The sequence below is a fragment of the Schistocerca gregaria genome, chromosome X (assembly GCF_023897955.1).
Source record: "Schistocerca gregaria isolate iqSchGreg1 chromosome X, iqSchGreg1.2, whole genome shotgun sequence".
Classification (NCBI taxonomy): domain Eukaryota; kingdom Metazoa; phylum Arthropoda; class Insecta; order Orthoptera; family Acrididae; genus Schistocerca; species Schistocerca gregaria.
This window is the reverse complement of record NC_064931.1, coordinates 306,796,951-307,085,308: the sequence shown is the minus strand read 5'-3', so window position 1 is coordinate 307,085,308 and position 288,358 is coordinate 306,796,951. Positions and strand designations below refer to the sequence as shown.

Sequence of the window (288,358 nt, the reverse complement as noted above, 5' to 3'; positions counted from 1 at the left end):
TAGGGGTAAAATATAGATAGCGAAAGGCTATTTACAATTTGTACAAAAAACCAGATGGCAGTTATAAGAGTCGAGGGGCATGAAAGGGAAGCGGTGGTTGGGAAGGGAGTGAGACAGGGTTGTAGCCTATGCCCAATGTTATTCAATCTGTAAAAGAAACAAAAGAAAAATTTGGAGTAGGAAATAAAATCCATAGAGAAGAAATAAAAACTTTGAGGTTCACAGATGACATTGTAATTCTGTCAGAGACGGCAAAGGACCTGGACGGAATGGACAGTCTCTTGAAAGGAGGATATAAGATGAACATCAACAAAAGCAAAACTAGGATAATGGAACGCAGTCGAATTAAATCGGGTGATGCTGCGGGAATTAGATTAGGAAATGAGACGCTTAAAGTAGTAAATGAGTTATGCTATTTGGGGAGCAAAATAACTGATGATGGTCGAAGTAGAGAGGATATAAAATGTTGACTGGCAATGGCAAGGAAAGCGTTTCTGAAGAAGAGAAATTTGTTAACATCGAGTATAGATTTAAGTGTCAGTAAGTCGTTTCTGAAAGTATTTGTATGGAAGTGAAACATGGATGATAAATAGTTTAGGCAGGAAGAGAATAGAAGCTTTTGAATTGTAATGCTACAGAAGAATGCTGAAGATTAGATGGGTAGATCACATAACCAATGGGGAGGTATTGAACAGAATTGGAGAGAAGAGAAATTTGTGGCATAACTTGACTAGAAGAAGGGATCAATTGGTAGGGCATATTCTAAGGCATCAAGGGATCACCAATTGAGTATTGGTGGGCAGCGTGCAGGGGAAAAAATCGTAGAGGGAGACCAAGAGATGAATACAGTAAATAGATTCAGAAGGATGTAGGTTGCAGTAGATATTGGGAGATGAAGAAGCTTGCACAGGATAGAGAATCATGGAGAGCTGCATCAAACCAGTCTCTGGACTGAAGAGCACAACAACACAGATAAGTTGATGGAGAATAACGAAAGAAACGACGTTGTTCTTCACGAGGTGGGACCTAGTACATTAGATGCTTTTCTAAGGAGACTGCTGCCATCTGACGTGTCGAAGTGGATATTCTCAGGGAACCTGCTGTCATCGCGCTAGGTACAGTACTTGAGGTACAGAACTTGAGTATTGGGTGAAATAAGTGCCTTCTCTACTGCTGTAAGATGTTACAGATGTAAACACTCAGGTCACATTCAGAGGCATTGTCACAACCCACAATGTAAGAAATGAGGTGTGCATAGGCACCAGCAGCATAATTGCAGGAATGTAAAACGAATGGGCAGAGAATCATTAAATAACAACACAAGAGGAGCTCCAAATCCGCTGAAGGGCATTCCCATCTACTTCCAGTTCTGCAGAAATGTATACATATGCAGAGTATTGTTTAGGAGGCATTTGAAATACTAAAAAGAATAAATTTTCATTGGATACGTTGAAACGCATCTGCCAGTGATCTGCCTGTTTTTGTTTTATTTGATAACAATTTTCTCCACTGTCATAAAACGAACGGATATGGGACTGAAAAATAAACAGAAATAATTGCATAAGATTTGTAATTAGTGTCTCACATTATTCAGTTGTTATTTAGATGCACTATCCGGTAGAGACAGAGAGTGAGCAGTTCTTTAATTGTTACGATACTAAATGGGGTTTCGATTGGTAACTAAATCTGTATGGCATGTGGGGGTCCCTGAGATGGGCACCTCCACGTCTGTACAATAACTCATGTACAGAGACGTTTCCTCAATTCAACTACCGTGCTGCTTCGTGTCCTCATGAACCTACACGTCAGCTTAAACAAGATTTACCACTCTCTCCCTAATAGTTTATTTGCACATAAATTGACAAAACATATATATAGATACTTCTCCCAAAAGTTTCAACACTGATTTAGCAATGCCGTGAAATGACAAATCAACAGAGAACACCAGAACACAGAGACAAAGAACAAATGACACACTTGGATACAAATAAAAATCACAAAGCCAAAACAAAATAAAACAAACATAGGATTAGTTGATGTATGCAACTACAAAAAACGACTGCTAACATTTTATGTTATTTGCCCAAATGCAAACCGAGCCTTGTTCTCAGAATAATTTAGGTAGCCAAATTGACTTACCATGCAAGTTCTGACTGCACATGAGAAGATCTTAAGAAGGCGAATCCTGAGGAGGGTTGCATATAATGCAAGTTAGCTTCCACTTAAATGCTCTTAGTTTTGGAAATCAAAATGCGCCCCATGTGCTCAGATAACTAATACCAAAATTTCAAACAATGGATAGGGCAAAACAGTCCTCGTGAATGATACATCGGTGCCAGTCCTGCATTAATTACTGAAATGATATGGAGTGAGGATTATCTAGCTATAAATACATACAATGAGTCCAGATTTACACAGTTTAGTGTCTCTTATGAGCACAAAAATATATAAAAAAGATATATACAAGAATGTAACACATGACAGAGAAACAAAATCGTTAATGAACATGGGAAAGAACCACTTGAGTTATACACTACACTTGTGGATACGCCTCATGCGAATGGAAAACACAAGAATGAGAACTAGCAGCATTGGGATCTCGCTCAAACTTGGACTGACTAGTGTGCAGAAACAGTTGCAATAACATCCACTTGTGAATCAGATAAGGGAACCAATGAAATCATTGATGTGCAACACAATAAATCACACATCACTGTAAAAGTCCATCAGGTTACGAACGCCTACTCCACCCCCTGAAGTCTATCACTATCTAGGCAGCATCCAGTCTCATAAGAATCTGAACCCAGAATTAGACCATCTGCACCTGTCGAGATCTGACACTAGAGACAAAGTATGTCTGCGCCCGTCAGAGTGTGATAAAAGAGATTCTAGCGGCTGTCCCTTATCAAAATCTGAAACTAAATTGTCAGAACCACTGTGTCCAGATCCAATTTCAAAGATGAAGTCAGGAAAACTTCGCTTTTCTATGCTCATGAGCGTTTCACAAACAAGGCACCCAACTAAATCTTTCCTCAGCCAATCAAAATGGGTAACTAGTGGTCAGCCAATGAGACAAGTGGAGATCGGCTCTTCGATATACCCCGCCCCCTCACCCCCAACAAAATCTTGATAATTTCCCACTGGAAGTTACCATGTAAGAAAATAGGCAGAGAGAGAGAGAGAGAGAGAGAGAGAGAGAGAGAGAGAGAGAGAGAGTTGTTTAACAGCCCACACAGTACCTATGCCTGTAGTTAGAAATGACGAATTTCCTTCATCCAGTCACTTAGACAAATAAGAGAATCCCATCTCACTGCATGGCGCCAATGGGAATGCTTCTTCCTTGGCTTGAGAAATTGCCTTTGGCAAGAGGAGGGGTCTATCTCTCACTTCAAACTACTCGACGTGTGACTGAGCCAGTATCTCTACAAAGAAGGGAGAAACTGATGAGTACTGCGCCGCTATGTCACAATGAGATGTGCAAACAATTCTCACATCCGTATTCGATAAGTTTCCCGATACACACAAGAGGAATGTGTGTCTAAGTTTGGTATATAAAGCTGTGACACCTCACAGTAATCCACTTGGAGCGTGAGTGATATATTTCCTTCGAAGCTTCCTCCACCACTAACTTCGTAAATGCAAACTAAACGAACTGCCTTTTGTGAAGAGACAGAAGAGGACATCCCTACGCCACCCGTGACTGGGTTATGGATCTGAGCATAGAAAATTGTAAGGGGAATCCGGGTTTAGTGACTGGTGACAAGGGCGGCGAAGACGCATTAATATCGGAACAAGAAGGACATACAGTGCTTCCTGAAAGTCCAGAAGAAATCAGTAACAAATTTTTTTACTCCAAACCTGATAGAAACGCTGAAATGAGCCAGCCACAGTTTGCTTTTTCGCAGAATCATCTTGTGGGGAGCACAAGTTCGATATGCCTAATGGAATTCATGGCAAGCAAGTTACAGAAGGTGATGACTCAACAGGAAGAAATTAATAAGGGGATGAGAGAGATGAAACTTTAATTGAAGGAAACGAAAGGTCGTTAGGAAGCAGCCATGAGTAAAGAGCTGTGGGAAATTTAAGATTTAGACAGCATCGTCAGGCTCAACAAAATGATTAGTAACATTGGAGAAAAGCAGGAAGAGCATTTAAAATGGCGTTAGGAGAGCACGGATGCCCAAGGTGAAAAGTTAGCAGCCATGAGGAGACAAATACAAGCATGTCCTCTCAGTGTGCAAGTTCCAGGTGTACTAGGACAGTGGGAATGTGCTACACCTGGGCACTTGGATCAAACAACTTGATCCTGCATTACCTCCTATCTGACCACTTTGTCATATACTCTAATTTGTGTTCCTACCTATAGGGGGAATTATCTACATGATTCCATCCTGAGGTACAGAAGTGTGACTGGTATCAGCAGCTCAAAATAGCCGTTTTGGTGAACTACGGGTCGGGTGCAGTACAGGATCGTGTAAAGTACGATATAATTGAAGGTAGAAACTTCGAAATCTCGAGTTGCAGCAGCACAGTTAAATTTTTGGAGAGCTTGCTACATAAGAACCAGTTCTTCAAAGAAGTGTTCAGTCTTGACGAGATTATTCGGCTCTTTTTCGTTTTCATGATACAACCTACGAACTACCGACATGTGCCTGCCGAACGTTGTGAGGACAATGTAGCGCAATTTAACAGTCTGCTACAGGAACTGAAATTGCGAGAGAGGACGAAACAGTTAGGTATCGACTCCAGGAGGCAAATCAGCGGGGTTTCAGGCAACAGGCAACAGATATCGTAAAGACAGATATCGTCTATAAGGGAGGGGCGATTTCCAGCCCTACAACCAACAACATAGCATCTGTGAAAACTTTCAAAGAAACTATAGGTACAATTTGGGACAGGTTTCAAACGCAAGAGCGTCGCGGACAGGCTGTCGAAGCGTAGACTATGTGTCGCTAGAGACATAATGTAATGCAAATGGCGAGTGCCCAGGACCTCAGTGACTTGAGAAAGACGTGGATCTGATAAGAAGAAACTCATAGTCAATGTCAGGTATCAGCAAATTAATACAATATGATATGAAGATATGCGAGAACTACTTCTAGAAGAGAAAGCGAGTATCAGCACTAACAATCTCCACCCAGTGATTACAGCGTTAATAGACAAAACCAGATAAGGAGCTATTTTTGACAGTGGGAGCGGCATCTCGTCCGTGTCAAGGCGCCATTATTCAAATTCAAAAAGAGTAGAAAGTGGCTGATGCTATCACTACAAAGGAGAAATATAAATAGCCTGCTCATGGAAAGAGTATCGATATCAGACAACAGGTGCGGCTTGATTTAAGGTGTGAAAAACCATTAACTTATACGAAACTTTCTTGTTGTGCTGGTGTCTTCCATGTATACGATCTTCAGCGTGGACTTCATGAATGGGGCCCTCGTTGTCGGGAGGAGGCGAGATCATATTGAAAAAAGATATTCCCATGAAAATCCTATTTGAGGGGCAAGTCACCCACATCGAGACACATTGAACTGCTTAAGGGTAGAGACAGAACCGGAATGGATGGATGAGGACGTAGGTAGCATTTCTGTCACTTAATAATTCCAAGATCAGAAAGACGAATTTCTGACCAATGACGAGACTGCTCATGAAATAGATGAATAGGTTAACACTGTCTCACACTCCAATCTGCTTGAGAGCAGAAAGATATCAGGAACCCTTAAACAAAATATATCAGTGTGCATGACACTATTAAGTTCAACTGAAGGGATGGTCAAAATTCTCTGTCTGTCCATACCCTATCCCTGCAATGTACAATATAAGCAGAAGGCGTTAGAGGATGTACAGGAAATTCTGCATCAGGGTGTGGTAGAGCCAGTTAGTAGGGAGTGCAGTATCCTGTTCCCCATTATGCCCAAGAAAGACAAAGAGGCAAAATGCTGGTACTGGACTTGCAACTGGCCACGAAACCTAAAGAAGCTACTCCAGAAGTTCCATGGACTCAGCGTTTTCTCATCAACTGACCTGCAGGCAAGCTATTGGTAGACTAAACTTGATCCAGAGTGAAGATCACACATGGAATTTCTATGTTTTGGGACGTGGTATCAATTTACATATCTTGTGTTCAGATTGAACATTTCTTTGTCTGCCTTCATCATGGGCGCAACACAATTCTTGGTAAATCTCTTCGACTTCAGTTTACAAGGTATCTTGACGACAATTTGATTCCTGAAGAATCGTGGGAGCAACATAACAGCATTATGAATCCTTTGTTTCATGCCTTCTGAGATCACAGTATAACTACGCATATCGAAAGGTCTTACTTTGATCCATCCAGATCAAGTATCAAGGCCACATTATCACGAGAGAGGGAGTTTCACCTGATCCTGTGAAAATTAAAGAAAGGGAACAGTACCCAGTACCAGCAACAAAAAGGCATATGAATGCATATCTAGGGCTGGTAAACTTTTATCAACGTTTTATCTCAGTGAACACGTTATCCAACCTTAGGCTATGTGAACTGATAGGTAAAAGGACGCCTTGGATGTGAGCTGAGCTGGCAGAAAACACTTTGCAACTGTTGAAGTAAGCACTTGTCACAGCGCCAATATATGCCAATTTGGACTTGATACGCCAATTTTGCATGGCTACGGACAGTGGCAAAATTGGTATGGAGGTAGAAGTCAAATAATGACAAAATGCTAAAGGAGTTATTCTGTGACTGAGCAGGAAGCCTTTGCGTTTTGTGGGGCTTTCAGAAGTTTAGAAACTACTTGTTCAGCAAACAGACAAAAATACATATGGAGCAAAAGGCACTGCATTTTTTTCCAAATGGCGAAAATCATCCATCGACAGAGTGCCCAGTGGGTAATGCACTTTCAGGAATTGATTTTCTAATTACCCGTGTGTCTGGATCCACCAATATCATAGCAAATGATTTATCTCGTTCACCTTTTGGGATGAAACATGGGGAAAATGACGATTTCGGAGGCAAACATTTCAGCCTGTAATATAAAAAGTACGTTGTGTTTGAGAAATATTTCTCCAAGTGCTAAGGCTAATTATTCAGGAACAGGATAAGGATCTTGCCCTTGTGGACGTTAAAAACAAACATCACCATCAGGCAGTACTACCTACCTGAGAATGGAATTGGTTCCAAAGGCGCAACCTGGACGAATCACTCTGCTTACTGTGCATCCCAGATGAGTTAGTAAACAAGTTCATTTTGTGTGCACATGTGAGCTACGCACATTTAAGACTGATAAAGTGTTTCCATCAGCTAAGGATGATGTACTACTCCTATAAAATGCAGCAGAGAATTGCGAAAGTTTTATCAATCTGCAAGTTTTGCCAGAAATAGAAGCCTTCCATGGCAGCAACTGTTCCCAATAGTGCCCATGAAATTGCAACATGTGCTGATGACTGATCTCTTGCGTCTGATACCCCATATAAGTCACAGTTCCTACTACGTTCTAGTAACTTTCGAACTAACATAGAAATTCGTAGCACTAGCTCCCCTGCTGATGGCCTCTGCCAAGAATTTCTTTAAAGAAGTGTGCTAAACACACAAGGTTATCTCAGACAACGGGCGGCAGTTCAGGTCGCACCAGTTGGTCTCTCTGCTGAAGAAGAACAGAATAATGCCTTTTTTTTTATATCGGAGTACCACCCATCTTCCAACCGTACAGAAAACATGCTGGAGCTGAGAAAATTATGTCAGCTCTATTGCTCGAAGCAGCATATGTATTTTAATATTTTCCTCGCCGAATTCCAGGACATAATGAACGAATTGTCTCACAATGCTACCTTGTTGAGGCCCATAACTGTGTTAAAGAATAGTCAGCCAAGAGATAAAATTAGGGAATCGGTAGATTTTTAAGCTAACAACACTAATCTTCATATGAGACTGTTAGCATAGCTGTCTTGCCATGGGATACATTTTTAAGGAGAAGAGACATAATCAGCAAGACAATCTCTGATAATTTTGCTGATATTAACACCTTTTGTACCATATGCATGAGGATGTTCTACTCAGCATATCAGTGTTTCATCAAAATTGTAGCTGTCTTTTTGTCTCACAGTCTTGTTATGTGTGCAATATGCATGAATAACAGTATGTGCCATATCCATATTAACATTGACCAGATGATGGAAAAGTTCGCCATTTATTACATAAAATCCCAAATATATATTTGGCATAATACGCTGCTTATGATAGCCTACACTTAAAGATTTTTCGTTTATTAGCCAGGGCTTTTTGAGGTGATATGGTCTAATTAAGTTGTCACTTACTGCAAAAGGCTCATCACCCAGAAACACGAAATGGATTTCACTCCACAAGGATCATTCAGAAGTGGTGCAGTATCTGAAAAATTCAAAGGTTTTATTGTAAATTTATTTACCTAATTAAGTTGCTTTCAATATATTAGAGTCTGTTCGACTACCAAATACCCTATGTCTATGCATCTGAAACAATAATTGCAGTCTACTATGACTGTCAATGCAATAGAAAACTACTGTTTGTAGTTATACAAGGGTTGAATGAATAGTAATGCCTCCACCTTCGTTAATTGGATTTTGATGGGGATATTTTAATAAATCAAACGCAGAAATAATCCTTAGAATGTGATCTTTAATTACCAATATTCACTTTTCCACATAATCACCAGCCAGTTGGATACATTTCTGCCAATGATGAACAAGTTTTCTGAAGCCGTCATGGAAGAAGTCAACACTCTGTTTCCCAACCACAGTGTAAACGTTCTCTCAAAGTCTTCATCAGAAGCATAATGAGGTCCCATGATTGAATGGAGAAAGGCATCACCTTCATTTTCATAATGTGAGTGGAGTTCCTGGCAAATTTCAAGACTGTACACTTTCATTTCAGGAGTCTGCATCTGGGGTACCCATCGTGCACAGATCTTCCGGTAGCCAAGAAAAGAAATAATGTGACTCAGACGTTGTTGTGAAATGCCGATTGAGCTTGCAAGTTCTCTCTGAGTGATACGACGATCGTCCTGTATCGATCTGTCAACATTTTGCTTGTGAAACTCGGTGGTTGCTGCCACAGGACGTCCAACTCTTTATTTGTCATGCAGTCCCCGCCGCAACATCTTTAAACTTACTCTCCCATCGACACACAATATTCACATCAACACAGTCGCCATAAACTGCTTTCATTCTCTGTTGAATCTCCATTGGGGTGACACCTTCTGCTGTCAAGAATTCAGTGACTGCACGTTGCTTAAATCGCATTGACCGACCGTCTGCGCAGGGTTCCACACTTTACACTGTAACAACACAACCGTTCAATGCTAAGGCTTTCCGCCAACTGGAGCTGTAGAGACGAGGCTACGGAACAAGCCAGTACCTGTCGCATACCAAAGCTACCAACTGTTGAAAAGTTACGAAGGTGGAGGCATTACTTTTCAGTCAACCCTCGTAATATTCTCTGCCCGGTCTCTCCATATGAAATGAATCCAGTATTTATTTCTCCTTCCTGTCGTTTCCGACACCTATGGACAGCTCTTTCAAATTCTAAAGGTGGCAGGGGTAAAATACAGGGAGCGAAAGGCTATTTACAATTTGTACAGAAACCAGATGGCAGTAATAAGAGTCGAGGGGCATGAAAGGGAAGCAGTGGTTGGGAAGAGAGTGAGACAGGGTTGTAGCATCTCCCCGATGTTATTCAATCTGTATATTGAGCAAGCAGTAAAGGAAACAAAAGAAAAATTTGAAGTAGGTATTAAAATCCAAGGAGAAGAAATAAAAATTTTGAGGTTCGCCGATGACAATGTAATTCTGTCAGAGACAGCAAAGGACTTGGAAGAGCAGTTGAACGGAATGGACAGTGTCTTGAAAGGAGGATATCAGATGAACATCAACAAAAGCAAAACGAGGATAATGGAATGTAGTCGAATTAAGTTGGGTGATGCTGAGGGAATTAGATTAGGAAATGAGACACCTAAAGTAGTAAAGGAGTTCTGCTATTTGGGGAGCAAAATAACTGATGATAGTCGAAGTAGAGAGGATATAAAATGTAGACTGGCAATGGCAAGGAAAGCGTTTCTGAAGAAGAGAAATTTGTTAACATCGAGTATAGATTTAAGTGTCAGGAAGTCGTTTCTGAAAGTATTCGTATGGAGTGTAGCCATGTATGGAAGTGAAACATGGATGATAAACAGTTTGTACAAGAAGCTTTCGAAATGTGGTGCTACAGAAGAATGCTGTAGATTAGATGGGTAGATCACATAACTAACGAGGAGGTATTGAATATCATTGGGGAGAAGAGGAGTGTGTGGCACAGCTTCACTAGCAGAAGGGATCGTTGGTAGGACACGTTCTGAGGCATCAAGGGATCACCAATTTGGTATTGGAGGGCAGCGTGGAGGGTAAAAATCGTAGAGGGAGACCAAGAGATGACTACACTAAGCAGATTCAGAAGGATGTAGGTTGTAGTAGGTACTGCGAGGTGAAGAAGCTTGCACAGGATAGAGTAGCATGGAGAGCTGCATCAAACCAGTCAGAGGACTGAAGACCACAACAACAAAAACAATGGACAGCTATCACAGTACCGCATAATTATAAGGAGCAATCAAAAAATTTCCATTTGAGAGTGTTGCTCTAACATATATGCAATGTACTGTGATTCTGATGTGGAGGTAAAAGCACTGAAATGTAGGCAAGTTATAAGTGTGACATTTGTGTCTTCTGACACGTGCAGTAAATACATAAAAGTGAACTATGGCGAGGTTATTACCAAATGCATCCAAACAGTGCCAACATGTTGTTATTCATTTCTTGGCTGCCGAATCCAAGTACCGGTAGACATCCACCAGAGAATGAAGAACGTTTACAGGACAGTATGTTTCTCGAGAACCACCGTTGTGCACATGCAGTGGTGCTGGTTCATTATAACGCATGTCTGCACATCAAAACTGCCATAACGCACAAGCTACGCCAACTCAAAATGAGGGACGCTCCATCAGATTATCACGCCTTCTGTCCCTTAAAAAAGGACTTGATGGGTAGACGATTCCTATTGGACGAAGATACAGTGTTTTACCAAACAGATATCTTCAGTCTGGTGCTTCGGTAGGACGACTGCCTCCGTCCTCGACGATATGTCATGATTGGCATATGGGTTATGGATTGCACAGACTTCGTACGGAAAATTTTTGATCGCTCCAAATATTTCATGAAACGCCGCTAGTGGTTGACATTATATGTGCACAGTAAAATGTTGCTGTAGCCTCTGCTGATGGGATTTTTCCAAATTCAAAGTACAGAAGAAAAGGGCCCTGACAATGTTGCTTGGGACAAGAGCCAGCCAATGCTTGAAAAACGCTCTCGTGTGGCTGCAAACTACCGCCGGTAGGCGATACTGTCCTTTTCCTCAGGCAAGTTCCAACCCTTGGCAGCAAGACCGAGCGCCCTTTAGTGCTAGCGGAGTTCCATAGTAGTTAACTGCCCCATGCCTGGTTATGTGCTCTACCTTCCGCTTCTCGTGACCTCCTGTCCGTAAACCGCTCATCGTTCATTTATTTCCGCACATTAGTTATGTAGCTTACATAGTTTCAGTTCATACATGTATAGGATGGTTATAATCAAACCGTCGCTACCTGAGGCAGTGTACGCGAAAAAATGTTTACTGTATGGATACCCAACTGTATAGGAATGATGTCCAGATAGTATGCTGCAGATTTACAGTTTTAGTAGTGTTAGTGTCATGACTGCCCGTTAAGTGCCGGTACTGGTACGGTTATGAAGGTCTGAAACACAAGCACCAGTGTGAAAAAAAATCAAATGTGTGAATTCCTAAGGTACCAAACTGCTGAGGTCATTGGTCCCTAGATTTGCCATTCCGCGTGGCATCAGTGTGCATTACAATTGCAGACAGTCGACATTGTTGTGGATAAAGTGAGCAGGGCCTTCCTTATCGTGCTGTTTTATCAAAACAACAGCAACAGTGGTGCTGCTCTTCGCGAGTATCGACAAATTAAAGGAATACTGAGATGTCCTCTTTGCACACTGAGGTTGAAGAACATGATTCGGAAATTCAAATTAAGTGGCACGATTTGGGAACCGCTCCTGGGAGACACCGACAACCAGTTGCATCAAAAATTATTGAAGAACTTACAGTTGCCAGGGCAGAGCATACTGGATACAACGTGCAATCTTCAAGCACAGTATGAGCATTGGCAAGACAGCTGAACGTTCCACAGTATACCATTGTTTCGAGTAGCAGTAGAGCAGTTTCTAATACAGTTCCAGGTTGCCGTGGACGCAGATGATCGTCACACTGAGCAATATCTGTAACCATGGTACCTAGTTAACAAATTTTACCCTCTCATGTGCAAGTTAAGATGGATTTCTTTCAATGGTTTAATCGGTACTAATCTTCTGGATAAACCTTACAAAAGTTTCCACAAAATTTCATTACATAACGATCATTCGTTTCTCGTGGGGTCCATCTGAAGTAGCAAAAGTTTAATTATAATCCACATGTACATCTTATCACAAATCTAGACGTTCATAGAATAAAATGGAAAAATAAACTGACTTTGCAGAATTTATTACATATATTAATAATAATGCAGGCTGACGGTCTCCGAACGTTACACTGATACGTCTGTACCTTTAGTTAAGAGACAATAATAAAAGTTATAAGGTGTATGACCATAGAATAATATTACATAGCACCTTCTGTTTCTTGGATACTCGATCGGACTCATTTTCAGATGTTTTGACTGACAATACAGATTTTGGTCTTTGGTATCTTATCATCTGTTTCCTTTCGTTTCTCAGCAGTCCATTTAATATGATCGACACCTGTGAATAATTATGTTGCGCTACAGAGAGCGACTTCGCTGCATAAGTGGTGGGCTGCTTGGAGTCATTTAGCTCCCGATGCGAGAGGGCCACACCGATACCATACTAAGATGTGTCGTAGGCCAGGGTTAAAGCTTTACCTGGCGTAAAAGAAGCCAGATAGGGAGCAGAGCACAAACGCTGCTTGAGGCACTTAAAAGCCCGTTGACAATCTGCAGACCAAACAAATTTAACGTCCTTTTGGAGAAGCCGAGTAAGAAGACGGCAGGTGTTCACAGCCTGGGGAATGAACTTAGCACTGTACAAAAGTTTGCCTGAAAAGGCCTGGAGTTCCCTCCGGTTCGTGAACGCTGGCAGAGAGACTACGGCTCTGATGTACCCATTCATACAAGGCCATCTTTTTTGTGCACAGTAACCAAAAGTATGCCTTTGGGATAAAAGCTACCTTTTTTCAGTTTGCAATGAAGGCAAGTCTCCTGAATATGTTGGAAAACGACCTACTGATTCTGCAAATATTCCTCTCACGTGGAGCTCATCACCCAGATGTCATCAAGGTAGTTTATGCAATGAATATTCTGTATCAACTGCTACAAATATCGTTGAAAAATTCGAGCACAGACAAGCTTACAAAAGGCTAGTGGTTAAACAGATAGATTCCAAAGCAAGTATTAAACACTAAAAAGCTCTGAGAAAGAGTGTCTTGTGGAAACTGCAGGTAAACACCGTGCAGGTCGATGCATGAAAAGTACTGCCTCCCTGATAAATTCTACAACTCCTCTAGCCACTGAACTGGATACGAATCTAAGACTCACTGCACACTGACTGTCTGGTAAAAATCACCGTAGGGGCGCATGGCCCATCTGGATTCTGAATTATCACGAAAGAATTGGCCAGGTTTGGTGGCCAGAACTCGCAGCTCACTTCTTCGGGAGTGGATTCAGAGTGGCATACGTTCCTTCTCCTACGTCATCGACTCAACTTTCTTCAGGGTTCCTCCTCCTTCTCCACTGTATCTTTGGCTCTCGAACATAATAAATGGGCTGCTGAGATGATAAAAGAAACAGTTGATAAGAAACCAAAGATCAAAATCTACATCATCAGTTAAAAAATGGCTCTTTGCACTATGCGATTTAACTGCTGAGGTCATGAGTCCCCTAGAACTAAGAACTACTTAAACCTAACTAACGTAAGGACATCACACACATCCATGCCCAAGACAGGATTCGAACCTGCGACCGTAGCGGTCGCGCAGTTCCAGACTGTAGCGTCTAGAACCGCTCGGCCCGCTCGGCCACCTCGGCCGGCTCATCAGTTAAAAGATCTTAAATTAAGTCCCAACGATTATCCAAGAAACAGAAGGGCCTATGTCATAACCTCTTTACTTTCTAATCTGAGGTCTTAAGAATCAGAATGATTGATCAAATGAATGCAGTGCTGGGTGAAACCCTCAAGTCTAAAAGACATACAGGGTCCATAATGGCTAGAATATCTGACAGTCTGTGGGATATGCCTCAGGTTGAAAAACTTTGTCTGAAGGAGTCCTTACTGCCCACATGTTGCTATAACTGTTTAGAATATGCTGCAGAAATTTCGCTGGAAAGCCCTTAAACATCCTCCATACAATCCAATCTTTCTCCACGTGATTTCCAAATTTTTGGAAGCCTGAAGAAAGATATTCATGGTCGTTGATTTGTTTGTACAAAGAAGTGCACTACTGGGTGCTATAATGGTTCCATAGGCGACAGCCAGCATTTTTCTATGTGGGCACCAACTGTCTTGTCACAGTGAAATAACTGTAATAACAGTTACGGCGATTACTTGGGAAATTATGAACAATTTACTTACTTTTTCCATCTGCCTCATTCTTATTTGACAGTAGATGTAGTACGTTCTGGTTCGTTTCCAAATGTTTCAAATGGTTCAAATGAGTCTGAGCACTATGGGACTTAACATCTGAAGTCATCAGTCCCCTAGAACTTAGAACTACTTAAACCTAACTAACCCAAGGACATCACACACAGCCATGCTGTAGGTAGGATTCGAACCTGCAACCATGGCAGTAGCGCGATTCCAGCCTGAAGCGCCTTGAACCACTCGGTCACAGCGGCCAGCTCAGTTTCAAAGAAAATGAAAAAAAAAAACGAAATTTCAAGTAAATGTCACCAAAAACATTCGAAATTATGACTAAACACGTTTTTCCCAAAATATCGGAAAATCACAACAAAAAAGTTCAGCGGGTGTCATCGAATAAATTACACGTTTTCTCGTTAATTTTCATCTCAACGTTATAATTTTTTCGAATATTTTCGCTGTTTCTCAAATTTTATTTGTTACTTTTTTGGTAATTCTTTTTTAATGACCAATCACTTCCCAATGATTTCGCCAAATTTTCTACCACTTACCATGACAGTTACTTGAACTTTCGTGGTTTTTTTCACTTTCAGGTCCCTAGTTCGAGTCTCGGTCGAGCACACAGTTTTAATCTGCCAGAAAGTTTCATATCAGTGCACCCTCCGCTGCAGAGTGAAAATCTCATTCTGAAAACATCCCCTAGGCTGTGGCTAAGCCATGTCTCCACAATATCCTTTCTTTCAGGAGTGCTAGTTCTGCAAGGTTCGCAGGAGAGCTTCTATAAAGTTTGGAAGGTAGGTGACGAGGTACTGGCATAAGTAAAGCTGTGAGGACAGGGCATGAGTTGTGCTTGGGTAGCTCAGATGATAGAGTATTTGTCCAGAAAGACAAAGGTCCTGAGGTCGAGTCTCGGTCCAGCACATGATTTTAATCTTCCAGGAAGTTTCATATCAGCGCACACTCCGCTGCAGAGTTAAAATCTCAGTCTGGATGCTCATATAATGATGAATCAATCAACTGATTATTTTTACGATTAGCTTGAAACACAACAAATACAAAATGCATATCATACTCCATTGAGTTATAATATTCTGTGAGCTCTATCTCGAAATTTTCTCTACCCTTTAATCCTGATACCTGTGTCGTCTGTAATTAATAAAAATAGATCGGTGTGCTGACTTTTCAGTATAATTTGTCGTTGTTCAAGGCCACAATTAGGCTCATGTTTAACAACTGCCACCCCTAATTTAATTCGTCTTCATTCCATTATCCTTGTTTTGCATTTCTTGATGTTCATCTCATATCCCCTTTTCAAGACACAATCCATTCTGTTCAGCTACTCTTCCGACACGCTTGGTGCCTGTGACAGATTTACAGAGTGACTGGCAAACCCCAAAGTTTTTATTTCTTCTTCTTGAACTTTAATCCATTCTCCAATTGGTTTCCTCTACTGCTTGCTCAGTGTACACAGAGAATAACATTGGGAATGGATTACAATACTGTCTCATTCCCTTCTCAGTTATTGCTTCCTTTTCATGCGCTAGTTCCTTTACAAGCTGTGAATAGCCTCTTTCTCTGGGTTCTATAATTATTCTAAGAGAAGTCATAGGGTCAGAATTGCCTCACATGTTTCTAAAATTACACCTAGATATTTAACCAACATGACTGCATAAAGCACTACACTACTGATATAGTTTTTGAGCATTATGGGTTCTTTTTCTTACTGATCTACATTAACTTACATTTTTCTTCTTTTAGATCAACCTGCCATTTATTACACAAACTAGAAATTTTCTCTAAGTCATCTTGTATCCTCCTGCAGTCACTAAACGACGTCACCTTCCTATACACTACAGTATTATCAGCAAACAGCTGCAGATTGCTTCCCATGCGGTGTGTCAGATCATTTCTTTATGTAGAGAATAACAGCGATCCTATCTCAGTTCCCTGGGCATTCCTGGCAATGCCCTTGCCTCTGATGAACACAAGCCATTCAGGACAACATACTCGAGTTCTATTGCTTAAGGAGTCTTCGACCCATTCACATACCTGGGAATCTATTCCATACCTTCACAGGTTCGTTAACAGTCTGCAGTGGAGCACCCTGTCAAACACTCTCTGGAAATTTAGGAATATAGTATCTGCCTATTTCTCTTCTTCCGTGATTTGCAGGACAGCATGTGAGAAAAGGGTAAGCTGATTTCTGTATAAACGATTTTTTCTAAGTCTGTGGTGATTTGTGAACAGAAGTTGTTTTATCTGAAAGAAATTTACTATATTGGAACTGAGAATATTATAATAAATCTGCATGAAACTGATAGAAAGAAAATATTCAATAGTTTTTTGGGTCTGTTCTTTTACGCTACCTATATACAGAAGTCACCTGTGCGTTTTTTCTAGTCGCTTCGAACTTCGCTGGGTGAGAGATTCATATTAAACGCTAGTAAGTAATTGGACAGTGCCATAGAGCACTCTCTGTACTCCTGAACTGGGTTTCCATCTCGATCTGGCGACTTATTAGTTTTCAGCTGTTTGAGCTGCATCTCTAGACCAGGGATGCCTATTACTATTTCTACCATATGGGAGTCTATGTGATGTCAAATGATGGTATGTTTGCACGATCCTTTAGTATGAATATTTTCTTAAACTCGAGATTTAAAACTTTGGCTTTCTTTTGCTCTCTTTTATTGCCACAGCAGACTGGTCAGTTAGTGCCTGTATAGAAGCCTTTGGCCACTTACACACTGGCGATTTGGTCATGCGACTTGCCCACATAGCGGAGTTGCGTTCTTCAGTCAACATGCAGTTCCTGTAAAACCGTCTCTCTCTTTCTCTGTCTCGCCCAAAATGAATTTCGTTTCACGAGCTGACAGTGCGCAATGGATGGCTGGTGGACCAGTGGTGTGGCCCAACTGATGTCTGGGGCACATGAACGACATTCATTTGTTTGCGCTTGTGGCAGGCAGTGATGGTTGCCTCTCTACGATCTGCGCGCCGCAAAGCACTCCTTTCAGAAGATGGTATGATGCAAAGTATGGTGCTTCTTCATTCGTAGTTAGTATAGTGTTACAGAAATGCTTACTCAGGTTGTGGTAAGTTATTTTTCATTATTTGCAGTAAATAACACGTTATGCAAATAATTATACATAGGTATTTCAGTGAGGTGGACACAATTGTAAGTTAACGTCATTTGCTTACGCATGATTTCATAACAATGTGCACAATATGATGACTGCATTAAAGAAATCCATTCTGTAGCAGCTGAAGAGGCCAAAAAACTGTTCAATGCTGCTAGTCATTCAGATTTGGATTTTTCGTCTGATTATTGCTTAAATAATACTAATCATCAGCCAGCATGGAAGGACAACAATGAATACAGTGATGGTATGCACAGCACAGTAGTGTTACTGCAACAAAACTGATAGGTGTAAAAGGATGACCATAAAGTTATTTATGCAAAAGTAATAACCCAAAAACAATATGTTGTGTTATTAATATGGTAATTCGCAATATTCTACAACAATGTACAAGGGACTAAAATGGACAGGGAAAAATATGTAATAAGTTTTCCCTTTACAAAAAAACCAGCAGTACACAAATACCTTTAACGTCGATTAATGCTCACTTTGTGAAGTTAAGAATATTTATTTTGTAAATTTTGCTCCCCTATATGACACACCCTCGATAAATTTCGGTTTTGACAATTTTTAAATCACCCTATCACATCTCTTCATAAACTGTTAAACACTGCACCTCAACGAAATACTGAGTGACAATTACTAGCAATCCAAATATAATTTTGCTCATACTGAACAGTCTGAACGAAATTTTAGGTCAGGATGTTTCAGATAATTTCAATAATAGTGGAAAGATATTAGTAAATGAAAAATGTAGTGTAGGGCATGAGACAAAGAGAAAATGAAGATGAATTGCCTAAGCTAAGAAATGGAAGAAAAATGACAGAATGGATCAAATGCAGCTGGGGAAACAATATATTTCTTCCAAAGGCAAACATATCTCCAGACAGTCAGTTGAAACAAAGAGTTGCTCAAATTGCTTAAGGAACTGCACTTCTAATTCCACTGAGGGTGACTAAATATTCGTGAAAGATTTTGGAATTATGTGATAAAGACAAGCAATTGTTGAATTTGAGTGAATCATTTATATACCAAGTTCTGTTAAAGAGGAATGAGCATAATGTAATTCTTAGAGGTCAAACACAATGGCAAAAATCAGATGTAGCTGAATCAAATCACATCAATAGCTTTCCAAACCTCCCTTCATAGCCAGCCAGTGTGGCCGTGCAGTTCTAGGCGCTTCAGTCTGGAATCGTGTGACCGCTACAGTCGCAGGTTCGAATCCTGCCCAGCACATGGATGTTTAAAAAAATTAGTAAAATTTCAAACACTAATGAATTGGTTATACTTTTGAAGTAGATTTACAGTGTCCAAACATTTACATGAAAAACCTCTTGCTCCCAAAAATAAAAGTTTTCAAGGGGCAAAAGAAAATTTATTAACTACTTGAATCAATAAATATAACAAAGTTGTTCAATATTGAAAACTGAAACCATATGTATCTGTAGGACGCTAAAAAATAAAATTTTAAAGTTTATATTTGTTAAAAGGGTATATAGAATAAAAATAGAGATCCAAACCAAAAATTATTTTGAATAGATTCCTACAAATTAATGATTAATTTAGTGGTCGGGAAAACAGTGGAAAAAATAAGAAACTGAGTTGAAATGAAATTAGTCTCATATGCAGGGATAGGTGCTAAATTATTAGAGAAACCACACTGTAGCAGAATGTCTATATTTAATGAAAGTTTAATTGCCAATCATATGAATAAACCTAAACGTTTTTTTAATAAACCTATTTGTATTCAAATTGGTATGCTTGATTATTGAAGGAATTAATGTATAATTTTCACTATAATGTTACATAACCCTAATGTGAAGAAGATAATGACCTTTATTATCAAGATACTGATTGCTATATCTATAATGTACAATCTGGAGATATAGCCAATGACTGATTATTTTGATACAAGTGATTATTCCAATGATAATATTCATCATATACCTTAAATAAAAAAACGAATTAGAAGCAATTAAAGATGAATGTAGTGCGAAAATAAGAGAAGAATTTGTGGTTTAAGAGCAACAGTGTGTGTGTGTGTGTGTCTGAATTAGGTGATAAGGAAGAGAAGACTCAAAAGTATTACAGAAATGTATCATTACACATTAAACAAGTATACAAACGCCATAAAGATTTTTTTATCAGTAAGAAACATCATAGAACTATGAATTAAAAATCAAGCAATAAATATGAATTTGTTCTCTTGACATTATAAAAAAATTGACTTCCAAAAATATTATGATTTGGTATATAAAATATATACATTACCATATAGACATTAAAAATAAATAATTAATCACTGATAGAGTTTTCATTTTTGTCATTAAGTTTTAATAATAAAATGAAAAATTAGAATTAAGTATTATTAAAAATTTCAAATTTTGTATACTGTAGAATAATCTTATTATATTTGCATTTATGTTTGTCCACAGATGCTAGATCCTTATAAAAAAATAAATCTTTAATTACTTGACAGTTCATAAAGTTTTTTGAATTGATAATTTTTTCATTAATAAAGTCATGTATTTCTCATTTTCATCTGATAATGATACACAGATCTCCTTTCAAATGATGTTTGTATTAAAATTTAGAAAAATATTTTGCAGACACAAAGAAATTGATTTTTACAGTATAGTTTTTATGATATACTTTTGAACAAGGTCTACAGTTTGTTTTATAACCATATTTTGTATATTAAGTCAAATTACCATTTGATTTCTAAGCCCCATAATTTTTCCTTAGCCTAGCTTCCATTTATATTAGAAAAATTTGGTATATGAGAGTAAAAAATAAAAAATCTGAAAGCTAATCATATTTAAAAATTAATGAGAATTATATATCATGAGTATTTGAATAATAGATTTGGGGATTAAATCTATAATATAAAAAATCTATTAGTGTTTAAAAAAATGGAGTTAAGAATATATTTTGTTTGTAGGTTTATATATTTAGAGTTAACAATTCTTTTCTTTTTCTATTGCATTAAAATGCATGATTAGCTAATTTTCAGTCTTTTTCATATTCAGTATAAATGTATAATTATCTGATTTTCAGACACTAATATTTATTTAAGTTTATAATGTAACTCTTTTCAAATGAGAGGGTTTTAATAGGTTTTAGTAGAATTCCTTTCTTTAGTAGATGACTTGGGCCGTTTCAAAATCATTAAACATGGGCGAGTAGTAGCAAATGACTTCTGCTATCAAGTTATGTACAAATTTATAAACCACATATAAATATATATAGATGTGTAAAGATATAAACGATCATTAAAATTTTAGAAAGTAAGTACAACAATGCTTGCAGCAACTTGCAATGCTTTTATATTGGATTAACTGGACATACTTCAACAACTCTGTTCAGAGAACGCCAGGTCATAAGTCATTCGAGATCAGCATTACCTAATCACCTATGAGCATGCAAGAACTCTGCCATAATATGGGTAATAAATTAAGTATCCTCCATACACAGTTTTAATGGACTGGATGAAATTGAAATTTTATGCCGTTAAACCCAGAATCTAGTGTACACACTAAATGATGATATCACGTTGAAGCATATGGTTCCATTGAATATTTACAAGTGTGTGAAATAATAAGTCAAGTTTCAGGCCTACTTCTATAAATTCCAATTCGTTTATTAATCCTTTTGCCTAAATCATCTTTTCACATTAGTGATATTTCTCCCAATAGACGACACACAGCCCAATCACGTTGATTTGTCATTTCGATCCCAGCATTGCTATATACTTACAGTTACAATTTGTATGATAGTTTTTGTATTCATACTTCTTTATAAACGTCACTCAACAAGCTCTTATACTGTGAGCCTGTATGTTACAATGTGTTGACACTAGATTTAATTAAGCATATGTTGGTATCTAAGTCTATTGTATTTACTGATTCATACTTGAGCTGTTTCACTTCCATATCCACAAAAATAATTTTTAATGTTCTTCTGCGTTTTTTTCAGATACTATAAAGAAAAAGGTGGAGGGTGAATTCTACGGACATACTAACATGTTCTTTAATTGTTTATTCAACACTGCTAAGCAGAACCCACGTTAGGTAAGAACTTTTATAGAGCAAGACTTTTATATAAGAACTTGGTTAGGTTGATCAGTCAGTTACCATTGAATCTGACAGCATCAAATACCTTCAATGGCCAGATGTCTCCAGCCCAGTGAGATAAACAAACAGTGCGCAGACATAATATGCAGATATGTGATATAAGGAATTTCATCTGCATTTACTATTTTCTTTTATCTAAAATCTTGGATCTGTTTCATCGTCATTGGGGTCTTCTGTTTCTCATCACATTGTGGTTATTACAAGGACGTTCTTATGATTGATATCCTCTTCCTGCCACGATTTACTGAGAAAACGTTTACTTAAAATATCTCAGGCATTTAATGAAAAAATACACAGAGAGAGAAACGCTTCAAATGGTGCCCAATATGGGGTTCATAGTTGAAATTTCATAGTGCATAACTACTAAATGTATTTTTCTGTTGGATGTAATGTGTATAAATAATGTGAACTGAGGCCAAAAATTGATATGAACCCAAAAATGAGGAAATTTTATACCATTAAGGAATTTTAAAGACTGAAAAAATTCTTTCTAGTTGATGTACAGTCAGCCCTATTCGTCAGACGAAAGTGCAGTGCATCACAATGAGGTAAGAACACTTTCGTTGTGTGTTTGCATTTTGAATTGCCATGAATTTACAGTCAGTGCCTTGAGCAATTCATGGCTTACTTCTACTTCAGAGTAGCGTAGTAGGTGGTATAGCACTTAGCAGCCCCATCCATCAAAGAAATCAGTACAACTTGCACTGTATGTGCTTGAGAATTGTTCTGCAAAATGATGATCAGGTCCTGCAGAAAGTATCATCACTTCTGTCTCTAAGCTGGTCATAGGCTGTGTTCCAAAAATGAACAGAATAGAGACAGAAGTGATAACACTTTGAAGCACGTATCTATTTTGTATGAACTTTAAATAAATAATTGCCACTAAAAAAGTTCCAAACCTTGCATTTTAAAAACTTGTAGTTATTCGATAAAAACGTATAGTTGTACTTGGTTTGGTGGTTTGGTGTATATGGCGTAGTCTGGTTGAAACAGTGTGTCAATTTCTTCGAATAAGTTAAGGAATCGACATTTCAGCTGTATATGGAGGGTACATACTTTTTTTTAAAATGTCAGGGATAGAGTGTTTGCGTGCACATAGTTAAAGAAGATCACAAATTTTTCAAGACCTAGTGGTTTTTGAAACAAACTGTAGATGTACATCCTGTTTAGGCAACAAAAAAACCCGGCAATCGATCCTAGTATCGCTATACAACTTTACAACTTTCATGATGGTTTCTATGTTTATGCTTATTTGTATACATCACTTGTGATTAGACGATATCTGGGGCTACTGCCTCACTTGTTATCATAAGTGGGCTGACTCAAAATCAAGTACTGCTAAAAACAAAATTCAAAGGATTCCCAAGAAATACCTCTCACTTAGAACCAGCTGAATTACAAATTTAAATAGTATGAAATAATATGAAAATCAGTTAACTATAAATTTTAATCATATATGAAAACAACTGAAAATAAGTTAATTTTATATTATCAACTGAATAAAAAATCTAGCTCAAAAAAATGTAGGAAGTATAACCTCTAAAATATATACCTAATAATAAACAAAATCTTGTTATAATTTTAAAAAATGTAATTAATTTAAGAATCTCATAAATTAGCTGTGTAAATTTAGTATTCAAATATTCACAACCTATATAAGAAATAATCTTGTTTCCAAATTATTAATAAGTAATTAATTTCTTTAGTTTTTAATTCTGGTTTTTTAATATTATCAATTTTTTTGAATAATTAAATGTTTAACTTTATTTCTTCTGTTATTTGTATGAATTAAAATTTCTTCTATCTAAATGAAGCTAAGATACATAATATATATATATATATATATATATATATATATATATATATATATATATATATAAAACTAAAAAACACCACTTTATAGCAATATATCTATTTGTCTTTCTCACATACTCATTTATTTGTAAAAGAACTTAGTTACTTCAGAAAGAAATAGAATTAAATGTATTGATTCATTTACATTTATGGCTTCTGGCCTTGATAAACTTTCTACAAACTTGAAAGAGAAACAACTGAAAAATCACATTTTCTGCAGAAGATCAAACAAATTTAAAACTAAGAAGTAGTTTCATCTGTGATCAGATTGATTGATGAAAAAAATTTGAACAAAAGAACTTCCACTGGAAGAAGAATTTTACTATTTATACATGTGTCGTTAAATGGTCATGATGAAGATTTTTATTTTTTTTCTGTATAATATTTTCTACACAAAAACAAATTTCAGATTGATATTATCTTGTTAGATCTTCAGAAGTTAGAGGTTTCATTGTCTTCTTCTTGGGAATATATAAATCCTCTTCCTTCAACTTCTATTGTCATACATCCAATAAATTTTTTATGGCAGCTTGGACATCTGTATTCAAATGGATCATTATAGATTCCATTCAGATATTTAATTAGTAACAAAAAGGCATGCTTCATGTTTTTAATATTTTACAATATAAGGTTGATCATTTGATCTTGATTCTATTTTATTTACTAGTTTATTGTTAAATTATTAAAAATATCTTCTAATTGTTTTCAATAGAAACCACTAAAAATATCATGCCTTAATAATTCAGGTAATTTTCTAATTAAAATATTTGTATTCGTATACTTCTGCTATTTCTGATTTTAATGGTTTATTAATTATATGTTTTTTGATTGATTATCTGATTTTTATTATTAAAATGTAACAAACATAAATCAAAACAAATCTTTGTGCTGCAGCTTTTTTCTACAAAATGCAGTAAATTAATATTATTCCCTTTTTTACATTTTGCTGTTTTTAGTTGGTGAACCTGATACTTTTCATCAAAGGAACATGCATCAATACATATATGTGTAATAGACTCTTTTTTCGAAATATCAGTCTATTGAAATGGGAAGTGGCATGATAGGTATTTTTTCTTCAAATTCTAAAACACGATCTTTTACAGTTACTGGGTTACCCGGATTCTAACAAGTCTCCCTATCTGCAGGATGTAATACTGACTTTATAGACCACAAAGATCATTTTTCATCCTTTTTTTAACACCTTACGAGCCATTTTCCCTTCTTTCCTTGTAGTTCAGTATAAGATGAACCTCTTAATGGGATAAATCTATTAATTGTTACCTCTATTTCAAATCCTCTATTCAGTCCCCATCCTGATAAACATGTCTGGAAATTAGACACTTGAGTTCAAATATTTTGTTTCCCTTTTTTCACATTTCTGAGATATATCTTTTTCTCTAGTATTCCTACAATTTTGAGTTTCGTGCCCAAAATCTGTAGCTCTATTAGTAGTCTGCATAACTAATATTTAAGTCTTTACATAATTTTAAATTTTCATTCACTACTTTCATGATTTTTGGTGTTGAAGCATTTAACAAAGATTTAGGTTCAACTGGGTTTATATTATTTTTGAATTTTACAATTAGTAATCAATAAATTAAAAGTGTAATAGATAAACACCAACAGTTTTTCTTTTTTTGTGTTCGAAAATACATATTAGTAGAAAAAAATATCCTCAATGAATTAGATTCATCATTTTCAAAGACTTTATCACTGTTTTAAATATTAGACTAATGTAATTGTCCCAATTTTTTCTTTTGAAACTTCTATCAATTGGGATCGTGTGTTTAACTATAAAATTAATTAAATAATAATTTCTCAGTGCCCCTATATTATTTCTTTTAGAAATTTCACAAGGTCGAAACAGAGTGAAGTTGCCTTCACAGTACCCATAGGGTTCGTGGTTGCGCATTCTGCCACAGTGAAGTTGTTTAATTGCTCTCATTTATAAGAAAAAATCTAATAGATTTAAAAAATACAAAATAAATACGATAAATTTGACTCCGTTTTCCTTCTATAGATCCAAACATTAGATGGATCTCATAGGTATGGAACAAGTCAGAAAGTATAACATTAAAAATAAAAAAAATACTCGCTACCCTCATCATTTGCAACGATTGTCAGAATATATCAATACATTGCAGTAAACTAATACTGCTATTATTTACAGAATTATTACACTGTCAGAGGGTAACATTGTGATGCCCTTTTAACTAAAATGTTGTGACCAAGTCAGATCTCAAATCTGACAATTTTACTTAAGCCGATCTAACAGTCCGTGTTAAGATATTCATCTATAGAGCAGATGGAGTTGCTTGTTTCTGATTACAAGAAAAAATGTATCAAAGAATTAGAACTTTAACAAAAATAACAAGAATTAATTTAATAGTTGACAATATTTAAAAAATTGAAAAGAAACACTTCTAATCAAAAAATTTCTAATAATTTAGTAAGCCAATTAAAGATAAATGACGTGTAATTAATAATAAAGAAGTATTTGTTTTAGTTGATGGAGATACTAATACTTGGTTTAAAGCAAAAGATGTTACTGAAATATTAATAAATAAACAAACAAACCTACTGGTGAGGCAAACACTGCTGAAGATAAGATTAGTAAATAAAAGTTACGGGGCATCTGACAGATAGCATTATGGATAATGAAAACAATACTATTTTCATTAACGAATCTGAATTATAATTCTTTAACTTTTTATCTAAAAAACATGTTAAAAATTTTTAAAAATTAAAAAATTGATTACTTGGGATGTTTTGCCATCTATAAGAAAACATGATGAATATAAAATTAGCAAAGAACAACAATTTCATGCCGAATTAAACTTGAACACTAAAGTTATTTTATTGGACAATTTCTAAAAATTAACAAAAAATTGTAGATAACTAAAAATAATGATGTAATTAGATTGGAAGAGAGATGTATAGAAAATTGAAGAGAAACAGTTAATATTAGTTTAGACACACAAAATAAAGGAAATGATGAAATAAATGGAATTTTGCTACACACAACTTCTCCAACAATTTATGACTATTTAGTGCAAACATCTGTTAATTTAGGACTAACTGATGACATTTTGATACAATTATTGTGCTCTTAGGACACAAAGAAATATACAACAAAAATAATTAAATGTAATTAAAAGTAAACATGTTAACTGTGATGAAATACTAAGACTTGTTTATTATCCCAATTCAATAAATTTATACCAAATAAACAAAGAACATCTAAGGATTGAATATTGCTGCAATTATTTTAATATTAGATTCACCAGAACAGTTTATTCACAATACAGAGAATCGAAATCTTTGTGATATTCATTTTTAATATTATTAGTTTCATATTATTCATTCTCAAAAATTTAATTTAAAGATAATACAGGATCAATAATTAATTTGAAATATTTCGTAATGACATATTATATCTTAATACCCAACTGCCATAAGAATTATAAAAAGAAACCCTTTTAGTTTGCTTTAATAATGTTGTGTACAAGATATAAATCAGGAATTTAGTTTTTTGCAGATCTTGTTCGTAAAATCTTCCTTTTATATCCTTTATTTTAAATGAATTTTTGCCTGATAATATAAAATTTTCATTTCAAAAATATTTGTTGCCCAATGAACAGTGTTTGCTTTTTCGGAAATTCAATTTGATTGGTTGATACCAAGATTATGACATACCCTGTATTTTGGTTTATAATTGCACACAGCAAAAACTTGTACAATTTTTTCAGTAACTTCCACTACATTCATTATTACTGTTGAATGTTTTTATTATTATATTCATCACCACGTTTTTTTAAGTAAACCATACGATTTATAAGTTCCTTAAAGAGTTAATTTTTCCACATTTTTTATTATCATTTTCCATTAAATCTTGCAAGAACTGATGCTTCTAGGAGTGAGAAACCTAGTAAAAATCAGTTTTATATTTTTAGTAAACACCGTAAAATCTTTGTTGAAATTCTGTATCATTATTTGTTAACAAATTAATCCCTGTCTTAGATTAAAACATTTAAAGATCTTCTGAATCAATTTTACCATTATCTTTAACTAGGATACCTTACCAAATATAGAAATAAAAATCAATTATAATTTATTAATATTTTATCCCTTATTAACTTTTGAGATATAATTTCCAAGAATCCATTTCTACTTAGTCTCCTTGTCATAAATCATCTATAGAAAAGGAATAATATTTGTTCTTTCAAAATTTTTGTACATCAGTTTACTTCACAAGCATTATTAGGCTGCGTATCTGCACCTAAATACTTTTTACTAAATTTCCTTTATATTTTTACAAACTGTTCCAATACCTTTAGCCCTCTTCCATCTTTTGTTGAAGTTCTAGTTTCAGTAGTATATTTAAGTTTCAAACACTAGATAGGATTATCAAAAAGGAGAAACCTCAGTTGACTTGGGTTTTCGATTCATTTATATCCTGAATTTAATTTCACAGAGAAAAGTTGCTTTCATGTCTACTGGAAGAGTTTTAAATTTTTCTTATACTTTTAGAGTAGCAAAATTAGATTTGTAGCAATATTATTATCGACTGGTTTTCAGTAGTTACTTCATAAAAATTAGCAAGTACACTTAACCAAATATCAAAATCATTATATGATGAATTTGTACGTACAGTTTGAAGAATGGCAAAAACATTTTAAGGTTTAATGCAATTTCTTGTTTATTGTCAATTTCCAGTTATAAATAAATACATAACTAAAAATATATCATATAGCAAATTTTATTATCCAATAAATTCGTATACTGCATAATTACGGGTTGACTTAATGTTATTTACCTTTTTAAGATCTTCATCAACAGCACTATCATACATTTTATTTATTTTTTAGAATACTTGTAAATTCTGGTTTGGTGTCCATCTTTCATGTTCTACTTCTATATAGTTTTTAACAACTTGGCAATTAATATGTAATACTCATCTTTGGCAACACGTCTCTTTTAACTGACACAGTTATGTTTCAAGTATTTTTTTATTATTCAATTTTTTTTAAGAAATCTGGCTTCTTATTTCTGTTTTGGTTATACTAAATATTTTTTAAATGAGATATACCTGCTCCTGGAAGTAAATTTCTGCCATTTATTTTATCTGTATTTCTTTTTTGAGCATCTGTTTAATATTACTAATACTTTTCCATTTTTGAATACTTAGTATAGTTTTTTTCACTACAGTGGTCCCACTCTGCAGAAAAGATTATTCAGTGATTGAGGCCAATACCTAATTTTCTTTCATCACCCATTAATACTCTTCTTGCTTTTGCTTCAAATTTTTCTCATAAGTTAAATCTTAAGTATACATTCTTTCTTTAGCAATTTTTGATGTTCTTTATCTACATTATGTCTTATTTCTAATTCTTTATTTTCTCCATAGTAAAACCATGTTTTTTAAAAGGTGTGAATAATTTATTTATTCCTTGGGCCCTTCTAGCTAACTTTTATTGTAATTTCGTTCCAAAAACACAAAAATCCCAACCATAGCGTTAATGAGAAATGATAATTTATTAATTAATTTTTGTGATTTCCGAAGGGTGTGGGGTAAATTGTTAAAAACTAATTAAATGAGGTATATTTTGGAATTATTGGTAAGAAAACCATTTACTATATGTGTTAATATTCTTTATACAAAGTTTTACACTATAATAATTATACCCAGCGAATACTTCTAAATGCATAGTAGCCAAATCTATCAATTAAAACTCTCAGATAATTCATAAAAATATATTGAATTGACTTTTCTGTATATTTTCTATAAAGCATTCAGCAGTTTTTTCAACCATGCGTAAGCCTAAATCGACTGAGAACTTTGGGAAGCAGATGTCAACTATTTCTTTTATTAAGTTATTATATTTAATATTATATTTATAACCACTATTTCACTTTATTTTATATGAATTACTTGCAGAATATAATGTTCATGAATGATATAGTGTATTTGCAACTGTTGGTAATATTAAATTTTCCACCTATATCATGTATAGAAAACTGTTATTAAGCTAAAAACCTCATTAGATCATCTATACTCTCATGTGTCTTCTCACATTGTTAATTTATCTTTAATTAATTAATCAAAAAACTTAATCTTCACTATAGTTGCATCCGTTCACATGTTTATTTTTTACCATATTGTTTCTTTTTTCTCAAATCTCCTTCATATTTAATCAATGCACCTATTATCTCTGATTTACTTAATGTTGAATCATATCGTTTAAATGTATACATATTATCACAATATTGTAAATATTTATGATGATTGTAACCAACCATTTGTTTTTCTATTTGTATATTTTCTTCTACATCTTTTAATGCATTGTACACACAGCTTTACTGAATACGATCTTTAGCGTTTTAACAACTGCAAGATCATATTTAACAAATTTTTTATTAAGATAAGAAAATTAATAATTTACATTTGTGTGTTTATATTTTATTTGTATAAATGTTTATATTTTTATGTTTTTATACTCTTAGGTTTTCAGATTTTTACATTTTCAATTTCCTAATTTCCAGATATTTATAATATTTATATTTTTACGTTTTATTTATTATTCTGGTAAAATTTTTTAATTTTATATATATATTTACATTCATAATTTTTCATGTCATATGTGCTCTTTCTTAAATCATCAAAATAAAAACCACCACCAACAAGGTTTATATGATTTGGATTAGTAGCGTCTTGTCTAGATTAATTTTAAAAATTTACATTTCCACTATATAATGTTCTGGAATTTTTGTACATTTTTGAGCTAATTAAAAGAAATAAATCCGTTTGTGTCTGTCCATAGTAATACGTTTCTTATCTATATCATAACCTCAAAAATAAAGGTATGCAATAAAGCAAATAAATATTCTTCACTTTCGTCTAATGGTACAATTTTATAATAACAATTAATAAATTTATAATTAATAATAATAATTAATAACAATTATTATTATTATTATTATTATTATTATTAATTAATAATAATATTAATTAACATGTAATAAATGTAATAATGTCAAAGATTCTATTTTTTATACTTTTCTGAAATTCTTGATTTTTTGGTTGATACAACTTTTATATATATATAATTACTTTATTATATATATATATATATATATATATATATATATATATATATATATATATATATATATATATATAATTACATCCAAAGTTAACGATCATGCAACTAAAAATATATTTGTCATTCATTAATGTTGTTCCACAACATCCATTTGTCTCTATGTTGAATAGATTTTGCTAAGAGTTTAACACACTTACTTTTTGATTTCTTCTTATGAGTTTCTTATGTTTGGTCCCGAATCAATCTTCATTTAATTAAATAACTTCTATTACTATTACATACTTTTTTTAAATATTGAAGCACAGAAAAGAAAATTCACTAGTTTTCAAAGACAGATTTTCTATTCCTATAAGAGATAGTTATAAAAGCGTTACACAACTTCCTTAACAGCAAACATTACTTAAATAAATAATAAATTGTATTGTGATGGAGAAAGAATAAAAATTCCTACTGGCCAATATAGTTAAAAGTATTTTCCATTCTAAATCCCTAAGCAGTATGTTACAGAGGATAAGAGTTTAAATAAACTTATTATTAAGAGTTATGTTAATCTGTGTAAGGACATAAACTATAGTACTGGACAAGTTCTAGTCTTTAACAATCAAATTATTTTAGATATGCCAAAAAATATAGCACTCGATTTATGAAAAAAATATAAATATAAATTTTGCAAATTGTATGTTTGTAGGAAAAGTGAATTATTTATGTTAAGAATCTAATATCATTTCTTCTTTTAAACCTAATTTAGAACTTGGTGTTCCTATAATTCCATTGTAAAGAATTCAGGACTAAGAAATAGATATTACTGATGGAAATAATAATGTGCAACACTTTAATGATGCTAATGTAACAGTTAATTTAGATATATTTAGATATATAGATATTAGATATATATTTAGACATAAATTTTAAAAAATTTAATCCTTAGAAATAAATATAGTTATAGTCTTTATAAACTTTAATCATTATAAATAAACAAGACGGAGACCTATCTGTTGTGTTCTCCTCTAGTAATGGAGAAAAAAACAGCAATTTAAATATTCTTAATAAAGGTATTAAAATTAATGTAAACATTTTTGATATCTACTTTCACCCAGGTCATGCTTGGTTCTTCTTCAACTTTGTTTATTTCTGAAAAAATTTCTACGCAAGGACATATACTTAATAAAGGTAAAATGAAAATAATAAAATTGATGTTCGTTAGCCTTTATAAAATTTAGGAGGACGTTTTAAGCATAATGATGAAATAGTGTGGGAAGGAGGTTTAACTATATGTTCTTCAGGTGTTAAAGATTGTATATTGAGATGGAGTGATTTAAATAATTCTGGGCCAAAATAAGGGTAAAAATTGTTGAAAATATGGAAATTATAGTATCTGTTGTTAAATACTGGAAGTTCAAAATCATAATGTGTGTGATTTCATTGCCATTTCACTTAAAAAACACAAACAATTACCATCATAAGGACATGACGAAATATGTGAGAAACAGTATATAATTATTGTATTTATTTGTAAAGATAAGAGTGAAACAATAAACAATATGTATTTAGAGTTGTATATACTTTAATCATCATTATCATCGAAATTAATTTCTGTTTAATCATCTTGGGGTAGAAGCTGTTTTTTTCATGTTTTCTTTCACAATACGTTTGTTTTTGGACAGGATCCGCCTTCAGCAAAACATAATTTTGTTTTTTAACCCAAACATGTTTCACTGCAGTAGCAGCATCTTCAGTGAGGTTTTATTTTCACTGTTAAAGATAAAGAATGTTTTTTGCTGCTTGCATACATGTAAGCATTAGTTTTCTAAATCGTAATTACAGATATTTGAAGAAACACATAAATTATAAATTCATACCATATTAACCACATGATGTGGTTTTTCTGATGTGTTGTATTTCTACAGTGACTGTTTTGTTAGCACTTTGTCATCTGCAACCACTTACACGTTAAAGTAGATAAATTGTTTAAGCCAAAATTACGATTTTAAAATTGTTATTTCTATGCCTGAAAGTAATTAATCCTGTGTGTGTGTTTGTATCTATTTACATGATCCACTTACGTTTTCATTTTCCTCATCTTCATCGCTTTCAAACACTATATATTGCCATTCTACATCTACATTTACATTTATAGCCCGCAAGCCACCCAACGGTGTGTGGCGGACGGCACTTAACATGCCGCAGTCATTACCTCACTTTCCTGTTCGACTCGCGTATGGTTCACGGGAAGAACGACTGCCGGAAAGCCTCAGTGTGTGCTCGAATCTCTCTGATTTTACGTTCGTGATCTCCTCGGAAGCTATAAGTAGGGGGAAGCAATATATTCGATACCTCATGCAGAAACGCACCCTCTCGAAACCTGGACAGCAGGCTACACTTAGATGCAGGGCGCCTTTCTTGCAGAGTCTGCCACTTGAGTTTGCTAAACATCTCTATAACGCTATCACGCTTACCAAATAACCCTGTGACGAAACGCGCCGTTCTTCTTAGGATCTTCTCTATCTCCTCCATCAACCCGACCTGGTACAGATCCCAGACTGATGAGCAATAGTCTAGTATAGGTCGAACAAGTGTTTTGTAAGCCACCTCCTTTGTTGATGGACTACATTTTCTAAGGACTCTCCCAATGAATCTCAACCTCGTACCCGCCTTACCAACAATTAATTTAACATGATCATTCCTCTTCAAATCGTTACACATGCAGATATTTTACAGAAGTAACTGCTAACAGTGTTTGTTCCGCTATTATATACTCACACAACAAAGGATCCTTCTTTCTATGTATTCGCCATACATTACATTTGTCTATGTTAAGGGTCAGTTGCCACTCCCTGCACCAAGTGCCTATCCGCTGCAGATCTTCCTGCATTTCGCTGCAATTTTCTCATGCTGCAACTTCTCCATATGCTACAGCATCATCCGCGAAAAGCCGCATGGAACTTCCAACACTATCTACTAGGTCATTTATATATATTGTGAAAAGCAATGGTCCCATACCACCCCCCTGTGGCACGCCAGAGGTTACTTTAACGTCTGTAGACGTCTCTCCATTGAGAACAACATGCTGTGTTCTGTTTGCTAAAAACTCTTCAATCCAGCCACACAGGTGGTCTGATATTCCGTAGACTCTTACTTTGTTTATCAGGCGACAGTGCGGAACTGTATCGAACGCCTTGCGGAAGTCAAGAAAAATACCATCTACCTGGGAGCCTGTATCTAATATTTTCTGGGTCCCATGAACAAATAAAGCGAGTTGGGTCACACACAATCGCTGTTTCCGGAATCCATGTTCATTTCTATTGAGTAGATTCTGGGTTTCCAGAAACGGCATGATATGCGAGCAAAAAACATGTTCTAAAATTCTACAACAGATCGACGTCAGAGATATAGGTATATAGTTTTGCGCTTCTGCTCAACGACCCTTCTTGAAGACTGGGACTACCTGTGCTCTTTTCCAATCATTTGGAACCTTCCGTTCCTCTAGAGACTTGCAGTACATGGCTGTTAGAAGGGAAGCAAGCAATTTTGCGTACTCTGTGTAGAATCGAATTGGTATCTCGTCAGGTCCAGTGGACTTTCCTCTGTTGAGTGATTCCAGTTGCTTTTGTATTCCTTGGACACTTATTTCGATGTCAGCCATTTTTTCGTTTGTGCGAGGATTTGGAGAAGGAACTGCAGTGTGGTCTTCCTTTGCGAACAGCTTTGGAAAAAGGCGTTCAGTATTTCAGCTTTATGTGTGTCATCCTCTGTTTCAATGCCATCATCATCCCGGAGTGGCTGGATATGCTGTTTCGAACTACTTACTGAGTTAGCGTAAGACCAGAACTTTTTAGGATTTTCTGTCAAGTCGGTACATAGAATTTTGCTTTCAAATTTACTGAACCCTTCACTCATAGCCTCCCTTACGCTAACATTGACATCGTTTAGCTTCTGTTTGTCTGAGAGGTTTTGGCTGCGTTTAAACTTGCTGTGAAGCTCTCTTTGTTTTCGCAGTAGTTTCCTAACTTTGTTGTTGAACCACGGTGGGTTTTTCCCGTCCCTTACAGTTTTACTCGGCACGTATATGTCTAAAATGCATTACACGATTGCCTTGAACTTTTCCCATAAACACTTAACATTGTCAGTGACGGAACAGAAATTTTCGTTTTGATCTGTTACGTATTCTGAAATATGCCTTCTATGACGCTTGCTAAACAGATAAATCTTCCTCCCTTTTTTTATATTCCTATTTACTTCCATATTCAGGGATGCTGCAACGGCCTTATGATCTCTGATTCCCTGTTCTGCACTTACAGAGTCGAAAAGTTCGGGTCTGTGTGTTGTCGGTAGGTTCAAGATGTTATCTTCATGAGTCTGTTCTCTGTTTAATTGCTCGAAGTCATTTTCGGATAGTGCACTCAGTATAATGTCACTTGATGCTCAATCCCTACCACCCGTCCTAATCATTTGAGTGTCCCAGTCTATACATGGCAAATTGAAATCTCCACCTAAGACTATAATATGCTAAGAAAATTTATGTGAACTGTATTCCAGATTTTCTCTCAGTTGATCTGCCACTAATGCTGCTGAATCAGGAGGTCGGTAAAAGGAGCCAATTATTAACCTAGATCGGTTGTTGAGTGTAACTTCCACAGATAATAATTCACAGGAACTATCCACTTCTATTTCACTACAGGATGAACTGCTACTAACAGCGACAAACACGTCACCACCGGTTGCATGCAGTCTGTCCTTTTTAAACACCACCTGTCCCTTTGTAAAAATTTCGGCAGAATTTATTTCTGGCTTAATCCAGCTTTCTGTACCTATAATGATTTCAGCTTTGGTGCTTTCTATCAGTGCTTGAAGTTCCGGTACTTTACCGATGCAGCTTCGAAAGTTTACAATTACAATACCGATTGCTGCTTGGTCCCCGAATGTCCTGACTTTTCCCCACACCCTTTGAGGCTGTTGCCCTTTCTGTACTTGCCGAAGGCCATCTAACCTAAAAAAAAACCGCCCAGTCCACGCCACACAACCCCTGCTATTCGTGTAGCCACCTGCTGTGTGTAGTGGACTCCTGACCTATCCAGCGGAACCCGAAATCCCAGCACCCTATGGCGCAAGTCGAGGAATCTTCAGTCCACACAGTCGCAGAACCGTCTCAGCCTCTGATTCAGACCCTCCACTCGGCTCTGTACAAAAGATCCGCAGTCAGTCCCGTCACTTTCACTGTTTCACTGTTTACTAACTATAAAACCAACATTGTGGGCCGTGGAATAATTGAAGGTGTAAAAACAAGATGGTTGAGAGTGGAACAGTTGAAGGTGTTCCTGGCGGTTGTTCTGAATGTTTCGGAGCTGTCTGTGAATTTTTTTTTTTGTGTGTGTGTGTGTGTGTGTGTGTGTGTGTGTGTGTGTGTGTGTGTGTGTGTGTGTGTAAAGGGAGAGAGATAGGGAGTGAGAGGAAGAGAGAGAGAGAGAAAGAGAGAGAGAGAGAGAGAGAGAGACGGTGACAGTTGGTTTTATGATTTTTTTGTGTGATGGGGGAATGGGGTGGTGTGGGCTGGTGAGAGCTCTATAGGTTGCTCTTGTCTAATAATTGTTTGAGGATAGAGAACAGAGTTCCATTCCAGAGAGCTGTGTATTCATTCATCACTTGCCTTCCTTCCACTATGTCTTTTTGTATCTGCTCATTTTCTTCAATTATTAGTTTTTGTGGGGGGCTGTCATTGCATTTGAGAACTTTCAGATCAGTATTCATGTTTGTTGGGTTATCTTTCTTGTCCATGAGGTGTTCAGCAAATATGGAATGACAGTTGTTACTTTTTAATGCTCTTCTGTGTATCTGGTATTGAAGTTTCTGCTTGCCTGTCCTGGCCTGTTAGTTGGTAAATACCAGATGTGTTGTGTTTGTCTGTGCTTGTGCTCATTGTCCTTAGTTTTCTCTGTGTTGAGTTGTCTGTCCTGTGGGCTATTTTTCACCTCTTTTTTTATTATGTTGCCTATTCTGTGGACTGCTATGTTGTTGTAGGTGAGAGTAACCCAGTTTGTCATTGTGGGTGTTTCATGTTCATGTGTTCTCATATGTGGGTTTTGTGTGTTTGTAAATTGATGAAGAAGCTTTTGTTTTTGTGTGCTGGGCGTGTTTTTTGATTTTGTGGCTAAGTTTAACTATAGATTTTGTGTCGTAGGCATTCTCTACTGCTATTTGTCTGATTGTTTGTAATTCATTCTTGTAGCTGCTTTCAGTGAGTGGGGTTTTGTTCAGTTTGTGTAGCATATATTGGAAGCTAGCTAGTGTGTGTGTAATCAGATGATTAGAATCTTTGTGAATGGCTGTGCTGGTGGTGGTCATTTTCCTGAATACAGAGAATTGGTGTTGGTTGTTGTGTCTGTATATTGTGAGGTCAAGGAAGTTTCACCTTTTGTCATGTTCTATTTCGATGGTTAATTTTATTTTGGGTGCACGTTGTTTATATCACTGTGGAGTTGTTGGTTGCGACTTGATGTTTCATCTACAAGGCATTAGATGTCACCTACATAATGGTACCAATGTATTAACCAGTATTGTTTGGGCTTTATATTGTTCCAAATATTTTATTTTCAATGTGATTGAGAAAAATATTGGCTAGGAGTCCACTGACTGGTAACCCCATTGCAAGCCTGTCTTTTTGTGAGTAGAACAGATTGTCAAATGAGAAATAGTTTTGCTCTGTGATTAGTTTTAGAATGCTAGCTATTTCTTTTATGTGGGGTTTGGGAAATTGGGCTTGTTCTTCTAATTGTCGTTTGATGCCGTTGATGGTTTCTGTGGTGGGGATATTTGTGTACATGGATGTGATGTGAAATGATGTGAGTGTGGCTGTTGTGGGTATGTAGACGTCTTTAAATTCTTCTGAAATATTTTCTCTGTACTTAAACAAACGTGTTCTATGTTTTCTTTTAATTGCTATAACGAGAATATCTTGAGCCAGTTCACACTATTTCTATCAGTATCAAATTTTCAGTTCTTTATTTTGTTGTGTCCCAGTTCTGTAAAATCCACTACATCCTTTTGCTGAGCTTCAGTAGCAGTGTATTTTTCATTTGTCATTCTGATGCAGCTAACCATGCTGATGGATTAGTTTTGTATTTTTCTCTACTGCCATGAAATAAGTCACACACCATTTGTGAGTCAGTTGGCTCAATGAACATATGGTTTATTACAGGGATATCAAGATGCTAAACAGCACACAGGAACACAGCAGACGTGTTTCCATTTCTATTTACCCCTCCATATTTATCAGAAAACATAGCAGACATGATTCCATTTCTATTTTGTCCTCCATATGTATCGGAAAAAAATTCCAGTCATTACGATCAGCTTTGCTTCCAGAAAATTAAACAGACATGATCCAATTTCTGCAGACCAACGTCTGGCTGTCCTTTCCTTACACATGTAGCATGTAGCTTATCTTGAAGCTGTTTTGTATATTGTTAGGTTGTTACAGCAAGGCTTCATCGATGAAACAACATTCTAGCATTTGCCTTTGGATAGTACCAGGCAGCCTTCAGATCAAGCTCGGCTAAATGAGATTTTCCTAATGCAGCTTTCAACTTCATCTTGTCTTTCCTAGCTCCAGCTAAAACCTTCTGATCAATATGAGCATCCTGCTCTGAACTGTTAATTTCTTTCTCTGTGGCACTGATATGAGAGAACCTGCAGTGTGTATTAGACACATCATCTTCAGGTTTGTGGAAGGTTAGGTTATATTCAGTATTAAACATGTTTCGATAAAAAATTCTTGTTCAGCAGTGATGTTTTCTTTTCGAAAAGATTCAACACACATTTGATACATTTCTTGAGGATTAGCTCATGAAATGAGTACTTTTTTCCTCAAATCCTTCCTAGTATAATATGAAAGGGATTTTGGAAAGCTATTGATACGAGATCTAGTTCTTTCTTACACAATATCTGATGTGACTATCTGGTTTGTGAAGTCCTCTTGTATCTCTAGGAATTATGTTATGCTCATTTCTCTTTAATAAGATGTGACATAAATTATTTGGTCAAATCCAGTGTCGCAAGAAAGCAGGACTAACTAACCTGCTCCTTTGTACCCTTCTTGTTTAAAAAGTATGTATCGTGAAGTTTCTTCTGCACGAGCTGGAAGAAGGAATATTACTGTGCTTATCCACCTTTTCGAAAAGTGAATTGGCATATAACCATTGCTTGTCTGTATCATGTTATTCCAAAAGCCTTCATGAATGCATAGTCTCCCTGAGTGAGATTACTGTGCTTATCCACCTTTTCGAAAAGTGAATTGGCATATAACCATTGCTTGTCTGTATCATGTTATTCCAAAAGCCTTCATGAATGCATAGTCTCCCTGAGTGAGATTAGAACTGAATTTCCTTGAGCTGTTTGAGAGATCCTGTACTATAACTGATGGTTCGAAGACATGATCTTCTTTGGAAAAAAATATAGCGTTTCCCTGACTGCCGTTTGATTTTTCTGTCTTATTTCTTTCATTTCATTGCCGAATTCCTCTGCATTTTACATGTGTTTCATTCTGTACATAACATTTTTCATTTACTATCAGATTTCTACTGTTATTGAAAGTATTTGAATCATACTGATCTAAAATTTCGTTCAGATTGTGCCCTTCTTAAAAGATTCCATTTAGACTGACTGTAATCCTCAATATTTGGAAAATTTCAATGTTAGCAATTTATGACGAGAAGTCGTAGGATTATCTAAAAGAGGAAATCTAATATAAAGATGTAAAATTTACACCTATTAAAAAAAAGCTAAAAGATATTTGTATAGTGTCAGTTTTATGGAGGGTAAAAACTCAATTATAAATTCTTTACTGACCACATTGGTACCTTATACACTGTTTTACAATACTGTGAAAACAGTATTAATAACATTATAGAATTTTTTTAGGTTATTACTTTTGCTGAAATAATTTTACAGTCATCCTTTCAGGTCTGAGAGATTGGTTTGCATTAACACTACTGTGTTATACATAGCTTCATGGCCACCATTATTGTCATTTGATGATAGATGATAATTAAGATTATTTAAGAAATGAGAAATCCAAATGTGAATCACTAAAAGCAACGAACAGGTTTTTGTCATCTTGAGCTGCACAGAACTGCTTTCTGTTGTGCGGTCATCATATTATGCAATACAGTTATGAAATCACACATAAGTAAATGGCTTTAACTTACAAATGTGTATATCCCACTGAAATCTCTAGGTGTAATTACTAGGCTAATGTGTTACTTACTGTGACAGCATTGCTGAATGATGATGAAATCATATTGTGGAAGGTAAATGAACTTCAATTTTCTTCTGTAGTACACTCTTGATTGTTCAAATGATGACGAATTTTTGATCCCTCGAAAACAGTTGACTAAACATCAGCAAAGGCTGAATGGTGAAAGTAACAATGGTTTGATATGATCCATGTTGCATGATACTAGATAAGCACTGTTAACAGTATTGCAAGAGCTAAATCAACAATCTGTGTGCAATGCTACAGGTTGCTCCACAGTTTGCACGCATATATACAAATACACAGTGTCTTTTCATGACAAAAGGATATATCTGCACTTAACCTATTATGTCTTTTGACGCCATAGTAATGCAAAGGGAGCAAAAATGATGTAACAAACTTAAATATTAAAGTGAATTTGTGGATATGCTAGACACTTTCGCCAAAACAGTTAAAGATTGGAGTTCCACTGTTTTTGCACTCAATAGACTTGTTTTCAAAGATGATGGAGACGTAAGTATATAAAAATGGCCGTTTTTGTGGAGTACATCGCTATGATTCTACACCCTCCAATATGAACCTGAGTATGAACTTGAATTACAGCAATAAAAATTAAAAATCGTAAATTAGTACTATCTACCTATTAATTACAAGCTGTGAAAATCGCTGGACTCAGAAGAAAATTTGTTTGTCCTAGATATAACAAATCACTGTAATACAGCAGAGTTTGAAGTGCCTAATTTTATTTTTGTTGTTTTTCAAACAAATCGAAAAAATAATCAGTTAACTGATTCTTAATTATTTGATAATGTTAAATTACAGAATATTTATTTAAAAATTGAAGGAATGAAGTTTTCCATCGAGAAATATGGAATTTAAACCGAAAAAATAACTTTTGTAAAGCTTCTTATTTGTTTTGTTGTTTTAAATGAGTAACATAATTAAAAGGTGACATTGATATAAATCCGTATCATTTTAGTACAATTTATCCTATTTATGCTATAAATATGCTCAAAGAAAAAATACTGTCTCAATATAAAAAACTACTATGAAATTATGTGCTACTTTTAAAGATATAATCCCTAACTATAGTCTAGCTTACATAATTTTGACCAAAAAAAGGATTTAACTTACAATGCTCCATATAGAATATTAACTGAGAATTTTTAAATCAATATGAATAATTTTATCATTAAGATCTTTTAATTTTATATTCATATATATATTTTCGTTATTGAGTGAGAAACTTTTAAAAATAATATGTATATATGAATCTAATTTCGTACTATTTTTGCTAGATTATTAATAGGTAAATTGTAATTTTGTAATGTTCTTTGTAAATTATTTAATGCGAAATTATGATCTTCCAATAAATAACAAATAAGAATTTAAATTAATTACTCTTTCTAGCTTCTACATCTATGAATGTGTATCCTTTCTGAAAACTCACCAGGAATTTTCAACATTAAATAATCAGGTTCATAACCATGAAACATGGAACAGGGACGATTTTCACAGACACCCACAAAGGAACACTCTACCAAAAAAAGTGTAAACTACCAGCCCAAAATACTTTTAGTGCACTGCTTTCTACAATAAAGAAATTAAAGAATTTCATAAATTCAAAGTAGATCTTAAATAATTTTTACTAACATGTAGTTTTTATAGCATTGAAGAATATCTGAATATGGAAAAGTATTATTTATATATATACCACTATAAAATATTTTTAATTATTATTGAAGTATTTGAAACAAATTAAAGATACAAAACTACATTGTAATTGACTACATCCATACAATGTATATTGTTAATGGATGAGTCAAGTGATTGATAGATAGATAAATTTATTGATTAATGATATTGATTAAGTCGGTAATTCACTGTTCTTTTTACAGTCATAGGAAAGAGAGAGACTTTGACTTCACAGTTTCTTCCCAAATATCAATATCTGTTTGCTCATAATTATAAAATTCAGATTCATAAAGTCCTTCTCCATAAACTCATTTAAAATTATCAATACCACAATTATGTTACGAACTTCTCAAATGTTCTGAGACTCAAGATGGTTAAACATCGTTTTTGCAGGTATTACATTTCACTAGTTTCACTTTTGCTTATACAACAAAAATACTATTGTCAAATTGAAATACGTTCCACACATTAGTCATATTTTATTTGTTCAAATTTATGAGATAGAATATTTATTAAATTTTTTAAATAATGAAAAACCCCAGTATCTTTTATATGGGTTGGGAATGTTTGAATACTAGTTTTGGCGAGCTAATTTATAAAATAAAAAATTTATTAGCTTTTTAAATGAAAAGACAACTTTATGTTTTTTAGTTTATATTTTAAGAGTTTATACTTTTTTAATTTTTACTGTTTGCGAGATATTTCATTCAGTTAACAATTTGCAACTAACTGATTTTCAGTGATTTTGATAATTAGTTAAAATTTATAACAAATTGATTTTCAAATCATTTTATATTCAGTTAACTGATTTAATGTGAGAGAGGGCTGATGGGTTTCAGTCCTTTTTTGTGTGAAATGATATTTGGGGCTTCCATACTTATCATAGTTAGCCCCACACATAATCTGTTCTTGAGCCCACAATGTATCCTACATATATGATGACTCACTTGGTATAGTGTCTCCTACCATCACTTTTTATCACACTTTTACTATATACTCCCCTCTTCACTCTGGTGTATCTATCATTTTCTTGTTGCTTGTTATGGAATATATTTTTTCTAGTCTGTGAGGTTCAGACTCATTTTTCTCACATTCATTTAGTTTCCTCCCTTCTTACCCATCTTTCTGTATCATTATTGCTTTGTATGATGTATGTTGATCAGCCTGATCATTTTTGTTTGTTATTTTGGTGCTTACACTACTACAACCTCGTTTTAGATCTGTGACACAGTTTATATATCTTATTTTTCATCACTTGGGCTTATATTATATCATATATGTGACGATTTACTTATCATTGCCTATATTACCATTAATTTTTATCAGTCTTGTTACTATTTTTATCCTTTGTTCATTCATTTTACCTATGTACCATTGGCTTATTGCCTAAAAATGTCACATGGTTAAGGTATTTAACCTATAGATGTACCACAGCTCGTTCATGCTTTCTTATGTACTTAAAAGAAGTATTGTAAGGGTTCAGACCAGTCAGTCCTGATTTTCTATAGCTTCATTGATATTATCAGTTTACTTGCTTGTACAATATTACTGCCTGCACTGCATTACGCTTCTGGACCTGTAATGTAATCCTTCACTCAGTTGTGCTTGTAGAGCTGTCCAAGGGGAGACAGTGTGTGTACTATGTTTGCTCTCTGTTTCTGTTTCCTTCAACCCACCTACGTGAATGTTACATGTTTAGGGCAGTTTGATTATTAGGCCCTTCTTATTTTTCTAGTTCCACCAGTGTGCATTGATTGAAGATTTTGCACTGAATGACCTGACTAAATATTATATGGTACCAATAATAAGTTATTTGTCTTGCTATAGCGGCCTGCTCTTTTAGTTTTTACACATATTTAACATTAGAATTCTTCTCTCCTCTCCTTTGTATGTTACAGTTTCATGCACCTGACGATGGGATTCTACAATCCTGGAACTGGTCGCGGTTTAAATAAATAATTAATACAAATGCAGTGGAGCTCTCTAAATTAAATATCATGCCTCTGAGTTGTGGATGGCCTATGTACCAAATCTTGTCGTTTTAACTTTCCCAATTGTTCTTTAAACATTTATTCCAGAGTTGTAGTAATATGAACTTATTCTTACTGGGAAAGCTGATCGAGATTTGATTTTGTTTTCTTAGTCTGTTGATTCTAGATTCCTGGTGGACCATCAGAATAACATATCGAAATTGCCTATTAATCTGTCGATGGCTTCAGGTATTCCCTTTCAGAGTTTTATGTGTAGTCTGATCAAAATTGTTTTTTTAACTGTTCATATTGGTCTTTAAACACTCCTTCTATAGTTGTATTCTATTGAACTAGTTGTTGCCTTAATCCTACTGTTCTGTACACTTTTACTATACAATTATACTTTTCAGGTAAATATGACCTGACATAATAAAATGTAAAAAACTAGCACTCACATATGTTTTTCATACAGATTTAAGCCAATGACATTGCTGTTATATTACAATATGTTGTTAACAATAATAACACAAAGAAGAAAAAGAAGAAGAATACACAGGAGTTTACTAAAGAAAATTTATTATTTTAATATTCTTCTGGTGTAAATTAGAAGCAACAGCTCCTTCCATGAAAAACTGATTCTCGACAGCCATACATCCATTCATCCGTCTATAACACTTTCTTTCTTTCTCGGTCATTGCAGTTTGGACACAAGTGGTTGACATATGTTTTGTGTATATGTTTATTCCATTTTCCATACAACATGATCGTTTTATTGTTATTGCTTAAAGGAAAGAACTTACAGTGTGCACATTTAGTGGTTTTCATGTTGTTACTGATTTATGTTTACCTGTCACTTCTTCTTCATCTTGGATGCTCCTAACCATTCTCAGAGAATCTTCTGTTTTTTGAAAATACTTTCTTGATACAATATGCTCTGTTATAAGTGACTTTCCAGGTTCCTCCAAAAATATTCTCCTTCTAGTCAACTTCCTTGCATTCTAATTAGGTACAATCTAATTTCACAGGACATTTACTACTTTTTCTATTGCATGTATTTGTATCTGTTAGGTGATCAAGAATGCCTACAGCCCTTTTGGTTGAATTATAATTTAAAATCATTTTTTGGCTTTTTATCAGCCCAGTCACTGACTTTCCCATCATGGTGGAGAGTGCTCGTGAGTGTAACATTCTTATTTCTCTTAGGAATTTTATTGACCACCATAGTGTCATTTGTAAGGTAAAATGAAGAGCTATGAACTTCCTTGTTGGTCATATTTTGTGGAAGCTCCAACTCATTTTTCCACATGATTCCTGACATTGTCAGTTTAGTTTTCAGGGGCAGCTGTCTCAAATTGTATGATGTACAGAAGTTGTCACATTTTACATTCTGACCTCACAAATCAGAGGTGAGTTGAGCAACTAGTTTCATTTCCTGATTTTCTTCTAGTGCTACTGTGTTCTATTTTCCTGTATAAATTTGGGTCTTCAGTACATACAAAGATTTGCTCTCACAAAGATATATTTTGATCCCATATTTTTCCAGTTTGCTTGGGATGTATAGCTCTCTGAATGTTACTAACTGCTAACCATTTCGCACAGATACCATGAATTGCAGCAAGTTTCTCAATACATCATCCTTCCTCATTTGTGGATTTCTTATCAAATTGCAAGACATGCATTATTTTACAGAATGTTTCAAGTGCCATGCCTGCCCAAAATATGTTCTGCCCAGTATCCTTATCCCACAAACTTTTTATAGGTTCCCCAAGTGGTCGATATACACACACAAGGAATAAGAATGCTGAGTACGTGTGAAAAGCAGAATCATCGATGTTTGTACAGTGTTGACCTTTAACTGATTGCCCCTCAGTATTTGACATCTCTAGTACAGTGTACAGTATATGATGCTCGTTTTGGACCATACTGACGGTAGGGAATTACTGCTTAGGAAAACTCCATCAGCAATAATTTTAAAAGAATTTATGGATTGCAAAAGAATATCCATTAAGGCAATATTGACATTACCATCCATGTACATATGCGGAACAAATTTGTAAATCAAAGCCAGCTTCTTACCAGAAAAAAATACATGAGTTCATTCATATGATAAAAAACGAAACCCAACAGAGAAGTATGCCACAAAAACTGAGAACTGCTGAGAAAGGTTTTGGGTAGTCGGTTGATTAACGACGGTTTTTGCACATTGGTCTGAGTTGGTGGTTTCTTCTTTTTTTCCCTTTAGTTACTAAGTGCAGAGGAAAATAAAAAATTGATGGTACAGCATCTGGCTTGAGTTTCCTTCCTATGCCAAAGGCCTCAGTATTAAAACATTCTGGTGACCAATGTTTGCTGCATAGCACTGTGTGGTCGTTTCTTTTAAAATACTCCTTTTTCAAAGCAATGGCCCAAATACACATATCAAAAAAAAGTTTTACATCACCTCACCTCTGAGAGTTCCAGAACCTGAACAGAAAATTGCAATAGAGATCAACATAAACGTCTTTTCCGCTCATGAAGCCCAGTGCAGGGTTCGCTCAGGTGACTGATAGCATAGGGGAGTTAAGTAGGAATTTTATGAAGGAGGACCGGTAGTGATAGTGGATGAAGCAGTGAACAGTCTTGACAGGGATGGGGAATGTGATGTAGGTGGTGATCTGGTAAAGACAGCTACTCAAGCTGGTGTCACTAATTTGCATTTCGTGCAACAGTTTCAGCATCATGATCGGCCTCAACTTAACACGTCTGTTAGGTGCATTAACATGGGGCTGGAGAGGGCACTGATGGCAGAGGGCATGGATCACATTTCAGTGGTGCCACTTGGGTCTATCAATAGATCGGGTTTAAGTGGACATGGCCTGCACCTCAATAGGTATTGGAAGGGGAGGCTGACAAAGCTTTTAGGTGACAGTGTAGTGGGTGCCCCCGCCCCCCCTCCCCTCCCCACATGAACCATGAACCATGGACCTTGCCATTGGTGGGGAGGCTTGCATGCCTCAGTGATACAGATAGCCGTACCGTAGATACAACCACAACGGAGGGGTATCTGTTGAGAGGCCAGACAAACGTGTGGTTCCTGAAGAGAGGCAGTAGCCTTTTCAGTAGTTGCAAGGGCAGAGGGCATGGATCACGTTTCAGTGATGCCACTTGGGTCTATCAGTAGGTCGGATTTAACTGGACATGGCCTACATCTCAATAGGTATAGGAAGGGGAGGCTGGCAAAGCTTATAGATGACAGTGTAGTGGGTGGTGGTGGAATTACTCATGGAAAATTTCCAGTAGTAGTTGACATTAGAGTTGCACCTTTTTTAGATTGAAGTCAGCTGATAGGTATACCTGCTTAAAGGAAGCCCTTCTATGTAAGGGCTCATCTTCAGAGGATGTCATGTATCGAAGTAGAGAAGGAATTAACATATTTCATTAAAATATAAGAGGTAATTGAGATAGAGTTAGTGAACTGCTTATAGATGTTGACTCTGAAATTATTGGTATATCAGAGCACCACATAAATAATTTGACAATTCAGAGGCTTTCTTTACAGGATACAGATTAGAGGGCTGTTTTAAAGTAATTTCTTGTGAAGTGGGAAGTGGTTATGTATGTATTCCATTTGAGTCCATAGACGTATCATGGCACTGCACTGAACAGGTATTTGAATGTTGTGCAGGGGCAGTTGAATTTAGTGAAACTACATTTCTATTTGTTGTTGTTTATAGGTCCCCTAACTCTGACTTCAGAGCATTTCTGCTCAAGCTAGAGAGGACTGGTGATTCACTTTGTAGAAAGTACCAGAAATTAGTTGTATTTGTGACTTCAATTTAAATTTAGTATATGATGGTGCAAGAAGAAGGATGTTGGTAGATCTCCTAAATTCGTATGATCTGATGTAGACTGTCTTTTTTCCAACTAGGGTGCAGGGGAACAGTAGCACAGCCATAGGTAATATTTTTATTCATTCTTCATTCGTAGATGGGTATTCTGTTTGCAAAAGGGTGAATGGCCTTTCAGACCATGATGCACAGATTTTAACACTAAAAGGCTTTTGTTCTCAAACAAATGTCACATATAATTAAAAACTATATAGGAAAGTTAATCCAACAGCAATAGAGAGTTTTTTTAATCTCATCAAGGAACAAGAATGGCAGGATGTTCACAGTGCCAATAACATAGATGATAAATATAATGCTTTCCTTAACACATTTCTAATGCTCTTTGAGAGTTGCCTTAGATTAGGACATTCTAAACGGAGTACTAGTTGTAATAGGCAGCCCAGGTGGCTGACTAGTGGGAATTACATCAAAATTTTAGTTCTCACAATCAAGCTACAGTAGCCCATTACAAACAGTATTGTAAGGTGCTTAAAAATGTTATTAGAAAGGCAAAGAGTATGTGGTATGCAAATAGAACAGATAATCCACAGGATAAGGTTAAAACCATATTGTGAAGGAAGTGTCTTGTCTGCAGCACAAGGTCGATGATATAAATTCAGTTTATAGTACAAATATTCCTGTTACTGATAAATCTGATATATGTACAGAATTTAATAATCATTTTCTGGGCACTGCTGGTGAATTAAAGAAAAATCTTCTTTCTACAGGGAGTCATATAGCTTTCCTGGAAAATGCCTTTCTGAGATTAATGTCTGAAATACTCCTCTGTGATACAGACAAGGGATAATTAAGTCACTGAAGACTAAGGACTATCATGGATATGATGGAACGCCTAGCAGAATATTGAAGTACTGTGCTGTACATGTTAGCACCATATTTAGCCATATTTGTAATTTTTCCTTTAGGAAAGGACAGGTTTCCTGAATGGTTAAAGTGCTCAGTAGTAAGCTGCCATACGAAAAGGGAGAAAATGATAATGTAGACAATTTTAGACCTATTTCTATGCCATCACTGTTTGCAAAAGTTATTGAAAAGGTTGTGTATGTAAGGATTATTGATCATTTTATATTACACGATTTGCTGTCAAATGTACAGCTCGGCATTAGAAGTCGTTTAACAACTGAAAATACTCTATTCTATTTTCTCTGTTAGGTACTGGATGGGTTAAAGAAAAGGTTTCGAACGCTAGGCATATTTTTTGATTTAACTAATGTGTTTGATTGTGTTGATCACAAAATATTGCTCCAGAAGTTGGACCATTACAGAATACGGGGAGTAGCTCACAATTGGTTCACCTCTTACTTTAGCAACAGACAGCAAAAGGTCATTATTCACAGAGTTGAGAATGACTGTGATGTGGGGTCTGAGTGGAGTGCAGTTAAGTGGTGATTGCCCCAGGGAACAGTGTTGGGGCCACTCCTGTTCCTTATTTATATAAATGATATGCCCTCTAGTATCAAGGGTAACTCCAAAATATTTCTGTTTGCTGATGACACTATCTAGGTAGTAAACGATGTTGTATGCAACACTGTCACAGTCAAGTAGTACAGTTCATGATGTAAGTTCATGGCTTGTACAAATTAAACTACAGCTACATCACAATAAGATTCAGTTTTTACAGTTTCTAACAGACAATTGAACAAAACCTGATGTTTAAATTTCACAGAATGGGCATATGATTAAGTAAACTGGACAGTTCAAATTTCTAGCTGTTCAGATAGTTAGTAAGCTGTCATGGAAAGCCCACATTCAGGATCTTTTTCATGGGCTTAATGCTGCCATTTTTGCTGTTCGAATGGTATCTGAAGTCAGTGATAGTTCGACACGAAAATTAGTCTATTTTTCTTTTGATTATTTAGTATGGTATTATATTTTGGGGTATTTTTTCTCATTCTAAAAGAATATTTTTGACTCAGAAACGGATAGTTTGGGCAATAAGTGGTGTAAGTTCACGAACCTCTTGTTGACCCCTGTTTATGAGTTTGGGTATTTTGACATTGGCTTCTCAGTATATATATATATATATATATATATATATATATATATATATATATATATATATATATATATATATACTCCTGGAAATTGAAATAAGAACATGGTGAATTCATTGTCCCAGGAAGGGGAAACTTTATTGACACATTCCTGGGGTCAGATACATCACATGATCACACTGACAGAACCACAGGCACATAGACACAGGCAACAGAGCATGCACAATGTCGGCACTAGTACAGTGTATATCCACCTTTCGCAGCAATGCAGGCTGCTATTCTCCCATGGAGACGATCGTAGAGATGCTGGATGTAGTCCTGTGGAACAGCTTGCCATGCCATTTCCACCTGGCGCCTCAGTTGGACCAGTGTTCGTGCTGGACATGCAGACCGCGTGAGACGACGCTTCATCCAGTCCCAAACATGCTCAATGGGGGACAGATCCGGAGATCTTGCTGGCCAGGGTAGTTGACTTACACCTTCTAGAGCATGTTGGGTGGCACGGGATACATGCGGACGTGCATTGTCCTGTTGGAACAGCAAGTTCCCTTGCCAGTCTAGGAATGGTAGAATGATGGGTTCGATGACGGTTTGGATGTACCGTGCTCTATTCAGTGTCCCCTCGACGATCACCAGAGGTGTACGGTCAGTGTAGGAGATCGCTCCCCACACCATGATGCCGGGTGTTGCCCCTGTGTGCCTTGGTCGTATGCAGTCCTGATTGTGGCGCTCACCTGCACGGCGCCAAACACGCATACGACCATCATTGGCATCAAGGCAGAAGCGACTCTCATCGCTGAAGACGACACGTCTCCATTCGTCCCTCCATTCACGCCTGTCGCGACACCACTGGAGGCGGGCTGCAAGATTTTCGGGCGTGAGCGGAAGACCGTCTAACGGTGTGCGGGACCGTAGCCCAGCTTCATGGAGACGGTTACGAATGGTCCTCGCCGATACCCCAGGACCAACAGTGTTCCTAATTTGCTGGGAAGTGGCGGTGCGGTCCCCTACGGCACTGCGTAGGATCCTACGGTCTTGGCGTGCATCCGTGCGTCGCTGCCGTCCGGTCCCAGGTCGACGGGCACGTGCACCTTCCGCCGACCACTGGCGACAACATCGATGTACTGTGGAGACCTCACGCCCCACTTGTTGACCAATTCGGCGGTACGTCCACCCGGCCTCCCGCATGCCCACTATACGCCCTCGCTCAAAGTCCGTCAACTGCACATACGGTTCACGTCCACGCTGTCGCGGTATGCTACCAGTGTTAAAGACTGCGATGGAGCTCCGTATGCCACGGCAAACTGGCTGACACTGACGGCGGCGGTGCACAAATGCTGCGCAGCTAGCGCCATTCGACGGCCAACATGGCGGTTCCTGGTGTGTCCGCTGTGCCGTGCGTGTGATCATTGCTTGTACAGCCCTCTCGCAGTGTCTGGAGCAAGTATGGTGGGTCTGACACACCGGAGTCAATGTGTTCTTTTTTCCATTTCCAGGAGTATATATATATACATTATTTACTGTCAGTTCTTGTCAACAGTATTAGCTTCTTGCCAAGAATAAGCAGCTTTCACTCATTTCTTACTCGGCAGAAATCAGATCTGCATTTGCATCAGACTTCCTTAAGTATTGTACAGATAGGTGTGCAGTATACTGCTTCAACCATTTTCAATAAGCTACCAGTAGAATTAAAAAATCTTAGCAGTAATCCACGCGCTTTCAAACCGAAACTGAAGAGTTTCCTCATGGTTCACTCCTGCTATTTTGACAAGGGGTTCCTTGAAAAATTAAGCTGATTCTTCTTGTATTATTCAAAAATTGGCTCTGAGCACTATGGGACTTAACGTCTGAGGTCATCAATCTCCTAGAACTTTGTACTTCTTAAACCGAACTAACCTAAGGACATCACAAACATCCATGCCCAAGGCAGGATTCGAACCTTCGACATACCAGCAGCGTGGTTCCAGACTGGGGCTCCTAGAACCGCTCGGCCACCCCGGCCGCTGTTGTATTGTTGATTGTGTGTACTTAAACTTAAGGATTGACTTTTTTCACTTCATAAATATTTTACTTTTGTCTGTTATTACTTTTACATTGTAATTTCATGTTCTGACACATTCCATGACCTTGCAGATTTGCTCCTCAATTTGACCCTATGGGACTTGATGTGTAAATAAAAAAAATAAACCACACATTGCATGTTGTACCACCACACAGCGAGACGTTCAGAGGTGGTGGTCCAGATTGCTGTACACACCAGTACCTCTAATACTCAGTAACACATTGTCTTGCATTGATGCATGCCTGTATTCATTGTGGCATACTATACACAAGTTCATCAAGGCACTATTAGTCCAGATTGTCCCACTCCCCAACGGCGATTCGGCATAGATGCCCCAGTGTGGTTGGTTTGTCACATGATCCATAAATAGCCCTTTTCCCTCAATCCCCGGCACGTTTGATAGAGTTCATGTCTGGAGAACATGCTGGGCCACTCTAGTCGAGCGATGTCGTTATCCTAAAGGAAGTCATTCACAAAATGTGCACAATGGGGATGCGGATTGTCGTCCATGAAGACGAATGCCTCGCCAGTATGCTGCCAATATGCTTGCACTATCGGTCAGAGGATGGCATTCGCCAATCATACAGCAGTTATGGCACTTTTCATTACTACCAGCGGTGTACGTCGGCCTCACATAATGCCACCCCAAAACAGCATCGAACCTCCACCTTGCTGCACTCGCTGGATAGTGTGTCTAAGGCATTCAGCCTGACCAGGTTGCCTCCAAACACGTCTCCAACGATTGTCTGGCTGAAGGCATATGCAACACTCATTGGTGAAGAGAATGTGATGCCAGTCCTGAGCGGTCCATTTGGCTTGTTGTAGGGCCCATCTGTACCGCGCTGCATGGAGTCGTGGTTGCAAAGATGGACGTCGCCGTGGACTGATTGGCTGTTGGACATCCTCTGTCTAATAGACGCTTCTCATAAATGATTTTTTACGTCTTTGGGCAGGTTTAGTAACATCTCTGAACAGTCAATAGGACTGTGTCTATGATACAATATCCACAGTCAACATCTGTCTTCAGGAGTTCTGGGAACTGGGGTGACGCAAAACTTTTTTTGGTGTGTGTATTTCCCCACACTTCATCTTTGGGGCAAATTTAAGCATGTCTCAGACTACATAAAACTTGTACTCTTACAAGAAAGATATATAGTGTAATGATTCTTGCCATTGACTCAGTGATATTTACACACAAATAAAGTCTCTGAAACACAGGAGTACTCGTGTCTGTTGGGAACGATTTCACAATTTTACTTCAGCCTGCAAATGTACTAACTTAAGCTCAGAAAAGTGTTCACAAATCTTTTTGTATTATTGAAACGACTTTACCTGTGGAGCAAAATATTGCTTCCTTTCACTTATCTTTCGGTGCAACCAAACGCTGCACAATATCTCACCATTGTAGTACAGAAACTTTAACTGTAAATCTTACACATGCGATAAAACGTATTCCAGAAGCCAGCTACTAATACATATACATCGCACTAGCGATCGTAGAAACCCGAATTCCTGAAGCCACCTGCCTCTACTAACATGACGTAGATGTTGGTTTCAGTACAATGACGTCACACACAGTCTACGTTATTTATGTTCTTTGGGAGAAAATGAGCTTGTGGGTCACGTGATCAGCAAAGGACTGATGTCAGCCTCCAAAAATTTCCTCCGGAGAAACTAGGGCTAGGCTAAACTGCGATTTTCCGATATCTGTGATTTCTGTGAGTGCTACTGATCAGCAAATGCGATTCTTAACCCTCGATTTCTCGCAGTTATTAATAGCAGTTAACGATGTCACAACTTGTATTCCTCCGCTATTTCTGCAACATCTGTGATTTTGCTTCTTCTGCGATTTCTGGGACTTATGCGATTTCTGTGACTTCTGCTCTTTACGCGATTTTTCACCTTAGATGTTACACAGTCTTTAAGCGCAAAGAAGAAATGATTGTGTCAATGTAACCGAGAACTATGTTCTCCCTGTATAGGCGATTATTTATGAGGGCCTAATATAACCCAACTGACAAACAGTGACTTAAAATGGTATTATTAATAAATATTTCCAACGATTCTTTCTCAGTTGTTACGTGATATACGAGAGATGTCCTTGCACACAGACCAAATTTCGTCTCGACAAAACAGTCAGTATTAAGTATATTCATGTTCTTCCTTTGGCTTTAATTTTATATTAATGGAACAAGTGTGAAAATATTGATAGTGTGATGCTGAGAATCACAACACAAATACCATACTGTACCACAGGAGTTCACGTTTAGAATAGGGATTCTAACCGCATTCTTATGTTCACAAGTATCTGAACCACATTTCAGTCACTCGATACATCAGTAATTCAAAATATGAGTGACAGCAAAACTGGAAAAGTATCCACAGCGTCTTTACACTGCCTTCATCAGGAGTAAAGTTAGTTTCCAAGTTTGTGAATGAACATAGGGGCATCGTTTATGCAAAGTGTGGAACTTCCCCCTACTCCAATGCATTCATTACCAGATGCATTAGCAGTTGTGTAATGTGAATTATATTGCTAGTTATTAGCAGGAGTGTAGAAGTTTAATAAACATCGTGATTTTCCAAACGCAGTTCCCATTCCGATTACTGACTGCTGTATGTGCCCATTCACATCTAGAAGAGATAACCGTGAAGATTGAAAGTGACCCTGAAGAATTCGCAGCGTAAAAGGGTCATAACTGATACCATAAGTGGGCAAAATGGTTATTGCTATAGTGTGTCACTGAAGTCATTATGTGATCCCTGAAAGAGATAATAAATTAATGCGAACTACACTGTGAGTGATTTATGAAAATTCCATTTTGACCTTTCATCCCAAACCCCAAAACTTTTTGCCCATTATTTAGTGACAAAGACTTGCTGGAGTATGATACTGACCTGTCCAACACTCCCGCCTTGAATATTGATTGTAGTGACAGACTGATCTGTAGCATAGCCCAAGGTCTAGGTTAGGTTGGAAGGTTACGTGTTTTATGGTTGATGAGGTGCTAGTGAGAACAGTGGAAAGAACTGCTCTTACAGTTAAAGGTTGACATTGGAAATAGTTCTAATGCAATATTGGAAAATACAGACAAAAGTTTAACCGCATACTCTGCCGTCGGAAAAATATCAGTCTTGTGAAGACTGTCGTTAAACACTTGGGAAAAGTTACCTAGTAGATACTAGAGTGCATGTTTAGTAGTTTATATACGATATATGTGTGTAATACGCATCAAAATAATGAACAGAGCTTTATCCATTATCTGGTTTTAAAATAAGCCTGCAGTTTTAACTTTTATGATGAAGAATGTATCACAATATAACACAGTAATTCCAAGCCGCGATATTGGTCTATATATTATCACAACCTTTATTCGGCCTTGATGTTCCTCGGCGGCGCCAATTCTCAACAGAGACTAAAATTTTTCTCACGAGGAGACGGCACGACCATGGGGTCGGGGATTTGCCCGAAATTTGGTGTGGTGAAAGAAGACCCCTAACGTTAACCTCAGGTGGTTAAAATATTATGACCCACTACCCGGAAAATCCCGGGAAAAATCGATCCAAAGTTTCTTAGGTGCGTTATGAGTATAAAATGTTAGTGCACTGCCGATCTGCCGTCTGGCCTAGATTCTGCCGGCACGGTAGCTCAGCGTGTTCGGTCAGAGGGTTACGTGCCGTCTGTAATTAAAAAAAACTGAGTTAATCGATCAACAACGAACTTAAACGGTTGTCATACGACGTCCGCCGCGAACAGATACAACGAACAAAAGCGAACAAAATGAGATTAAAAAAATAAAAATAAAAAAAAGAAGATGGCTAGCGATTGGGTTTCTTACGCCATAGATCTTGGGTTCGATTCCTCCTCTGGCACTTTTTTTTCTTCTGTTTCATTTTCTTTTGTTATTTCACCAATTATTCAGAAAGTTTCTGAAACCTACATCGTCTTTAACAAATTAGTTACATTATTGAATAAAAAGTTATTTGCTTTTTATCCAACAACACAATTCATGGCGGTAGGTTTTCCATTTTTCATGGTAAAGTATATGAAGAGAAACATTGGGTTTTTAATCAGAATAAGAAAGTCTATTGGGAAACATTCAATTTTTATACATATAATAATTATCGTAAAAACAAGCAAAACAATAATTTTTGCGACATCTTGTGCAACATATAAAAGCGGATTTTTTATAGTCACAGGGCGTTTGCAATAAATCTGTACAAAAACATGCCCCATTAACGTTACGAAAATGTTTTGAGCTTCTGATAATTTTGAGGCAAACCAGGCATACTAAATCATGTCTCAGAATACTGGTGACGTTAATTGAATGTGAATCATATAATGAATTTTTATACAATCTTCCAGGGGATTAAAGTCACGATTCTCCTGTAACAAGGCGCTGCAATTTTGCAAGTGCTTTATGAAATTTTTAACTTGCTGTAAAAGTAAATATCACAAGGTTGCACCAAACAAGTGCATTTTGGAGGTATGACTTTTACAGATCAAGAAGGCATATTTTCGTCATCTTGAAAAATTGCATCATATCTCTCCGGATTCGTTTGACCTCCCCAATAGTCAATGAGAAGTAAATATTTACTCTCCCCAGTGTATTATTATAAAGTTCTTCGGCCAATAACATAGCATCGCAGGAGATTTCTTCCGAAGATGTTGATGCAATTAAATTATTTTCCGTCAACAGCTTTTCATAATACACCACTGCGTCCTTCAGTCGTAATTTTGATAGATCACTATGAATGGATTCTTCAGGAATTTCTTCTCCTATTCCAAATGTGCCAGAAACTTCTTCAGTCGACATGTTTAACCTCGAATCGGAATAAGAGGCTGAAATTTGAAACAGGCACGTCTGTTCACGACGAAATCGAAAATCAAACTGCCGTTTACTTCTCACGATTCGCGCACAGTCCTGTGGGCAAAAAAAAGTTAAAATGGCCCTGAGCACTATGGGTCTTAACTTCTAAGGTCATCAGTCCCCTAGAACTTAGAACTACTTAAACCTAACCAACCTAAGGACATCACACACATCCATGCCCGAGGCAGGATTCGAACATGCGACCGTAGCGGTCGCACTGTTCCGGACTGTAGCGCATAGAACCGCTCGGCTATTACGGCCAGCTCCTATGCGCAGATGACCGTTATAATCCCCAGGGGACTCTTACAAAATCCCTTTAAACCTTGAAAGCCCATAAAACAAAATAGAACAACGCGCACGAATATTTTTCAGTGAATGAAAAACTTTTACGTTCTTGAGCTAAAATAATGTAGGTTTGAGAAACTTTTTGGAGAATTGGTGGAATAACAAACGAAAATGAAACAGAAAAAAAGTGCCAGAGGAGGAGTCGAACCCGAGATATTTTGCGTAAATGTGCGAGCCTGACCATCTAGGTCAGACAGCGGCTCGGCAATGGATTAACATTTTATAGTCATAACGCACCTTAGAAACTTTGGATCGATTTTTCTCGGTGTTTTCCGAGTAGTGCCTCCTAATATTTTAACCACATGAGGTGTTAGGGGTCCTCTTTCACCACACAATGTTTCGGACAAATCCCTGACCCCACAGTCGTGCCTTCTCCTTGTCAGAGCAAATTATCTTCTAGGTTCATTTCTTCGACCACAAGCATATAATACATACATATCGTAAGACATACAGTTCTTAGAGCGAAGTACGAACGTAGGACAACAGATGGTATACTGCATCTAATGTTAACTGCGCTTTTTAGTTGCTGCTTGCGATTTCTAGCTGCTACTAGTGACGGAAATCGCAGTTAGGCTCGATATCGTGTCACAAATAAAAACAGCAGTACGAACTTAGGCCGTCAGATGGCACAAGGCGTTGAATGTTAACTGCTTTTTAGTTGCTACTTGCGGCTTGTCAAGGAAATCGCAGCTAAGCAGTAGATTCACAGGAAGAATTACGAAATTCGACCAACAGATGGCCCACAGCGTTGGACGTTAAGGGCTACTTGGGTCTCCTAGTTGTGACTGAAATCGCAGTTTAGCTTCTCGCAATTTCTTGCTCACTACTATAAACCTTGACGGTGCCGTGACGTAACATGAAGGGACGGCCAGTGTGAATGCCGCTATTTGAAATGCATTGCAAAATGTTTTGATGTGACTGCCAGTGCGAATTGGTCTATAATCTTTTATTACTGCCCTATGTTGCAGTGTACATATTGCAACTATATTTTTCCAATTTCCAAATGAAAGTTGTATTAATATAAACAAACGCACAATAACCAAAACACGCGAACTGAACACAGGAGACTATTGTAACCGTCACTGCCTGCAACCGGTAAGCCCCACTAGCTGCAAACCCGAGCGCAACCGATCGATACTAAGATGCTTTCTTGATTTATAACTATGGTTTACTTCTAAGATATTTCTACCCTGTGGTTATTTGAGCGGGAATATAATATTGTTTGTTTTGGTTTTATGTTGTCGGTAAAGCTAGTGAAGAGTAACAAAACTGATTGTACGTAGATACTAGATAGTGTTTAAGAAGTAACATAAATGAAGTGCAATATAATCGTGGCAGTTGCTAATAATAACGGAATAGGGATTGGTGGTAAATTACCTTGGAACCTAAGGCAAGTTTTTTTCTATTTGGATTATCGTTAATATAATTATATGTGTTTTGGGTTAATAAACATTGGATTACCACACCGCCCGGATCATTTTATGTTTTGTCAGTTTCAGTAACCGTAGGGAAAATTTTGTAGGTGTGTACATGTATCACTGTGGGCCTGCACGGCTCATGTAGTGGCGATATGGACACATTTTTTGAAAAAAAAAAAAAAAGGATTATTAGACACAAAAATAATAATGCATGAAACTATGGATCCCGTATGTGGTGATTTTAACATAAAAATGGTGAACACCGATAATGAGACCCAAACTTTTTTTGAATCTGTTAAGGTCCAATAAACTGTACTGTACTTTACGAATCAGGGTGCTATATGTAATAATTCTTTCACAAGTAATTAAGTTGTTAGTTTTCCCAGGAGCAGTTACACATACATCATGCAAGTACGTTTTGTACAGACATGTGAGTGACGAAAGTGGCAGTAATAAATATTAAAATTCTGGAATACATCATGCAAGTACGTTTTGTACAGACATGTGAGTGACGAAAGTGGCAGTAATAAATATTAAAATTCTGGAATACGTAATATTGGGATGAAGATCAATTCTTCGATATGGAGCAGCTAGGATGATGATATTTTTTGTTTGTTAAATAATACATTTCCTCGAGTATTCAAGACACAGGTTAGGATGTTCTTTTCAGCATTACAGTGAAGTGTATTTAGTTTCTGCATTTCAACTACAAGAAATGTGCCAGCTCTGAGTTTCCACACGGTTCTGTAATTGCTGCTGAATTTGTTGTTGTATTCCTCAGTGCAAAGACTAGTCTGATGCAGCTCTTCAGACTCCTACAGCCTCTACAAGCCTCATCCCGGAATAACTACAGCAATCTACATCCTTCTGAATTTGCGTTACTGTATTCATCTCTTTGATTTTCCTCTGTGATTTTTTGCTCCCCCTCCCCCACCCCCTTACACACACACACACACACACACACACACACACACACACACACACACACACACACACACACTGTATCTTCCCTCCAGTGATAACTTGATGTCTCAGAATGTGTCCTGCCATCCGATTCCTTCTAAACAGGTTGCAACACAAATTTTGTTTCTCCTCAATTCCATTCAGTACCTCCTCATTAGTTAAGTTACACATATAATTTTCAGCAGTTTTGTTTTGCATCACATGTCAAAAGTTTCTATTCTCCTTATGTCTAAACTGTTTGTCATCCACGTTTGACTTCCATACAAGGCTGCATTCCTGACACGTGCTTTCAAAAATATCTTCCAGACTCTTTAAGTCTGTATTCGATGTGAACTAATTGCTCTCCATCAGAAATGGTTCTTTCCATTGTGAGTCTACATTTTATATCTCTTTACTTTTCAGCCATCATAAATTATTTTGCTGCCCAAATTGCAGAACCCATTTACTGCTTTAAGTGTCTTGTTCCCTCAGCTAATTCCCTTAACATCAACTGATTTAATTTGGCTACATTCAATTATCTTTGTTTTGCTTTTGTTGACATTCATCTTGTGTCATCAAGACACTATCCATTCTGTTCAACTGCTCTTCCAAGTCCTTTGCTCTCTGACATAATTACTATTTCATTGGCAAACCTCAAAGTTTTATTTCTTCTCCTTGAACTTTAATTCCTACTCTAAATTTTTCTTTGGTTTCTTTTACTGCTTGCATATTGAATAATGTCAAGGATATGCTACAACTGTGTCCCACTCCCTTCTCAATCACTGTTTCCCTTTCATCCCCCTTGACTCTTTATAACTACAGTCTGATTTCTAGAGAAGTTGTAAATAGCCCTTTGCTCCATGTATTTTACTCTTGCTATCTTCAGAATTTCAAAGAGTATACTCCAGTCGACATTGTCAAGTTTTCTCCAAGTCTACAAATTTACTCATGTAGATTTGCCTTTCCTTAACCTATCAGCATCAGTAGTTCAGACGAAATGTTGTCTGCTTGTGGATCCTTGTTTCAACGTAGTTCTTTCACTGCTATACTAGATTCTTCTCACACTATCATATCACCCATCTCATCCTCATGTGCATCATATTCTAGTTTTATAACACTGCCTTCAAGTTGACCTCCCCTGTGTAGACCATGTAGATACTCCTTCCACCTTTCAGCTTTCCCTTCTTTGCTTGGGACTGGTTTTTCACCTGAGCATGTGATATTCATACAGCTGCTTCTCTTTTCTCCAAAGGTATTTTGGTGCAGGTAGTGTCTGTTTTTCCCCCTAGTGAAATAGGCTTCTACATTCTTAGATTTGTCCTCTTGCGATTCCTGCTTAGCCATTCTGCACTTCGTATCAATTTCATTTTTTTAAATGTTTGTATCCTCTTTTACATGCTTCATTTGCTGCGTGTTTATACTTTCTTCTTTCATTAATAAACATCAGTGTATTTTGTTTTATCCAAAGATTTCTCCTAGGCCTTGTTTTGTAACCTATTTGATCCTCTCCTGCCTTCACTATTTCATATCTCAAGAGTTACCCATTTGTTTTCTGCTGTATTCATTTCCCCTGTCATTCATTGCCTAATGCTCCTCCTGAAACTCTCAACAACCCCTTATTATTTCAACATATCCAGGTCCCATCTTAATTTCCTAAGTTTTTGCAATTTCATTAGGTTCGATCTGTAGTTCATTACCAATAAATTGTGATCAGAGTCCACATCTGCCCCAGGAAATGTCTTACAATTTAAAATATGTTTCTGAAATATCTGCCTTGCTGTTAAATGTATAATCAGTGGTGTCTCCAGATCGCTTCCACATATGCAGCCTTCTTTCATGACTTTAAAAATTAGTGTTTGGGATGATTAATATTATGCCCTTTGAAAAATTCTGCCAGGCAGCTTTTTCTTTCATTCCTTTACCTATTCCATATTCACTTACTACTTTTCTTTCTCATCATTTTCCTATTATCAAATTCCAGCTCCATCACAATTAAATTTTCATCCCCCTTAACTATTTGAATGATTTCTTTCATCTCATCATACACTTCTCAATCTCTTCATCATCTGTTGAACTAGTTGGCATATAAACTTATACTACTGTGGTGGGTGTGGGATTTGTTTCTATCTTGTCTACAATAATGCGTTTGCTGTGCTGTTCATAGTAGCTTACCTGTATTCCTATTTTCTTATCTGTTATTAAATCTACTTTTGCATTGCCTATTTTATTTTGTATTTATAACACTTTATTCATTTCACCAGAAGTCTTGTTCCTATTGCCACTGAACTTCACTAATTCCCACTATATCCAACTTCAACGTATGCATTTCCCTTCTTAAATTTTCTAACCTTCCTGCTCGATTAAAGGAGCGGAGATCCATGGTCCAGTCTGTGGAATGCCAGTTTTATTTCTCCTGATGATGATATACTCCAGAGTAGTCCTCGCCCGAAGATCTGAATGGGGGATTGTTTTACCTCTAGAATATTTTACAATTGAGGATGCCTTCATCATTTAACCATGCAGTAGAGCTGCATCTTCTTTGGAAAAATTATGGCTGTAGTTTCCCCATGCTTTCAGTTGTTCACAGTACCAGTGCAGCAAGGCACTTTTGGCTGATGTTACAAAGCCAGGTCAGTCAATCATTTAGACTGTTGCTACCGCAACTACTGAAAAGGCTGCTGCACCACTTCAGGAACCATATGTGTGTTTGGCCTGTCAGCATAATTACATGCACAAAATAGTATTAATTTTACTTCCCAGTCTAATATTATTTGTGCAGGAATTAGTATACCTCTGTTATTATACGCCAGAGATTTACTTTATATGTAGCAAATAATGAAGGTGCAAGACTTGTGCAATTACAGATCTTAAAGGTGGAAGAAGAATCTGCGGAGGGGGCAAAAACAGCTCACTAGGAGTACCCTAAAGGGTTGATACATGGTGTTGAGATAGTCATCGTGAATATACTCATGATCCCTTGAATTACAGATAACTGCTCTGTTGATGGAAGAGAACTTCTGCTGCCATGTCCAGTAATGTCATGTCATTGGAAAGTCATCAGACACTGTACAGGCAAATGGGCTAAAATACATTTACGGCGTACTGTATGATACATGATGGGAAGTGCTTGACTATATTTGTATTCAATACAGATTGTGGGAAGAAAACTTGATATGGTGACAGACTGACCTGTAGCGAAGGCTGAGGTTAGGCTGGAATGTGACAGTTTGGTTGAGCGTTGGTAAAGCCAATGAATTTCACCACAAATATGACAACTCATCATGTTCACTACCAATAATTCATTACGCAGGTAGAAACTGCATCATGCAACGTAAGACAGAGGTAGACTGTAAATATACTTTTTTCAGCAAATGCTATGGCATTTGAGCAAAGGATTGGTAAGATACAGAGTAAAAGAATATGGTATTGTGACTAGATGTGGGTGCTGGCAGGGGGGGGGGGGGGGTGCTGTTATCATCATGCTTGTGGAAGCACTCTGTTTGTATTTGTCACTGTGTAATTTGTGTTGTTTGAGTACCTTGATTTGAGGGATTCTACTCCGTCAGTCAGCTGCTGTGTGTAGCACTGCATTCATGACTGAGGTCACTCTGTTGTAAGACCAAATAGATGGGCCATGATGCAGCTTTACCAGTCCATATTTCCATTCTGAACAACAACCAATGAGCGACAGTGCCATCCAGAAAAACTACCTTGCTGCGGAGTACAGAAGCGATTGACCCACATGTGTACCTCTGCTAACTGCATGTTATTTGGCATAGAGATTACAAAGGGTGCAGGCATAGTGCAATTGGAAATCCTTACCATTGAGAAATGGCCCCCAGACTGATGAGCTTCATTTTGTGTTTGTACTAGCCAGTTGCAGGTTTTGAGTTAATTGAAAACTTCACATCTTGTTACAAGCAGCTCACTGTTCAGCAGGTGGTGGTGGTTTTCTGTGGTGAATGTTTACATGGGTTGCAACAGGGTTTTTTGTCACTCACATGTGAACGATACAGGAGCCTTCAATCATATTTATGCAGCCATTTGTTCATGTTCACCTGCAGTGCTTTTCAGGTTACTTGTACTTTCAGCAAGACTGTGCAGCACCCAGTCATAGCTGAACAATGTTAGAATGGTTCGAGGAACACTCTCATTAAGCTGAGGTCACATGAACTCAATCCTGTTTAACACATAGCAAACTTTAGTGACTTGTGGGCAATGCTAAATCAAGCAATACCAAAGTTTCTCATGATGGTAAACAAATGTAATGTTTCTATTCATTGAAACACACATCACAAACTAAAACAGATGTTTGAAGTTTGTCAGGTACTTGGTCACCGTGGTAAATTACTCTGTATTTTAAACATCTCTGTACAACTAGAGTTCTAATTCAGTTTATATTAAATATCATCTAAACTTCTATGGAAGATAGTGCACATAGTTCCATAATTTAATGTTGAGTACATATGAACATAGTTCAAAAGCACAAAATATGTATATTGTAATTTAAATTTATCACTTTTGGACGTAGAAAGTGCGATTGCTACATTATGTTGAAAAGCAGAATCACTGAAATGAATAAAAATATTCTTTTGTGCAGGAAGGAGCTGGCATATTTTTCAAGAATGACAAAGAGTACCACCGATCCACTGAAGAAAAATGCTGTTGTTATGGGAAGGAAGACATGGGAGTCTATACCAGAAAAATTTCGACCTCTTCCTGGGCGGTTAAATGTTGTATTGACTCGCACAAATAGGTAAGCTTTTGCAATTCAACCATATTTTACCTCAGTTATAGCCCTTTTTGTTTCCCATACTTATTTATTTAATATTTTTGATGTAGCCTTCTTTGTGTGGCCCAACTTTTGCAAACATCATGCTTAAATTAAACAGTGATGCCATTGTAATAAATATAAATGATGTATACGTTTAGTAGTGGTCCATACATTCGTCTTAATATACACGGTGTCTTAGGAATTTTGCGACAAACTTCTAGGGCTGATGGGACACAGCATAATGATTGAGAATCATAGCAGCCAAAGTCCATAAATGTTGTTGTACATAGCTAGGTGTTGCTGTAGATGAGAGTCCTGGCGGGGAATGCCACTTACTTGAAGATGTTCCATCAAATGTGAGACACAGCATGTGGTTCCAACAAGATGAGGAGCCTGTTCATTTTGAACTGGCTGTTCATGGGCATTTGAACAAGTCATTCCTGCTTCAATTGATTGGGTGTGGTGGACTGGCATCGTGGCCCTCATGCTTGCTGGATTTATTGAGTGCTTATATCTTTCTGTGGGGAGCCATGAAGTTTTATGTATTGTGATCCTGTTGAGTCTGAAACGAATATCATCAGAAAAATCATCTGTGCAGCTGCTACAGTCAAAGAATCTCCTGATGTGTTTAAGTGCGTGTGTCAGTCAATATTCCTTTTGTGTCTGGCATGCGTGGCATCTGGTAGTGCAAACTTCGAGAATCTGTTGTAGTATTAGAGGTGTATTCATGTCGTACATCATGTGTACTCATGATGTCCAATAAAGGTTTCAATTGAAATACTCTTGTTTCTTTGACGTCTGTGGCCACTTACCCCTGACATTTGTGGCCGTAGGGTTGCTATGCATTTCTCAGTCCTTATGTTAGACCTCCAACACCTGTAGAAGTGTGTTGCAAAATTTCTGGGACACTCCTGTATTGTGTGTTGCTTAGAATCCATTGAGTGAGGACAAACACTTATTTTCTAGAAAAACTTTTAACTTCCTTTGGAACAGTTGTGTTTCACAACTTTTCAAAGTATGTGTCAGCTTGTTGAAACATATGTACTCATTAATAAATGGACTATCATCAGTTACCTTTTTATTTTTTACCTGTTCGTTCATCCAGGAATTATCTCACAATAATACAGATTTTTCATCATAATACAGTGAAAATAATTAGAGCCAAGAAATGTACATGTGAAATATGTATGTATGTTCTTTGAGGATAGGACAGGTGATCAGCTTACGGAAAGAACCGTCCTGACATTTGCCCGACATATTATAGCAAAACCTCAGAAAAGCTAAATCGGGAGAGAGCAAACTCCATCCTCCTGAATACGAAGTCAGTGTCTTACCAAGTGCACACCTTCATACAGTTGGTCCCAATTATACAGTGCTCTTTTTGTCATACACAATTTGCACCACCTGTCATATAATGTAAAACACAGTTTGCACCGTACCACCGCACACACAATGGCTGCTCACTGGTAACTCCAGGATGAGGGACATAAACATTTACATGTCCTCCCATCAAATCCATCTGGAAAACTGAGTTGTCATCACTTCCTGGTGAGTAAGATGTTGAACTCATGCCCTATAGATTTTGGCACATGTGCTTCTAAGAGCATCACACAGTGATTATGTATTGTAATGTGACAAGGTCTGTAGTTGTCTTCTTTCGTTATTAACCTCTGCTCTGAGTCCTCTAATTAATCTTTAATAGCCTTCACATTACTTGCGAAGTATGTTTTAGCTGCCTTTTTAAATATGTGTGCTGTAGTAATATTTTTCATCTCTTCAGGCAATTTATTATTTCCAATTTATTATTTATCCTCTAAAAGTGGGATTGGCAGGAAGTGCAAAATTGCTAAGCAAGAATGGCTCGAGGGCACATAAAAATCTGTAGAATTGCGTGTAACTAGGGGAAAGATAAATACCAACTGAAAGTAATATGTAGAGATGCTCTACAAGGGAAATGAGCTTGAAGACACTATTGTAGAAAGGAAAGAATAAGTAGAGGAAAATGAGATGGGAGATAGGATACTGGGAGAAGAATTTGACAGAGTGCTGAAAGGTTAGAGGAAACAAAGCCCCAATGACACAGGTTAAAAAACCTCGGAGGTCAAGAAGAATGTAATAAATCCAGTTGTAAAGAAAGCAGAAGCTGATGTGTGAATATGACTTAATTATCAGTTTAAGTCATTGTTGGAAAATACTAATACAAATTACAAAAGAATGGAAAAAACTGGTAGTAGTTGACTCTGGAGAAAATCAGTTTTGGTTCTGAAGAAATGTAGGAACATATGAGGCAATATTGATCCTAGGACTTATCCTAGAAGTTGGTTAAAGAAAGGCAAGTGTACATTTGTAACATTAGAGAGAGCTTTTGGCAACTCTGAGTGGAATGTACTCTTCAAAATTCTGAAAGTAGCATAGATAAAATAGATAACAAAGGTGTTTTTAACAACTTGTGTTGAAACCAGACTGCAACAAGGAAAACAGTAGTTGAGAAGGGAGTAAGAGAGAGTTGTAATCCCCCCATGTTATTCAATTTGTACATTGAGCAAGCAGTAAAGGAAACCAAAGAAAAATCTGGGGAAGAAAGTGATGTTCAGGGAGAAGAAATAAAAAGTTTGACGTTTGCCAATGATATTTTGATTCTGTCAGAGAAGATAGGAAAGGACATCGTAGAGCAGTTGAACTGTATGGATAGTGTCTAGAAGAGAGGTTATGAGATGAGTGTATGAGTGTCAACAGAAGTAAGACAAGGGTAATGGAACATAATCAAATTAAATCGGGTGATGTTGAAGGATATACGAGAGCAATAATGAGTCTTGCTATTAGGTTGGTGCAGAAGTTCATAGTGTGGTCTCCCCCCTCCCCACCCCCCATGTTGGTATTCCAGTTGCTATGGGTTTATTTTTCAATCGTAACTTTTTGTTTGTATTTCACGATTGAGTTTACATATTGTCATTTTATCATAGTGAGTGGAGTTGTTAGACACTAGGAAATGGAGTGCCAAATGGAGAAATCAGAACATGTCTGACATATTCTTCTGTTTGAGTTCAGTAGAGGGGAGTGAGAAACTTTTACACTGTGTGTGGAGATAATGCCATTGGATAGAGCATGGCAAGAAAATTGTTTTGACAGTAGTGGCTCTCCATGTTCAGGAAGACTTTTGGTGTTTGATGAGGATCATTTAGATGCATTGATCCTCATCAGTGTACACGAGAACTTGCAAATGTAGTGAACTGTGATCATTCTGCTGTTATGTGACATTTGCATGCACTGAATAAGATTCAAAAATTGGGTGTATAGTTGTCGTATGCTCTAAGCCAAAATCACAGTAATCAGCGGGTGGCTGCTTGCTCGTCATCAGTTGGCTCCTGAACAACACTGACTATTCCTATCATGTATCATTACTGGTGATGAGACACGGTGGCTTTATGCTAACATAAGGAAAAGAAAGGAATGGTTGAGCCCAAACAAAGCAGCAACTTCCCATACAAAGATCTGCGTACATCCATAAAAGGTAATGTTAAGCATCTGGTGGAGCAGCAACAATGTTGTGTACTATGAATTGCTTACCGGAGATGTAACCATCAGTGCTGACATTTATTGTCAACAGCTCATATGTCTTGCAGACACAATACAAGGACAATGACCAGGAAGACTGCGTGAAGTGATGCTACTCTGTGATAACACCCACCTGCATGCTGCTAGACCAACAGAAAACCCAATAAAGAGTTGGATTGGGAAATTGTTTGCACCCATGTTATTCACCTGTATGTGCACCCTCAGATTTTCACCTTTTCCACTCTATCAAATAACCTTCAAGGAACTTTCTTTCTGGATGAAAATTGACTTTGAACTTGGCTTGACGAGTTCTTCACCTCAAAACCACATGATTTCTACAGTCATGGAATTAAAAAGTTACACCAGTGTTGGCAGAGTGTAGTAAATAGTGAAGGAGAAAATATTATTGACGACTAAAGTCTCTGTTATGTTTATCTGTTGTGTTTATTAAATTTATGGAAAAATGGTACGGACTTAGGCACCAACTGAATATTTGGGCAGAAAAATAACTAATGATAGAGAAGCAGAAAGTGCATAAAAATAAAAGTAAAGCATTTCTCAAACACAGTACTCTGTTAACATTGAATATAAATTGAAGTGTTAGGGTGTCTTTTCTGAAGGTATTTGTCCAGAGTGTAGCCTTGTACAAAAGTAAAACATGAATGATAAGCAGTTCAGACAAGAACAGAATAGAAGCTTTTGAAATGGATGCTACCTTACGGAAGAATACTGAAGATTAGATTTGTAGATCATGTAACTAATGAGTAGGTGCTGTATTGAATTGAGGAATAAATAAATTTAGGGCCCAACTTGATTACAAAAACGCACCAGTTGATACATGTTCTGAGGAATCAAGGATTTACCAGTTTGGTGTGTGTGTGTGTGTGTGTGTGTGTGTGTGTGTGTGTGTGTGTGTGTGTGTCTAGGTTGGATTAGTTATTTGGAGATGGAGAGACTTTCATGGGTAGACTTGCATGGAGATCTATGTCAAACCAGTTTTGGGACTGAAGACCATACATGATCAACAATCTCAAAAGGCATGGATAAGTCTAATAATATGCCTGTGATAGTCATCCTTGTCCAAAGCTTCACATACTACTTTTGTGTACTCTGTTATGGCTGATATTGTACTTCTCCCAGAACAAACTGTGCTTCTTTAGGTGTGTTGCAGTTATACATGTAACTCATTAGTCTATCTTTCATGATTGATTCCACTGTTTCTGAAAACACTGACAATAGTGAAAGTGACCTGTAGTTTTCTATACTCTGCATAACCTTTTTTTAGTATGAACCAAACTCGTGTTTCATGCTGTAGATTCTCAGGAAAAATATGTAAGCTAAAGGACACACACAGTATTTTTGTTAACGAGGTTTGTTCGCTGTAAATGTATGCCTTCAGAACAGAGGCTGGAACCTCAACTATTCCTGCTGACTACTTATTTTTTTAATTGATATGTTGTCTTCCTGACTTCAAGCTGTGTTTCAGGGAAACAGAATTGTGCTTGCAGTGCAATTCATTGTGGGTGCTACATGTTTTTAAGAAAGGTTTTGTTGCAGCTTCTGTGCAATACCAGAAAAACACTCATTTATAAGATTTGTCGACTCCTGAAGATCTTCTATTACTCTACTACCATCTTTGATTTGTATGTCACTATACTTCTGTTTGTCTTTTCTGGTTTCATAACATCCCATGCTACTTTGCTTTTATTTTGTGTTTTATATATTATTTTGTCATTGAATATTTTTTTAAAAAGCAAGTGGTACCTTCCTGTATATCATTTTGTACCTGTGATAGTGATTTATATATTGTGCATTTGCAAAGAACTGAGAATTTTAAATTTGCTTGGAGGACTTTCTAATACCCGCAGCTAGCCATCTATTTTCCTCAGCTGATGCTGTTGAAGTGGCTATTTTTGAAAATGCCTCCTCAAAAATTAAACAGTGTGCAGGATTTAGACAACTTAGCATCTATGTTGTTTTTCATACACACTTCATCCCAGATTCAATTTACCATTGCTCTACAAAAAATATGTATTTTATGGTCTGAGGCAATCTGTAGGCGTTCAGTTTTTTTGGGTTTTACCAAGCTTGTTTTTAGCTTTATTACCGGACAGTAATGATCAGGGTGCCCAAGATTTTATATATATATTACAGTGTTCCCAGTCTATCTTAAGTAGATGGTCTAAGACCAGTGCTGAAATTTTTATTCCATATTAGCAGTGTTTACCACTTGTGTCAAGCGAAAAGCATTCAGAATGTATCAATGGACTGCCAACATGGTTTTCAGTTTTAGAGTTAATGTGAGTCCACCTCTTTTGTTATTATAATACACGATATACACTATGTGTCACTGTATATATAAAATTCTTTGCATCTCAGACACTTTTCTTCACCAGAGTTGTTAACTGTATTTATGGGCCTTCTGAACTTGCAATGTACACTTGATGCCATCTTGCGACTTTGGTCAGGGGTTGATACATGTTCTTATTACAGATGAGTAGTATCGTGTAATTCCGACTCTGTGGTGATGACAGAAGGCTAAGATATTTTGCATTTTTTTGGAGATAAATTTGTATTCCTTTACAATTTGTTGATAGGTTAAAGTTTTGCACTGGACTGGGACCTGAGATTTGTCTTTCAAGGAGAACGATTTTTGTCAACTGAGCTACTTAGGTATGACTCTCAATCTATCTCATAGCTTCAGACAATCAGAAAATTTCTGTTGGTTTCTTATCTCCATAGACACTCTTGCATACATCAGTGGCTTCAGTGCTCTTGGTGGAGAGGTTATGGTGATAATGATGTACCCATAGCCTAAGGATTTTTTCCAGAGTGAATCTTTCATTTGGCAACACACGATTTTATTCATTGTGGAATTTTCTGTCAGATTCTTGCTTCTGAGTTATGCCTCGATAGTTAAATTGATTAGAGCAAGGCCCATAATAGGTGAGAATTCAGGTTCAGGTCTTAATCTGCCACATTGTTTTATTTTGTCTGCAGAGCAATCTTGCTGCAAAGTGCAAAGAAAACTCTTTTTTGAATTTCTTCATTGATGGTCATAGTAATAGTTGGCATTTGTGATGTCCTGTTATGCCTGTCTAACCTGGAACTTTTATAAGCTAGGACACATGCATTTGTTTGCAACTGTCCTTAAAACAAGATAGTTTCTTAGTCTAAACAATGTTGAGAAGCTGGAAAGCACCTAATATGGAACTGGGAAGGAATTCCCTGTCCAGTGGTGTTGGAAAAAATCTGTAAGATACAAAACTAAATTTATTTTTAAAATAATTATAATGAAGTAGAATTCATTGTCTTTGAAATTTATATCTAAATGCATGTTCAGTGATTCCAGATATTTATTGTTTCAGGAAGAGATTTCTCAGAAACTGCTCTGTTAGCAGTATGAATGACAAACTTTCCATTGAAGAATTCATGAAAAAATGACAGTCCACCAAACTAAGACCTTGAATAACAACATTTGATCCCTGCTTTGCTTGGTTTGATGATTTCTTTCCAACATGGCTTAATTTTTGCCATTTTTGGGACAGATTCCAAACTTCAGTTTTTATCAGAAGTAGCCTTGAGTTTCGGGAGTATGGTATTGTTACTGATGTGTGTAAAATCTCAGGTTTCTGCTGGTTGCAGTGAATTAGATAAGGCATTAAATAATTTCTTACCTGGACAATGGAAAGGTGGTTCTGTAAGGGCGGCATTATAATGTGGAGTAAAGATTCATGTATAAAAGTGAGGGTTTTGTGTTGTAAAATAAATGACACTTTTAGCTGTGCCATAATTGATTTTAAGGATGATGTCCCTCTATGTGTAAAGCATGGAAAAGTCTGTGACTGTCAAGGGATACACCATATTATTAAAAAAGTGTTTTTGGTGTAACGTTGGTCCTTTACACAAGTACTATATACGCTGATGTTACTAGGTGAGAACATTGTTTTATTAAATGGCACAGTGGAATGTGATGCACATTGGTTTGTATTTCAAGCAGTACTGCCCGATGTCTTTTTCATTGGATGGTTAATATTGTGCAGCATAAAGATAATACCTAATAGTAACATTGCACTCACTAATTTCACACTATTGGGTCTACTATGAAGAGAAAATCAGCTGGCTGTCCTGGTACAGTTTGGTCTTCAAAAAGTGTTGGGAATGTGAGAATGATGGTTCAGAATCAGTGGCAGTCCAATAGCCATTGTGCTTCAGCTTAAGATCTGTATTTTTTCTTTACCACAGCATGTACTACAAAATTAGGTGAAGTTCCATCCACACTGAAAGGTGCTCATTCAGAAGTTACACAAAGACAGTTTTGTCCAAAGTAGACATAAGTTTTGGAAGAATATGTGAAATCATTGCTTCTAGTAACTTCATACTGATTATGAGTCAATAAGGAACGAAAACTGGGAAGTAGAGGCCAAGCATTGTGTACAGCTAAGAGAATATAAGTACTCAATGTAATATTTCATAGTTAAAATAGAGTGTCATAACTGCATTTATTATGAATTGTTTTGATGTGACTGTTGTTTTTCTTTATGAAAATCAGTGAAGTTACACCTGTTTGAAAAACATGTTCTATCGGCCACTTTGTGTGAGGTAAAGAGGGGGAGGGGGAAGGGAAAGATACATTTACAAAGGAAGATGCAGAAATACCGCCCCAGTGTAAACATCACTCCAAAGATGAAATATTAGTGTCAGCAACTTAGAAAAACAGCTGAAATTTTAACTACTAAACAAGGCACCATGATGCAATGGAATCCCTGCTAGGCTCTACACAGAATTTGTACCCAAGTTAGCTCTCATTTTAATGATTAAATACAGTAAACAACTCGAACAAAATACTGACCCCAGTGGCTGGAAGAAAGCACAGCTCACGTTCAATTAAAAGAAGTGTACCAGTAGCATAAATTGTCTTTAAAAAAAAAAAACCAGAATCACTTATGTCCATAGATCATAGAATCCAATACCGTACAGAAGTTGGACAGAAACATGGAAACTAAGGAAGAAATGCAAGCCTGGACATAAATACAGATGGTAGCCAAGTGGGCAAGTTGCGCTGTTTTATTTGACCATGAATGGCACCTGTGCAATGCCCTCAATACATTGCAACTGTCAGCCGTGGTTGGAAAAGTGTTCCATATAGTTGTGAGTGGATTATGTTGGAGTTAAATGAATTCAAATGTGGGCAAATTGTTGGTGGAAATATGGTGAAAGCTTCCGTAACTAAGGGAGCCGATGTGATGGGTGTCTCAAGAGGCACTATATTGAAGTTCTGAATCACATACAGGGAAAGCAGAAAAACAAGTCGCAACCCAGACAAAAGTGTGTGATAGTGTTAACAAAATATATGTCACAATTAAATTTTATGACAATGAAACAATAAACCATTTAAATAGGCAACAGCCATAAGATCAGTTGTAGAGCAATGTGAATTATTCCTCATTTTCAAAAATTCATATCTTTGTTCACAGTCAGATATCAATGTTGAAATTTTCACTGTACGTTGCTATCATACGGGTGTGCAAACTGTGCAAAAATTATATTTTTATATCCAGTCTCACCTGAGATAACTAACCACAAACTCTACAAAAAATGAAAATATTCAAAATTCATAAAAAATTGAGGACACATTTGTAATTGTTCTTGCTCTATATGAGGCTGGTAGTGTATGATATATAACTATAGGGAAAAAATGGTGTTGTTGTTGTAGTCGTCGTCGTCAGTCCCGAGACTGGTTTGATGCAGCTCTCCATACTACTCTATCCTGTGCAAGGTTCTTCATCTCCCAGTACCTAGTGCAACCTACATCCTTCTGAATCTGCTTAGTGTATTCATCTCTTGGTCTCCCTCTACGATTTTTACCCTTCACATTGCCCTCCAATACTAAACTGGCGATCCCTTGATGCCTCAGAACATGTCCTACAAACCGGTCCCTTCTTCTTGTCAAGTTGTGCCACAAACTTCTCTTTTCCCCAATCCTATTCAATACCTCCTCATTAGTTATGTGATCTACCCATCTAATCTGCAGCATTCTTCTGTAGCACCACATTTCGAAAGCTTCTATTCTCTTCTTGTCTAAACTAGTTATTGTCCATGTTTCACATCCATACATGGCTACACTCCATACAAATACTTCAAGAAATGACTCCCTCACACTTAAATCAATACTCGATGTTAACAAATTTCTCTTCTTCAGAAACGCTTTTCTTGCCATTGCCAGTCTACATTCTATATCCTCTCTACTTCGAGCATCGTCAGTTATTTTGCTCCCCAAGTAGCAAAACTCCTTTACAACTTTAAGTGTCTCATTTCCTAATCTAATTCCCTCAGCATCACCTGACTTAATTCGACTACATTCCATTATCCTCGTTTTGCTTTTGTTGATGTTCATCTTACATCCTCCTTTCAAGACACTATCCATTCCATTAAACTGCTCTTCCAAGTCCTTTCCTGTCTCTGACAGAATTACAATGTCATCCGAGAACCTCAAAGTTTTTATTACTTCTCCATGGATTTTAATACCTAAACCAATTTTTTCTTTTGTGTCTTTCACTGCTTGCGCAATATAAAGATTAAATAACATTGGGGATAGGCTACAACCCTGTCTCACTTCCTTCCCAACCATTGCTTCCCTTTCATGCCCCTCGACTCTTATAACTGCAATCTAGTTTCTGTACAAATTGTAAATAGCCTTTCGCTCCCTGTATTTTACCCCTGCCACCTTCAGAGTTTGAAAGAGAGTATTCCAGTCAACATTGTCAAAAGCTTTCTCTAAGTCTACAAATGCTAGAAATGTAGGTTTGCATTTCCTTAATCTAGCTTCTAAGATAAGTCGTAAGGTCAGTATTGCCTCACGTGTTTCAATATTTCTACGGAATCCAAACGGATCTTCCCCGAGGTCGGCTTCCACTAGTTTTTCCATTCGTCTGTAAAGAATTCGTGTTAGTATTTTGCAACTGTGGCTTATTAAACTGATTGTTCGGTAATTTTCACATCTGGCAACACCTGCTTTCTTTGGGATTGGAATTATTATATTCTTCTTGAAGTCTGAAGGTATTTCGCCTGTCTTATACATCTTGCTCACCAGGTGGTAGAGTTTTGTCAGGACTGGCTCTCCCAAGACCGTCAGTAGTTGTAATGGAATGTTGTCTACTCCTGGGGCCTTGTTTCTACTCAGATATTTCAGTGCTTCGTCAAACTCTTCATGCCGTATCATATCTCCCATTTCATCTTCGTCCACATCCTCTTCCATTTCCATAATATTGTCCTCAAGTAAACCGCCTTTGTATAGACCCACTATATACTCCTTCCACCTTTCTGCTTTCCCTTTGGTTAGAACAGGGTTATCATCTGAGCTCTTGATATTCATACAAGTGGTTCTCTTCTCTCCAAAGGTCTCTTTAATTTTCCTATAGGCAGTATCTATTGTACCCCTAGTGAGAAAAGCTTCTACATCCTTACATTTGTCCTCTAGCCATCCCTCCTTAGCCATTTTGCTCTTCCTGTCGATCTCATTTTTGAGACATTTGTATTCGTTTTTGTGTGCTTCATTTACTGCATTTTTATATTTTCTCCTTTTATCAATTCAATATTTCTTCTGTTACCCAAGGATTTCTACTAGCCCTTGTCTTTTTACCTACTTGATCCTGTGCTGCCTTCACTACTTCATTCCTCAGAGCTACCCATTCGTCTTCTACTGTATTTCTCTCCCCCATTCCTGTCAATTGTTCCCTTATGCTCTCACTGAAACTGTACAACCTCTGGTTTAGTCAGTTTATCCAAGTCCCATCTCCTTAAATTCCCACCTTTTTGCAGTTTCTTCAGTTTTAATCTACAGTTCATAACCAATAGATTGTGGTCAGAGTCCACATCTGCCCCTGGAAATGTCTTACAATTTAAAACCTGGTTCCTAAATCTCTGTCTTACCATTATATAATATATTTGAAACCTGTCAGTATCTCCAGGGTTCTTCCATGTATACAACCTTCTTTCATGATTCTTGAACCAAGTGTTAGCTATGATTAAGTTGTGCTCTGTGCAAAAACTCTCATAAATCACTCCTTGCTTGTTATTTTTGGGCCTAAAACGTGGACTTTTTAAAAATTTGGATATCAAACTTGAGGTCATTTTGACTGGTTATTTTTGAATTTAGGGTATTTTGTGTAATAAACAATGTTGTAGAGGATGCTTTTCTAAAATAATCATGTCAATTGCAATGTTGTAACTTAACCTAGTGTAGAGATATTAATATTTTTGCTAACATCTCTAAACTGAAACATCGCCGCACGCTTACAAATGAAAATGGCAGCCATTCAGTAAAGGTGAAAGGTAATTAAAAAAAAAAACTGTTTTGAACATCTCAATTATAGAGTAAACACACATAAAAAATTAAAATATAGAAAAATGGTCATGCAAAACTGAATTTTTATTGTACCACCTACAGCTCTACTGAGTGATGTAATGATGATGTCATACTCTTGGGTAAATGACTGTTGCGATAATATAGTCCCACATTCGGATCTGAGAGTGGAGACTACTGAAAAGGAAAAACAGAATTCACATTCTATTAGTCAGTGCAGAATGTTAAATCCTGAAATCAGTTAGCTAGATTAAAAATTTAGAGAAGGAAATGTATAGGTTTAAATTATAGTGTGAGATAGTGACATGTGGTGGCAGGATCTTCTGATCAGGTCAAGACAGTGTGATCAAACAAACAATCAAGTATAATGCTGCAGTAGATGTAACAACAAATAAGAAAATAGGTATATGGGTACGATGCTATAAAGAACATAGTGAAAACATTATCTTAGCCGAGAGAGATTAAACACCAATGTGTTACACAGTACTGAAAGTTTATATGCCTATTAGTTGTGCAGATGATGGAGAGACTGAATGGATGTATAATGAGATAAAAGAAATGTCAGTTCATTAAGAGAGACAAAAATTTAACTGTGACAGGAAACTGAAATTCTATAGAAGGAAAAGGGAGGGAAGAAAAAAATTGTAAGAAGACATGCAATGGGAGAATGGATTAAAAGAAGAAGCTGCCTGGTAAAAACTAATCATTGCTGACACTTGGTTTAAGAATAATGAAGAGTCGTCATATATGGTGGAGAGATCTGGAGAACCCAGAAAGTTTCAGACACATTATTTATTAGTAAGACAGTGATTACCAATATTCCATTAATTATTACTCACAGCTCTGTATGCAAATACCTGGCAAGGATCCATTGTCTCTTGATAGTTACCGGCCAGTCAGTGTGACCAGTGTCCCCTGCAAGTTACTAGAACGGGTGGTGACTCATCGGCTGAGTTGGGTTCTTGACTCTTGGGACCTTTTTATTTTCTTACAGTGCAGCTTTTGGGAGGGATGGCCTCTGATAGATTGTCTGCTTCAATTGGAAACCGCAGCTCGGCAGGCATTTTCTCATCGCTGCCATCTTGTCACAGTTTTCTTCAATCTTTGTAAGGCCTACCTCGCAGCTTGGTGCCATCACATTCTCATCACGCTCCATGAGTGGTGTTTTCACGGCCTCCTCTTGATTTTTATTCACGAGTTCCTATATGACTGGTCATTCAGAGTCTGGGTTGGCACTGTTGTCAGCTCTTTGCTGACCCAGGTGGATGCCGCTGCATGAGTGTCTTTTTTTCCCCTCACTATTAGTTGACTTGTGGCCTCGGCCAGAACGTTGATCACCCCTGCTCTGTATGTGGATGATTTCTGTATTTGGACTAGCTCCCACTTGGTGGCCTCTGTGGAACGACTACTCCAAGGTGCCATCTGGCACCCTTCTGCATGGACGCTCTCACACGGTTTTCAGTTCTCTCCCTTTAAGTTGAGGGTGGTGCATTTCTGTCGCCATACTAAGGTCCATCCTGATCTGGAGCTCTACTTCGAAAGCCAACACCTGGCCATGGTCCCCAGTTCCATTTCTCGGGTGATCTTTTTGACAACAAGCTTACTTGGTAGCCCCATATCCGTTATCTGAAGGTTGGCTATTTTTGTAAACTCAATGCCCTTTGCTTCCTTGCGCAGTCCTTGTGGGTTGCAGATCGTTTGATCCTTCTCACCCTTTACCAGGCACTAGTTCTGTCTCATCGGGACTATGGTTGTCGATTTTATGGATCAGTTGCCTCTTCCACACTGTTCCTCTTGGATCGAGTTCAACATTGTGGTATCCGTTTAACCACTGGTGCCATTCACACTGGCCTTGTCGCCAGTCATCTGGTTGACTCTGAGGTCCCTCTGCTTCTGAATTGGTTGTACCAATTTCAGGTTTTGTATGCCCATCACTATCTGTTCCTTCCCTGCTCACACCCCCTATTCTATTCTTTTCATGGCTCTGGGCCTTTGCCCACCTGCTGCCCGCCCCCAGGTGGGTTTACTGGTTGGGCTCTGCCTCGCTTCTCTCTGTCGTGACTTTCGTCTCCCCTCCTTGTCCTCTTCCTTATGTTCTCTCCCAAACACCCCACCTCTGTTAGTTCCTTGGCCCCGGATATGGATGGATCTCTTTCGGGGTCTGAAAGCCTCCATCGCGCCATTGGTGTTCCATTATTTGTCATGAATGCATGTACGAGAGTTTCAGGATGCCATTGTTTTTACACCAGTGACTCCAGATCTGCTGATCATGTGTAATATGCCTTCACGGTGGCACAGAACACCATCTCTAGCCTGCCACATGTGGGGTGTTTCCTGGGGAATTGATGTTCATCAATCAAGCCCTCTGCTTCATTAAACAGTCCTCACTCACCCAAGGTTTGTTATGTATGGACTCAATGAGTGGCCTTCAGGCTATTGCTCAAAGTTTTTCCCGCCACCCCTTGGTCTCTGCCATCCATGACTTTCTCACTGATCTTGGTGATGCTGCTTGTTTGGATGATTTACTTTGGTTCCCAGGCCATGTAGGTATCGTGGGTAATGAACTTGTTGATCATCTGGTTTGGGAGGGTGGAAACCTATCCCCGTTCTCTGTGATCCCTCTGGGGGCGGATATGCAGCATTACAGCAAATCCCTTTTTACTCAATCATGGACTGACTCTTGGGAGGCCATTCCCTTGTGTAATAAACTTCGCACAATCAAGGAGACTCCCACTACGTGGTCCTCTTCCCTCTGCCTGCCCCGGCGGAAATCTGCCATTCTCTGCTGTCTTTCTAGTGGCCATACTAAGTTGATCCATGGTTTTTTACTTAACAATGAGCACCTCGTGGTTCCCCCACCCTTCCCCTCACTTTGTAGTTATGGGGCTCCCCTCATCGTAATCCATATTTTTCTGAACTGTCCCTGCCTTTTGGCCCTTTGTGCTAAATATGCCCTCCCACCTTCATTGTCTCGGGTGTTAGTGGACGACCCTCACGTGTGTGTGCTCCCTGCCGCCGTTGGATAAGCAGCTGCCAGCAGCAAGTTGTATACTCTTACCTCACTTATTTGTTACATAGTTTAATTCTTAATTTATTTGCGTGTTTTTGGGTACTTGCATTGTTTAATTCATAAATTTCAGGCGTATTATAGTATTTGAGAGTTGTAGCATCGCGTTTTAGTACCTAAACAGTGTAAAATCGCATAGTCTCCTTCTGCCGACGAGCAGTGTGTCAGCAGTGCACAAGTAGCAGCATTACTGCATTTACTAAGCAGTCTTGTATTTTAATAACCGTTTAAATTTTGTGTCGAATTATTTGTGCTCTCTGTAGATTAGTTCAGACGTTCTTTGCACAACAGTATTTAGCATGGATAGGGACTGCGATTGCTGTGTTCAGATGCGGGCTGAGTTGGCATACCTTTGCTCTGAGCTTCAGGCAGTGTTGGCTTCGGTCACACAGCTTGAGGCTGTTGCCAATGGGCATCACTGTGGGAGTCCGGATGGGGGTTTGTCGGGGACAGCCAGCTCGTCCCATACATCCCCCAACGGGACTATGGCTGTGGCTGCCTGGGATACTGCCCACATTGAGGCTGACACCTCACCTGTGGTAGAGTGGGAGGTCGTCTCAAGGTGTGGCAGGGGGCGAACGTCATTCCAGATGTGGAAAGAGTCCTTCCACATGCCATGAAGGATACAGGGTGCACCCATCTGCAGGTGGTCACTCATGTCGGCACCAATGATGTGTGGCACTATGGATCGGAGGAAATCCTCTCTGGCTTCTGGCGACTATCTGATTTGGGGAAGACTGCCAGTCTCGCTAGTGGGATGAAAGCAGACCTCACCATCTGCAGCATCGTCGACAGGACTTACTGCGGACCTTTGGTAAAGAGCCGAATGGAGGATCTGAATCAGAGGCTGAGACGCTTCTGTGACCGTGTGGGCTGCAGATTCCTCGACTTGCGCCATAGGGTGGTGGGGTTTCGGGTTTTGCTGGGTAGGTCAGGAGTCCACTACAAAAAGCAGGCGGCTACACGGGTAGCAGGAGTTGTGTGGCGTGGACTGGGCGGTTTTGTGGTTAGATGGCCTCGGGCAAGTACAGAAAGGGCAACAGCCTCAAAGGATGCGGTGCAAAGTCAGGACATGCAGGGACCAAGCAGCAATTGGTATTGTAATTGTAACCTGTCGAAGCTGCGTTGGTAAAATACCAGAACTTAAAGCGCTGATAGAAATCACCAAAGCTGAAATTGTTATAGGTACGGAAAGCTGGCTGAAGCCAGAGATAAATTCTGCCAAAATTTTCACAAAGGCACAGACGGTATTTAGAAAGGATATATTGCATGCAACCAGTGGTGGCATGTTTGTCGCTGTTAGTAGTGAACTAGAAGTGGATAGTTCCTGTGAATTACGAGGGCTGTATAATTTTTTTTTTCTTTTTCTTTTTTCCAAGCTCCGATTGGCTGTAAATAAAAGAAAAATGTACACGAAATAATAATTTTATTACCAAAAGTACAGTAAAGTCTTAACTTATTTTTCTACGTAATCACAAAAATGATTGAGGCACTTGTCATACCGTGACACAAGCTTTTCGATGCCTTCCTCGAAGAATGTTACTGCCAGTGGGGACGGGTAAGTCTTGACGGCGTCCTGAAGTTATTCGTTAGTAACGAAGTGCTGCCCACCTAACCATGACTTCAGTTCCCAGAACAGGTGATAATCACTTGGTGCTAGGTCCGGGCTGTACAGTGGATGTTCAAAAACTTCCCATTTAAACTTTTTGAGGAGGTTTTTTGTCATGTTGGCACTGTGTGGTCGGGTGTTGTTACGGATCAAAACAACAGACGAAAACATTCCTCTGCGTTTGTTTTGAGTGGCTCTGCGGAGACGACGAAAGTTTCACAATAAACTTCCTTGGTTATCGTCGTAGCTTGCTTCATAAAGTCCACCAGCAGGTCTCCTTTATGGCCCCAAAACACAGTGGCCATAGTTTTTCTTTTCGTCAGTGAATGTTTAAACTTTTTATGGCTTGCTTGGGGGAGCTATGTGCATCCACTGCTTTGATTGTTCCTTTGTTTCAGGATTGTCATAGGGGACCCAAGTTTCATCACCAGTAACATCGACATCGACTTCAAATAAACGTTTCCCTCATTGGCATAATGTGTGAGAAATGATAATGCTGACGCCATCCTTTGCATTTTGTGGTCAGTACTCAGCATTTTTGGGATCCAACGAGCACACAATTTCCAATAGCCTAGGTCTTGAGTCACGATTGTGTACAAAGCAGACCTTGAAATGTCTGGAAATTCATCAGACAGTTCGCTAATTGTAAACCTTCGTTTGCATCTCATCGCGTGATCAACACGCTCAAAGAGTCCTACAGCGGAGACAGACTTGCGACCTTGTCCAGCTTCATCATGGATGTCTGTTCGTCCTTCTTTAAATTTTTGGGCATCGAGCATAGCGGCCATGTTTACGCGCACGTAGCTCGCCTATGACTGACACACTGCAGCTGAAAACGGTGGAGGTTGTGGTGGGGGAGCTGCGCAATCGCATGACGCGCAGGTCCGGCTCCTCCCTACCTCTTACTTGCTTAGATGGATGATCGGAGGTTGAAAAAAAAAAGACAGCCCTTGTATTATGGGGGAGGTTGCTCCTTTTACCGACCTCCTGACTCAGCAGCATTAATGGCAGAACAACTGGGACAAAATTTGGAATACAGTTCACATAATTTTTCTCAGCATGTTATAGTCTTGAGGTGGAGATTTCAATTTACCATGTATAGACTGGGGCACTCAGATGTTTAGGACGGGTGGTAGGGACAGAGCATCGAGTGACGTTATACTGAGTGCACTATCTGAAAATTACCTCGAGCAATTAAACAAAGAACCGACTCAAGGAGATAACAACTTGGACCTACTGATAACAAACAGACCCGAACTTTTCGACTCTGTAAACGCAGAACAGGGAATCAGTAATCATAAGGCCATTGCAGCATCCCTGAATATGGAAGTAAATAGGAATATAATAAAAGGGAGGAAGGTTTGTGTGTTTAGCAAGAGTAATAGAAGGCAGATTTCAGACTACCTAACAGATCAAAACGAAAATTTCTGTTCCGACACTGACATTGTTAATTGTTTATGGAAAAAGTTCAAGGCAATGTAAAATGCGTTTTAGACAGGTACGTGCTGAGTAAAACTGTGAGAGATGGGAAAAACCCACCGTGGTTCAACAACAAAGTTAGGAAACTACTGCGAAAGCAAAGAGACCTTCACTGCAAGTTTAAATGCAGCCAAAATCTCTCAGGCAAACAGAAGCTAAACTATGTCAAAGTTAGTGTAAGGAGGGCGATGCGTGAAGCGTTCAGTGAATTTGAAAGCAAAATTCTATGTACCGACTTGACAGAAAATTCTAGGAAGTTCTGGTCTTATGTTAAATCAGTAAGTGGCTCGAAACAGCATATCCAGACACTCTGGGATGATGATGGCATTGAAACAGAGGATGACACACGTAAAACTGAAATACTAAAGACTTTTTTCGAAAGCTGTTTCACAGAGGAAGGCTGCACTGCAGTTCCTTCTCTAAATCCTTGCACAAATGAAAAAATTGCTGACTTCGAAATAAGTGTCCAAGGAATAGAAAAGCAACTGCAATCACTCAACAGAGGAAAGTCCACTGGACCTGATGGGATACCAATTCGATTCTACACAGAGTACGCGAAAGAACATGCCCCCTTCTAACAGCCGTGTACCTCAAGTCTCTAGAGGAACAGAAGGTTCCAAATGATTAGAAAAGAGCACAGGTAGTCCCAGTCTTCAAGAAGGATCGTCGAGCAGATGCGCAAAACTATAGGCCTATATCTCTGACATTGATACGTTGTAATATGTTGTAGAATTTTAGAACATGTTTTTTAGCTTGCATATCATGTCATTTCTGGAAACCCAGTATCTACTGTGTAGGAATCAACATGGATCCCGGAAACAGCGATTGTGAGAGACCCAACTCGCTTTATTTGTTCACGAGAGCCAGAATATATTAGATACAGGCTCCCAGGTAGATGCCATTTTCCTTGACTTCCGGAAGGTGTTCAATACAGTTCCGTACTGTCGCCTGATAAACAAAGTAAGAGCCTACGGTATATCAGACCAGCTGTGTGGCTGTATTGAGGAGCTTTTAGCAAACAGAATAAAGCATGTTGTTCTCAATGGAGAGACGTCTACAGACGTTAAAGAAACCTCTGGCGTGCCACCGGGGAGTGTTATGGGACCATTGCTTTTCACGATATATATAAATGACCTAGTAGTTAGTGTCGGAAGTTCCATGTGGGTTTTCGCTGATGATGCTGTAGTATACTGAGAAGTTGGAGCATTAGAAAATTGTAGCAAAATGCAGGAAGACGTGCAGCGGATAGGCACTTGGTGCAGGGAGTGGCAACTGACCCTTAACATAGACAAATGTAATGTATTGCGAATACATAGAAAGAAGGATCCTTTATTTGATGATTATATGATAGCAGAACAAACACTGGAAGCAGTTACTTTTATAAAATATCTGGGAGTATGCATACGGAATGATTTTAAGTGGAATGATCATTTAAAATTAATTGTTGGTAAGGTGGGTGCAACTAACTTATTGTGGAGAGTCCTTAGAAAATGTAGTCCATCAACAAAGGAGGTGGCTCACAAAACACTTGTTCGATCTGTACTTGAGTATTGCTCATCATTGTGTGATCTGTAGCATGTCGGGTTGACAGAGGAGACAGAGAAGATCCAAAGAAGAACGGCGCGTTTCGTCACAGGGTTATTCGGTTAGCTTGATAGCGTTACGGAGATGTTTTGCAAACTCGAGTGGCAGACTCTGGAAGAGAGGCACTCTGCATTGCGGTGTAGCTTGCTGTCCAGGTTTCGAGTAGGTGCATTTCTGGATGAGGTATCAAATATATTGCTTCCCCCTACTTATACCTCCCAAGGAGATCACGAATGTAAAATTAGAGAGATTCGAGCGCGCACTGAGGCTTTCCGGCAGTCGTTCGTCCCGCGAACCATACGTGAGTGGAACAGAAAAGGGAGGTAATGACAGTGGCATGTAAAGTGCCCTCCACCACACACACCATTGGATGGCTTGCGGAGTATAAATGTAGATGTAGATGTTATGTCTGTCCTTTGTTTTTTTCGCTGAAGTGGTTTGTCCTCTCAGATTCAAGTCCTTGGATTTTCCTGTAGAATTTGAGTTTCTCAGTTAGTGTAGGCGTTGGTTACGGAGGCCTTGACCTCGCCTCCATATCAGCCAAGTTCTCTGCCTTTTTCTCTACATTTTGTGTGGTCTTTTATGGAGATTTGTACTCCCCTTTTCTTTTGTCTTCATGCCGTAGTTTGTCCCCATTATATCGTGATAATGGTATGATGTGGGTAACAGGATCTGTTGGTAGCAGTACTGGTGCCTCATCACACATAGTGTTTCTGGGATGTCCCTGCCATCCCTGTTTCCAGCTGCCTCCCTCCTGTTCTTTCCTCATTCTGCTTCCCTGCCATCCATTTTCCCTCTTTGTTTGCCCATTATCCCTTCCCTTTGACTGGACTGTGGTGTTTGTATTGTTCCTCCCTTGGTTTCTGCCATCTTAGATCATGGGACCAATGACCTCACTGTTTGAACCCCTCCATCCCAAACCTTCCAATCAACCAACCAACCAGCCAATCAATCGTTGAAGGTTCACACATTACTGTCTTGAGAACTAAATGCATTTCATTCAGCATATCTCTTTCTACAGCTGTGTGCTTTGTTTTATACCTATTGTGCATGGGTTGCTGTTTCCTTAGATGCTTCTGTACAGTGACTATACCATGGAGGGGCACCTTCCATCATGAGCTGATCTGCTAGGTAAATGTCTGTCCAGTGCTTGGTCAACTATTCTTGTGAACTTAAGCCATAGTTCCTGTCCACAGCTAAATGTTTTCAGTTTCTCCTTAAGATATAACACAACTTCTTCTTTATAAAAGCAAACAAACACCATCTGAAGAGGCCTTGAAGGCCCAGTGGTAATGACTGGCTGCTGTATCATCCTCAGCCCTTATGCTTCTCTGGATGGGCATGTTATCAGCATACCACTGTCCCAGCAATTGCCAGTTTTTGTGACTGGTGCCACCACTACTCACTCAAGTAGCTCCTCATTTGGCCTCACAAGGGCTGAGTGCACACCTATTTCCGACAGCAGTTAGCAGTCCCAGACAATTGCTCATCCAAATGCTAGCCAAGCCTGACAGTGCTTTACTTAGATGATCTGACAGGAACTGGTGTTGCCAATGCAGCAAGGCTGTTGGCTACTACTTTGTAAAGCTTACTAAAACTGTAAATCTTCCCACTTTGTTTTAGTTGCCCTTTGTAAATTAATAATCATTGTTGCTATAATGCCTCATAGTCACTAATACCAATGTTTGATGATGATATTGTGATTCTGTTTGAGACAGAAAAGGCCTTGGATGATCAGTTGTATGGAATGTATAGTGTCTTTAAAAGAAGTTATAAGATGAATATCAACAAATGTAAAACAAGTCTGATGGCACATAGTCCAGTTTAATTAGGTGATGCTGATAGAATTAGATCAGTAAATGAGAAACTAAAAGCAGTCAGTGAGTTTCGCTGTTTGGGCAGCAAAGTAAATGGCTATGGCCAACGAAGAGAGGCTTTAAAATGCTGATTGGCAGTGGCAAGAAAAGTGTTTCTGAAAAAGAGCAGTTTGATAACATTGAATAAACATTTAAATGTTCAGAAATCTTTTCTAAGGGTATTTGTAGAGTATAGTCTTCCACGAAAGTTTCTGAAATGCAATGTGACAGAAGAATGCTGAGGTTAGATGGGTAAATGAGATAACTACTGTTTGAGGTACTATGCAATAGCTACACAGAGATGAAGAGGCTTGTGCAGAATAGACTGGCATGGAGAACTGCATCAGATCAGTCTTTGGACTGAAGGCTATAGCAATGAATTTCATTTGCATTTCTTGATGATGATCAGTTTCTCATCTTCCTACTTCCCTCACACCATATAAATGTCTGCTGTGAGCCTCGTAGAAGAAGAAATTATGATATGTTTGTTGTAATTAGAAAAATGTTACCTGCAGAATACAGAGGATTACTTAATTCAGGTATGGTTTGCTAAAATACTGAAGACCATTTAATAACAGTTGTTACTTCCCACCTACCTCGCCCCTCCTGTCGTGCGGCCCTTCATGATATATGGCAGTAGATGAAAAGCATGATCTTCCACCATAACATGGTATGAAATGTTGCCATTTTAGGTGGTATCCTCAGGTATGAAACAATATGGTCTGTAAATTAATGTAAAGTTGTCATCAACTTAAAGGTTGGCTTGAAAACCACAGTGCATTACTAGGTGTGGTCTTGTTGGAAATGTCCTTGCTTTTGAATTGATTTACCCTTCCAGTGATGGGAGCACATGATTTAAGGTGGACTTTGAAGTAAGGTACAACTCAGCGTTTTTCACATTAACAAAGATTCCCAAAGGGGAATGGAGGGGAACTGACAAATAAAAATATCAGGACTGATGGGGGATTGAACCTCAAGAGTTATCTGTCCATAATCAGGCACTGAGCTGTAAACTACTGCATGGAGAAAAAAAAAAAAAAAAAAAAAAAAAAAAAAAAAAAAAAAAAAACTTTGAACTTTCTATAATTGGAACAGAGTGAGACAATAAATTAGAGGTGAACAGAAATACAATATCTTTCCAGTTTTTGCACTTAACAGGGAAACAGAGATATTAGTAATAAAAATAAATTTGGATGCAGTAGTTTTATTGCAAGAAAAGGTTACTGTACATCTGTACTGTACACCGTCTGCAAAAGCATTACATATAAAAGAATGAGTTCCATACACTGCATAAACTTCCACAATAAATATCTTGGTTAAGCAATTTGGAAACTGCCAAAATTCCTCTGCCTCTTGAACAGTTGTTTGCTACTCCCTTACTGTTGCTAGGGTCCAATTGCTGGGGTCCAACAAAAACCTTGTTTGATCCCATTTGGAGTTTTCTGTAAGCGGTTTCCCAAGCAGGCATACTCAGTTAAGATATTATCCTCTCAACACACTGTGCACTGTATGACCATGTCTGAAACATGCTCGCCAGACATACTGTGAACTGTATGGCAATGTCTAAAAATGCTCACCAACCAAAATATTGGTCACCCACTAAACTGAGTTTACTAGTCACCTTTTAGTGCTGGAGATGGAGAGTAGAACTTATATTAAGTGGTCATAAGATCCTTTACCTCCCCCCATGAACCATGGACCTTGCCGTTGGTGGGGAGGCTTGCATGCCTCAGCGATACAGATAGCCGTACCATAGGTGGAACCACAACGGAGGGGTATCTGTTGAGAGGCCAGACAAACGTGTGGTTCCTGAAGAGGGGCAGCAGCCTTTTCAGTAGTTGCAGGGGCAACAGTCTGGATGATTGACTGATCTGGCCTTGTAACAATAACCAAAACGGCCTTGCTGTGCTGGTACTGCGAACGGCTGAAAGCAAGGGGAAACTACGGCTGTAATTTTTCCTGAGGGCATGCAGCTTTACTGTATGATTAAATGATGATGGCGTCCTCTTGGGTAAAATATTCTGGAGGTAAAATAGACCCCCATTCTGGTCTCCGGGCGGGGCTACTCAAGAGGATTTCGTTATCAGGAGAAAGAAAACTGGCGTTCTATGGATTGGAGCGTGGAATGTTAGATTCCTTAATCGGGCAGGTAGGTTAGAAATTTAAAAAGGGGAATGGATAGGTTAAAGTTAGATATAGTGGGAATTAGTGAAGTTCGGTGGCAGGAGGAACAAGACTTCTGGTCAGGTGACTACAGGGTTATAAACACAAAATCAAATAGGGGTAATGCAGGAGTAGGTTTAATAATGAATAGGAAAATAGGAATGCGGGTAAGCTACTACAAACAGCATAGTGAACGCATTATTGTGGCCAAGATAGACACAAAGCCCACACCTACTACAGTAGTACAAGTTTATATGCCAACTAGCTCTGCAGATGACGAAATAATTGAAGAAATGTATGATGAAATAAAAGAAATTATTCAGATAGTGAAGAGAGATGAAAATTTAATAGTCATGGGTGACTGGAATTCAGTAGTAGGAAAAGGGAGAGAAGGAAACATAGTAGGTGAATACTGACTGGGGCAAAGAAATGAAAGAGGAAGCCGCCTGGTAGAATTTTGCACAGAGCACAACTTAATCATAGGTAACACTTGGTTCAAGAATCATAAAAGAAGGCTGTATACATGGAAGAAGCCTGGAGATACTAAAAGGTATCAGATAGATTTAGGAACCAGGTTTTAAATTGTAAGACATTTCCAGGGGCAGATGTGGACTCTGACCACTGGTTATGACCTGTAGATTAAAACTGAAGAAACTGCAAAAAGGTGGGAATTTAAGGACATGGGATCTGGATAAGCTGAAAGAACCAGAGGTTGTACAGAGTTTCAAGGAGAGCATAAGGGAACAATTGACAGGAATGGGGGAAAGAAACACAGTAGAAGAAGAATGGGTAGCTCTGAGGGATGAAGTAGTGAAGGCAGCATAGGATCAAGTAGGTAAAAAGATGAAGGCTAGTAGAAATCCTTGGGTAACAGAAGAAATATTGAATTTAATTGATGAAAGGAGAAAATATAAAAATGCAGTAAATGAAGCAGGCAAAAAGGATTACAGACGTCTCAAAAATGACATCAACAGGAAGTGCAAAATGGCTAGGCAGGGATGGCTAGCGGACAAATGTAAGGATGTAGAGGATTATCTCACTAGGGTTAAGATAGATACTGCCTACAAGAAAATTAAAGAGACCTTTGGAGATAAGAGAACCACTTGTATGAACATCAAGAGCTCAGATGGAAACCCAGTTCTAAGCAAAGAAGGGAAAGCAGAAAGGTGGAAGGAGTATATAGAGGGTCTATACAAGGGCGATGTACTTCAGGACAATATTATGGAAATGGAAGAGGATGTAGATGAAGATGAAATGGGAGATACGATACTGCATGAAGAGTTTGACAGAGCGCTGAAAGACCTGAGTAGAAACAAGGCCCCCGGAGTAGACAACATTCCATTGGAACTACTGACGGCCTTGGGAGAGCCAGTCCTGACAAAACTCTACCATCTGGTGAGCAAGATGTATGAGACAGGTGAAATACCCTCAGACTTCAAGAAGAATATAATAATACCAATCCCAAAGAAAGCAGGTGTTGACAGATGTGAAAATTACTGAACTATCAGTTTAATAAGTCACAGCTGCAAAATACTAACGCGAATTCTTTACAGACGAATGGAAAAACTGGTAGATGCAGACCTCGGGGAAGATCAGTTTGGATTCCGTAGAAATGTTGGAACACTTGAGGCAATACTGACCCTACGACTTATCTTAGAAGCCATATTAAGGAAGGGCAAACCTACGTTTCTAGCGTTTGTAGACTTAGAGAAAGCTTTTGACAATGTTGACTGGAATACTCTCTTTCAAATTCTGAAGGTGGCAGGGGTAAAATATAGGGAGCGAAAGGCTATTTACAGTTTGTACAGAAACCAGATGGCAGTTATAAGAGTTGAGTGGCATGAAAGGGAAGCAGTGATTGGGAAGGGAGTGAGACAGGGTTGTAGCCTCTCCCCGATGTATTTAATCTCTATATTGAGCAAGCAGTAAAGGAAACAAAAGGAAAATTCGGAGTAGGTATTAAAATCCGTTGAGAAGAAATAAAAACTTTGAGGTTCGCCAATGACATTGTAATTCTGTCAGAGGCAGCAAAGGACTTGGAAGAGCAGTTGAATGGAATGGATAGTGTCTTGAAAGGAGGATGTAAGATGAACATCAACAAAAGCAAAACGAGGATAATGGAATGTAGTCGAATGAAGTCAGGTGATGCTGAGGGAATTAGATTAGGAAATGAGACACTTAAAGTTGTAAAGGAGTTTTGCTACTTGGGGAGCAAAATAACTGACGATGCTCGAAGTAGAGAGGATATAGAATGTAGACTGGCAATGGCAAGGAAAGCGTTTCTGAAGAAGAGAAATTTGTTAACATCAAGTATAGATTTAAGTGTCACGAAGTCATTTCTAAAAGTATTTGTATGGAGTGTAGCCATGTATGGAATTGAAACATGGACAATAACTAGTTTGGACAAGAAGAGAATAGAACTTTCAAAATGTGGTGCTACAGAAGAATGCTGAAGATTAGACGGGTAGATCACATAACTAATGAGGAAGTATTGAATAGGATTTGGGAGAAGAGAAGTTTGTGGTACAACTTGACAAGAAGAAGGGATTGGTTGGTAGGACATGTTCTGAGGCATCAAGGGATCACCAATTTAGTATTGGAGGGCAGCGTAGAGGGTAAAAATCGTAGAGGGAGACCAAGAGATGACTACAGTAAGCAGATTCAGAAGGATGTGGGTTGCGGTGGGTTCTGGTAGATGAAGAAGCTTGCACAGTATATAGTAGCATGGAGAGCTGCATCAAACCAGTATTAGGACTGAAGACAACAACAACAACAACAACAACAACAACAACGACGACGTCCTGATCCTTTACAGTTGACATACGTCGTTGCAGCAAAGTGGTGTTTATATGCCAGTTGGTTGTATGGAATCAGCACAATAAGATGATGATATGGAAATGTCACAGAATAGCAGATAAGGGCTATGGTGGTTGGAGATACCCATGACCACACCATGAATGAACTTGCATGATTTGTTGGTGTATCATGCCCATTTTACCTACAATGAATGGTGTACCACACACAACTGTTTAACACAGTGTTAGAACAATGGTGATGAAAAGACCCTAATTGGCAGGGACCAGCTAAGAGTGTCATGCATTGTCAATGAAAATTGGTTTCAAATCTGACAGAAGGATGGAAAACAGGAATGGCTGAGGACAGTGAATGCAGTCCATCTCAACCAATCCGAATGAACCTCTGCATAGAGAACTGCATGAAGTGCACGTTTGGCGTTGGCTACCTTGCAAGATGCCATTATTCACAGCAGCACAGGAAGTTGCATGTCTTCAAAAAGCTGACTGGAGGTATGTAGTGTGACCCAAAAAGCAAAATATTGTTTCTTTCCAAATGATATGAGACTTTGAGTGCACTTGTAGTGTGTGGGGATGTAGTTCAGAACAGAGGTGGTTCAGTAATATTTTGGGAGTGTTTTTCATACCGTGACTGGGGCCCACTAATTCTGGTTACTGTTGAACAAAAATCAGGATGTTTATTTCATTGTTCTTGGTGATAAAATGTTGCCTTTTGTACTACAATTTATGGTGAGGTTACTGTCGACACAGTAATTTTCCAAGGTGTCGACAGCCATCTTCAGAGTCCTGTGTGCAGAATTGAGGATATTATCAGTGCTTAAGAGGTAGTTTTGATTGCTGTTAGCCTGATGTGTCCTGGGAGTGAGTCAAGTGCTTACTTGATGATGTTCCCTGAGGAATGTGTTAAACTTTTGTAGCTCTGTTATTTGCCAAAAGTCCCCACATTATAGCATGCTTGCAGTGTGTAACGTACCACAGATTTCCAAAAGAGATGGACATTATCAACCCTTCTATATTGCTGCTCATAGAAGACTTTAAATTGAATGTAAATCCTCACAGTAAAGTTATATCTATCAGTGAAGTAATGGTGCAATGTAAAGGAGACAACAGGGGGCAATGCAACTGAGTACTTCAACTCCTGATAAATAGTTAATTGTAAAAAACATAAATAATAACTGAAGAGATAAGATAAAAAAATGGCCTTTTTTATCCCTCGCAAAGTTGGTGAGAGGTACAGCCAATACAAATGTCTCTCCTGTCAAAAGCACAGTGCCACAGGGTATATTGTATTAGATGCGATGATTGCCTGAAGTGATACATGGGCAGACTGGGGGGAGGGGGGGCTCTGATATTAGGTTTAGGGAGCTTTCAGACCTGGTTAATTCTAAGTCTGCCATGAACACATACCTGCAGGATCATTGCCGCTCCATCACCAACATATTTAAGAACTTAAAGACACTGCCCTTATCATCCTGGAAGAAGTGGAGATAATGTATTGCATAAAGCACCTTCCCCAACATATGCTTAATGGACAGATAGAATAGAGACATTAAACCTCTTAGCTAATTGTGATTACCTTAACATTGCTCAGTAGATCCGCATGTCCTTGTAACTGTATACATGTTAGTAATAGTTTGACTCCCACATTTTCCTTGGCATAGTTTTCGGTTACCATCAACCTGAGTGACATTTGGCTTTTAGACTTTAATTGTGCTGTTATTTTTTTGTACATATTGCAGTTTCAATATTTTTTACACAATCATCAACAGCAGCTTTTACAGGTGTATAGGGCTTTGCTATTGTTTTTACTAGGTGGACTTAACATCTTGTGTGTCCATCCTCAGACACCTGTAATTTTTAAATCCTCTTGTATGTCATCCGAGTATTGAAGTCTTGGTCCTCTCCTGCTTCTTCATGCCACTGGATTTTGTAGCAGCTCTATTTTTGTTAGGTTGTCATGCGAAAAACATGGCTGAACTATTTCAGGCCATGTTATTTCAAGATCTTTATATAATCTGTAAAGTTGAAAATTATATTGTCTACGCCATGCTCCATCGTCATTAGTTGCCCCATAGAGTTTGTGTAACACCATCCATTCAAAACATGCTATTAGCCCTTATCTGATATGTCAGTGTCTATGTTTCTGAGCCATATATAACAACATATATTAGCTAAGTGGATGTGCCCCTTTTCTTCCATACTAATATCATTCAGTGATGTTACCAATGTTCCCAGGTAGACAAATTCATTGACAGATTCTGTTTGTACCTGGTCAATTTCTAACATTGTTCTGGGCATATTATTCACATGTATTTAGTTTGATTGATGTTCACTCCAGTTGAATTTGTGTTGCTGCTGCCACCAGTGCCCTATATGTTTCTTTAGCAGCTAGTTGTGTTCTTGCAATAATATTCACATCACCTGCATAGACCAGAACCCGCATCATTGTATTTTATATTGTTCCTGTTTTGCTGATGTGGGCTTTCCTTATTACCTTCTCTAGTGCTATGTTAAAAAGATACACGAGAGTGCATCCCCTTGCCTCAGTCCACAGCTAGTTTCAAAACATGGTGTTAAATTTGCTTGTGTTCATACTTTACGTACTACTTTTCCCATAGTCAAAGTTCTGAGATGTATTAAATGTTTTGGTATGCCCATTTCATTCATGGCATCAATAAGCTTATTTCGTTATATGGTGCCATGTGTTGCTTTAAAATCAACAAGTATATGATGTGTTCCTATATTGTATTCCCCTGTCTCTTTCCAGTATCTGCCTCTAGGTGGATATTTGGTCAATAGTTGATTTGCCAGAACCAAAGCCTGCGTAATATCTGCCAGTTTCTTTTTCTGCAAAAGGTTTTACATGGGTACAAAGCAGGGAGCAGTTCAATAATGTAATACCTTTACAGTTTGTACATTTCAGGATGTTCCCTTTATTATGTGTAGCATATATTACTCCAGTATTCAAATCATCTGGGATTACTTTTTGTTTCTGTATAGCTGAGATCGGGGTGTGAATGCATGTAACTAGATGTTTTCCACCACCCTTAATAAGCTCAGCTGCCAGGTTGTCATTGCCAGGTGACTTATTGTTGGCTAGTTTGTTTATTGCTAGCTGAATCTCTTGCATTGAGGGCATCCCATTTTCCTCTTCTTCCACTTGTTGGTTTTCAAATGGCTCTGAGCACTATGGGACTTAACATCTTAGGTCGTCAGTCCCCTAGAACTTAGAACTACTTAAACCTGACTAACCTAAGGACAGCACACACATCCATGCCCGAGGCAGGATTCAAACCTGCGACCGTAGCAGTCCCGCGTTTCCGGACTGCAGCGCCTAGAACTGCACGACCACCGCGGCCGGCTGTTGGTTTTCAGTTAGTTCTCATGCTTCAGCGTTCTCCGAGTATAATTATTCCTTAAAGTACTCTGTTCAGTGATTTAACACTCCTTCCTGTGATGTTATCGGTTTACTAGTTTTTCCTCTACATTGTGTTGTTTTTGGTTGAAATTACTTTCTAAGGTTATTGACCTTTCTGTAGAATTTCTTGCATTCATTAGCATTATTTAGTGTTTCAGTGTCTTGCAACTGTCTTCTGGAAAAGCATTTCTTGTTTGCTTTCAGAATCCACTCTTCTGCATGCCTTTTTACTGTATAGCCACTCACCGGCATTCGTATTCTTCTGGCCTGCTTCATTTTGTATGATTCATTCTTTGTCCTTGTTGTCTCCTTATCACTTCATCATACCATTCATTCCTTCTGGTCTGTTGTTCCATACCAATCACTTCCTCTGGAGCAGCTTGTATTTAGTTTATGATTTATTTCCACTGCTCATTTATGTTTTGATGTGATTATGGTTCAAATGGCTCTGTGCACTATGTAACTTATCTGAGGTCATCAGTCCCCTAGAACTTAGAACTATTTAAACCTAACTAACATAAGGACATCACACATGTTCATGCCTGAGGCAGGATTCGAACCTGCGACCGTAGCGGTAGCGGGGTTCCAGACTGAAGCGCCTAGAATCGCTCGGCCACACCGGCCAGTGATGAGATAATGATCAGAGTCCATATTAGCACCTCTGAAAGTCTAGTACATCAGAGCCGTGCTTGGTATCTATTAATATATGATCAGTTTGGTTCCTAGTATTGTTATCTGGTGACACCCAGGTCATTTTATGTGTATCCTTATGCTGGAACCACGTGATTGAAATTTTCTTGTTAAGTAATTATGCAAAATTTATCAGATGGAGTCCATAACATTGCTCTCTTTACAGAAGGTGTATTTAACAATGGTAGGGGAGAAGACCCACTCCTGCCCTTCTTTAGCATTCATATCTCATATCACCATCTTTATATCCTTTTTCTTGGACATTGTCGATAAGCTTGCTCCAGCACTCATAGGACTCCTCCTCCTCTGCTGCCTTCTGCTCAGAAGGGGCATGCACATTTAGGAGACTACTTAAAGAATTTCCCCCTTTATTCACATGTAACATATACTTAGACTTATTGGTTTAAATCCTCTCATTAGCTGTGTGGTGCTTTGCTTGACTGAGTCCCACATCAAATGTGTGTTCACTATTGTGGCCCTGTAGTTCATAGTACACTGCTGTTTCTGGAATGCACCCTGTGCAGTCCATCTTGTCTTGTGCAAGGCTGTGATATCCGCCTTGTATGTTTTCACTATTCCAATCGGGCTTCCAAGGGCTCCAATTCTATATAATGTCTGTACATTCCATGATTCAATTCTCATTTTCTTTTTTCTTTTGCCATGTCTATGCCCTTAGGGTCTGTCCAGCTTTATTTCCTTTAGCTTTTATACTAAGACGTTTTTCCTTGTGTGGGTTATCATAGTCCAACCCCCTGTTCTTCGGAGGACCATTTCTCCCGCTCTCATCTGCCCTAACCCAATCTTTCACAGGGTTACTCAGGTTCCCTGGGTTCTCCAACTTAGAGGTGAGAGACTGAATTGGAGAGACTAGGTGACCTTCACTTGCTTAAAGTCACATTTTACACATCACTACTCCATTTAAACCTCTGAATTCACTGCCACTTAGGTTTTTTTTTTAACTTGGTGGCTTCAAGAGTGGTGGCTTTTCCAAGGGCAAGGTGGGTGGGTTGGGGGAAGGGGGCAGTGTGTAAGAGTTTCAGATCGATAACTGTGATGATACCTTATGGTTACTGATAGTGTAGCTGCTTTTCTAAGCAGCATCCCATACGAGCGAACCAGTTGTGTCTTTACTTGTGGTTACTCATAATTTAGGTTCTTGGGCTATGCACAGCTCTGTTTAAAAAGAATTCTGTGATGTAGTCTTTGTCAAGTAGCACACTTCTGCTTCTATGCCCCACAGATAATGTGCTATAAATAATAACCTGTGACTATGATGCTGCAGCCAAATATTCTATGTATTGGCTAGAATTGAAAGTTAATAAAATACACTGAAATGCAAAATAAAAGCAGTCTGAATGATTTAATAACATAGATTCTATTCTGATGCCTGTAAGTGATTTAAATGATGGAGAATTATGTGAAATAATGTTTATTTAAGAAAGGCCATCTCAGACAAACAAGAAATGGTCCTATGATATTCAGTTAAAATATGGACAGAAAATACTCTTATCAATACAGTAAAGTTACATTGAGAGTATTATGAGAGTAGTAGCAAAATATTCACCAGATCAAAATAGTTCAGAGTTCAACATGATGATTTACAGATTAATGCATGTGAGATGACCAGTAGAAACTCGTACTCTCTCTCACATCAGTTCTGTAATACAAGTGAAAAAAGTTAGTCCTACTCTGGAGCACACTGAGACCTCTTGAAATATGAAGTCCCTTAAGAAATTTAAAGTATGGTAGCAGCTGTTCACTGCCCATACTCTTATCACTGACTCCATCAAAAACCACACAACAACACAGGCAGGTCTGCCTTCTTCCAGAACAAACAGTAGTCCAGAATTGCTCCCTTTAGCTCTTCATTCAAGAAATCCCAGTCTCCACTTGACTCCTGTAGTGTTCCGCTGCTGTCTGCTTTTCCTTCGGCTGAAGACTGTCCTTACCAAAATATATTGTTCTTAAGTTCTGTAGACAGGATATGACTTAACTTGACCACTTCCCAGACTAAAGAGGTGTTATAAATATTCAGTCACAGTCAGATCATTCACAGTAATTATAAACAAACATTTGTTCATAAATAAATAAGCTAGATTTCTTGTGCAAGTGCACTCACATTAAATGACAATGAATTGTCATTAAATATTGTTTAAAAAATTATTTACACCTTCCTGACAGAAGCATGTTGTGGTTATCTTTTCAGTTGTGTCCATAACACATGTGACTCACCACTTTTAAATTAGCACAGTTTTTTAATAGCACTTGAAATCAACATCTGAATAAAGTTACCGATGAAATAAGTAAACTGTTTGTTAAATAACTACACAAGCATGACAATATGTGAGGTATTCATGCTGTATTCATTTGCTGTGTGCTTGTGGACAATACAGTATTCTGACAAACATTTGCATAATGAAAAAGATATAAAAGACTACATAAGTCAATAAATAAAATAGCTGCAGATGAGCTGCTTTCTGGGATGGTAGCTATCATGCAATGCTATCACCTGAGATATCGTTTGTTGAAATCAAATGAAGCATTTAAAAGTAAGCTTTGTTCAGAAGTTCACCGTGAAAATGTTTAGTCACTGTGAAATATTAACTTCTGTAATTTTAAAGATATTGAAAATATTATTGTGGCATTGGATGCGCCTCATTTTTCAGAAGAGTGCAAATGTATTCAGATTTGTTTTAATACTTGACTGTAAATTATTGTAAAGTCTCAAAGAGCTATAAGAATCCATCTTTCAGCTGTGGGATTTACCCATTTCTGATGACACTGCTTGTCTTTGTACCTGCATTCGCCCATACCAGTCACCTAACTGAACCTGCCACAACATGCCCTGAGCCATGGTTCCACTAGCATTCAGCTGTACTATTTCACCTCTCCTCACACCAGCTCTAAGGGGACCAAATCGCTTGCCTACATATACATAATGTTACATACCGGTAAATTATTTTACATTATTAACATGACTTTACACTTGCTGTATTTGTTCAGGTGTTTATTCAGGTATGCCTTGTATCTCAGTATTGTGCAGGGTTGTGTCCAGTGGTAACTATGAATGTTGGATTGTTGTCCTTGACTGCTATAAAGAATTTTATTTTTTAAAGAAGTTATCCAATTTTTCCTGTCTGGACATAAGCTTTCAGGATAGGTGATTCACAGTTCTTGTCCTACACTGCGGTGGTATGGCATGTGCATGGTTGGCACGCATCTACCACGCCATGATAGTTTGCCGTCTGTTCCTGCAGACCCAGTAGTAACATGTTTCTGGAGCTCATATGGTGCAGTGAGATTCTGTTCCTTAGTTTTTGTAAATTTTGTCATAGAGGATGTAGTTTTGAAGGGTATGTTCCTTGATTTGTACGTTTGGTCTGGCTATGTTGAAGGTTCCAGCTCGAGTTTTGGGGTATGTCAGTGGCACCATTCAGCCTCTTTACAATATGTCAGTACTCTCATGTGGCCGATTATAATTATTATTTGGACAGTGAATATTGGGTCTTCTATCCACGCCCACATTTGGGTCTCATATGATATAATTTATGTGAGTATTTATTTGTTATTTCCATTATGAGTGATTGGGGGCACATTCTATTTTTATTTCTCTTTTTTATTCAGATACCCACCTGAAAATGGGGCGTTAAGCTCCGAAACTGGTTGTGATTCCAAATAAAGTATCTTGCATATAGCTGTTTGTGGTTTTCATTGCGGGTGAGTGGGTTGAGCAAGTTCAATCCTTCTTCTCATTTTTTTGGTTGTCACCGTTGAAACGTGGATGGAATTGCGAGCTACTACATGATGTGAAATACTATAAAAAGTGTTTAAACTCACATCCTTACAAATTTATTATGTGAAAGTTAACTTAAAGGAGAAGGGGAAGTTGTATCTCTGTGATAATTAATTAATAGTTGTCAGAGAGTGTGTTAATTAATATTTTTTGTAAAATATATATTTTTCCCATTATGGTCACATGAATATGTAAAGCTGTTGCTTTTGGGCAGGAAGAAGTACTTGACTTTCATAAGAAACTACTGCTCGGTTCACGAACTGTAATTTAATGTGTTATTTTGTTGCCTGGTGTTGTTGCATTTTTTTCCAATGAAGGTGGTCTTGCTACATTGAACTCAGATAATTACTCCAATATGTTAGGTTATACTGTCTGTTGAGGATTCATCTTTATTGACCACATAAGAAATGGTCAGATCATTACATCACAATCTTACTGAAATCTTTTGACCAGTCAGCAGCTAGATATCAAACAGAAGAGATGAGGAATGATTCTAAAAGACGTGGGACTCATGTCACCTTGGCGGCTGTAGATGTGCTTGCTACATGTTGAGTGCTGCAGCATTATTTCCTAATAAACATCTACATCTACATATGTACTCACACACCACCATACGGTGCTTGGTGGAGGGCACCACGTACCATTCCTATTCCTGTTCCCCTCGCAAATAGAGCAAGGGAAAACCAACTGTCTGTATGCTCCTGTATGAGAACTGATTTCCCTTATTTCGTCCTTGTGGTCCTGATGTAAGATGTTGGTGGTTTTAAGATCGTTCTGCAATCTGTAGCAAATACTGGTTCTCTAAACCTTCTCAACAGTGTTTTATGTAGAGAACATATTCTTCCATCCAGTGATTCCTATTTACGTTCACATAGCATTTCCATAATACTTTCCTGTGGATCGAAACTGCGTGTGGTTTCCTTTAATCCTAACTGGTGGTGATCCCAAATACTCCAACAGTACTCAAGAATGGATTGCACTAATGTTCTATACTCTTGCCTCCTTTATGGATGAGGTACACCTAGATTTCTCCCAATAAACGGAAGTCAAACATTCACCTTCCCTACCACCGACATTACATGCTTGTTCTATTTGATGTTCGGTTGCAACGTCCTGTAAATATTTAATTGTCGTGACTGTGTCAACCAGCACACCAGTAATAATGTATTCAGACATTACCTCATTGTTTTTGCTTCACATCTGCTTTAACTTAACATTTTTCTTCATTTAGGACAAACTCATATTTGTCAAATCAAATAGAAATTCTACCCAATTTGTCCTGTTTCCTCATTCAGTCATTCAGCAACAATACTTTCTCTTTCACTACAGTGTCATCAGCAAACAGCTGCAAATTGCTGCTTATCCTAAGTGTCAGGTTCTTAATGTGTATAGAGAATAAGAATGGTTCTGTTACACTTATCTGGGGCATTGCTAATGATTCTTTTGTCTCCAATGAATGCTCACTTTCCAGGACAGCATACTGGATTCTGCCTTGAGCAGTCCTTGAGCCAGTTATGTAACTGAGAACCTAAGCCATATGTTCTGACCCTCATTAACAGATTGCAGTATGGCACTGTTTCGGAAACTTAAATATGTGAATATGGAACTTAAATATGTGAATATGGAATCTGCATGTGCCCTTCATCCGTGATTTACAAGATATCATGTGGGAATAGGGCAGGTTGAACTTTGTATGAAGGATGCTCCCTCTAGGAGGTTTATTGTCTTCAGACTTAGAATATGCCTAAGAACTGTGCAGAAGACCGACATTAACAATATTGGTCCGTAATTTTGCAGGTTGATTCTTTCGCCAATTATATACACAAGAGGCAGCTGTGCTTTTGTCCAGTCACTTGGATGATCCATTGTGTGAGAGATTCACTATAAATGCAAGCTAAGTATGGATCCATTGCTGAGGAGTATTCTCTGTATAGCCGAATTGGAATGTGTGTACCTGCACTAAGTAGCCAGAATTTGGACTTCTAACTGGGCTGTGGTAACCCAACTGTCCTGCTGCACTTTGTGCCAAATATTTCTGGAGTGCTTTCTGCGATCTCTCCTTGTGTTGCACTAAGATTTGACACTGCTGAGATGATTATTATTATAAGCGTAAAAATTAGTTTCTGACTTAAGACTCTGGCTATTCGTTCCTGAAGTGACTATCACTTTCATATTTGGAAGATTTGTCAATTGCATTTGTTGTTGAAGCAGAAGACTGTGGTGTTTGACTTGCTGACGTAAATGGCGTACGTCTATTGCTTTAAGAACCCATAGAGAAGTTACCACTTACTTCGACACTGAATAATTCATTCTCCCTGTTGATTTCTATTTCTCCCTCATTGTAATCACAACATATCATTTCCTTTGTAAAACAAATGATGAGAGAAACATTATGATGCTAATCCTGCTAAACAGTAAGACATACAGTGAAGTCAAATGCAGCTAAATGAGATCACAACAGACTAAGTATTCCAACACAACTGGTCAAAACTACTGAGTTATGGGATGGATATTTAAACATGGCGACAGTGCCTAGGTTTCTGAGCAATGTTACATCTGCTCTTGTCATTAGAACTTGGCGGTTAGCAAGGAGTCCAGAATTAATTCATCGATAGCACTGAAGGAAAACCCAGAAGCTCGTCAACAGCACTTGCAGGGGTGAGGGGGCAGCGGAGTATGAAGAGGTAATTTTTTGGCAGCAGCCATTGGGTTAAGAACAAGAAAAACAAAATTTAACTCATATACAAGGTGTTACAAGAGAAACAGTATATATTTAGGAGGTAGTTGTATACAATAATTTGAATAAAACTCTCCATATAATGTATGTTCAAGTTTTATTGGTTTCAGAGATACAATGGTTAGGATGTAACACAAACAAATACTTGCAAAAGGTGGTAATCAAAAGCAAATGATTAAATTTGAAGTTAATTTTCATAAACTTTCAGTGCACTTTTGAATTCTGTTCGCTACAACACGAGTAGCTTTTCTGAGGTTGTCTTGGCATTTTGTTTTGGGGCAACACTATTCATAATTTGAACAATCAGTTTGTCCCTTGTGTTTACTTTTTCTTTGAAGACTTTGCCTTTCAATCATCCACCCAGGCAAAAATCGGGAGGGGTGAGCTCCAGGGACATCTCCAAGGAATAGTAAGTTTAGATAATGTGTCACCTGAAAACTAAATGTGCATACCTATCATAATACATCATAATACCCAAAGAAACCTTTTCTAATAATGTCAGAAGCTAATTCTTAAGAAATTCCAAATAAAGGGGCTGTATGGGATGATGCACAACGGACTTGGTCAATTGATTGTCGATCATACCACACCAAACATTTACAAAGAAGAATTCTTGAAAATGTCTTCACTAAGGCACGTGGTTTTTTGTCAGACTACCAGTGTGAGTTAAAAGTGTTATTGATACCATCACAAGTGACTGTATCAGTAAACAGTATCTGATTACTTGGTGATTTGTAGTAGCCAGTGACAAAACTGAAATTGTCTATCTTCATCACCTCCTCAAAGTTGTTGAATCTGCTGTAAATGATAAGGATGGAGGCAGTGCATACATAACAACTGCCATATTCTTGTATGCGGAACACTGATACAAGTAGAAATTCTGCATATGGTTGTTGCTCTATGCTCTAGCAACTGAATAGTGTGTTCTCATTCATTGACACATTGTTCATTCACACATTCTGATGAGATGACTGCTGGGCACTGCACCAGTACCACACAAAAGACACTCTTGCATCTGATGCTCTGCAATTTGGAAATCATCTACCGTATTCTCTACAAGTGGTAGTATTTCCATTATGAGAATTATACACAAGCATCATATTGGCATACTCACCACTCGTAAATATATTTGGTATGCTTAAATGATATAACAGAATTGGCCAACAAATCGCAACCAATTGGGTAAACTTGAGCATAACTTCACAACTTGAACTTAAAACAAAAATGACAGTCAGTAAATAAACCCATTGCAATTGGAGTACCAACACACAAAACAAAAAAAAAAAAACATATCTCTGTAACCAGTAAAAATTGTGCATGTTTGTTTCAAATTAGTCTATACTACCACTTCTTAACGCATTTAATTTTCCTCCTGAAACACCCTGCATGTAGACATTTATGTATTTAATAAGCCTAGTTTGATAAGGACTGCACAGGTAATCAGCTGTGCCTTTTAGTAAAAACCATTCTGGTATTTGCCTGAAGTAATGGAAACCATGGAAAAGTTAAATTGGGATGGCTGAATGGAGACTCTAGCCTCCATCTTTCCAAGTACAAGGCCAATCAGTTAACAACAGTGTAACTTCAGTATAAGACAGTGGCTGTTGCACACTGGCGATGGAATTCTAAGGGCATAGCATGTGATTACATTCTCTTTGCAAGTATCTTTGTGTGTCCACAGCACTTCAACTGAAAATCAATATTCATTTCTAGTAACTCTGTGTTGTTTGCACAGTCTGTGTGTCGCATCCTAAGTGTGGATTTTGCCAGGGATTGAGCGACAGGGTTGTGTTCAAGGGAATTCAGTTGGTTGACTGAAGTAAGAGGGAGATTTGATTGTCTGATGTAAATTCTGTGAAGTGGGATGTAGGTGACTGGGGGATGACAGGAAGAATAAGGTACAATTAACCTTTATGTTGATTCTGAATATCAAGTTACAGATTGACCTCCCAACTAGTGATGGGACAACTGACTCTTTTTTAATAACCAGTTGGTCAGTCAGTTGTTTTTTCGTTCAGTCGGTGTTTTCAGTTGAATGAAACAACTGACTGAAACTAATCTCTGTGGCCATGTCAGCTATATGAATGTCTTCACCCACTCACCAGGTTTCAGTGGTTTCACTGAAACATGTCTCCATCGGTTGTAGCCATTGTATGAATGTTTTCACTCAGTCTCTGGGTTTGAGTGATTTTATTTACATACTTTGTCAACCTTGCCTGTTATACATGAACCACGACTAGGACTGACAACTTTTTTACAGGTAAATAAATAATTGTATCTCAAAATGTGAATAACATATATTTCCAAAAACTAAATTATTTTAAAATAAAACTTTTGTTTCTAAAAATATAGTATTTTCAAATTGTATGTATTTACTTACTCAAATACAAATTTTCGTACTTGTGGCATTAAATATCAATTTTTGCTTGGTGCTAAAAGTTTAATATCTGGCACTGCACTGTAAACTTCACACTTTTTAACATGTCTCTATAAGGTCGGTCTTGCTTCCCACGCCCGGGTTCCTGGGTTCGATTCCCAACGGGGTCAGGGATTTTCTCTGCCTCATGATGACTGGGTGTTGCGTGCTGTCCTTAGGTTAGTTAGGTTTAAGTAGTTCTAAGTTATAGGGGACTGATGACCATAGATGTTAAGTCCCATAGTGCTTAGAGCCATTTGAACCATTTATAAGGTCGGTTTCTTGTCTGTTTGTACGGTACAAATATTGTAGTTGGTTTTAAACTAACTTCTCGATTAAGCTAGACATTTGGAACTTTCAACGTAGCTCAGAACTGGATGACATTGCAATATTCACTTTTGAGTCTGGTGCATGGCGGAGGGTATGCTTTGTTTTCCAGTCTGTGTCTGCCTATTCAATACAGATTTTGCAACAGATTTTTGACTATCATCTCGATAAGCTAAAGACTGGGAACTTTCGTCTTAGCTCTGAACTGAATGACAATGCAATATTAACACACTTTCTTTTCAGGTGTGTGGCTGAGTACTTTCTGCACCATCACTATTTCCATGTTTTCCTGTTCCAGTCATGAATGTTTTGCAGTTAATGATGATTGCTGCTAAGCTTCTGTGTGAGCTAGATTAAATCTAATTTTTACATTTGCAGTCTTTTTGCGAGATATATGTAGGAGGAAGAAATATACTGGTTACTTAAGTTGAAAAGAAACTGGAATAAACCTTAAATGTAACATCTTTCTGTTGTAATTTCATCAGAATGTATGAAATTAGTTGAAAAATTTCACACACACAGAACTAAAAAGCAGAAAATAACTATTAAAATAATTTTTTTTTAATACAACGAATTTTTAAAATAGACTGGAAAGTGTTAAATAACTTCTCCTAGTCCCCATACAGATTCCTAACGCCATCCTGGTAATACTGAAAATTTTTGCTTGTGAGTTTTAATAGCAATGACAATACTTGTAAAACTGAAAATAGATTGCATGCGATGGATAATAGTATCGGTCGTTGAGGAAAATCACATAACAGCTCATTTTATTTAAAGTGCAATGAAAGTGTTAGTGACTCAGGTGAACTATTGCACGTGTCTCGTATTTTTTGTTTAAAATTTTACAGTTATTGTCATAGCTATTAAAAATTCACAAACACAAATATTCAGGACTATCTGTGCAAGGCTAGGAAAATTTTTTTAATACATTTTAAAAATGTGCTATATGAAAAAGGTTTTTATTTAAATAATTATTTTTAATTTAAATCTATTGGAGCTTTATTTCTCTCTTCGCACCAGTTGGTACTACTACTACTACTACTACTACTACTACTACTACTACTCCTTGGCACTACAGCCCTTGTAGCACCTTGGCCTCCTACACAACCTCTGCCCATTCTTCTCTGCTGGCTGCCTTGGCTCTCCATCTTCTCATTCCCATTCTTCTGAAGTTTTCCACATTGTCTAGGCATCTGGTGCTTTGTCTGCCACTTATACGACATCCAACGGGTTTTTCTTTGAAAACTTTCTTGACTGTGCTGTTTCCACCATTCTCTCTACCTGTCCCAACCAATGTCTCTTTATTTCGGTCACGATATATGGTTTATTGTGCAACTCTCTGATCTCCGTATTATTTCTGATTCTCAAAAAACCCCCATCATTCACCGACCTGTAGATTTTCCTTAGTATCTTCCTTTCCCATCTCAGCAACAACTCATTGTCGTTTTGTGTCATAGTCCAGGTTTCTGAACCATACACCACCACAGGTCTAACTATTGTACAATACACATTCAGCTTCAGAATCCTACTAAGGCTTCTTGCTTTAAACACTTTAACCAGTGCAAAGTTGCTCCTGTTACCAGTTGCAATCCTTGCATGTATTTCTCCTCTCATGTCATTATTCTCAGTTACCAGTGACCCAAGATATTTTAAAGCTTTCACAGCATTCATATTTTTTTCCGTTCAAAGTCATGCTTCTTTCTCCTTCATTATATCTTTTCCTAGATGTTAACATATACTTGGTCTTTGACTGATTAATGGTCAGCCCCATTTCCGCACCATATCTTTCTACTTTTTTGAGCTTTTCTTAAAGATCCTTTTTCCTCCTGGATAACAAATCATCATCATCTGCATATGCAAGTTCTTGAGTCATTCTATTAAACAGTGTTCCCCCACGGTTGTTGCTTTGTGTCTTTTGCATTACACTGTCCAAGGCGACATTAAAAAGAATAGTGGAGAGCACGTCACCCTGCCGCAGTCCTTGGTTAACTTTAAATGCCTTTGATAAAGTGCCCTTGATCTTTACTTTGCATGCTGTTCTTTCAAAGTCATATGAACCAATCTTATCAGTTTGTTAAGGACTCCTGCCTTTTGCATTGCCTTCCAAAGTTGATCCCTTTTGATACTATGGTAATCTTGTTTGAAGTCGATGAACAGCTCGGGGACATTGGTGTTGTACTCATAACATTTTTCAAGGATCTGTCTGGTAGTGAAAATCTGGTCTGTAGTGGATCTGTTAGCTCTGAAACCACACTGACAGTCTCCTAGATATTCTTCTACATGTGTTCTTAACCGCCCAGCCATGATTTTTCCTAAAACTTTATATACTATACAGAGTAGTGCAATTCCTCTATAATTCCTGCAGTCAGCTTTGTCATGTTTCTTGTGTATAGGGAAGAGTATTGCTGTACCCTACTGTTTTGGCATATTTTCTTTCCGTCATATTTTCACCATAATCTCATGCAAAACCCTTACTAGTTTTTCTCCACCATATTATATCATTTATGCTCTAATATTGTCTCCTCCCGGAGCTTTATTGTTTTTAAGAGTCTTGATACTAACTTTAACTTCTTCCAGTGTGGGTTCTGCTACTGATTCCTGGTGCTCTTCATCTCTCTTTGCTTCCTGGTCCACCTCTTCTGGCATACCGGCATCAATGCCTCCTTCGTTTTCTTATTCTGCATTCAGTAGTTCACTAAAATACTCCACCCATCTGTCTAAAATTGCTCATTTCCTCCAATCATATTTTCCTACTTATCTCTACAGAAAACTGCTCTGGGTTGGAATCCTTTCCTTATATCTTTAACCCTCATATAGAATTTCCTTGTTTCTTCAGCAGTATCTCTCTCTTCTAACTCATCAATCCACCATTTTTCAAATTCTCTCTTTTTCCTCTTACATTCCTTGTCTGCTTCCCTTCTCTTCTCCTGGTATTCTCCTACCGTACTTCTAGTTCACCTCTGAAGCATTCTTTTTCTTCCTCATTTCTTTCTTCTATCTTCCTCCTACAGTACTTATCAAACCAGAGTTCTTGAATGCTTCTTTCTGCCCAGTACAGGTTCAGCTGTGTCATGTATTATTCCTTTAACCATTTCCCATCTTTCTTCAATATCCTCTCCTGCCTGCTCTTCAGCTTCATTAAGTCTGTTTGTCAAGATAGTTTTATACTGTTGTACTGTATTTTCATCATTTTTTAACTTTGGTATCATCAAACCTTGGCGTGATAGCTTTCTTGGTCTGTCTATAATAGGCTATCCTCTGTCTGTATTTGATTCCTACCAAATAATGATCTCTATCTCCATTTGCACCACGAAAGCTATCCACCTCTAATGTATCTGAAGCATGTCGTCTATCTATGAGTATGTGATCAATCTGATTTTAGTGCTCCCATCTGGGGAGTTCCATGTAACTTTCCTTATATCCTTCCTTTGCATCCATGTGCTAAAAAATCATCTTATTACTCATGGCAAAAATCAATTAGTTGGATACCATTATCATTAGAAACTTCATGCAGACTCTCCTTACCAGCTGTTTTCCTGTATGAGATTTCTTTTACTACTTGAGCATTGAAGTCCCCCATAACCACCTTAACATCACGCTTTGCCACCCTTGCTATTTCCTGCTCCAGTTGCTCATAACACATGTCTTTTTTCACTGACTCTGCATGTTCTGTTGGTGCATATGTGCATACGAAGGATGTATTGAAGAAACGGGCTTTCATTCGTAATACATATATACTTTCGCTAACAGGCTTAAAGTTCAATGTGGCAGCCTTTTGAGCATTATCAACCAGAAAACCTATGCCTCCATAGCCCCTGCTTCCACAGCTGTAAAACAGTGTGTGTGTCCCAGATGCTAATATTCCACTTCCTTTCCATTTCACGTCTTGTACTGCCACCATCGTCACATTATATTTCTTCATTTCCTTTTTCAGGTTCTGTTGTCCTCCAGACTTGTTCAGTGTTCTCACATTCCATGTCGCTAAATACCAATTTGTGTGCGGTTTCCATTGCTAAGGCCGTTTATCCATTACATCCATCTGGCTTTCTTTGTCCTTTGGTTCCATAACAAGCTCTTTTCTCCAGGGTGAGGTTTTTAGCCTCACACCCAACCCCCATCTCGGAGGACCTGGATTTTTTTAGGGTTCACTCCCGAGGAGGGTTGGCTTCTCTACGCCTATAGAGCCCCTCTCCCCCCCCCCCCCCACCCCACCCCACCCCCCAACCCACCCCACCCTATGTTAAAGGACACACATTGTCTGCCTCCTCTGTCGAGATCAATCCGGCTTGGGTGACCCTGCCAGTAGCTATGCTACTGCTGGCACAGCTCTCGGCATCATTGGAGTATGCAAACCCTCCCGCCCGCCATTGAAGGTGCATATGATAAGGCGGCGTCCCCTGGTAGGGACTGCTAGTTAGCACGCAACATTAATAATCCTTTTTCAGTAAATACTGAGGTGACATGAACATAAACCACATACAATACAGTTAAAAAAAAATTGGTATCTTGTTCAGTTGCATTGTAAACATTTACCACCACTTGTGGGGAGGATTTTTCACAAAAATTAAGTGTCATCATTTGTTAATTTCCTTTGAATTTCTCTGCTTGATATACTTTAGCAATATAATCATTTTGATATTGTATATCATATTGAATTTATCTTAAGGATCATGTCTTTCTCAGTCATACTATTTCTCCCATTCATATATGTTACTCTGATTCATCTAGTAGTTAAGGATTCTTTGTTTCCATCAAGGTTTTCATATATCAGACTCACTTGCAGTATTATTTGTTGCCATTTAAGCAGTACAAATGAACAAAACACATTTATAAATTTCAAACTTTGCAAACTTCTTACAGCAATCAAAACTCAATAATCTTGATGATGCAACCCGAAGTTACCTCTACAGGTAGTCTTGTGTGTGTTGAAATGTGCCTGCAGAACAGTGTTAATATGTATATATGTTTTACGTATTGGAAGTGTCTGTCCATCGTGTAAATGAGGCTGGAATGGTTGATCAGCCCAGCATTCCTCTTGACGAGTCTGGAGAAACCCTGTAAAAAAACTGCATTCAGCCTAGCTCGAAAAAGCGATTCCAAGTGGTGGGGAATCTAACAAAGACAGATCTTCCCTTCCAAATTCTGGCAGACAGCAGTGAGACATATTTTTAAAATAATGCCTTAAAACTGCTCAGTTGAATTTCATTTAACATTTTGTACCGGTGTTCAAATAAACATGGGCATACTCGCTCAATGTTACTGTTAGCAATAATATATTTCAGTTAATTCGCTTATGGAAAAGTTATAAATTTGGGGCATTGTGTTTCCCCAGGTTTATCGTGTTAAGAGCGTGCAGAGGTTTACTGGAGGGATTTTTACACAGACCTTTTTTTTGTGTCTCGGAAAATTAGATTGATTAGGAATATACAGTAATAAACTATAGCTGAAATTCATCAAATTAGTACTGGGCTGAAGAAAAGTTCTTCATTTTAGTACATCAAAAAATTCAGAAGCAATTACACAGACATTCTCCTATACATGTACAGGATCTTCCCAAATGATCTTTACAGATTCAATCACATATACTTCAGAAAGGGAAGTAGGTAGGAAGGTACAGTTTGCTGCACGATGCTCATGTACACCTAACAGCACACGTTAACAAGGATATGCTGGCCGGGCATGGAACTCGAATTTCACTTAGATATCCTATATGCTACAGATGGCGCTCACATTTAAGGTAACTATTTGTGCCCCCCCCCCCCCCCCCCCCGCCCACCCCCACCCCTTCCGTTTCCCTCCACCCTCCATTTTTTTTGTGGCAGCCATGATTTTTCTAGCTGTGTGTTCCTCTGTTTTGGTTTTCCAAAAGGAACTCGGGACTCCTAGTTGTTATGGATTTACAAAACAATTTATTACAAATTAGATCTTCATTTCACCTGTATCAGTACGCTGCTACTGGAAGGATATTTTCCCAATGTATGGAGCAGTGAATGTTAGTGACCAGAATAAATTATGATGAAACTTGAGTTGAATGTTTTCATATATTGTTGAAGAAACCAGACACGCTGAAGAAATTTTACAGCACATGGCTACCAGAACCTTAGGTTTATATATGAACATTATACCGCAGACTGCTCGTTTCTACCTCACTCCATTTCTGAAATATGCGTGATCAAAGCTGTAAAGATCATTTTGGAACACCCTGTATTTTCACACTTCTTTATTGTCACAATGGGAAACTGCAGACAATTGATAATCACATGCACTGTGTCATCGCCCCGCCCACCAGACAACTGAATATTTTAAATGACATTTGCCTTCTATTCACTGAGCTGTATTAAAACTGATGCAAATTATGTTCATATGCCTTACTACAAGTGAGTACTACATTTGAACATTAATGTCTCTATAATGCGCTTTCACAAACCCTTGTTACTCTCATGTGTAATTTATCATCTGCTGATCGGTAGTAGGTGCACACCTGCTGGTTTTGTCAGCACTGAAACGCGTGAGCTAGGAAACATTCCCCCTCTAATGTCTCCGCTTCGCACAGCATATCGTGGCCATTGGCCAACTTATCGCCTATAGGCTGTTTGTTTCTGAGAAAATAATCCGATTTGACCCAGATGTCTGGGATTTTCAAAGTTTTTGTCTGGGGCCAGCAATTTAAGTGATGGCAGGCCTACCCCAGAGATACATCAGCTTAAATAGTTAAGTGTAATGGCACGTATAACATTTTAATCCACAACACTATAATATGAATCGGTTTTAATGGAAGAAAAGGGAAGTTACGTGATTCGGTACATAATTAGATGAAAATGTATAATGCTTATTTTAACTTCGGCGTACCCCCCTGAGATATGTAGGTCTAGTGCTAACTTCTGCCAATACGAGCTAAAACAGTAAACAATTGTTTCAGTGGATAGAATAAATAAATGGTTCAACCAACAGAAAAACTACTGACAGCTTTTACTTAAAAAAAAAAAATGAGTAAATCAGTCAATATGTAAAGCTACAGCGTTGTTGAATGTTTTCATTTGGTTGCTACCACAGACTGGTATCACTTGAAGAAAATGAATGAATGATAATCCAACCGACAATTAACAGTACAACTGAGACTTGACTGTTTTCATTTGGTTGCTTCTACAGACTGGTTTTATTCAAAAGAATGAATGGGTAGTCCGACCAATTGAAGAATTGTTTTCTTTCTGTTGATCCCACAGACTCGTTTCACTCAAAAGAATGAATGAATAATTCAACCGATACACAAAAGGACGACCAAATTAGTCAATAGTTTTCTAACAACCAAATGAATCTATTGTTTTCATTCAGTTGTTCCCATCACCATTGTTTACTGAGGTGCTTCCATGTTAAAATAAAGTCCTTGCACAGAGACAGTGACTGTTTTATCTGTTCCATCTACTGACAGATTTCCTTGTATGAATATTAGGTCAGCAGAGCCTCACAGCTATCTAATTGCTTCCAGTGACTTCAGCCCAACACTCTGGCTTCCTCTGTAGATGATAGCTTCTCACCTGTAACCCTTTCTGTCTACTTGGCCATAACTTTTGACTAAATTTCTATACAGCTCTCCTCTGGACCGCTGGTTGTTTTCTTTTGTTTCCCTGCCCCTTCGACCGTGCCAGCCTCTAGCATAACAAAGCATCAAAGGCTTCACATGGTCTTACTAGCTGATGTGGCTTGTTATTCTTGAGGAACCTTTTGGAGGTTGTGTGGAGGGAATAGGAAGTCATTTCCTGTAGGGCTACAGAATAAATCATAAACCTTTCATTGGCTTCTCATGACACAGTGTAGTCCCCACAACAAGGCCCCCCTCCCCCCTTTTCTCACTTACAGTTTGTACTTTCTGTCTCGCAGTTATTGCCTAAGGACCTTGCTTCATTAATTTTATCACCTTATTTAGTCTTTACTATATGAGACTGTTGCTTCATTGATTCTGTTATCTTGTTCACTCCTTCTCTGTCTAAGGAGTTCACTTCATAAAGCTCGAATCTGATTAACTTTCTACATTGTTTACAGGACGTGTCTATTATCTAAGGGTATGGCATTCAGAGGTTCCATCTCTATTTAATTGAACAGTTTCATTTTCCCTCTTCAGTTCATGTACTTTGTTTTCTTTATGTTCAATGTAATGTTATTATTTATTGACCAGTTGTAAATTTCTATGAAGGTTTAATGTACTTTCTCTGCAAGGATCTTTCTTCTTTTTTCAATGACTACAGATGTTGATGATCTCATCAGTAAAGAGAATCTTTTTCTCCATGACTACAACTATTGAGAAAGTTATTAATACAAATCAGGAACAGTATTGGTCTTAGTAAGTGTTTCACTAAAGGCTTTGCCTTATTTTAGGTGTGTGTACCTTATCTGCTAGATATGATCAGAACCAGTCATTAGGTATACCTGTTATTCCAAATGATTATAGTTTATTTAGTAGAATCATATGGTCAACTGTAACAAAAGCATTAGAAAGATATAACAGTGTGCCTCTGACTCACTCTTACTTGTCAAGAGCATGAAGCACCGCTTATGTGAATTCTACTGCGTCTGATTCTGTACTTCACCACTACATTTTAAAACTTTGGTATATCAGGTAGCTGTGAATTCTACTATGGCTGATTCTGTACTTTACCACTACAGTTTAATACTTTGGTATATCAGGAAGAAGAATGAAACATCTGTTAATTTCAGTGATTCACGTTTCAGGTCACTTGGTGAAGAAGTAATAGTTCATACCAGCCTTGAAGATGCCATCAAAGATTTGCACAATAGGCAAGATGTAGAAACTGTGTGGGTGATTGGTGGAAGTTCTGTTTATGATGTGAGTAGTAAATAAAGCAGTCCTTTAAGACTTATTTTTAGTGCATATTCTGATAAAAATATAATACTTATATATAAGAAAAGAATAAAAATCTTTGTGGGGAATCTATTTTATGGAATATGTAGGCTGCAAATTATGCTTGTCTTCCTTTCTTTCTTTGAACACTTTATTTTCTTTTTCCCCTTTTTTAGGTTTCCATACCTCATTTGAAAAAAAAAAAAAAAAAAATGGAATCCTTACAGGATCACTTTGTTGTCCATCTGTCTATCTGACAGTTAAGACACCTATTTCTTAGAAGCGTTCAGGGGTATCAACTTGAAATTTATGCCACATACTAAGGTGATGTGAAAATTTAAGCTTCTAATTCAATGTAGTCAAAAGATACAGTCATGTATGTCACATATTTTAATACTTGCAAACTCACTCAGTAAAACCTATAGATGAACTATTAATGTACATGTCAGGCCTGGTGGTCTAACACTAAAATGCTTGTCCAGACCACAGACTTCTCAGTCTTCGTTTGAATATAGCCTTCCCGTCTTAAGGCTGTGAATAGTCACCAGAAACAATGTGTAGTTCAAATTCCATGTTAAACTACAGATCCCCTTTCCCTGGTTGGATAACTGTGATAGGTTAGGCCATGTAACTCACCGAAGTGGTGTCCAATAGAAAGACTTTCACCAAGCCATTGAGCCACATGAAAGTTTTGTCGTTATCCATCATCTATACATAATTAAATTTGTTGGGAATCAGAGCGTGGGTCCTACTTGCACTTCTCTCTCTCTCTCTCTCTCTCTCTCTCTCTCTCTCTCTCTCTCTCCACATATTTATCTTCTAAATTACAGACAAATTTGCCACTGTTTGTGGTAAATAGTCAGCTACATTTTCATCAGCAGTATTTTTTTTAACTTCTCTGGAATTTTAGATACAAAAATTTCTCGCAATACCCTTGTATTTTCTTTCTCCGTAGTAGCTTTCATATCCCTTGAACTAGTGGATAATGAATGAGTCAGCGTTCTCTCTATTGTATTTATTTTATTTTCATGGGATTTGAACTCCAAAATTGTGGTTGAGAGGAGTGGGGCCGAAAACTGTGTTTGGTTATCTTAATTTGATTTTACTTTTGTGCATGATGTTGAGATCCTGTTGAAATGTATGGGTCACAGCTTCTGTGGGTGGTAGGAAGGAGAAGGAGGAAGAAGAAGAAGAAGAAGAAGAAGAAGAAGATTCATATAAATTGTCCTTGGTGAAAACTTGTACTACTGTATGCTGTTTTTGAGCCACATGTAATTAAGATAAAATTAAATGTACATAATGTATGAAGCGAAAATAAGTAACATGTGAGGTATTTTCTATCTGCAGGACCAAGTTTCCCTCACATAATTTTCTACTTTGTATTGATCATTCATGTGATAAAGGGGTCATCTGATTGCAAGAATGAAAAATATAGCTTCGTGTTTGATGCACATTGATTGAGAAACTGAAAATGAAGACAGTCTAAAATTGCCCATGGTAGAATCACCATTTGTGATAAGATTAAAAAGAAAAATAATGGGTACGCAAGCAGATAAGCAGTTTACTGAACAAACATTTCAAAAAATGTACATTTCTGGTGCTTTAAATCGCAAATTAGTGTAAGCCTAAGCATCAACAATCAGGATTTTTATGTTTCCAGTCAGATTCTTTAAGCTCTCAAACTCTTGTGATGCCCCCATGCTAACAAAAGCTATTGCTGTTGCCAGAGTCTTATCATCGTAGAAAATATTTGGTGCTACATTGTTAGATTTCATATGCAGCTAGATTACTTAACGAATTATATTGGTTATGCCGGCCAAATGTGTCTGCATATTGATACATCTCCGAAGATTATAGCTGAAATAAGAGTACATGAATGTGACCCAGTATTAACAAGTGAAACTGAAATAGAGAGGTGAATAGATACAAATATATTTATTAGATACAAATATTTCTATGTAAGTTGTAGTGGTTGGATTCTTCATTCCTTTAGTCAACATAGGATAATAGCATTGCAGTTCTGGACACAGACTGGTCAGCTGGGACTGACTGACTGCAGTGTCAGTCATCAGTCAGTGCCATCATGTGGGTGCGGTATGGAGGGGCAGTTCCTGGTCATTATTGGCTTAACAGACCTGGTGCCACTACTACTCAGTCTAGTGGCACCTCTCGAACCCGAGTCCTCCACATGGCAGCTAGCCACATTGACTACTACGCCACAGAAGTGGACAAGTCAACATGAGATGTTCAGATTAAATGCTGAGTAATTAAAAATGAATTAAAATGCATACTTGAGTATGGAATGCCACACAAACATGTAATAGGGTGAAATCCACCAACTGCGGGTGTGAAATACAGATAAATTATAATTTTTAATTTACATGACATCTAGATTTTCACCGCAGCACCATTTTTAGCTGTGATGTATTAGTATGTAGCTATTTCTGTGGATATTTTGATGTGGCCATTGGTTCACTCTTTCCCCATACTTGAAGCATTTAAAATTTGTTGCCACATGAAAACCACCGGATAACTTTTGGACTTCCTGAATGTGGTCTGTTGCAGAAATCCACTCTTGTCCACTAAGCTGAGGAGGCAGGATCACTGTTTCAGAGAACTACAGGTAACGGCCAGAAGGTCGTGTCTCCACAAACACAAAGATAGGATGTGCAGATTTCCCAGAATTCATCAGAAATACCCATTGCCTATAGCTAAAACCTGCTTGTGTGCAATCAACTATTTAGATGACCCCTTGCGACAGAACTGATCTTAATTTTGTACTCTTGTTCTCGGTAGTGCCAGGCTTGATTGCCTCAAAACTGAAAGTTTTTAAATGAATATGGAATGTTGTTTGCTAAAAAAATGGATGACATCAAAACACACACACACACACACACACACACACACACACACACACACACACACACACACACACACACACATTGCCGTTACCAGTTTTTACACTCTGAACAATTACTAGTACAACTATCCAAAATCTGTACCCACAATTACAGTGGTGAAGTTAACTGTTCTTTTGTGGCACAAAATAAACAGCTCTCACATTGGTATGAAATTGTCAGAGTGTGTACTAATCACTGTTCTGTGGTAATTTATTAGAGTACCATACACTGTAGCAACTCGGTTAAGTTAGTCCAAATTGAGATTCACCACATTCAACTATAACTCAGTTCCATGACAATGATATTCCACACCGTGTTAATCACAACACAGTTCGGTGAAACTGTCCATTAACTTAAGTTACAAAATTTACTTGAAAGTATGTAAACATTAGAGTTCGTGAGTTTTGCAGTGACTGTTGCACAAATTTTCATGTATAGAAAAAGTATATTTCTGACATGAACCAACACTGAGAGTATGCTCAAACATAGGTGTTACTTACCTATTTTCAAACTGTGGGCTGACTTTTTCATCACTGAGAACGTCATACAAAGACTGGTGTGGGAACAAACTGTTATTTTGAAAACTGATTAATGCTTTGAAATTCAGATAGGCTGGATTTTACTGTTTTTGATGAACCTCAAGAACTAATATGATTTTGATTTACAGAAAATGTTGTTGGTCAGAATCCTATTGCTTACATGTATGTGCACCATTTGGCAAATCAGAGTGAATTACATGAAATTATTAATTAGTGAGTTAATCAATCAGTGCTAGTCATTTTCTACAGAAAAATTAAGCTAACGAAGGTAGATAGTCAAAGTTCAGAAACTAACAGTGATTTTTATGAAATCTGCAATGGAAAGTAGGGTTGCTTATGAACTTAAAGTCTCAATTATTATTGAAGATAATTAGTTTTAGGTCATTCAAAATACGTTAAGTAATGTATTCCAATACTGGGAAGTCGTAATGCTTAACTTTCAAATGACATGTCACCTTTCTAAAATATGTGTTAGCTCATGGATTTTTGCATGTAGTGAATTAATTTAATTTACCACAACTTTTAATTAATGGTGCCCTAGTGAAAAATAATTACACCAGTAGAATAAAAACATCCAAATTAATATTATTAATAACAAATTCCAGTAAAATTCAGTCTAAATGAGAACAAGAGATTTTTATCTAAGTTTTACATACCAACAGATAAATGTATTTAAAAATGTTTTTTTATGGATGTAGAAAGACAGAACAGATGGGAAGAAGAATCAACGTGCTATGTCACAACCTGTACTGATAAGGCTTACATGTGGAAATTGCTGACAGACAGGTGTGATGGGCACGACAGCATGGAGAAGTCCTGCAGAAGGCTTATAATAGGAAGTGATGTTTCAAAAATGTTTTTCAAGGAAGAACAGCCCCAGTTTTAGCTAAATCGTCACTGAATGATTATCGTGGGCAGATGAACTCTGCTAATTTTGAAAAATGATTTCATATAAAGGTGCTTCCTAACTTTCCACTCTGACAAGTAATTGTGTTGGGTAATGCACCATGTGAGTGAGGGCAGATTAAAAAAAAAAACACTGAATAAATAAGACCCTAAGGTGATGAAAATAGTGTGTGCAGAAAAGTCTGATCATGTGTAACGATAACGTGCAGGAGGTGGACCTGTGCAATATAGTTTGCTTTATCCACTTGATTGACTAGATATGATACTTTGGCGAGTCTCTTCAAACAAAGGCCACTGCAGAATGGTGCAAGAGTTGGAGGAAGAATATTAGAGGTGCAATGATGTATTGCAAATTGCCTTTCATACACTGCCATTGACGAGGACCCTGGCAGCAGCACATAATTGGGAGACTCCAACATAAACTGAGCCGTGGATGGCAGCAGTGCAAACAGTTCATAGTTTCATAAGTTTTACTTATACTAAGTGTAGTGTCATAGAGTGTGTAGACTTTTAAATCGACCGCCAACTGTGTTGGTGTGGGTCAGCCACTAGGGGCCACCTGTGGGAAGCGTGCACACAGAATGGTCTTCACCATGCCGCCTACGGGTGACTTGCGTTAGTTGTGTAGTAACCGAGTAATACAGAAACCAGATCCAAGTAACGCAAATATGGTGTTATTCATAAACCTCTGAACAATAACGGAAATAAGCCTGCCGTGACTCCACATGTAAGAAAACAAAAAAATCATACAAAAGGTGTGACATAAGTGAAACACAGAACAACTGATGACCACAGTATAAACTAAAAGAAAATAATGAGAGTGAGTCAGTGCTGCTCCGCACATATGTAGGCACAAGTCACTGGTAGATGCTGCAACAGAGTCTGTGCTGTGTGCATGCTTCCTACAGGTGGCCTCTAATGGCTGGCCCACCCTGATACAGTTGGCGGTTGATTTAAGTACACACGCATAGTGAGGCCACAATCAGCACACACTCACTCTCGCACTAGCAGCAGGATACAGCAGTAGCATTTGATAGATTGAAAACAAATTTGGAGCTTCAAACTATTTAGTGAAAAAAGCAAAACAGTTAGTCAAATAATGTGGTATCTTAACAAATCCTAATCAAAGACCTTAATGTGTCGTGGGTGAACATGTTGTGAATCATGTTACAGAATTCTACAACAGGGAAGACATAAGCTGAAGTTTGTTTGGAAAGAAGGATTTTATTTGTGTCAAGGAAAATAGTCCCAGGGTTCATAAACAAAAAGGGCTGTTGTTGAGAAACCTGTATGAGATGTGTCAAGCATTCGAAGATGAACATCCAGAACTGAAAATCAGATTATCCAAATTCTGACATTTACTACTAAAGAATTGTTTTCTAGCTGTTGCAAATGATAGCTGTAGTATGTGTGTATGCAGTATTCACCAAACTATGAAGCTTACGTTGGAGGGTGTCAGATTGAGTTTGATATTGGACCCCACCCCTTGAAATCCTAGTTGTGGTGACAGACTGAGCTGTAGTGCAATATGAGGTCTAGATAAGGTGATAATTTGGTTGAGAGTTGGTGAAGGCAATGAATATGAATGCTAAATAAGGGTTGTGGTGTTAGATTGGCCTGTAGCAAAGTCTAATGTTTGCATTCACACCATTTTTATATGTACTTTGCCATATTTAATGCACTTTTCATCATAAAAACTAAAGCTGCAAGGTAAATTGAGAAAACGTATATTAGAGAATGGACAAGTCTGCAATCAGTATTTTGATGAAAATTGTGCACATATTTTGTATATAAACTATGAAAACTGTGAGGAGATTGTACTATGTGACTTTTACCTCAACCTGAAAGAGCTGACATGCGATGCAGACTGTCAACACATACAAACATTGTCTTCCTCAGATCATTTGTAATTCTGCACAGCCAAAATGCTATATGTGAACTTGTGAGAATTGCTGAGGTACACATTTATTCACCACATTTCTAGCCCCCCAGGGGGTCCACAACTCTTGTGGATATGTGCGTATCGGTCATGGGACCCCGAGCTAATGTGGCCTTCCTTCCTTTTCGGTCTGCATACCTTCCCTTTCCGCATCCTTCCCCATCCCTCATCTTTGCCCCCCCCCCCCCCCCCCCCCCACCTCTGCTTCTTTCTTTCCCTTTCTCCCCCTCTGGGAGTATGTTTTGTGCCTGCGTCCGGAGACAGACACTCAAAACTGTAACAAATTCTTTGCTTTCTCCGCTTGCAAGTCTTCATCCTCTTCCTTTGTCCTCCTCTTTTCCTTACCTCTTCTCTTTACCCTTTTCTCCGCTGCGGCATTTGAGACCTCTCTTCTTTCCTTTCCCTTTCCCTTTTTTCCTCCCTGTGCATGTCTGAAGGCCAACCCACGCATTTCCATGCGTAGCTGGTGACGGGGTAATGCGTAATTCCCCGCCCCGGGTAGACAGGTAGGACACGTACGTACCCCCTGGTAACAGTCAGGCCCAGGGAGGGGTGATTACCCAAGCTCATACCTTCCGAATGTGCCGATTGGTCCCTCTGTCCTTTTGTCGGGAGGTGTGACCTGAGGTGTGAACAATCACCTAAGGCGGGAGTGCCCTCAGAGAGGGCCCCCACAAGGAAGGAGCGCGCCATCGGAGACGCCGGTAATCATGGGTGGATACTTTCGCAATTGTTTCCTCATCTTTTACTATGTCAGCTAACAAGCGTAAGTTCAATGAGTCTCAGCCACAGACAGTCCTTCCGTCGTTGCCACAGTTCCTTGTTGTTTCTCGGTCTGATGAAGGTCACGACTTCTCCACGTTCAACCCTTTCATTATTCAGAAAGGTGTCCACGCAATTGCATTTCCTGTAAAGTCTTGTTCCAGATTAAGAAATGGCACCTTGTTGTTACAAACAGTCAGTGCCCTCCAGGTACAAAAATTACTTCGTTCTTCACTGCTACACACCTTCCCTGTCCGGGTGGAACCACACCGTACTTTAAATTCATCACGCGGGGTCGTTTACACACGCTCCCTCGACGGATTGTCAGGCTATGAGATAATTTCCGTTCGCCCTTACATCCCAAACCCTACGCGTTGCTATCGGTGTCAGCGGTTCAATCACACCAGCCAGTCCTGTTCCAATCCAGCCAAATGTGTTAGGTGTTGCAAGGATGCCCATGAGGGTGCTTGTCCACCTCCATCCCCTCATTTCATCAACTGTATGGGTGACCATGCTGCTTCCTCTCGAGATTGCCCCATTTTTAAAGATGAAAAGCTCATTCAGGAAATCGGAGTGAAGGAAAAGATGTTGACCTTTGCTGCTCGCAAATTAATCACCAGTCGACAGCCCACCGTGCCTCAGACAGGAAAATACATCACTGTCCTTGCCTCTCCTCGGCCAACAAAGGAGACGGCCACGCAGTCTTGTGACCTGACCTTTAGTGCCACGGTCGTCAGATCGGCCAGTGCAAAGATCGCCCGTTCAACCTCCCCACTCTCACCTGTCCACTCTATGGCTCGCCCTTCATCGGGTTCTGCTAAATCTCGAGCCCAAAAGTCAGACACCAAGACTTCGAAAAAAGAGCATACTCGTGAAGATTTTTTACGTACCCCAACTTCAGAACCATCGGTTCCTCCTTCATCTAAACATCATGTTTCCAAGAATGCTAGTAAGAAACCCAGTTCATCTCCTCCTCTGCCAAGGCGTGTCTCATCTACAGCACCACCTGGCAGTAATAGCCCTCGGCCGTCTTCTGTGTCGCCGAGGCGCACTGCTGGCGGCCGATCAACTGGCCGATCGCTGGTGGCAGGAGCTGCTCCTGAACAACCTATGGATCAGGATCTTCTGCCTTCGGCTGAATGCCATTCCATGCTGTCGGTCGCAAGCTCTGAGCAGTCGCTGAGTTGACGGCAATCTTAGTCACATTCCTCTGTTTTCTGTTCACCCTATGCCCATTATCCACTGGAATATCCGCGGCCTTTGAGCCAATCGGGATGAATTGTCGATCCTCTTACGATCCTACTCGCCGGTCATCTTCTGTCTTTAGGAAACGAAGCTGTGTCTCCATGACCGCTTTGCTCTCCCCCATTTCAGTCCGTCCGATTTGATCTCCCTTCTGTTGAAGGCACTCCAGCACATGGAGGACTCATGATTCTTCTCCATGATACTATCCATTATCACCCAATCCCCTTAAACACTTCCTTCCAAGCTGTCACTGTCCGTCTTTCCCTTTCTGGATATACCTTTTCTCTTTGTACTGTATACATTCCATCGTCCACACCAATGGCACGAGCTGATCTCCTTCATCTTCTTGGTCAGCTTCCACTGCCCTATTTGCTGGTTGGAGACTTCAATACCCACCACCCGCTTTGGGGATCTCCACATCCTTGTCCGCATGGCTCACTATTGCTAGACGTCTTCCACCAAGCGCATCTAGTTTGCCTTAACAATGGGGACCCTACATTTTTGTCTGCCTCCACAAGAAATTTATTTCATTTGGACCTTTCAGTCGGTACTGTTCCACTAGTTCGGCACTTCGAATGGTTCGCTCTTGATGATACACACTCGAGTGACCACTTTCCATGTGTCCTTAGAATGCAGCCTCAACTGCCATACATGCGCCCGCGATGCTGGAAGTTTGCCCAAGCTGATTGGACACTTTTATCGTCTCTAGCAACATTCGATGACCGTCACTTTCCTAGCATGGACGCTGAGGTCACACATATAACAGATGTTATTCTTACAGCTGCAGAACGTTCAATACCACGCACCTCCGAATTGCCCTGGCGCCCCCCAGTTCCTTGGTGGAACAGAGCAGGCTGTGATGCAATATGTGAGCAGCGACATGCTCTTCGCGTTTTCTGCCACCATCCTACTTTGGCCAACTTTATCCGCTATAAGCAGTTCCGTGCGCGATGCCGTCACGTCATCCGCAACAGAAAGAAGGCAAACTGTGACTTCTTTACTAGCTCATTTAACACCTTCACTCCCTCCTTGGAAGTTTGGAGTCAGATTCAACGGTTATCAGGCGCGCCTAGTTTCTCCCCGGTCTCTGGGCTCACTGTCGAGCATGATACATTAGTGGACCCCTTCGTAATTTCTAACAAATTGGGTCAACACTTTGCTGAGATTTCGAGCTCTTCAAATTACCCACCCGCATTTCTCCTGAAGAAACGTGCAGCGGAAGTGCAACCTCTCGCTTTCACCTCTCCAAATCGTGAAAGCTATAATACTGTTTTCTCCGTGCGGGAACTCCAACATGCACTCTTCTTTTCTCGCTCCTCCGCCCCAGGACCGGATGGTATCCACATCCAAATGTTGCTGCATTTATCAACCCATAGTCTGCATTACCTCCTTCTCTTTTATAATCGAATTTGGACCGACAGTACTTTCCCCAGACGATGGCAAGCTATCGTCGTTCCTGTTCCGAAACCTGGAAAGGACAAACATATCCCCTCTAGCTATTGCCCCATTTCTCTTACGAGTAGTGTATGTAAGGTTTTGGAGCGTATGGTGAATTGCCGTTTAGCTTGGTGGCTGGAGTCCCGCAGTCTTTTAACACCTGCCCAATGCAGTTTCCGAAAGCATCGTTCTGCAGTTGACCATCCTGTTGCTCTCTCCACCTATATCATGAACAATTTTCTCTGGAAACGCCAAACAGTAGCAATATTTTTTGATCTGGAGAGAGCATACGATACCTGTTGGAGGACAGGCATCCTCCGCACACTGTTCTCTTGGGGCTTTCGAGGTCGGCTGCCCCTTTTTCTTCACGAATTTATGGCAGAACGCACATTTAGAGTGCGGGTGAACACCACTCTTTCCCGTACTTTCTCCCAAGAAAACGATGTACCCCAGGGCTCTGTGCTGAGTGTTGTACTGTTTGCCATTGCCATAAATCCGATTATGGATTGCCTCCTTCCTGATGTCTTGGGCTCTCTCTTTGTGGACGATTTTGCGATCTACTACAGCTCTCAACGGACCAGCCTTCTTGAACGACGTCATCAAGGATGTCTCGATCGCCTCCACTCTTGGAGCATCGAAACCGGCTTCCGTTTTTCTCCCAGTAAGACCATTTGTGTTAATTTTTGGCGATGTAAGGAGTTTCTTCCACCCTCCTTACATCTAGGACCTGTCAACCTTCCGTTTTCGGACACCGCAGAATTCTTAGGTCTTATGTTCGACAGAAAACTGTGCTGGCCCTCCCACGTTTCCTATCTTTCTGCTCGCTATTTTGCGATCCCTCAACACCCTCAGAGTCCTGAATGGTACCTCCTGGGGAGCGGACAGAGTGGTCCTTCCCCGCCTCTATCGCGCCTTAGTGAGCTCGAAATTGGACTACAGAAGCATAGTTTACTCCTCTGCTCGGCCGTCTATTCTTCAGCGTCTCGACTCTATCCACCACCGTGGATTACGTTTAGTGTCTGGAGCTTTTTACACCAGCCCTGTGGAAAGCCTTTATGCTGAGACTGCTGAACCTCTGCTGTCCAATCGGCGAGCTGTCCTTCTGAGTCGTTATGCTAGCCATCTGTCTTCCATGCCTGCTAATCTGGCCCATGACAGTTTTTTCGACAACTCCTTGGATGTAGGGTATACAGGCTGCCCTTCCTACCTACTACCACCAGGAGTCCGCTTCCATCAACTGCTCCATTCTCTTTCCTTCCGCTTCCCTAAAACCTTCTTGACAACTTGGGGTACAGCACCACCTTGGCTCCGTCCCCGGATCTGCCTGCTCCGTGACCTTTGTCAATTTCCCAAGGATGGTACCCCTTCACTTGTTTATCGTCGGGCATTTGCTGCTCTCTGTGCACAAATGAAGGAAGCTACATTTATTTACACTGATGGCTCGAAAACATCGTTAGGTGTAGGGAGTGCCTATATTGTTGGCGACACCCCAAATCGATTTCGGCTTCCCGACCAGTGTTCGGTTTATACTGTGGAGCTTTACACTGTTCTCCAGGCTGTCCAATACATCTGCCGCTATCAGCGGATACAGTATGTTATCTTTTCAGATTCTCTCAGCTCTCTCCTCAGTCTCCAAGCTCTCTACCCTGTCCACCCTCTGGTCCACGGGATTCAGGACTGCCTACGCTTGCTCCATTTGGGGGGCGTCTTGGTGGCGTTCCTCTGGCTCCCAGGACACGTTGGTACCTATGGCAATGAGGCGGCCAAGGCTGCAGTCTCTCCTCTTCGGCCAGCTATTCGATCGATTCCCTTCGCCGATCTACGGAGCGTTTTATGTCGTCGTGTTGTTCTTTTATGGCACACACATTGGTCGACACTTCCCCATAATAAATTGCGTGATGTGAAAGCTCTTCCCTGTGCTTGGACCTCTTCCTCCCGAACTTGTCGTCGGAAGGAGGTAATTTTAACTAGACTCCGGATAGGGCACTGTCTTTTTGGCCATCGACATCTTTTAAGCAGCGATCCTCCCCCACTCTGTCCCCACTGCTCTCAGCTGTGGACGGTACGACACCTTTTACTTGAGTGCCCCTATTTTACTCCGCTACGCGCCTGTCTACAGCTGTTGCCTGATTTATCGTCCATTTTAGCCGATGACACGCGCTCGGCCGATCGCGTTCTCAAGTTTATTAGTGCCAGTGAGATGATACCAGTCATTTGAAGCTCTTTTTGGGGACTACCAACCCCTTTCTGTAGTGGATTTTTAAGCTTTCCTTCTGCTTTTAGTTTCTCCAATTTTTTGAGTTTCGTTCGCATTGCTGCTGCTTTCCATTTTCGTTTTTTACCGTTTCCTATGTCACAGATCGGGCGCTAATGACCATAGCAGTTTTGCGCCCCAAAAAACCAAACCAAAACAAAAAAAAAAAAACACATTTCTAGAAGAGTTGTTTGTCAAAAATTGAATTCATGAAATAACACACAAACTGCGGACATCTACAGAAAGAACAACTCTTCAGACATATGTCTTCTGTGGAAGAGATCTTGGAAAACCTTGCAGTTAAATGAAAAATGCCCTGCTCATATGTGTTGCAGGTTAAGTCCATGGTTTTAGTAGAACAGTGCCCAGTCGACCATTCACACATTTGTTGTTTATTATAGACACCCAGAAACCTGTGCAGTAGATCATGTCCCATTTCTTATCATACCACAATGTCTTAAATATTACACTGTGAATGTTCATCTTTTCCAATGCCAGTTGGTTAATATCGTGATATCCCAAGTCCATGGAATACCCTGGTACATGTGTTACTTCTCAGATGGTGCTGCAGCCCAGTATAAGAACGGCAAGAATTTTAGAAGATTATTTCATCAGAGTAATTTCTGTATCTGTGCATTGTGGCATTTCTTTGCCACATTACGTGGCAATGGGCGATGTGATGGTATCGCTAGTGTTGTCAAGAGACTGGCTGGCTGTGCCAGTCTGCAGTGCATCTCAACTCTTAAATAATGACACTAAGGTAGTTGTTCGAGTGGTGTTCCAAGAACATTACAGTGTCTCTTTCATTGTACAACAAACTGTGAATATGACAGAGAATCTCTCCTTTGAGATCTGTTTGTACAAATTCACACAATTGCAGGTATCCACAAGTTACACTGTCTTATTCTCATTGGTCTTAATAACAACCAAATGAAAGTTTTTCCCAATTCACCAAACATCAGAAATGAATCTCTAACCTCACCTTTGTGATATCACAGGGTTGTGCATACAGGAAGGTTATTGATATGTTGGATATGTTTTGAATGGCAATAAAGACATTGTTAGAATGACAATTAGCTTCCTAAATCCTCATGGCCCTTTACCTTCATTTGTATACCCCAAGAAATTTGACATCTTTATAGTGGACAAGGAGGACATTCTTACAAACATTTATGTGAGAATAGCAATGGGCCAAATTTATGTCCTTTCACCAAAAGATGCACAAACATTATTATATCATGCTACAAAGTATTGAGACATAAAATCCCTGGTGATACATTTGTCATCATGATTGTGTAAACCCAACCCTATGTTCCGTGTCTTGCAAACATGTTTTGTTGGGGTGGTTATATCGTATTTTGCATACTACAGATGCTTGCTGTTAGCCTACCCATACAGCTATTGTGCACGTTTTTCAATACTTTCTTCTATTTATTAATTAATTTATTTAATTTTAGTCTGCATACAATTTGTATTGTTTTGTTGCATCACTTAGATATGTTTTTTGTATTGTATTGTATTTATTGGTCCTCTTGTCTACAAAGCAGCTTATGCGTAAGAAATTCGACAAGTCAAATTATAAATGTACAGATTAAAGTCATTTCTAGATGTACTTATTTAAGATAATACACTTTATACATAGGTATTTATGTAATACACTTCATAAATTTAAATATTCTTCAATGGACTTCATAAATTCAAATATTTTTCAATGGAGTAAAAACAGTGATGCTGTAAATATGACTTTAGAGATTTTCCAAAGGTGTTGACCTCAGTAATAACTTTTATGTTTTCAGGAAGTTTGTTACAAAGCTTAATCACATGTGAAAAGTAAGTTTTTGGCACAGAGGTTTGCTAATTTGGGTTATGTATAAGTTTCTGTTTTATCTGGTAAAGTGATCATGTATATCGCAGTTTTTTTGCAGTCTGCAGTCCTTATCTATTACATGTATTTTGAAGAATAAAAGGGTATTCATAATGTATACACATGGTAATGGAGGAATGCCAGATTTCTTAAACAGAGGTTTACAAGAGTCTTTAGGCTTACACCCAAACAAGATTCTAATGGCTCGTTTTTGTAGTTTAAAAGTGCTATTAGCTGTTTTAGAGTTTTCCAAGAAAGTGACCCCATATCAAAGATGAGGATGAAAGTAGGCATGGTATGCATTCATTACTGTTTTTTCACTACAGCATGATTATAATGAGCAAAGAAGGTAACATGTTTTGCTCAGTTCTGCATTGAGATATTGAATATGCGTATTTCATTTTACGTTGCTTTGCAGCCAAAGTCCTAAGAATTTGGTTTCAGTACTGTTACCAACTATTTCGTCGTTGCTAGAGGCTCGTGGGATAAACACACCCATGTTAGGAGCATTGTGGAGTTGTAGAATTTTAGTGAAGTGGTTTTTTTTTTCCCCAAGTTGATTATTCTGTGCCCAGCTGCTAAGTTGTTTTGACACCATGTTACTGACTGCTGTAAATGTTCATTGCTATCTCCTTTTAGTAGAATTGTGGTGTCATCTGGAAATATATTTGTTTTATGTGCATTAACTTTTAAGTTTAGGTCATTTATTTACAGAAGAAACAGAAGGGGTCCCATTACAGATTCTTGGGGTACACCAAGTGTTGCGATACAGTTTTTAGTTTGATATTTGTAAGCTTGATGCACACTGTCTGCTAACCATTAGTCAGGAAGGAACTGATCCAGTCTCGAATACCATATCTTTCAAGCTCTGACAACAGAATTTTATGATCCACCATGTCAAAAACTTTTGACAGGTCAATAAATACTCCTATTGACTGCTGTTTTGTGTCCATCAGGTTTCGACTGGAGTTGAGGCACTCGCAAATAGCAGTTGTCCGTTGACCTCTTATTTCTGAATCCATGTTGTTCATTACATAGGATGTTGTTTTTATTTGTAAGTTTTATAAATTTGTCATACACACCTTTTTCTGATACTTTTGAGATGCAAGAGGAAATTGTGATGGATCTGTAGTTATTTACGTTATCCTTCTCACCTCTTTTATATACAGGAATAACTTTTGATGTTTTCAATACATCAGGGAAAGTGCCTGCTTGAAGTGAGCAGTCACATAAGTGTGGGAGTATTTCAATTAGTTTTGATACTCTTCATTAATATTGTCGCAGGTACACCATCAATGCCTGCAGAGTTGGAATTTTTTAGTCTTTTCATTGCTGCAGCTACTTCATATTCTGAAGCAGAACTGAAGTACATTGATCCTCTACATCCACTTTTTATATTCATGTGCCTGGTTGCTCTTATGTAAGTCTGATTGTAACATGTTATCAGGAACACCTGTGGAAAAAATTGTTTAGTGTTGGCTACTTCTAAGGGGTTTGTTACTTTATTTTTTTGTGATAGTGTTATATTTTTGAAAGATTGTCTGTATTCTACAGATCCTTTTTTTTTTTATAATATTCCACATAGCCTTTGATTTATTAGCTGAATTATAAATGTATTCATCATTATGCATTATTTTTGGTGCTTTTATTGCTTTTCTTAATATTTTGGAGTCTCTTTTTATATTATGCACATAATTCAGGTGAAGAATTTTTTGTGTTACAAATTTCATGCCATAGTCTTTTCTTCTGGCATGAAACCCTTATTCCCCTTGTGGTCCAGCCTTTTTTTCCCCCTAGAGTTCGTCTGTATGGTTACAGTTTTCAGAGGAAATTCAATTTGAAAGAAATGGGTTAATGTGGTAATAAAAATGTTGAATTCTCATTTATATAGTTCATTTTGTACACTTCTGGCTGTTTTTATTTCTGTAGTAAGCTGTTGAAGTAGTTTTTTTAATCCTGATTATAAGATTTGTTGTTAATAATACTGCCTTTTACTTTTATGCTTAATAGTATAGCAAGATGGTCACTAAAACATGCATTGAAAATTTTTAGTGAAGTGTGTGTAAATTGTTCGTGAGTAGAAATTGATCTAGAGCTGATTGGCAGGTTTCTGTTACTCGAGTAGCAGATTTTACTTCGATCTTTAAATTAAAGGATGTTGCAGGGCTCAAATCGGTCTCTCTGTTTGTGAGGAAATCAATATTGAAGTCACCACAGATTATCAACTCACAATACATTTCATTTACTTTATTTAACAATGACTCCATTGTGTTTAAGAAAAGTTAAAAACTTCCAGCTGGTAATCTGTAAACTGTAGCAATAACCAAGTTAAACTGAATAATTTGTATAGCTGCAATTTCATAATCCATTTCAACATTTGCTCTAGTTAAGTCGGGTAGGGTAATAAAATCTACATTTTCCTTTGTGAATTTGCCACCCCACCCTGCTTGCTGTTTTTCCTGCTGTAGTAAGAAGCCAAAATGAATTTGTTTATTTTCATATTCTAAATTAATTCTGGGTTAAACCAGTGCTCAGAAATGCATAACACTGAGATATCTTTTAAGTTCATCTGTTAATAGTACATTAATTTTATCGATCATATTACGCAGGGATTTCACATTATGTTGATAAATTTTTAGATCTGGTGTATTCACGATTTGATAATTGGGGTTCGTATCCAATGTGATCAAAAGTATCCAGATGCCCCCCAAAACATATGTTTTTGACATTAGGTGCATTGTGCTCCACCTACTGTCAGGTACTCCCTATCAGAGACTTCAGTAGTCTTTAGACATTGTGAGAGAGCAGACTGGGGTGCTCTGCACAACTCACGGACTTCAAACATGGTCAGATGATTGGGTATCACTTGTGTCATACGTATGTATGCGAGATTATGTACACGAGATTTCCATGCTCCTAAACATCCCTAGGTTCACTGTTTTGGATGTGATAGTGAAGTGGAAACGTGAAGGGACACGTACAGCACAAAAAGTGTACCGGCCGACCTCTTCTGTTGACTGACAGAGACCGCCGACAGTTGAAGAGGGTCGTAATGTGTAATAGGCAGACATCTATCCAGACCATCACATAGGAATTCTGAACTGCATCAGGATCCACTGCAATTATTGTGACAATTAGGCGGGAGGTGAGAAAACTTGGATTTCATGGTCGAGCGGCTACTCAGAAACCACACTTCACGCCAGTAAGTGCCAAACGATGCCTTGCTTGGTGTAAAGAGCGTAAACATTGCATGGCTGAACAGTGGAAAAATGCTGTGTGGAGTGACAAATCATGGTAAACAATGTGGCAGTCTGATGGCAGGGTGTGGGTATGCCGAATTCCCAGTGAACATCACCCGCCAGCATGTGTAGTGCCAATATTAAAATACGGAGGCGGTAGCGTTACAGTGTGGCCGTGTTTTTCATGCAGGGGGTTTGACCCTTGTTGTTTTGTGTGGTACTATCACAGCACAGGCCTACATTGATGTTTTAAGCACGTTCTTGCTTCCCACTGTTGAAGAGCAATTCGGAGATAGCGATTGTGTCATTCGACACGATCAATCACCTGTTCATAATGCACAACCTGTGGCCGAGTGATTACATGGCAATAACATCCCTGTAATAGTCTGGCCTGCACAGAGTCCTGACCTGAATCATATAGAGCACCTTTGGGATGTTTTGGAATGCCGATTTCATGCCAGGCCTCGCCGACCGACATTGATACCTGTCCTCAGTGCAGCACTCTGTGAAGAATGGGCTGCCATTCTCCAAGAAACATTCCAGCACCTGATTGAACGTATGCCTGCGAGAGTGGAAGCTGTCATGTAGACTAAGGGTGGGCCAACACTGTATTGAATTCGAGCATTACTGATGGAGGGCGTCACGAATTTGTAAGTCATTTCCAGTCAGGTGTGCGAATACCTTTGATCACATAGTGTATTTACAGCAACACATACCTTTAGTTTAAATTAGGATCATCAATAGTGTGTTTTATTTTCGTTCTTCTTTCTTATTCATTTTGTTTTCCTCGCTGTTGTTGGAAGGATGTATAGGAAACTGATAGATTGTTCTATTCCTTAAAAGTCGTTCTTTAATTATTTCACTAACACGATCACAAATCAACCTTTTCCCTTCATAGCTCAAATGTAGTCCACGCTTTGTGTGCAGATTTTGGTGCAACTTGCTTATATCCAGTACATTGCACTTAGCATATTGTGAACACAGTTTCCTTATTGTAATGTTTGTTTTTCGAATTTCTTTGTTTACATATGAACTATAAATTAGATCATGCCTATGAGGCAGTGTGGCAACTACTGTTTTTCTGCATTTGTTAGCTTGTTGAAAATTCTGCAGCGTTTTCACAAAACAGTTGCTTCATTTTTTTGCCACATCATTTGATCCCATTATACAGATGATAGTCATTCTCCTGATTTAATTTTGTCTGATTGTTAGTGTCTACAACATTTTTACATCCTGCCCCTGGTTTCAGTACACTAGACACTGCTATGATGTGATTTTTCTCATGGAACAGGTTGTGATTTTTCTTTCGGAACATGTTCTTATTAATTTATGTCTCCTTATTGAAATGTCATCCCAACTTTAATTTTTACTATGTTGTGTAGTGAAACCTGAAGCAAGTATGTTTTTTTTATCAGTTTTGAACATGACCTGGTTTGAGATATTCTAGGTCGCTAAGTTACTGACCTTAACTGTGTACAATTGTTTGTTTATGGCCATGTTGCTTATTATCTGAAAGCTTCTTCTCAGACCTTCCAAAATTACCTATTTTGCAGTTCTCTGTCTACTGGAAAAGAACTTAAAATCATTTTTGTCTGCAGTGTTTGTCAAATTTTCTACTCATTTTCAGAATGTCAGTTTGCCATTATTTCTGTCATACTATGCTGCAATTCTGTAATTTAGCATTTTTTCATTCTCTATTTATTTCAACACACACGTCATACTATGCTGCAATTCTGTAATTTAGCATTTTTACATGCTCTATTTATTTCAACACACACACCAAATTTGATGAAGATTGGAGATGATCAGGTTGGCAACTGAGTTGATTTGACATAGAATGACTTATGAGAAATAGTTGATAAAATTTACTATTTAGATTTTATTTGGGAAAATCATATTTTATGTTTTTAGCCAACTAAACAAAATTTAATTCCATTGATTGTGTTTAATATATGAAGCCCAGAAAATATGAAGGGAAAAAGGAGGGGAATATGTAAAACCATACACATTACTAAAGAAGTAAGCTGTTAGACTGCAATTTTGTTGTACACCCTCTTAAGCTGAAGCATATAATACACTTTCATTAATGGTTTTGAGCAGTATAATCCAGGGAAAACTGTTAAATTTACATGACTTTTAGCGCTACTATTAATTTTCCTGTAAGACTGTACAATTTCTTATTGTTGCAGTTGTGTGAACCGACTTTGCTGTGTACCTGTTTCCAGTAGCGTTGGTGCTTTTGTTTGAAGTGTGTGCATATTTTGCAAGTGTTAGTGGCACATTGAATTGACTTAAGATGTAGATATACGTCCACATGAATACTCTGCATTTACACTTAAATGCTCAGCAGAAGGTTCCTTGAACAATTTTTAGGCTATTTCTCAACTATTTTTGTTGGGGGAATTTTGGTAACCCCATTTCAGCAGCTCTCTCATCTGTAATGGTGGTGTTGATTGTGTCTTGCTTCAGCTGTACTTTATGTAGAACTTGAATCTCTTTGGATTTTCTGCCTGATTTTGAGACAGTTTTTTTTTTTTTTTTTGTGGAAACCATTAAGAGCCTCCCACATTGAAATTTTGAGCTCCTGTAAAAGATCATTGACCTTGGAGATGTTGGGTTTTTATAAATATGGCATGCCTTTTTGGTTGCATCTGCAACAGTATTCTGACCTGTTTTGTGTACCATGGGGGATCAGTTCTGCCTGTCATTAATTTATTTGGTGTAAATCTCTCAACTGTTGTTGATACTATTTCTTTGAATCTAAGCCACATCTGATCTGTGCTTACATAGTTTGGAAAGAATAGAGACTGTCTCTCAGTAAGGCATCAAGTGAATTTTTATCTCCATTTCAGATTGATATATTTTACTTTTACTTTTGATGAATCTGGATATTATGGTATTCAGTCGTGCTACGATGACATTGTGGTTAATAGTCCTTACATCCATTGTCACGCATCGTATTTACTGAGGAATATTTGTTTAAGAGGTCTAGTATGTTATTGCAACTGCTTACACTTTGACTGGGGTCCTGAAATTCTTGTTCAAAATAATACCAAATTTAAACATGTATGTAAAATAATACCAAATTATAATAATAATACCAAATTTAAACATGTATTTTTGCCAGCATATCAAGGGTAGGTTGTCGAGTATAACATCTGCCCATACTAAGCCACAGCAACTAATTCAAGTTCCCTACAAGATAAACTTCCTCTTACAGCAATGAACATGCCATTACCAACTGAATGCAACCTCTAATGCAACCAGTTTAAGAACAGTAAAACCAAATGAATTTAATCTATCAGATTTCTTGTGGCATTACGATCGTTGATCGTGATACCACAAGAAATCCGAGGAGCCCTCATCACCAGCCATAGGTGTGAGGGAGTCTGAAGATGGCTTGTATATAAGCCCAAACCTATCAATAAAGAAATATTATTGTGATCTCGACTGTTCATTGTAACTTAAATAAAACATCAGGCCGCTGCTCTCCATAGACTGTGCTGTCAAAATTTATGCACAAATGAGGTTGTTCTTGATCAGGTAAGGATCTGGTGATGCAAGCTAGACAAATCACAATCGGAGAACTTGCAGATGAAGCTAAAGTTCGTATAGGATCTATTCATTCTACTTTAACAGAACATTTGGACCACAGGAGGCTCTTAGCAAAACTTGTGCCAAACTTGCTAACAACTAAGCATAAAGAACTTTGGAGATCACAAGAACATGCTGGATACTATGAACAGTAATCCCATGTTTCTTAACACAGTGATCACTGGTGATGAGTTCTGAGTTTACGGGTATGTCCCAGAAACAAAGTTCTAATCATCACAGTGAAAGCATCCATTATCCTTGAGACCCAAAAAAGCGAAGCAGGTCCGCAGTAGTGTGAAAGTCATGCTGACAATCTTTTTTGACTCCAGTGGTGTGGTCCATCATGAGTATGCCTCAGAAAGTACTAATGTCAAGAGGTATTGCATCATCTTCATGAAGCAGTGAGACCAAACAGCTACACTGGCGAGCAGTGGACGGTTGGTGCCATCACTATGATAATTGACCTGCTCATTGTTCTTAGGTAATTCAGTTTTTCTGACCATCTCAACATGGCTGTTTTTTGTCTAATTCCCAATTCCGCTTACCCAGCACCAAGTGACCTCTGGCTTTTCCCTAAACTGAAAAGACTCTGAGAGGGACCAGATTTCAGACCAGGGAAAAATTATGCAGAATTCGACGGAGCAGCTACGCACCATACCAAAAGCGGCTTTCTAGTGAGGTTTCCGGCAGTGGCAGCAGCATTGGGAGAGTTGTGTAGAAGCCAAAGGTGACTAGTGTCAAAACATAATGTCTGAATAAATACTGATTTTATAAATAAAAGTAGGATACTTTTTGAACAGTCCTCATACTAATGGAACCTCGATAGAACACAAAGTAACTGTACATTATTTATAGAGAGATTTCTTAAAAATGATGGAAGTGACTAGATTTGTTACAAACAATTTAACTACTGAAATTTGAAGGGGGTTTTTAATTACGTCTTTTCATTTATCTCTGATATCGAGCAACTGTTATATATTTGGAGAAATTCAATTTAATCTTTTTGTTATAACACTGATGAAACAGTCTGAAGGTAGTCGGTACACAGAAAGTTTGTTTCTTTGGTTAAATGGAGAAGAGTGTTCATAAAATAGAACTTTTTGCCTTGAAAAATCATTCAAGAGGACAAAAGAAAAAATAAAATGATTTTGGTTGTGTGCTCTGTTGCATAGTATGACCCACAAGTGATAGACTTCCATTGTGTAAACATGCACAGAGAGGTGCTGACCACGTATTGTGGTCTGTGGGTGTTAGCAATCTATATATAAAAAACAGGATTTATGTATGTATTTGTGCATGTGTCCAGCATTTCCTCCTAAACAAGTGGTTCGATTTCAACCAAATTTGGTGCACATGCTGCTTCCTACATGAAAATCAGTGATGTGGGGTCAGAACATCCTAGCTGCCACAAAAGGTAAGATGGGGGTATAAAAAGGTTTTTTTTCTCAACCCCTGATTAGTAGGCTGCTGTAAACAAAAGGTGTGTTGTGTGTGTAGTATCAGCATACCTAACAGGGTCTACAATTGCGGATGGATGCGGCTGAACAATAAGAGGGGGAAGGAGATTGATAATGAAAGAGATGGGAGGATGAGGTGTACGGAGAAGTGGAGGAGGAGGTGGAGGAGGGGGGGACATACAGAAAGAGATGGGGAGGAAGTGATAAAGAGATGGGGAGGAAAGCATAGACAGCAAGAGAGGGATGAGGGGATGAACAGCAATGCCCCCCCCCCCCCCCCCCCCCCCCTGCCTGCGGGTTCGGGGGTTAGAATAGGCCCGCGGTATTCCTGCCTGTTGTAAGAGGCGACTAAAAGGGGTCTCAAACTTTTCGGCCTTATATGATGGTCCCCTGTTGGGTTTGGCCTCCATCTCTCAAAATTTTCTGAAGAGCGAGCCGATTGGGGAAGGGCGCCTTACCTGGTGCATTGTGTCCATCTTGCGATCAGACTTTTCGCCAGCTTATACACCGTTGAATTGCAGTCCTGTCCGCTCTCCATCTCTTGGGCATGACTCTGTTTCTGCGTGCAGATTACACCTTGCACTGTGCAGTGCCTCTTTCTGCACCGACGGCGACCATGACCACATGTTACCTAACATCCAGCACGGTAGCCAGTCCGTTGTGGTGGGGCCGCCATGTACCCTGTTGGTTGTAGCCCCCTGATAACACAGGAATCGCTCTACTGATGCCTGCACCGTTAACTCCCCATGTATGCCAAAGAGTAGATGCCTATCCTCCTGGGGTATCGGGACTCCCGGCAACGGCCATCCTGCCAGGTGGCTCTTGCCGTGGCTGGGTGGTGCCGGTGTGGAGGGCCCTTGGTCGGAGTAGGTGGCATCAGGGTGGATGACCCGCAATGAAGCGTGGTACATCGTCTCTCGCTGGTGGCCAGCCGCTAGCAGTCTCTAAGCGTTCTCGGGCTCAGTTTAACGCTCAGAAGTATGATCCCAAAACGTTCCCCTCCCTGGCCACACCGTGGGAGGAACGTAAGTCTCAGGATGGCAGTAGGCATTAGCAGTTATTCGCCCCACTTCTTAGTTTGTACGAGGGCTGATGGGGAGTCTTTTCTCTCCACAAAGCCTCAGTTCTTCGTCGAGCATTTAGAGGACAAGTTTGGGGAGGTGGAGGGCTTGTCAAAAATGCGCTCTGGGTCAGTCCTGATACAAATGGCATCCTCTGCCCAGTCACGACAGTTACTCGCTTGTGACAAGTTGGGGGATTTTGCCGTTATGATCACACCCCATAAGAGTTCAAATATGGTCCAGGGAGTTATTTACCATAGGGATATTCTTTTGCAGTCTGATGAAGAGCTGCATGCCAATTTAGAGCGCCGAGGTGTACATTTTGTCTGGCGCGTTCATGGGGGTCCTAAGAAAAATCAGATTGCTACCGGTGCCTTCATCTTGGCCTTTGAAGAGGATACATTACCGGAAAAGGTCAAGGTGATGGTCTACCGATGTGACGTTAAGCCCTATATCCCTCCCCCGATGCGGTGCTTTAAGTGCTGGAAGTTTGGCCATATGTCTTCTCGCTGCACTTCCAGCCTCGCATCTCGAGATTGCGGACGCCCATCACATTCCAATACTCCATGTGCCCCGCCTCCCATCTGTGTCAACTGCGGGGAGTACCATTCACCTTGCTCGCCAGACTGCCGAATTTTCCAGAAAGAGCGTAAAATCAGGGAATACAAGACCCTGGACCAACTAACCTATACTGAGGCCAAAAGGAAATACGACCAACTCCATCCTGTGAGAATGACATCTTCCTACGCTGCTGCTACAACACCTGTGCTAGCCCCGTCTGTTTCTCCAATTGTGGCCAGATCGATGAGTAGCACAACTCATCCTGCCTCCTCGCCAGTGGGGGGCTCTACCCACCGCGTTGCTCCTGCGCCACCTACTTCAGGAGCAACACCATCCCACCCATCGGGGACATCTGTCCCCACTTCTAAGCCGGAGAAGTGTCCAACTTCTTCGGCTTCTCACGCTCGCAAGGGGTCCCTTGGGTCCCTCCCTTCCCAGGTTTCCATCAGCGAGAAGGCTGACGACCGACAGTGGCGTAAGTGCTCGCAATCAGCTGGTCATAGGGCTTCACGATTCTCCTCCGTCCCGGAGACTGAATCAGTGAAGCCCTCCCAGCTGGTGCGACCCAAGGAACGGCGTGAGAAACCCAAGAAGAGCTCTCAGCCCAAGGAACTCGCGGTGGCAGCCATCCCACCGCAACCTTCCAGCTGTGCGTCTGAGGATGCAGTGGAGATTCTGGCGTTCGCTGAGGACCTCGATCTCGCCGGTCCATCAGACGCCATGGAAAGCACTATCACAGGTGCTAAATCGGAGGCAGCAGGTGACCCAGGGGCGTAATCTCCCTTCCCAGTCCCGTCACGCCTTTCTCAGCCATGGACAACACCATCCTCCAGTGGAACTGCAGCGGTTTCTTCCACCATCTAGCTGAGCTCCGCCAACTTATCAGCCTTCACCCTTTCCTCTGCATTGCTCTGCAGGAAACTTGGTTTCCGGCAATGCGAACCCCCGCCCTCCATGGCTACCGGGGTTATTATAAGAACTGGGTAGCTTATGAAAGGGTGTCTGGTGGCGTCTGCATCTATGTCCTGAACTCTCTTCACAGCGAGTCTGTCCCTCTCCACACACCTTTAGAGGCTGTCGCTGTTCGGGTGTGGACGCCACAGGCTGTTACCGTCTGCAGTCTTTACCTTCCACTGGATGGTGATGTCGCGCTGCATGTCCTCGCTGCTCTGATAGCTCAATTGCCGTCACCTTTCCTGTTACTGGGCGACTTTAACGCCCATAACCATCTGTGGGGTGGGTCAGTGGCAACAGGTCGAGGCGCCATCGTTGAGCATTTATTGGCGCAGCTCGATCTTAAATGATGGTGCCTTCACACACTTCAGTGTGGCGCATGGCACATACTCCGCCATTGACCTTTCGATCTGTAGCCCTAGCCTCTTACCGTCTGTCCAATGGAGAGTGCATGACGACCTGTGTGGTAGTGACCACTTTCCGATCTTTCTGTCACTGCCACAGCGTCAGTCTTCTGGGCGCCCTAGCAGATGGGCTCTGAATAAGGCTGACTGGGACTTGTTCTCCTCCACTGCCGCTATTGAGCCTCTCTCTAACTATGGCACTGATGCAGTGGTTCAATCGGTCACCACCGGCATCGTTACTGCCGCCGAATCTGCCATTCCTCGTTCTTCTGGGTCCCCTCGGCGGCGGACTGTGCCTTGGTGGTCGCCTGCGATGGCTGAAGCGATTAAAGCTCGCAGGCGGGTGCTCCAGCATTACAAGCGACATCCCTCAATCGAACACCTTATCGCCTTCAAACGGCTGCGTGCGCGAGCCCGCAGCATTATCCGCCAACGCAAGCAGGAGTGCTGGGAGCGGTATGTGTCCACCATTGGCCTCCATGTCACTCCATCGCAGGTCTGGGCCAAGATAAGACGCCTGTATGGCTATCGGACCCCTGTCAGCGTCCCTGCGCTCCCACTGAATGGTGCAATTTGTACTGACTCCGACGTCATTGCAAACCGCTTGGCAGAGCACTTTGCCCTGAATTCCGCTTCTGCCAACTACCCCTTGGTCTTCCGCTCCATTAAAGAGCGGATAGAACGTCTGAGTCTTTCTTTTCGCACCCACCATCTTGAATTGTACAATGTTCCATTCAGTGAGTGGGAATTCCGCAGTGCCCTCGCCGCTTGTCCTGATACCACTCCTGGCCCAGATAGCATCCACTCTCAGATGCTGAAACACGTTTCAGTGGACTGCCAGCGACGCCTCCTCGACCTTTACAACCGCATTTGGGTCGAGGGTGAGTTTCCGTCGCAATGGTGGGAAAGTCTTGTTGTCCCCATTCTGAAACCGGGGAAGAACCCTTTGGAGGTGGACAGCTACCATCCCGTTAGCCTCACCAACGTTCTTTGCAATTTGCTTGAAAGGATGGTGAGCCGGTGCTTCAATTGGGTACTGGAGTCTCGGGGCCTTCTGGCTCAGTCTCAGGGTGGGTTCCGTAAAGGCCGCTCCGCCACCGACAATCTGGTTAGCCTGGAGTCGGCCATCCGTACTGCCTTTGCCCGCCGTCAGCATCTGGTCGCTGTCTTTTTCGACATGCGGAAGGCGTATGATACGACATGGCGTCATCACATCCTTCCTTCGCTTCATGGATGGGGTCTTCGGGGCCCACTGCCGATCTATATCCGCAATTTTCTGTCGTATCGTACCTTCCGTGTGCACGTCGCGGCCTCATATAGTTCCTCCCAAGTCCAGGAGAACGGTGTGCCACAGGGTTCTGTTCTAAGTGTGTGTCTGTTTTTAATAGCCATTAACGGGCTCGCTGCGGCCGTGGGAAATTCTGTCTCCGCTTCCCTGTATGCTGACAACTTGTGCCTTTACTACAGCTCTATTGGCATTGCAGCTGCTGAACGTCAGCTACAGGGCGCAATCCGCAAGGCGCAGTCTTGGGCTGTAGCACATGATTTTCAGTTTTCGGCAGCCAAGACCTGCGTTATATATTTCTGCCGGCGACGCACTGTTCACCCGGAGCCACGGCTTTATCTTGACGGCGAGCTTCTTACAGTGGTGGAGTTACATAGGTTTTTGGGGGTGGTTTTTGATGCCCGGTTGACTTGGCTGCCTCATATTCGGCAGCTTAAACAGGCGTGTTGGCGTCATCTAAATGCTCTGCGATACCTGAGTCACACCAGGTGGGGCGCCGACCGATCTACTTTCCTACGGCTTTACCAGGCATTAATCCAGTCCCGTCTGGACTATGGGAGTCTGGCTTACGGCTCAGCATCCCCATCTGCGTTGCGGCTGCTGGACCCAATCCTCCACAGCAGGATACGCCTTGCCACTGGTGCCTTCCGGACCAGCCCTGTGGACAGCATACTTGTGGAGGCAGGTGTCCCTCCACTGCGGTTACAACGCCAACAATTACTGGCTGCTTATGCTGCCCGTGTTTTTAGCTCGCTCGGGCATCCAAATTATCGTGTCCTGTTCCCGCAATCGGTCGTCCGTCTGCCAGAACGTCGGCCCCGGTCGGGTTGTCCGATCACCGTACGTGTCAAACAGCTTCTCTTCGGGCTTGGGTGTTTCCCTGTACCACCTCCTTTCCGGCCCCTCTGCGTACACCCCCATGGTGTGTGCCTCGCCCTTGCCTTTGGCTCAACTTGGCACAGGGCCCGAAGGACTCAGTCCCTCCGGAGGCCTTCCAACGCCGCTTTTATTCCATCCTGGCCACGTATCAGGGCTCTGGCATTGTCTATACCGACGGTTCGATGGTTGCTGGTCGTGTCATTTATGCACTACCTCTAGGGGACCATTCTGAACAACGTTCGTTGCCAGCTGGCTGCAGTGTTTACACTGCTGAGCTGGTCGCCATCTTTCGTGCCCTAGAGTATATCCGCTCCTGCTCAGGTGAGTCCTTCGTTATCTGTAGCGATTCCCTGAGCGGTTTACGAGCTGTCGACCAGTGTTTCCCTCGTTCTCGTCTGGTGATGGCTATCCAGGAGTTCCTGCATACTTTTGCCCGTTGCGGCAGATCTGTGGTCTTTGTTTGGACCCCGGGCCATGTTGGGATACCCGGAAATGAAACTGTTGACCGCCTGGCGAAAGAGGCCACTAGTGCACCGTCTCTAGAGATTGGCATCCCAGCGACTGATTTGCGGGCACTATTACGCCACAAAGTTTTCGATTTATGGGACACTGATTGGCGCAACCTGCCCGTGCCAAACAAACTTCGCCGTATCAAGGAGACGATTACTGTGGGGCAGTCATCCATGCGAGCCAACCGCAGGGAATCAGTCGTCCTTTGTCGGCTCCGCATTGGCCACACCCAACTCACGCACAATTATTTACTGTGTGGTGTGGATCCCCCTCTTTGTCGTTGTGGGGCGTCCTTGACGGTGGTCCATATTCTGTTGGAGTGCGCCCTTTTAACTGTGCTCAGGCAGACTTTTGCGCTGCCTGATACACTCTCTGCGCTTTTATCTGACGACTCTTCCATAGTGGACATAGTGCTGCGTTTTATTCGGGCAGGGGGATTTTATCGCTTAATGTAAGTGTGTGTGTTTTTGTGTTGATTCTGGCCTATGGCCTACGATTTGTCTGATTTTCATGTGTTTCTCGGTGGTTGGCTTTTCCCTTTTTGTTTGTATGGTCGGCCAACCACCGTCACACTCTGTGTGATTTTAGTTCGTCTTGTCTGGTCTTTGTCTACGTTTTTCTTCTTCTGTGTCATCTGTCTTATCGTCTGTTGATCATTTTTATTCTCTGTGGGTGTTTTTAGTATTTGGAAAAAGGGACCAATGACCGTGGCAGTCTGGTCCCTTTAACCCGCACAAACCAAACCCAACCAAGTAGTAATGGCATGTCTTGCAGACATATGCTGCTGGGCACAGCTGCATAAAGAGAGGAGGGCCGAGGAGACAGTTAGTGGGGGAGGGTGAAGTGGATGGTAAGTAGAAGTCGACACAGGGAGGGGGGGGGGGGGGGAAGGAGATGTGTGCAATATACCTGTGTGTGTGTGTGTGTGTGTGTGTGTGTGTGTGTGTGTGTGTGTGTGTGTAAAACATGTCCATGAGAGAAGCCTTTGGGGGAAAGGCCAGTGTTTTTATATCCTATTGGTCAGCTGCTGACTATAGATATGCAAGATAACAACATAGAAAATAACAAATATTTAATATTCTAGAAGAAAATCTAGCTGTGGAGAAGCTATTGATAGGATCTTCAGTTACATTGTGATTTTTGGATTTCTACCATATTGGTGAAAACAGATCTTCCCCATCCCCCATCAAAAAATGCAGAAATGTTACTACACATAGTATAATTTTGTATATCAAATTTCTCTACAAGTTGAAGAAAAAGTTACCCAGTTTTACTAAGCAAAGGATTTGATTTCAGCAGAGTAATGCACCTTCCCACATGTCTGAAGGCACCACAGTCAAAATTGTGAAATTGTGCTAAAAGCTGCTACATCATCTGCCAATTTTCTAGATTTGGCTACTTCGCGATGTTTTTTTTGTGAATACGGGAGAAAGTGGATTAATGAAAAGAGAATCCTATCATATGAAGAGATAATAGCTGAAATAAACCATTATCTAGTAGATTCTGAGAAACTGTGTTTTTGAACGACTGAAACACATGAGTAAAACTTTGTAAAGTGGCATATAGAATTGAAGAAGAAGAATAAAACGTGAAAAATGAAAAATAAATTTGACGATTTATTCATATTTAATGTTCTCTGTGCAAAGTGTGCTGATATGTAACATATTATCTTCGTTCTTGGATTTGCAAATAAAAACAAGCAGTTTTCATAAAGAACTGATAGTTGTGATAAGTGTTTGTTTCTGACCTCCAAATAATGACACTGAGTGAGATGATGTAAACTTTAAGACACTGGACTTGCATTCAGGACTGAGATTCAGATACTTGCCAGCAATCCTGCCTTTGAGGAGGTCAAGGCTGATTTCCTTCCTCATCCTATCCCAGTCTGGGCTTATGCTCCATCCTAACATGACATTAAGCTCCAAACACTCTCCTTTTTACTGAACAGTGGACTTTACATATTGTACTACTCTGACAAACTGTGAACTGCTTTTCAGTAATCACAAACTGTACTACCTATAAATAAGGTATACGCTGATTATGAATAGTAAAATGAGAAAGTGACATTAAGATAAACGATTGCAAATATTTTCTATTTCATCATGCTTCAATGTGTATGTGAAAGAAAATAAACAAAATTCTTTAAATATGTTAAGTGCTTTATGTGCATTCGCTATGTCATCAAAAGTATCCGGACACCCCGAAAAACATATGTTCATCATATTAGGTGCATTTTGCCTCCACCTACTGCCAGGTACTCCATATCAGCGACCTCAGTAGTCATTGGACGTTGTGAGAGAGCAGAACACTCAGACTTCGAATGTGGTCAGGGGTGTCACTTGTGCCATACATTTGCACGTGATATTTCCACACTCCTAAACATCCCTAGGTCCACTGTTTCCCAAGTGATAGCGAAGTGTAAACGTGAAGTGACACGTACAGCACAAAACGCACAGGCCGACCTTGTCTGTTGACTGGCAGAGACTGCCGTCAGTTGAAGATAGTCGTAATGTGCAGTAGGCAGACATCTGTCCAGACCATCACACAGGAATTCTGGGCTCCATCAGGATCCACTGGAAGTACTATGGCAGTCAGGTGGGAGGTAAGAAAACTTGGATTTCACGGTTGAGTGGCTACTCATAAGCTACACATCATGCCGGTAAGTGCCAAATGATGCCTCGCTTGGTGTAAGGAGTGTAAGCAATGGATGATTGAACAGTGGAAAAACGTTATGTGGAGTGGCAGATCACGGTAAACAATGTGGCGATCCGATGGCAAGGTGTGGGTATGGCAAGTGCCCGGTGAAAGTCATCTGCCAGCGTGTGTAGTGCCAACAGTAAAATTTGGAGGTGGTGGTGTTATGGTGTGGTCATGTTTTTCATGGAGGAGGCTTGCACTCCTTGTTGTTTTGTATGGCACTATCACAGCACAGGCTCACATTGATGTTTTAAGCATCTTCTTACTTCCCACTGTTGAAGAGCAATTCCGGGGTTGTGATTGCATCTTTCAACACGCTCGAGCAGCAGCTGTTCATAATGCATGGCTTGTGGCACTGTGGTTACACGACAATAACATCCCTGTAATAGACTGGCCTGTACAGAGTCCTGACCTGAATCATATAGAACACCTTTGGGATGTTTTGGAACACCAATTTTGTGCCAGGCCTCACTGACCAACATCAATACCTCTTCTCAGTGCAGCACTCTGTGAAGAATGGGCTGCCATTGCCGAAGAAACCTTCCAGCACCAGATGGAACGTATGCCCGCGAGAGTGGAAGCTGTCATCATGGCTAAGGGTGGGCTAACACCATACTGAATTCCAGCATTACCGATGGAGGATGCCACAAACTTGTAAGCCATTTTCAGCCAGGTGTCCGGATACATTATAGTGTGTGTGGTAGACTCTCACATTTTCTGAGACTTGGGACATTCAAACTGTTATAATGTGCAGTGTCATTACTGTGTGATCTTTGCAGTGTTTATGTGTGAACCTGTATTTAATTCTGTCGTTCCAGGTATTAGTTTTCTTTTGTTATTCTTACAGGAAATGATGAAATCCTCATACTGTCACAGGTTATATATAACCAATATTTTGAAAGACTACAGTTGTGATACATTCTTTCCAGAAATTGGTAGTCAGTACGTATCTGTCAGGTGAGTAACTCAAAAATATGTTGAGACTAAGTTTAATGATGTCTTTTCATTGGGATTGTTACAATGTACAGTGTTACATGTATATTGTCTACAGTCGATGTTCTGAAACAGCAATTAGGTGAAAGCTAATAGTCCTATGCTGTGCAGGCAGAACATGTATGTTCATTTTTTACAATAAAATAAAAATAATCATCATATTGGAGGTAATTTAAACACCTTAGTGTTTTATCAAAAGTATGCCCCAGTAGAAGGTTGTTGCACTTACCTTGCCCTGAGGAGGGAACCAGTTGACTCTGCCAGTTGTTGGGAGGACCTGTAGAGTAACCTCCTATTGAATAAATATGTTATTACATGTTCTTACTTATGCAAAGCTTTGGAAGAAGTGAAATCATGAAAGAAAACATAGTATTTCATATGCCTTATTTTATTGCATGTCTGATGTTAATTTAAATCACTCACAAGGACATCAAAGTTTTAACTACAGGTACTGGCAGTAATGTCAGAGATAGCCATTATAATAGCAGTCTCATTGTGATTTTGACTTTACCATTCGTGCAGTATTAAATATTGTGCAGGAAAGATAACATATTAATTAGCAATGTGGCAACAAATCTTTTTTGACAATTGAGAAGTGTGCAGAACTGGGACACAAATCCAGAGCCCTGTTTGTTGTGGGAATTATTTTACCAACTAACCAGTCTGAATTTGTATTATGACTTAATGTAAACATTGTCTACCATTTCTCTTCCTGTTCTGATTTTGTGAGATTCACATCTGCTAGTGTTGCAGGACTGACAAGTTTTGTAAAAGAGGATATTGTAGTGAAATCTCTCACCTCCACCTTGGTGTTTCTTAAATATAGTTTTCTTAAAAACAGATGGCATGTCACACCTGACCATCCATCGGATTTAAAACCTAATAACTTGAGAATGAATGTATGAGCTAAAATCAACCACATGCAAAGTTTACGTAATGCGTTTTTACTTCTGCGAAGTCCTTAAAATTTAGTGCAATGTTCTACTTACTTTGATGCAGCACAGTAAGTGTGGTGGATAATGAAAGATATCAGTTCTTTATCAAGTGAATATATCAGAATGTAAGATACACAAAAATAAAATTTTTCACCTAATAGTTTTTGAAAAACCAGATGATTAGTATTTCATTTTGAGTAAAACACAGTCTTGCAGCACAGACACCAGCATTTATGGCAGACAGCCGTAACAAAAGAAGCCTCAGCCCAGAATGCAAAGAGCCAGTTTTTAACAGCGAAAGGGTTAAATATCTGACTGCAATGTTGCAAAGAGATATCAACTGGAATGGAATGGCTGTTTATGAATGGCAATAGAGAAGGCAAATGGTTGACATCATTGTACTGAGATAATTTTAGGGAAGTTTGGTTCATCTGTAAAGGAGACCTGTGGATAAAACACTGGTGTGACCCATTCTTGAGTAATGCGTGAGTGTTTGGGATCCCCCACCAGTTTGGATTCAAGGTAGACATCAAAGCTGTTCAGACGTGGACAGCTAGATGTGTTACCAGTTACCAGTAGTTTCGACCAATATGTGAATATTACAGAGATTCTTCATTATTTAGAGAACTGTCATTTGCAGCTGCCTGCAGAACGATTCTACTGCCAACAGTGAGCATTTAGCATAAAGACCATGAAGATAAGATGAATTAGGGCTCATATGGAGGCATATAGTCAGTCCCCCCCCCCCCCCACTCTGTTTGTGAATGGAACAGGAAAGGAAATGACCAGTAGCAGTACAAGGTGCCCTCCATAATGCACCATATGGTGGCATGCAGAGTATGTTTGTAGATGTAGATTTAGATGAATGCTAAAGCCAGTTTACCCACAACAGTCGTCAAGTTTAAGGTGTTGTCACAACCACATCATATACAACCTCCCACATAATTGTCAGTAACTTCTGCAAACTTGAGATTCAGTGTTAATCTTGGGCCTACACCTTGCAACCATTAAAATTCATTTTACAGGTATCATCTGAATTCCAATTAAGCTTATTTTGGGAGCTATAATTACCCATTCACAGCAATATAGTTGGAACGTACCTTATCAGCGACTCACGTAAGAGCACCACAACAGATGAAGCACACTTTCAAAAATCGATTTTAAATGCCACATCCAAAGACCAGCACTTCACTCTTTCCAATTAAGCGTGGTTGTCACTCCACTGAATAAAAAGCAAGATGGTACTAATAGAGGTAGTTATTGTAATCTGGTTCTCACCTGATTCATTAAGAAGACATTTGAGGTCTCCTTCAGCTGCTACTTAGTATTTTTTCTTCCATCTAATAAACTGAAAAGCCATTCCATGTATCGGGAGACAGTGATAAAGAGGCCTTAATTGGTCAGTCAGGACCTAATAGATGTGTTTTTTGATGTTTAAAAACAACTGGCTGTGTGATATCTGACAACAAATACATAAATTTTGGGTTCATGTTTGCCTCCCTATTGTACTACAATTTTCTGTGGTGGAACAGTGTTTCAGGTATCAAATTGGTAATGTAGTTTTTACCTGTACTCCTTAAAGAATGATGTGTCTCAGAACAGTGTTTCAAGTGACACCCTTTTATCATAACAGTAGGCAGCATGGTATTCACAGTAAGCAGTCCAATGCATTGTATTCACAGTGAGAAATCTAATTCACAAATGTGTATTTGTTGGCAGTTTTACAATTTTCTGTTCGCACTACATTCTTTCACGTATTACTTGTCACCTACAGATAATACTGAGGAGACTGTTGGACAGTTGGACAGTTGGGCAGAAACAATGGGTTTTAAGCTCTTCACTGTGTGTGTGTGTGTGTGTGTGTGTGTGTGTGTGTGTGTGTGTGTGTGTGTGTGTGTGTGTTATTTTTCTCCGATATAAGACAATTGCAACTGGAGGACACATCTTTTCAGTTTTAAAAGACCAGTTAGATTCTCGGGCCCAATATTTGTGTTACAGGTTGTCACTGTACATGTTGAAATGCCCCTGTGTTTGGGTTTGGAGTAGAGACAGACCTTCCATTGTAATGTTTTATAAAGCCTTTGCTCAATTGCAGCGGTAATCTCAACTGTAAAGTATGTGAATCAGTGCGACAATCATATCTGAAAATGTTGGACAGTGTCCGTGTTAAGGGTGTCAGCCATGTGGCAGGTTCTTTGCAGTAAATCATATATCTGGCATATGCACTGAAGCTGGTAATCCATCACTTCACACTCAGCAAATATTCCTGTGGTGTGGGACTTTTATAATGTTAAGTAAATTGTGATGTCTGTGGTCTTAATTTTTGCCACTTGAATATTAACTCAATGTGTAAGCATGACTGCTAACTGAATGTATTTTCCTTAGGGTCAGTTGTATCAAGCATTTAACTGTAGATTGAAATAGAAAAATTACCTCAGATAAAATTTAACCTGGAAATCTGTGTTGTATAAATGTTAATCCTAGATCATATCACCATGAAGTTGGACCATATTTCACTGGCAAAAATTCGCGATTCAAAGTCAGGGTCAGCTCTGTCAGTTTATAGTGCTGTGGCGTTATGATTCATCACTTTTGTTTCTTGTAGATACCAATTGAAATAATAAGAAAAGTTATTCTTAACGTAAAAATGGTAAGTAAATATGTGTTGAGCCCTCTCACCTGACTGATGCTCAAAATACTTTTTTCCTATCTGGAAGGTTAGGTTAAGGGAATTAAGACTACTGTGTGTATGTAATGATCAATCTCATCACAGCTCTTGGGAGATGACTCATAATTTATGTGATTAGTTCAAAGGCATTTTGTACACACTTACCAGCAGAATAAGAAAGGAAGATTTGAAATGTTTGCAGTGAACAGAAGTATGGGAATTTTGACAGTAGCTAATAGCTATTCAACATCTCGTATGTGTTCTCTCTCAGCTTGACCAGCAGTAACTATGGAATTTGTATTACATTTTTAACTACTGAATATATCCTTAAACTGCTATGACAGTTCAATGTACGTACGGCGATAAATAGAACATAAGCAAGTGTCTTGGAACACCTAACCTTGTGACCTGATATGATGAGTCAGTGGCTCAGAGGTTGCATTAGTGACTGCTGTGCAGTAGATCATGTGTTCAAACCCATGTCAAATCTCGGAAATTTTTTTTCCCATTTCTTACTACACTCTCCATTTTATTGTTTGTAAAGATAATGGAGTTGCTTAGATGCAAAACTGTCCATGTCCACTTTTAAAAAAAATTGAGTTGGCAACTCTGGATTGTAGAACATGACTTTTACACATGCTTGAAATGCTATTTATGCTCAAAGCTCTCCATGTCCTATGGAAAACAGCTCACGAAAAGTGTGGTTAGATTCAAAACTGTCCATGTCCATCAGTAAGTTGGGTGCTAAACTTGCCTTGTCCCTTTTGACAAATTGCATTGACAGCTGGGGTCATGTCACTGTAATGCAAGATGGCTACCATAAGCATGTAAACACTGTACTCATGTGGTCTCTTACAGCTGTTTATTCTGAAAGTTGTACACATTCTCAGAATGCTATAAAAGTCCAAGGGGAGCCTAATTATAATTCTGAAATCAACCTACCAGTGTCCGTATGCAAACGTGGGAAACACTTAGGACACCCAAACTTGAGCTGCATTACGAACATGGTTGTTCCTATTAATGAAAAGAAACTAGAAGATATTTCAAAACTCCTCGAAAAACACTGGGGTGAGTCCTGGAGGGAACATGAATCCCTGTCGTTGTACATGACATTACCAGGTTCCAGCGGGTCAGGGGCATCAGTTGAATCAGAATGCCTAGCAGGAGAAGATGAAGACATTGTTCCAGATATGATGTATTAAGTGGATTGCAGTTTGTCAGTTGTTACACCATGTATCTTCAGAAATATTAAAAGAAATTAAAACTGAATACACAGTTTTATGTTCACCCCATATCGGCTCCTCATTTTGCTTATCTTACATGCATTGAGTTCCTTATTTATTTATTATTTTTTTTCCCTTAGCCCAAATGGTTTTGTACTAATCCATACCTATGTATACAACATACAGTGTAGGGCAGTGTGTATTTACCCAGTGAAAACACTTTTTCCACTTTTTCTCAAAATCGGTTATGGAGGACATGGACAGTTTAGCATCTAGGCGACTCAATTACAACAGTACCATGACATTCCATTCCATACCATTGAAACCATACCATACGTTCTGTGCTTCCTGAGTGTTTTGGACCACTATTGGGCAAAATTCTGTATATAACAACCCTACACGATGTGAATTTCATTGTTTGCTTTCATTTACTTGAGAGAGATCTGAGTATTCAGATGTGTCCACTGAGGACGACGATGACAACGAGATCCAGTGAGCTCCCTGCCTCATTCCATGAAAGGGTGAACCCGCTGTTGGAATTAAATAACAAGTCATTTAAGCTGAGGTTTTGTTTGGAATAAAGAATTGTAGAGCAGTTGGAACTAAGGCTTAGAGGCTACTGATCAACCAAAAGAAACGAGCCACTGACTCCAATGTGCATGTTGCTGTTAATGTTAAGATTTTACACCACAGGAACCTTTCACGTAGTGGTTGGTGATCTGTTTAAAGTAGGCATAGCAAGAGCTTGCAGAGCTGTCCGTAAGGTATCTGGCTGCACTGTCTCATTGAAAAATGAATTTATCAAAATACCAATTATGAAAATGATGTTATGAACATCCAGCGTAATTTTTATCAAATAGCACATTTTCCTGGCATTTTAGGTGGTATTGACTGCATTCATATCCTCGTCAAATCACCTGGTGGTGATAATGCTGAGATATTTAGAAATCGTCGTGGTGGTTTTCTTTAAATATGCAAGTGATCTCAGTCACTAAGCTTTGATGTTTAAATATTTTAGCTAGATCGCCATGATCTGTCCATGACAGCAGTATTTTTGCAAACTCACATGTACCTGCTCAGTTGTAAACAGGAGAAATTCCGGAAGGCATACTTCTGGGAAACTGGCTATCAGTGTTGCAGCTATTTTTTGACACCTGTAATTCATGAAGAAATAGTGGCTGAGTGTATCTATAATCATGCCCTCAAGAGAACAAGATCAGCAATTGAAAGAATGTTTGGGATAGTAAAAAGACGATTTTCCTGTTTGAGTGTAGGACTCAGAGTAAAAGTAAATCGTGCAGCAATTACAATAGTTGCAGCATTTCTCTTGCACAATATGGCTGTCAATGCATCGGAGCAGGAGTCTGAAATTGATGACTTGTATTTGCTGGGAGAAGAGTGTACACAGAAATTAGAGTATGTGCAGAACACAGTCAACTGGGGTCTTAATGCAGTGAGAGTGGCATTCATTGACAATGTAGTTAAGTAAGTACTTAAAAATTGGAATAAATGTACAATTTGTCAGTTTGAAAGCCAGATTTTCTTTTCCTTTCTTTTAGTTCTAGTTACTTCTCTGTGTCCTGGTTATTGAATTCTTTATCAGAACAAGAACACCACAAATAATATTATAAACTCTCTGTTGCACAACAGATCGGGCTCAAAACATTAACCAGAGCATATTAAAATGTATACGATACACAGCATATAACTTCGGGATGAAAGTCTGTCCGTGAAGTTCCAGTAGGCTACATACCAACAGAAAACGAATGTAACAACAGTCACAGTGCAATAAGTGTGAAATTTATTAACAAGGTATTTATACAAAAGGTTACAAGATTGGAAAGGTTTACAATGTGTCAGATTAAAAGTCTGGATTGTCTTTTCATTTCTATAAGTTCCAATTCTTTAATTTCTTTATCTATTTTGAGGGTTTCCATTCTTATCTCATGTTTTGCAAGCAAGTACTGTCACTCTGATTTCATGTTCACACTCAAGGCATTTTATTCTTCTCTTGTAAAACTGGTCTTTCTTATCGAGAAAATTTTCTGTTCTTTTGTTTTTGGGACAAGATTTTCCTGCTATAACAGAATCCTGGCTGGCATGTTACACATCTACCTGTAATTAGAGGTAATTTTCTGTGTAAAGTACACAATTTTGTGCTGTCACAGTAAAGTTATTACATTACTTTAGTGCATTACCATTCTTACCAGCTCAATGTAAACATTCTCTCCTTCATTTTCATTGTTATTAAAAAGAGCAGAATCTTCATTTGAAGTTGCAGTTGTCGCCTCATTTACTGATGTCGTGAATGAACTGTAACCAGTGTTATCTGAATCTGTATCAGAACAAGAATATAACGAAGAACATTATGAATTACCTTTTATGCAATAAAGTTGCTTCATAAGCATTTATGTGATTATGCCAAAATATTTACAAACCACTGCACATAACTTTAGGATGAAAATCTGCATCGGCATCGTAGGCATTAGAAATAGGAAAATATTTTGGCTTTAGGGCTGCAGTTAACTTTTGTCCATTTTCTGTAACAGTAGGCCTTACGAAATTACCACTTCCAGTTTTATGCATTTCAACCTTGAAGAGATTTGACTCTGTTTTTGCTCCAGTTTACATACTACATACATAAAAAATGAAATGTAATAATTAGAAAGTACATCTTGAAATTATACATTGTCATTCTCTAATGCCATCTTGGTCCTTTTCTGAACATTTCTGTAACATGTTTTCAAACTCTTCAATCACAATCTGTCCTGATGTTATGTGAATTAAAGTCCACAGCAACTTCTCTCCATGCCTTTACCTTGTTGGCTGCAGTGACTTTATCAGTTTTTTCTTTTTTTTCCCACTCAGTTATGTCTTCATACTGGCCCAACACAATTTCCAGCAGTAAATCTTTTTTGTATTGAGAAAAGTTTGAGGATCATTCCTTTTTGTTTACTTGTCTCCATAGTTATAACACGACACTGTCGATAATAAATACTGTGTATGTATGATGTACAATAAATATCTACAGTCAAAACACAATAATTGTGTCGATAGCTGATTTCAGTCATGTTGCCAAGCATGTTACATAGTACTTTAGATCAAATCTGAACCTGCTTCAGTGGATCCAAGTTTAGCGGTACAGTAGAGCTGAGCCCTGAATGTAGCTCAATTTCTGATCTAATGTCAAATTTGATCTCTAGTCAGCAATGTTTATACTATCAGCCTTTAATGATACTACAGCAATGAATCATGTTGGAATATTGAGCAAAGGACTATGTCACCATTGTAGCTGTTGTGCAACATGAATACTGTAACCAAGGGTTGGAATATATTTCCATCCGGGATAGCAATGAAGCCTTGATTTTTTTTAAGTTGAAACTAATACTAGCTATCTTGTACTCAGAGTTATGTTTTAGGCATGTTTTATCTTCGTGTGCCTTGAGCCTAGATTTTGTGAATGAAAAGTTTATATTGTTGGTCAGTTTGTTGTTCTGGGGTGAAAGACAAAAGTAATAATTCTAAAAAATATTTGCAGTTCATCAAAATATTATGACATTACATTAGGACTCAAATATATTTATTGTCCTAGTATTGACATGTTTTCAGGGATTCCTTTGATGGATTTTATAAATAAACTAACAATCGAACTACATATATAAATTTATGCTAAAGTCACACACAAATATTAAATACATGTATGTAAGTGTCACAAAATGTTACTTAATTATGATATCTGAAAATACAATCAAAAAATTTTTCTTGTGAGGATACTTAATTTTAACACATTATTATGGTAGGCCAAGAGGCCAAGTAACTTTTATTGAATGCTGCACTACACTTCAAAGTAACGCATATACATGACACTATTTTTTAACATTGTCACCAAATTGTGTAAACAGTGGTCAGAATATTCTACATCTACATCTACATGACTACTCTGCAATTCACATTTAAGTGCTTGGCAGAGGGTTCATCGAACCACAATCATACTATCTCTCTACTATTCCACTCCCGAACAGCGAGCGGGAAAAACGAACACCTAAACCTTTCTGTTCGAGCTCTGATTTCTCTTATTTTATTTTGATGATCATTCCTACCTATGTAGGTTGGGCTCAACAAAATATTTTCGCATTCCGAAGAGAAAGTTGGTGACTGAAATTTCGTAAGGAGGTCTCGCCGCGACGAAAAACGTCTATGCTGTAATGACTTCTGTCCCAACTCGCTTACCATATCTGCCACACTCTCTCCCCTATAACGCGATAATACAAAACGAGCTGCCCTTTTTTGCACCCTTTCGATGTCCTCCGTCAATCCCACCTGGTAAGGATCCCACACCGCGCAGCAATATTCTAACACAGGACGAACGAGTGTAGTGTAAGCTGTCTCTTTAGTGGACTTGTTGCATCTGCTAAGTGTCCTGCCAATGAAACGCAACCTTTGGCTCACCTTCCCCACAATATTATCTATGTGGTCCTTCCAACTGAAGTTGTTCGTAATTTTAACACCCAGGTACTTAGTTGAATTGACAGCCTTGAGAATTGTACTATTTATCGAGTAATCGAATTCCAACGGATTTCTTTTGGAAGTCATGTGGATCATCTCACACTTTTCGTTATTTAGCGTCAACTGCCACCTGACACACCATACAGCAATCTTTTCTAAATCGCTTTGCAGCTGATACTGGTCTTCGGATGACCTTACTAGACGGTAAATTACAGCATCATCTGCGAACAGTCTAAGAGAACTGCTCAGATTGTCACCCAGGTCATTTATATAGATCAGGAACAGTAGAGGTCCCAGGACGCTTCCCTGGGGAACACCTGATATCACTTCAGTTTTACTCGATGATTTGCCGTCTATTACTACGAACTGCGACCTTCCTGACAGGAAATCACGAATCCAGTCGCACAACTGAGACGATACCCCATAGTTCCGCAGCTTGATTAGAAGTCGCTTGTGAGGAACGGTGTCAAAAGCTTTCCGGAAATCTAGAAATACGGAATCAACTTGAGATCCCCTGTCGATAGCGGCCATACTTCGTGCGAATAAAGAGCTAGCTGGGTTGCACAAGAGCGATGTTTTCTGAAGCCATGCTGATTAGGTATCAATAGATCGTTCCCTTCGAGGTGATTCATAATGTTTGAATACAGTATATGCTCCAAAACCCTACTGCAAACCGACGTCAATGATATAGGTCTGTAGTTAAATGGATTACTCCTACTACCCTTCTTGAACACTGGTGCGACCTGCGCAATTTTCCAATCTGTAGGTACAGATCTATCGGTGAGCGAGCGGGTGTATATGAGTGCTAAGTAGGGAGCTATAGTATCAGCGTAATCTGAAAGGAACCTAATCGGTATACAATCAGGACCTGAAGACTTGCCCGTATTAAGCGATTTGAGTTGCTTCGCAACCCCTAAGGTATCTACTTCTAAGAAACTCATGCTAGCCGATGTTCGTGTTTCAAATTCTGGAATATTCCATTCGTCTTCCTTGGTGAAGGAATTTCGGAAAACTGCGTTCAATAACTCCGCTTTAGCGGCACAGTCGTCGATAACAGTACCATCGGCACTGCGCAGCGAAGGTATTGACTGCGTCTTGCCGCTTGTGTATTTTACATACGACCAGAATTTCTTCGGATTTTCTACCAAATTTCGAGACAATGTTTCGTTGTGGAACCTATTAAAGGCATCTCGCATCGAAGTACGTGCCAAATTTCGCGCTTCTGTAAATTTTAGCCCATCTTCGGGATTTCGCGTTCTTCTGAACTTCGCATGCTTTTTCCGTTGCCTCTGCAACAGCGTTCGGACCTTTTTTGTGTACCACGGGGGATCCGTTCCATCTCTTACCAATTTATGAGGTATGAATCTCTCAATTGCTGCTGCTACTATATCTTTGAATTTGAGCCACATCTCGTCTACATTCGCATAGTCAGTTCGGAAGGAATGGAAATTGTCTTTTAGGAAGGCTTCTAGTGGCACTTTATCCGCTTTTTTAAATAAAATTATTTTGCGTTTGTTTCTGATGGGTTTGGAAGAAATGGTATTGAGCCTAGCTACAATGACCTTGTGATCACTAATCCCTGTATCAGTCATGATGCTCTCTATCAGCTCTGGATTGTTTGTGGCCAAGAGGTCAAGTGTGTTTTCGCAACCATTTGCAATTCGCGTGGGTTCGTGGACTAACTGCTCGAAATAATTTTCGGAGAATGCATTTAGGACAATCTCGGAAGACGTTTTCTGCCTACCACCGGTTTTGAACAAGTATTTTTGCCAACATACAGAGGGTAGGTTGAAGTCCCCACCAACTATAACCGTATGAGTGGGGTATTTATTTGTTACGAGACTCAAACTTTCTCTGAACTGTTCCGCAACTGTATCATCGGAGTCTGGGGGTCGGTAGAAGGAGCCAATTATTAACTTAATTCGGCTGTTAAGTATAACCTCCACCCACACCAATTCGCACGGAGTATCTACTTCGACTTCACTACAAGATAAACCACTACTGACAGACACAAACACTCCACCACCAATTCTGCCTAATCTATCTTTCCTGAACACCGTCTGAGACTTAGTAAAAATTTCTGCAGAACTTATTTCAGGCTTTAGCCAGCTTTCTGTACCTATAACGATATCAGCTTCTGTGCTTTCTATTAGCGCTTGAAGCTCAGGGACTTTTCCAGCGCAACTACAACAATTTACAACTATAATTCCGACTGTTCCTTGATCCAAGCACGTCCTGTAATTGCCAAGCACCCTTTGACATTGCAGCCCATCCCGCACTTTCCCGAGGCCTTCTAACCTAAAAAACCGCCCAGTCCATGCCACACAGCCTCCGCTACCCGTGTAGCCGCCAGCTGAGTGTAGTGAACTCCTGACCTATTCAGCGGAACCCGAAACCCCACCACCCTATGGCGCAAGTCAAGGAATCTGCAGCCAATACGGTCGCAAAACCGTCTGAGCCTCTGATTCAGACCCTCCACCCGGCTCTGCACCAAAGGTCCGCAGTCGGTTCTGTCAACAATGCTGCAGATGGTGAGCTCTGCCTTCATCTCGTAAGCAAGACCGGCAGCCTTCACCAAATCAGATAGCCGCTGGAATCCAGAGAGAATTTCCTCAGATCCAAAGCGACACACGTCATTAGTGCCGACATGTGCCACCACCTGCAGCTGGCTGCACCCTGTGCTCTTCATGGCATCCGGAAGGACCCTTTCCACATCAGGAATGACTCCTCCCGGAATGCACACGGAGTGCACACTGGATTTCTTCCCCTCCTTAGCCGCCGTATTCCTAAGGGGCCCCATTACGCGCCTAACATTGGAGCTCCCAACTACCAGTAATCCCACCCTCTGCGATTGCCCGGACCTTGAAGGCTGAGAATGATCCTCTGAAACAGGGCAGGGAGCTGCATCTGGCTCAGCCAGAGACAGTGCCTGAAACCTGTTTGTCAGACGCGCCGGGGAGGCTTTCTGATCAGCCTCCGGGGACGCCTTTCGCTGCCTGCCACGCCTTGGAACGACCTCCCAATCAACCACAGGCGAGGGCTCAGCCCCACTGCGGGCAGCAACCGGGGCAACCACAGCGGCAGACCGATCTGGGGACAGACGGGACGAGGTTGACATCCCCGTGATACCCGAGTCCGGCTCCCGACAGTGGTGCCCATTGGCAACAGCCTCAAGCTGCGCGACCGAAGTCAGCGCCGTTTGCAGCTGTGAGCGAAGGGATGCCAAGTCAGCCCTCATCCAAACACAGCAATCGCAGTCCCTGTCCATTCTAATCGATGTTTAACAACAGTTACCGAAACACGAGTCCGTGCCTAGATAACGCAAGCGGAACACGCAAAGAATGTATCAACTAACCTGTACAAATGCCTAACGACTGCGCTACAATCTGCTGAATTTACGATTACAGTAACTAAAACTCGAAATTGCACCTCCTATACGAAACTCGCACGCAATTTAAATAAGAATCTACGAAGTAAGCACTATAGCGCGATGCTACAACTGTCAAATACTATAATACGCCCGAAATATATGAATTAAACAATGCAAGTACCCAAAAACACGCAAAGAAATTAATTAAACTATCTAACAAACAAGTAAGCTAGGGTTATACGACTTGCTGCTGCAGCTGCTTATCCAACGGCGGCAGGGAGCACACTGACTGGCCTGTTGTTCAGTTCCTCAATGATAAAATCTGCTCCTTTGTCATGGAACCATTCAAGAACATCATCGAAAAATCTGCAGTTGCTGCAAATCAGTTCCTCGATTACCTGGACAGTTTCATCTGTGGTTGATGTTGATGGCCTTTCTTACTAATCAGCATCAGCTATGTGACTTCGGTCAAATTTTTGGCACTATTTCACTAATGCTCAATGTGACATTGCATTTGATCCATATACCACCAAAATGTAATGGTAAATCTGTGTGTAATTTATATGTATTTCCCTCAAGAATCGTACAGTACATGTACTTTAACTTTGGAGTAAGTTTCCAGTTGCCACACAGTTTCACTCCCACACTGTGGTGCATCTGTAGTGTATCACAACAGAACTGTGCCTTCAGAACAAGTACTCTCTTCTGAAATGTGCCACTCTTGTTGCGCAATGATCTTATCATGGAATGACATGTAAAACTTCCTTTGTGAAGCACCTGCGTATATCTACATCTACATACGCGTGCTGCAAGACACTGTACGGTGCATGGCGGAGGGTACCATGTACCACTTCTACGCATTTCTTTTCCTATTCCACTTGCTGATAGGACAAGGGAAAAACGACTATCTATAAGCCTCATTATGAGTCATAACTTTTGTGTCTTATCTTCATGGTTCTTAAGCGAAGTGTACGTAGTTGGCATTAAAATTGATCGGTGGTCAGCCTCAAATGCCGGTTCTCTAAATTTCTGCAATAGTAAAAATAGGAGACAGGACAGGACGGTTTCGTATACGTCAGCGGCCATAATCATGCATAAACAAACAAAATTTTTATGTTTTGGTCCAACGTTTATATTTTTATTTTGAATATGCATATTTGCTAACATCCATCATCAGATCAAATACTTTAAAACATCAGTACACTGTATATTGTCAAATAGTACTTGTTTGTACAAGGTGCAGTATGCACCTGTGCCACATATGAATGTACTGTTTGACAATGTACATTGTACTGTGTTTCAAACTATTTAATCTTATGGTGGCAGTTAGTCAAAATACATAATCAAAGTAAGAAATAAGAAAGTGTGACCAAGACAGAAAAGTTTTATGCATTTCTGCAATAATGCCTTGCAATCAGAGGGTTGTCTTCCGTCCAGGGATTTCCATTTAAGTTCACAGATCATCTCCTTAATACTCCTGTGCTGATTGAATCTGCTGTTAACAAATCTAGCAGCACACCTCTGAATTGCTTCAATGTCTTCCTTTACTCTAACCTGGTAGGGATCCCTGTCACGTGAGCAATACTCAAGAGTTGGTTGTATTAACATTCTGTATGCCATAAACAATCCTACTAAAGCAATGTTGAGCATTCATCTTCCCGACTACCAGTCTGACGTGCTCACGCCATTTCATATCACTTTGCAATGTTATGCCTAGATATTTAATCAATGTGACTGTGTCAAGCAGCACATTACTAATACTGCATTTGACTGTTACAGGATTGTTTTTCCTACTCATCAGCATTAACTTATGTTTTTCTCCATTTAGTGCAGGCTGCCATTCATCACACCAACTAGAAATTTTGTCCAGCTTGTCTTGTATCTCAGTGCAATGACTCAAGGATGATATCTTCCCGTACACCACAGCGTCATTAGCAAACAGCTATAAATTGCTATTCACTCTGATTGCCAGATCATTTATGTAGGTTGAGCATAAGAGGCAATTATATCACACTTCCCTGGGGCATAATGTACATCCTGCTTTTTTTTAACACCATTGCAAAAAACAGCTCCTCTTTCTGTGAAACAAAGATATACAATGTATTTTGTGTACCACACAAATGTGATAGCCTTAAAAATATTTTTCAGGCAACTGTCAACAGCATCGATATATTTGGAGAAATGAATGGTAAACACTGTGCTGTCTTACAATATATTTATTCACAACCAGTTTTAATCATGTTCATAGCAGAAAAACACTGTGACATCTTCACATGTCATACATGCTATTTCACCAGAAAAGATGTCATAGCTCACTTGCAAACATCAGATAAAGGTAATTCACACCATAATAACCAGCTAATGCAAATGGAAAACATTGGTGGTTTCATTGCCCAGTGTTTTCTGGTGAAATAGCGTGTATGACATTTGAAGTTGTCGCAATATTTTTCTACTGTGATGATGATCAATGATCAGAACCTGTTGTGAATAAATATGTTGTAAGACAGCACAGTATTTACCATGCATGTCTCCAAGTGATAACCTTACAGGCAGGCAGCCCACACCTCAAATGATTTTTTGGGTTTTATTTATCATGTCAGGTAGATGCATGGCATGGAACATTCTTGCTGGTGATGATTGCACAAGCTTTCTTGCTGTGGGGGATTTCCTCATTGGAAATGCATAATCTTTATTAACATATTCCTGCCCTCCTCCTTCATTCTCTACATCCTCTTGTTTTGTCTCTTGTGATGAGAAAGTAGATCATTGCCGAATGTAGACCCAGTGCTACACTGGGAGGGGGGAATGTATTGCCGTATTATTGTGAGGGGGGGGGGGAATCATGTATTCACTAGTTTAGCATATTAAAGCATATTGTAAATACATTATAATTCAGAAGTAGTAAAAACAAGCAGAAATTATGTTTATTTCTAGAAGCCATGCTAGAACTGTGATAAACAGATTTCTTTAATCAGGCACTGAAACGTACTGGGAGTGTGCAGAAATGTAAACAAGTGATGCACAGGAAGCACATGATGTAATGTACACAATACAATTAGGCACAGCAAGTTTAGTTAATTGCCTGAAGAAGCAAAAATTGAAGTTGGATGCAGCATATATGCTACTAGAGGACTGAGGAGGCTATATGCACTCCTGTACAAACACTACGATTTTAAAGCCACATAGACTGATGGGTCCAAGCATGTAGAGAAAGTTGGTTGGTTGTTGTGCCTAATAGTGTGATCGAGATTTACTTACAGTGTTCATTGGAGAGCTGTAGGAACTGGAGGTGGTGCAACTAGATCAAGACAAGAACTTCTTTTTCTGCTGAGATTTTCTAATTGCTCTGTAGTGTATTCGGACAATATACCTTATGCTCAGAACATGAATGATTAACTTTTCTTGTTATAGCGACAATCGTAGGTAGTAAAGTTGTGTTGATTAGCAGAGTATGAGGGAATTCGTATGAACAAGGGACTTTACACTACAGCCCAAGATAGGATCCAGAAACATCTTGCTATGAAGTGTGCCATTCCATTGTATGTTATCTTTTTACAGCATAGAAGAAGGGCCATATGCCAGGGACAGAAAAAGTGGCAAGACGGACAAAGTAACAAACTGTTTGAAGTAAATCCAAATGTATACAAATGATTGATGTCACTGCAGTCACTCCAATGGAAAGAAGTCACTTTAAGATATTCCTGTGTGGTACATGGCCACCACCTATTGACATCTTCATCTACACTCTGCAAATTCCTAGAAGTGTTTGAAAGAGTGTAGTCCATAGTGTAGCCCATGTTAAGTTTTGTGCCCATGCTATTCATATGTTGAGCATGGAAAGAATGATTACTTACACCTCTTCCGGATTCCTATGTAAGCGTATTTCAAGTCCCTTCTCAAAAAGCTTATTCTTATAATTTTTAAGCAGTTTTTCACAAAAAAATTGCTGTTTCTTTCTCATTGTATCTGCCAGTTTAGGTTTTTCAGTATTTGAGCCTCACTATAGGTCCCTTAAGCCGTATTTACACCAGAGTGAATGGAAGAAAACACTAGCAAATGCACATCTGCAGACAATTCGCCAATTTTTGCTACCATTTGCTTGTATCTATGAACAAGCATTTACGGAGAGAGAATGTAAGGGTGCATGAGATAACAAATGTAGTCGGTGAACACTGTGGTACTGTTTTTTGGTGCTAATAACCAGCACACCATATGCAACACTATGTAGTTATAACAACAATATAACACATGGATATTTAGAAATAATTATTTTACATGGCTGATGCACACCCTTGACACTATCTTTGGTACAAGTAAAGTTTCCAAATCAAATTTCAGTAAGTCCAAGAAAAACCGAAAGACTATTTAATTACAAAAAAATTACACAAATTAGGCTTCTTTATATATAGTTTATGTACAAATCTCCCATGCACTACAGTTGACACATAACATTAGCAATTTCTCGTTTTCTGTTTGTACAATGCATAGGTGTGTTTGCTGCTTCTTCTTCTCCCATCACTGGAAGATTATTGTCGTTGCCACTAGGTGCTGCAAAATACTCATCCCCTGTCTGTTTTGCAACATTGTGTGAAACAAATCAGGCAGCAATCACTTTATAGATTTTTGTTTGGCTAAGTCTTGTTTTGCTGTGAAGAACTGGGAAATGCCTTTCACCTGTCCAAAGCACCATTTGATTGTCACCCTTTCTTTGGAGTTACGTTTGTTGTAGGATTCTGTAATATGGTGTCATTAACCATGATGTAGTGCCAACCTGTGCATCTTCTAAAATGAAAGCATTACTGTTGTTCCGTCTTAGTATCTGGCATGCATTAGAGTTTCTCCATATTCTATCATCAAGGCCATGAAGCACTGACACTTGTAAACTTTTCACTGTATTCACATGTTCCCTTGACATTTATACTAGGAAAGCCCTTTCAGTTAACATATTCATCTCCATCTCCATGTACAGAGGGGTTCATGATTGGTATGTGCATGCGATAGAGAATCCTCACTGCACATGGAAACTGATACCTTGATAGTCTCTTAACTTTTGCTGTTTCTAGTTTGCATATGTTTCTGGGAAACTGAATCCACGAAAGTGCTTTTTGGATAACATGATGAACAGTATCTGAAAATGTCAGTGACGCAGTGGTCAGGTGTACACTTAAGTCTTCTCCTACACCAGTCTGAAAACCTGGGTCTGCTAAATAGTGCAAAAATGTTTTCACTCTCAATTTTTTTGAAAAGGCACCCCCACCCCTTTTTTCATGATTTTTGGGAAGAAAGTGATTCATGAGCCAGTTAATGTTTTCATTGTTGAACCTGTGTAAACTTCTACAGTTTCTCTCTTCAATATTTCTTTTGTGCTAAATATATATTTTTTTCCCTTTGGAGTACCATAATTTCTGCCATTTTTACTAAAAACATTGGTAAAACTTAGAACATTAACAGAACTAATCCAGCTCGAAGTATACTACACAGCTCATTTCAAAAAATTGAGAATGTTCTCGTCTTGTAAGAAACTTTTCTAGTTTTATTCATACGAAATTTGAGAATTTTCTGTGTGTTGAAAACTACCCCCCACCCTTTTACTCAACCTATCAACATTCTTATGTGAAATACATCCTCTGACTCACTTTATTCATGCAAGTGTGAGAATGTTTGCTGAAATTCTGAGTATGAAGTACTTTTTCCATTTTATTCATATGACCCTATGTTTTTCATAAAGTAAGGAAAATGGTGTAGGAAAGCAAGAATGTAGGCGTCTCAGTTTGTACATAAATGCGAAATACATGTGGGTATTGCACTTAACAATAAAGTGCAGCTCCAGCTTTCCTTCACCCAAGTCCAAAATTTTGCGCATATGTCGAATGATGCTTTTCTGTGGCTTCTCATTATAATTGAGGTGGAAATTTGAAAACAGGAAACTAATTACCAACGATGACATAACCTGAAAGAAGGCTAGCATTTACACTGCTTATTGGCTGCTGGAGAAATTTATGCTTGTTATTGTTTGCATTTCAATAGGTGATGTACAGGGTGTCCCAGAAAACACTGACAAGCTTCTGATTCACTGCTACACATCATTGTCTCCTGCACCTTGCTTTTGAATGTGCACCGGTTACAATGAGACCCATGTTAATATGTTGCATCTTGAAGCCCAGTTTAAAGGACCTGAGAGCAAGGCCCACGAAGGATTGAATATCCAGAAGTGTCTTAAACACAGGATTTGATGAGAAGGCACAGCACATGCTTACCAGTTTTGTAAAGTTTATGTGCAATTATTGGTGACTGTATATAGATAAGAGCGATTTGCATGTGTAAAGAGCATAAATGACACTGATGATGGGAGTAGTTTGAGGGGCCATCCACTTCGTTGCCCCAAGGTAGATCAGCTTAGCTGTCTAGCATGTGTCCTACCATGGAACTGATTTTCACATTTTGACCATATGCAGTGAGATTATTTGGGAAGGATGCAATGCATGACCTAATGGTGTGGCCCACGTATCATTTACAATCCAGGGTTGGAGCCAATTGCCGTCTTGCTGCCAAGGGTTACTTCAGAGCTACCGAAGAACATCAGTTGTACTACTGATTTACATTTCTTCAACTCTTTGTTGTTAAATTAATATTGTTGTTGTTGTTGTTGTGGTGGTGGTGGTGGTGGTGGTGGTGGTGGTGGTGGTGGTCTTCACTCTGAAGACTGGTTTGATGCTGAGACTGGTTTGATGCAGCTCTCCACACTACCCTATGCTATGCAAGCCTCTTCATCAGTAATTACTGCTTCCTACAGCCTTTTGACTCTATTTACTGTATTCATCTCGTGGCCTCCCTCTTAAATCCCCCCCCCCCCCCCCCAACACACACACACACACACACACACACACACACACACACACACACACACACACACACACACTACTTCCCTCCAGTACTAAATTGCTAAACCCTTCATGCCTCAGCTTGTGTCCTATCAACCAATCCCTTCTTTTGGTCAAGTTGTGCCACAAATTTCTTGTCTCCACAGTTCGATTCAGTACTTCCTCATTAGTCATGATCTACCCTTCTGATCTTCAGCACTCTTCTGTAGCACCACATTTGAGTAGCTTCTGTTCTGTTGTTGTGTAAATTGTTTATCATTCATGTTTCACTTCCGTATATGGTTACACTCCAGACAAATACCTTCAGAAAAGATTTCCTAACACCAAGTGTACATTCAGTGTTAAGAAATTTCTCTTCTCCAGAAATGCTTTTCTTGCCATTGTTAGTCTACATTTTATATCCTCTCTACTTTGGCCATCATCAGTTATTTTGCTGCCCAAATAGCAAAACTCCATCTGCTACATTTAGTGTCTCATTTCCTAAGCTAATTTCCTCAACATCACCTGATTTAATTCAACTACATTTCATTATCCTTGTTTTGCTTCTGTTGATTGTTATCTTATATCCTTCTTTCAAGACACTGTCCATTCCATTCGGCTGCTATTCAAAGTCCTTTGCTGTCTCTGATAAAATTACAGTGTCATCAGCAAACCTCACAGTTTCTGTCTTCTCCCTGCTTTAATGCTGACTCCAAATTTATCTTTTGTTTCTCTATCTTCTTGGATAATTCATACAGGCAGTGCTGCCTAGTGTGTTCCTACATTTCTCCAAAATCCAAACTGATCTTCCACAAGGTTGGGTTCTACCAGTTTTTCCATTCTTCTGTAAATAATTCATGTTAGTATTTTGCAAACATGACTTATTAAACTGATAGTTTGATAATTTTCACACCTGTCGGCAACTGCTTTCTATGGAAATGGAATTATTACATTCTTCTTTAAGTTTGAGGGTGTTTACTGTCACATACATCTTGCACACCAGAAAGAAGAGTTTTTTGATGGCTGGCCCTTCCATGGAGGTCTTGCAGTGCTGTGACAAATTCCTCTCACAGTATCATATCTCCTATCTCATTTTCATCTATGTCCACTTCCCTTTCTATAGTATTGCTTTCAAGTTCTCCTTCCCTGTATAATCAGTGCCTTGCAGAGTAGCTGTGCGGTCTGAGGCACCTAGCCACTGTTCACTTGGCTTCCCTCCATCAGAGGTTCGAGTTCTCCCTTACGCATGAGTGTGTATGTTGTCTTTACCATAAGTTAGTTTAAGTTACATTAAGTTGTGTGTAAGCCTAGGGACCGATGACCTCAGCAGTTTGGTCCCATAGGAATGTACCACAAATTTCCAAATTTCCTTGTACAGACCCTCTATATACACCTTCCACCTCACAGCTTTCCCTTCTTTGCAGAGGACACATTTTCCAACTGAGCTGTTGATATTCAGACAGCTCCTTCTCTGTTCTTCAGAGGCCTCTTTAATTTCCCTGTAAGCAGTATCCGTCTTTTTTTTGTAGTGAAACATGCTTCTAAATTCTTATATTCCTCTTCTAGCCCTTACTGTTTAGCCATTTCGCGTTTCCTGTCAATCTCATTTTTAGACATTTGTATTCCCTTTTGCTTGCTTTATTTGGTGCATTTTTATATTTTCTCCTTTCATCACTTAGTATGTTGTGTGTTGTCCAAGGATTTCTACTAAGTCTTGCCTTTTTAACTGTTTTATCCTCTGCTGCCTTCACTATTTGCTCTCTTAAAGCTACCCATTTGGCTTCCACTGTACTCCTTTCCAATGTTCTAGTCATCTGTTGCGTAATGCTCCCTCTGAAACTCCTAACAACCTCGGGTTCTTTCAATTTATGCAGGTCCCAACCTCTTAATTGTCTACCTTTTTGCAATTTCTTCAGTTTTAATCTACAGTTCATAACCAATAAACTGCAGTCAAAGTCCACATCTGCCCTGGAAATATGTTACAGTTTACGATCTGGTTCCTAAATCTCTGTCTAACCATTACATATTCAGTACGAAACCGTCCAGTGTTTCCTAGTCCATTCCACGTATACAGCCTTCTTTTATGATTCTTAAACCACCATGAGTTTTTGGCAATTAAATTATGGTCTGTGCAACATTGTACCAGGTGGCTTCCTCTTTCATTCCTGTCCCCCAGTCCGTATTAATCTACTATTTTTGCGTCTCTTCCTTTCCTTCTAGCAAATTCCAGTCCTCCATCAGAATTAAATTTTCGTCTCCTTTCACTATCTAAATAATTTCTTTTACCTCATCATACATTTCTTCAATCTCTTCATCTGTGGAGCTAGTTGACGTGTAAACTTGGGTTACTGTGGTAGGTGTGGGCTTCGTGTCTATCTTGGCTACAATAACGCATTCAATATGATGTTCATTTTAGCTTACCTGCATTCCTATTTCCACTCCTGCATTATTCCTATTTGACTTTGTATTTATAACCCTGTGTTCACCTGATCTAAAGTCTTGGTCCTCCTGCCACCATACTTCACTAATTCCCACGATATACAACTTCAACCCATCCATTTTCTTTTTTAAATTTTCTAACTTACCTGCCTGATTAAGGAATTTAACATTTCACACTCCAATCCTTAGAATGCCAGGTTTTTTTTCTCCCTGATGACATCATCATCCTGAGTAGCCCCCCCCCTCCCAGAGGTCCAAATGGGGGACTATTTTACTTCTGGAATATTTTACTCAAGAGAATGCCATCATCATTTAACCCCTACAGTAGAGCTGCATGCCCTCAGGAAAAATCATTTAACCATACAGTAGAGCTTCATGCACTTCGGAAAAATTACAGCTGTTGTTTCCAGTCACTTTGTCATTCACAGTACCCGCACAGCAGGGCCGTTTTGGTTGATGCTACAAGCCAGACTGTTGCTCCTGCAACTACAGAAAAAACTGCTGCCCCTGTTTCAAGAACCACACATTTGTCTTGCTTGTCAACGGACACCCCCTCCATTGTGGTTGCACCTATGGTGCAGCTATCTATATCACTAAGGCACGTAAGCCACGCATCCAATGGCAAGTTCCATGGTTTTTGCGAGAATATCATAGTTATATGGTAATTTATTTATTTATAGTATGATGACAGAAATATAGACAATTACATATGACAAATATATACATTTCTAAACAGGTGCATACAATCACAAGTTAGTAACGAGTTCATAGCTGTAAGCCCAGGTTGGAAATCTGAGCAGAAGCTTCTGCAGACAAATTGTGAAGTCTTTCATTGATAATTTGAGTGCTCTGAGGGAACATTCAAACATTACATGATGTACTGTTTGCTGCTCTTCACTACGGTCACATTGAGTGGAAGACTTCTATCCACACTGATGAAACATCTGCCCTGGTCAGTTATGATCCAATTCAGTATGCACCTATGTTGTCGAGGTAGATGAAAACCTGCTGATTGCCCCCAGATAGTTTTGATTAATGTGTTGCTTCATGGAAGATTGCTCCTGCCACTGATTTTTCCAGGCTTCTTGCATGTTGAAGTTAATTTTCTGCAGGCTGATTTCTGTGTGCCACAATGGTGTTCTAGACCTCAGTTGCTGGGTTTCTGAAGATGAAATTTCTAAATGAATTGGTAAGTCTAGATTGTTTATGTGCTAACAATCGGATGGGTCTGAACTGTGAGGAGCTTTTGACTACTGGGTTGTATGTCCTGAGGGTGCCCTCAGGATATGTTTACAAATTACTTTTAAATATTTGATATTTGTGTATATATTACTTCTCTCTCTCTCTCTCTCTCTCTCTCTCTCTCTCTCTCTCTCTCTCTCTCTCTCTCACACCTCCCCTCCCCTCCCCTCCCCTCCCCTCCCCTCCCCTTCCCTCCCCTTCAGTCATGCAGCCAATAGATTTCTTGAGCCATCATCTGTGGTCGATTGGGATGTCATTTCAAGGTATGGCTGGCAGTGGAAGACATTCTGGGGGACCAATGGACTGGCCTCCCCCCCTCCCTCCCCCTTTTTTTCTTCCCCCCCCCCCCCCCCCCAATATGTTTCAGGTACATTTATTGCTGATAACGATCTTGAGCCGGCTGCAATTGCTTGCCCTGTTGCAGAGGAAGCCTCATAGCCTGCAAGGTACAAGCAGTCACAGAGATTGGGATTATTGGTATTTCGGCACACCAGTGCAAGGCGCGTGATATAGTTGTCAAAGGGGGAAAGAAATTTTGTGTGCACTCGGTTTGCATACCGGGTGAGTCATCTCAGATGTGTACTTGGTAGTTTCGGATGCTATGCAGAGCACAGGGTGCAGCCAACAGTAGGTAGTTGCTCATATCAATACTGAGGCGTGTCAATTAGGATTGGAAGAGATTCTCTCTGGCTTCTGGTGGCTCTCTGGAGTGATAAAGACAGCCAATTTTGCTTGCAATATGCATGCAGAGCTCACCATCTTTAGCGTCGTTGACAGGACTGGCAGTGCGCCTTTAGCACAGAGCTGAGTGAAAGTCTGAATCAGCAGATGCGAAGTTTCTGTGACCATGCAGGCTGCATCTTCCTTTACTTGCACCATGGAATGTAGAGATATTGGGATCTGCTTCATGGATTAAGAGTCCATTCACACAGGAGGCAGCTAATTGAGGTAGTGGGGGCTGTGTGGTGTGAGCTGGGCAATTTCTTAGGGTAGCGGGTCTCAGGAAAGTAAAAATGAGTGTTCAGTTTCAAAGGGTGCAGGTCAAACACAGAACAATGGTAGACCTAAGAAACATTTGTATTGTACTCAAATAACTTACGGGTTTGCTGTTGGGTGACGTCGTCGACCACCACCGATATTTCGACAGGAACACACCCTGCCATTCTCAAGGCACAAATGCAAGGAGGAAGCAATGTGCAAGGGAATTTAATATCTCGGTTTACAGAGGAGAAACAAGGAAGATACCACACACTGAACAAGTAACCACAGAGTCAACACACAACCAAAGGTAACCAACATCAGAAATATCGATGGTGACTATTAATCAACAGGTGAAGTAGCACTAATTCTGTCCCTCTGTTTTTTGATGAGAGACAGAGCCACATTCCAAGCAGCATTTAAACAAAATCCACCATCTCTGTTTATAATGTTGCTTGATAGTTTGATTTCAACAGCTTCCTTAATAACACTATCCCAATAGCTGGCAGTGCAAGCCAGAATCTCTGTGTTGTTGTTTTCCATAGGATGACCGGTGTCAAGGCAATGTTCTGCAATAGCAGATTTGCTCAGCTGTTGTAAGCGTTTGTGACGCTTGTGTTCAATACACTGGTGTTCCACAGTCCTGATTGACCAATATATGACGTAAATTTGAAAGGTCAGTGTTTGTAGAAATATGATAATAACTTCTTTGTTTCCATAAAAACTTAAAAAGGCAGCCTTCATATTCATATTCTTCTGAACACACCCACATACACTGTACATATGAATATGGAGGCCAACTGTCATGAATGATTACCTTGCAACAATGTATGTGGTGAAACAAGTGCAGCAAGTTCTATTCCCAGCCAGGGTCAGGGATTTTCTCTGCCCTGTGATGACTGGGTGTTGTGTGATATCCTTAGGTTAGTTAGGTTTAAGTAGTTCTAAGTTCTAGGGGACTGATGACCATAGATGTTAAGTCCCATAGTGCTCAGAGCCATTTGAACCATTTTTTTGAAGTGCAGCAATGTTGTGGGGGAATGGGATGGATAAGTTGCCAGGTATAATGATATGAAAGAAAAAAAAGGAAGATGGTTCACACAGGTGCAGGCAGAGGTAGTTGCATGTTGCATTAATTGATATGTGATTGGGCTGTTTTCACATTTGGCCGAGCCACTGACCTAGTAGGATAACAATTGACTGATGTAGGCTAACATGTGCTCAGTGAAAACATAGGACACATTTTGCACATGAGTCTTCATGCATGACAAAATATCCCAAGCAGAAACATTATAAATAATAACCTATACATTTTGTAGTTTGGACGGCTGGCGAATAACCACTTTGGGAAGGGTGTGAAGGATTTTAGGAAATGTATCCTTCATTTCCTAGTATGAAGAAGGTAAGTGAAGCACTGGTGGTAGAAGTGGTTGTCATTCCAACCCGTTATGTATCTAATGAAGTTGATGATGCTTTGTGGCTGGTTTGCAGGTGTGGTTGGAACATTTTCATTCCATATGCGAGTGCAGGCTTTCTCGTCGAATTTCATATATGAAGTCTTTACAGGTTGTCAGCCGAGTAGCATCGTCGTCTCGTAGCAACATTTCGATGGCATGCGTCTCCATCATCTTCAGGCAAAGTGTCGGGATATCGTCAGTCGCGGGCTTATATCTCTGCTGGACCACTCTCCGCTTCCCACAGCCAGCCAGTCACGTGCCCGCAGAATTGCCCGATGCGCCTAGATCGGCCAGTGGTGGAGGGGACGCGTGCGCGGGGATCGAGTCCTGGCGTCCGTCTCTGTCTGCTCCGTCCGCAGCCCTTGGTGGAACGGAACGTTCTACTCTCATTTTTGTGATTGCAGGCTCCCAGGCTGTGCTGAGATGGTACCCACTGTCGCGGTTGATTAGGTTGTCATGTAACTTTATTTCTATGGACTCTTTGATTACTGAGTCCCAAAATCCACTTGTACTGCATATTTTCTTTGTGTCCTCGAAATCGAAGGTGTGCTTCTCATAAATGCTATGTTCCGCCACAGCATATTTGTTGGTTTGACCCAAGCGTACATGCCTAATGTGTTCACTGCGGCACTGTGAGATGCAACGCTGCGTCGTCTGTCCTATATATTGCATCCCACATTCGCATTTGATGTTGTACACACTTGATGCCGTCAGACCAAGTGGATCCTTGGTTGAATCAAGAAGGTCTTTGATTTTTCCTGCTGTGCGGAAAACTGTCTTCACTTTATGTTTCTTGAGAATTCTCGCGATCTTGGATGTCGGAGGACCCGCATATGGCAAGAACGCACAGCCAATTGCTTCGTCTTCATCCGGTCTCTCTTCTTGTGGTCGGTCTTTAGAGCTCTCATTATATCCATTTTTCTTGAAGGTGTCCTTTAGGTGTTGCAATTCCTGTGGCAAACTTTTCTTATTGCAGATGGACCTTGCCCTGTGCACTAAGGTGTTGAGTACAGCATTGCGTTGCGCAGGGTGGTGGCAGCTATTGGCGTTAAGATAGAGGTCCGTGTGTGTTTTCTTTCTATACACTGCGTGTCCCAGTGTGCCGTCCATGTGTGATCAGGATATCCAGTAAGGGTAATCTTCTGTTCTCTTCTATCTCCATGGTAAATTTGATATTCCATGTATGCTGTTGAGGTGTTTATGGAACTCTAGCAGTTTGTCCCTGCCATGTGGCCAAACTACAAAGGTATCGTCAACGTACCTGTAGAAGACTTTTGGCTTGTGTTTAGCAGTGTCCAGTGCTAGCTTTTTGAAGTGCTCCATGTATAGATTGGCTATGCCTGGTGCTAGGGGGGAGCCCATAGTTACACTATCCATCTGTTCGTAGAACTTCCCACCACACTTGAAATAGACGGTGGTTATACCATGGCGAAAGAGCTTGATGATATCCGCCTGAAAGTGTTCTTCGAGTAAAGCCAGGGAGTCTTCTATTGGTACTCGTGTGTATAAGGATGTCACATCGAAGCTGACTAGTAGGTCTTCATTTTTCAGCCACATTCCCTGTAGTACTTTAACAAACTCAGCCAAGTTTTTCACATGGTGCGAACCATAACCCACCAAGGGTTTTAGCATCTGTGATAAATGCTTAGCAACACCATATGTCGGCAAGCTAATAGTGTTTAAAATAGGTCGTAATGGGATATATTGCATCCAACATTCGAATCCAATCTTGTACACACCTGGTGCTGTCAGACCTAGTGAATCCTTGGTTGAACCGAGAAGGGCTTTGATTTTTCCTGCTGCACAGAAAATAGTCATCACTTTGTTTCTTGAGAATTCTCACGATCTTGGACATCGGAGGACCCGCATATGGCAAGAATGCACACCCCATTGCTTCGTCTTCATCCGGTCTCTCTTCTCTCAAGAAACATAAGGTGAAGACTGTTTTCCGCGCAGCAGGAAAAATCAAAGACCTTCTTGGTTCAACCAAGGATCCACTAGGTCTGACGGCACCAGGTGTGTACAACATCAAATGCGAATGTGGGATGCAATATATAGGACAGACGCAGCGTTGCATCTCACAGCGCAGCAGTGAACACATTAGGCATGTGCGCTTGGGTCAAACCAACAAATATGCTGTGGCGGAACATAGTATTGATGAGAAACACACCTTTGATTTCGAGGACACAAAGAAAATATGCAGTACAAGTGGATTTTGGGACTCAGTAATCAAAGAGTCCATAGAAATAAAGTTACATGACAACCTAATCAACCGCGACAGTGGGTACCATCTCAGCACAGACTGGGAGCCTGCAATCATGTAAATGAGTAGAACATTCCGTTCCACCAAGGGCCGCGAACGGAGAGCTGACAGAGACGGACGCCAGGACTCGATCCACCACCACCACCACCACCACCACCACCACCGGCCGATCCAGGCACATCAGGCGATTCCACGGGCGCGTGATTGGCCTGCTGCGGGAAGCAGTGTGTGGTCCAGCAGAGATACAATCCCGCGACCGACGATATCTCTACACTTAGCCTGAAGATGATGGAGATGCATTTCATCGAAACGTTGCTACGAGACGACGATGCTACTCGGCTGCAACCCCCGAAAACTTCATATATTTTCATTTCATTTTGCCATACCATTATTCCAGTTCATTTCAGCACACTTCTGTAAATTGCCCCCATTAATATTTTGCATTTTTTTCTGTATTGCAATAGCTGACAGGAATACTTATTTCCCAGGTTCATTGATTGAATGAACACCATGAAACATTTTCACATGAAAGGAGAATATTTGCTGTATTACTGGTTCTTCCTTCTTATTGTTTTGTAGCACTAATCTTTTGTAATCACTACATTGTCTTTTTCACTTCATCAGTCATTAGTTACCATGTTCTTTGAGGTAATTATTAACATATCCTTTTTTAGGTATCGCTCATTGCTTTATCTGTCTACACCAGTTCAGAAACAATATTTAATATTTGTGGTCATAGGGATCCAGACAAACAAGTTAACTGTTGGATGGTGTGGGGTAATGCATGGGTTGTATATAGTGTTCTATAATCTTCATCTGCCCCCAGGGTGCTGTCAGATTGGAAGAATTTGAAAGATCTTGGGCAGTTACCACCTCTCAAAATGTGGAAAGCAAAGATTTTGCAGTAGAAGAGATTTGTTTCACAGTATCGAAGATGAAGTGCTCATAGCTCTTAAGGTATGGATTTTAAGGCCAATGTTTACTAGATTTCTTTTGCTTTCAATAATCATTCCTATTGTATCCCTGAATAATTGACCATTCCTCGTGAGCACACAGTATAGCACACTTCAGCATGCTCATATAAATTCATAAAATTGTAGTTGCTACCTCACCTTCCTCTAATAATACAAACCTTTCCGAATGATTTGTGTTTCTTATTGAGTTTGCGATGTCCTGTTGCTACTTTAAGGAGACTGAAGTGCATGGAGAATTACTTTCTTTGCTAGTATCAACAGCCTTGTGTTCACAATAAAAAGTACTGTTGACTGCTCTCTATTTGTAGGCATTCTTCCTCCTTCTTCAGCATGACAGGGATACTGATTACAGGTGCTGATTAGAGACAGGAAGAATTAACATAAAACAAAGGCTGCAAGTTTTCACCAGAAAAAACTTGTACATAGATTTTAACTGTCTGCACTACTTTTTTGTTTCACTTACTTTGTCTGAATGAAGGTCATTTAATTGTTTTAAATTTCAGTAATGATTTGGCCTTTGTGTTTTTGAACAAATGTACCACATTTTCAAATCTCCATTATGTTAAGTGCTTTCACACGTGTTTTGAAGCCTTCATATTCTTAGCAGAGAAAGAGTAATAGGTCTAAACTACTGGTATTTTACATGGCATTTCTTTCTTCTCCCTCCACAACTATAAAACATGAGGACTATTTTAATATGCAGCATAGCTGTTACAGATTACATTGAAGAACAAGGAACACAGAACTGTTAGTATTTAGGAGTAAAGGAGACCACTCACCAAATAGTAGAGGTGCTGAGACATCAAGAGGCACATACAAGAGAGAATGAAAACTTACACACACACATGTGCACCTACATTGTGCTGCCCAGACACACAATGCCAGGATTGTAGTTCAGCAGGTGGACTGGAAGTAGGGATGGTGTCGGGTGGGATAGGAAGAGGGAGAAAGAGGTGGGAGGAGGGGTTGGGGACATGTAGCTAAGGGCTTGAGGGGCAGCAGGGCTGCAACATGTGAATGCGGTAGGGAGGTGTGGCAGATGCACGTAACACAATGCTACTGAAGCCGGTGAGATGAGGCATACGGTGAAGATGATATGAAACCATGGATTGTGAGGGGATGACAGAACAGTGGGAGGGGAACTGTTGGGTCAAGGTTGTGAGGACAGTGGATTAGTGGACACTTTTTGAGGTTAGGAGGATTACAGGAACGAAGGATGTGTTTCAGAGAACTTCCATAGTTCAGAAAAGCTGGTGTTAGGGAGAAGACTCCAGATGGCGCCATTGAATTTAAGCATGTTGTGCCCTGATGCGTGTTGTGCCACTGGATGGTCAACTTTGTTCTTGGCCACAGTTTGGCAGTGGCCTTTCATTCTAATGGACAGCAGGATGGTGGGCATGTACACATAAAATGCTGCACAGTGATGGGACAGTCATCCTGGTGGGCAGCTGGTTGGTGGTCATTTCCACATAAAATGCTGTGCAGTGATTGCACCACAGATATGGATGTTTTCACAGTGATAGGATAGGACATGCCTGCGACTGTATTGAAGTGGGATGCACTAGACTGGATGAATTGAGCAGGTCTTGCACCTGGATCTTCCACAGAGATAAGACCCATGTGGCAAGGAATTGGGAGTGGCATAGAGACGGACCAGTATGTTGTCAGTTGCGTGGGCAATGACATACCACTTTAGAAAGGGTTGGAAGAATCTCAGGTAGGATGCCCCTCATTTCCATATATGATCATAGATAATCAAAACCATGGTACAGGTTATGGTTCAGTTGTTCCAGTCCAGGGTGATATGGGTGCTAAGGGGGGGGGGGGGGGGGGTGAAATGAGTTCTCCTTACTGCTGTGTATGTTTCATTCACTCTTTAGTGTTGTTTTTGCTCCATTGCCACATAGTGTCACCATACATGATTTGCATAAAGTAATAAAAATGTAGCCAGGCAGTACACTTGTGCCCTCCTGACTTTGCAGTGGAAGATTTGACACTGTTAATTTGCAATTTTTGTTTGTGATTTTCACCATGAATATTCCACATCGCAGCACTTTAAAAAATAATTAAATGTGTCAAAAACATAAATTCTAAACTATGTTGGTTCCTATCCATTTTTAGATAGCAGCCACAGCCTCATTAATAATAGGCATGGCTGTGTAGCATCATAGAGGCTGTAACATTGATGATGTGTCATAGACAGCTCTTACAAACAGTGACTTCATACTGTCTTGTTGTCCCATATTATTATGCCATAAATAAAGTGAAACAATAGGACTAATCAGTTAAGTATTGTAAAACCAGATACCATTCTTTAACAAGTTGAACAAGACTGTTAAAAAGTGTCACAGTATATTAACTCATTTATGAAGTTTTTTTCAACCTTCAGCCACAGAAAACAACAGCAATGTTCATTAATATAATAATAGAAGAAGAAATTACTTATGGTATTCATCTCTCAACCATAGACAGTAACAGAAAGGAGTAAGATGTTCAGCTACAAAAATCTTTGATCGTCAACCAAGTGATAAATAAGGAGAAGTTGCAATTACAATACATGGAACAGGCAGATAACTAAACTGAAATAAGGCTATTTCTCCTTTCCATCATTGATGGGTCTGTGGAGATCACAGTCTTACAACTAATTAGGAAAAAAATTGCCTCAGACTGTAATTAAATGGCCTTAATTTGATTATACCATGATTGATATTGACGCTTCTAGCCTTATCCTCATATTTACTTGTTTGCAATAGAAATGTACAGTAAATGAGTGCAGTACATAATGTAATAATATTATGTATGGTTTATGTGCTAAAGAACTTGTTATAAAACAAGTTACAGTTCTTTAATATAAGGCACAAGGACTTAAAAGTTCCAAGACACTATGGGAACTCTATGCTCTTAAGATGTTAGAAGCTTCTGCCTAATACCTCCATGCAATGATTCACATACAACTCTTATTTACCGAATGGTATTATGTCACATATCGCACACCACAGTTGAAGATGTCTCCGTCTACTGGAAATATCTGGTATGGAGGCAATTCCTTTGTTTTGTGTGCACCTATTGACAACCCAATGCTTCTGCTTTTTGGTGAGTGATCTCCTTTAATCCAAAAGCATTTACATTCTACAATAACTTCCTACAACAAAGTACTGTATGAGATTGAGATGATGCATGTTCCATAGATCATTTGCACAATTTTTACTGAAATCGTGTGCAGTGATTCAGTTTAGAGGCTATGTATGTATGATTTGTTTATAAGTATGTTGACATCCTGGCCATTTGCAGATCACTAAACAGCACATTGTTAAATTTAATAAGAATTAACATATTAGTCTTTAACACTACTCATGTAACTAGTGACACGCTTCCGTTTTTCAACTGCACATGCTACAAGTTTTAATTAAAATTCTGTCCACAAAATGGGGTGGGTTGTCCAGAACAAATTGTTTAAGGCTAAATTTAAAATTTACTTTCCTACCTGTCAGCATGTTTTGTGTTAGTGGGCAAATGATCATATATTTTTGTGGCTGCATATTGAACTACTAACAGCCACTTTTTGTCTTTGTTAATAGGTACCAACAGTTAGTTTCCCTCTATGTTGTGTACTGTGTGTCATTGTCTAGTATGGCAAGTATTTCAGTTCAGGCTTTTGTAATGATCCCACTCAATAAATTTTTGCATTAATTATATATTTGTTTATTTTCCAGTGATCCTACAGTACCTTCGGGTATCCAAGAAGAAAATGGCATTCAATTTCAATATAAAGTTTATGAAAATACAGAATATGTCTCTATTAAAAACATTTAGAAGTAAACTAATTCCACCAACTATTGGAAAACTATATATTATTTCTTCATGTAGTTTTAGTTTCATGCAAGTGGTGGAAAAATATGAACACATGGCAAAGAAAGAATGAAAAAAAGTATGATTGTGCTGATAGAAATATCTTTGACAATACAATGAGAAAACTTGATGTAATTGTAAAAACATGTGACATTAAGAAATATATGCAAATTAAATTACACTGGTCTTGTTCATAAAGTGATCCTGTTTTAAATTATTATACATGTAATGTGTGTAATAATTATTTAAATCATATTTATAATGCTTAAATGACTTACTGTTAATAACATAGTTATTGACAAAAATTACCGATTTTTATGATTTAATTCAGCACAGTTTCATTTCTTAACATACGTGACGAATTTCATTAAATTCATTTGTAGTACTTAAAATCACCAGACATAGATTTTAACTGTGGAAGAAGTTGACACAGACAGAAGCAAAAATCTGTCATATTTTGAGTAATTTGGTGCTGTATATTAATTTCAGTTGTATTTAAATACAGTTTTCATTTGTCATTTCATCTTCATTATTTCATCCTCATGGCTGCATTCATTTCATTTCAGTACAGTTCACACTGTTAATCTGGTCCAGTCCTATGTGTTCCATTAGCCGCCTCCTTAATGTGACGGTGTGCTGGGACTTTTGTGCTGTTGTTTCTAATGGACAGCTCTAGGCAAAATTGGTAGTTTGGAGATGGTTACGTACTGTCTAGGGTGGCACAGGCCTCCCAGTTGTCTCCAATAAGGCAGTGTACAGCTCTGCTGCCTCCACCTTGAGACACCTACAATTCATATTTTTTGGGTAGAGGTCATTATGAGACAGTCTTCAATATTTTGCCTCTCAGGGTATGTGCTCAATATCTGAGTAATGTTGCTGTTATGTATGGCCACTTTAGTGGGTAACAACTGTACTTACCATAAAGTGACAATGTGCTTGTGGTGAAAGTTAAATGACTGTTGAAGATATATTGACAGACTGAACAATCTACACAAGCGACACTGTCCTGTTCACTCTGTCCAGTTCATGATTGTAGACATGGCTTGCCCTCCTGAGTAGCACTGAGAATATGGATATATTTTTACCTCCTTTACACAGGTAGCTACACAAAGTGATTTCCTGTGGTCAAAAATATTGAGAAAGAAGATTCTGAGTAAAAAAAAAAAAAAAAAAAAAAAAAAAAAAAAAAAAAAAAAAAAAAAAAAAAACCTCACAGCTATGCATTATCATGAGAGTGGGGCAGAACCGTGATGGGCAATTTGTATACACATTAGGTGGTGGGTGTTGCTCAGAGTAGAAGCTGATCAACTTCCACAAAACTTCTATTTTAATGTAGTTTATTAGTATCTAATGGTTTTTTTATGGTTTGGGGCAATTGCTTGAAAAAATGTTTTCTTGAATAATACATGCTGTATATTCAAAATAAGTGCCTTTATGCACAATATTTTTTTATTTCTTGTTTTTAATATGAGAAGTGAGTTGTTAACGAATAACTATACCAAGAAGCAGCAGTTAATGTGCCAAGTCCTTTGAACATGTGTCTGTAAAATGTTTTCAATTTCATATCAGAAATGAATGATTTTGAACTCTTGTGATCTTTAGTTTTGCTTGGGGTGTTACATCAAAATTTGAAACAGCATGAGATATAATGAATGTAACCAAATTATTTGTTTAGGTACTTCAGCATTTCTATGATATAATCCTCCCAACCAAATTTATTATCAAGCTGTAATCTCAGGTATATAAATTTGTTAACTTCTTCTATAACCATGTCCTCGTAATTCATTTGTATGATTGGGGAAAATCTCATTAAGCAGACTACACAATGCCTATGACGATTTCATGAACAGCTCTTTCTAAAGTTGCACCCAACTTACTATTTTCCAGAATGTAATGTCCTAGTATTTAGCAAAGTAACCAGTGAAATATAAAAAAGAGAATGCAATATTTCAAAGGTGGAACCTGATGGGACATGGGGGATAATACACTCCTGGAAATTGAATAAGAACACTGTGAATTCATTGTCCCAGGAAGGGGAAACTTTATTGACACATTCCTGGGGTCAGATACATCACATGATCACACTGACAGAACCACAGGCACATAGACACAGGCAACAGAGCATGCACAATGTCGGCACTAGTACAGTGTATATCCACCTTTCGCAGCAATGCAGGCTGCTATTCTCCCATGGAGACGATCGTAGAGATGCTGGATGTAGTCCTGTGGAACGGCTTGCCATGCCATTTCCACCTGGCGCCTCAGTTGGACCAGCGTTCGTGCTGGACGTGCAGACCGCGTGAGACGACGCTTCGTCCAGTCCCAAACATGCTCAATGGGGGAAAGATCCGGAGATCTTGCTGGCCAGGGTAGTTGACTTACACCTTCTAGAGCACGTTGGGTGGCACGGGATACATGCGGACGTGCATTGTCCTGTTGGAACAGCAAGTTCCCTTGCCGGTCTAGGAATGGTAGAACGATGGGTTCGATGACGGTTTGGATGTACTGTGCACTATTCAGTGTCCCCTCGACGATCACCAGAGGTGTACGGCCAGTCTAGGAGATCGCTCCCCACACCATGATGCCGGGTGTTGGCCCTGTGTGCCTCGGTCGTATGCAGTCCTGATTGTGGCGCTCACCTGCACGGCGCCAAACAAGCATACAACCATCATTGGCACCAAGGCAGAAGCGACTCTCATCGCTGAAGACGACACGTCTCCATTCGTCCCTCCATTCACGCCTGTCGCGACACCACTGGAGGCGGGCTGCACGATGTTGGGGCGTGAGCGGAAGACGGCCTAACGGTGTGCGGGACCGTAGCCCAGCTTCAGGGAGACGGTTGCGAATGGTCCTCGCCGATACCCCAGGAGCAACAGTGTCCCTAATTTGCTGGGAAGTGGCGGTGTGGTCCCCTACGGCACTGCGTAGGATCCTACGGTTTTGGCGTGCATCCGTGCGTCGCTGCGGCCCGGTCCCAGGTCGACGGGCACGTGCACCTTCCGCCGACCACTGGCGACAACATCGATGTACTGTGGAGACCTCACGCCCCACGTGTTGAGCAATTCGGCGGTACGTCCACCCGGCCTCCCGCATGCCCACTATACGCCCTCGCTCAAAGTCCGTCAACTGCACATACGGTTCATGTCCATGCTGTCACGGCATGCTACCAGTGTTAAAGACTGCGATGGAGCTCCGTATGCCATGGCAAACTGGCTGACACTGACGGCGGCGGTGCACAAATGCTGCGCAGCTAGCACTATTCGACTGCCAACACCGCGGTTCCTGGTGTGTCCGCTGTGCCGTGTGTGTGGTCATTGCTTGTACAGCCCTCTCGCAGTGTCCGGAGCAAGTATGGTGGGTCTGACACACCGGTGTCAATGTGTTCTTTTTTCCATTTCCAGGATTGTACTTGCTGCATATGTGGTATTTTTTGAAAAGCTATATGTGCCCCAGGTTTCATGAAATGGTGGGTGCCTCAAGGAGCCCAACATTCATTTACTGAATATAGGCACACTAATGAGATGCATGACTGTTCAGGCAAAATAGTCGTTAGAAGACAACCTCTGGAGAACCAGCTGTAGCTCAGTTATATGAGGCTTACCCAGACAATCTAGGCTCTGTCTGGGTGAATGCTTCCTTCCCTATCTGTTTGTGAGTCTTCCATGCAGCCTAAATCCATTTTTTCTACTTCCATTGGTTTGCGTGATCCATTGAGCAGTATTAACACCCAAACCACAGAGAGACTTCATGTGACTTGTTCCTACCTCTACTTGGAGATTCAAGATGATTTTTTCTGATGAAATGGAAGAACAGCTGGCAAGTTTATGCAGAGATTTTGATGCATGGTTTTATGGTTTGGCAAGGAAGAAATTAATGCAAATTGCTTACAAGTTTGGTGAAGTTAATGACTGAAGTGACGGATTTAATCATAAGATGAAATTGGCTGGAAAAGATTGGGACCAAGAGTATTTGAAAAGACACATACTGTCCTTCAGAAATCCAGAAAATTGTAGTATGGGAAGGGCCATTAGTTTTAATAAAATAAAAGTTCAGATTTTTGGCAGCTTAAAATCTATTTATGGAGAAAGGAAATTGCTCCTCATAAGATCTTTCATTGTGATGAATCAGGGCTATCAACGGTGCCTAACAAAACACCCAAAGTAATTTTAACGATTGCTAAAAAAAGGATCCTGTAAAGTTTCTGTAGGAGAAAGAGATCAGAATGTGAGTATCTTTGCTCATTTTAGTGCTTCATATATTTATGTATCACCAGCTATGACATTTGCTAGCAAAAGGATGAAACAGAGCAGAAACATTGCCTCTTTTCTCTCACTGGCTATATGACTGCTAGAATCTTTACTGATTGACTGAAGCACTTTGCTCATCACACAAAATCAAGTGAAAAATAACCAGTTTTGTTATGTCTAGGTAATCACACTACTCGTGTCAACCTTTTGGGTGTGAACTTCTGCAGGGAAAACTTTGTAATCATGATTTTGCTGCTGCCCCACGCCAGTCATAAAATACAACCTCAGGACAACAGCTTCTTTGGTCCTCTGTAGTCTGCATACTGGGTAGAGGTGGAATAATGGATGGTGACCAACCCAGGACTTACTTTGATCCACTCACTTATCAGTGCTATATTTAGAGAACAGGATCTCAACAACTGAGAAAGCTGTTAAAGGGTTTCAGGCAGCTTGGGCTGTTAAAGAGTTTCAGGTAACTGGAATATAACATTTCAACCCAGATGTGTTTACTGAAGATTATTTTTGCCCCTTCTTCCATGACTGAGAAACATCCCCCTGTTTTTGTCAACATGCAAAATTACTGTGGAGGAGAACAAGAAACAGAAGACAATCCAACTGTCATTATTTGTGATGACTTGGTGTCCCTGTAGGCTTTGATAAAAACATAGCTGAGAGTTTTCATTACAGTTGGGATACGGGAAGCTTACCATTTAAATGAAACTTGATAAAAAGAGTGGAAACACTTTCCAGTGAAAGATTTAATAACTTCATCTCCCAACCAGGTCATTCATCAGGATTAACTACTGCTGAAATTGCTGCAAAGATTAAGATAAAGCTTTTAAAAAGAAACAAGATAAATTTGGAAATAATAGCAGTGAAACATTCAAAGCAATCCAAAACAAGAAAATGAAATCAGTTTATTTACGTATTCCTTCTAAGACATTGCAAAGAACAATATGACCACTCAGCTTTTTTATATTCACCCCTTGCCAATGTGTTAAGTTGTGAAAAGGTAAGTCAATGCACTAACTTATGAAACAGTATCAAGCTCACCATTTAAAGTTATGCTACAAGAAACAAAAAGTGTCAAGAACTATGGGAGAAGGAAGGAAGGAAGGAGAAAAGAAAGAGATAAGAAGCTTGGAAAAATATGTGAAAAGGAAGCTTGAAGCAGAAGACGACGTGGTGCTCAAAATCTGTCAAGTTGATGCAACATGAAGAAACAAAGGATAGAAGGAGAAGAAACATTTTGTGCCAATTGCCATGAGAGTTTTGAAGATTCTTGGATGGAGTGTGGACAATGTCAACAATGGTGGAATGAGGCACATTCTGATCATGCGGGCTCAGGATGTTATATTTGTGATCATTGTTAAAGTTGAAAGACTGTGCAGTCTTATCCACCATCCTGCACAGTCTTACTCAAGAAGGCAGTTAAGACTGTGCAAATATAAACTTTTAAAAACGTTAAAACAAATAATTTGTAGTTAGATTTAAGTTTATATAAACACGATAAAGTTGGACTATTAGATGAACTACACACTGATAAGATTTTCATAAGTTTTGGAATAAAATTGTATTTTTCTTAGCAATAAATATGTTAAGTAAGCATTCTGACCTGACTCGTCTGTGAAACCCAAATGAAAAAGTCAAACCAAATCAGAAAAAATGAAATATGAATCAGTGCCAGTGATTGTCAGTACTTAGTTGTGTAGATTACAATTTCCTACACTGAATTGCATGTACACCTAAATGAGAAGCCACTATGTAGGCAGGTTGCACTCAGCTGTAGGCGAGGAGATCTGTTGTAGGGCAATAGAGCCAGCAGGGAAACAGTTCCCAGCAGAACTGCATGGAAAGCCCACTCACACACATGCAAGGGATCATGCCAGGCGGTCAAACTGGGCAGTGCTTTAAAGGGAACTGCCTTGGTGCTGAATGGCCCAAAGTCACTACACAGATTGTATTTCCAGATTGTGCGATGGCAACAGAGACTGTTTTTTGTAAGCTGTGTGTGTGGTCTGGGGGATGCACGCCATTTTTAGCAGAGTCCCAAAGAGCAGCAATTTTGGAAAGAATTACTGGAAGTCAGAATTTGTCGAAATGCACAGGCCATTATGATAACATCTTGCAGCGTGGAATGGGAACAGGAAAGTTTGTGCACAGTTAGAGGTTGTCAACACTGACGCCATGCTCAGGTCCCACAAAATCAGAATGCATAACAAATTGTAAAAACAGCTACCATTGGTTAACCTAAATAATGTAGAATTAGCTGTAAGAAACATGATTATGCTTCTGGAAGTCCATCCTTATTGGTCACCACACGAACATAGAGCGGGAGTTAGAGTGCCAAGTATAATGAATTTAGTTACTGGTTAATCGCCTGAACTGAGAGTAAGGGAGGGAGATCAGCGTCCTGTTAAGACAACTTCCTGTTGCTCGGCACTTGCAATATTTTTCATTCAGGCAATCAAAATTATGAGATGCTAGAAAACAGAGAGAACTGAGTCTTCCTTGTTGGAAACCCTCCGTGGTTAGCTACTTCTTATTTCAGTGTCTTCTCAGAATGTCTTCTCTGAAAAGTACTTTCAATTTCAGCTTCTTTATAGACAGACTTCTCTGGCAGTGTTCTTAATGCGTGAACGTTACTTTGAAGATTAGAGGATTTCATTCGGCTGGCTGTATTTAGATTCAGGCACAAGTTGTTAGTACAGAGCCAATCACTGATTTTGTGGCCACTTCATCCACCACCTGCAGGTTATGATTATGGTGAGCTCCAGCTGCAAAAACAAGACGAACTGTATGGAAAATCAAATCATTTTTAATGATATTCAGTTATTTCAATCTTCATTCTGGTGATTTGCTTGCAGTTTGGATTCAACGTGTTTTCAACTCCAGCAATAGATACACAAGCACATTCTTCTTTAGTGTTTTATATCTGTATGCTCTAACCTTTGGCAGTCATGGTACAACTTCTGCTAACATTTATGTTTATCCAGATACTTTCACATTTGAATTACATCCATATCCCTTGTTCAGGTTTGTGGGGGCAATAACTTATTATTTTCAGTGATTGTTAAACTGTTTATTTTGAATGTACATGTAATAAACTAAGGTAATTGAGATCCTTGTTTAATATCATAGATAAACAAACTCCCTCTTCATTATATTGGTGGGTAATGGTTTGTTTATGTCAGATATATGGGACCATACTAATATAGGTATTCAATTATGTTGCAATTTAAAGCATCTCTCCATTACATGAAGCTACTTACAGTGTCACTGAAGTTCTGAATTTCATTAAGTGTTGATGGTGAGTTACAGAAGTCAGTGTCTTTTGTACTGACAGTCAATCTCTCGAAGTGGCCGGAATTATTATGGCAGGTTTTCTCCACCTTAAAGTTAGGCCATATGTACCTACTACAATGTGCTTCTTTAAGTGTCAGTGATTCATTCATACCACCGTGGGTTATATTGATCAGACTACATATAGAAGGTGCAGGTTGCTCTATTGCTGGTGAACCAGAAATTCAAAGTACTGCTCCACCCATGTGGATCAGTTGCAAGGAACGCCCTATCTTCACAGAAGAAAATAAAATAAGACAGATTAAAGTCACTCAAGGCATCTCTCACTCTCATATGAAGAAGGCGTTAAAGGACTCACAGCCACCCAGTTTTGTGAAGTCTTTGCCTCAGGATTAAAGCAGCCTCCAGAGAAGATTAGTGTTGGCACCCTGAATTTGACGGTGGAGAGCAGAGCACATCCGCCTCCACCTATAAATGCAGCTGCAAGCTTGCACCACTAGGACAACCAAGCCTTCAACTACAAAAAGCAGTACCAGAGAGCGAATGCACAACGTGTTATGTAGCTCGTCTGCTCAGAGGTTTGGCAGAACATGGTTGCTTTTATCCTATACTAATTCAATAAATAATATTCCAGGCTATGAACAGTCACTGAATAATTTAGAGCACATGTGACTGCAAAAACATCAAGACACAGGGTCAAAGTCAAGTTCAGTGTTATTTCAGTCAAAACACATTCCCTCAGTTGGTGGTCATACAGAGGTTAATGTTCACAGATAACAAATGTTTTTCACAAATAAATAAATAAATAAATAAAATTGGTGCAAGCAAACAATTCCTACATGTACAGTGTTTTACTTTAGTAAAGACGTGCTAATGTTGATTAATACCCCAGAGTTAGCAGGTTCATACAGACTAATACAAAGATCAGCAATCTTTGTTCAAACTAAACAAATAAGCACATCATCACAGTTGCCAAATGTTACATCAAGAATGAATAAATTCAAACTGTCAATCATTTTATCATACGCTAACACCATTGGCTCATAGGCCACACAGTTCTTACCCTCACAACGAATACCGACAAAAGACTACAAACCAGCACTGCTTTCTCCTTCCACAACTTGGTCATGTGACCACTACTTGAGTTTCATCAGCATTTAACTGCACGACCGCCAATTGAAATTATCTGCAATTTATATTCATATTTCACATTAAACACGCAAGGTATATTTCTATATTACTTTTGCATTTCATTATTACGAAGATTAACATATTAATTTTGCATCCAGCTGAAACTGTCTTTTACATGCTACTTTTCACACTGTGAATCGGAACTGCAGGCAACTAGTCAAATTTGCAGTTTAATTCTTTATCCACTTAGGTTACGGCTGTAGTCAAATGAGAATTGTACAAATACATATAAACAAAAAAGATAATTATATAACTATTTATGCAGAGGCTAATCATTGACTGTAATTGTGGCGGACTGTTTGCCTTGTCACTACCTTTATATTATGATATATAAATTTTATTAATGTAACTAATATATGTATTACATGGTTGGTGGAGACTTTATTGGACTTTCAATTTACTTTCTATGTTTGTTTCGTGTTTCTTAGTAAATATATTATTTAGCTGTAGACACACTCAGAATCTCAACATGTTAGTACGCCATCTGCTAACATTAACCATGTGATGTATTTAATGGTTTGGGATTTCCTGGAGGTGGTTGCACAGCCAGCCATGGCTTGGTTATAGCCATCTTGCTAACCAGCTATAAGTCACTCAACCTAGCCTTCACACTTCATGATTGACATATGCATATAAACCTACAGTCTGTAGTGTTCCATACTCACACTTTAAATCATACTAGTCTGCTACATGTGACTTAAAGTAGAACCAAACAACCAATTAAATATCTGTCATTACTTATAATTCCCTAATCTGCAATTGTGCCAAAACACGTGTATGGAATTTGCACTGATTAAATATATGCATAGACATAAATAACACTCATATAAACTACAGAGTGAACATCAGTAAAACTGACAAACTGCAGGGACAGATCCATGACTGGAAATGAAGGAAAAAAGATCCGATGAACATGTGTCTGGAAATGCATCATTGCCACGGTAGATGGTGTTGATGAATGAGAGTTCCTCTGACCAAGTGCTGTGTGTTTTAGGCTGTGCGATTGACAAAGAATCCTGTAATCAGCACAGTGGTCCAATATTTATGTCAGGAATAAGCCAAGATTGTGTTTGTATACAGCCAAGCAGATGGCAACAGTCGAGAGGCAGCACGGGTATACCAAGACAAGTAACCTCACAGATACCAACCACATCACACAATACTTCAAGCACTTTTTGAGCATTTATGTGATCAAGGGTCCTTTCAGACAGATGAACATACAGGGACGCAGTGGACTGTGCATACACCACATTTGGAGGACCAGATTCTACAAGTTCTTGAGATGTACAAGCTCCAGGCAAGTGGTTGCCAACATGGTGTAAGCCAAAGTATGATTATGTCTATTCTGCATGACAGCCGCTTACTATCCATATTACGTGCAATCCCATGGAGGCCACTTTGAATATCTGTTGTGATGTGGATGTGATGCAATTCTGTACTTTGTTCCAGCATGATTTGCTGTCATTGCGTGCACACTGGCCATTTCTGCACACATTTGTAGGACCTTTTTTCCTCCATTTCCAGTAAGGAATCTGTACCTGCAGTTTGTAGGTTTTATTAATGTTCACCCAGTATATGTAAATCAAGTCATTCAATTATGCCTATTATATTTACTAGTTCATTTGTTATTTATGAACACTTTGCTCATATTACATCAATACTAATATCACTACAGCTATCTGTGGTGAATGGTTCGTGCGAGCCAAGGCCAAGGCAGTTAGTTCTTGCATCAGTTCACTGTAGATTGTCTTCCATCCCGTCTTGCTTACAGCCAGCAGTGTTGTGTATCTATTGCCAGCCAAACCATCAGGTAAGACAACAACTTTTCCTAATCAATGATTGCTCAAGTAAGTAGACTCGTGACCACCCCCCCCCCCCCCCCCCCCCCCCCACACACACACACACACACACACACACACACACACACGTTGATCAAGATACAGGGTGGCGCACGAAATGTGTTACCAATTGTTTCTTCCACAATTTACGACGCACATTAGATATCCAGCTGGGATCTCTACAGCAGTACCAGCAGAGCTTATAAAAACAAATGAGTTATGAAATGACATGTAATTCACTATACTGCCGCTACGAGACTAGTAAGTAGCAGTGACTGACAATGGAAGACTGACGACACAGCAACGATCGGCAATTGTGTTACTACTTCGTGAAATGAAAAGCCTTGCTGTGACTCAGAGGCATTTTCGACAACAGTTTAACACACAATGGGTCCCTTGCAAGAAGACCATCCACAGGTTGTATGATAAATTTTTACAGGAAGGAACAGTATTGGAAGCGAATGAAGATGACCTGTGCACAGAAGCTCACTGAAGAACACAAGCAGCAGAGACTACTGTTTGCTCAGTGGGCGAAGGATAAGTAAGAAACTCTCAACAACATTTGGTTTTCAGATGACGCGCATTTCCATTTAGACGGTGTGGTTAACAAACAAAATGTATGCTTTTGGGCCACTGAAAACCCACAAGTGCTTCATGTACGACAACATTATGCTCCGAGAATTACAGCTTGGGCAGCAATTTCCAGCCACGGACTTATTGGACCCTTTTTCTTTGAAGAAACTGTGAACAGTGAGCATTATTTGAGGATACTTTGATATAGCTTCATTCCCCAGCTTCTTGCTACTGCCTTGCCCTTCAACATGCAGTGGTTCATGCAAGATGGAGAAAAGGCGACATACTGCAAACACTGTGTTGGAGTTTTTACACGAGCATTTCGACATGTGGGTCATTTCACTCAGGTTTCCAGGTCGCTTCAATGACGGGTAAAATTGGCCCCCCAATAGTCCAGACCTCCATCAAATGGCTCTGAGCACTACGGGACTTAACATCTGTGGTCATCAGTCCCATAGAACTTAGAACTACTTAAACCTAACTAACCTAAGGACATCACACACATCCATGCCCGAGGCAGGATTCGAACCTGCGACCGTAGCAGTCATGCGGTTCCGGACTGAAGAGCCTAGACCTCAATCCATGTGACTCTTTCCTTTGGGGGTACCTAAAGGAAAAAATTTCCCAAAACGTCCACGTGATTTAATGGAACTCGGAAGACTTATTCTTCAAGCTTGCAGTGAAATTGTGGAAGACATGTGCCGTAGAGTAATCACCAACTTCAGTGATCGTTTGAAGGAAGTTAGGAAAGGAAATGGTGGACATATTGAGCTTATGCTGAGTTAGAACAAATCTCCATGGACGGCTCTTCATTGTAGTATATATTCCTTTCAGATTGTATTGACAATAAAGCTTATATTTAAAAACAAAATGGTAACACATTTCGTGCATCACCCTGTATATGAGGCCATCACTGGAACATCATGAGCCTGTAGTACACTGATCTTAAGTGAGGCTTATTCAGGTAAAAATCACAAAATACATAATATATAAATGCAACTATCTGTGTATCTCTTCTACTTTCCCTTCACTACAATGCCCCACATGACTAATCCCAGCAACAAGCATACCCCCAAACAACAGTTTCAACTCCAGGTGCCATAGACACATTAACAAATTTAATAAAACCCTAAGGTTAGTTTTTAAGTGAGTATTTTCTTAAACAATCCACAGATTTTCTCCATACTTCTATATTACTTTCCTCACTCATTTATATAGAAATGTGGACATTTTACAGATTAGGTTTCATTTTCCATACAGACAAGACTTCCAACATGTTTCTGTCATTTGTGCATATCTTTTATCACACCACATACATGCATATTAAATTTACATAGTGACACCCCCAAAATAATCACAACTTTACAAACCTGGCAAATTATTATACACACTATATATCTGATTACTTGAATTATTTTTCAGTATATAATTTTAACTCTGATGTATTCCTGAAGCCAAATGGTTTCTTTAATATGGGTTACACTGACCCTTACGCATTTGGGTGAGGACATTCATACACCACAAATGGTCCATTCTACAACCTGAAAAGCTTTTTTAATCTCTTTTTCAAAAATACTTAATTCCTGCCCAAGATACTGGATGTGGCCGTCATGCGTGCTTGAGCTGTGCTTGCTTGTGTGTATGAATGGTGTGTGTTTCTCTTTCGCTGATGAAGGCTGTTGCCAAAAGCTGTATGTAAATATCTTTTAATTGTGCCTGTCAGCAGTGTAACGTGTCATCTTTATGGTAAGTAGCAATCTATCTTTTCCTACATTTTTGACATTCCTACCTGGAGTTTCCATCTTTTGATACTGTGTTTTTCCTTGGTTTTGCCTAATACTTGGCTTGAATTTTGTTACTTTGTATCTGACATCACACTTTCTCTTTCTTTCTAATCCGACTTCGCTCTCTTGCTGACATAGTATCAAATTATACTATTCTATTCCTTATTATGATGCTACAATCATACTTACACAAAAAATTCACACCCACTATAACATGCAACAGTTACATGTAGTTTCATTAGTTGTTTGCTTCTAATCTGTTGCCAGAAGGTTTCAGATACAGCTGAAATACTTGAACCTGAATCCAATGATGCTACCTGCTCCATTTCTCCCACCTTAATACGTACAACTGGTTGAACCTTTTCAACAGTTTTCCTATTTAGCATCATGTCCTCCAGTAGCTCATGTTCTGTATCCTTTCTACTGTTCTCCATTGTATATATCTCCTTACATTTCCCCCATATTCTATTTCAATCTCTCATCCAAATACACTCCTGGAAATTGAAATAAGAACACCGTGAATTCATTGTCCCAGGAAGGGGAAACTCTATTGACACATTCCTGGGGTCAGATACATCACATGATCACACTGACAGAACCACAGGCACATAGACACAGGCAACAGAGCATGCACAATGCCGGCACTAGTACAGTGTATATCCACCTTTCGCAGCAATGCAGGCTGCTATTCTCCCATGGAGACGATCGTAGAGATGCTGGATGTAGTCCTGTGGAACGGCTTGCCATGCCATTTCCACCTGGCGCCTCAGTTGGACCAGCGTCGTGCTGGACGTGCAGACCGCGTGAGACGACGCTTCATCCAGTCCCAAACATGCTCAGTGGGGGACAGATCCGGAGATCTTGCTGGTCAGGGTAGTTGACTTACACCTTCTAGAGCACGTTGGGTGGCACGGGATACATGCGGACGTGCATTGTCCTGTTGGAACAGCAAGTTCCCTTGCCGGTCTAGGAATGGTAGAACGATGGGTTCGATGACGGTTTGGATGTACCGTGCACTATTCAGTGTCCCCTCGACGATCACCAGAGGTGTACGGCCAGTGTAGGAGATCGCTCCCCACACCATGATGCCGGGTGTTTGCCCTGTGTGTCTTGGTCGTATGCAGTCCTGATTGTGGCGCTCACCTGCACGGCGCCAAACACGCATACGACCATCATTGGCACCAAGGCAGAAGCGACTCTCATCGCTGAAGACGACACGTCTCCATTCGTCTCCATTCACGCCTGTCGCGACACCACTGGAGGCGGGCTGCACGATGTTGGGGCGTGAGCGGAAGACGGCCTAACGGTGTGCGGGACCGTAGCCCAGCTTCATGGAGACGGTAGCGAATGGTCCTCGCCGATACCCCAGGAGCAACAGTGTCCCTAATTTGCTGGGAAGTGGCGGTGCGGTCCCCTACGGCACTGCGTAGGATCCTACGGTCTTAGCGTGCATCCGTGCGTCGCTGCGGTCCGGTCCCAGGTCGACGGGCACGTGCACCTTCTGCCGACCACTGGCGACAACATCGATGTACTGTGGAGACCTCACGCCCCAAGTGTTGAGCAATTCGGCGGTACGTCCACCCGGTCTCCCGCATGCCCACTATACGCCCTCGCTCAAAGTCCGTCAACTGCACATATGGTTCACGTCCACGCTGTCACGGCATGCTACCAGTGTTAAAGACTGCGATGGAGCTCCGTATGCCACGGCAAACTGGCTGACACTGACGGCGGCGGTGCACAAATGCTGCGCAGCTAGCGCCATTCGGTGGCCAACACCGCGGTTCCTGGTGTGTCCGCTGTGCCGTGCGTGTGATCATTGCTTGTACAGCCCTCTCGCAGTGTCCGGAGCAAGTATGGTGGGTCTGACACACAGGTGTCAATGTGTTCTTTTTTCCATTTCCAGGAGTGTAGTTCATTAAGTACATCTACAATATATTGTTCTCCTAAAAAAATTTCTGGCTACTTTGAACTTCAATTGATCCCACTCTTCTGGTAGCAAAGCTTTATGAACCTTAGCATAAGATATCCAGTCATTAATATTGTACTCAGTCTCCTCTTTTCCCAACCTGTTGCAATTAACATCGCCACCCAGAATCAAATGTTCGTCATTCCAGAAAACATGACTTTCAGTTTCCTCATCAGGACAACCATAAAGAAAACTATCCTCTTTATTCCCACATAATCCAACTTTATTAACCAATTCATCACCGCATAAAATATACACATCAAAAAAAGTTTGGCATCATCCCAGTTCCCACAGCTCCTGAAGATAGACATTGTATCACAGGCACAGTCCCTTTGACTGTTCGGAGATGTCACTAAACCCACCCAAAGACAACCATGCATGAGCAGCACCTATTAAACAGAGGGGGTCCGACAGTCAATCAGTCCAGTCATTCAACCAGGAAGGAGGTACACTGCTTCGTTTTGTTTGGAGTTCAACCATGCCTAGACAGTCAACACCTTGGTTCGATCATGTCTGCAGTGTTACTCTGTACCAGGAAGGGCTCTCAACAAGGTAAGTGTCCAGGTGTCTCAGAGTGAACCAAAGTGGTGTTGTTCAGACATGGAGGAGATACAGACAGACAGGAACTGTCAATGACATGCCTGGTTCGGGCTGCCCCAGGGCTACTACTGCAGTGGATGACTGCTGCCTATGGATTATGGCTCCGAGGAACCCTGACAGCAATGCCAGCATGTTGAGTAATGCTTTTGGCGCAGCCACAGGACTCGCGTTATGACTCAAACTGTGTGCAATAGGCTGCATGATGCGCAACTTCACTCCCGACGTCCATGGCGAGTTCCATCTTTGCAACCATGACACTATGCAGCGTGTTATGGATGGGCCCAACAACATGCCAAAAGGACTCCTCTGGATTGGCATCACATTCTCTTCACTGATGAGTGTCTCATATGCCTTCACCCAATAATCGTTGGAGACGTATTTGGAAGCAACCCGGTCAGGCTGAACACCGTACACACACTGTCCAGCAAGTGCAGCAAGATGGAGGTTCCCTGCTGTTTTGGGGTGGCATTATGTGGGGCCGACATACACCACTGGTGGTCATGGAAGGCGTCGAATGGCTGTACAATAGGTGAATGCCATCTTCTGATTGATATTGGAACCATATCGGCAGCATATTGGCGAGGCATTCATCTTTATGGATGGCAATTTGCGCCCTCATTGTGCACATCTTGTGGATGACTTCCTCCAGGATAATGACATCGCTCAACTAGAGTGGCCAGCATGTTCTCCAGACATGAACTCTATCGAACATGCCAGGTATATATTGAAAAGGGCTGTTTTGAGGGATCTACACCAAATCACCATTGAGGAGTGGGATAATCTGGACAAACCGTGCCTTGATAAACTTGTGGATAGTATGCCACAATGAATACAGGCGTGCATCAATGCAAGAGGACGTGCTACTGGGTATTAGAGGTACCGGTGTGTACGGCAATCTGGACCACCACCTCTGAACGTCTTACTGTATGGTGGTACAACATGCAATGTGTGGTTTTCATGAGCAATAAAAAGGGAAATGATGTTTATGTTGATCTCTATTCCAATTTTCTGAACAGGTTCTGGAACTCTTGGAACTGAAGTGATGTAAAACTTTTTTTGATGTGCGTATAATGAAAATTTGTTGACACATTCCAACCATCAACCAATATTTTATCATTTATAACATCACTGCTACAAACATTAGAATTAACACCCACTCCACACTGAATAGGCTCACCCTCATTACTTGCATAAATTTTCTCACTGCAAATAATACACTTATATCTACCTCTTCCTTACAAATGCCTTCATTGCTGGTTATACTTTTGTATTTTGCATCCACATCGACTGTTACTTTTTTGCCTGATAAGACTAATGGATCTGCTTCCAATGCTTCAGTAATTTTTATTGAACATAAACTGACAGTGTCTTCATCATTTATTGACTTAGCCACTTCATATCTATCAAACATTTCCTCAATATGGAAATTGGATTGGTCTTTAAATATGGTTTTATTCCATTGATTATTTTGCTCCCTTTTATTCTAATTTCTGTATTTCTTACATCCCTCAAAAATCTGCCACTTCCTATGATAGCATCCATGTGACATATACCCATTTCTGCACTCTCCCTGTGATAATCTTTTTTGTCGTATTGTATCCCTGCCTGGTCCTTTTCATTGTGTTGTTACCAGTCTCCCTGTGGACCTTGCGTGAGACCTTGGTTGGTTTTCTGGCCATCTGTTCTATAAAATAGCATTTGGTGGTCCGTCATGCCTTGCTCCCTGTCTATCATGATCCCTTCTTTGATCAAAATTCTCTCTTCTTCCTCCAAAATTTCTATTCTCTCCAGGCTGCCTATTCCACCAATCCATGTCTTGATTATTTTTTATTTATTTATTGTTCCGTGGGACCACATTAAGGAGAAGTCTCCATGGTCATGGAACGAGTCAATACATGAAATTATAACACGATTGTAGAAACAGATAAAATGAAATACAAGAAACATATTCAGTTGTAGATTGTAGAAACATATAAAATGAAATATAAGAAACATATTCAGGCGACAAGTCGTAACTTTAAATAAAGAAAATCAAGAATGTAACACTGGAATTTGCTTAATTTTTTAACTCTTCCAGGAGCTCCTCGACAGAATAGAAGGAGTGTGCCTTGAGGAAACTCTTAATAGGTCAATTTCTCTCATCCTACCATCTATTACCAATGCTTCCCTTGATTTCCCGTTCTGATGTGTAGCATTGTGTTCAACATACGTTGACCTGTAACAGACAGCCCTATCCATATTTTCAATAAATTAAGAAATTCTTCCATAGATTCAGCAGGACTATTGTAAAGAATGAGGCAATGTTCTCTTGAATGTTGAAACCTCAGTCGAAACACCTAGTGGCGTCTTTAGATAAAATTCCCACAAACTTTTCTTCCCTCTTTTCTATTCTGGCCCATTTAAAAAATCATTTCGTAGCCTCAGGTGCTTAGCTTGTCCCCTGTACTTATTTAGAAAAATTGTCTCAAATGTCTTGAAATCTACAAACTGCTCAGCATGTTGATTAGCCCAGGTTTGAGCTGCTCCTTTTAACTGCCTTTTTATAAATTTTTTTTAACACTCTAGTTATACCGGCTACAAAACAGTCTTTTGAAGAACCTAGGGAACCCACTGCATGATATTTGTCCTCACCGCTAAGAGGTTTAGTATGAATCCTTTGCCCATAGGTAACGTTAACAATACACTTCCTTCTCCAGCAGCCACACTATTTATTGTTTCCTTTAAATTATTTACTTCCCCCCTTCTAATTTCTTATAGTTGTTTCTAATTCATTTGTAAACAACTATAAGAAATTAGAAGGGGAAGTAAATAATTTAAAGGAAGCAATAAATAGTGTGGCTGCTGTTTCTAATTCATTTGTCCCCCCATGAACCATGGACCTTGTCGTTGGTGGGGAGGCTTGCGTGCCTCAGCGATACAGATAGCCGTACCGTAGGTACAACCACAACGGAGGGGTATCTGTTGAGAGGCCAGACAAACGTGTGGTTCCTGAAGAGGGGCAGCAGCCTTTTCAGTAGTTGCAGGGGCAACAGTCTGGATGATTGACTGATCTGGCCTTGTAACAATAACCAAAACGGCCTTGCTGTGCTCGCACTGCGAACGGCTGAAAGCAAGGGGAAACTACAGCTGTAATTTTTCCCGAGGGCATGCAGCTTTACTATATGATTAAATGATGATGGCGTCCTCATGGGTAAAATATTCCGGAGGTAAAATAGTCCCCCATTTGGATCTCCGGGTGGGGACTACTCAAGAGGAGAAAGAAAACTGGCATTCTACGGATCGGAGCGTGGAATGTCAGATCCCTTAATCGGGCAGGTAGGTTAGAAAATTTAAAAAGGGAAATGGATAGGTTAAAGTTAGATATAGTGGGAATTAGTGAAGTTCGGTGGCAGGAGGAACAAGACTTCTGGTTAGGTGACTACAGGGTTATAAACACCAAATCAAATAGTGGTAATGCAGGAGTAGGTTTAATAATGAATAGGAAAATAGGAGTGCAGGTAAGCTACTACAAACAGCATAGTGAACGCATTATTGTGGCCAAGATAGATACAAAGCCCACACCTACTACAGTAGTACAAGTTTATATGCCAACTAGCTCTGCAGATGACGAAGAAATTGAAGAAATGTATGATGAAATAAAAGAAATTTTTCAGATAGTGAAGGGAGATGAAAATTTAATAGTCATGGGTGACTGGAATTCGAGTGTAGGAAAAGGGAGAGAAGGAAACGTAGTAGGTGAATATGGATTGGGGCTAAGAAATGAAATAGGAACCCGCCTTGTAGAATTTTGCACAGAGCTCAACTTAATCATAGCTAACACTTGGTTTAAGAATCATGAAAGGAGGTTGTATACATGGAAGAACCCTGGAGATACTAAAAGATATCAGATAGATTATATAATGGTAAGACAGAGATTTAGGAACCAGGTTTTAAATTGTAAGACATTTCCAGGGGCAGATGTGGACTCTGACCACAATCTATTGGTTATGAACTGTAGATTAAAACTGAAGAAACTGCAAAAAGGTGGGACTTTAAGGAGATGGGACCTGGATAAACTAAAAGAACCAGAGGTTGTACAGAGTTTCAGGGAGTGCATAAGGGAGCAATTGACAGGAATGGGGGAAAGAAATACGGTAGAAGAAGAATGGGTAGCTTTGAGGGATGAAGTAGTGAAGGCAGCAGAGGATCATGTAGATAAAAAGATAAAGGCTAGTAGAAATCCTTGGGTAACAGAAGAAATATTGAATTTAATTGATGAAAGGAGAAAATATAAAATGCAGTAAATGAAGCAGGCGAAAAGGAATACAGACGTCTCAAAAATGAGATCGACAGAAAGTGCAAAATGGCTAAGCAGGGATGGCTAGAGAACAAATGTAAGGATGTAGAGGCTTATGCCACTAGGTGTAAGATAGATACTGCCTACAGGAAAATTAAAGAGACCTTTGGAGAAAAGAGAGCCACTTGTATGAATATCAAGAGCTCAGATGGAAACCCAGTTCTAAGCAAAAAAGGGAAAGCAGAAAGGTGGAAGGAGTATATAGTGGGTCTATACAAGGGCGATGTACTTCAGGACAATATTATGGAAATGGAAGAGGATGTAGATGAAGATGAAATGGGAGATACGATACTGTATGAAGAGTTTGACAGAGCACTGAAAGACCTGAGTCGAAACAAGGCCCCCGGAGTAGACAACATTCCATTGGAACTACTGACGGCCTTGGGAGAACCAGTCCTGACAAAACTCTACCATCTGGTGAGCAAGATGTATGAGACAGGCGAAATACCCTCAGACTTCAAGAAGAATATAATATTTCCAATCCCAAAGAAAGCAGGTGTTGACAGATGTGAAAATTACCGAACCATCAGTTTAATAAGCCACAGCTGCAAAATACTAACTCGAATTCTTTACAGACGAATGGAAAAACTAGTAGAAGCCGACCTCGGGGAAGATCAGTTTGGATTCCGTAGAAATACTGGAACACATGAGGCAATACTGACCTTACGACTTATCTTAGAAGAAAGATTGAGGAAAGGCAAACCTACATTTCTAGCATTTGTAGACTTGGAGAAAGCTTTTGACAATGTTGACTGGAATACTCTCTTTCAAATTCTAAAGGTGGCAGGGGTAAAATACCGGGAGCAAAAGGCTATTTACAATTTGTACAGAAACCAGATGGCAATTATACGAGTCGAGGGACATGAAAGGGAAGCAGTGGTTGGGAAGGGAGTAAGACAGGGTTGTAGCCTCTCCCCGATGTTATTCAATCTGTATATTGAGCAAGCAGTAAAGGAAACAAAAGAAAAATTCAGAGTAGGTATTAAAATCTGTTGAGAAGAAATAAAAACTTTGAGGTTCGCCGATGACATTGTAATTCTGTCAGAGACTGCAAAGGACTTGGAAGAGCAGTTGAACCGAATGGAAAGTGTCTTGAAAGGAGGATATAAGATGAACATCAACAAAAGCAAAACGAGAATAATGGAATGTAGTCGAATTAAGTCGGGTGATGCTGAGGGAATTAGATTAGGAAATGAGACACTTAAAGGAGTAAAGGAGTTTTGCTATTTGGGGAGCAAAATAGCTGATGATGGTCGAAATAGAGAGGATATAAAATGTAGACTGGCAATGGCAAGGAAAGCGTTTCTGAAGAAGAGAAATTTGTTAACACCTAGTATAGATTTAAGTGTCAGGAAGTCATTTCTGAAAGTATTTGTATGGAGTGTAGCCATGTATGGAAGTGAAACATGGACGATAAATAGTTTGGACAAGAAGAGAATAGAAGCTTTCGAAATGTGGTGCTACATTAGAATGCTGAAGATTAGATGGGTAGATCACATAACTAATGAGGAAGTATTGAATAGGATTGGGGAGAAGAGAAGTTTGTGGCACAACTTGACCAGAAGAAGGGATCGGTTGGTGGGACATGTTCTGAGGCGTCAAGGGATCACCAAATTAGTATTGGAGGGCAGCGTGGAGGATAAAAATTGTAGAGGGAGACCAAGAGATGAATACACTAAGCAGATTCAGAAGGATGTAGGTTGCAGTTGGTACTGGGAGATGAAGAACCTTGCACAGGATAGAGAGCTGCATCAAACCAGTCTCAGGACTGAAGACAACAACAACAACAACAACAATTCATTTGTTGTACTCACATACGTCTGTTCGAATGGGCTTGAACTCTGCATCTGTTTCCCTTTCATATAACCTGGACTTTTGTTTTTGTGCCTGAACTTGCCCCATAATATTACTTTGCACAGCTCAAGTTTTGTCAATTAATCCTTCCCCTTCTTCCCTTGTCCTTATGACGAACTCCCTCTACCAATTTAACATTACTATCAAATTTACTCTCAGTATTTGTAAATCTGAATTCTAAATGACCATCTTCATCAGTTGCAGTTTTTATTTTATTCCCAAGCTATGTTTTCAATTCCTAAAATTTTGAATCCATACTACTTTCAAATGTATCATTAAGTTGTGATCCCAATTATTTGGAATCCACCTCTCCTACTATCTCAGATTTTATGCTCTCAATTTTTGAATGTGTTTGTCGAAAAATACAGAAAGCTGACTTCCTGCCATCCAACGTATTTCTTCTTGTGCCCCGGGGTTACCCATATCAATCCCTGCCTCTGACTATCAATCACCTGTGGCTGACGATTTGAAACCCTTATAGGAACTAGGAAACTGCTGCTGTTACTTATCTTAAATATCTCGCTTGATGTGATAGTACAGTGTACTGCAGCAGATGATGTCAGGAATCAACGTCTGTGGTTTAGAGATGCACCAGCTATGGTTCGAAGACAGTGTGACGCTGATGTGATGGTTGCGGCACTTTTGGATGCTGCGACGTGGGTATGATGCGGCATGCGCAACAAGACAGAGGTGACTGGGAAACTGCACCATGACTTGGCCACAGCTTGTGAAAGTGGCAGCACAGCAACGGAACAGCAACACTCAAACTGGTGTGGTCAGCAGCAGCCCACTATTGAACGCACAACACGGCAGTTCTGAAGACTCTCACAAACACAAAGCTGCCTGAACTTGAAGAATAAACTTCATCACAAAATGTCACAGCACAAAAGCAGTGTACACATAGGGATATACGTATACTCTAGCTTCTATCAAATTCCATTTATGCTTGACAGTAACAATTAAACTGCAACTACTGTTGTTGTTGCATTGCCTATAGCTCAGAGTTCCCCATGAACCAGGGAAATTATTCAAACAGTTAAAGGAGATTAAAATTTAATTCTGATGGAGCACTGGAATTCCATTGTAGGAAAAGGAAGAGAAGTAAAAATAGTAGGCGAATATTGACGGGGGGAAAGGAATGAAAGAGGAAGCGGCCTGGTAGAATGTTGCACAGAGCATAATTTAATCATTGGTAATGCATGGTTTAAGAATCATAAAAGAAGGTTTTATATGTGGAATGGACCTGTAAACACTGGAAAGTTTCATGTTGATTATATAATGGTTAGACAGAGATTTAGGAATCAGATATTAAACTGTAAGATATTTCCAGGGGTAGATGTGGACTTTGACTACAGTTTATTGGTTATGAACTGTAGATTGAAACTGATGAAATTGCAAAAAGGTAGACCGTTAAGGGGAAGGGATCTGGATAAATTGAAAGAACCAGAGGTTATTAGGAGTTTCAGAAGGGGCCATTGGGCAACAGTTGACTACAACAGGGGAAAGAAGTACAGTAGAGGACAAATGGATAGCTTTAAGTGTCTATACAAAGCAGATGAACATGAAAGCAACATTATAGAAAGAAAGTGGACATAGATGAAATGGGAGATATGATTCTGTGAGAGGAATTTGACACAGCACTGCAAGACCTAAGCTGAAACAAGGCCCAAGGAATAGACAACATACCGTCAGAACTACTGATAGCCACGAAAGAGCCAGCCATGACAAAACTTCATTATGGCGTGCAAGATGTATGAGGCATTAAATACCATCAAACTTCAAGAAGAATGTAATAATTCCATTTCCATAGAAAGCAGCTGCAAACTGGTGAGAAAATTATCGAACTATCAGTTAAATAACTCATGTTTACAAAATACTAACACAAATTCTTTACAGAAGAATGGAAAAACGGGTAGAACCCAACCTTTTGGAAGATCAGTTTGGATTTTGGAGAAATTTAGGAACTCATTAGTCAGCACTGACTCTATGGCTTACCTTAGAAGATAGGTTAAGGAAAGGCATAACTTCATTTATAGCATTTTTAGACTGAGAGAAAATTGTTTGACAGGGTTGACTGGAATGCTCTCTTAAAAATTCTGAAGGCAGCAGGGGTAAAACACAGGGCGCAAAAGGCTATTTACAGTTTTTTCAGAAACCAGATGGCAGTTATAAGAGTCGAGGGGTATGAAAGGCAAGCAATGGTTGTGAAGAAAGTGAGACAAGATTGTAACCTATCCCAGAGGTTATTCAATCTCCACACTGACAAAGCAGAAAAAGAAATTAAAGAAAAATCTGGAGTAGGCATTAAAATTCAAGGAGAAGACAAAAACTATAAGGTTTGCTGATGACAATGTAATTTTATCAGAGACAGCAAAGGACTTTAAAAAGCAGCTGAATGGAATGGACAGTGTCTTGAAAGAAGGATATAAGATAACCATCAACAAAAGCAAAACAAGGATAATGGAATGTAGTTGAATTAAATCAGTTGAATAGGCTTAGGAAATGAGACACTTAAAAGTAGTACATGAGTTTTGCTATTTGGGCAACAGAATAATGATGATGGCTGAAATAGAGAGTGTATAAAATATAGACTGACAAGGGCAAGAAAGCATTTCTGAAGAAGAGAAATTTCTTAACATTGAATATACACTTGGTGTCAGGAAATCTCTTCTGAAGGTATTTCTCTGGAGTGCAGCTATGTACAGAAGTGATAAACAATTTACACAAGAACAGGACAGAAGCTTTTGAAATATGGTGCTACAAAAGAATGCTGAAGATTAGATGGGTAGATCATGACTAATGAGGAAGTACTGAATAGAACTGTTGAGAAGAAATTTGTGGCACAACTTGAGCAATAGAAGGGATCAGTGGATAGGATACATTCTGAGTCATCAAGGGATCACCAGCTTGGTATTGGAGTGAAGTGTGTGTGTTTGGGGGGGATTGTAAAGGGAGACCACAAGATGAATACATTGTCTACGAAGGATCGTGCCACTGATTCGGATGTAGTATTGGGTAGTGGGGCAGCTTCCATCCAACGAGAGGTTCTGTCTATAATAGATAGCACGTATCAGTAACCCTTGGAGGGGGTGAGGGGGCCCACCAAGCTGATGTGAACGTGCTGGAAGTGACTGGGAGGAGCAGTGAATGGATGAGCTAGGTTGTGTAATTTGTCGAACACTTGTCTCTGTAGAGGTTTGGGTATGAAGGGACACAGCACACCAGTTGATTCATCACATCGGGAGAGGTGGATCGCACAGGTTTGAGTGACGAGCTGTGATCAGAAATAAGGTCCTTAGTGTCCATGTCGGCAGACTGCAGGTGAGGCAAGTTAGAGAGGTCTATCAGAGTTGTGAGAGACAAAAAATCTGCGACCACATTATCTGCACACTTAATGCCAGAGGTAAATTGCAGTATAAAGCCCAAATGACGGAAGCGTCTATGTGGAAGGTCAGTCAGGGGGTTCTGTACAGCAGCAACCAAAGGTTTATGGTCGGTTAAAATGTAGAAGTCCCTAGCCTCAACCTCAGCGCGAAAGTGTTTCACAGTTTCGTAAACTGCTAAGAGCTCCCCATCAAAGGCTGAGTACTTTTTTTGAGCGCCACTGAGCTTCTTAGAAAAGAACTGCAAAGGAGAGCTTGTATCTCCGACGGTTTGGCTGAGGACAGTACCTACTGCAGTATCACTGCCATCTGCAGTAATAAAAAATGTAGCGTCCGGATGTGGGTGGGCAACAGTCACTACGTTTGGTAGTAGGTGCTTCAGTCTGTCAAAAGCTTGTTCCATGGCAGGGGACCAGGCGGATACCAGTCGCATTTTTGCCAGCAAGGGCGTCTGTTAGGGGTCCCTGAACCTCGGCTGCAGCAGGCAAGTGCTTCATATAATAGTTAACTGTTCTGATGAACGTGTGCAGCTCCTTAAATTAGTGAGGGCGTGGCAAGGCCCTTAGCTGACACTATGTAGCCTAAGAATCTTACCAAAGTCTGGTGCAACTGGAGCTTTCAGTTCAACACCGGCAGAGGTAAGAGTATCTTTAACAATCTGCAAATGTTCCTTGTTCATTTGCGAAGTAGGACTGAAAATAAGAATGTCGTCCAAGTAAACGAAACTAAAATCCAGATGAAACAACACCTTGTTTATGAATCTCTGCCAAGTTTGTGCAGCGTTGCGGAGGCCAAAGGGCGTGAACCGGTACTGGAAAAGGCCGAAAGGTGTTGTAACAGCTGTCTTTTCAATATCCTCTGGTGCCATTGGAATTTGATGATAGGCCCTCCTACAGTCCACTACCAAGAAATATTTGGGGCCTGTAAGAGCATGGTTAAAATCCGCGACATTAGGAACTGGGTACTTGTCTGTGATAGTATGAGAGTTCAACTTAGTATAGTCGCCAACCATTCACCAGGTACCTTCGCTTTTTGTGACGAAGTAGATAGGCGAGGCCCAGCATCCGGCAGATGGTTCGATCATGCCAGCTGTTAAGAGATCGTCTATTTGTTTGCGAGCCGCTTTCATGAGTTCTGGTTTGAGACAGTGTGGTCGGCAAGAGATAGGCAGTCCGTCTTGCAAGCAAAGTTTGTGGGCGGTGCCGTCTGTAACCACGGAAACATGCGACGCGGTACACAAGGCGACTGTCTGTGGCATAGTGTGCGCAGCGGCCGCTAGGCTGGGTTGTGGCGCATATGGCAAAAGTTTGCATAAGTGCCAACTGTTGGGTGGCTGGGAGTGACAAACAGGTGAGCTACACGAAGCAAGGTTGGTACACTGTTTATTAGTAACTGAAGGCGCCACTGACAAGCTTGGTGGCGGTAGCAGGCATGAATGAACAGCTGAGGGCAGTAAATCAAAACCATTAACCTGCGCCTGGGAAGTTAGCTGCCCAAGCAAGGAGGGGGATGATGTGCGCTCGAATTAACACAGTTAGAGCTGGCGGGAGTGCAGACACTGTACAGTTTATGTGGCACACAGTCACAAATGCTCTTGGGCGAGAGAACACTGTTGTGGCACCAACTAACCTTGTGTGTTGCCGAGGCATCGTCTGCTGCAAGCTGCTACTGTGCCGAAGATAACTCATTACTTAAGTCGTTGAGGCGTCGGCGTAGCTCAAGTTGTTCCAAGTGCAGACGTGTAGACTCAACATGCTCCGTGGGCCACTTATTTGTCCATGACAACAGCTCGGAGGAGGGGCTATTACACTTCCTAGCCAAGTGGACCTGTTTAGCAGTACTATTGGCACTCAATGAAGTACACGGGATGTGTTCCTGTGTAGGGTCGTGGGACACTGTATTCTTGACGAGATCAGGCCACAGTTTGTGGTGTCATAGAAAGTCGATGCCCAAAATGGGATTGTCGATGTCAGCCACCAAGAAGGACCACTTCAGGTTGCACTCAGGCGAGGGGGACACTGCATATGAAGCAGAACCTAAGCACGACAAACTAGATGAGTTTACAGTACTCAGAACAGTTTTGTGTAGTCGGACCTTTTCGGTAGCAAGACGAGATGGAAGTAGGGAAACATCTGCACCCGTGAGAAAGTTTGTGCCAGAGTTCAAGTCGCAGACGTAGACTCGTCCATTTGAAGCATTAGTGTTGGACACAGAATGGAGCGTGGGATGGCGCCTGTTGTTTACGTCGCAGGAGGTGGCGCCGCAGCCTACCTACGGTTGAAGTGTGGGTAGGAGCACAGCGGTTTACAATTGCTTACTTGTTCACCGAATTTTGCATGGAAGAAACAATATTTATGGGCGAACGTCTGCTCCTGCGAGTGGTCAGATGGCGGCGAAATCTGTTAGCAGGAAGTCCGGCAAGGAGCAAAGCAGGACTGGTTGTTGCGGTGGAAGGTCAAAGTGGTCACGGTTGCTCGACAGGGTATTATGCAATTGGTCCTCCACATCTGAGGCGAAATTTTTCATCACAGAGTCACTGATAAACTTCGTGGAACCTGATGCGCTCAAATTACTGCACAGATGAACACTCTGAGTAACAGGCTGGCGAATGTCATTCACATAGTGTGCAACCAGCGCTGAGTGATACACGCATGGAGCTTGCACATTCAAAAAGGCGTCCTGTTATGGCACATTATGAAAACTATGCTCCCCACTATTTACAGTACTTGCATTAAAGTTCGGTATGAGTGTGTAGTGGTTTCTTGTACTGCTGTGCGGCGAAAACTGAAGCACTTCGGGGCTAACAAAGCCAAAGTCGGAGACTGCTGGCGTCATGTTCAAAACCACTGCACCTGACGAGGTCCCTGAGTTCTCGAGGCTATAGGACTGCGGAAATTCGTGTCAGGCACCGACTACAGCTGGCATGCTTGAATTTAGTTGCTGTTGCTGGTGAAAACCGGGTGGTGGCAGCGTGTTGTAGAAGGCCATTGTGTATAGGACAAAGGTCCACGTGGAACGCTGAAGCCAGCGCGGTAGTCACTTTCTACTCGGTTCGATGGATTATTCGAACTTAAGGGTTGCCACTGAAGGAGATATCGAGGTGGTAAGGTAATGACCACGGTTCTCTCTTCTAATCATCAATACTTTTATTATGCGACAAACTTACTGGTTGAAGACTAGGCTGGAACTTAGGTTCCGGAAGTATACAAAACAAAGATCAACTCGAAGACATAATACACATATGATGTTCTGGCCTATCGATCCATGGATCGACGCCACAAGTTCAATCGTATGTAAAGAGTAATTATAGGAAGCATCTAGCCTCAGTCAATAGTTGTATCCTCTCCTTGAGTACACACACACACACACACACACACACACACACACACACACACCTGTGATGATGAAGGGTACCCAAACAGAGTTAAGCATGAGTTTGCTCACAACTCAATTTCCAATGAGATACAATATTGCAGTTCTCAGGATAAATACAGGTAGTCAGAGTCATAAATAGCTATGAATGACGACATAATTGAGTATCTTGAGGACCAAAATCAGTGTGTGAAATCAGAAATGTATACATTTTGTTATACTGTCTATACTAGTAAATGTCTCCCACACTATTTGCTAATTGTTCATACAAACTGGCCTACATACATAGAAGTCTAGGAGATTCATTTACATTTGATAAAAAACATACATATTTGATTTAAAGTTACAATATGTGTTGGAAATTTAATGCCCCTACATGAAAACACATATGTTTACGTGGAATAACACTGTCCATGACAGTGACATTTTTTCTAAACAAATAGTTCCATGAAATTTCTTGGCTAACAATTTACAAATCTTAGTCACAACACTGATATAGTTGACAGATACTTGAGAACATTACCCGGCATCTATGATCTTCTGGGAGTGGATCCACCCACGTCTTTCAGTTTACTCCCTAGATTTCTCATCTCACACTCTAACGAATAGGTTACTTCCTGTCTAGCATTCACATCAAATCCTGCAATATTGTCGTGTGTACTAAGTATGCTGCTCAATATCTCCCCCACATCATATGGCATATGCTCTGCTTATTTATATTGAAGAGGGGAAAAAACTACACACACACACACACACACACACACACACACACACACACACACACACACACACACACACACGTGTATACAGGGTTTATATCAGACTGGATAAAAAAGTGATCACATATGAAACTTTATACACAAAGCTAAAGGCTGTGAAAGTATGAACTAGTAAGGTGATATACATAGACATACTGGAATACTATTCCTAACTTTTATAGTGCAAAATATGAAAATTTTTTACTCGTTATTTAATGGCATTGTCCCATTTCAAAATTGTAAAACAATCTACTCATATAGTCACATGGCATATATGTATCAAATTCTAGAGCACAAATCTATTACAAAACATAATTATGTTGTTGTATAAACCTGAAAATGCACTGTGGCATAGATTTAAACTCAGTCAGTAGATAAGGCGGAACTTAAGAAATCACATCATCGTACATGCTACATTCCTGACAAACAAAACACAATTATATAGTAGCATGAATCTGCAAGTATAGTGTATATTTTCTTCCAGAGTAGGGATCATTATGCGCCCATGTTCAAAGGTTTTCTCTACTATACTACAAGTTAATAGTACTTGAGATTTTAACAATTTGCTTTGCTTACCAGTAGCTCCTCTTATCTTCACACATACAGTGGACATCTCCACAAAATTCTTAGTCTACATGATCTTGTCTCTAAATTGTTCAGATATACCACAAATTGGGCTATCTCTATCAATAAAAGAATTACCTTCCCACCAATCAATCTTAATTTTAATGTGAGGACACCCAAAATCTAAATCATTTTATCTGTTGCCAGACACTTCATGCAATAGATCACTTTGAATCTCATCAAATGCTACATCTACACTGCCTTCACAGGGTTTTATCAACTTTACTGGTATCATAACATTACTTTGGTTACTCATGTTGTCAGGTAAAGATTGAACACAATGAACACATTCCATGGCACAACTAACATCACTCATTACAGAAGGAACACAAGACCCATTACTGTCAAAATTACAGTTTCTGCTTAGATCCTCTAACACTTCATTCCACCAATTGGGACACAGATTCTGACTAAATGCAGCTAACTTATTCCAGAATTCACATTTATCTATGTTATCATCAAACTGGCCCCAAACAAACTTCAAAAGGTTTTCACCTTTATGCACCAGGCTCGCAGATAACTCACCTTTACTGTTTGAATCATTACACTGCATGACATTAATGAAAAACTGTTTTGCCTGGATTGGTATTCCATGACTCTTATCTACAATATCACATATGTCACTTACCTTACCTGTATTTCCAACATCAATCACAAATAACTCTGAAACTTCATTATTCTTAAACTCCACAAATACCCGATACTCATTGTCATCATCATATTCCTCTGAAATTACCTCATCAACAACATCATTAACAATACAAGTCCCATCGCCATCAAAGTCACTTATCTCACTTACATTCATTTGCATTTACATACATCAATAACACTGTTCTTCAACCAAGAGGCATCATGTAGCTTGTCAGCAATTGTTATTCTTTGCTCGACAGGTTCGGGAGACCTTTGAGCCAGAGCAAAGTGGATGTGAGGAGACAGTTTATCTGACCAGATGGCGAGGAGAGCTGTGTCAGAGAGTAGATTGGTGCTGACCAGGGCACATAGCTGTCTCCAGAGCTGGGAAGGTTTGTTGTTGCCTAGTTGCTTGACGTGGAGTACTTGCCATATTGCTGCCTCAGTTGAGCGTGCAAGCCAATGTAGAACTGTCTTTTTGGCTAGAGTGTACCGGGTAGATGAGTCTGGGGCGTCGTCCAGGTCAGCAATCAAGTCCTCCTGGTCGTTCAGGTGGGTGATGAGGCAAAGAAACCTGGTTCACTCGTCGAGTTTGTAATGGTCGAACACTTAGTCCACAAGTTTGAACCAGGTGGTACCTCTGTCGGGATTAAACGGTGGCAGCGTTGGTAAGTGTTGTAGAATGTTCGGAAGAATAAGTTGAGTTGAGTTCGTCAAGGCTCTGCCTGAATAGACCTGTTGTTGCTGTAGTATTCGAGGAGAGTGTGCCTCCAGGGGATGTGGCAATGATGGCAGCGTGAAGGTGACACGTTGTGGTTGAGCGTGATCTGTTGCGACTCATAAGGCCATTGTGGGTGAGACACCGTAATGTGTTGATTGCAGTTATGGAACCTCAGCACGTTGCGGGTGTGTTAGGATTGAAGCGTCACGGAAGACCAATGCGGATGAGGCACCGAGATGTGCCGAAAACGGTAGCAGAAGCTCGACTGGAGCCGGCGCACGGGCGACAGGTGAGAAAAAGTTCAAAGCTTGAGAATGCATGTTAGTCCGCGGAAAGCTCAACGTATGATCAGAGCCGGGGCCACCTGTTTTTCAGTGAGACAGTGGAGGTGCGGGCTGTCCAGAAGTACAGTGTGGGAAATGATGTCGAACGTGGGATGGAATGTGTGAATGTTCACTGTTCATAGTCACTACACTCAAAACAGTGTGCGGATAAGGTGAATTTCGTGGCAAAAAACACTGAGGTGTAGCAGTGGGACGGACGTGGAGGCCAGGCCCAGATAACAAGTTATTGTTCCTGTTGCAGGCCGAGGTATCAAAGTAGGAAGGCATGTGCTGATGCTGAACCGAGGCAGGCGCGGGCATGGTCGGATGCTGAGGAGATCGACCTGTGAACAAAGCAGTTCCGGCCACGTGGCAGGTATTCACGTGATACTGCACGGATTTCGGCGTGGCAAATCGTTGTCCTGGCGGTAGTAGGTTGTCCGACGAAGCAGTTGCAGAAATCGGCATTGGTCCTGCACTGCATGGAGATCTGTAACAGGTAACTGCACAGTCAATGACAGAGGGCACATGTCTCAGGAACAAAGGCATTTGATAGCCGGAGTCATGCGCACTCCTAACCTCACTTACTGTTGCAGGCTCGAAAACGTCCAGCAAAATCAGTGGAATTATCGAATGAGAGGCATCATGTTGCAGTCCTGGCAAGTGTACATCGCCCATGCAACACGATGCATGTCGATCACAAAATCCAGCATTAGGCGCTGGGCCGAAGTCATTGTTTGAATGCTGTGTCGATGTAATACACACAAAAATAATCAATGCAGAGGTTGCGGACACAGTAAAACGGCGAAAACGGAAGACGTAACAACTCGTGGTCACCAGTGAAAAGTGTGTTCGGGTTTGTTGCACCAACAATAACAACACCTTTAGCAGTGGTTCATTGATTAACCTTAATACATACAAGGATAACAAAGAACTGAACTGAACATGGCGGAACAGCCAAAGATAATGCCTAGAGTCCAAAGATGAATGCACATTGATGTTGGTGTCAATTTCATCAGTGCCACAATAGTATCCCAAAACTTTTGATCAAAGCATAAATGACAAATCTGATATTCCTTCTGTTCAATTTCACGCACATGTGCTATATCATTAACACTGTTATTGTTGTCTAATTGCAAGTGTAACTTAGGGGTAAAACTGTGGACCTTCATTGAGGCAAAGTGCCATTTCCTGAGTAGTTACTTCTGTGATAGGATCATTCTGTTAAAATACCCATGGTTATCCTCTTTATTCCTATCCTGCTGATGTTTAAAATTTCTCTCTCTATTGACACTTTGATCTTGATAAGTTACCATTATGTCTGTTTCTGTAATTACTCCCATTGTGATTTCTATCATTCCAATTATTATGGTACATACTATTCAGCCTGTCAACATATCATAAAAATTCTTCATGACAATTGCCATGTCTGTGTACTAAATCACCCTGCAACCTTTCTAGTAATGTCCTTTTAAGTGCATCAGTCAAGGTCATTTCATCAAATGGTTTGTCAAGGTGTGTTAATTTTTTAAGTTCGATCTTACAAAACTCTTTCAAAGTGCTATCCCTAATCCTATAATTAACACCATTCTAAAATTCACTTTTGATTCTCTGCTGTTCAGCTTCCAACTGAAATTTATTTAAGAAACTTTACTAAAAACTTTGATATGTTTCCCAATGAATTAAATTTAAATTTACCCATGATAGAGCTTCTGATTCAAGACATCTTTTAACAAATTTAATTTTTTGATTGTCATTCATGCCTAACACTAAACTATCTCTACAGTGGTGCATAAAATTCTGTGTTAAAATCACCACATATAGCAATTCTTGACTTATTCTTCAAGATTTTTTTAAACTATTAACTCACAATTTTTCAGTAAACAAGTTTACATAGCCATCTGGAGTCCTATACAGACTAACTACATCAATATTTTAATTCTCTAGTTTTACACAACTAAACTCCCCATCTGGTTCTGAGCAGCAAGTGGATAAATCAACTGTGGGAAATTTTTCTCTCCTCCTTTGACAAAACTTCCAGCCCCACTATTCTTTCATTATGGCTGTAACAACATAACTTTGTTTAACAAATATATGTACTTGATCTTGGGTTAACCAGTGCATAAGACTGAGGTCCAAGGGATAATTCTGTGCCCAACATTTCACCTTTCACTGTTAGATACTTCATTACAAGCTTTAAATATTCAGAAAGCTGTTACAGACTCAAAACTAGCTCAGCAAGACAAACTGTTTACATGTATCCACAAAACTATTTGTTCGTGATGTCATCAGACCACTACCTAAGATTGTGGATTCACACTAACATATGCTATTGGAACTTGTAGAGGGGAAGAGTTGGTCCTGTTTGTTTTATTTAGCAGTAGGGCCCACAACTTGTTTAATTTCAATCCTCCTCCTTTTCTGTTAAAATTGTTTTTGTGCTTCTGGATTTCTATAGTTTCTCTCTACATCCTAGCATAGTAGGGCCTAATTATTAGATGTTGCTAAAACCACAGAGTCAGAGATATGAATTTGGCAGTTTCCCTGTCCTAGTGTGTGATTCCATGAGCTTAGGCAGTGGTCTGATGATATTACAAATGGACCATTGCTTGGATACTTACAAACAATTTGGTTTTTCGAGAGTGCATCCATGACACACAACATGACCTAGCCACTGTGAACTGTAAGTTAATGGAGCTATACAGTAATAAATTGTGTTGTGATGTCTGCGACAAGAGCGATAGTTTAACATACCAAACTATGGAAGTAGATTCAGTTAGTAGACAGAAGGAGAAATTTAATAGATTGTGAAAGAAGAAAGTGACTTTTCCATCTTCAGACATGAGTCATAGTGTTATTAACAATAATACGTTTCACAGAGTTTTGTCTAAGAACAAAGTAGACATTCTTGCCAAAGGGGGAAAGTATTTGGTTGCGCTTTCTAGAATATCAAAGGACGACATTGTTCCTAATATCAAAGGTAGAATCCGTTAATTACCTAAACCAGCTTCAAAAGAAATGTACATATAATCAGCCATAATATTGCTTCATTAAAAACCTAGCAGTAACTTAACAAAATGTGAGATGAAAGCTCTCCAATATTTAAATTCTGATAAAGACGCTCTAATTCTTCCAGCAGTAAAGGCAATGCTACAGTGGTAGTGAAGAAACAAACAAGTTTAACTTTCATAGAGTGGCTAACACATGAGCTACAGCACTCCTTGCAGTAACCAGCATTAACTCAGCCACCATATTGATAGTGGTCAGAACATTGAGAGTAGCCTTAATTTTTCTTTGCAATTTCTTTAGCAAAATATAAACTAAACGTGTCTAAAGAGTGTTTAGTGTTCAGTTGCACAAATCAAAGTGACAGGAGCTAATGTAGAGATGGGGAGCAAATATGAAATGGGGCAAATTGTTTTGAACTACAATGAGCTACATCTGCTCAAATCACTTTGAAGAGAAATATATGTACAACACAAATGATCAGAGGTGCCTTCCATCTGAGGCAGTCCCAACTGTTTTTAATTTTCACAACATAAAAAAAGAATTAATTCAAAGATTCGCACAACCATGGCCCTGGAAGTAAACTTTTTGACAGTTTGGTCAATAATACTCTTAATGAGTCATCAGTAACATATAGTAGATCTGTAACTTAATTATTATACTGGTTTCACATATTTTCATAAAAACAAAAATACTGTTTTTGTTAGCTAACCACAATATATTTTGAAGTTTCTCCATAATCTTCAGGTGGTACCTGACCATTTTGCATTGATTTACATTCGGTTTGTGAGCAACAAGAAGATATCATGGGTGGAATGAAATAAAGATTATCCATATTTCAATTAAACCTTTCTTTGTTGCTGCCATGGTACACAGTAATGACCTCTCTTTACTGTTTTTAGAGACAAAAATAAAGCTAGCATGAGCTATTTGAAGTTACTCAAAGTCAATTTCAATGGGGGTGGGGGGGGGGGGGGGGGTTGACACAGCAGACCACAGATAAAATGGCAGACAGGTGCTCTATTTGCTTCAGACATAGTGGATGTATAGCCACTCTATGAAATTTAAACTCACTGATGTAATCAGTTCATATTCTTGAGATATTTTTGACTCTGTAAGAGCTTCCTGGGTCATTAAAGGCTCTGATGAGGTGTCTCCAGCAGTGGAGGACTAAATGTTAGTCAGAGAATTAAGTTCATGCTAGAAATGTTCATTTATTTATTATATAGTCCACTTTCTTCATTACAACAATGCTCCATTTCACATAGAAATACATGTGCATGAATTTTCATAATAATTTACTTTTTTTGCTATCCCTTTTTTTTGATCTGAACAGAAATTAAATTTACTTTGTTTATGATACTATTTTTTCTTGTCTTAATTTTTTTCTACTGCTGTTATTGTAGCATTTATATGGCTACCTGTCATTGTCCTATGCCATCTCTGTCCACCCACAGTCGGGGTCTTCTTTTACTATGACAGAAAGAGAGCCAAAGGTTTTAATTTCAAATTACCTTGATTAATTTACAATTATCATTGTACTTACTGTAATTACTATTGTTACAACACTGTATACTAATGCTACAATAACAAACAATATGACTATTACAATTACAAAAGAAAAAAAACACCACATAAATTTTTTAGTTACTTTACATATTCATAAGATTACTATTTGTCTTTTTTGTAGTCTGAAATGGACACACATACAATTTACTATTACTGAAATGTATCTAGTTTCTATCTATGTTCTGTACCAGATCTATCACCCTGTTGGGTCCAGAAATATTTCACCGCCTTCAGACAGTTTTGTGATGGTTCAGAGCATATCACTTATACTTCACTGATTCTACTAATCTTCATGGATATGTCTTCAACTAAGTCCTGTAACTCATTCCGCTACAGAGCCATGTGACAATTGAGTTATCAGGCTTTGTTTGTGTTCCCTGGGATAATGTAGAGGACTTACTCATCCGTGCTGCGGTATTGTTGGCTATAGTTACACTTTGGTTTTGCTGAGACAGCATCAGCTACAAGATTTAAGGCATCAAAGTCCTCTTCTACCCTAATTATATGAAAAATAGTCTTAAAGGCTGCCTAGCAGGCCTTGCTATATCTTTAACTAGGGGACATTCCCATAGGACATGATATGATGTGCTGATTTTGCCTCAGTTACAGCTGGTTGTTGCCTTTTTACCAGTTCTATTTAGATATCGTCAATGAAGAAACAATACCGCGTAACTGACAAATTACTGATTTTTCATTTTTCAGTCAGATGATGTCGATGACCATACATGCATCTGCTCTTAACACCATAATGTCGAATTTGTAATTATTTACCATGAAAAAATTATCTAAGACAATACCACATATGTGATACAGATATAAATAGATGGCAATACGGTGGAACTGTAGAGAATTAAATATCACGTATCTACAAATCTATGGATATACCGCGTAAATACAAAACCGCGCGCGATATGGTGTCATATTTTGGGACAATTCAAGTCAGGCAAAACGCTCATTTATTATTCAAAAACGAGCGATAAGGGTCCGCAGCTCGTGGTCGTGCAGTAGCGTTCTCACTTCCCACACCCGGGTTCGATTCCCGGCGGGGTCAGGGATTTTCTCTGCCTCGTGATGACTGGGTGTTGTGTGCCGTCCTTAGGTTAGTTAGGGTTAAGTAGTTCTGAGTTCTAGGGGACTGATGACCATAGATGTTAAGTCCCATAGTGCTCAGAGCCATTTGAACCATTTTGAGCGATAAGGATCATAAAAGGAACTGCACCTAGAGATCCATGTAGAGAATTTTCCAAGGAATATAAAATCATGACTCTTCCATCTATTAAAGTATATGATTTCTGAAGTCACACCCCCAGTTTTCTTCTTCAAACAGTGAGTTTGATGACTATACACCAAGACAGAGTAATGACTTTCACAGAGAAATGCATAAGAAAGCCCAGTACAAGAGTGCAATATACCACCCGAAAATTCTCTATAGTGCTCTTCCCTTAAAAATTAAAAGGATTCAGAAGCTGAGCAGTTTTAAAAGTGAACTCAAAAGAATGTTAATTAGTAATAGTTTTTACAGTGTTAGTGAATACATGAATTCTTCAGAAAGGTAGCATGCCTTCGCCTATCTTATAATTCACTCATATACACACTTGTGTCATGGGGTAGGCTCTTTTATGTACACACAAAAATTAATTTATTTTTCAATATAGAGTGTTATAATCATTGTTTCTTGTTGCTGTCCATTATACACAGAATATATGTAACTTATTTGTGTCCTATATTGTTACAAATTTATATCATGAAAGCTATAACTGTTTTTGCCTATATATGTAATTCAGATTTGTTCAATGATATTTTTTACATAAAATGTTGTTATTCATTTTTTTCTGTATGTAACACATGACAAATCCCATATCATTGTACATGATAAAACGGGTGCTCAGTAAATCAATCAATCAATCAATCAATCAAGCCACAGCACATTGTTACTGCCTTATTACGTATTTAACAGTGCTCGAAAGTGGTTTGTTGCTTGTAGCTTCATTCGTGATAATATACAGCAATATAGATGACGATCTTTTTACTGAAGAAGAAATTGTTTCTCTGCTGAAATCAGCTTATGAAAGCAGAGAATTGTTCCTGAAAGTGACTGACAGCGGTAAGAAAATTGTTTTATTATTCACCTTTGAATGTTAGTAGCACCACAAGTGCCTTATTGTGATATAAATCAGAACGCCCCCACTCCACTCGTTTTGTGCTTTATTCATTTCTGCCAAAGATTTCTAGACTGTCCACTCTCTTGTAGGACCCTCTGCCACACACCGTCAGGTGGCTTGCGGAGTATGGATGTAGATGTAGATAGATGTAGATCAACTGTAAATGCAGAACAAACAACAGGTGAGAAAAGTCGTAACGCTGAAGTTACATTTATCGAAGAAGAGTTAATTTCGTATATGGGGTTCTCAGTTACTGTTCCTGCAACATCTAATGATGCAGGTAAATTTTCTTGTTAACAGTATTACTGATGCCGTCGTTCTCATAAATACACGAATTTGAGCTTCATCCTTGTGTGCTTAAATTAATTTATAAGTATTTTTCCATCTAGAAACTTCAGTGACTGTATCTAACAATGCTCAAAATGAAACCACAGTCACAGTTTCCACTAGAGACGACAGTACTTCACACTCATTGCTATGCGATGATGCACATTGTTTGCCAGACACTCTGGATGTATTATTGGAAGATCACGGGAGCAATAATAACGCTGACAGTGAAGGCCAAGAATTATATGGTGACATAAGCAGTGACAGGAAAAGGAAGTCTAAACCACACCCTGAAGATTGGAACAAAAATGCCAATAAAATTCTGAGAAAGCGTGGACAGTCATGATACTCCAAGAGACGCACGAAAATTAGGTCCAACGTGTACTTTGAAGATGTGCCAGAAATCCGTTCAAAGGAAGTGTCATCAGTTTTCTGCTGATGATAAGCAGGCAGTATTTAACACGTTTTGGGAAACGATGTCATGGGATCAGAGTAAAGTTTACGTTATCAACCTTGTGGGCGTAATTCCAACCAAACGTCCAGGGAAGAATGCTGGCGAATCCAGGAGAAAAGGGACGTTTATTCATCGTTTGAAAAATGAGCTGAGGAGACATAAAATATGCAAAAGGTGTTTCTCAATACTCTTGGGATTAAAGAATGGACGGTCCGATATTGGCTGGGTAATTCCACAAATGGGATGAGCCCTGATACAGAATCGTCACCACCTTGAATCAGACGAAGAAAAAAAGATGAGAGAACCTTCATGAAAGAATTTCTGGAAACTCTTTCGAAACTTCCATCGCATTACTGCAGAAAATCCTCCTCGAAGTTGTACCTTGAGCCTATTTTACAATCCAAACAACAGCTCTATGTGGAAAAATGTCATGCGGAGAAGGTTTCACCATTAAGTCGGGCTACCTTTGACTTGATTTTAGAAGCTGGCAATATTAGCTTATTTTCCCCCAAGAAAGACCAGTGTAACTTGTGTTGTTACAGGCTTGGAAACTTGAGTGAAGACATGTGGAAGCAACACACAGAATGGAAAGAGCAGACAAGGATGCAAAAAGATGCTAACAAGAAAGAAGCACAAGCAGAAGCTCTACTCAGTGTACAACATGGACTTACAGGCCGTGAAAGTAGCTCCATTTTTGAGTGCAAGTGCAGTTTATTATAAAACAAAGTTGTTCATAACTTCACAATGTATAATTTAGAAAGTCGTGATGCAGTATGTTACTGGTTTGATAAGACGCAAGGTGATTTGGTTGCATAATGTTTTGCCTCATGCATCGTGGACACTCTATCCAGAACAATTAAGAAGAATCCCATTCAAGTTATTCTCTTTCGTGACGGCTGCACATATCAGAACAGAAATTTGCTATTATCAAATGCTCTTTTAAAATTAGCAATTGATATTGTAGTATTGATTACACAATAAGTTTTGGAGAAAGGCCATACTCAGATGAAATGTGACCTAGTTCAAAGTTCCATTGAGTGCAAGCTTGAAGGACGTGAAGTTACACTTCTTAGCCAATACGCTATGATATATAAAGACGCGAGGATAAAGCCACAGCCATATGAAGTTCATTACCTAGATTATTCCTTTTTCATCAACTACGCAGAGAAAAGTTTGTGGCTGTACGACTCAATTAGGCCTGGAAGAGCTTTAAAAAAATGAGCCTACAGTTAGCGATCTGAGAGCGCTACAGTACCACCCAAATGGTATTATTTACTATAAGTGCTCTTTCAATGACGTGTGGCAAGAATTACCGAGGCATCCGAGGAAAATTCTTGGAGATGTTTGCTTCCTGAAACTATACAAGGAAAGACTGAAAATCAAGAAATCCAAATGGGATCTTTTACAATAACTTAAATCTGTTCTTCCCACAGATTGTCATAGTTATTATGACAACATTCCTTATGAATGAAAATTATCGCAGAGGTAACTGTGTGACGAGTAGGCGTATCAGTGCTGGAGGCTTATCAGTGCAGTCTAATTATCTGTTGCTGCTTTGAGTAACGTTTAGGATTTTTCTTGAACAAGTATGCAGACATTATTGGAACTATGTAAACAGAATATTTATTTATAATATTTCTATTAAATATTTCAGTACAAAATGATTAATACTCCAAAACGTTTTCTTACTAGCTTTCTCAGCACCAAATACTAACGTAAATGTGTCAATTCGTGCCAGGAGACAGACAAACAAATACCGCGTAAGTAACAGATCATGGCATAAATACCTAGACAATTATGCTTATGTGTCATAATTAAACTTTCTAAAGCGTATTTTTTGTTTGTTTCACATTTTTATTTGATCCTTTCCTTGTAGTGCTATGATGCGAATTTAGTGCAGCTGTGAAATGTATTAGACATTTTAGACAGTTTTTTCTCTCTCGTGTAAAATTCTTATTTTGCTACTTATGTGGTATTGTTTCTTTACTGACGATATGCAGGATATGGCCCATGTCCTGAAAAGTAGTGGACAAGCCACCTAAAAAAACTAAACTTTGCCCAAACAGGCTATGAAGGCCCAATGGTCCCTACTGGCCGCCGTGTCATCCTCAGTCCATAGGCGTCACTGGATGTGAATATGGAGGAGCATGTGGTCAGCACACTACTCTCCCGGCCATATGTCAGTTTATGAGACCAGGGCACTACTCAATCAAGTAGCTCCTCAGTTTGCCTCACAAGGGTTGAGTGCACCCCGCTTGCTAGAAGCTCTTGGCAGATCAGATGGCTACCCATCCAAGTGTTAGCCCAGCCCGACAGCTCTTCACTTCAGTGATTGGACAGGAACCGGTGTTACCACTGGGCAAGCCACCTGCTAGGCCCAAAATGTGTCATCTGAAACCTTTCAGTTACATCAGGAAGAAATTGAAACGTTATCCTTTGTCTGTCTGATGACTTCCATCTCTTCTGCCATTTTACAAATATTAAGTTCCTTATTGCTCTTGGATTTGTTGCAGGTTCTCCAAGAATTTAATGTATTTTATCATATTGCTTCTTGTTTAGCCAATAGATGGCACACAAGGGGGGAGGGGGGGTGGTGCACTACAAAGGAATTATCTGAATAGGACAGAAATCAGTAAATGTGATATACATGTACAGACAAATAAATGATTACATTTTCATAAAAATTGGATGACTTATTCAAGAAGAAAATTGAGCAAGTAAGTAATGCATTGTTCCACCTCTGGCCCTTATGCAAGTAGTTATTTGGCTTGGCATTGGCTGACAGAGTTGTTGGATGCCCTCCTGAGGGATATCATGCCAAATTATGTGCAATTGATATGTTAGATAACCAAAATCCCAAACTGGTTGGAGGGCCCTGCCCATAATGCTCCAAACATTCTCAACTGGTGAGAGATCCAGTGACCATGGTGGCAAGAAAGAAGACAAGCAGCAGAAACTCTCACCGTGTGCAGCTGGTCATTAGCTTGCTGAAGTGTAAACTCAGGATGGCTTACCATGAAGGGCAACAAAAGGGGTATGAAAAATCACTGATGTACTACAGTGCTGTAAGGGTGTGCACATGCCGACAAAACAACCAAAGGGGCCCTGCTATGAATAGCACTCTGGATCATCACTCCTGATTGTCAGCGTATGGCAGCAACAGTCAGTTTGGCATCCCAGTCCTGTCTGGGGCATCTCCAAACATGTCTTTGGCCTAGAATTTCATTGACTGGAATAAAATTGTTTTGAGTGATGAGCTCCACTTTAACTGAGCCCTGATGACCAGCAAAGATATGCCTGGAGATGTCATGGCCAGCAGTGAAGTAGCAACCCGACTGTTATCTGACATACAGCCTGATAACCAGGAGTGATGTTCTGGGGTGCCATTTCTTTTCATAGCAGGATGCCTTTCATTGTCATCCACAGCACCCTTACAGCATAGCAGTACATTGATGATATTCTATTCCCTGTTTTGTTTTCCTTCATGGAAAGCCATCCTGTGCTTATATTTGAGCAAGATAGTGCCCACCTACACATAGCAAGAGCTTCTACTGCTTGTTTCTGTGTTTGCCAAACCCTACCTTGGCCGGAAAGGTCACTAGATCTCTCCCAATAAGAATGTTTGGAGCATTATGTGTAGGGCCCTCCAAACAGTTTGGGATGTTGACGATCTAATGTGCCAGTTGGACAGAATCTGGCATGCTATTCCTCAGGAGGATATGCAACTACTCCATTAACCAATGCCAACCTGAATAACTTCTTGGATAAGGGTCAGAGGTGGACCAATACATTATTGAGTTGTTCAATTTGTGAAGCTCTTTCTCTTGAATGAATCATCCAGTTTTTCTAAAGTTGTATTCATATTTTTGTCTTTACAGGTACATCACAGCTATTGATTTCCAACTGATTGACATAATTCTTTCATGGTGTATCTGCTTTTTGTCTTAGAGTCCAGTTTGTGTGTTTGTAGATGTTTTGCTGAAGGCTCAACAGTGTCTTAGAAGAATTCCTTTCTGTACTTTTCTTGCTGCAGCATCAAGTTTAACCAGTCATAACCTGTACACTCAAGCAGTAGCACCATAGCTCACAATTGCAGTTAATATAGCCTTGTGGTGCAATCTCATTACATTCAGTGGCAAACAAAGCTGGGGTGGCCGAGTGGTGCTAGGTGCTACAGTGTGGAACAGCGCAACTGCTATGGTCACAGGTTCGAATCCTGCCTCGGGCATTGATGTTGGTGATGTCATTAGGTTGGTTAGGTTTAAGTAGTTCTAAGTTCTAGGGGACTGATGACCTCAGACATTAAGTTCTATAGTGCTCAGAACCATATGAACCATTTTTTGCAAACAAAGCCACCTTTGTCTCATATTATTAATTTTATTCTTTATACCATTTCCTTTTCTTGCTACAGTTTCTGTGTGGCCTTTGAATGTCCAAGGTTCATCCAGGTGTACAACTAAATACTATTGTTGGTACCCCTTTTCTCCTGATTTATTTTAATCAATTGATCCCTAAAATGTCTTCCTTTAAATAACATGTGTCAGTTTTTGTGGAGCTACATTGAGTCAAACTTGCAAGAAATACTCATGTAAGAATCCAAGGAGCTTGCAACATTTATTTTATATTGAATCTCGATTGTTGTCATGGCCTAAAAGTAAGAAACCACTGCTATATGCAAAAACTGATAAAAATTTCTGATTTTGTGATTAATAAGAAGTGGCTCTAAGTTAATGTCCAAGAACTGAGGACCACAAACAGAGTTCTGAGGGCATACTTTCATTATATGTTTGATAATTACTGAATACGGACTTGATATGCATATTGTAGTTGCCTATATTGTGCCAATCTATATTCTCTGTCATATAAACTACTTTGATATATTATTCTTGCTTTTCGAACTTGTCTCCTATGCTCAGTAAGTTCTGAGCTTCAATGTGTCAGTTGTGCTGCATCAACATGTTTCTTCATCCTTTTCTATTGCTTGCTGTATAGAGACCTATAATTCAACAGCTTCTTCATCAAAATTGTCTCCTGGCTGACAAATGTGCTTTAACTTTTTGATGTGTGTACTTTCAATCTCCTGTTCTGTATTATTACTGCCACCACTGGGCATCTCCCTTCTGTAATGAATTGCTCTGTTGTGGGCATGGTGGGCATTCTTCCTTGTACTGAGCACAGTTATTGCACACAGATTACATCAAATTTATGTTCTTCTGATAGCTTTCATAATTTATGTAGCACCATCACACTGTGTGTTGCATTGAGCTAGGCTATTTGTAATGACTGAATGATGGGTGGAAGGGGAATGAAAGTAACAATGTACCATTGATTTTGCATGATGAGACACCTGCATTCATGTGTAGCTATGAATTACTTGTACAGTTGTTGTGAATAAAATTCCTCATCTCCTCTTTCACAAAGATTTTTAATTAATTCAGTATATTGGAAGGTTCATGGCTTTTACTTGAATTCTGCATGCTACTCATAATTTGGGATCAGGAAACATAATTACATATCCTGAGTGCACCATCATAGCTATTGTATGACTGTCGAAGGTCTACACTTATTTCATACTTTCAGAATGGTACACTATTTTCATTTTGGGTGCCAGCATCTAGCATGTGCTTTCTATAGACAGAGGTGGATGCAATTTTAGCTGAGTTGTGTATCTGAATGGTAAAATCAGTCATCTGTCTTTCATTAAGCAAGTGCAGGCCCATTGTAAATTTTACAGAATTTATCTCTGAATCACCTAACTTATATACATGTCCATAATGAAGGCACTTATGACATGTAGTTAGTGCCTAGTAATCTTAAACATATAATGCAGAGAACTCAATGTATAGCCTTCTCTGCTGTTCCACTAGTCTCTTTCTCATGGAAGGAGACACTTCTGCCACATGTTGTAATGTGGCTTTTCCCCTAGGACCTTTCTTAAATTTAAGACTAAATTCCTTACTCAAGTCTTGTGACTCACTTCACTGTTAAGGTTTTGTTCACAGTTGTTTGTCATTAGTTCTTCGTCTGGAATACTGCTGGGAACATCATACAGAATGACCAACAGGACTTTCTCCTTTGGTGGCTCATAGTTGACCTCAGTTTTCAATTTCTCATGTTTGATTAATTTTTTGCCATCTTGCCCAGTAGCCACATCCAGTGTTATGACATTCGTAGTTTAACGAATGCTTTTTATTTTTAATTCTCTTTCTATGGCTGTGCAACTTTTGAGATTTCCCTAAATTTCTTGATGTCTTCCCCATTTTGGTTTGATAAATACCATCATGTCTTGCTTATTCACTTGCTTTTCTACATTTTCCTTCATGGTCTGAGGCTATGAGTCCTTTGTTGTTGACACTGACACATACCATTTTTGAACTTTTTCCACATTCTTCACCATGCCAACACACCTCACCTGTGCTGGAGCCCACAATGATAGGCAATGTTTAAGTGATAGTGTCTTAACTGTAATTATATTCTGTCTGGCAACAAAATGCGGAAACTTATACTCACGTCACAATCTAGAAGCATGTGAACTGTCCAACTCCCAGCTCCCTTGTCCTTGTCCTTGTCCTTGTCTTTAGAAGCCGTGCTGGAAGCTGTTTACCAGTTGATAGACTGTGCTGACACTGGCTGGAGTGGATGATGTGATGTGATGCTGCTGGCATGCTGTGTGACGCAACTGGTGTTATCATGCTCATGGTGAATGATGTGATTTCAGCTGTGGCTGTGAATGCAACTGGTTCTGCTGACTGCAGCCTATCACATTCACTCAGTATGGCTCAAGCATTCTGTATATGTGGTAGATGAGCTGCTGCTCTTGCAGCCCAAGCTGCCACACTCACCACAGGGAAAAAACTTGTGAGCTTCGAAGCTTCTCTGTATTGATGCTCTCTTGCAGACAACTTTGTTTCTCTAAATATGAAGCACAGGCACTTGGATAACTGTATGCACTAGGATTTTGAATGAACACATCTTATTCACTTCAAAATCAGCATTTGAATAGCAGCTGCAGTTACAATGGAGGTGTATAGAGCATCCAGCAGTAAACTAGGACATAAAGTTTATGGGAAATCAACACACACCAACAGGTACCTGGATGTGGATTTACACCACCATTCAGCACAAAAGAACACTGTGCTAAGTATGCTGACAGCCCAAGCTCACCTCATTAGTTAAGCTAACCACATTCAACAAGAGCTGAATGAGCTCAAGACAACATTCCATGTGACTGGATACAACAGAGACATACAACTAGATAGGAGATACAGGAAGGACAAAACAGTCAAAGGTACAGAAGAAGCTGTTTCTGTTGCTCGCCTACCTTATGTGAGAGGCATGAGTGATCATGTAGGTAATGTTCTGAATCATAAAGATGCAAAATGCAAGACTTGTTGAGGTCCACCAAGAATCTCATGGATGCTCTCCAAACTGCAAGTGTCTGTGAACTCTAGTTTGAATTCAATGAAGTCTGTGTTTGTAAAACCAGGAGACCCATTAGTGCTTACATATTGGCACAAGAATGTTACGTATGACTGGGGCAGAACAACAAGCCAGATGTAGCTGAACACTACCAGGAATGTGTCCATTGTATCAATTTTCTAGAACCTCAAGTGCTTGCTCAGCAGCTGTGGATGCAGTAACAAAACATAAGGGAGGCTACTGATATAACCAAAACCCCTAGCATGAACAGGGAGGATGGCTACAAGTTACCTACGGCCTGCCTGCCATCAAGCCATGACTGGTGGGCTGCCTGTGTTAGCTGGCCAGCAGGACCACTTGATTTGGGTTTAGCAGCACTAGCAGGAGTCACGAGACAATGACTGTGAGGCCTCAATGCTTCTCTGCAGGAAAACACTACCATGGGTACAAGCTGTCTATTTGATACTGCGTACTGATTATCACCAAAACTCACCTACCAATTACTTACTAGAGTAGCACAGGCAATAGTCTGCCATTGCACTATTTCCTACCAGTCACATACTAGAGATGCTTTCCAGGCAGCCACTAGAGTGGCACAAGCTATATCCTACCATACACCATACTTGTCCACATTTACCTTTCCAAATTTCCAATAGCATCTCAGAATTGTGTTGTCAGTAGACATCAGATAACCAAAATATACAGAATATAGGTGAAGATATATACCTGTACCCATCAGTTAACTGCGCTGAAAAGGAATGTAGCAAGTTGGTTGCAACATCAGCAATTAAGTTGCTTTAGTGTTTTATAATTAGGCAGCCTAGTACCCACTACAAATCATCTTGAAGAACGTGACTTATTGATACATAACCAACACAGATTCAGAAAATATCATTCTGTGCAACACAACTAGCTCTTTATTCCCATGAAGTAATGAGTGCTGTCGAAAAGGGATCTCAGATCGATTCCACATTCCTAGATTTCCAGAAGGCTTTTGATACCATTCTTCACAAGTGGCTATTAATCAAATTGCGTGCATATGGATTGCTCTCAGAGAGCTCACAGTTCTTAGTGATAGACAGTAAATCATTGAGCAGAACAGATATGATATCTGGCATACCACAAGGTAGTGTCATAGGCCCTCTGCTGTTCCTGATATATATAAATGATCTAGGTGATAATCTGAGCAGCCCCCTTAGATTGTTTGCAGATGATGCTGTAATTTACCATCTAGTAAAATCATCAGACAATAAATTCCAATTACAAAATTTCTGTATGGTGCAAAAAGTGGCAATTTAGCAGATAAGTGCATGGTCATCCACATGGATATACAATAAATCGCACAAATCTAAGAGCATCAATTCAACTAAATACCTAGGAATTACAATTATGAGCAACTTAAATTGGAAAGACCACATAAATAATATTGTGGGGAAGCTGAAACAGAGACTGTGCTTTGTTGGCAGAACACTTATAGGATGCGACAAACCCACTAAAGAGACAGCCTACATTACACTTGTCCATCCTCTGCTGGAATATTGCTGCTATATGGGATCCTTACCAGGTAAGATTGGCAGAGGACATCGAAAAAGTGCAAAGAAGGGCAATAGCAGTGAGAGTGTCACTGATTTGATACGCGAGCTGGGGCATCAGTCACTGAAACAAAGGCGGTTTTCTTTGCGGCGAGATCTATATACGAAATTTCAATCCCCAACCTTCTCTTCCAAATGTGAAAATATTTTCTTGACACCCATCTATGTAGGGAGAAATGATCATCATAATAAAATAAAAGAAATCAGAGCTCGAACGCAAAGATTTAGATGTTCGTTTTTCCCCATGTGCCAACCGAGAGTGGAATGGTAGAGAAGTAGTATGAAAATGGTTTGATCAACCCTCTGCCAGTTACTTAAGTGTGAATTGCAGAGTAACCATGTAGATGTAGATGTAGATGTACACAAAATTATTTTACTCAAAATGACACTGGCCATGGAATCCTACAAATGTATAAAGTTGTAGTTGTAACTGTTTACACGATTTTGTATGTTGAAAGGAAGTTGTATTATGTCTGTCTGAGCACAATGTGGGCTATAAATTAGCAGCCCATTTCTGAAAGCAAAATTTGGAGGAAGTTGGTGTTGCCATGTGTTTTGAAAATAACATTAAGTTCAGATCTACTGAAACCAATAGTTTCTGCTAAGATCAACAACTGAAAGCCTGTGATTCTGGATTGTGAATTGTTGCTGCTAGAAAAGTTATTTACAAATATTACTTCATATAGATCCCCAATGGGAAATTTTCAAATTTGAGTCATTATTGTGCCACCTAGCAGAAAAAAAACAAATGATAGTCTGTAGAGGTTTTAATAATTATTCTCTTAAAGATTAAGATGAAAAAATGTTTTGAAAATGCTTCTTAATACTTATAATCAATGTTCTTTTATCGTTTCTCACAGCAATATTACACAGGAAGTCAGTACACAGAGATGCAACACATTTATCAGCAGACAATTAATGAGTGATGTAAACATTGACTAATAGCAAATGGCCTCACTGAACTTGATGCACAATTGTCCATGTTAAATGATTGTAGAAGATGGCTGCCAATGAAGGAATATATAAGGATTTAGTTAAAAAATTATTTCAAAGGCCCAGCCAGATCTGTACAAGTTTTCTCTCCACGTAATTTTTGACATATCTGCATGAGCCAAATGCCTGACTTTCAGAACTGAGGCAGTTCTGTCTACTTAAATCTGCTGACAAGAGACACCTTCAGCACTCTGTTGAAGGTACTAGAAGATTCATGCCATCTGTTTAGCCAATAGGGAGTGTGTGAAGGTGGTCACATATGTGGAGATGGGAGGGTTTTAGATAGCAGAACACAATCACTTCACTCTCTTGTGATCTAGGCTTCAAGTAGAACAGATTTCTCTCTTGGGAGGCAGAACAACTGGCTTTGCAGCACAATCCAGTTTTCTTTGAAAGAACCAGCAACAAGTGTGAAAGTTCAAGATCTGAGGTCTTAGAAGGTACACATTTACTGTGTAGGCAAATCATAAAAATATGCTCAGCAAAGTGCCCTTTTTATTATTTTAAGCAGTGTACGTTATTCAGTTTTCTTTTAGAATTTTCATGCTATACTGTATTTCTCTTGTACAGACTAAGATGTGGAGTCCTACCATATCTCTTTCGTTGACAAGGATTTTTCTTTGTCAATTTTGATGTTTCTTTTGAAAGACTGCATTAAGTTTACCTTGCTACCTAAGTTTTCTTACGCTGCTACTTCTTACAAGTTTGCTTTGTTGAGTGTTTTGTTTTGTTGTCAAACCCAGAATCTGGAGACTCTCTTTACAGTGCCCATTCTGTTTGTCTTTCATTGTTCAATGCACCATTGTACTTCATATTTTCATCTAATTTTTGTAACCAATGTTCCAGTGCCCTGTAGATGAGCTAAGACCATTGTTGGTTCAGAAGCATTTATTTTCTTTATTTTCTTCCAAGGTGTCACTCATAAGGGGTAAAAATAATAGTTTATTTTTAAATCTTTTGTCTGTTGAACTGACCATTTCCCTTCAGCCTCTTACCACCTGTGTCCAGGAAAATTAATATGCGCTCTTTCCTTGCCTACTTGTTTTATGTGATATCTGAAGTATACCTTATCGCATTCCAGTCCAGAGATGCATTCTGTCATCCTGTTTCATTTCAAAATTAAAACAAGTACTGTACTAATGGTCTAAACTAATCGTGCTTAAACCTTGTTTCCTGCACTGCCCTGTATTTGGTCTTTTGTCACACAAAAAATTTGTAAAAATTTGGAGTCACTCTGTGTTTAACCCACTGTCATATAGCATTGTCTTACTCTATTTTTATGCATGGTTAGCATCATACTCTGATCCATGCCACGGGATGCAAGTTTAAAAACACGTGTTTTCTTCAAGCATGCTTTAGCAAGCACACACATGCTGCTCTGAGTGCTGGAAGCACCACCTTCCCCTTATGCCTATCATCCTTCCTTCCCCCTTGTGACCCACACTCCACTTTCTCTTTCACACCCCCAGCAACAGTTTGCTTTGCCTCCTCCCTTCCCTGCCTACTCCTCTTCATCAACAATACCTTGTCTTTTCCCTGGTCCCCCATCATGAGCTATACTGCCAAGTCTCCCCCCCTCTCCCGTCAACTGCTCATGCAATACCATGCCCCCCCCCCTCCCCCTATTTCCTGCCTGCCTTGCTATGCAGTTTGTGATGAAGCAAGCTGGGATAATTTTACTTCCCCTCTTGTTTTGCCATCTGCCTAATTAAATTTGTTTTTTTCAGTTTTAACTAATTACCATTAACATACATGAATATAATCTGCATTTTCATAAAAGAGAGAGGTTGGCCCCCAGTTTTAAAGAATATAACACCAGGTCTAATTTTGTGCTCAGTTTCATGTACGTAATTTATTTTCTAATTTATTTGACTCTTCCTAGTTAGTATCTTTCGTTATAGGGCAAAATCAGTAATTGTTTTGTAACTTAAATTCTGCTGTTGACATATAAACAAATATAAATTCTGTATTAATTGTAAATGTTTGGAAGAAGAAACACTAGCATTCTTTAAGTATTTATTTTGCTCTATTCAAAAACGTGTTAGGAAAGCAAGCCTTTAATTAATTCCAAAGTAATTAACAGTTTTCTCAAATGTATTGTTTGCGTAATGATATTTGTTAATTTCGTGATTTAAAAAATAATTCAACCTAACTCTTGTAATAGAAGAAACCATTAAAAAGAACCAATTTTTTGATGTATTCAGTTAACTTAATGAGTTAACTTTTAATTGTAATTTCTGTAAATTTAACTTCAAAGAACATGTAAGTTCAGTAACTGTTATTGTGGGGATGTATAAGGGCCTGGTTTCTGGTCAGGAGACAGCCAGTCCACGGCAGAGTTTCGTACGAGAAGCCTGTGTTGATGAGAACAACAAAAATGTTTCAACTTAACTGTGAAGTAAGTGTTACACAATTAGGCTGTGTGTTAAAACAATGACAGTGTCTGCTCCCTATGTACCTTTCTACTCTTCAAGAATTGTGAACTTTGGGGTTAGGTTACTTACTGCTCATAAATTTTCAACTGTAAACTATTGTAGGAGTATGTAGATGTTTGCCTGAAAACTATTAATTAGGCTTATCAAAAGTTAAACAATAGTGCACTGGCCATATTAAATGTGTATACACGGGGTTCTGAAAAGTGAAAGTAAACAACTGTGAAATGCAAATGTGCCCCTGTTGGCTACATCATTTACAGTAGACGGTAATCCACTTCCACCCCCTATTTTTTCAGCCAGCACGTTGACACCAAGGACAACAAGTGAAGAAACAAAGAAGACAAACTGTCACATTTGTTACCCTGACATGAGGACTGAGCATAATAAATTAGGACTCATGAACATTGACAGTAAAGAGTGAAATCAAGAACGGTTTACAGTGCAGTGATGCAACAGCCAGTCAGCGCATGGGTTTCATGGCCACAATATAACAGCAGCCAATCAGCGAGCGGGTTCTCTGCAAGCAACTATTGAGTAAAGGAGCAGACAATCAGCATGCAGGTGGACACAGCTGACTGGGATAAACAAGAAGCTTCACCAAGAGAATTACAACTTGCTGTAGCCGTGCAGACAATGGACCGAGATGACAACTGCAACATCAGTAACAGCAGCAGCAGAAGGCGAGTGATTGAAAAATAAGATATTTCATAGCAAAAGCTGTTTTGTATTAAGTGATACATAAAAAGTGACCTAGACAAACAAGACAATGCGAAGGGACAACAGGACACTGCTTCTGTAGACGATGGTGGTTATAAATCAGACATGAATGTAACTTTGAATGATGGGGACGAAAGTCCTATTGTAGATGACAAGATAAAAGTGTCATCTACATTGAATGGAAATGTGAGCGAAATGGACGAAACTGTACCAAAGTGGCTGAAGTCATTAAGGTTAGGGAGGAGGAATCTAGTAGCAAAAGTCAGCAAGGGCAACAGTTTATGGCAGACTTGGAAACAAATTATGAGTAGTATGTGTAGGGTGAAAGAGAAAATTGATAGCATTAGAACTGACATGGTTATCTTAAAGGATGAGCTTAAGAGAGAAATTAAAAAGGAGATTCAGGTAGTCAGCTCTAATCTTTCAGAATTAAATAAGAAGTTTGATGCAGTAGTTAGAGATTATGATAATACTAATGAGAAGATAGGAAGAAGCTTTGTGATGACAATAGTAGGAAGGTGGAGGTTTCTGGGAAACAATGTGCTGAAAATAGGGTTAAACTTGAGAACCAAATCAATTAGATTAAAAATGATTTAGAAACGGAGGTGGAAATCAAGTATGCAGTAGTGGTAGAGGAAAAACATAAAATTAAATGAAAACATAGATTCAAAATTGACTAAAATAGAGAAAAAGGTGGAAGAAGCACAAAATCTAAAACACAGAGAAAGTGACAATGGGTCTGATCATCATTTTGGTAAGCAGGGTGGTAGTTTTTCCAGGGAAAGGATTAATGAGGTTTTGTTGTATGAAGAAGATTACATGGTAAGTAAAAAGGAAGTGTGCGAAAATGTAATAACAGCAAGTGTACAATGTATACATGTTATGTGTTCACTGGACAATGTTAGTGATTTGAATGGTATTTCACAGTCATTTTTTGAATCAAATAAGAACACAGGGGGTATAATGGTGATGCATGTGTCTGGAATAAAAAATTATTGGTGCTAGTGTTAAACTATCAAAGAGTGTAAAACAAGAGGTAATATTAACTGTGGAATTAGCAGGACAGCTGCTGGAGTGCAATTTGTTGGTAATTCAAAATCTCAGCATTGATGTAATATTTGGAACAAACTCCTTGTCCAATTAGCAAACCTATACTATCTCTAGTTTATAAGCAAATCAGAAACATTCTTTCTTTGACTGTCATATGATTTTGTGCCATAGAATGCTTCAATGTAGGGATGTGTTAGAAAAGATTTTTCTAATATAATGTTGTGTTAGTTATAAGTAATGGAGTCATAAGAGGATGGAAGAAAGTAAATTGGTACCGTGCTTAATGACTGTCTGTCAAACAAGCAGGTAAGGTAAACAGAAAATGAAAGGTGTCAGCATATGTTGAGAATAATTAACATATGAAGTAATCAGCTTATGTGTGAAATTAGTAGAATTTAGTGCAGCAGTGGAGGCAATATGCAGGTTAAACCACCTTGAATATGAGGTCTTAATATTAATTGTGGTATAGTAGAAGTGTTTGTGTTCAATGCAGTCAGTATATGGAAGTAACTATCTACCTATAGAACTGTGTTATGGCACAGTGTCTTCTAACATTAAGAATTTGCAACTTTAAACATAGTTGCCTGGAGTAGTATATGTGGAAAGAATAAGCCAAGTTTGTATTTATATCACACTTCAGACTAGAATCTCAAGCAATTTGATGAAGTAATGTGAAATAATAGTTTTTCTAAGTGATGATTTTGTCTGATCAGTAATGACAGTTAAGTAAGCCTTAAGATAACGATCTGTTACTGTGGAGTGATTTTCTGTAGAGTCAATTTTGCATTAGATAAGCAAGGCAGGTGTTTTTTTTTATTAAATAGTGAAATAATAAAAGAGTGAATAATGTTAGGGTCTTAATGGTTAGGGAGCCTGGCTCTGCAATAGGGATATTTTTTGAGAATGCACTCCACTAGTTAACTAACTGAGAAATGTAAGTAAAATAATGGAGCTGACAGACATGATTAATGAAAAAGAGAAATGTGATGTAATTGTGAACTAGGCAACACTGGGTACTGTTTATATTGTGCAATTCATGAAACTGTAGCTGGGAATGATAGCGTAACAGAAAGAGCAAAATTTTAGTGAGATACAAGTCATATAATGCTGGATTACTGGATCTGTAGGTTATCTGAAAACTTCTGTTTGTGTTCTGAGGAATTATGAGCTTAAAATGATAAGACTGGACTGAAGAATGTGTGTAGTTTTCCTCAGATTAGTGTTTACACAAAAGCTTATAGCCTGTGCATGATGGTCTGCCAGCCCAGCTTTAATTACAACTGATTTATATTTTGTTTTGGAGCTAATTATTATTTGGTCTATGGTAGTACTAGAATGATTCATTTCACGTGTGGGAGAGTGAATTGTAATCTCCAAATTATTGGCTGTTAATATGTTCATCAGCTCAAATTTTGAATTGCTTCACTTATTAAAGTCTACATTTAGGAATCCACACATAAGAACTGCTTTTCGATTTGTTATTACTTTATTTAGTAAAGTATCAAGCCGAGTGTTGAGTTTTTTAGGTGGGTATCTGGAGATCTATATAAACATAATACAATTAACTTGAATGCTGAAATTTCTATGCCTCATATCTCAAAATATTTCTCAGTGTTTAAGGATTCAACATTGTCTAAGTTATTGAATTTGATATCTTTCTTTATGTATATGCAGTTCCCTCCACTTGTAAACTGATTTCTACAAGTCTGTGCTGCTAACACATAATCTGTTATTTTCACTGTCTTTAACTCATTTTCTATAAGCCAGTGTTCAGTTAAGCAAAGTATATTAACAATCTGAGTTCACTTGATAGCAAGATTTCTAGCTCTCTTACTTTATTCCTAACTGACTGTATATTCTGATGAAGAAGAGTGACCTGTTAAAATTTTAGGTTTGTTCTGATTGTACTTGGTTGACCACTTACCTTTATTCCTGAATTTAAATCATGTGGGAAATCTTCATTCCCATCTAGAAGCATGAGTTGGTTATTTCCATTGGTCATAAGAAAATGTCCTGTTTGTGAAAGGGGGCCGTTCTCCACCTCTCTGGTCATTTCACTTGTGTGGTCGGTGTTGAGGTGGTTGCTGTTCTTGTTGCAAGGACTGCTACTGGAGGTGGTGTTGATAGGTGCACTAGTTATCCTAATTTAGTCTTGAGGCTTTTTGGGAATAAAAAATCTTGTAGATGACATGTCGCCTTACGTTTCTTCTCACCGGAATTGCCGAACTTCCTCCTGTTGCTGGGGTGGTAGTAGTTGATTGTTGTTGTTGACTGATACATGTAAAATTAGATGTCCTTCGTGATACTTTTGAGACTGGATCTGCTGATGTCCTGTGGGTATCCTGTGGGTACTTCTTCTGGTTTCCAGTGCCCAGTTCTTCTGGTTATATCTTGAATATCTTCGGGTGGGGAACTTGCTTCTGCTGCTTTTGTTTTGGGTTAGATGCTTTTGCCGGTATCACAGCCTGGTTTAGTCGTTGGTAGTTTTGTTTCACTGTGTCTTCTTTGAGTGATGAAGGTGTAGTACAGTTCCTTTTTGTGGCTCCTCGTTTATTTTTCATAACTATCGAGTTGGTTAAGTCCGTTTTTGCTCCTGATTTTTCTTGTCTTTTCACTGTCATATTTGCTGAAAGGTCTTCACATTGTATGTAGGCCTATGCTAGAGCTGGTATTTGCAGATTGGCAACTACTGCTAGCTGTCAATGACTACATTTTTTTTTTTTTTTGCCTTGCATTCGCAAGTGGAGTCCATGCTTTGTACAATCACTTCTACTGAGGAATGTATTGCCGTCCATTACCATTACATGCTCATATATTTTTGCAATCCTCATTGATTGTGCACAAGGTAACTTTTGTGTGGATTGTCTTATGAAGAGAATCTGCTAAGGCACATTTGAAATCCTGAAATTTTGTTTAGGATGTCGTTTGTCCCACCTAGAATGATGACACTGTAATTTTTTGTATATATTCTTTTGCTTTCCTGTCCATGTTACAAACCACTTGATTTATTGATTTATTGATCCATTTCAACTACAACTGCACAATGTGCAAGAGATATTTGGATTTTTTTGTTAATATTAATTGATTTATTGATCCATTTCAACTACAACTGCACAATGTGCAAGAGATATTTGGATTTTTTTGTTAATATTAATAGTTTTACATATAATAAACCTTTGTACATAATAACACACATAAATATATCAATTAATGATGAATAGTTAAATAAATGTAGTTACGCTGTATACGGAGAGATAAAATACAAATGTTCTTCTGAATGAGACTACATTGGGTAAACACACAAAATTTCAGTTTTGTAGGTATTCATTTACTGTGTTAAAGCAGTGATCAATCAAGTACGACTTCAGTTTAGATTTGAAGTGACCAATGTTTTGTATGTGTTTAATGGTATCTGGTAAGGCATTGTATAGTTTGATACTAGGATGGATAATGCTGTTTTGAAATAACTTTTGTGTTGGCGCTTTGAACATATACATCCAATTTTTGTCTTGTATCATAGCTATGTATTGTGTGATTTTGAGTGATGAGTGGTCTTTTTGTATGTAAGTTTTGCCTTAAATACATTATATTTTCAAGTATATATATGCAAGAAAATGGCAGGATCATCCTTTTTTGAAGCAATGGTCTACATGATTTGCGATTATCCACCCCTTCCATTATTCTTTTTTTAATTTTGAATGTTTTGATGGTATCTCGAGAATTTCCCCAGAACATATTCCCATACCAGAGATGAGAATGTACAACTGCATAATATACACAATGAAGGGTGTTGTAGCTGGTACAATTTTTAATGTACGCAGCACAAAACAAGAAGTACTTAATTTTTTGTTCATTTGCTCAATATGTGCTTTCCATTTCAAGTTGTCTTGTAGATGAAGTCCAAGAAATTTGTTACAGGCTGTTTTGGCAATTGTCTGTTTGTACAGCTCTAGATTGGGTGATATCAGATTTTTTTGTTTGTGCTGTGTGTATATCCATAGCTACAATTTTTTCAGTGTTTATTATTAAGTCATTGTCATCAAAGTAACATGTTAGCCTGTCAGTGGTTTCTTTTATGTTTTTTACAGGAGTTTCTTCTGAGTTTCCTGTAATTAGAACACTCGTATCTTCACCAAATTGAAATATTTTATTGCTGTCATTGCTTATGTTTAGGTCATTTACATAGAGTAAGAACAGAACAGGACCCATTACTGATCCTTGTGGCACTCCATATTTAACAGTCAGTAGCTTGGAATTATATTTCCTAATGACATTGTCCCTTTCTTGATATATTTACACATATTGTTCCCTGCTTTTAAGATAAGAGCTGAGCCAGTTAGCTGTTCCCCTAATTCCAAGATTTTCTAGCTTGTGTAGCAATTTGTCATGATTTATGGTGTCAAATGCCTTTGAAAAATCTAAAAATATGCCCATGGTAAGTTTTTTGTTGTCTAAAGCTATCAATGCCTCTAATAGAAAGGAGTGAACTGCAGATTCAGGTGAGCGGTTTGCTTTAAATCCATGTTGAGATTCTGACAGAATGCTATTTACCTCTAAGAAGTCTGTTAGCCTCTTATTGAAAAGTCCTTCTAGTAGTTTTGAGAAAACAGAAGAAGTGCCAGTGGTCTGTAGTTGGAAACAACATCTTTGTTTCGTTTCTTGTATAATGGCTTTAGTTTTGCTATTTTCAAACACGAAGGAAAAGTTCCTGCAGCAAAAGATAGGTTACATAGGTGGGTTAGGGGCTTACGTCCTTTAATTGAGCATTAGGTTTTATTACATAAGAGATGTAGTGTTTTTGATTTTGAGAACTGATTGTAATTTTTGCACAGTGATGACCATGACTGTCAGAACGCATTAACACGTTCTGTCTCTTGTTTTCACAGTTAATCACTTTTTGGGGCATTGGTTGATCGCTTCTTTTACAGTTTTCATTTGTATTAACACTGTTGGTTTTATCAGGGCACTTCATAACACAAGCACTTGAGCCCTTCGCTGTAGTAATTTTGCTTCTGATCCATTCATTCTGCTTTTCTTTCTCACTGTTTACAGTTTTTGTAGGTTCTGTTTTGATTGGTGCACTTGATTTCAGATGACATAACAGTTCAGTATTTTCATTTTGAAGTTTCGTTAGATCGTTCTTTAAAGTGTTAATCGCTGCTTGCGTACACATCACACTCCTGAGCCATTTCATTTGACTTCATATACATACCAGTAGTTCACTATTTCTAGACTGAATTTTTGGACACTTGAGTTATAATATCATGCACTATGCATTTATGATTGCAGTATTCACTGATTTTTACGTATGTTGTACATTTTTAGTTCAATTTACGTTTTTATTTGTAGAGCTAATACACTCGCAGTTTACACTTTCCGCCATCTTCAACAGCCAACAAGTCATTAAAAGTGGGAAAGTGCTTGTGAAAAATACTAAACACTGAGCAAGTGAAATTTTGTTTAAAAAAAAGGACATCACTTATGATTAAGATGCATAATTTTTATTAAAAGTGTAACTTGTAGATATTTTGTGACTATGTAGGCCTACAATACACTATATGTAAAAGTTTGCAGTTAATTTAGTGAGTTAAGTTTTAATTGCAATTTCTGCAAATTTAACTTCAAACAATATGTAAGTTCAGTAGGCCTTCCTGTTATTGTAAGGATATATTATGGCCAGGTTTCTGGTCACAAGACAGTCAGTCCACGGCGGAGTTTCATACAAGAAACCTGTGTTGATTAGAACAACAACAATGCGTCAACTTAACTGTAAAATAAGTGTTAACACAATTAGGAAGTGTGTTAAAACAGAGACTGTGTCTGCTCCAAGTGTACCTTTCTATTCTTCAAGAACTGTGAACTTCGTGGTTAGGTTTTTTACTGCTCATAGATATTCAACAGTAAACTATTGTAGCAGTATATGGATGTTCACCTCAAAACTACACACATCAAAATTTTTGCATCACCTTAGTTTTGAGAGTTCCAGAACCTGTACAGAAAATTGGAATAGCGGTCAAAATAAAAATCATTTCCACCCTTTTTATTGCTCATGAAAACCTCACATTGGATACTGTACCACCATACAGCGAGACCTTCAGAGGTGGTGGTCCTGATTGCTGTACACACTGGTACCTCTAATACCCAGTAGCATGTCCTCTTACATTGATGCATGCCTGTATTCATCGTGGCATACTATCCACAAGTTCATCAAGGCACCGTTGGTCCAGATTGTCCCACTCCTCAACAGCGATTTGGCATAGATCCCTCAGAGTGGTTGATGGGTCATGTTGACCATAAACAGCCCTTTTCAATCTATCCCAGACATGTTCGATAGGGTTCATGCTGGCCACTCTAATCAAGCGATGTCCTTATCCCGAAGGAAGTCATTCACAAGATGTGCACAATGGAGGTGCGAATTGTGATGCATGAAGATGAATGCCCTACCAATATGCTGTCGATATGGTTGCACTACCAGTCAGAGGATCTCATCACGTATCATACAGCCATTACAGCACGTTTGATGACCACCAGCAGTGTACATCGGCCCCAAAACAGCACGGAACCTCTACTTTGCTGCACTCACTGGACAGTGTATCTAAGGCATTCAGCCTGACCAGGTTGCCTCCAAACACATCTCTGACAATCATCTGGTTGAAGGCATATGCGACACTCATTAGTGAAGAGAATGTGATGACAATCCTGAGCAGTCCATTCGGGATGCTGTTGGGCCCATCTGTACTGCGCTGCATGGTGTTGGTTGCAAAGATGGACCTCGCCATGGACATCAGGAGTGAAGTTGTGCATCATGCAGACTTTTGCGCACAGTTTGAGTCATAACACGGCATCCTGTGGCTGCATGAAAAGCATTATTCAATGTGGTGGCATTTATGTTAGGATTCCTCCGGACCATAATCTCTAGGTAGCAGTCATCCACTGCAGTAGTAGCTCTTGGACAGCCTGAGCGAGGCATGTCATCAGCAGTTCTGTCCAAACAACATTGCTTTGGTTCACTTTGAGATACCTGGACACTTCCGTTGTTGAGAGCCCTTCCTTTCACCCACAAATACTGAAGAAATTTTATCAGTTATAAAAACCTTGAAAACAGGGTACTCATGTGGAATTGATGGAATATAAGATGCAGTTATTAAAAAATTCTGTCTTGCTTAGCCGAACCCTTGACACACTTGTGCAACAGCTCACTGGCATCACAAACCTTTCCTTCTCGCTTAAAAACAGCAAAACTGAAACCACTGTTCAAAAAAGGAAATTCAGAACGTGTTTCAAATTATAGACCAATACCCCTACAGCCTGTATTTTCAAAAAATTTAGAAAAAGTTTTTTAAAGGAGATTCTCTGATTTCCTAAATAAAAATAAAATTCTCTCTCCTTCACAACATAGCTTCAGGAAAGGCTATACAACTGAAAGTGGAATATTTGAATTTCTTAATGAAATCTATACTAAACTGGATGCAAGTGAGTTTGTGACAGGCATATGTCTTGATTTATCTAAAGCTTTTGACGTCATTGACCATATTGCCCTACTGCAGAAGCTTGAACAATTAGGAATTAGAGGTATATCCAATGAGTGCCTCAAAACATACGTATGTGGTCGCAAACAGGTGGTTGAAGTGCAATATACTGACCATAACAAAATCAGATACTACTATTCAGGATATGAAAATGTGAAATACGGCGTGCCTCAAGGATCTGTTTCTCCTGTATGTCAATGATCTTATGTACAACAAGTATTGCCAAACTACCCTCCAATTTGCAGATGATACAAGCTTCCTTATTAGTGGTAAAACAGAAGAAAAACTTAAAGACTCCACTATCCAAACAATGAACAGTGTAGAACAGTGATTCAGCTACAACAAACTAAGTATAAACAAAGAAAAGACAGTAGCACTGAACTTCTATAATGTAAAAGGAAGACACCACCCAAACATAGAAATAGAACTTGGGGACAGAGTTCTTGAAAGTGTTGACAGCACTAAATTTCTGGGACTCTGGCTCCAGAACAACACAAAATGGGAGGTACACATTGAATATTTGCAAAGAAAACTAAGCAAAACCTGTTACATGATACGGAACTTAAAAACTTGTTGCAGCAAAGCCAGCATACTACTCCTATGTGCATTCTGTAATTAAATATGGCATAATCTTCTGTGGAAATACAACAACAAATATTAAACTTTTCAGGATGTAGAAGAGAATATTAAGAATTATTGAAGGGGTAAACAATACGAAATCATGCAGACCCATATTCAAAAAAATGTCAGTTCTTCCTCTTCCTTACATTTTTATCTACGAAACATCAGTTTTCATCAAACAATATATCGACAGACACCCAGATATCTTATTAAAAAATGAAGATATACATGCACACAATACAAGGCAAAAATCTGACCTTCATATGAAACAGGTGAGAACATCATTGTGCCAAAAAGGCACACTACATACTGGGATAAAGATTTTCAATAATCTACCTAACCATATTAAATCAATAGGTAAACTCTGTAGTTTTAAGGCTGAAGTAAAGGCATATTTAATTGATCATTGCTTTTGCAGTCTGACAGAATATATAAAAGCCAAACAACAAAAATAAAGATGCATTGTTAATAGTCTACTTTGTATGTTGCCTGTAAGGTTTGTTGTATGTATGAATCTTTGCTAAATTACTTCAATATCTAGTCCTTAGGTTTGCAATACAAACTGTATTTTATCTTGTCAATACCTAACCATGTCCAATAACCTTGTATATATTCTATACATATAGGATTTGAAGGACTAAATAAATAAAAATAAATAAATGAACAATGCCGACATGATTGAACCATGGTGTTGACCTTCTAGGCATGGTTGCACTACAGACAGCACGACCCATGTATCTCCTTCCTGGTGAAATGACAGGAACTGATCTTCTGTCAGACCCCCTCTGTCTAATAGACGCTACTCATGCATGGTTGTTAACATATTTGGGTGGGTTTAGTGATGTATCTAAACAGTCAAAGGGACTATGTCTGTGATACAATATCCACAGTCAACGTCTATCTTCAAGAGTACTGGGAACTGGGGTGATACAAAACTTTTGTTGTTGTGTGTATTAATGAGGCTTATCGAAATTTAAACAATAGTGCACTGGCCATATTAAATGTGTATATGGGAGGTTGTGAAAAGTGAAAGTAAACCACAAATCTGCACCTGCAATAAAGAAACAAAGAAGGCAAACTGTTACAAGTGCTCTACCTGCTCTGTGCTGAACCACGTTTTACCCCTCCTCTCCTTCCCTCACGCATTTGGACAGCCATGATGGTTTTAGCAATGTCACCCACATATTTCTCCTTCCTGCCTAGCCCTCCATGTGGATGCAACACATCTGACTGTTGGATGTTTGTTTACATGATGTGTGTGATGAGTGTGTGCACATGTTGTACCAAACTGCATTCGAAGTGTGACCTTCCTGTATTTTGCAGACTGATTACAGACACAATGAATTCTTTCCCTCCCTTTACATGAATCATTATGAATAGAGTTTTGCCTGCATGTTTCTCCATGCCTACAACATTATATTGTGTACTTTCCTGATGTATCTGGCTGGTTTCATATCAGGCACAATACTAAGTGATACCTGAGGTTTTCACCAATATTCAGCTACCTTGGCATTTTTCCAATTATTGCCTTTGATATCTATGGACTAGAGTCCCTATACAGAATCATTTTAGTCTTTTTCCTAGAATTAAAGACACATAGTTAGTTTTGTCTTATGAACATATGAAGAAACTTTTCAGGGTGTTAGTGTTTTACTCAGTTTCAAGGAGGCCCTACTTTAAGAAGCAGTATGGAGTGTTCTTATATAAGATAACTGATATGGAATGAGTGTAGTAGTTTTTCATGAGATGAACACTAACAACTTGCCACAGACTTGTGCATTCAAGTCCTTTTGCTTCATTACTTTTGAATACATTACGGGAAAAGAAGTGATCAATGTCTTACAAATATTTACTATTGAAAACAGTCTTGATCACGATTTATTTATCAAGGTGACCGCTTTTGACCACTACTGTGGTCATCTTCACACCATTGAGTAGGAAACTCTTTCTGTTGGAGAATCACTCACAGTGATACTCCAACAGAAAGAGGTTCCTACTCAATGGTCTGAAGATGACCACAATAGTGGTCAAAACTGGTCACCTTGATAAATAAATCGTGATCAAGACTCTTTTTAATAGTAAAAAAACTTCTGCTTCATGTTATTATAATAATTGTGACATAATGAGGTGACAAATGTTGCTGGTTCTGGGATCATGATAAGCATTCATAGGACTGTGTGTTTTCTACAATTAATGAGTAGTTTAAGTTGAAACAGTGTCTTGTCTGAGACACCCTTACACTAGATGCATTTGCTCCATGAACATTTACGTTCATATCAAATCCTTATTTTGCAATTGGACTATGTTGTGGTATATCGAATCTTGACTAGTAACATATGAGAATTATAGAAGAGAACCACTTATGAAGCCAGTGTTAATTGCTATACAAACCAATAACCATTCAGATCACAACTTGGTCATGTTTCCACCTTGTTAATTTTCCTATGCCTCAATTATGCCTAATTAATCTACATGTAAAACTATTTGTATCATTTTAACTAAATCATGTGCATAAGAACTATCACCATAAGCTAATTTAAGATGTTTTTGTGCTAGTGTAAGCTGTCGCCAGCACACTGATCGGCAAAGATGTAGCACGACGATCGGTAGTACACACTGGATCAAGCATGCCTATTACGAGAGAGGCCAGACACACTGACAAGCAATGTGCCACCAATGCCCTCTTGACAGCAAGTACTCAGGCTGCTGCCACTGACTGGATTGCCTTACTGACCTATGCATTCTAGTTCGACATCTGTCAGTTATTCGCAGAGTGGGTCACAGACTATGATAGTACATAGTGACCAGTTTAGCGATGATAGCGGGACCAGCAGTGAGACTAAAGTTCATAACAGCAAGATTACTGATATTGTCTGCAAGAGGACTATTACTGATAAGCTTGTACCACAGAACATGGACTCTATTCTAGTTAAGTAAATGTTCATGTTAATAAAGAACTGTGTTAATCTATGTGTGAATTTTTGTGTTGTAGGCAGAGGATACTGGCCACCCATAACAACATCTTCTCGTTTTCTGCCTGGCAGTGCAATACTCTCCAGTTTTTAAGTGAATAAAAATATCTTTTATTTAGCTTTATATAAATTCCAGCCCATAATGTAACTAGGTATAAGCTGTAGTTAAGCCTCCCAGTAATATTCAAATGAAAGACTTTCTTGATTGTTCCATATGCAGAGGCATGTTAAAGATCTGAGTTTTGTTTGAAGAGTGTCTATTAAACACATTATTCTCAGAATTTTGTAGTTTTAAGGCACTCATTATAGGTGTAAACGCTGTGTGTAAGTAATGTGTCAGTTATTAAGGCCACGTGGACATTCATTCCTGACAACTATTCAGGACTGTTAGATATCCCTCTACCATTTCCAAACATGCTGGTTATTTTAGGGCAACTGAAGATTGTAAATTTGAGAGACATGGTCCAATGTATCTAAGATCTAGTGTGTGTGTTTGATAGTACAGCTGAATTCTGTAGTTTTATTGTAATTAGGTATTACAGTTGTATTTCTCCAATTGTTGCACCATAAAGCCAAAAATATTAGCCCTGAAAAGCAAGCCATCCTCAAGAACATTTTCATACTCAGTACTCAGACTATTACTATTGTTGTTTTTACTATTATTATTGGTGCCAAACTCTTTAGTTATTCCCAGTTGGCTTAGCTGGTGACAATGCTTTGACAAGCTCTGCAGTTCTGATTTGAAACTACTCTATTACTCTATTTGTGTTTTGATTATCAAACATTTTGTTCATCAGAATCATATACTTAAAAGATTGTTTCATTTTCAAAGCATTTAAGATCTTTTAGGACTTCATTTGTAATGATTGACTAAGCTATGGAAAGGTTCACATACATCCAGGTCTAAGCACTTTAATATTAGAAATTTTTGAGATTACTGTATAGACTTATTCCATTAAACCTCTGACATTTCTGTCATCTGACACTGTGGTACTGTTAACTGAGAAACGTTATTTTACATTCTTAAGTGACAATTTTGACAGCTTTTATATTGTTTTGTTACTTTATTTTGATTTTGTGTTGTTTTCTTATGGCAAATGGGAAAGTAGTCTGACAATGTGTGATGAAACAATTTCTTGACACCAATGAGAAGACCAGATCATGGTTATCTGTTCTGCGATTGGCGGGCAATTGCAGTCAGCGACCATCTCGTTTATATTTTTGCCCATCTGCCTGAATCATCCTCCTGCTGTGTCATCAATACTATTCTTTCTTGATTTTTATTCTGAAGAAGAGTAGTTTAGGCTGAGCCCTCCTGGCAGTACCAGTTTTGCTTTCTCATCTTCACACCCACAATTTTGAGGTATCACTCCTCCCTTGTTGCAGTGTCTGCTTAGGACCCTTCTCTTGTGGTCTTGCTGTTGGTGAACTCCTGTAAACAATAGGCAGCAAGAGTTACTACTTTCACAGTCATTTACCTTAGGATTTTTTTTTGCATCCTCTTTTTAATCTTCAAAACAGAACTACCCCTTCAAATGGAACAATCTACTTAAGGGATATGCTACATAATATAAAGAAAGATTTTGTACTTCTGTATTTCTGCATAGGTTAATACAGCTAAGGTTTGGTTTATGTGTTTTATGGTACATGAACCCTTTGACATGCTAATTGAATTCTGCATTTTATTGCATATGTGTTAATATTTAGTAGCCTGAAGAAGTTTGTACAACTATCACTCCATTCCAAATGTACTTCACCCAGTTATAATCCAAATCAAGTGTTACTGTTTTGCAGTAAGTTGGTTGACCTGTTATGTTTGTCACCCAGATACATTGACTATCATAGAATTAAGTATTCTGTTATCTTGATGATGTAGTTTATATTTTTGGCATTGGTTCCACTATGTAGTAGCAAGATTAGTATTTTCCAGACAACAAAAACAACTTCACATTTCTTGAGGCACATTTAAACCATTAAAATATCAGTGCTCATTCCATTTGGGCAGCATTTACTCCTTTATTAGAATGAGTTTAGTGCTGTATTATTATTTTACAGTTCTGGCTGCAATGTTTTTAGTTGCTATGAAAGATCTGATTTACTAAGAATATTATATCCTTGCACAAAATTTTAGTGTTTACTATTTTACTGTTTACTTATCTGACGAAATTTGATAAATATAACTACAATATAAGTCCCACCCACTTATACTAAATGAAAACAATTGCAACAGAACTCTCCCATAGTTTTAAGCCCCCTACTTCAGCAACCTGCTATCTGAGGAAGTGTTGGTGCACTTCTGTTAACAATGTGAGCCACCACTTCTTACAGAAGGGGGAAGGATGTATGAAGTGGAAGTTAGTTAAGGAATATTTAAGGATTTAGTTTAAAAAAAATATTTCAGAGGCCCAGCCAATTCCATACAAGCTTTCTCCTGGTGTAACCACTGTCATGCTTTCGTGACCCAAGCTACTTACCTTTCAGAATGGAGAAAATTCCGTCCAGTTAAAGCCACTCCCAAGAGACACCATCGGTACTCTGTTAGACATGCTGGTGAATTCATGTGATCTGTTTAGCCAATAGGAAGCACTGGAGGTGGGTCATGTATGTGGACATGTGAGGGTTCTGGAGAGCAGAACACAGTCACTTCACACTCTTGTGAGACAGGCCTCGACTAGAACAGATTTCTCTCTTGGGAGGCAGAGCCACAGGCTCTGTGCCCCATGGATGGCCACCAGCACAACTTAACATGAACTGCCACGTCTTGCATGGCTTTATTCTTTAATTTATTCAATCTCCTAGACTGTCCTGCATGACTTCGTACCCATGTATTCTGTATACTAAAATATACACTCTGTATTTGCCAAATTTTCTGTTCTCATTTAATATCAGCCCTGGATCTCCCCTTCCAAGTCCTGACCACTCAACTATACGTACAAATATGTTGTCAGAAGCATGACACAACAACCTCCATCTCCTTGATTGTCTATGTAACTTTCCTAATTATGGAGAAGTGATATCATGAAAAACAGAGTAATTAATGAACAGACAACAGGCAGTTTGAAGTCAGCATTACATGAAGTTGATTAGATTGAAGTGTATAATTTGATAAATGTAAATTCCAAAGGTAATGTACTTACAAATGGGTTTTTATCAATCCTTAACAGCTGCTTTTCCGAGAAAGCAACACAGTATGGCATAAATAATACATAAAAAAATTTGGGTTACAAAAGGAATTGAAACATCATATAAAAGGAAAAGAAAAATTATGAAATGATTAGGACAAGCAGAGGAGTAGGACTGATTTCATATTTGAAGACTATCATGCTTATAAGAAAAGTGTTTAAGAAATCAAGACACTAGTGTATTATGGCTGAAATAGATAATTCAGAAAATGTAATTTCATCTATATGGGAAAAAGTTAAAAGAGAAACCAGGAAATCAGTTGATGAATTTGAGGACTTTTTGTAAAACAAAAATATCAGTCAGTAGATAATGTATTTAATAATTATGTTTGGGAAATAGTTCAAAAGACTGGCATGAGCAGTACATAGAATAAAACAATAGAATACAAGCAAGACACAGTACCATATAAATACAAGAAAATCACAATTAATCCTTACTCTGGTGAAGAAATTAAGAATCAAAAACTCTCATGTAGTTGATAATGTATCATGTAAAGTACTAAAATCCTGTTTTCACACATACATAGTGTATTCCGTTGCACATCCAGTATATTATCATAGGGGGGTAGTTCCACATAAAATATGCTACTGTCTGATCACCTTACAAAAATTCTATGAACAGGTATTAATAATTACCTTCCAGTCTCAACACTTACCTTCTTATCGAAGGTACTGGTAAAGATTACATATGCAAGAATTGTAACACAGTTCTGTCAAAATTAGATTTTAAGCCAGTCTCAGTTTTGATTTCAAAAGGATCTCTCCAAAGAGCATGACATAAAATCAGATTATACGAAATTTAAATGACAAAGTATTGAAACTGATGTCTCTTGGGAATTGTAAAAGCATTTGAGTGTGCAAGTCACAGTATTCTCCTAGAAAAGCTCAAATATTTCAGTATCGTAGATCTTGCCGGTAACTGGTTTTCATCCTATCTAATGAATAGAATTCAGAGTCCGCCCCTGGTAGCTCAGTTGTCAGCCCGACAGAGTGTCATACCTAACGGCCCGGGTTCGGTTCCCAGCTGGGTCAGAGATTTTCTCCACTCAGGGAGTGGGTGTTGTGTTGTCCTTATCATCATCATTTCATCCCCATCAACATGCAAGTTGCCGAAGTGGCGTCAACTCGAAAGACTTGCACCTGGTGAATGGTCTATCTGACGGGAGACCCTAGCCACATGGCATTTCCAATAGAATGTAGTGTGCCACACTAAGAAACTCAGGGAGTGTACAAAATGAAACAACAACTTCAGAATGGGGAATAATCACTACAGGAATACCACAAGGTTCAATATTGGGCCAGCTGTTGTTCTTATCATCATCATCATCATCATCATCATCATCATCATCATCATCATCATCATCATTTATTGCATAAACAGGCCTTTAAGGCCTACAAAACAAGTAACCAAAAAACAAAAGGAAAAAAAAACAGCAAACTATAAAAAATTATAAATGAACACATTACAAAAATTACAACAAAAAGGTCAGTCAGTCAGCCACAACAGAGGGGACATCTATTGCAGATGGTAGGCTGTCATTTCCAGTCTCTAGCTTCTCTCTTCAACAGTGTCAGCCCACTTCTTTAAGGACTGTTAATACCTCATATTTCATCATGTCCTTTAACATCTCCTTGGGCATTTTCCAGCTGGATGAGGATGGAGGAGATCTTTTACCATGAAAGATGTGGCCAAACCAATGTAGCCTCTTGTGCTCTAACATTCAGCCAATACATAGCTTTCCAAACTGCTGAAACAGGTTTTATTTCATTATTCATTCCCATTTACTATCCATGATGCTGTAAACTGGTCCATAGATCTTTCAAAGTACTTTCCTCTTGAAGGCACATATTGCTTCTTCAGCTGTTGCTGATGTCACATAGGTTTCACAACCATATAAAAGTACCAGCTGCAATAGTGTTAGGTACAGGTGGATATTATTTATCCACTATATCAGCGGAGACTTGAATCAGTTGTTCATATTAAAGAACGTGCAATTAGTATCTATCATTCTTTGATGCATGTTGTTCGTCACCTCACTTTTATTCATTAGTATGGAACCATTGCACTTGAATTCTTGAACTCATTCAGAGGTCTGCCATCAGCAACAATGGAAGGAAGGAAGCTTGATGACATGATACTATTATATGCTTGATTTTATTATGCATAAATAACCTGCCATCAAGTATTCACGAATCAGAATTAGTTCTCTTTGCTGACAATGAAAGTTTTATAATAACAGCAAGAGATCACAGATAAGTAGTGAACTTACAGCTAAAATTCACTTCCTGTGCGGTGTTTTGTCAGACAGACTGGAGACCAAAAGTCATTGTTTAACCTGTTGTCAGGAAATAAACACACAGTTTCAGGTAGGCATACTAGAAGCCTTATAAATCTTTCACCACAATGGCTGCATTAATTTGACTCCTTTGACTGGAACAGACATTGTTACATCAGAAGGCAATGAACTGTCCAGCAGTAGCTTTCAGGGATTTTATCTACTACACATAGTTGTAACAGTTACTTAATTCACAAAAAACAAAATAAAAACATATTGTCCCACAGAACTTCCTATACATGCATGATTACACCTCAGCATGGGTCGATTGTATGTGGTGGATTTGCATATTATATCACAGATTGTACCTCAAAGCCCATCCACAGTGCTGTGTTGTCATCTTGTTTCCCAAAGCTTCCACATTCACAGCACCCAGCAGAAGGAGACTTGTGTCCTGGGTATTGGTACATCTACAATAATGTGCTGATCTGGACTATTTTTTCTTAGAAACATGTTATTGTTGCCTGTTGCTTACCAAGTGCATTAAATATTGTAATTTCATTTTGTAACTGTATACTAAAAAGTTTAGGACATACTTGTACACAAATAGGGAGAAACCCTAATTCAGCCTATTTGTTTGCACTGGTGCATAGCTATTGAAAATTTGGACTGGAACTGTCCCAATCATCCAATATTTCATGTGTAGCAGAGTTCTTAGGGAAGAAACAAATTTCTGCAAAATGAGGCTGTTTATTTTGACTGATTATTTGTTTGTAAGTAGTGACTTAGCATCCAAAGTGACTTGGTGCTCATATAAAACCATAAAAGTGTAATACAAGGACTAAAATTATTTTTACATGGTCCATAATTTTTTGAAACTTACAGTATCAGCACTGCAATGGGCTTTTAGTGTCGGGTTTTGGACTACTGGCGGAGGTGTACTCCTGAGTTGCAGCCATTGCCCTAGATTCATTGCATTGCTACTTCAAGAAGTTCCTATGGTAAAATGAATGGTGAGTGAGTCACTTGCTCATTTATATTTCAAGTCTTGTCTTTTGAAATTTGTGTGGGTTGACAGTGAGCAAAGAGATTACTGTCTTATTAAAAACACCACATTATCAATAATTTGGACAATTGCCAAAAATTTGATGAATGTATGATGAGATCTATGCCCAATATTGAAAGAAGAAAAATGAATGTAATGTGAAGTAAGAGTTTAAAAGTGCTCCATGATATTGTCAAACGTCCCATGAGAAGATGAAAGAATTTTTCTAATGTTTCATTAAAAATTAAAACACCTTAACCAAACTATGGAAGATGGGGACATTGAGGTTACATTACACTGAACTCCCAAATGAAATGCAGAAAACCTGAGTATCCACAACAGCAACTCAGAAACTTGTCTGGTACAGGCTACAAGGGATTCAAAAAACTGTCTTTTAAATAAAACTGATGTGAAGCAGTTAGGTCTATACTGAAACAGATGTTCTGGTTGCAGATGAGGAGCCATTTGAAACTGCTACTGTGATCATGACAACTGCCTTACTGAAGAGTCAGCCTGAAGTAGAATTTATAAGCCATCCCAATTTAGAGAACAGACAAAGAAATTGTGAGGGGGCTTATGTGAATATACAGCGATGAACCAAAACATTATGATCATGTGCTTGATAGTATGTTGATCCATGTTTTGGAATGCAGTACAGCACTGATTATGCATGGCATTGATTTACCACATCTTAAAAGTAGATTTCTGGAGGTGTGCAGCGCCAGATGTCTACACACAGATCATGCAATTCCCATAAATTATGGGCTGGTGGTTTGTGTGTGTGTGGGGGGGGGGGGGGGGGGGCTGGTGCCTGATAGCATCCCATATATCTGACTGTTCCAGTACTGCCTCACTGGGCACGGGCACCCCTGACAACCCTTCAGGTCACCTGTGTACAGGCATAGGTAGTGTAATCAACCCAGTAAATGGCACAGTTCCATGTTTTCTGCATTATGTGTAAGCTCCTTGGCAACCCCTGGTTTCTTGAGCTTTGCCAGTAGAGCATGATCACATATGCTGTGACCTCATTGTGAGACTGCACATGTGTCAGCCATTTGTCTACCCCTGCCTACCTGTGCCCCGCCTTCACAAGTGCTCCCAGATGGGCATGTGAGCTGGAACAGTCTGCCATATTCCATTGCATTCAGATCAATGCATATGGTTTGTCTATTGTGGAACACCATATTCAACACTGTACTGGTATCATCAGAAAAAGATGCAACATAACCTGGCTTGCACTTGGTCTGATGTTGTGAAAATGTGTTTGTGCTCTTCAATAACTGCAGCATTGTAACTACACAATTCTCCACCTGAAGGTGATGGTGTGAACCACTGAAAGATTTAGTGGAAAAATAAGTAGGTGAATGATGTAGCAAACTGTTTTATTTACAGTTATATTGAGGGCATAGTATGTAATTCGATATATAAAACTTAATTAGAAGCTAGAAACTAGATAATCCTTAAAATTGAGCACAAATAATTTTATGGGACCAGACGTCAACTTATGCACCATGTCTTATTGTAAAGGGCCCTTGTAACCACTAGTTATTAATTTTGTTTGGCAGTTAATTACACATGTGTCACTGGAAGTAGGCACAGTTTCATCATTTTGCCAGACATGATATATTTATAAGCTGTGTCCCTTCAAAGATTCTGTTGACTTCAATTTAAACATACCGGTACTGTGGTATCATGAGAAGAAAATAAGGGGGAACTTAACAGACCCTACAGCTTTGTTATCATATCTGATACCATGAGGTGTGTATACATTTCTGACTGCAGTTCTATGAATTCTAAAAATACCAACGTATACAAGTTCCATATATTGAGGTATATAATTTCCCATCTCCAGAACAGCAAGCTTTTCATAGACTATCACTGCCTGTGTAATGTCACTGTCCAATGATTTGCAAAAAATCATTAACATAAATCAATTTTCAACTTTCTGGTGATTTAATTGTACCAAATCACCATGTAACACACTGAATAACAGTAAAATTGAATGGAAATGTACAATGAAATGAATTTAGAAATGATTCATATCTGTGGGAAGGGTAACTGAGATATTTGCCTAGGTTCTTTAAATGTATAGTAATAACCAGATAATGTTTTGTACACATTCTTCTATTTATTAATACCATTTCTAAATATAAATGAGTATGTACAGGGATGGCAGACCAAAAACGAATTTACTAAAAATTGGTACAGGCTCACTTTTATTAATGTAACCCTAATTTGATAGGCATCACCTCTGGGCTATATATGATATACAACAATTACAATATTTCATGGTATTGTTAAATTTATACACAATTAAAATTTTAGTTAAAAGTTATAATTCTTCAAAAGTTGAAGTACAGAATTCAGTTTTACAAAATGTAATAACATGTTTTACATTAAGAGAATTTTGGTAGAAATACATATCATGAAAGCATGTTTTACAAACGAATAAAGGTATTAATTTATTTTTTAATTAAAAAGTTGTTTTAGATACTAACATTCTCACTGCGTCTTTGACAAATACTAAAGAAGTTTTTAAAGATAGGTATTTTGTGAATAATAATAATAATAATAATAGTAATAATATTAATAATAATAATAATAATAATAATAAATAATAATATCTGCATATTCAGGAAATGAGCACAGGGGGAACAGATGCAGGAATCCCACACTGTCGCTCATGGCAAGGTCCTGTGCGGAAATGGTTTGCTGTTGCCTTCCTGTGACCTATGATGAAGTGTCAAGTGTGTACATGTGTCATGTGGATGACTGTGTGCTTTTACAGTGTAGAGCTGGGTTTTTGTTGTCGTGGTTAAAGGGAAGGGAGAGGGTAAAACCTGGTGCTAGCACATAGCCTATTCCTCTGAAGAGCACTGGGGGCTGCCAAGCTTAGCATCCCCATGAGACAGACAGGTCACCATCAATAATGTAACATTCCTTCACTTCATGAGATACTGTGAAGAGGTTTGGAGTTTAATCCAGGACACTGGCACAAAGACTGGTGATCAGAAACCTTATGCCACCATCTCCCCTTCCCTTGCTAGCCAAGTGCTGGTAGTGAATATTTCATCCACCATCAGAATTCGAACTGGTTTACCTCTGAGTTGTGTGCCAGCACACAGGCATACATCAGTGACCTTGACTATGAGGTGGATTTTTTGTGGATACGTAGATAATTTTAAGAGAATTTCAAATCATTTTATCTTCCAGAATGCTCTAAAAACAGTCTTATACAAATAATAATAACTTGACATCCAATAGTATGCCTTTTTACATTTGAATCTTGCCTGTGATGATACTAAAGTAGGATGTGCAATGGTGGGTGTATAGGACAGACTGCACCTGAGTCTTCCAGAGGAATATGTCTCATGTTGCAAGTAGTTGAGAGTGGGTGTGGCATAAGGATGGACCAGCATGGTATATTGATTGGATGGGCTGGAGCACACCTCTACAACTTATTAAATGGCTACAAATCCATACTCACATGGCTCACTGAAACTGACATAGATATTAAAAACACTTTACTTAGAATGGACATAATAGATAGCAGAATACTTTTTAGAGAAGTAACATAAAAAGCAGGATTTCAGGAAAGAAAGAGGTCAGAAAATGGAAGGAAGCAGATCCAGGATTAAGAAAACACTCTTAGACGGAATGAAGTCTAGGAGCAAAGAAATTTAACATGTTGACTGCTGCACTCATAGTGATGGGTGTTTCACCACCAGGCCAAGCCAGGCACATGGTGTTTGCTGTGGGTGGTGGTGGCAAAGCGACAGTCAGTATGTTAAAAAGAAAGAAGCATAACCAAAGTTGATTTACCATAACCTCCAAATTTTCAATAAATAAATAAAATATTTTAATAATTTTACATACAGAACACTTCCTCATGTTCTGCAAAATTGTTTTTATTTGGTCTCAAAATCGTGTTTTGTGCCTTAGGCCTGTGTCAGGTGATAATGGCCTAGGAAGCTGAAAGCCAGTTTTTGACCAAATAAAAATAAATTTGATCCATTAAAGTTTGGTAATGCAGTAACATAAACTATATTTCTTCTTTTTCCAATATTTTGACTGTAAAACTTTCAGCCATCTTCAGACTGAGTTCACAGATTGAAGTTACAGTACTGATTCTGTTGCCGATGAGAATATTCTGCAGGATTAGCTTCTGTAAGTAAAGAGAGTTTTCAAATCAAATGGGTATTTCGAACAACAGACATGTAAGGCATTACAAATAAAACCTAAGGTGGGCATAAGAAACGAGAGAGAGATTTAAATTCATGGCTTTTGTGTCATATACGGGAAACCTGTCAATAAAAATATGCCACATCCTCACCAAACACAGTGATTTTTAACCCTCCACCAAAGACATCTCCACATTTGGGGCACTGTCAAAGAGGTTTTGATGTTCTGCAAGGCTGGGGTTTATGAGATCCCATGCAAATGTGGCTTTTCGTACATTGAGCAAACAACTCATATAATCCACGTAAGAAGCATGGAGCACTGTAGATACACCTGGCTCTTACAACCCAATAAATCAGCTGGGGCAGTACACTCCACTGACAGTGGTCACCTTATGCTGACTTCATGTGAACCCCACTGTAGTGAAATAGTTTTCAGCATTCAGATCCTACTTTACCTGACACACAGGTTTATTCAAACAAGCCTGTGGGTAAGTGTGTATCAGTGCCAATGTAAACCTCTACATATATACATATATGTGGACTATTAAATTCTCACTACACTTGATGCACATTCACACAGCCTGTATTTAAGTTTATGCACAAAATTCTGCACCTGGAACATTTTCACAATCCTGGATGGCCACAGAGGCAACACGGCTCAGTATGTCTGCAGGAAACTTCCAGCGACTTGTTGAGTCCATGCCACATTGAGTTGCTGCACTATGCTAAGCAAAAGAAGTTCCAGTGAATATACACTGAGGTGACAAAAGTCATGGGATTCTTCCTAATACCCTCTCAGACCTCCTTTTGCCTAGCATAGTGCAGCAACTCAATGTGGCATGGACTCAACAAGTCGTTGCAAGTTTCCCACAGAAATACTGAGCCGTGCTGCCTCTGTGTCCACCCAGAATTGTGAAAGTGTTGCAGGTGCAGAATTTTGTGCATGAACTGACCTCTCAATTATGTCCCACAAATGTTTGATGGGATTCATGTTGGGTGATCTGGCTGGCCAGAATGCTCTTGAAACCAGTCGCAAACAATTGTGGCCTCGTGACATGGTGCATTGTCATTCATAATAATTTCATCATTGTAGGGAACATGAGGTCCATGAATGACTGCAAATGCTCTCCAAGCACCCAAACATAACAATTTCCAGTAAATGATCAGTTCAGTCATGCCAGAAGATGTAGTCCATTCGTTGTGAACACAGCACCCACCATTGAGGAGCCACCACCAGCTTGCACAATACCTTGTTGACAACTTGGTTTCATGGCTTTGTGGGCTCTGCGCCACACTTGAACCCTACCATCAGATCTTACCAACTGAAATCGGGATTCATCTAACTGGACCAAAGTTTTCCAGTTGTCTGGGGTCCAACTGATATTGTCAAGAGGCCAGGAGAGGCACTGTAGGTGATGTCATGCTGTTAGCAAAGGCACTCAAACACCAAATTCCGCCACACTGCCCTAATGGATACATTTTTTGTACATTCCATATTGATTTCTGTGGTCATTTCACACAGTGTTGCATGTCTTTTAGCATTGACATCTCTACGCAAACTCTTCTGCTCTTGGTCACTGGTAAGAGGTAATTCTTGAAATTTGGTATCTTGCCAACACTCTTGACACTGTGGATCTTGGAATATTGAATTCCGATATGACTTCTGAAATGGAATATCCCTTGTATCCAGCTCAACCACCTTTCTGCCTTCAATGTCTGTTAATTCCTGTGGTGCAGCCATAATTACATCGGACACCTTTCCATGTGAATCACCTGAGTACAAATTACAACTCTGTCAATGCACTGCCCTTTTATATCTTATGTAAGTTATACTACCACCATCTGTATAAGTGCATCTCACTATCCCATGACTTTTGTGACCTCAGTGTACTCTGTAAGACAAAACAGAAAAGGATGATGCACCACAAAGGAATTGTCAAAATGCGATGGAAACTGGTATATGTGATGTATGTTTGCAGAAAAACAAAGAAGAATGGGATGATTTATTCAAGAGAAAAAGCTTCACAAATTGAGCAAGACAGTAATGCATTTCTCCACCTCTAGCCTATGTGCAAGCAGTTATTTAACTGACAGAGTTGTTGAATGTCCTCATGAGGGGTATTATGCCAAATTCTGTCCAACTGATGCAATAGTTCATCAAAATCACAAGCTCATCGGAGGGCCCTGCCATAATATTCCAAACATTATTGACAGTGAAGAGATCTGGAGGCCTTATTGGCCAAGGAAGGGTTTGACAAGCATGGACACAAGCAGTAGGAACTCTTGCCATATGCAGGAGGCACTATCTCGCTGATAAGTATGCCCAGGATGGCTTGCAATGAATGGCACCAAAGGAGGGCATAGATTATCATCAACATACTGCTGTGCTGTAACAGTGCCATGGATGGCAACCAAAGGGGTCTTACTGTGAAATGAAGTGGCAACCCAGATCTCCACTCCTGGTTTTCAGACCGTATGGATGGCGACAGTGAGGTTGGTAAGCCCCTGCTGTCTGGCACCTCTCCAGAAATGTATTTACTGGTCATTGTGGCTCATTTTGAAGTGGAACTCATCACTGAAGACAGTTCTACTCCAGTCAATGAAATTCCAGGCCAAAGACATGCCTGGGGTGGTGGTGGGTTACCAGCCTGGCTGTAACCCTCCATATGACCTGACAACCTGCAGTGGTGGTATGTGGTGCTATATATACCCCTTTAGTTGTCATCTATGGCACACTTACAGCACAGTGATACACTGATGATATTCTATGCCCTGTTTTGTTGCCCTTCATGTGAAGCCATCCTGTACTTACATTTCAGCAAGATACTTCCTGTCTGCATGTGGCAAGAGTTTATACTGCTTGTCAAACCCTACCTTGTTTTGCAAGGTTGCTGGATCTCTCCCCAATTGATAATATCTACAATGTTACAGGCAGGCCCATCCAGCAAGCTCTGGATTTTGATGATATAATGTTCCAATTGGACTGAATTTGGAAGTGTATCCCTCAAGATGACATCCTACAACTACTTTTATAAGGGCCAGATATGGACCAACAGGTTATTGACTTATTCAGTTTGTGAAATTCTTTCTCGTGAATAAATCATCCAATTTTTCTGAAATTGTAATCATTTGTTTTTCTGTAAATGTACATCACACCTATTGATTTCCACCTGGTACAGATATTTCCTTTATGGGGCATCATTTTTTTGTGTTTGGTTGTATATTCAGCAGTGTGATACTGGATAACTTATTTTTCACAAGTCCAACTACTCATACAAGAAAATGCCCGTATATGCAACTAACTGAAAATAACATAATAAGGATGTTCTGCTTGAGTGAGACTCCATATCATGTATGAAGGTTAGCACTGACTCTGCGACTGTTGGGTAGATAATTCTCTTCAAATTTGTTGTGAAATAGAGTTATGCTGTCAAGGTTAGTTCAGAATAAATCTGTGCTCCAAATGCAGTGAGTTTAATTACTTCAAATTATGTGATGAGGTTATTCCTGTGAGAGCACCAAGAAATGCAGAAGTGATGGCAGATGTCATACAATCAATCCTCATGATTGCAACATTACATGCAACGCTACTAGTGATTGTAGATGTGTCAATGTTGCAAGTATAATAGGAGATGCTTGTATGACCTTAGCTTATTAAGGCAATCACTAATATGTTTACAAATGTGGTTCAAAGTTCTGTGCATAATGTTGCTCCATAGTCTCTGGAAACTAAACTGTCATTGATGTCCATACAACCATAAGTCCAACTTTGTCCATAGTAGAAAGCAATTCATCAGACCAGACAACAGTCAAGGATTATTTTATAAACTTTGACTGAGTAGTGAAGCTAATTAAACTTCCAGATGAACTGTATGCTAATAATGTTTATGCACATATGGGCACAGAGTTAAACCGTACACACATCATAATCAGACTCCATTAACCAGAATCATTGACATGAAATGAATTATGTTTCATTCTTTACAATCATTCTAATTATGCTAAAATCGCATACACTGCCAATGGGAGTGTGTGACTTCAAATGCTCAAAACTACACAAAAATGTACTTAAAGTAGAAATAGCTCTTTCCAAAAATAGTGCTATGAGCCATTTGCTTGCAAATCTTAACATCTTACAATAGGAGATATCTGAATCATAAGCTATTTAGGGTCTAAGACAGGAACTTTGGTAACATGAAAAAACAGATTATCGTTATAATAGGACCAAAAATACACATATTTCAATGTCATGACTTACTGATATATTTTCCTCTGCTTAAAATAACTGTACTGTCTGAAAGACAAACTTTTCTTACTGACCTGATAGTGTGGCACGGGTATACAGCCTTGTTTGGGTGTGGAATTTCACTGAAGTGGTTTCAAAGCAAGGTGAAGCAGAACAATAAGCACATATAACTAAAGCCCCTTTTTCACATTCAACATCACTTCTGCATTCAAGCAAGTACCAAAAAGCACACTTATTACATTTTCAAATGATGATATATGTATGTCAATGTTATAACCTGTCTTTTGCCAAGCATTTTGTAACATAGGCTTGTACTTTGATGTAGAAAGTTGATTGTATAGTTCAGAGTGAAGTCTGATGATGAAATTATGATTTTGTAACTTTACTTACATAATCAATAATCCTTTTGATGACGAGCTTATGTTGCCTAAAGTAGTACACATCAAGAGATTGGCAATATTTTGTCACCTTCAGTGTGTTGTTTGTCCTATGATATTGGTAGTTTATTTCTTAGTGTCACTGAAGTCAATCTCTCAGACCTGCAATAGCTGAACATTCTAATGTCTTTCATGATATGATGTGCAGTGTTCCATGTGAATGGGTCACACCACTCTTTTTTTGAGTGAACAATTTATCAGGTTACCTTCCAATAGGAAAGTGGGTGCACTCAGTGACTGTGATATGATTTATAAATTATAGAGTGCAACAATCAGTTGTCCTTTTTTTTTTTTTTTTTTTTTTTTTTTTTTTTTTTTTTTTTGGCAGGTTTTATTTGGCAAATCCAGATTTCGGCTAGTGCCTAGCCATTATCAATGCACTATTTTCTAATCCCAATACATGTCAGTTCCCTGTTGTTTGGGCATCAGTCACAGTTCTTTGATTCAAAGAACTGTGACTGATGCTCAAACAACAGGGACTTGACATGCGTCGAGACTAGAAAATAGTGCATTGATAATGGCTAAGCACTAGCCAAAATCTGGATTTCCCAAATAAAACCTGCAAAAAAGAAAGAAAAAAAAAACAATGGCTTATTGCAGCGTTCTATAATTTATAAATGAACAATTTATATTCTCAGCACATTTCCATCTGATTCTGAGCATTCAAAGTGTGTGTATTAAATTTTGCCTGTCATTCAGCATAAAAGAGAGTGTTGTAGAATTTGTTGTTTACTTCATGTACATTGCTGCTCATTGTGAATATTATAAATCTTTATATCTAATGTTAACTGAATGATTTCTATCAGGGCTGGAACTTCATGAGATGTGTGAAGAAATTATTGCCAACAAGTTAACAAAGGCTTTAGAAGCATGCAAAACTGAGAGCATGCTTGATGCAGTGTGCTTTGACTATTCAAGTCAAAACAACTGAATCATACAAGTCTAAAGAAGATGCATGTGAATTAGGCACTAAATCATAAGAAATTCAATACAATAAATAAAGTACAATATTTGTTATAGATCAGTGTTGTGCAAGCAAAGTCAACAACATAGTTGATTAATTGTGACTAAAATGCAAGTAAACAAAAATAACAGTAGTGACCTCAATCCTTGTTACGGATGTGGAGAACAACACATGATGCAACAAATGTCCATTTTGTAAATCTGTTTGCCACAAGTGCAGCAACATTGTCATACAAAGTGTGAAGATCAAGAAAAGTGGCTTGAGCAATCCAGTCAGTTCAAGTTATTGCAATTACATAACTAATGGAAAGATTGATACTTTTGCACAAATTCATCAAAATTAATTAAATCCACTAAATAAATGAACAGTTACAGTCAAGATTTATGGACAAGATTTCCAAACAGAATTAGATAGAGGTACTCCACGTAGCATAGTCAATGAAAAACCATTAGATTCCATCAAACCAAATTTAACATTACAAGTTATTGCAGTAAATATCTTCTAGTAAACACTACAATTGGTGAGACAATGTACAAACTTAAACTGTAGAGGATGACAGAGCACTTAGACACTCCCATTGGCTGAGAATGACTAATTTATGAGAGAAATTAATTTTGTTAAATTGTTTTCAGCTCCTAACAAAATTCATCCACTGACCACTGAACAACCTTGTTTGTATGTAAATCAGATATCTATAACTGGAACAATTAATTACTCATTATGACAATGTTTTAGTGATGTGTTAGGCAAAGTACTGGGTCCCTAGTCATGGTATACATTAAACCTGAAAATACATCATTCTTTTCAGTTACCTGCAAAGTACATTTAGCCCTTCAAGACAAATATGCAAAAGGAAAATTAGTATTGGGATTCTAGGATAAAGAAAAATACCTTGAATCAGAAGAACAATGATTTGACATTGGAGTTAGTATGATTGTATCCAATTAAAAGGTTACTTTGTTCTTGATGGAAACTTATCTATTTGTATATTAATTGTTAAATGAAGTTATTTTACAAAATCTGACAACTCTTAGGAGAGACAGCTGGTATACATATGCTCCTTGGGTTTCCTAAGGGTTGTCAGGCTCATTTTCTCTGGTGTTTCAGCAGATATTAGGAGTTTTGTTTATGTGTTGTGTATTTGCAGTCAACCCAAACAATTATTGCTCATTACATCTTTCATGTGACACCCCGTGTCAACAAAAGGCATTGGTTTGTTTCTCATTATTAAAGAAATTATTTTTCAATCAACAGAGCTCTTCCAAATTAGCCTAATCTGATATTTGTTTTATCAAAGTATATTAACACGTGCAGTAAAACACAAAGAATTAACAACAATCCAGCAGTGACTGAATAGTGCTGTATGCTTGGCAGCAGCAGTAAGCATGAGCCAGGGCACTGCTGTTACTGCTGGAAGACTGGCTATCCTTCGTGTTTCATTGCTGCTGTTAATATATATATCGGTAAAACAAATATCACACTAGACTAACCTGAACCACTCTGTTGAACAGGCATACTGCTTTAAAACAATTTTGTTTGTAATGGGAAACAAACCAACAGATCCTATCAACACTGGGTATCGTGTGAAAGACATGATGAACACAATTTATCTGGTCTGAGCCAAGCTACATTATGTAAAAATGAAATTGTATGTGTGTGTGTGTGTGTGTGTGTGTGTGTGTGTGTGTGTGTGTGTGTTTTCTTGACCAAGACATCACATGTGAAATTTTTTATATTAACATTTTTTCAATGGGAATGAAGTGAAACATTAAGTGTAACAACAAATTAATTATCATTGTCATGAATCTATATAGGGCTCCAGTGTTTGGTCAAAGTAGTTCAGTAGTTACTCAGTAACAGTTGTTATTCAGTTGTTGTAGAGTTGTAAGGCAGCAGTAGTTGTAACCAGTATGTGAATTGTTGGAACTCAAATTGTTTATAAGCGAGAAAATTACATAGCCTGGATGTCAAAATTTATTGAAAAAGTATAAAACGTGCTTCACATCAAGTATATATTTGACAAAATCAAAATTTAGGGCTTTTGCTGCATAAAAGAGTGAAGAATTATCATAACAAACCATTGTCCACAGCATCGATCTTTCGCCAAATTAGGAATGTTACAGTTGGTGGAGTAGAGTTGAGTTTTTGTATGACATTTGTATTCTGGTCCTCAGAATAAAACACAAATATGTACCTTATAATGAGTCAGCTGCGTGTTGTGGATCACATTGTTTGCTGACTCACGGAAGACTAAAAAGATAAGCACTCAAACTTCAGTGAAGTGATAACTTTTGGGAAAAAAGTTGTGAGTGAAATTTCATTCCTTTTTTACTGTAGAATGTAAAGACACAAAAATTATGAACACAGAAATTACAAGTGAATCAAATATGGAAGCAGTGGGGGTGGTGGGTTATCTGATTTGTGTTTTGTTTATACTTTTGGAAGTTCACTTTTAGGTAGAAATTTAATGCTAGAACATTTACTGAGAGAGATGTAAAATCTTCGAAATGAATAACAAAACTGATAAGTGAAAAAATGGAATAAACAATGAAGTTCAAGGCCAGACAATGAATTAAAAAACAAACTGGTAGTCCAGGAGTGCATGACAAAAAAGTGCAACTACTTTATACTGTTTGGTAGTTTAATATGTTGTTACTGATGACTTACGATAAAAGAGAGCATTATCATTAAGTTTAGATTCTGAGACACTTAATGCCAATGCATTTTCAAATGTGTCATAAAATGTAAAATCTTGAACTGTTCTTATACTATGAAAAATGTTTTGTGCATAGTTATGAATATCAATTGTTGACAGAAATGTCAGCAAGCATCTAGTTGTGTCTAATGCCATCAACAATGTTCAAAAGGTGTCAAGAAAATGTACATAGTGCAGATACTCTTTGAAACCTTTGTCTTTTGCTTCATTTCTCATGATATTATCATAAAAAAATTAAAAAATAGAAACTTTTTGGGACGCAGACAGCCCACAATGCTGGAAGTGAAAATGTGTGAGCAATGCGCATTGCATATGTTTCATTAATTTTTATTCTTGTTTTTTCATTTATGCAGTCAGAGTTATCAAATCCACTCCAAGTATCATGATGTTGAGGCAACACTGAAAATGTTGTTAGAATGTTACTACATGAAGGAAAATTATCTACAATCAATCCCCTTGAAAGAAGTTTCGTATAGACATCCCATTCATTTTAAATCTCTTAATGAACTGTATTAAAAAAAAAAAAAAAAAAAAAAAAAAAAAAAAAAAAAAAAAAAAACAGATCGGACTGTGACCAATTGAAGAATCTTAAACTTTGGTGCTTAGACTTTTTGACTGACAGTGCTCAACAGGCATTCAAACAGTTTCCTTTCAGTGGTAATGTTCTAAAAGATTTAGAAGCACTTGATACAATTTGCATTAGAGACAAGGTAGTCCATGCAAATTAGGAAAAATGGTGGAAAAAAATTTGAAACTTTGGGAAAACACTCTTAGGGGATGAAGAAGTTTAAATCAGTAAAGTTCCCTCCCCTATCAGGGGAGCTACCCCCTCCCCCAGCCCTTAATGTAATTTATTTTCCTTTTTCCAAATTTTACGAGAGACAGTTCATTTAACGAAGTTATCTGTATGACAAAAAATATTTCTGGTGAAATTCTACTCAGAGAAGGTCAAATGCATGTTTAAGCAAGGTAATTAGTTTATGAGTGCTAAAATTTGTAGGTAAAAGAAGTGTATTTTTTTTCAAAACAGACATTATTTATACTGAACAATTTTGTTTTATAGCCTTTTTCTTCTGTCAAATCACTGCGAAGCTTATTAGTGCAGCTTTGTCCATGACAGTTTTTGCACATTGTTGTGAATGTAGGTCAACCTTCACACATCTGCACGTTCTTCCTCAGCATTGAGTGTAGCGGCATGAAATCAGTAGCAGTATTATCTGTGGAGCAGATGGCCATTTGATGTGAATTGGGGACAGCGATGAGTTTGATTCCCTCCAGTCCCAGTTTCTGGGATTCCAGTCATTACTCAGTCATACCTGGACTTGTATGTAAACTCGGTAAGAGTTGTGTGTGGCAAACGATAGAGTATGACAGCATTGTTTGCCTGACCCACAAGTACATTTAAACTTTTAAATGTTTGTGTAGAGAGGGAATATAAACTTCTGTCCTGCTTTTGCATTGGTATCAGAAGAGGAAGCAGGATCGTTGAATATTTGTGTAATATTATGAAGTTTGGGATACCGGTTAAATAGTTTGAAATCTTGCAGTTTTCCTTTCCCAAACAAGACTGAAATGCTGTTGCAACCACTTACTGCATGAAGAAGCAGTATTCAATTCTTGCATTACTGAACGAGTGAGTAGTTACGTGTATCTTTAACACTGTAACACCTTGTTCTGATGCTACCTTTACCTTCCTTCATTAGGTTATGTCTGTGTCGTCTGGAGCAAGAGCGATAAGTAGCACAAGAAGATCTACATCGTGAGCCACTATAATCACCTGCTGGTAAAATTTTGAGGCATTTATTGCATTTGCAACAATTTCAACATCTGCATCATCATCTGCAATCCTGGTTTCAATACCAAAACTGTCTGGTTTTTCCACAATCTGTGTAACGAATATTTCCTTATTGCTGAGATTACTAAGAAAGACAGACTGTGATTCAATGCATAACGTCTCGTCATTAAGTAGTAGTAGCTTTATTCATCTGTAGATCTCTTTTTACGAGGATATAGGACATGTCAAAGCATTTACAAATTTAGATCAATTTAAAATAAGCTAATTCATATGAACATATATTTAGAGACTTCTAGTTAGAGACAATCGTTATCGATTTACTCCTGGTATGCAGTACGTTTCTTACAAATAACTTACTAAATAATGTAATGCCACATTGTTCACTCATATCTCACTATCAGACACTGCACACAATATACAAACATTATTTCATAACACTTCACTCACTACACACACACACACACACACACACACGCACACACACACACACACTGGTGATCTCTGGGCCATTTTCTGTACTGCAACTTCCCATTTGCTATCCTGAAAAACTGAGTCAGCGGTCAGCATCCATCCATAATGAGTGAGATGTTGAGCTCAGAAATAGGTGTTAGTATTGTGCGATGCATAGCTAGGGGGCAAGTATATCTAGAAAGAAAAAAAGAAGGAAAAAGTATAAAGGGAAAATGTAATATGGGATGTTGGATATTTTATAATGATTATTATTGTTATTTATTTGCATAACATTTTTATATCAAATCCCTACTCTGTTTTAGCTAAGTAGTCCTTCAATGTATAAAATGTATTTAATAACGGATACTTTTTAGCTGACTTTTTAAATAACTGTAATTTTGCAATTTCTTTAATCTCTTTTGGTAATTTATTGTACAGTTTTATTCCTTGGTAGAAAATGCTGTTTTGAGTTTTGTGTTTAATTTTTCTTGGTAAATGTGAGTTGAGTCTATCTCTTGTTGCATGATCATGGACAGAGCTGTTTGTGCAGTAATTGCCAATGTTATTTTTGATGTGTACAACTGACTGGTAAATGTATTCACATGGAGCAGTTAAAATCCCCAGTGTTCTGAACAGATCTTTACAATGAGCTCAACTAGTATTTTTAGTTATTATTCTTATGGCTCTTTTCTGCAGTTTGAAAATTGTGTTCATATTTTGGCATTTGTTCCCCAAAAAAGTATGCCATAGCTAAGAATTGAGTGTACATATGAATAATCTGTAACTAAAAGACACTGCATGTTACATGCTGATGATAGGATTCTAAGAGAATAATATGCTGAAGACATTCTATTTGCAAGTACCTTTGTGTGATCACACCACTTCAACTGACAACCGATATTCATTCCTAGAAATTTTGCATTTGTTACACAGTCTACAGGGTTGCCATCTACATTTAATTTAACATTGTCATATTTCCTCTTCAAACTGAAATTTATGGCATTAGTTTTCCTTATGTTCAGTGTCACCTTATTGCTTATTTACCAATCATAAACTTCCTTGAGAGTTTCATTTGCTTTCTCGGCAAGGAGTTCTCTTGTTTTCTTAGTCAAAGTAATATTGCTGTAATCAGCGAAGAGGATTTTTTCACCATTAGTAACAATGCTGAGAAAGTCATTGATGTATATTAGGAACAGTACTGGTCCTAATATGCTACCTTGCAGAACCCCTACATTAATGTATTTTGGTTTTGATAAGTGTTTTACTAAATGTTTGGATCTATTTGAAGTATGTGTTATCTCTACTGTTTGTACCCTATCCTACTCTTTGTACCCTATCTGTTAGGTATGATCAAAACCAGTCATTAGCTACCCTTCTTTTTCCTAATGCTTCTAATTTATTTAAATAAATCTTGTGGTCAACTGTATCAAACGCCTTAGAAAGATCCAAAAATATTCCTGTGACACACTCATTGTTATCAAGAGCATCAAGTACAACTTTTGTGAATCCTACTATGGCTGACTCAATTTTTGCCACTTTGGAAACCAAACTGTGATTCGCTTAAAAGATTGTATTTATTCAGGTAATTCATTAATCTTTCTTTCATAATTGCTTCTATTATTTTTGAGAATGGTGACAGTATGGAAATGGGCCAGTACTTTTCTATGTCTTCTGTATTACCTTTCTTAAGCAAAGGTGATGTGAATGACTCATTTATTATATTTGTTAAGGGGCCTTGTATAATGCATTGTTTCAGCACACACATTAGTACTTCATCTAAGCCTACTGACTTTCTTTTTTTTAGCTTTTGTATTGCTTTACTGACTTCATTCTCTGTGGTTGGAAGTAACTTCATTGTATTTAGTACAACTTTATTTACCAGTGCCTTATTTGTTTGGATGAATTTTTGCTGTAACTTCTCTTCAGTACTTGAAAAATGTTTATTTACATTGTTTGCTAAGTGCTGTGGATCATTTATTACTTTATCCCCCTCCCTTAGCAGTATGTTATTCTGTGTTTGTTTGCCTCGCCCCGTTTCCTTTTTTATAACGTCCCAGACTACTTTGCTTTTATTCTCTGTATTATATATTATTTTGTCATTGAATAATTTTTTCAGCAATCAGCACCTTCCTATAGATCTTTTACAGCTACATCACATCTTTCCCTGTCCATATTTGTGGCCGCATGGTCAATTATAAATTTAAGAATTCTGGATCACTGCGAATCTTTTCATGGAACCGCGTTATTTAAGTGATTGGGAGAACTTCTTAATACCTGCTGTTATTCATCTGTTTTTTTGAGATGTTGATACAGACATGCATACTTTCGGAAATTCCTTATTTAAATAATCTGGAGACTTTAGAGAATTTTATATTCTCTTTGGTTTCCTTATACACATCATCCCAGCTTTGTTCTGCTAGTTCTTTTGAAAAATCTTTTATTTTGTTTTCTGATAGATGTCGTTTGTAGGCTTGTAGTTTAGGGAATGATTTGATGCTTGACTTTACTGTTGTTATTTGATATAGATGGTCTGACAGTCCAAAATCTTTTACAGTTACATCACATATTTGTGGCCACATGGTCAATTACTGATGAAGTCATTGTGGTAACCCTTGTTGCACTATTGACCAATAGGGACATGCCAAACTGTGAATGATGTTTATGAAGGTGCTGCTGGATTCATTTATGATATTAGTGTTGATGTTAATATACCCACACAGAATTATGTTGACCTTTCTACTTGAGACTTTATCTAGAACTTATGTTAACTTTTTGAAAAAAGTGTCCACACTGCCACTGGGAGATCTACACTCCTGGAAATTGAAATAAGAACACCGTGAATTCATTGTCCCAGGAAGGGGAAACTTTATTGACACATTCCTGGGGTCAGATACTTCACATGATCACACTGACAGAACCACAGGCACATAGACACAGGCAACAGAGCATGCACAATGTCGGCACTAGTACAGTGTATATCCACCTTTCGCAGCAATGCAGGCTGCTATTCTCCCATGAAGACGATCATAGAGATGCTGGATGTAGTCCTGTGGAACGGCTTGCCATGCCATTTCCACCTGGCGCCTCAGTTGGACCAGCGTTTGTGCTGGACGTGCAGAGCGCGTGAGACGACGCTTCATCCAGTCCCAAACAAGCTCAATGGGGGACAGATCCGGAGATCTTGCTGGCCAGGGTAGTTGACTTACACCTTCTAGAGCACATTGGGTGGCACGGGATACATGCGAACGTGCATTGTCCTGTTGGAACAGCAAGTTCCCTTGCCGGTCTAGGAATGGTAGAACGATGGGTTCGATGACGGTTTGGATGTACCGTGTACTATTCAGTGTCCCCTCGACGATCACCAGAGGTGTACGGCCAGTGTAGGAGATCGCTCCCCACACCATGATGCCGGGTGTTGGCCCTGTGTGCCTCGGTCGTATGCAGTCCTGATTGTGGCGCTCACCTGCACGGCGCCAAACACGCATACGACCATCATTGGCACCAAGGCAGAAGCGACTCTCATCGCTGAAGATGACACGTCTCCATTCGTCCCTCCATTCACGCCTGTCGCGACACCACTGGAGGGGGGCAGCACGATTTTGGGGTGTGAGCGGAAGACGGCCTAACGGTGTGCGGGACCGTAGCTCAGCTTCATGGAGACGGTTGCGAATGGTCCTCGCCGATACCCCAGGAGCAACAGTGTCCCTAATTTGCTGGGAAGTGGCGGTGCGGTCCTCTACGGCACTGCGTAGGATCCTAGGGTCTTGGCGTGCATCCGTGCGTCGCTGCGGTCCTATCCCAGGTCGACGGGCACGTGCACCTTCCGCCGACCACTGGCGACAACATCGATGTACTGTGGAGACCTCACGCCCCACGTGTTGAGCAATACGGCGGTACGTCCACCCGGCCTCCCGCATGCTCACTATACGCCCTCGCTCAAAGTCCGTCAAATGCACATACGGTTCACGTCCACGCTGTCGCGGCATGCTACCAGTGTTAAAGACTGCGATGGAGCTCCGTATGCCATGGCAAACTGGCTGACACTGACGGCGGCGGTGCACAAATGCTGCGCAGCTAGCGCCATTCGACGGCCAACACCGCGGTTCCTGGTGTGTCCGCTGTGCCGTGCGTGTGATCATTGCTTGTACAGCCCTCTCGCAGTGTCCGGAGCAAGTATGGTGGGTCTAATACACCGGTGTCAATGTGTTCTTTTTTCCATTTCCAGGAGTGTATATACACACGAAGTAATTAATTTCTTGGTGATATCAAGCCCTATTAATTCAATATCTGATATTTCAAAGTGTTTGTCTTCACTTACGGTACTGAGGCCATGTCTTGATTTGAACTGTGTTCCTTTCCTGATATAAATACATGATCCTCCACCGCTTGAAGTAGTTCTGCAGTAAGAGTTTGCCTTTTCATACAGTGATAATACTACATGTTGCATTTATGAATCTCTACACCAGTGGTCAGTAATACAAACTACTGTGCAGTTCAAAGATAGGAGCTCAACTTCTAATAGTTGTATTTTATTTTTTATTGATTGTATGTTTTGATGGAGGATTGTTAAGTCTGTGAAATGTCCCACGTTACTCTTTCCAATGGTTTATTCTTCTTTGTGACATCTGGTATATGTGATATTTGAGGTGTTAGTATCTGTCTTGTGAGTGATTGTTTCAGTATTTTTTAAAGTGCTGGAGATACTCTTTAAGCACGGGAGCCTGTTGTGTGGATTTATCCTAAAAAAGACCTACATTTCCTACCTATGACAACAGGTATTTGACCATGTGTGACCTGAAATCCACCCCCCTATACTTTCATGAATCAGCTGTACCAATCTTCCCTTCTCAGTCCTGTTTAGGTGTAGGCCATGCCTAGTGAAACCCGATCTGTTGATAGTTCCGAGAGGCACCAGAGAAACATGAGCCAAGTTGGCTGTCCTCAGAGCCATCCCTAACCCCACATACATTCGCCTCACAGCTCCATCAAGGTGTGGTCGATCATGAGACCGGAACAGATCAACAAAGTGTACGTTGGTGCCATGAGTCAGGGAAGCTATCTTGTCCAGGTCACCACCCCATCCACTATCACTACTTGGTCCTTTTTTGTAAAGTCCTTACAGGAAGATCCTAGGTCCTCTATCACATGACTTAGCCTTGCATTTGGCTTGAAGATGCTGGTGGCCTGGTACGCTGCCCCTAAACTTTCCTGTAACTGAGGGCCTACAACTCTCCCATGGCTACTACCTAGCTGCAGCACTTTGTTCTTCCTAACACTTTGTACATTCCTAGGCTTCTTGCCCTCAGTTGAAGTGTGCTGTACATTTCTTGCTCCTCGTTCTACCTGAGGCTCTTCTCAACTTAACTCTGGCAGTGGTAGAGACCTGTTTTTGGTATTGATGATAAATCTGTCAGATTGCGTTCTCTTTCTTCCTATCCTCCTACCAGCTGACAGTTCCCAACCACCCTCCTCCCTTGATCCTTGTGAGTTTCTTCCTTGCTTCCTCCAACTGTGCCTGAAGGGCACAGATTTTCCTTTCTTGTTCCCCAATCAAAATATTCTTACTGCATAATCTGCAGTCCCAGGAGAGAGCCTCTTCTGTTCTCCCACCATTCTCCTCACTGCATCCCCCCCCCCCAGTGAAATTATTTCTTACAAGATTGGCAACAAATCCCTCTACTCACTGTCCTAAGACAGCTTCCACATTTCTCACCCATGGTTAGTTTCGAAATAATAATTAAGTTCAAAGAATGTTTTAAATTTGTCAAGGATACGAGATTGGCTTTGTGTAAACAAAAAACGACACAAAGGTCTTATGTGAGGTGTTTGTTTTTTTTGTACTGATTTAGAGATATAATGACAGAAGAATGAATTTGTAATTAATTTGCTTTTAGAGAATTTACATTATCAGCCGCGTTTGGTCAGATTTTTAAACGTTTATAACTCGGAAAATTTAGATCGCGTCTATCTAACTAGTAAACAATATGCAATGTGTTGGTTAAATACGATTTGTTGTTGTTGTTGTGGTCTTCAGTCCTGAGACTGGTTTGATGCACCTCTCCATGCTACTCTGTCTTGTGCAAGCTTCTTCATCTCCCAGTACCTACTGCAACCTACATCCTTCTGAATCTGCTTAGTGTATTCATCTCTTGGTCTCCCTCTACGATTTTTACCCTCCACGCTGCCCTCTAATATTAAATTGGTGATCCCTTGGTGCCTCAGAACATGTCCTACCAACCGATCCCTTCTTCTGGTCAAGTTGTGCCACAAACTTCTCTTCTCTCCAATCCTATTCATTACTTCCTCATTAGTTATGTGATCTACCCATCTAATCTTCAGCATTCTTCTGTAGCACCACATTTCAAAAGCTTCTATTCTCTTCTTGTCCAAACTAGCTATCGTCCATGTTTCACATCCATACATGGCTACACTCCATACAAATACTTTCAGAAATGACTTCCTGACACTTAAATCTATATTCGATGTTTACAAATTTCTCTTCTTCAGAAACGCTTTCCTTGCCATTGCCAGTCTACATTTTATATCCTCTCTACTTCGACCATCATCAGTTATTTTGCTCCCAAAATAGCAAAACTCCTTTACTCCTTTAAGTGTCTCATTTCCTAATCTAATTCCCTCAGCATCACCCGACTTAATTCGACTACATTCCATTATTCTCGTTTTGCTTTTGTTGATGTTCATCTTATATCCTCCTTTTAAGACACTATCCATTTCGTTCAACTGCTCTTCCAAGTCCTTTGCTGTCTCTCACACAATTACGATGTCATCGGCGAACCTCAACATTTTTATTTCTTCTCCATGGATTTTAATACCTACTCCAAACTTTTCTTTTGTTTCCTTCACTGCTTGCTCAATATACAGATTGAATAACATCGGGGAGAGACTACAACCCTGTCTCACTCCCTTCCCAACCACTGCTTCCCTTTCATGACCCTCGACTCTTATAACTGCCATCTGGTTTCTGTACAAATTGTAAATAGCCTTTCGCTCCCTGTATTTTACCCCTGCTACCTTCAGAATTTGATAGAGAGTATTCCAATCAACATTGTCAAAAGCTTTCTCTAAGTCTACAAATGCTAGAAACGTAGGTTTGCCCTTCCTTAATCTAGCTTCTAAGATAAGTCATAGGGACAGTATTGCCTCACGTGTTCCAACATTTCTACGGAATCCAAACTGATCTTCCCCGAGGTCAGCTTCTACTAGTTTTTCCATTCATCTGTAAGGAATTCGCGTTAGTATTTTGCAGCTGTGACTTATTAAACTGATAGTTCGGTAATTTTCACATCTGTTAACACCTGCTTTCTTTGGGATTAGAAATATTATATTCTTCTTGAAGTCTGAGGGTATTTCGCCTGTCTCATACATCTTGCTCACCAGATGGTAGAGTTTTGTCAGGACTGGCTCTCCCAAGGCCGTCAGTAGTTCCAATGGAATGTTGTCTACTCCGGGGTCCTTGTTTCGACTCAGGTCTTTCAGTGCTCTGTCAAACTCTTCATGCAGTATCGTATCTCCCATTTCATCTTCATCTACATCCTCTTCCATTTCCATAATATTGTCCTGAAGTATATCGCCCTTGTATAGACCCTCTATATACTCCTTCCACCTTTCTGCTTTCCCTTCTTTGCTTAGAACTGGGTTTCCATCTGAGCTCTTGATGTTCATACAAGTGGTTCTCTTATCTCCAAAGGTCTCTTTAATTTTCTTGTAGGCAGTATCTATCTTAACCCTAGTGAGATAATCCTCTACATCCTTACATTTGTCCGCTAGCCATCCCTGCCTAGCCATTTTGCACTTCCTGTTGATGTCATTTTTGAGACGTCTGTAATCCTTTTTGCCTGCTTCATTTACTGCATTTTTATATTTTCTCCTTTCCTCAATTAAATTCAATATTTCTTCTGTTACCCAAGGATTTCTACTAGCCTTCATCTTTTTACCTACTTGATCCTATGCTGCCTTCACTACTTCATCCCTCAGAGCTACCCATTCTTCTTCTACTGTGTTTCTTTCCCCCATTCCTGTCAATTGCTCCCTTATACTCTCCCTGAAACTCTGTACAACCTCTGCTTCTTTTTTTTATATCCAGGTCCCATCTCCTTAAATTCCCACATTTTTGCAGTTTCTTTAGTTTTAATCTACAGGTCATAACCAATAGATTGTGGTCAGAGTCCACATCTGCCCCTAGAAATGTCTTACAATTTAAAACCTGGTTCCTAAATCTCTGTCTTACCATTATATAATCTATCTGAAACCTGTCAGTATCTCCAGGCTTGTTCCATGTATACAGCCTTCTTTTATGGTTCTTGAACCAAGTGTTAGCTATGATTAAGTTGTGCTCTGTGCAAAATTCTACGAGACGGCTTCCTCTTTCATTTCTTTGCCCCAGTCCATATTCACCTACTACGTTTCCTTCTCTCCCTTTTCCTACTACCGAATTCCAGTCACCCATGACTATTAAATTTTCGTCACCGTTCACTATCTGAATAATTTCTTTTATTTGATCATACATTTCCTCAATTTCTTCATCATCTGCAGAGCTAGTTGGCATATAGACTTGTACTACTGTAGTAGGTGTGGGCTTCGTATCTATCTTGGCCACAATAATGCGTTCACTATGCTGTTTGTAGTAGCTTACCCGCATTCCTATTTTCCTATTCATTATTAAACCTACTCCTGCATTACCCCTATTTGATTTTGTGTTTTTAACCCTGTAGTCACCTGACAAAAAGTCTTGTTCCTCCTGCCACCGCACTTCACTAATTCCCACTATATCTAACTTTAACCTATCCATTTCCCTTTTTAAATTTTCTAACCTACCTGCCCGATTAAGGGATCTGACATTCCATGCTCTGATCCGTAGAACGCCAGTTTTCTTTCTCCCGATAACGACGTTCTCCTGAGTAGTCCCCGCCCGGAGACCAGAATGGGGGTCTATTTTACCTCCAGAATATTTTACCCAAGAGGACGCCATCATCATTTAATCATACAGTAAAGCTGCATGCCCTCGGGAAAGATTACGGCCGTAGTTTCACCTTGCTTTCAGCCATTCGCAGTACCAGCACAGCAAGGCCGTTTTGGTTATTGTTACAAGGCCAGATCAGTCAGTCATGCTGACTGTTGCCCCTGCAACTACTGAAAAGGCTGCTGCCCCTCTTCAGGAACCACTCGTTTGTCTGGCCTCCCAACAGATACTCCTCCATTGTGGTTGCACCTACGGTACGGCTATCTGTATCGCTGAGACACGCAAGCCTCCCCACCAACGGCAAGGTCCATGGTTCATGGGGGGAGGAAAATACGATTTAGAAACGTTTAATTACACTTTTATTGCAACAATAGACACTGATGAAACTATTAGCAATCTGTTTTAAACGAATTTTGCACTATCAAGAATACTTGAATAGAATTTTTTGTATTTATGTCACGCAAAATTTCGGGTTATATCGCGATTATCGGGACTTCAACTAAAGAACAGGTTTTGTCAAGAACAAACGGTGCTGGGACGCTATTATTCAGTTGTGTGACAAGAACGGACACTACAGCAAGTATACAAAACAAATAAAATTTAAATTTGACACTATTTCCTCTTAAATAAGTTATTTTTGCGGACGAAGAAAATACCTGTAATCTCACTCGGCGGCCATCTTCTGAAAATTTCACTTGATGTCCGCTTCATGGTTCACCTTTGGCGTTCAGTAGTTATAATATTCAGAAAGCTTTCGGAATATTCGTCAAATACAACACCAATATCACCTCTATAATGTCACTGAATATAGGCTGTTAAGGTTTTATAAATGTCACCAAAAGTTCCGTTCTCGGGCCATACAATGTACTGGATGAGAAACCGTCCATCTGTAAAAAGAACTTCAATTCATTATTTTCAATATTGCTTTCAGATACTTGATTGAAAAGATTGTACAGCGACGACTTTTTTGTTTTCCTCATCAGTCCACTGCTGTCAAAGAGAGACCTTGGTACACTTGATAATTTGTGCGTGAAGCAACCCTTTAAATCATAAGTTGACTGAAACGCGCACAGTATTCTCTGAAATAATTGAGTTGTATCTACTTCAGTTGCATTTTTTTCAAGCCTAACAATTGACATGCACATTGTCCTGACCATGCTGGAGCTGAAGCTTCAGAGAACCAGATTTTGGAGAGACAGTAATAATTGTTCGAAGAGCTTCTTGACCAACAGGCACAGCTTTGTAGCAGTTTACTTCCTGAGAAGCTACTAGTTCAGATCCTAATGAATACAATTGCTCCCTATAAGCAAATGGAGTGTGTTGTTGCAACAATAGCTGAAATCTTCTGCGAATTTTCTCGTCAATTTCTTTCCTCCCACTCCTCAGTACAACATGTTGATCACTCGGAACCGAGTGTAAATAGCAGAACTTTTCCATAGCTTTACATATGTGATGGGCTATTGGTATACCTCAAATCCATAGGTTGAACACACTATCGGTGAAACCTCTTCCATGCAAAACACCTCCAACACTCTTCAGGTTCCTCATAAGCGTTTGTTCTATCGGCTTGTAGGTCCATACTCCGCACCAATACTTATCAGAGCGTCGAACCGTGAAGAAGCAGTTCTTCGTGAAATGATCGAACTCGGCGTGTTTCATGGTTTCTTTCAGTTTTGTCATGTCCTGTAGGTACAAATGACACGCCATAGCATAAGGAAAGTGTCCAGTTCTATGGAATATTGGGAGCATAGCTGTTACACATTCTATATGTAGCTCCCAATTCCCTATACGCTCTGCTTGGATGAAATAGAATGCCAAGATTACAAGCTGAATGTATTATGACCATAACTGGGAAGTTTTCCCTCTTTGCTTAATATCATGCATTGTGTTGACAAATTTATTTTTCACCTTTTCAGTCACTTGATCTTTTTCCAAATCGGCGACAGATACACCATTTCCACTCATATCAGAAATAAAATCTTTGATATGTTGCTTCTTCTCCTCCATGAGTACCATTTCTTTCATTATTATGGCAGAAAGAGAGTGAGCTTGAATTGCCCTTATGTATTCACAACCAGAAAGTATACGGGGAACAGAAGCTGCAGCATATACAGTCTCCAAAAGCTGAGAGAGTCCCCTGTCCCTCATTAAGAATCCTATTGCTCCTAGAAAAGACATTATCAAGTGAAAGCCTCCTAATCGAATAACAACATTAGTGAATAATTCATTCTCTCCATTAGCCTTCACAGCAACTATATCTTTAGCTTTCGTGTAGAGTGGTTGATCAAATGTCATGATACAGTTTTGCTGTGTGGTCTTCTTACTATTCGTGATGGTATAATTTAAAGCAATTAAAATAGTTCTATAATCTGTGGGCGGGTTGTTGATGAATGGAAGCGCTAATACATTTTATTGCGTGTAAAGTTGTCCAGTTGTAATTTTATCCATAAAGCCTTGCTATGCAGGAATAGAAAGCTGTAAAAACTTTATTCTCATTCAAGTAAAATCGTGATTGGTAGGCACTGATGCTTTTGTGAATGATTGTTCTGAGTAGACATTTTGCAGAACAATTTCTACGATTCCGACTCTATTCTGCCTTCGAAATGTTCGCAGACTATTTTTTGGGCACTTGCTGTTTCAATAGAGCTCGGCATGACAGACATTTTCGTTAGTTTCTGATGTTCTATCGCTCTCCCTGGAGTCACATACCTGATTCCACCCATACCATGGAATGTACCTTTTTCGCTCATTGGTGCAATATTGAAGTCAGCATTATCGAAAACGAACTGTGAGAACGAATCATTTGAAATATTTGGTTTCCAGAACCGAACGACAGAAGCCTCAAATAAAACCACAGTGCTGTCTGAAGAGCAGAAACACATATCTGAGACAATTTCAACAATATTTTTTGACCCCACTTTACGAAACAAGTACAGTGCAAGACCCAGTTGCAGTGGGGAGATAAATGAACAAGGCCTGGTGCCTGACTCATTTGCATGGGATATTGCTGTTCATTTTTTTTAAAGGGAACTGTTCACTCCATATCTTTTTTTACAAAACCACACCCTTCACAAATTCGTGAAAAGTTTCAGGAACCATAACTTCAGCATTCTCTGTCAAGTCATTGATATCTGGATAATCGGCGATACTGTAAGGAGTCATTCTTATATCTGCTGCTGCTTCTACTATTCTCTTTCTCTCATCTTTTTCATTAACGGCTTGTTCATTGTACCATTGATACAAAAGTTTGTGACCACTACCACAGAAACATACAACTGGGAGACTTTTTGTCATTGTGGCAAACAAGACCCCATCACTAAAGTGTTTAGTCAGTTTATTTTTCAAAGTTTTAATAGTCAATGTCTCTCCTTCTGGGAGACATTCATTGACTTTCTGCAATCAGTCGATCAGTGAAAATTGACATTCCTCTGAACTATCTATAAATTTGCATAACTCTTGAAAAGTGGCATTAAAGTTGGTATCTTGAGGGTGGCCTCTTTTTCGAAAATAGGAGGGGTTCGACACTAATGTAGCATAGTAATCTTTATGATAACGGCCTTCTGCAGCTACTAAACACAAAACACTGTTGATGCATTCGGCAACCTTTCTGTCGAAATCATCATCGCGTTTCTCTGCTTTCTGAAGCAGCGTATGTTTCACAGTTAAAGAGCGAAATTCAAATACTCTACGGCGTTTGTGGAGTGGTTTTTTTGTTTCCGCCTCTATGTCGCACTTTTCAGCAAATATGAAACAGTGTTTTTTTTTAAACTGACTGGATAAGAGGAAGAGGATCTCAAACTTTTATCATTTGCTTGTGCAACATTCTGATTAATTAGTTTGCTTACATTACGTTCCTTATGCGCTTCAATAAGTGCAGAGTTCTGTAGAAGATTATGAGCCCCGTCCTTCCGTTCCTCGCTGACGCGTATGAGTTTCCAATCCCTTCGTCACTATTGATGTCTCTCCTTCCGAAACAGATTTACCACAAATAAAACAGGTAGTAGGGTCCAGCATTATTGTTTTCTTAGTCCAGACAAAAGAAATGAGACTAAGAAGAAGCACTTCATAACACCACAAACTAATGAATACTGTCACAGAAACAGAACTCCTTGGCCCTACTTCGATAGTTCTCAAAATCAACTCAACTCAACTGGACACTGTGTAGGAAGAAACGGCAGCGACAATAGTGGCAGGGTAGCACTGAGTGAATGGGAAGGGGAACTTGACGTTTTCATTCCTGGCACGTACTCCTGATTTCAACAACTGATCGCAACAGAAATATTATCAAGTAGAATATATAGGCTACGAAATATTTCCATATACTTAATTACGCTTTTCTTTTAAATACTTTGCTACGCAACAAAAACTGAAAACTATTACTTTAACGGGATTCTATTCCAATTCCTATACCTCAAATGCCATATGTATAAATGAAAAGATGCACATCATCTTTTTCGTGCACGGTGTTGCTACATTACTAATAAAAGCTCTGTTCGAAAACTAAGCCTTTTTGCGTCTAAATTAAAAATATGGTACAAATTGACTTCCAGTCGCTGTGGCCGAGCGTTTCTAAGCGCTTCAGTCTCGAACCGCGCTGCTGCTACTGTAGCAGGTTCGAATCTTGCCTCGGGCATGGATATGTGTGTCATTAGGTTAGTCAGGTTTAAGTAGTCCTAAGTCTAGAGGACTGATGACCTCATGTGTTAAGTTCCATAGTGCTTAGAGCCACAAATTGACTTTTGGAGAGCATAAAATGGGGATGTGCCTCCCTTAAGAAGGGGAACTTTTCTGTTTCTCGTTACTATACCCCACATGAGTATTTTCGCGAAGTTTCAAAACTTAATAAATTTTTTCCCCCATTTGCTGATTTTCTTACTAATTTGCCAGGGGTAAGAAAATTCCGACTGTTGCCAGTGTGCATAACAACTTTCAAGTTTAATTGAAAATGGCATTCAAGAAGGAGGTTATTGAGAAATAATAGAGGTAGGATCGAAGAGTAGCCTACATATCCGTATGAATTCTTGAATGCTGCCCGTAAGCTGAAACGGGGAGATGGAACATCATGATGTCGCTCTTGTGCTTACTCCATTCGTCGGCTAGTGCAGAAAGAGTATTTTCGGCAATAAACAGAATGAAGACAAAAGTAAGAAACAGACAGAGCACTAGAACGACAACAGGACTTTTACATTCCAAAAAGAATAGGAGATTTGTACCCTGTTACGACTTACCTGTTGGCACGGAATTTCTACCTCTGATGACTTGATGACTAATTACATTTAAAAGGATGATGAGAAGGAAGAAGATGAAGAAGTGTAGATTGATGAATGAAAACAACACAACTTTCTTTCAGTTTTGCTGTTTGTTATATTTATCCGTAACTGCTGGGGTCATGTGGACTGGAATTTTGTTTTTTGTTTAGTTTTATTGTTTGTAACACTGTAGCGCATTAATGTTTTGAATAACAGGCAGTGCATATCGACAGCTAAACTGTTGCAGATGTTGGCCATACAAAGGCGACTGTCAGAGGAAAATAAAGGCAGTGTTTGATATTGTATCACAGACAGCTTCCATCAGTCGGGACTTTAATTTGTTGAAATGAAATATTTCTTACACATACATCATTTTATTACAATTCCTGAAGTAAACTTATTATCATAATTCTTGACTGTCCACTAATTTTTCTTTCAGTTGGTGCCAGACGGACCCAGCCGTACCAAATACGAGATTTTTCTAACTAAATATTTTCTTCTGTCCTAGATTGAATGGCGTTAAAAGTATCAGTATTGGAATAACATGTCAAAATATTAGAGTCATTATTAACATTGCAGGAATGATGCACAATCTTAGTACCGGTATTCACTTCTTATTGTGAACTGCATTCAAAATTAGCTAGTAGGTCCTACTGCTTTTACAATTCGCCCTTCAGATACGTGACATTCATAACACTTATTGTACGTAATTTGTTTATTCCTTTTTAGTTTGTTGATTTTCACTCGTTTCATACCAATTGCTTCATCGCGCTTCCTATCACTGAAACTTTAACGAACGTCTATTTGAATGTGAGATTACTCAATCCTATGCTGAAATTTGACTGACGATTTTGATCGGCTCCGCTTATATGGTAGTTTCGTAATTCAGCTGTGTCGTGAAGATAGTGAGCGTCTTTTGAGGAAGGCTTTTTGTGGAAATTAAAAATGAAAGTCGTATCTTTCCGCTGAGTATGACATTAAGGTTTTTAAACCTCGCTGTGAAACGATGACGAATGTGTGTTGGACATTTTTCATGCCAAGCAAAACGAAAAAAACAGTCAATTAAAATCACATGTGGTGGTTATACTTTGTCGTACCAATTTCTAAGCACTGTACAAGAGCACATTCCCTGTTCTGGGCCTATACATTTTTCCATCTAGGTGACACATAGACAAAGACAAAATTATATTACTAATGTAAGTTTCTTTAGTATCCCAAATTTTTAATCAATCAAATTTGAAAAAAGTACTGCATATCTAAGCAACTTAGAAAAAAAAACAGGTAAAACTTAGTTGCAACATACATCATTCGATTGCTCTCACTTCCAGCATTGCTGACTGTCTGGGTTTCAAAAAATTTAAACTTTCTAATTTTCTTATAATAATATGAATAATATGATGATAAATGAAGCAAAAACCAAAGGTTTCAAAGAGTATTACATGGTTGTTTATACACACACACACACACACACACACACACACACACACATTCTAGACACTTTTGGAACATTGCTGACGGCGTTAGACCTAGCTAGGTGTTTGCTGACTCTCTCTTTCAACAATTTATACTGATAATTATGTTCGGAAAAGATTTTAGCTGTGGCAGTATAAGGTAGTTTCCAGACATTACATTTTATGATAATATTGATGTATTTGGAAGTGCATGGACATCATGTGTCCCTGAATCCAAACTTTATGTTAATGGCCCTATATCTGCTAAGTTGCTGATAACAACACATTAAAACACCATCTTCCAGTGGTATAGAAATTTTCCACATTTTTGCCATAGGTTCCCAGATTATGAAGTGTGAACTAGGAGACAAATTAGAAAACTCTGAAAGGAAAATAAAATTTTGCAGATAAACAGTGAACTAAAAAGTGAACTTCAGATCAGCAGCAGTCAAGTTGAAGAAATCAAAGCATAAATCAATGAATTACAACATGTTGTCGAACCACAGCAAAAAAATTGATAGTATTTTGTACATTTGGGCTCGGGCGCTGTGAATTTCTCGAGGGAAGTCATTTTCCCATTTAAGCTCTCTTTTATTTTGAAATGATCATTTTATTTCATGATTTATCTGTTAGCTAATTTCGCCTATTTGAACTTGAAAATGGCCAAAGGGGCGAAAATTGCTAACACACAAATAGTGAAATTAAATGATTATTTCAGTATAAAAAACAGCCTATGCAAAGAGCTAGCTTCCCTCAAGGAAAACCGTTAAATGCTTGTGTGATAAGATTTAAAATGTCAAAAACTTTTCTAAAGAATTAGAATACATTTCAAAGAACTTTGAAATTACTAAAGATGTGTTAAAATTCTGGCCAGAAATTCGTGATGCAAAAGAAAGCTTAGAAAAGAAAGTGGCATTGTTTAAATATGATACTAATGATAACATGTCTGTAATTTACACATGAAATTTATTTAAGTAGAAAAGAATGTTGCATGTAGTGCAGATTACCATAAAACTAATGTGTGTGTATTGGAACGAACTGTAGTAAAAATGCATAACAATCTTATAGAATTATTATAATAATTATTATTAATCCCTTTGTTACCAGTCTTTTGTCATTCACTAGCCATGGCTGGACAGACAGAGCAAATTTTACCATAATGTTACCACATTAAAATTAATTAAAAATGCAATCCAAACTATGATACTAAAGTAGGTACTATGAAGCATATATTTAAGAACTAAAATCTGATATTAAGGTAATCATACAGTAAAACAGCAGAGTTGCTGCTGTTTTCATTGCCACAGAAAAAGAATCAGCAACAGAATGTTGTATGAATGACTGTGATGTCGTTTGGTAAGTATACATACAAGAAATTTTCCTGGAAGCTAAATTGCATCCTGTAGACTTCATTTGACACTGTCATAATTTTACTCTTGAAATAACTGATATGTTTAAGGTCAAATTTCCAAATTAGTCGTGTAGTATTATCATGTAAAAATCAGGTTCAGAATAGTGTTGTAGTGAATTTAAAGGGATAAAAGTGATTGAAGGAATCCTGGAAAAAGGAAGCTCAGAACATCATAACATATAGAAAAGTTTTTGATGAACTGATTCAAAAGCATCCATTAGAAAGAAAATTATCAGAGAAAGTACAATGGCATTTTGTGTAAGGTCCTGAAGATTCAAGTGAACGATTTTTAAAGTATGTTAATATATTGGTCAGGGAGTTGGAGAAGAATGCTCGACAAAGCTACAATCTCAGTGGTTATCAGTATAGGGGATGGGATCTGAACAATAATGTGGGTAATTATGGGAAAATGGATGCTGGTAATAATAGGAACTATCATCAGTTGGTGGCTGGGGTAGGGTGGGGTGGGGGGGGGGGGAGGTGGGGGGGGAGGTGGTGGAAACAGAATTGTAATTTGAATGAAAGAGGTAAGAATAAAAACAGAGAGTTTGAGATCAGAAACAGATTTTGGGAAGGGAATGTAAGATTACAAGACAATAGCAAAGAAGGTAACAGATGAGATGTGCAGAAAAATGGTGTTGTCTCATTGGGAACTAACTGCTTTTTGGAAATGGATGTAAATCAAAATTGGGTTAACTAATCTGTAGGAAGGGTTAAGGAGGGAGGTAGTCAGATATTTTGTGGGCAGTGTAGGATGGAGTCATACCACGTAAATAGGCTACATTTTGAAGAAAATTTTTTTGAAAGTAATAAATTATAGTGTAAAATTTGACTATAATCCAGTAAAGTTCCGTACAATACAGTTCAGTAACGCAGTACAGAATTTGAGTTGGATGCTGAAGTACTCACAATTTTTTTAGTCAACCAGAAAATGAAGTATCAAGGGGAAGAGTAACAACTAGTAACTATGATGAATTTGGTATTAATAAACTGGTGAGTTATGAGGGAAAAAAAGGTAGAATGTGACCTAGTTAATCCTTATCTGGTAACAGATGGATCTGATAATTGTGTATCAGAGGTGAAAAGTTTATAACATGTAATGTTTATGTCGTTATTGATAGTGATATTAATGAGAACTATGTTGTCACTGATGTACTTTATAATGATGAGGAGATTGATAGTACAATTATGTAGAGTTTAAGAAAGAAGAAAGAGAGGATAATGCACTGAAATGTGGGAAAGTCAAGTCGCTTATATGAGTATATGTGAAGATAAGAGCTTTCCAGTAGACACTAGCAAGCCTTTAATTAACTGACAGTTGAAGGTAGGAATATTCATTGTGTCAATGAAGGCCATAGGGAAAACAAAGGTTATAATTTTTTGAGAACAGTTTGGAGCAATCATAGTCACACTGATAAATTTTAGACAAGATCCGACGAAATTTGTGATAAAATACATACCGGTTGGTGGAAGAAAATAAGGAATAGCTGAGAAGATGGGAAAGAATCTACGAGTTATCAGTTTATTAGTATGGTGTATGGACGTGAGGTGGAACCTGGTATTGCCATGAGTGCTTTACGAATGGGGGATGGGGGAAGAGATTTGCAGAAGAAGACTTTGTGAAAAATATAGATTTTAAAAATATTGAAAATGATCTTTTTATGATGGGGATGTCGGGAAAGAATGTCCATATATTTAAGAGCAAGTTTATGGTTTGGGAGGTAACTGCTTGGTAGACACTGATGGTCCAATCTCTGGAATTTCTGAAAAATGAAAGGATAAAATAGACTGAATACAGACTTTGTTGAAGTGCAGGTAGTGTGAATCAAAGTCAGAGGAGCCACTGTGATATATAGCAAAACTGTGAAATGACAGATACTGCTATTGTTTGCTATTTGTGACATGAATTTTTCACAAGGGTGTTAGGTAATACCATATTTTACTGAAGACAATATTTTGGCAATGGAGTGAACTGTGAAGGCTGAAGTAGGTTTTGATTGGTCTAATAAAGAGTTAGTATTTACATATAATATAAACTGCATTTCTTAAAAGACAAAAATAATTTTTCAAAATTGTGCATGTAGTAATAATCAGTTTTGGGGTTGGAGAGGGCTTGGGGGCAAGGGGGGGGGGGGGTGGACAGGTGTTGTGGCTTTATGCTAAATGTTAATGAAAGGGGTACAGGTATTTGACTGATGGTGATTTTACTGGGACTGAGTAATTTGATGTGCAATATACTATAAGACATGTCCATAAAATAAGGCGTCCATTTTTTTCCCAAAGAAAGCACATTTACTGGCAAGGAATGTTATATTGACTGAAAGGCTGGAGTTTCTTGACATAATCACAATTGTGATTGATGCACATTTGCATGTGCTGTGGCGTTTTACATATAACATTCTCATAGAACTCTCCCACCACATAGCATAGGTAGTTCTCGATGTCGTTTTTCAACATATTGTCTACCTGGAAATGTGTTCCACCCATGTGTGATGTCGACTCAGGAAACAGAAGGTACTAAGTCTGGACTGTATGGGTGATGGGTGAGGGCGTTCCAGTTGAACTGGGCCAGAAGATAAGCTTTTGAATTGGCAATATAGGGATGAGCACTGTCTTGAAAACACAGTGCCTTCATCAGCATCCCAGCTTTTGATTTTGAATGGCATGACACAGTTTTTTGAAGTCTTGCAGTGGAGAGCAATGTTTATTATCTTACCAGTGGGCATACACTCGCACAACAACCCACCTTTTCTGTTTCAGAACATACTGACCATCACCTTTACTGGCAAATTCTAAAGCCATCACTGATGAGACATTTCCTTAATTACAGGTGTAATATAGTGTACCCAGGTTTCGTCACTAGTGACAACTGAATTAAAATATTCTTCATCCTGTTTTGTATAGCGCTCCAGAAATTTGCGGGCTGCCTTAACATTTGTGGTTTATTGTGTTTGGTGAGCGTTTTTGGGACCCACATCAAATACAACCTTGTGATAATGCAAACATTTGGTCAAAATCTTGTCACTTGTACTCTTACTGACTTGAAGTATCAATTTTAACAGCACGTGAACAGTCACACATTGCTCTTCAAGCATTTCTTTCTCTACTTTTGCAATTTTTTGGGCCAAAACAGAAAGCTTACACCAACACTACTTGTTATGGATGACTGTACATCTGTCTTTGAACTCTCTGCTCACTCTGAAACGTCTTTGGTATCCGTATGCTATGGCTCATAGGCTTTACATAACTCACAATGAATGCCAATGGGGGTAGTAGCCTTTGCACTCAAAAAATGGAACACTGCATGCATCTCACACATGGTAGGAGAAGCAAGGGAGAGCTCTACTGTGAATGGCTGCCCTGTCAAGACTGAGTGTCAGAGTGGGCTCAGGTTTTGGGAGATTTGAAGGGGAGAGCCAAGCTACATGCCAGCGATGCTGGATCTCACTTAAAAGCATTCGTCATGGCTCCAGCACCTTGGAGACCTTGTTTTATGGACACTCCTCATAGTATAGTAGAAGCAAAATTACAGTATAAACTTAGATCAAAAAATAAAATTAAGAGAATTACTTAGGGTATATTATAATATATTTGACAAAAAAAATTGGAAAATTTAATCCATGGACAACACACACACTCATGCCCGAGGGAGTGCTCAAATCTCCGAGAGGGGGAGCCGCATGGACCATGACAAGGCGCCTCAAACCGTGCGGCTGCCTCGTGCAGCAAAAAATGTGGAAACTGTGAGTGTAGATTAAAGCTAAAGCCTCATCATCCTTGGATTATTTAATCATATGTCGCTTCTTTATCAAACAGAAAAGCAGTAGACAGAGAGCTGCATAAATGGAAAGCTGGGGGACAAGAGAGAGTAGCAGTAGTGACTACAATATCCCTCTTGTAATCCATAAAAAACATCGGATGTAAAATTTATTCCAGATTCTGGACATCTCAGTAAATTTTTACCTGGATAAACTAACTGCCTTGATAATATTAATGAATTGTTCAAAAACATAATAAGTTTATTCATATTTAGTATTATTGTGTAGAATTATTTAGAATTAATGTATCTGTTGGTGAATTCATTTTTGCTTTAGATTTTGTTTTGGGGGAATATATGTTTGCTAAAGTAACTAATTATGCTGGTAATATTTTAATCATAGGAAAAATTGGGAGAAACATTTTGTATTGTTAAGGGAAGTGTATGAAAAATTAAAGAAAGAGCGTATGTCTTTAAAACTTGAAAAATGTAAATTTGCTGCCATACAACTTAAATTTTTGGGACAGAGCATTTTAGACCACAGAATTTAGCTTTGAAAAGACAAAATGGAGACCATTTCCTACACACAAAAAAATAATCAGTTAAAATTATTCTTTGGACTCTGTGGATTCTATAGACAGTTAATTAGCACACAGGCTTTAAATGCACCATGTGTGAATAATTTGTTAAAGAAATATGCTTCTGTAACAGGGTTTGGGATCATAGTTGCCAGGAGGACACAAGAAGAACAAAAATAAATTCGTGAATAAAGAATTTTGTACAGACTTTTTTGTCAGTGTGTTTATACTTTATGACAGGTAGCAGTGACACAGAAATGGGAGCACTTTTATTTCAGGAGAAAGTATTTGATGGGAATGGTGAACACAGATCCATAGCTTTTGTCTGTAGAACTTTGCAGAAACATAAACAAATGTATACTGTAACAAAAGAAGAATTCTTAGCTGTACACTGGGCTTTCAGAAAATTTAACAATTATTTCTTGGTTAGCAGAGTCATAGTTTACTGAGACCACACAGACTACAATACTTGTAAGAGTGTAAACTGCATCACATTAGACTGACTAGGTGGGCATTATTGCTGCAATAATTTGACTGTTCTATTAAACACCTAAAAGGGACATAAAATTTAATTGCAGGTGCTTTATCTAGATTTCCACAGGGGGTGAACTAGAAAGCAGTGGTGGGTATTGTGAAAAGGAATTTTAATTTTTTGCTTTAAAGTTATTAAGAATGAAGAGAAACAAATTAGAATTATCTGCAAATATATATGGAGAAATCTGAACCGTGATCAAAACTGGAAGTTAGTAAAAAGTTATACAAGAAAAGTCTGATCCATACTACAAGTTATATCACGAAATTATTTGAGAAGAACTAGTGTTGGTAGTTATAACTGGAAATGATGCTGGCCCGACCAGTTTACAGATATTTTAATTAAGTTTTTAAATGAAAGCTTTGGGTATGGTGGGGTTCTAAAATGTATCCAAAAGATTCAGGAAAATGCTTATTTCTGTAATATTGACAGAAGAATAAGGAGAAAAAGCTGAAACTTTGATAGATGTCTAAGAGTTAAAGTTAACAATCAAAGTTACACTCAAATTGATAGAGGGTTCACGCAAAACATTACACAAAAAGGTGGATATAGCAGCAGTGAATATTTATCAATCATTCCCTAAAATTAGAGGTGGTTTCTGTTACATGTTTTAATGACAACCATTTTCAAAAATTGTGAGAGACTATTCCAAAATGCCAGAAAACCTAAAGCCATCCTATAAGATAATACAACACAGCTCATCTCAAGAACCTTGAAAATATATATTGAGAGAGAGAGTAAATAAATCACATAGTAATTTCTGTTTACCAGAATCAAGTAATCCAGCTGAGAGATATGTGAAAGAAATTGGCAGATTATGTAGAACTTATTGTAGCAAAAAATGTTCAAATTGGATCAAATTTGTTAACACCTTTGAAAACATCTTGAATAGTTTACAACACACATACACTGGTTTTCCCCATATGAAATTTTGGTTAATGGAAAACCAGCCAACTTTAGATTTGAACTCAGTGAATATCCTGCACGCTAAAGTATCACACCACAGGAGAGAGAAGAAATTGTCATAAAAACTACAGAGAAGCAAAGAGAGTTTAGGAGGCAGAGACATGTTAAAAAATTTAAAAACATCGCTGTTTAAAGTAACTGATTTAGTTCTGGGTAAAACTCCTCAAGGAACAAAATGAATTAGTGGAGAACTGAATAAATTCTCTGATATTATATTGGACCTTGTGAAGTGCTAGAAAATCCACATCCAAATTTATAGATTAGCTCTTTGGTTTAAGAAATGGCTGCTGTGGAATAATTTAGATGAAGTAAATATCCAAGTTTTATTAATCAACGTTATTTTGCAGCACCTATTATGAGGTCACACTTCAGAAATGGTTGCCATTAGATTTAATATTCTGTATATGTTAGTACTAAAATGTTGTATCTAGAAGTAGCAGTGTTTAAGCATGTTTCAGTATGCTGGCATAGTATGTATGTAACAAACACATGGAAATGTTGGGACTCTGTTTCAATATGTTGCCAAAATCACCATTATTCACTTATACTGTGGAGAGCAAACTTTTATGTATATTAATTAAAACAGCAGAGCAACCAGAAGTCACATGTGCCTTTTTCTTTACTTTTACATGTTCCACTTGACCAATGTGAGCACTTTTGCAATGGAAAAATGTAATTTGTTACACCATCATAGAATAAAATAAATTCACAGATTCAACTTTGAATGTGATACCTTAAATTACGGCCACACATTACAAGTATCAGGCTGTGCATAGTGTTGCTGTCATATGTAAAGTGGAGTACATTGGCTGTGTACAGTTATTGTAAAATAAGATAAAACAGCGAGACATACCATCTCGAGCCGAAGCCCTGCCAGTATGTGCTTTGGCTGAAGCTACCTTATGAAGCACAATCTAAAACCATGGACTAAAGAAAAGAAAAGAAAAAAAAAAAAAAAAAAAAAAAAAAAAAACTATCACTAACGTATGGCAAATATCTTCTGCTTTTCCAGACGTTTAAACATAAAAGTACAAAAAACGATACCCAGTTATTAAAATAATTTTGAAACGACATAGAAAAATTACAAATTGAAAATATAATTTTCACTCTTCCAAGCACTAATACACATATATACAACAGGTTATTAATGCTATTAAAACTACCCTCCATTAGCGTATATCATATCTACCATACAGATATGGTGACATGATTCCTCTTACATCTATAACTAGTAGAGTGCAATATTTGTGGAGGAAGGTATTTACAATATACATATTTATTTAAAACATATATAGTTGTTATACATACACATTTAGATATACTCATGAACATAACAAATTTCAGGTTGCATAGAACTTTTAGTATTTAAACACCAGCAATTAAGGAGACTATTCATGTTGTCACTGTTGACGTCATAAAAGTGGTAAAGAATCACTGTTTTTATGTGAGTGAGCACATTTCTATGATTCAGAACTGATTGAAATACACAAAAAAAGACATTCAAATTGCCATTTTTAAAGGGATTGACTTATGTATGTCATATTTATAAAAGCACACTACAATAGTTAAGAATCACCTACAACTAGTGTATATCACTTTTGTAATAATATTACTTCAACATAATTGCAATATCTGTGTATGTTACATGTAAGTACTGTCTCTATCTTGTATTGTCAGTGAGTACTTACACTTTTTTTTAAGATAAAACATTTTTTTCTTCCCATAAATTTGTATTTATGTTATAGACCACTATTTCAAGCAGTATAAAAGAATTCTATACAAGGTAATTCATGAAGCAAAGAAAATGTATAATAGGCAATTCATTATCAAGTCAAGTAATAAGTCAAAAGCCGTGTGGAGATTGATAAATGAAACAGTTGGCAAAAAAGACAAGACACACTCAATAACCTGCATTAAAGATCAGGATGGTGTTGTCACTGACCCTAAACAATGGTGTGAAATATTTAATGACCATTTCACAAATATTGGTGACAAGTTTTCTTCTTTAATCATGACTCCTGCACTCACTCATCACTCAGATTCAGCAGTATTCTCACAATCAATTTTCCTTGACCCAGTCACACCAAATGAAATCTGCAATATTATAAGGCAGAGACCAAACAAACGTCCCTGTAGTCTTGATGGCATATCTGATTGCCTTTTAAAACGAGTCTGCCATAATGTGTCTGAACCACTGTCAGATATAATAAATTGCTCTTTATTATCAGGTCAATTTCCGAGAATTTTTAAAGCAGCAAAAGTTATTCCTCTGTTTAAAAAATGGGAAAGGAGTGATGTAAACAACTACAGACCCATCTCAGTCTTATCAAGCTCATCAAAAGTCCTCGAAAAATCAGTATATGACCATGTTATAAATTTCTTGGATGGTAACTGCATACTAAGTCCTCACCAGTTTGGGCTTAAGAAATAGAGCATTATACTCATTTTTAAATGTAATCTATAGGGCACTCAATGATAGAAAACACACAACGGGTGTGTTTCTTGATCTCACTAAAGCTTTTGATCTTGTCAACCATGAATTACTTTTGGAGAAACTACTACGTTATGGGATTAGGGGAAATTGCAATGACTGGTTTAGGTCATATCTCTCAGACAGAGTACAGAAAGTAGTAATTACGTTAAAAATTGGTGAAAATGCTCAATCAGAGGATCAAGTTGTAAGACAAGGTATTCCCCAAGGCTCTACAC

At 39.0% G+C, this 288,358-nt stretch overlaps 2 protein-coding genes across 4 annotated transcripts; both read left to right on the top strand.

The window, feature by feature from the left end:
* Nucleotides 1–57,701: 57,701 nt before the first annotated feature.
* Nucleotides 57,702–177,265, top strand: LOC126297511 (dihydrofolate reductase-like). 3 transcript variants are annotated; one of them, XM_049988395.1, is made up of 6 exons: nt 58,131–58,367; nt 63,938–64,093; nt 112,711–112,825; nt 144,175–144,284; nt 173,088–173,218; nt 176,949–177,034. In XM_049988395.1, exons 1-5 carry the CDS (start codon nt 58,291–58,293, stop codon nt 173,167–173,169), a joined length of 540 nt encoding a protein of 179 aa, XP_049844352.1. In that variant the 5' UTR covers nt 58,131–58,290; the 3' UTR covers nt 173,170–173,218; nt 176,949–177,034. The 3 variants fall into 3 exon arrangements, with proteins under 3 accessions (XP_049844353.1, XP_049844352.1, XP_049844351.1); XM_049988396.1 differs by lacking the exons at nt 58,131–58,367; nt 173,088–173,218 and adding an exon at nt 57,702–58,072 and having other exon boundaries at nt 176,949–177,265; XM_049988394.1 differs by lacking the exon at nt 173,088–173,218 and having other exon boundaries at nt 58,132–58,367; nt 176,949–177,265.
* Nucleotides 177,266–223,122: 45,857 nt separating this feature from the next.
* Nucleotides 223,123–226,042, top strand: LOC126298042 (uncharacterized). The gene is made up of 3 exons (XM_049989362.1): nt 223,123–223,246; nt 223,301–223,452; nt 225,977–226,042. Exons 1-3 carry the CDS (start codon nt 223,123–223,125, stop codon nt 226,040–226,042), a joined length of 342 nt encoding a protein of 113 aa, XP_049845319.1.
* The last annotated feature ends 62,316 nt before the right edge of the window (nt 226,043–288,358 follow it).

What these genes read in the sequence shown, in the direction of transcription:
- LOC126297511 (XM_049988394.1), top strand. Translation starts at nt 58,291, where the DNA reads ATGAAGTGCAATATAATCGTGGCAGTTGCTAATAATAACGGAATAGGG. An exon ending in GTATTGACTCGCACAAATAG is followed by an intron (nt 64,094 to 112,710) that starts GTAAGCTTTTGC and finishes TTCACGTTTCAG; the next exon opens with GTCACTTGGTGAAGAAGTAA. An exon ending in AGTCAGTACGTATCTGTCAG is followed by an intron (nt 144,285 to 176,948) that starts GTGAGTAACTCA and finishes TTTATTTTCCAG; the next exon opens with TGATCCTACAGTACCTTCGG.
- LOC126298042 (XM_049989362.1), top strand. Translation starts at nt 223,123, where the DNA reads ATGGAGGTGTATAGAGCATCCAGCAGTAAACTAGGACATAAAGTTTAT. An exon ending in ACAAAAGAACACTGTGCTAA is followed by an intron (nt 223,247 to 223,300) that starts GTATGCTGACAG and finishes ACATTCAACAAG; the next exon opens with AGCTGAATGAGCTCAAGACA. An exon ending in TGAGAGGCATGAGTGATCAT is followed by an intron (nt 223,453 to 225,976) that starts GTAGGTAATGTT and finishes CGTTTCTCACAG; the next exon opens with CAATATTACACAGGAAGTCA.